A 256,217-nucleotide genomic window follows, 5' to 3' on the forward strand; every position below is an offset into this window, starting at 1 on the left:
GAAGAAGGATACCTTGATTGGACGTGGTGTACCTGTGTACCATATTTCGGGTGGGATAAGTACTGCAGAAGTCTCAAAATCGCAAAGGAATTCTGAAGAACTGGTGTCCCTCCTCACTTCAAAATGTCAAGAGCTCGACCGATACCAACTCTTAGAATATAGAATAACAGGAAGGAGCATATTGCTCATTTCAATTTGACCGGAATAGAGGAGAAATATGGCCGACATATATTTCCGTTTCAACAGTGGCGCAGGACAATGAAGTTTCCAAAAAACTAACTTCAATAGTCAGTTGATTCTGATTAATCAAAAAAATTTGGAAAGCACTGACGTAAAGTCAGAAGCTTTTTCACGCTTGTTCAAATTGATAATCAAAGCGGAAATTCACAACGCCTAACACTGCTTGGCTATATACTTAATGGTATTAAGGTCTATGACTTAACATCACCTACGCCCATGGAGTGTTATTGTCATGGAATAACCTTGTTATGTCATGAAATTCAGAAACTCATAATTAATACCTGATATTCAGCTTAAAAAATCACCTACCTATGAATTATTCACGCTAAAATATCCAAAATCCTTATTTCCAGCAAATTTCAAGAATCCAAATTACCAAAATTAAGTTAAAACATCACTTTGTTCATTTGGCCACAGATAACAGAATCATTTGACTTCCAAGTCTGCCTCTTTTCAAATCAGAACTTGGAAGACCAATATGGCCGTTTCCGTCGCACAATTCCCGTCACATTTATTCGAAAAAGCTCCTTCCTGATATTCTATGTTCTAAGTACCAACTACTCGAAGTGAGAAAATTGGTTCAAACGTTCTCCGACTGATGTTGTGCAGCATAAAATCAATACTGGTGATGCACGACCTATCCGACAGCATCCTAGACGTCTTCCTCTGGCAAAAAGAGAAGAAGCTGAAAGCATTATTGAAGACATGGCGAGAGAAGGTGTAATCGAACCGTCCGATAGCCCCTGGACATCGCCCGTTGTATTAGTGAAGAAGAAGGATGGAACCACTAGATTCTGCGTAGACTACAGGCAGCTCAATCAGGCCACGAAAAAGGACAGCTATCCCTTACCGCGAATTGATGATACCCTGGATACACTCTCGGGATCACGTTGGTTCTCCACTTTGGATCTGAAGAGCGGATATTGGCAGGTTGGCTTGGATCCAAAAGACAAAGAAAAGACTGCCTTCAGCATTGGAACGGGTCTGTGGCAGTTTAAAGTTATGCCTTTCGGTCTATGCAATGCTCCTGCCACATTTGAACGTCTGATGGAGACAATATTGAGAGGGCTCTCCTGGAAAACTTGTCTGGTGTATCTGGATGATGTGATAGTAGTGGGAAAATCATTCCAAGATCACTTACGCAACCTATCCGAGGTTTTCCAGCGACTTCGTGATGCCAACCTAAAGCTAAGTCCTAAAAAATGTAATCTGTTTCGAACAGAAGTGAAATATTTAGGGGAAATAGTTTCACGGGGAGGTGTGAAAGTTGACCCGGATAAGATCAAGGCAGTGCAGGAATGGCCTATACCGAAAGACAAAAGTGAGTTGCGGAGTTTCTTAGGCCTTTGCACTTATTATAGAAGATTTGTATCTGGTTTTGCCAACGTTGCCAAGCCGCTGACGAAATTGACGGAAGATGGACAGGAGTACATATGGTCCGATGATTGCGCTGAAGCCTTCGAACGAATGAAAAAGGCTCTGATCACAGCTCCAGTTCTGAGTTACGCAAGGGCTGAAGGTAAATTTGTGCTCGACACCGATGCCAGTAATACAGCCATTGGGGGCGTTCTATCGCAAGTTCAGGATGGACAGGAAAGAGTCATCGGGTACTTCAGCAAGGTGTTGTCCAAACCAGAACGGAATTATTGCGTGACCAGGAGAGAACTTTTAGCAGTCATCAAGTCCGTAGAACATTACTACAAATATTTGTACGGAAGGAAATTCTTACTAAGAACGGACCATGCTGCTTTGAAATGGCTCCTGAGTTTCAAGAACCCGGAAGGACAAGTGGCTAGATGGATTGAGAGGCTGCAAGAGTATGACTTTGACACTGAACACAGAGCGGGGACTAGCCATCGCAATGCAGACGCGTTATCAAGAAGACCTTGTCCCGAGAATTGCAGCCATTGTTCGCGCCTGGAAGAAAAGATAGATTTAAGGCGGACCACCGTAATCGAAGACGACTGGCTACCTGAAGAAATTCAAAGAGCACAAGAGGAAGATAACGACTTGAAAGTAATCCTGAGTTGGAAGAAGAGCGGTAGACGACCTACTTGGGAAGAAGTATCCAGACTGAGCCAGAATATAAAGTCGTATTGGGCACAATGGGAAACGTTGAAGATTGATGGAGGTCTTCTGAAACGTTGTTGGGAAAATGAAGATGGAACTGAGCAGAGACTTCAGTTGATTGTGCCGAAGAGCCGTGTGACGGACATTCTGACCAGACTACATAATGGAACTTCAGGTGGACATTTCGGGATAACTAAGACGTTGGAAAAAGTCAGGCAGCGATTTTATTGGCTAAATTGTAAGAAGGACGTTAAAGATTGGTGTAGGAGATGCAAGGTTTGTGCTGCAGCTAACGGACCTTATGGTGAAGAAAAAGCACCAATGAAGCAATATAACGTCGGATCCCTCATGGAACGAGTAGCTATCGACATCGCTGGCCCCTTTCCCGAAACAGACCATGGAAACAAGTACATTTTGGTAGCGATGGACTATTTCACAAAATGGGTGGGAGCCTACGGTATTCCTAATCAAGAGGCAAGTACGGTAGCTGATAAACTGGTCAAAGAATTCTTCTGCAGATTTGGAATACCTCTAGAGCTGCATTGTGATCAAGGCCGAAATTTTGAATCAAAGCTATTCCAAGAAGTATGCAGCAAATTGGGGATTCACAAAACAAGGACTACACCTCTTCATCCACAATCAGACGGCATGGTCGAACGAATGAATCGGACCATGGGAAAACATCTAGCCAAAGTAGTTTCTGATCACCAGCGGGATTGGGATGAATATTTACATCTATTCACCATGGCATATAGATCTTCGGTTCAAGAATCTACCAAGGAAACTCCATCCAGTATAATGTTCGGCCGAGAAATAAGGCTGCCTTGCGACTTAGAGTTTGGATGTAAGCCTGGAGAAGACGTAGCTGGGGAGGACTACGTTACTAAATTAAGGGACAAGCTGGATTACATTCATGACAAGGTACGCAATCAAATGCAGCAAGCAAGTGACCGAATGAAAATGCTCTACGACATCAAGGCTATTGAAGGTGGATTCACCACTGGAGATCTGGTGTGGCTACAAAATCCACAAAGGAGGAAAGGTTTTTCACCAAAGCTGCAGAGACAGTGGGAGGGATCGTATGAAATAATCAAGAGGATAAATGATGTAGTTTACCGGATAAGGAAGCCCCCCAGAGGAAAACCAAAGGTTGTCCATTTCAACCGATTAGCCCCGTACGCGCAGGACAAAGAAGAAGTACGCAGAGACAACTTGTCTCTGGAAGTACGTCTTGTGAAAGCCCCGATGCAAGGTAGCAGCGATTACCAGAAGTTTATGGATTGTTATGGTGAGACACGCGTTGCACGGTTCGGCGTTACACAGGAAGTACATCAAGATCTCTTTACCGTGTCTGAGGAATACTCTCTCGCTCATTGCGTAGCGGAGGACCTTCGTATGAGCAAAGGAATAGCAAGAGTATTCAGAAATAAATTTGGACGTCAGGAACAACTATTGCGACAGCAGCCAAGAATCGGAAAAGTTTTGAAATTGAAGGCTGAAGGTCGGTTCATTTATTACCTAGTCACAAAGCAACATTCCTATCAGAAGCCAACCTATCAGAATCTATGGACGGCACTGCATAGCTTGAAAGAAGACATGCAACGCTTTGGGGTTAGGAAATTAGCTGTTCCCAAGCTCGGTTGTGGATTGGACCAGCTAAATTGGCGAGTTGTGCGAAGCATGCTGGAGGTGGTATTTCAGGGGACTGGTATACGGATCCTGGTGTGCAGTTTCAACCCAAAGCAGGGAGCCTGGAAAAACGATGGAGTGCTACTTCCATCAGAATGGCTACTGTAGGAATGGTGATGAGTGCAAGTTTCGCCACGGTCCTCGGAGGAATTCACTAAATCTGTTCTGGGACAGAACAGGCTTAAGGGGGGGACAGTGTAACCAGTCCGGCCCTTGCGGCCGGACCTTTCGAGAACCAGAGCGGTCGAGAGCTTCTAGAATAACCGCGAAGGTACCTGAATGTTTCCGGCGATATATAAGCCCAGCGGAGGAGCAGGTAGGCAAGTACAAGTACAAGTATAGTTACAGTGCAAGCGACTAGTGGAAATAAATACGAGTGGAAATAAATAGTAGTGTAATAGTTAGTTTGTGAGTTATAAGTGTATTAAGTGTAAATAAATAATTTCAATAAGTTGGACGTTTTAATCAAGCGAAGAAAACGTTACAGTATATACACTTTGGTTACTTCTGGTTAGTAAGTGGGAGGTCCGTATATGTCGAATTTCTGACAATTTGGTTCAATATCAGTCACCAGAGTAACCGCTCTGGTAACTTTCGGTTACCAAATGTGTATATACGGACCACACATAAGATTGAACTCATCTTCCACAGCCGCCCATGCCGTTTTTGTTGGAGGTCGTCTGGAGCTGGACTAAAGTCGTCTATGGTTGGCATCTTCGATATCTTGATAGATGATCAAGTTTTCATTATCCATAATATTTTTATACGCGTTTATCCATGCCATAACGTGGGAGTTAGTTTGATGACACCAGCAATCACAATGATGTTATTTAGCTGCGCATCTACTCGTATTTTCCGTACATGTAGATTTGATCTAACGCGTAGATAGAGAAAAAAGAAGATACCGCACTGCGCAGCTACGAAGGAGAATTTTTTGTGTCCAACATCAACATGTTTTTGTTTACGTTTAAACCGATCCGAAGTATTTTTTTCAACATATGTATTTACCACAAATCACACAATTTCCAGGCATGTCGACAACGAAATTCTTGATACGAACGAAACAGTATTTCCTACTCCAAACACAAATACAATAATGAACATTCAAATATTTAGGTAAACATCTAGATGAGGAATACACTTTTTCTTGTTTAGGGTATTTTCTCCTTTATCTATCTATGATCTAAAGCAACCGAAATGGATAATTTCAGCTCATTATCAAAAATGATATATTTATTTTCTTTTTTTTTCTTACATGAATGAACACATGAAAAGCTATCTTTTGGGATATTTTATTTCGAAATTTGAAAACATCGATTTCCGGTTCTTCGAAATCATCAAGGTGGGAATGTAGTATATCTTGGAAATACTCAGTTTATTTTGGATACCACATACGGCTGTAAGATATTGCTGTATATCACTGCAGAACCACTGCTCTCAATGGGGATCATCATCCAGAATAAAAACAGACACTGCAAATAAAGATGACCATATATAGAGGTTATTAAGTTTATACCTATGGGCTATGATAGTAACTAATGAAAGGAAAGGTAACGAGAGGACAGTTTGAACAAATAGCAGGAACTCGACGTACGTGCTCCTTCTTTTACTTTTTTTGGAGGGCTACGTCTAGTTTCTGCTTAAACTAAAATTGGACGCTAAGGCTTATTTTAGACGATTGGTTTTTTACCCGATGTTCCTAGTTAAGTTAATATAATGGAATCTTTCACAGTGTTGAGGTTCACTTTCGCATCGGAAAACAACCCGATGCTACTTCCGGCGGCCATCCGACTTCTTTCAAACCATCGTGTTTTCAGCGTCGGATCACCTTCGTCGATGGGCTAAGAGATATGAAGATCCAGCAGACCCTGCGGTCAGCCGACCGGGGACTTTGAATGACGCCTTGGCCAAGCACTAGAATTTGAAGCTGCCAAACAAGCTTCGCACAGGGGAGAGCAAGGTGATCATTGAAACCTGCTTCAATGAAAGTGGTGAGGCTCAGAACCTGATCACAACAATTTCTATTTTCCTGAAATCCCCTTGACAGTTTTGGAAAGCGCCTTCAAGAGTCGATTCAATGCTAAAAAGAATTGGCCTCTCTAAAATTTTGAAAGGAACACTCAATACACTAATGTGTCGATAACTACTCTAGGATTAGGAGAATTTTTTCCACGTTTTGAAATTCCTATGGCTTTGCCTTTCGGAACTCAGCCGGAAAAATTGCCAGAATTTAGAATGTTATTATGAAAAGATAACAACCAAGACAAGGCCCTCTTGCCTAAATGCTTGATGAACTCGGGATGAATTCTGTCGAACCAGCAGCTTTCCGAGATTTGATTGATTTAATAGACATCCACAGCTGGTCTAAAAAATGTGTAATTTACGCTTAATATCTTTTATTTTTGATTGTGAAATTCCAACCGAATTAGAAACATCAATAATTCATGAGAAAGCCCGACAGTTCCTCCAAATAGCGTGTGACCGAATGTATGACAGCGAAGCTGCGGAAGGTGGCTTCAATGTTGGAGACTTGGTCAGGCTCTATATAACCCCCAGAGGAAAAGAAGATTATCACCGAAGTTGCAGTGTGAAGGACCCAACATCATAATCATCATCATCATTCAACAGTCAAAGTCAACCTTTCTTAACCCAATCCATATTTGTCGATCCTGTGCGGCATTCATCCAGTATAGAACTTTACATTCCTAACACAGATTACAGAGTAATCTGTGATTCCTAATTGTGCAATGCCCAATGCGTATTTTATTTGCCGACCGCTTTGTAAGGGTGGGAGCTTCGGCTTCACAAGTAAGTACCTACCGGCATCATACATTGGTCAAAAACCAAGAGGATAAAAATAAGGATCAACGATGTAGTGTACCGTATCCAAAAACTACCCAGGGGAAAAGGACGAGTGGTCCATATAAATCGTTCTACGAAATAGGAGGCGGACTGCGACGAAACTCATATGAGAAGGACTGTCAGCCAGAAAGTGGAGCAAACTATGAAGGTACTGGGGAAGCAAGATACGGAGCTACCATTGAGCAGCAGCAGTATTTCTTCTCTGTGTCAGAAGATTATTCACTAGCCCATTAAGTCTTCTACCCTATGGCTTAGTCTCGTACTACTAATTTCGTAAGCACCGAGTGGGAGAGGTAAGAGGAGAAAATCAGCTGATTTAGAGGTTCGGGAATTCTCTGTTTCTTCGAAAACCGCCGCACGTCCGTGTCCGCGAAAAATGCGAAACGAAAGACGAATAACCGGAGCATAGGCGCCTTCTACTCTCAACTCGGAAAACAGATAGGAAATACGAGAAAAAACGCTTCAGAAATTCGTGATTTTTCAACACGAATGTAAATGCAGCCAGCTTCACCCGGGGCCTGTTGCCCTTTCTTAGGTATCACTCGAGTCGATACTCGCACAACAGCCAAGGGAGATCAGCACATCAGCTGACATGAACGTAACTTATGTACCAAACTCAAGTCATCAGCTGACCCAGATTTGTACTTTTATATTTCAGTTAGACCTAAAACTGCAATAATATCAACTTCGAGTCTTTCTTATTTTCACTGCACAACAATTTTCCCCCATGCCAGTTATGTACAGTAAGTTCAAACTGCGGATCTTACATTGAGAGGTTATGTTCAGTTTCGTAAACAATTGAATTGACTTAGATTATGAAGGAAGATATAAAAACATCTTAAGTAAGTAAAGGGTTTATGCACTCTCAGGTGGGCGTTTTCAGGTATCTATCTAAGAAAAATCTGTTCAAGGAAAATCTATCTAAGGAAAATTATTATTCAATGTTATGATATGTTCTGTATCCTCTAAAATCTAAAATGCATTGATGTTGAAAATCACAGCTCATGGAATATTTAAACTGTAATGTTCTAACTTTCCAAATTCATTCATGATTAAGATTATTGTTCGGATAGAACCATATTTGTTACATAAAGCGTATGATTCTCCTCGAATTTATAGTCCGGGAGGCAGGGCCTTTTTTTCAAGGAATTTCATCCCGGCTGAATTTGATACTGTATGTTGTAGTCACATTGCAAATGACGAAACTGACCGTCAGCTGGTCAAGTAGCGGTGGGTGCGGCGGAACTTGGGAAAAAATGCAAAATTTCAAGTGATTTTATCCCGGATAAAATTTTTTATATGTAATATTAATGTTAAATAGAAACAAAATAGTGAAGTCAGCCGATAGGCGGAGAGTGGAAAATACGTCAGTCGATCGCGTGAACTGGGGAAAAAAATTTGAAAATCAAGTGATTTCATCCCGAATGAAAACATCTCCATATGATTTCCTACATATATGGAAATATAAAAATGACCGTCAGCTGCGTGTCTAGCGGGGGAAAGACCGTCAGTCAGATCATTGAAAATTCCGCGCGCCGTATAAATGCATGAGTGCGCTCATACATTTTTGGTCTGACTGACGGGCTTTCCCCCGCTAGACACGCAGCTGACGGTCATTTTTATATTTCCATATATGTGAGAAATCATATGAAGGTGTTTTCATTCGGGATGAAATCACTTGACTTTCAAATTTTTTTCCCAAGTTCACGTGCTCGACTGACGTATTTTACACCATCCGCCGATCGGCTGACTTCACTATTATGTTTCTGATTAACATTAATATTACATATAGAAAATTTCAGACCTGATAAAATCACTTGAAATTTTGCATTTTTTCCCAAGTTCCGCCGTCTCCCACGCAATTGGGAATTTGTGAAATGTCACTCACTGCTTGGATGTACGTTGGAAACTTCCGGAGAATTTCAAACGTTTTTTTTTTCCTTTACGGTAAAATGCTGAGTTGAAATTGCATCCACTGAAGGCATGAAATCCTGGCAATACAGAGCACAAATTTGGACCCCAATGATGCAAACAATTTGGTGACATCAATGAATGTCTGATTATTGCCGGTCCAACATGCATCGAGATTTGGACGTTCTTCTCGATGAAATTCATATTTCCTAACATAATGATCAATATATCTGTATCAGAACATCACATTGTTACATGAACATCAGATTTCAAGTGACAGACATGGAAAACCATATATACTTCATTCAAATTTATTTTAGCAGTCGGTTGGCCATGAAATAATTTTCTCAAGTTTTTGTAACTAGAACGAAGATAGGTTGGCACTCATGAAATGTCGTTAATGTCAACGCCGTTGCCACAACTATCAATTTTTATTTCGAAAATTCGAAAATGCCGAAAGAGATTGAAAAAAGAGACAGGGTTTCAGGAAGTGCTATATAGAATTCGGGTCCGCTCATTCCAATAGTTATACCCTGATATTCTAAAATCCACAATACGTCAGACGGTAGCGAACATATTCAATGTAAGAGAATTTATATAATGTTTTATCTGAATCTGAACGACTGATATTTCGGCTGAATATATCCACAATCAGAAAGTTTGTGAATGAAGAGGATGACAAAGAATTTCCTTCTATTGGGAGACCCAAAAAAGTGGTGGCATTTGAGAATTTTATGTTTGAGTGAATTCATGCGAAAAGTTTACTACAGGATTTTCGATAAATGTCATCGGAGAATAAGTTCCCTAAAATGGATTTTTCTATTTTTCATTTGACTTGTCCTATACAATGTAAATGTCTTAAGGTACTAATAAATACCTAATTATTATAATTACATCAATGTATTAAGATGAATAGCCACAAATACGCGCAAGTTGCCCTGTTACTTGTTTATTCATGTGAAATTTTTGTTCAAAGGTGAAGTTGCATCTTAACTTGAAACTTCCTTCAATTCCTTTTACTTATATTGATGCAAGATGATTTTTGTTGAAGAATTTAACATTCTTGTAATTATCTGTTAATTCCTTCGGGAGATACCCAATCCCAACCACTGCATCATATGCATTTCATCTTCGGGTTAATATTTTTGAAATCTACAACTAATGTAACGTATTCAAACTTTAGCCAAAGAAAAGAACGAACAAACTCTCCTCAAGCTAGTGCATATTATGATATTATACTGATCTCTTGTATTTTCCATGCAAATAACTGGATTTGGTATGCCTTCAATCAGTTTCTATAAACTTCGATTATGTTCGTCACATATTTTCCGAAGAGATTCGACATTGAGATAAAATACGTAATAACAGAAACTTTTACGCAGAACGCGCAACATAGCGTTGATTTAAAACCCAAAAATGTTTTGACAAGCTTCATAACCACACATTTTCGTACTATACAGAGTGAAATGTGTCAAATTTCCATGGCCAACCGACTGCTAAAATAAAATTGAATGAAGTATATGTGTCTGCTTCTTCGTGACCTGGACACGTTAACAATGGATCCGATGATCGTTGAATTTTACCTTGTTCAACTTCATATTTGTGGCATTCCATATAGTTTACGAAAACTGTTTTATTTCCAATCCACGATGCCATGTGATCATTTAACCAATCGTCTATTAAAAATTTAACGAGCGCTTCTTTGAAATAAGTGTGGTGGGTGCGGGCGTGGGAGACGGCGGAACTTGGGAAAAAGTGATTTTATCAGGTCTGAAATTTTCTATATGTAATATTGATGTTAATCAGAAACATAATAGTAATAGTGAAGTCAGCCGATCGGCGGAGGGTGTAAAATACGTCAGTCGAGCACGTGAACTTGGGAAAAAAATTTGAAAGTCAAGTGATTTCATCCCGAATGAAAACATCTCCATATGATTTCTTACATATATGGAAATATAAAAATGACCGTCAGCTGCGTGTCTAGCGGGGGAAAGACCGTCAGTCAGACCAAAAATGTATGAGCGCACTCATGCATTTATACGGCGCGCGGAATTTTCAATGATCTGACTGACGGTCTTTCCCCCGCTAGACACGCAGCTGACGGTCATTTTTATATTTCCATATATGTAAGAAATCATAAGGAGGTGTTTTCATTCGGGATGAAATCAGTTGTCTTCCAAATTTTTTTCCCAAGTTCACGTGCTCGACTGACGTATTTTCCACCCTCCGCCTATCGGCTGACTTCACTATTTTGTTTCTATTTAACATTAATATTACATATAAAAAATTTCAGCCGGGATAAAATCACTTGAAATTTTGCATTTTTTCCCAAGTTCCGCCGCCTCCCACGCGCGCACCCACCGATGGTATTGAAGCTGACGGTCGGTTTCGTCATTTGCAATGTGACTACAACCTACAGTATTAAATTCAGCCGGGATGAAATTCCTTGAAAAAAAAGTCCCTGCCTCCCGGACTATTATATATATTATTCCCTCAAATCATATCAATGCTGCAGTCGGTTAATTTATTTTTTCTTATTCATAATAGTTTCTCGACGCGAATAATTAGCTATATGTAGGGAGTAATGGACTCATTTCATACCAAGGATTATAGATCATGTTTTATGATCCCTGATTTCATTATTGATTTTCATATTACGATGACGGCGCATATATTACTCCTGTTTTCCAAGTTCAGAATGACCGTCCAAGAAAATTTGTAGATAGAGGGATGTATCACAATGTACTCATAAATAATGTTGTTTCTTTCTGACAGCCCTAGAACCCCACCTCCAACGATCAAAATATGAACCGATTTATTTTTTTTTCTATTCAGAATGTTTCAGAACATTCTTCTATTCAGAATGTTTCCTTCTGTACAAGATAGGTCAGTTCAAAATGTCCGGCCGAGGAGATTGGTGGCTAAAGTACATAGAGGGATGACCAAAATACCCTAACATTGTTTTTTGTTCATACTACAGAGTACAGCTCCTAGGATCGAAATGAACTATTCAGTCTACGATGAAGCGCCTATTCCACATTTTTCAAGTTCAGAATGGTCGTTCAAGAAAATTGGTGGATAGAGGAATGTATCAGAATGTACTCAGAAAAAAAATTTGTTTCATTCTGACAGCCCTAGAACGCCACCTCCTACGATCAAATGACGATTTTTTTTCTATTCAGAATGTTTTAAGGATTCCTTCTCCAGAAGATAAATCAGTTCAAAACATCCGGCCAAGGAAATTGATGGCTAAAGTACATAGAGGGATGACTAAAATATCCATAACATTAGTTTTTCGTTCATACTACAGCTCCGATGATAAAAATGAACTATTCAGTCTACGATGAAGCGCATCTTCCTCATTTTTCAAGTTCAGAATGGCCAAGAAAATTGGTGAATAAAGGAATGTATCAGAATGAACCGATATTTTTTTACGATGGAGCGCTCTTTTTTTCACAAAATTTGAAATTGGTGGAATGGGTGCTCTAGGGCTGTCAGAAAGAAATTTTTCTGAGTAAATCTGATACATTTCTCTATCAATTTTATTGGCCAGTTGTTTTACACATTGGAAAAAAATATGAGGAACATGCTCTCCATCGTCTACAGAATAGTGGTGGTTCATTTTAATCCTTGGAACTGGGACTCTAGGGCTTTCGAATTGAAAGAAAAAATTGTGTTAGGATGATTATTCATTCCTTTATTTACTCTATCCATCAATTTCTTTGACCGTCTATTTTGAACTGATATTTCTCCCGGAGTGGAAATCCGTTAAATATTCTGAATAGAAAAAAAAACGTATGAAATTATAATTTATACATAATGGAAGATTTAACGGCATAATTTATAATCCTTGGTAAGAATAAGTCACTTCATCCCTCCTTGCATATAGCTTATTATTCGCTTCGGCATTCTATTCTAAATAAGGGAAAAAATTAACAGACTGCAGCATTGACATCGGACATACGATATTGTCCGTGGTGGAATAGTCGTTCTTGAAACTGGACGGCCGGGGGTAAACACCACTACAGTGTATAAATCGGGTTGATTTGATTGATTGATTTTATTTTCGCTTATGACCTTTCTTTATTGATTTGGTGGTAAAAGATCGATCCACCGAAAAAATAGATCGCTGGGCTTACTAGTCCGTGTACATAAATTAGTATAGTAGTTGTGTGAATAAATTAGAAACTAAGGAAGAAGAAAATTCGATTTGGCCAGAAAATGATACAGTAGTATATTCGTTCACACGACACATTGGATAACCGAACCTACCTATATTAATGGTAATAGATTCGAATTTATGTTTGTGCATACATTCTGTAGCTCAGAACCTAGAAAGCTATTTAGTTTCTGGTAGAGACTTTGATTTCAGGCGATATTTTTTCATTCATTTAATGAAATATACGGGTGACACCCTTTCAATAACAGATAATACAAATACCTGTGCGCGACCCAATGAAATGGACAATATGTATTTTCGAATTAAAACATAAATTAACTGATGGAAAAGCATTAACATATTAAATTAAACTTTAATTGAGGCGAAATGCCGAAACAAAAAAAAAACAAAAGTAAAAAGAAAAGTGTCTGAAAATTCAAAAATAAAGCCTACGCTACGATCACTCTACATACCTCCTCCCTCAACCCCGACAAAGACCGATTGAAACATGAGGCCCGACATTCATGTTATAGTCGTAAAGCACACACAAGTCTCTGATTTGATCTACCTTTCAAGGAAACTGTTAGATAGTGAAAAAGTGCAGTCAACTCGAGGGCTACCGCGATAGATGGTCAAGTGCTTGCACTTGTCGACATTAAGTTAAGATGCAGTTTATTTTACGCACACCAACTCACCAATCTATCAAGATCAGCTTGGATATTGCGAGCGTCCTCTTCATTTTCAATTTCAAGAAAAATCTTCAGATCATCTGCAAAAATCAGGAACAGAGAATGCCAAAAACAAGTGGACTCAGAAGTTTCCATCATGATCTTCATTGGGGCAGCAGCAGGACCATTCTTCCTGCCAACATTAACGGCCTTAATAGCTTTGAAGTTCGAATCAATTTCAGCCAGCATATGATTTACAGGTATCATAATGTTTGTGTGGCTTTGTATAGGCAGAGGTTATAGATGTTCCTCGATCTCCTTCTGCGCTCCTCAATTTCAACATAAAGTTCATTGGCCGAAATTGTGCCACTATGGCCTTCGTGAGGGATTAAGTCACTCATTCGCCCAATTCGTGCCCTGATCAACCAGGAAAAAAGCTGAGCAGTGTGGGCCTCCACCTGACGAGCCTGCTCAGTGAGAATCCGATCATGTTCTCAATATCTTCCCTCATACAAGAGATATTTGAAGAGATATTGTCAAGCTTTGCCATAAGGAGGTGAAACTCTCTCATAGTTACCGAAGCCGCAAAGCGCCGGGTGACGATGAAATATTTCCAGCTCTACTTCAGCACGGACTGGAATACTTAATGTCTTATCTCATTAGACTCTTCAGATCCAGTTTGGCATGGAATTTCATACAATCCAACTGAAGGAAGGTTAAAGTCGTTTATATTCCCAAGGCGGGAAAAACGGACTCACAGCCTTAATCATTCCGACCGATCAGTCTAATTTCGTTCGTGATGAAAACCCTTGAAAAGATACTAAGATGAGCAAATCAGAGAGGTGATTCTACGGAAGCATCCCCTAAGTGCTCAGCAGTATGCTTACCAGAAAGGCAAATCCACGGATCTTGCCCTCAATAATCTTGTCGGTAGGATCAACGAATCTCTCAACTCCAGGGAGATTTCAGTGTTCTAACCAAAAAAAAAAAACTTTCGAAACTCCAGAGAACGGCATGCCTCATGATTTCGGGGGCATTCCGGTCTACTTCAACTGCGTCCGTTGAGATGCTATTAGACCTACCTCCCCTTCACATTTTCGTCCAGGGACAGGCAAGACTAGCAACCCACAGGCTCCACCACCTTACCGTAAATGAGTCTGACAAACTCACTTTCGTGCCCAGTCGTCTTTCAGTCCAACTGGAGACAGACGAGGTGATGGGCATGAGAACTGATCAGATAATCACTAGAACCAGCACGGATGGAACCTTCACTTCTCTGATTCCAAAAGCAGGGACGAATGGCTCCGTCACAAGGAATTCTATCTACAAGGACCTTGCTGGTTTACTGATGGCTCCAGAACCAGTCAGGGATCTGGAGCCGGAGTCTACAGTCGTAGACCGCTGACTGAACTCAGTGCCAGTCTGGGAAAGTCGGCGACAGCTTTTCAGGCAGAAATCTTCGCCATTGATCCGTGCGCAAGCCATTTGCTTAACATTGGTTGGGCGGGCAGATCAATAAAAATCCTAACGGATAGTCAAGCTGCAATTAAATCTCTCGCGGCAGACAAATGCAACTCGCCACAGGTATTTGAATGCAGATCTAAACTCTCCAAATTGGGAAGCTCAAACAGACTGCAACTGATTTGGGTACCTGGACACTCTGGCTTCAGAGGCAACGATGCATCGGATGCTCTAGCCAGAGAAGGCGCAACATCAACGCATATTGGCCCGGAACCCAGTATAGGAATTTCCAATTCCTTAATCAGGGACCGAAACAACAGCTGGATAAGGCAAAAGGTCCTGGAGTACTGGCGCAACCGTCCTGGACTGCGTCACTCGCATAGGGCTATTTCAGTGCCTCCCAGCCCATACACCAGTCGTTGGCTACGATTTTCTAGAACAAATCTGTGATCTATTATGGCGGCTTTCACAGGACACTGTAGACTCAGAGCCCACCTTAAAAAGCTTAGCATCGTCAATGACCCGCTCTGCAGACTCTGCTTAGAGGAGGACGAAACGATTGAGCATATCCTCTGTGACTGCCCGGCGGCAGACAGGGTTAGACGTGGAGTATTTGGTTCTCCCAAGATGATCCTAGAGGAACTCAAGAATCACTCTCTTCCGACATCATTTCCTTTTTGGGCAGGATGGGACTGGAGGGAGAGATCTAGCTCTATGAGCTTGCCTGTGTGCTACAATAGACCGCTTGGTCGCAGTGGCAGGTTTGGTTTATCCGTCCAACACACCCAGCAATCAGTATACCGAAGCCGCATAATCCTGAGCCTGCTGAGACAGAACTGGCTGGGAGACTGAACAAGTTAAATTGGATTTTTTATTTCTTCTGGATGAAGTACAATATTGGCAAGACCATTTTTTATTAAATTCATGCAGCGTGTTGAGATCAGTACTCGTTATGTTTGCACATATACAAGGTGAAAGATATTCCCACAAGAACGGCCTAGACTACTCCTCTAGGTTGGATACAATTTTTCAATTCGGATTGAGATTCGAAGGATAATTTTGCGCCTATAGTCTCTCTGCTAATAATATTCATTTCGAGGGGAGCCCTGTTCTCACAACTGCACCATCTCCAGAGCTCCAGAGTTCCAATGAACTCCACTATCTGAAGACTAAAAAATATTTTTTGATCCAGGCTTTTGCCAAGGAGTTATTTCATCAGTGGATAATTTTTATAAGCTCCTGACAAGCATACTTGTTCCTGGAAATGGAGTTTAGGAGTACCCAATTGTAGTGAAAATCAAAGTGCTCGTCCAAAACTTTTATTTTTAAGCATACATAATCTGGCTACTTAACTTATTAACTCTCTTGAAATTGTTTTCCCCTTGAATAACAAAATGAAATCAATAAATAATCGAAACTGACTCGGATACATAATATCCATTGATCAAATATTCAAATCAACTGATGTTACTAACTAAATCGAACTAAGCAACCGCTATAACTCAGAGTATCAAAAGAAAGACCATTTAATTGGGAAGACTAGATGACATGACATACATAATAGAATGGTTTCGGTCTTATTTGACCTTATCAGAGCAACACAATTCCCACGTATCGAATTGATGGACCCTTCTTTAGATGTCAGTAAATGCTACGAAGTGTCATTACTCCCCAGCGCCATCCATTTCTTCAGAGCATCTACTGGTATCTAATAAATAATCCATCAATTCGATCCGTTCTCCATCGAGATGGGAGATGTGTTGTTCTGACGTCAGATTTGGTCGGACACTAATAGGCTTTGTTGTGGTTCTCACCAAAGAGCCAAAGATTATAGAGACTCTATAATCTCTGGTTCGCACTTAAGGCGGTTCCTTATCGGTCCAAAGTAATGGAGCAGCAATGGTATGGGACATAAAGTAAATCAAGTGTTTTCTGTGGTATGGTAAGCTACGAGCGAGTTTACACGCTGAATAAATAAATGTGCAACAGTTTTAAACTGTTTTGGAACCATCGTAAAAGCGAACCAAAACAGGCCTATAATTTCTCACCATCAAATGTGTTTTTGGTCCTAGAACTAATTTTTTTCTTGAATAATTCAATATAGGTATTCAATAAACGATCGAATGAATTTTGTATTGGAAATTATCTGGATTTCCATTTTGCATTCCATTACATCTGAAGTACCCTTAACAGCTTCAATTTTATGATTTCACTCAATATTGAATTCACCAATGATTGACTAGAGGGGAGGCAACATATCTTCAGTGTCCAAAGAGAGACACGAATACTAAAAGCAAAGTTCCTCTTTGCTAAAATTTCGTGAACCGCTGCCCTATCACTTCACCTTCTGTGTTAGCGAAACGCAAGTAGCGGTTATACCGGGTGGCCCACCACAGACGCGGAGCTTATTTTGAGGGAGTAAATAAAGATAAAGATAAAAAAACAAAGATATAGATCAAGGTTACATTTCTTTTAAATGTAATCTCTGTATTTGACATAAAAACTGGAATGGCAAGCTCAAATTATGATGAATTTCTCCAGATCACTTTATATATACCTTAGAAGAGTTAGAAGCATTTACGAGAAAATGGCGAAAAATTGAAAATATGAAGAGTTTTTGAATAGCAATCAATGAAGAAGCCAATAAGAAACGTCTGCGATACAGACAGTATTTTTTCGAGTAGACGAATTGGCTACTCCTATAAATTCTCCTCTAAATATACAGAGTGATTAATAATTAATTTTCAAGCGTCAGCTGCAATAAAACTTTGTATTGTTGAAGGCTTCAAATCGTGTCATATCATTATTTAGGGTATTCAGGTAGGCAGGAAGATATCGCTTAGTGAGGTGAGGTATTCCAACAATGTAGATGTGACAATATTCTGGCAAAAACGTGTTTATTAATAATACAAATAATGGTCAAAAACTTTCTTACTTCAAATGGCACACCTGGTATTTTAATATCTCGTTGAACGTGAAAGTTAAATTCGAAACTATCTCCATAAGGTTTTTCTACACCTAAACCTGATAGTTTCTCAGTAATTTTCGATTTTTAATTCGACTGTGGTGCGACACCCGGTATAAATAGTCCTGGTGAAAATCTTGTAACTCAGTTTCTACTTTAATTATATATGTTAATACAGTATGGGCCGCATCAATTCAATAACCAATGAATATTGATACAGAACGTTAGTGTCCTTAGCTGTTAACGATATTGACTGTACTACTTCAGAAAAGTTCATGTGACAGAGTCTCTGTATAAGATATGTAGATATTTTTGACATGATTCTTCTCTTTTTGGTGATGAATGGGTCTAATATTTTTTCGTTGAAAAAAAAACAACTAACCTATATAGTTCGTTTATTCTGAAGAGGCTGTACAATTTGATTAACTGTATAAAGTTCAACTGAAAATTCAGAAATAATAACCAAGTTACAGTGAGGAACAATATAAAAACATATATACATATACAAAAGGTGGCCAGAAAAGTTTGAAAGTGAGAGAATTGAAAATTACAAAAACCGTACATCGCGGATTCGCCTAATGGTGCCAAATTTTTGGTGTAGTATCAAAGTTAACCGAAAAAAACCCTTGGATTTTTCGTTAATTCTTATTTATAAAACGCAGAGTTTTTCGATTACATTGAAGTTCTCAATGTCCTAAAATATTTTGGACCTCAGCAAATCGATTACACCTTTTTTGAGGTGTGCAACATGAATTTCTAATACTACAAGTATTATACATACCATAGAATTAAAAAGTATTTCACCTTTGAAATCAAAAAATTCACTCAGTGGACAAAAGAAACAGAAAAATAATCCATGCTAATTGATAGTTAAAATTAGTTCCCAATCGGTGGTTTCAAGCCGACTTATATTAATTTTAGTACCTGACATGCTTCACATATGCAAAGAAAATGTTAAAATTGGAACATTTTTAGGCCACCAACAATAAAAGCAGTTATAGATAAATTAATAAGTTATGAAAGATCCACGAGGACTCGACAATAATTTTTAGATAAGTATATATCTGATTTAACTGTGCTGAAAAGAATATATTATGTGGAATAATACAGAATACGAATATAGAAGTTCGATGATTTTCGATCCATTTTTTTCCCCATTTGAAAAATAAATACTTTTTATTTAAAATAAAAATATGGTGTTAATACTCTCGCCAATGTTTTTATACAACCCAAAACTAATATTTTGGGATGGTGAAAAAAATAAGGAACGTTTTAAAAAATTCTACATCACTAAGGCTATGGGAATTGAAATACACAGATTGAACGAAGTTCTAAGCTCCTATAGCACCATGTTCAAATAGACACAGGTGAGGTTAACCCTCAATATTCCATAGCCTTCTTGACTATGAATCTTTTAAAAGGCTCGTATCATCAAATATAATAAGATATTTGATTCAATATGAAATGTTGAATGCTCCACAATATCTTTGAGAATAATTTTAGCATTTATTAAGTTAGTCGCCCTTTTTCTCTAGTTTTGAGAGACCTTCAGCACCTGGAAAAGAATGCAGTATTCAGAAGTAAAGCTACATATACACAATTTATGATGATGCTTAAAAGACTGAATAGGGTTCTCCCAAAAATAATCAATATTCAATATTGGAAGGTATTCTCACAGGATTCTCAATAAAACAACTTTATTGAGTTATATATAATGCATTATAACAACTTTATAATGCATTATAACAACTTTATAATGCATTATATATAATTATATAGCCTGTCCTCATCCTGTAAGAGTACCTTCCAATATTTGAAATGAAGGACGTGAAATAATTCATACTATAACATTCAAGGATGCAAGTGATTTTTTCTCGCGAGTATCCCGTCATGATATTAATATGTGTATAATATTTATAGAAAATAATTTTAGGTTATATAGACTCGAGAAATACCTAAGATTATATAGTGACAACGATATCTATCCATATGGACTGACGGTGGTTACTGGTCAGCAGTATCTTCGAATGTCTTCCAGATAATAAGACATTTGGATGCTTAAAGGAAGAACATTAGTTGCTAAGTTTTTATTAAATTGATAAAACCAATATTCTTGTGGTTTTTCTCTTTTGGAACCTAATATATTGAAATGGTGGGGGAAAAAGAAATCCATCATTTTTTGTGATAATTATTTGAGATGTTTTGGATATGCACCGTTTTGTTATAATTTATTGCAAGTTCGGAGCTTTCTTTATAATGCCTCTCTTATGAAAGTCTTTATCCCTATGGGTGAAAAACTCTTGTAATTGAGATCTTCTCTTGATTCCAATTTTTATATCAATAAGAAAGTTTTGCAATGCAAATAGGGTAATCGTTTATTGGTTCCAGTTTCGGACTTTGAGGTCAATTCATTTAACGTCCCGTCCAAGCTACTGGAGTTTCTGGGGAGTCACTATAAACCTGTGTGGTCTGGTGACTCCCCAGAAGTTCCAGCTTGGATGGGACGTTTTTATGCATTGATTATAAAGTCCGAACATAGAACCAATCGATTACCATGTTTTACTTGCATTGCAGTATTTCCTTAGTGATAAAAATTCAAAATCAAGAGAAGATTGCGAAAATCGTTGACAGCAGGAATCAAAATTCAGCTTCGATTAATTCAGTGTTTGGTCAAATGGAAGCCACTGATAATAAATTATTTCTTTCTACTTCCAGCAGAACATTTCTGAGGCAAATCTGCAGGAATTGGATCCTATAGAAACATGATCCCATGGTATAGCATTGGAAGCAGTGCCTCTGAAATGTGAAGGAATATGTCACTATATAATTCGAGAATACCAAATCTGAAACTTTTCTAGGAAATGTCAATTTTGCCCATGGGATGGCAATCCTACACATTCGAGAATCGGGCGCCGGGTCGTGAGTGCTGTTTTAGCCGCCGTCTGAGCTTCTTCACCGTACTTTGACCACGATGGTTTTCGCACAGTGCTGTGCACTAATTTCTTATCCTCAAGCAAGTCACCACCCTTCTGACGAATAGGTCAATTTTATCAATTACGCGCGACCATGTAAACAGTTGATGGAGTTCAGCACAATCTTGCACCGCGGATGGGTCCAATCGCACGTTGTTGCGCGTTCACTTGAACCAGTCCTCAATAGTTATTTTGAAATTTTGAATTTCCTCTATGAACTAAGCGTGATATAAAATTTCAGGTGGACCATGATTTTATCATTAATGAGTTCAGTTAGGCCGAAAGCAGAAAATTTCATATTTTTTCATTCTTTATTATCAGTCGCTTTTTCATGGAAACGTTCGCTTGCGTCACCAGAGAGCCTCAAAATGTCTCTTGCCCACATCAAATTAAGGTCTTGCGCCGCCACTGATCATAGGAAAATTGTAAAATGTGCCGAATATTCTATTGTTTGACTTTCAACATCCTGTAACTTGCAACTCAATAGACCAAAAAAAACGTCGAGAGAATATTGTTTTAGTGCGAAATGTCATCTTTCTAACGTCCGTACCATTAAATTGTTTGGCAGATACTTCACAAGATATACATTCGGCATCCCTACATCCATCTACTTAAAAAATAATGGATTTCTCGTTCCTCAATCTATAATATACATGCACCTATATCCGCATTAGTGCAAAAACGCTATAAATTTCACACAAAGATTTATTATCATCGATATTTCTTTCCAATATTCCTACACACAAAAATGAATGAACTATGGGACCACCGAACTCAAGATACCACCGCCAAACATGACAGATCGAAAGAAAGTAAATTGTATGGTATCATGATGCAAAATTCAAATTTTCATTACTCAGCGGCCAAATAAGCTCATTTATAAAAAACGCACTTGCACCTTTGTTATTTTAACTGCCTTAATTGTAATTATTGGAAATAAATAAAAGAGACGTTTGTTTTGATTTTTTGTTGATGATAAAAAAAAAATTTTTCTTTCGGAGTAAAAAAAGCAAATATTTTACCTGCATGAATTAATTTGTCAATTGCTTCATCGACAGAATTTTGATGTTTGAGGAAATGAGACCTTATGAACTTGGAATAAATAAAGTTGGAGCCGTTGAAAGATCCTGGTGCCATAAGCCAAATGAAGAGAGAACACTGTAATTGCAGAGTTTAAACTTAAGGAAGCGAAAGTCGTGGAGTGTTATTTGAAGAGTAAAATTAGACATATTTCATGGGTGTTTTTACTAGGAATCAGTAGTTCCAAGTTACAAGATCACTTTGAAAAGCTCCCTGCTATTAGAATAATCATTAGAGCTAAATATACAGGGTGTTTTCGAAGGAGAGTATTTTTTTGATAGACCTCAGCAATAGAGATCATTTCACAAATCGTCCAAATAAAATATTCAAGATAGGAGTCATAATGTTCGATAAGATTTGATTATATTTCAAGTACGGGAATTTAGCAACGTCATCCACAGGAAAATGAAACAAAGAACTAATCATGGAAAAAATATGGACATCCTAAGTTTCCATATATTTATTATCATTCAAAAATATCTTGAGATGAAGTGGTTTTCGTTGCTTCCCGATAATTCAAATCACAAAGTATATAGAGTCATATCAGGATCTATTTTATCAATGTTTTTTCATCATCAGTTTGAAAGTTATGTAAAGGTGATTCTTGGCGAAATGCTTCATTATGACAAGCTCCACTTACTCTTAAAAAAAGGCTCACCTTTAAAAACACCCAGTATACTAATATGAGTGACGATAGAATGAGAACACACAGTTGCAATATTCATTTTCGATCATACATAAACGGTTTTCGATCATACATAAGCGGTTTTCGATGTTATTACCTAGTATAAATAGGTAGCCTGGATTCCTGGAAGTATTCTTACGAGGTGAATGGGTCCAACAAATCGAGCACGATTTTTGTAAACCAATAATTATTTCAAATGGATGTTTTTATTTTATTGTCACATAAATAAAAACAATGGAGTTTTTTAAAAGCAAACTTTATACTTTTGTTTATTCAATGGTCATAGAGATTCGTAATTATCAATTTTTTCAACAATGCTCATTTAACATGTAAAGGTCGCCCAATGAAAAAAAGTGCCTAATATTTTCAATAAATTTGGCGAGTTTACATGACGGTTTCTACATAATCATCTGAGAAGTACATCAGACGATCAGAAAGTTGGGGTAATAAGATATTTAGTCCTCATAAATCTTTGTATTCGTATTTTACACATATCAAGAGTAAAAATCATTAGTACTACTATTAGTAGAGTTAAATCAGTATTGATATATTGATGCATAAAAAACAATAGCTTAAATTTTTAAGTGTTAGTGTACACATGTGAATAAGTGTTAGTGTAAACATGTGAATAAAAACTGAATTTGAAGATTACTTATCTTCAAAAATAATTTACAACCATAGATAATTATAACAGTGGAAGTGCCACTGATGTTTATATTATGATACTCAAAGATAATAATCTTTATTCCTTAAGATGTCAGGATTGAATTAGGTTTAGAATGCGTCATGCAGCCGTTAACATGTAAGAGAGGTTTCATAGAATTCTCAGGTACTTTTGTGTCGATTTAAATTCATTTGCTATATTTGAATCGATTTACCTTTTATTTCATCAATAGTATTTATAGTATAGTAGAGTGAGAAGGGGTTACAGTTCACTGCGACCTCAAGGTTTATTGTGCCCCCTAACATAGTTATTCTCATCGTGCTATTCTCAGGAACTTTTGTGTTGATTTGAATTAATTTGTTATATTTCAATCGATTTACCTTTTGTTCCATCAATAAAGTTTATGTTTGTTTTGAGAGCGCCAAATTTTCATTGAAAAAGTAGAGGGTTCCCCGAAAGTTTTTAAGCGTAGGGCCCCGGAATCGTCGATCCGCCACTGAGAGATGTTAACTGTGCAACTATTTTGTGTTGCATATCAATGCGCTTATCAAAGATAATTTCCGTGAAAGATCAGGTCGTTCTTTTTTTGTAGTGCCGCATCGACGTTCTCGATATAGCAGGTACCGAAAGATTCGGAACACCTATATTTATATCAACACTTGTAGTTGGGGAGCCGACGATGCTAAATCGGGATTTACTCGAGCGTCGCGGAGACCTAGTGGATTTTGAAGATTAGATGGTAGAAAGATTTTTTCGATTTTTTTCGCATACTCGATCGTGTCATATTAAGATACTGTATATGCCCCACGTGTCTCTGATAATTAATCTGACAGTTTGCGTGGTGGAACTGAAAATTCGGACGTGACCCAAGGTCACAGCGGATACTCGAGCCTGTCAGATTTTCATACAGATGGTTAATCTCGGTGTTGCAGATGTGTTGACCCATTAATCTGACACTTATCGGCGGGGGTTTTCAATCTGACAGTTTAAAGATTATAACAAGGAATTTTTTTTAATAACTCAATTCCTGTACCTCTAATCGTTTGTTTATTCATTATGAAAGTTGTAGATAATAAAATTCTATACATCTTTTGTCTGAAGCAATTTTACATACTCTTAACCGTTTTCGACTTAGAGGGCGAGGAGCTTAGCTACACATGCGATCGGCCAAAGTCAATGTACATTCATAGCCATTTATCTCAAAAACGTTCAAACGAAGAAAAAATTTCTTCAGACAAAATTCGTAGAAAATGTTATGCTCTACAACTTCTATAATGAATGTGAAAACAATTTGAAGCCCAGGAGAGGAGACAATTCAAAAAACTGTTTTTGTGACCTTTTATTTTTATTGTTTCGGCTTGCTGAAACTGTCAGATTATATTTTTTCCGTTATTATTGAATCATTAACCACATATATCTTAATCTGACACGCTCAAGTATGTACAATGATTGTTTTATTATTACTAATCTGACAGGCTGTCCTAGACAATTCCCCCTATATACAGATCTAATTTTTGGTAGAGGTACTATACAGTGTCCAAGGTATCTCCCTTTATATTAATCTGACACGCTCGAGTAAATCCCGAATTTCCCTTTTAGGCTTCCCAACTATTATTGATGTTTCGGTATATACACGGTAACCAAAGTTTCTTTTTCCACTAAACAACTATCTACTAAACTACTGCTTGACTGCTGTCAATCAACAACTATCGTCCAAACGCTTTCTCGAGGTTCTAACCTCTGTAACTTCTAACGATCATTAAGTATAGGCTTTCGGTAAGCTCGTAATCCGATCCCAATCGCGCGGCTTAAGATTAATGCTCAGTAAGTGCCGCGGGGACCACGAAAATATCTAAAATGGAGACGACAATTCTTCGAATCGTCACTCCACTAATGCGGGCTAGTCATGAATCAGCGAAGCAATTCCCAGAGAGACTAAAACATATATACACAAACTGTAGACAGGTTTCGGGATTATTGTCCCTCATCAGTACAGTGCAGTGTAACACATCTCATGATCTCAACCGGAGTGTCTTTAAGCAAGAAAGGGGGCCTGAAGGATATTTTTCAATACTCACCACGAAGCACCACCTGTCCCACCAAGACTGAACCAAGCCTAACTTACTCTAGAATCCTACACCCATTCATGACCCCCAAACAATATCACATGACCTGCAGTCAACGAAAGTACAACTTTTCGCCGAGAATTCGAAAGAATTCAAGACAACTTCAGAATACGTACGATCTGAAATTTCAACTTTGAATATTGTTTTTGCTCTTTACAGCAACTATGTCGTGGTTTTTCCCAATTTTGATCACTGTTCGATACATTCAGCAGACACAATAAATACCTGGTTGTGTGTTGGACAAACAACCTTTAACTTAACTCTTAGTCTTTAAACTAAGAACCCTGACAGAGAAATTAAAAAATCTCAGAAAATTTGTTGAGAAAACTGTATTTGGTATTTATCATCTGGTTTGCTGGGCTGGGAAAGAATTGTTAAAACTAAAAAGAAATATCAATGTCAAAGCTGTCGTGTGGCGTTCTACAGCTGCTATAGATTTAGATGAAAAATCTCCATTTTCCGAAAACTGACAGATGTAACCCCAATAAAGTATACAGGGTTTCCTACTGAGTGTGGCCTAGGTGGGCTATCCTAGGATTTTTCTGAAAATTTGCGTACTAGGGTTTAAGCTTCTGATATAAAATATATTTAATATTGCGACGGCGACGTTGCAGCTTATACGAAAAAATACTAGAAACTTCGTTATTTCAAATGGGATACCCTATTTATTATAATTTTTTCCGCTTCTCTATCCCATACTTTCGGAAATATTAACGGTTTTCCACAAAAAATTGCCAAAAACATGGATCCAATGGAATACTTAGCATAGAAAGTCTTCAAATTTCTATGAATGTCAGGGTTTTCAGCGTACCTCATTCATTCATTCATTGCTGTATCCCGTTACCGGGAATGAATCTACAAAAAGAAGAAAAAAAAAAAAAAAAAAAAATTCGAACAGACTTCTGTTGCAACCGTAAAATTTCTGCCACGTTAATTTCGTTGTATTCTAAAATCATTGAAAACTCTACTTGTATTCATTTCATTCATACAAGGAATTGTGATTGTTGGATAAAATTATGCTAAGCTTTTGTTCGTCCGGGAACGGCACTGCCCATCTGCCGTACATCTGTCAAGAACTTCTTCTCTCGGAATGGAGCACGAGAAGTGGTCTCAGGCAATCGAGGCTTCTCATTGAGAGACCATCCTCTGCGCCTGAGGTCAGAAAACTCCTGGCTCTTGAAGAGACACAGCTGAGAGCATAACAGAGAATAGAAATGGCAAAAAACTCAAGGATTTCGCCGAAAAACAATATGCCATAGTGATTGGACCAGAGCTACCGACATATCTTGCTTTTGGTAGAGGAATACCAGATTTAATAGATATCGCGATATTGAAAAATATAACTCAAGAATTCTCGATTGAAACTTTGGAAGATGGAACCTCAAACCACAATCCCGTGGAATTGACAATTGGAGAAGAACCAAGAGAAAAACTGCTGGAAATAAGATAATATACCAATTGGGCCAAATACAGCCATTTAATACAATCGGAAATAAAAGAAATTCCAACAATAAGCACTCCAGACGATCTGGAATGTGCGATTGATAAACTGGAAGAGATTATATTGAAAGCTTACGAAAAAAGCACGAGAAGAGTGAAGAGACCAGCACCAAGTCATCCGCATGGCGATACGCCTAAAGAAGTAAAAGATCTTATACAAGAAAATCGAAGACTCAGAAGAATATATAGGATGAATAAAAATGATCTGAATAGAAGGAACCTCATAGCCAAGTTCTGAAAAATGCCCTGAAAGATCTAAGAACAAGCAGATGGAACAAAAGGGTTCAAGAACTGAATACAATCGATCATTCTGCATAGAGAATGCAAAAAAGCCTACGAGGAGAAAAGACTAAAATTCCACCTCTACACGGAGGCGTATACCAATACTGATAACAAAAGGCAGATGCATTGGCGGAATCGATCGAACGAGAATCGAGAATAAATTACAGGATAGACGACGATAATGAAGATTTGGAAGAACTGGTTGAAGAAAATGATGAAGAAATGGATGAATCACCAGCGACTGCTGAAATAGACAAGCCAACATCGCCAAATGAAATCAGGGAAATAATTAGAAGTTTGAAGAAGAGGAAAGCTCCCGGAAGCGATAAAATAACGAATGTTATGTTAAAGAAATTACCTAGAAAAGGTATAGCAGCTCTAACAAACATCGCGAATGGAATTATGAGGACAGAACACTACCCAGAAAAATGGAAAACAGCAGAAGTCATAGTATTCAATAAACCATCAAAGAGAAGAAGTTTCCACAAAACTACAGACCGATAAGTCTACTGTCGGCGTTAGGAAAAGTAGTAGAAAGAATTATCGCCACGAGGCTAAATGAGGAAACCGAAAATCTGAAACTAATACCACCAGAACAGTTCGGATTCAGAAGAGAACATTCAACAGAACAACAATTATTAAGGCTCACAGAGTACATAACAGAGGGATTCCAAAATAAACAAGCTATAGGTCTTGTTTTACTAGACGTCGCCAGAGCATTCGACAGAGTATGGCATGAAGGATTAATATATAAGATGAGATGTGCTGGATATTCGATCAAAATATGCAAGTTGATCAGGAATTATCTCAAAAATAGAAGATTTCACGTGAAAGTGGGAGGAGAATGCTCCTCAACAAGAGATATAGAGGCTGGAGTACCCCAGGGATCAGTACTTGGGCCACTTCTGTACAACATATACATCCACGATATTCCGAAAAATCCAAGAACCATGCTAACGTTATATGCTGACGACACCGGCATAGCAACTCGACACCGCAACCCAGAAGTAATAGAACGAGTTCTACAAGAGACGATTGACGAAACAAATGTGCATAAAGTGGAAAATCAAGCTCAATGGACAAAAGAGCCAAGCAATATTACTACAGAAGAGAAGACTGCGACCCACAACGAAACTGGATGTTGACGGCGAAGAAATCGACTGGAAAAATGAAGCCAAATATTTAGGAATAACGCTTGACAAAGGACTTACTTGGAAAAGTCATATCAAACAAGCAATCGACAAAACGAAAGCAGCGATGAATAGACTCTATCCTCTGATAGGAAGAAGAAGCCACATGTCGAAAGAGACAAAATTGAAGATAATCAAAGCCGTTGCTAGGCCTCAACTAACTTATGGATCAGTTGCCTGGGGTTTCGCGGCAAAGAGCCATATCAAAAGAATTCAGGCCACTGAAAACAAGCTGCTACGATGATAGATGCACCTTGGTTTGTCAGGAATAGACAGATTTATAAGGACCTGAAATGGGAAACCATAACGGAATTCATGAACAGAAAAGCAGAGAAATTATTCGGAACAGCGAAAAACCATCCGAATCAAGAACTCAGGAGACTAGTGGACTACGACCCAGAGGAAGACAAAAGGAGAATGCGAATTTACCGAAGGAGACCAAGAGATCAATAAAAAAGAGATTAAAATAACAACAGAAACTTATTGAATAATTCAATAAAGTGTTAATCCAATAGAGGATAAACACATAAATCCCAGCAAATAGTGTGCGAGAAGAAAACCGACCAAGAGATGAACGGTTTATAGGCAAATGCCCGGAACCAAAATTCAAGAAGCAGTTGAGGGTTTTTAGTGGGTCTCGAGCTCAGGAGAGTGAGAAACCCCACACTGTTCCCCCTCAGGAGAGGGTGGTTCGTCTGTCTTGAAGATTTGCCCCCTGCTACACCAAAAAAAAAAAAAAAAGCTGAGTCTGGTGACTGGAGCAATGACTGGTGATTTGTTTAATAAACACTTGAATAGAATGGTACTGACTGGCTGTTCCCTATGCCGCTGATGCAGGAGCACTAGTAAAACAGTGTTAAAGATGACACACCTAGGAAACGCAAGAACCACGATTCCTATGGTGAGAGGGACTCCCCTCTGTCGACTTGTGCGTTTTTGTCAGCGTGTCTCAGGGTTTGAACGTCTCCAACTACAAGCGGATGTGCAATGGATCACTAGGCCTCAGTTTAGCCCGGTGGGGCACCGAACGTAAAAAAAGAATAGTTAGATAAAAATCAGCAAGGCATTCTGAAAAAGTGAAAACCCACACATTGATAGAAATTTGACTTTATTTCTGAAGCCATGAGGCTTCCGTAGTACGATACATCATTAGATGCTCTTCGTGATTTTCTCTAAAAATATCGAATAAAAAGTAGGATGATCCTTTTGAAAAAAAATTTGGGGGGGGAACTGTTAGTAATTAATAGGGTTTCCTATTTGAAATAACGAAGTTTGTAGTATTTTTTTGTATAAGCGACAACGTCGTAATATGGTAAATATTTTAGTCAGATAGATCAGAAGCGTACTAAAAATTTGTACTAAAATTTTCAAAACAATCCTATGATCTGTTCTCTGTAAACGTCTAATAGGCCACCCTATTGGAGAATTATTATAATCCAACTTTGTGACTCTTAATTTGGTTGGGATTGAAAAATTGTTTCTGTCAAATACCCAACCATTGCAACAAGCAGATCACTAAAGGTTAAGGAATAGGCTTTGTCGAAATATCAGAGTTGTATATCTTGTTAGTATTTGTTGCAATCCGATGATCGTCAAGGCTAACTAATCTTCAATGTAGTTCTTAGCCAGTGTCTATAAACCCACCACATCAAATTATTATCATCCTAGTCAGTGAACTCAATGTAAAGTAAAAATATTATAAGAGACTTCTTATAATATAAAATAAACCACAATCTAGAAAAACTGACAGTGCTCCAAGTCATTTCATTGTTAGTGATTGCCATCTACCTGCACTGCATCACTTCAAATTTCGTTCGAGTAATCAGGCAGAGTATCAACAAGAGGTAGGATTGGCTCTGCCAATGGTCAAGATCAGACTCATGGAATTTAAACCTTGAAGTGAGGAGAAACTAGACAGCAATACTACTGTCAGAATTAACTACAGTCAAAGAAGAAATCTGTACAACCAGTAAAATTGTGAACAAAAGGAATATTAATTTTTGTCCCCTACCACTATCCAGGAAATACTTGAGGGTCTGCAAAGGCAACTGGCCAAAATTACAGTGAATCCTCATGTTGATAATTTATGACTCAGGAGCAGATAATTTGGCATTGGAGTATTACCAAATACCTAACTTGAAACTACCTCTATTCTGGGGTTAATCCCACTTATTTTTAGGCTAGTACCAATATTAAAAGATCCAATTAAATTCTAGCTTAAGCTTCTAATAATTACTTATAAATTTAGTTTTCGATATTTATATTGAATTATTTTTATTAAACTTATGCATTCAGAAATCTATCATTGATAGGTATTATTCACTTAATAATACAGCGCGATTTGATATATATCCAGTTGTATCTGCATGTTTCCTTGATTGATATATATTTTCCTACTAGATTTTCCTTAGATAGGAGGAAAAAGATGTTGAAAAATTTTAAGGCTAGGATTATGGTATCAAAATAAAATTGGGAAAAAGGGTTGACTTAAAAAAATATCCATACCTTTATGAGCCAGTATAAAGGAAACCATCCCACAATGAAATCTGAAAAGAACTCAACTACAGAAAAACAAGCAAAAACTACCCAGTAGGTCAACCATTTGGTGTCATCATCCTTATTTTTCGACTCTAATGCTTTCATTGAAGCATACGCTGGATATATAAACCCGACAAAATTACAGACTAATTGAGCGGCGAAACCAAATACCAACCAGGCTCCCACTATCCCGATCAAACCTGAAAAAAATCCGAGTTATATAATCATTTTTTGCTAATTTTGTGTGACTGAAATATCACTTTGAAAAAATTAATTTTTGAATATAGATATGAAACAATGGTTGTCATTGAATATTTAAACAAATAAGTATATTGGACTCTTTTTCTGATGTACTTCCTGGTCAAAGTGTTTACTTACCTACAAATATATAAAGTCTATCTACACCTGATTTTTTTTCTGCTTCTTCGAAACATTTTGTCCATGGTTTGTTCGTATCATGAAGCGACGCATTGACCTGTTCTTTAATTGCTAAAATTTTTCCAGCCATAATACCAAAATTTTGAATTCTATAAAACGATTATGACAAGCAGACAGCGGTTATGACGAAGCGAAGTGTTCAATGTTCAATGACACCACAGATTACAGACAGAGACAAGACTCTTTCCCCACAGACACTACTCTGTAATCTGTGCCCACAGATTACAGAGTGCTCTTTCCCTTTCTCTATGATTACAGAGTAGTGAATGACACTAACATAGAAAGGGAAAGTCTCTGGACACTAATATGGAGAGTAGAGAGAAGGAGAACGATCGCTGCTTTGAGACCACAGATTTTTTGTCCCCTAAAATATGTACCAATAGTAGTAGTTCATGTTTTTGCCAACAGTCGCGCTGGCCATCACGAGAGTGCGAAATTTTGTTTACACAAATCAAATTGTAGTTGGCTCGTTGGCTGAGTGAACTGTTTCCCTGGTGACAGATGATAGGAATATTATTATTGTCGATTTTTGATAACAAGAGAACAACATATGACCATGGTGAAATGTTGAAGCGTGCGCTAGTATAAGAGTGTTTTGGCATCGGAAAGAAAAGGAGAAGAGATAAAATTTCCGAGAGCATTTTTGAGAGAAAATTGGAAAAAACCTTATCTCAAGAATCAACTCCCAATCAATTTGTGTGTCAAGAGCACTTTTGCGATGAAGATATCAAAAAGATGATGGATTCATTATAAACGAAATCGAAATTGTCATCCCTCGTGAGAAGTTGACTCTTCTGAATAAGAATATTTAACCAATAAAACTACATGGTTCAGAAGTAAATATTCTTGAAGAATTTTGTTGGCATAACATAATATATGGTTTATATCGGTTCTCAGCTGAGTATTGGCAAAAGAATCTACTCTAATACCTAAGTGATAAATCTGAGACTGCTACCTTTTGTTGTCTTGATGTGTACTGCTCCTCACTACGGATTTATATAATTTTGAAGATTAGTAAACCAACTAACATAGCTGCTTTCAATAAACAATGATAAACAAAAGTAGGTACAATTTTTTTGATCAGTGATTTCTTTTGAATTTCATTGATTTCGACTTGCATTTTATTGCATATAATTCAGAGAACTCATATTCAATATAGATTTGAAGAAAGGTATTTGAAAAATCATCAGAAAAACCACGATGACACATAACCTTAAATAAAATGAAGGCTGTTCATTTCAAATTGACGCTTGAATCCCCACTCCTTATCGATACCCGTTGTAATCGCAGCGACACCTATTTTCCCCGTTTTTGGAGACACATTTTTAGTACGGCGATCGTTCTCCTTCTCTCTACTCTCCATAGACACTAATGTCAGATCGTAGACCATAGTGTAATATCAAAGAGTAAGGAGGTTCATCCAGAGATATATTCTATATCTCTGGGTTAATCCAGAGATATAGAATTCTATATCTCTGGGTTAATCTCATTGAGAAAGGGTTTCTGGCTTTCTGGTCAATCTAAAAGTTCTTTTAGAGTTCACTGGTAATAATATCGGATCCAGGATTTTTTCTGGGGGGGGGGGTGCACAACGGGCAGACGAGCAAAAAAATCAACAGTAACTGTGAGAAATTAACCATCTCAGCTGTTTTCATTTTCTACTACTGCTACTCTTTTCTTCGCACGTGGCACGTGCCCCCGTGCCACCCCTTGTTGGTGTCTATACTGTGGTGCTAGTAAGGTTGTCTCTGACTCTGACTAGGTTTAGTCATTGAACTCATGATATAAGAACACATAAATTAATTTTTGAATAATTTTTGAACAAACCTGAACAGAACTCATCTTTATTGAGTTCAATGTTACTCTGATTGAATAGGTTCAAGTATGGAGGGTACCCTGCATAGGTTGAAGAATGCGTCCTGAAAGAGGGATGGTATGGAGAGTAGAGAGAAGGATAACGATCGCCGTAGAAAAAATGTTTTCAAAAACGGAAAAAGAGGAGTCGCTGCGAATAGTTATAAAAGGCGGGAATTTGGGCGTCAATTTGAAATGAACTACCTTTATTTTATTGTAGATTTTGTGTCAAAGATGAAAGATATCACACAGATATATATGTAATATCTCTGTTTTATGCCATCTCATGCGAGTTTTTTTTCCTGCACCATAAAGGATATGACCTTTTTCACATCAAAAAAATGGAAATGAGTAGCCAAAGTAAGGCTGCAGAAAAATATTGTATATTACGTAATACGTTCCCAAAAGTGATTTTAGAAACTCGCTGGATTCCAGGACTCGAATAAGGCTCGTCCTGGAAGTCGTCACTGTCGGAACTTATTTTTCTATCATGATAATATTTTCAAATCTCAAAAAAAGGTATCTACGCCATAGTCGAAGAAAATGAAACCGCACTAAATTAATTCCATTATCTAGTTGGTATAAGGGAAGAAGATTATATTATATTTTTATTTAATTTTTTTTAAATTTTATTTCTAATGAAGGAAAACACAAGACAATATATACCTATTTCGGATGGTCTTAAAGTCTGGAAACGGTGAAAACGAGTGAAAAATTGAAAGTCTTTAGTAATTTCGCCCCAGGAATCGAATTTGGACCCGATGAAGCCTTATACGAGGTACGATAGAGAATGAGATATGAAATTTCAAAGGCAAAACTATCTTTTTTTTGCATATTCGGATTCAACGGAAAATTCTACATCGTAATTGGTTAAAACTAAACATTTTTTCGTCCATTTTTGGGCCCTATGCAGCGTTCCCCGGGAGCGTCTGAATCATTCAGACACGTGTGTATGAGTTTCAAATGGTTTACTGAACGTCGGACAAAAACATATCCTATCACACCCAGATCTCAGACATTTATGTAAAATATGCTAGACCAAAATCTCTCAACTGAAACAAATTTCGACCTATTTATATACATATTTTTATACTTTTCGAACCAGCCAACTAGCGCAATAATGAACTACATACCCCAACGTGTTTTGCAGTCTAGTGAGCAATTTCCGAATTCTCGTCTTGTCGAACGTTGAAGGCTTTTTCAGAATTAACATTAACAACGCCCACTTGGAATTCGCGCAATCAAGTTATTCTGTAAATATTGAACCAAAAATATCAATGTGTCTATGGGGCGTCCGCGTTCCTGAAAAATCCTTGTTGTTCAGGTATTATTTGGGTTTTAACTAAACAAAATAAATGAGGATAGATCAAAGATTCAAATACATTTTCGAAAACTCAAAGCTTCAATACTTCATAGGACTATGTGTCGATTATAATCATTTACAATTCCCTCAATTTTCTAATGAGAGAAAAAGAAGAATATGTTGAATAGTTAAATGACACATCGAACATTTCCCTAATTCATGAAGTAGAAAGAAGATTTCAAAGTTTGTGTGAAGGTAATTGAATTGTCACTTTGTATTTCGAAAAGACAGTAATAATTGAGAAAAATGTATTTTTCGAGGTCAAAGCTCCTGCATATCAAAAAGTTCATACCTCAAAGATGTTGCGCTACTGAGGCAGCAGCTCCCCTTACAAGAATAAGTTTTTTTGAAAAAATTGTTCACTGTTTTTTCATGATTGGTTCAATGATTTCTTTCCCTACCTATGTAGCATGTAATATTGTTAATTGGAGGACAAAACGAAAAGCCATCAAGTGTCCAGAAGAAGATGACGATGACGAATGAAGACTTTTATTTTTGTTTCAAGATGAACTCCTGGTTGCTATTCGTAATGATGAAAATAATTTGTTTTGTGGGATATTAAATAAAAATGAATAAAAGATTAATTAATAGCGACTATGATTATTTAACTATTTGGCGCGCTCTAAAGGGAAATGCAATCTGCTGTACCTACCAAATCGAAAAACATTTTCAATTTTGTTTGAAATAGGTGGAAGTCCACTTCTAGACGGAGAGGCAGAGTCAAAAAAAGTCTCTGAATTTATTGAGCCTGTTTTTTTCTCAGGTGATTACAATCATAATATACAATAAAATGTAAGGGGTGTAAGGGGGAAGGATGCGTTTTATAACCACTCCTCTCAAATGCCAACCTCACCTACTCGCGGTGCACCCTGTTCTTACGAACGAGGCTCTGGCGACCGGACATGAGCGGTCCAACTCTGTTTTCTAGAATTACCTAGCCTAAACATTGGCTTGAGCAGGAAATGGCTCCATGCGTTGCTCAAGTTGTCGACTCAGGATACCTGTGCCACAAGATAATCTAGTCGTAGCCGCAACCAAAGTTGCACTGACAGCGTTACCAGTGCAGCTTTTGAACACATTCTAACGCAGCTCCTACAAAAAGATGGATCAGTCGAACAGGACAAAATTTGTATCCGGAGGTAAAATACCCTCCCATTCGAATCTACGGGGGAGGGTGCCTGAGCGAGTGAATCATCGAACAAACACCAATGAAAAGCACATAGCTTTTGCAGCATGGAACGTCAGAACCTTGCTAGACAACCCCAAGGCCGACCGACCAGAGAGGCGTACTGCCCTAATCGATAAGGAATTGCAACGAACATCCATTGCAATAGTTGCCTTAAGCGAGACACGCTTTTCGGACGAAGGTAGCCTGGTAGAACAAGCTTATACTTTTTTCTGGAAAGGCTTGCCGGAAGGCGAAATCAGACGACATGGCGTAGGCTTTGCCATTAGAAACGACCTGGCCGCCGAACTTACCGAAAATCCAGTTGGTATCTCAGATTATTAACACGCATCACGTTTCGTCAGCTCGCGTCGCGTGTTAATAATGTGTTTCCGCCTTAATTCGAATGGAGAACGTCTGCTGGCTCTTTGTGCAGAACACAATCTGTGTATAACAAACACCTATTTTATTACGAGACCCAATTCAAGGGGGACCTGGCGCCACCCGCGCTCAGGGCATTGGCATACCTTCGACTATGTGATCGTGAGAAGAAAAGATCTGAAAGAGGTGTTGGTCACTAAACCCAGAACAGATCTGGAGTGCTGGACTGATCATAGGCTGGTGATCTCGAGAATGAAAATCTCAATGCGCCCAAAATACCAACGCAAGCCAAAGTCTCTAAGAGAGCGCCTTCAAATCTCAAAACTACAAAACCCTTCTACAAAGGAAAGATTCACAGCTGCCGTCAAAGCCTAAAATAGCCTAACACCACCGGATTATAACGACGACATTGAGACTCATTGGCTTCGCTTCAAGTCATCTCTTGAAGAGAAGAATCTCAAAAACAGCGAAAGAAATACTGGGCACAAAACGCTCCCGAAAATCCCCAGACTGGTTTGCCGACAGCGAAACTCATATCGCACCCCTTTTGGACGCAAAACACAAAGCGATGAAAACCGCAATTAACAAGCCTGGCGATGTTGCAGCCCAAAAAAGTTTTATAAACATAAAACGCGAGGTCCGTCAAGAAAAAAGAAAAATCAAGGATAGCTATTGGAAAGAAAAAGCAAGGGAAATACAAGCTTACGCCGATAACCATGGCTACAGGCGTTCTTTCGAAGCTATTAAAACTGTTTACGGTCCAAGCAGAAAAGCTAGCTTTCCTATAAGAGATGCTCATGGAGCTATTCTAACTGATGATAGAAAAATTCTCGAAAGATGGAATGAGCATTATTCACAGGTCTTGAATCAAAATAACGACTCGGATTGATCTATTTCAGACCTGCTCCCCGCGTATAGTCCGATGACATCGCTTGATGACGAAATCTCAATGTCGGAAATCATAAGTGCGATTAAAAATATGAAAAATGATAAGTCACCTGGTCTAGACGGCATTCCAGCGGAGATATTCAAAGCCTTGGATGAAGACATTGTCAATAGTCTCCTAACACTATTCCGCAAGATCTGGGAACAGGTAGATGTGCCACAAGACTTCAGAGACGCTTTAGTTATCAACCTCTATAAGAACAAAGGCGATACGTCGAATTGCAACAATTACAGGGGCATATCGTTACTTAGTGTGGCTGGTAAAATTCTCTCGAAGATTATGGCTAAATCGTCTGGTTCCACTCTTAGAAAAGCTATTACCTGAATCCCAGTGCGGCTTTCGACCAAATCGAGGTACGGTGGACCTAATTTTTACACTGCGACAGCTACAAGAGAAGGCCCGTGAACAACAATCAAGGATTTATACAGCCTTCATCGATTTAAGTAAGGCATTCGACTCGGTGAATCGGAGAGCGCTATGGAAAATCATGGAACGTCTTGGAGTACCCGAAAAATTCTTAGCAGTGTGTAAAAGCCTTCATACCAACAACACCGCTAGAATACAGCATAATGGTTCTACAACCGACCATTTCTCAACCAACTCCGGAATAAAACAAGGCTGCGTATTAGCGCCTTTACTGTTCAATATTTTCGCCATAGCTGTATCGATAATTGCTGACATGAGTATGCCCGTAAGAGGTGTTGGGATAAGATTCAGATTTGATGGAGGCCTGTTTAATCTGAAGCGCCTCAGAGCCAAAACCCGTACCAAGTTTATCACGGATCTTCAATATGCAGACGACTGTTCACTCATCGCTAGCAGCTCAGAGGATCTACAGATAATGATGGACACCTATAAACAGATAAACGAAGCTTTAGGCCTTAGACTCAATATCGACAAGACCATAATCCTGGTAAGTCCGCCAGAAAGCCTTCAAACCTATATCAGGAGAATGAAACTCTAGAACAGGTCGAGCAGTTCAAATACTTGGAAAGCTTCATAAATACTAAGGCTAATCTAGACACGGAAATACAAAACCGTATCAATTCGGCATCACGGGCATTCTGGAAGCTAAAGGACAGAGTGTTTCAAAATCACGACCTCAATCAGAAGACCAAGACAGCTGTTTACAAAGCAGTGGTCCTCCCAACGCTTCTTTACGGAAGCTAAGGCTGGACGCCCTACAGGCGACATAAACAGCTTGAACAAACGCAACAACGTCATCTAAGAAAGATAATGCACATCAGATGGCTCCACAAAGTTTCGAATGCAGAAGTCTTGCAGCGGGCGAGTTGTACAACAATTGAGACTCAAGTAACGAGGGCCCGACTCAGATGGAGCGGCCACATTCCGAGGATGCAAGACACAAGACTCCCCAAAATAGCTCTATATGGCGAATTCACTGAGGGAGCCCGGAAACCAGGAGGCCAGTATAAGCGGTTTAAGGATACACTACATCAATCCCTAAAATTAGTTAATGCCAATCATAACTGGGAACAACTAGCGTTAGACAGGTCACAGTGCAGGTCTTTGGTACACAGTTATAATGGAGAATCGAGAAGGATACAGCGGCGGCCAGATCAGGTTGGTGACTATCCATGCCTTGAGTGTGGAAGGATCTGCAGGTCACGGTTGGGTCTCTTTAGTCACAGGAGGGCACACAGTCGCAACTAGCCCTAAGAAATTACAAGTCTGTTCGCAATTTTTTTTTCTTCTTTTTGTAGATTTATTCCCGGTAACGGCATACAGCAATGAATGAATGAATACAATAAAATGCTACGGTCAGTCAAGTGGATATTAGAACATGTGCCTCAGGTGCGCGGCCAAACATGTCGTGATCACCAACATAATAAAATCAATTTCTGAAGCCTGAAACTTTATCAACTTTTGTTTTTTGGTATGCAAATCAAAATTATGATAGTCAGTCAACGTCCAATCGGGAGCTGGTCAGCCAGCTTTTATGTGCGTAGATAGAAGTTGGGACTGGAAATCCTCAAAGGATGATTAATGTCAGTAGAATGCATCAAAAATTGGGAAATTCTGTTTGCAATGCTTTTCCTGGACTGCATGCTTTGACTGGACGTGATTTTAACCCAACTTTTTACGAGAAAGGTAAAAAAAACCTCTGCAGATAATGGAGCAAAGCGAAGATTTTCAAAAAACATTCGCTGACCTTGGACTTGTAGATGAAAGCAACCAGAATAAAATGTTCAATAAGGTTCAAAAATTTGTTTGTCATTTATGCGGCTTGAAAAAAAAAGAAATCAATTGACGAGGCAAAATTCGTTTTATTTTCAAAGACGTATAAATGTCTTAGCACCACAAGCGAATCCTTTTGAATTTAAAATAAGAAATGTAGATGGGTAGAGTATGCCACCATGCCAATCAGAATTGATGCAGCAGTTCTTAAGAGCGAGCTTCATTACAAATACATATTTGGCGTACTGCTCACTGTCAAATTCTAACGGAGCTATCTCCGACTGACTACGGCTGGTATTGGTGGATGGTGGATGTGGATGAGAAATATGAGTTTGATTGGTTCAAAGGTGATCAATTACCAGAACTTATACAGGATGTTATTATTGTATCTTTACAAGAAAATACAGAATACAGGTATAGAAATATCTTCATCTGAATGAAACAATCACAAATTCATTTATTCTTTAGATTCTACAACACCCAAAACACCTCAGCTTGACGTGTCAGATCACGATAGTGAGAATAATGCTATGGAAGATTCAGATGTTGAATTATATGATGATTATTTATAGCTTGTTATCCTTAATGAATTAAATAAATATTAGTTAAAAAATGTTTGAAAATCAATGAGTTCTTACCTGTGCGTATACCTGCGTTCGTTGAGTACACTGTTGATTTCGAACGAATTTTATTTCTGAGATTTAATAATAATAATAATAATACAGAGAAAAATAAGGACGATGCTGACTAAACACAATAAACATCACCCCAAAAGCTCAATAGAACGGACCGAGCTGCCACGATATCTTGGGGGTAGAGGAATTGTTGATTTGTCCAACCGTATGTCCCAGGAAATTGAAGGACTTCGAAAATATTTTCTGAGCAAGGCTGCTTCATCAGAACTTCATCAAGTAGTTTGTGTTGCTGATAGTTATACACCGTTAAAGCTACAGCAGGACCACTTGGAAACCGTCGAACACTCTGCAGAAAGTGAAATGCAGAAACTGACTGGCTAACCTTTGTATGGAAGGCACCAGACCGAGGTCAACCATGATTACGTCGACATGTCTGCGTCGAACTACTGGTTGGCTTCCGGAAGGTTTTGTTTCCTGAGACAGAGGACATGCTCGCCATCCAGGATCAGATGATTCCAACAAGGAACTACATGAAATATATCGTCAAGGATGATAGCTGTCGTTATGGCTGTCGTTAATGGCGACACATGAAACTATCCAGCACATCACCGGGGGATGTCAGGAGTTCGCGGGCACGGAGTACAAAAATAGACATGATGCCGTTGCCAAGATTCTTCACCCAAGAATTGGCACTAAAACACCAACTTATAAGTTCGAAAAAGGTTCCTTATTACAATAATTACCATCCGGATGATGTATTGGAAAATGAACATCACAAGTTCTACTGGGATCGCACGGTTCTCACAGACCGGAAAATAACCCACAATAGACCAGACCTCATATTGCTCAATAATGATGAGGACAGAGCACTATTCATCGATGTGGAGATTCCAAATAATAACAATCTTCTAGATAGGCACACTGAAAAAATTTCAAAGTACAGAGATCTCGAGGAACAAACCAGGAGATAGTGGAAGCTGAAAGATATCAAGACCATCTCTATTGTCATATCAACTACAGGCCTGATACCGAAGAAACTACTAGAGAACTTGAGGAAACTTCAGTTGGACGAAAATATCTATAAAGTCATGCAGAAGGCAGTACTGCTGGGAACGGCGAGAAGGCGAGAACTGTACGCAAGTACATGGGAAATTCAGAGGAACACCGTCTGCCCCGACCTGCTCCACCGAGTACGGGTGGAGCAGGAATCCAACCGGCGGCAGGGAGCCGACGAGCGACCCGGACCCGTCCACCACCACGAGCCCAAAAACCTGGAAAGGGCTCCAACAGAGCTTAATCCTTTTGATATCTGAGATATCTGGGATAAGTAAATTTTTCTCTGGAGAGGAGTATGAAAGCCGCAAGGCTAAAGTCATAATAATAATATCGTTCATTCTATAATCAGAATTACATTCAGAAAATAGAATACCTCTTGGAGAAACCTAGAAACAACACAGCAAAAAATGGGAAAACAAAAAATCCACATCAACAATTGCAGATAATCAGTTTGTGAAGGAAATCAAGAGTAGGGCTCTAATGGCCATATGCACCGTTTCATTGAAGGATATTATTTCCTTAAACGTTTTAAACGTCGTTTTAGAGCACTTCGTTTAATCAAACGGTACATAAGGCCATAAATCAATCAATAAATTGAGAATAGCTTTCTTAAACTTTTTGATGTCCGTTAAAGCTTGGTATTGTTTAGGAACCCTATTGAACAACTTGAGGCACATATATTCAACGTTTTTCTAAATTAGTGTTAGTGAATACTTCGGGAAATGAAATATTTGTATACATCTGGTTTTGTTCAGATTCAAATGTTCTTCAAAATAATGTTCGTTCTTTCGTAAGAAAACAAGACATCTGAATATGTATAGGCCGATTAGTGTTAGGATTTTTTCTCTTCTGAAGTATCCACGGCAAGATTGTCTAGTTGGTAAACGAAGAATGGTTCTCAATGCTCTCTTTTATATGATGAATATTTTGGAAATATCGGAGCTGTTTCCCCACGCAATGATTCCATAAGCCATTAAAGTCTGAAAGTTGGAGTAATATACAGTTCTAAGCAAGTTTTCTGGTCAGCCTGACGCACAAGGATTCGAAGAGTATAAAGAACAGAGTTCAGTTTACTCTGAAGTGAATCAATGTGTTCACACAAACTCAAATGTTAATCCAGAGTAATGCCTAAGAAATTTGTAAAAACAGAAAGATGTTTTGACTGCCCCAAGAGATCCATTGACTCAGGTTTTGATGTTCTGTTATGTGAGGTGCAGAAAATCATACACTCGGTTTTATTCATTTTGAGGGTCAGCTGGTTCTGTTGACACCAGTTGGCGTCAGAAGAAAAACCTCTCTGCGTGGATTTCACACTTTTTGGGACATCGGGTGTTGCTACCAGTATGTTTGTATCATCCGCATACATAACGACCTCAAGATCGTCCTCCTCTGTCTGGAAATCCTCAGCAAATTGTTTATTATTTAGGTTTGTGACGAAATCATCTAGAATGATGTCCGGCAAGTCGTTCATGCACACGAGAAGCAGCAATGGTTCGGCGACACCTCCCTGGGGCGACACCCAACAATTCATCAGATGAAGAGTATGACACACCGTCAACATCGAGGCAAACTCTTTGAATTCGACCCTGTAGGTAACTGCTCATAAGATTCAGCTGCTTATCTCGAATTCCGTAAAGAGACAATTTATGTAGCAATTTTTAATGGACCACGCAGTCGAAAGCCCTGGAAGAATCGTTAGTCACATTGGTACTTTGCCGCCCTCCAAGGCCCCCGGGATTGACCGAACCAGCGTAAAAATTGCTGTATCAGTGCTTTTTGTCTTTAAGAAAGCATGCTGACGTGCGGAAAACACTCCAGATTTTCGAAAAAACTTTAAAAGTCTATTTACCAGAACTTTTTTAAACAATTTAGAAAAAGAAGTGAGTAGGCTTATCGGATGATAATTTCCAGGATCTTCTGGATTTTAAGGCACAGTTGCGACACGGAAGTGCCTTATTAAAATAAATGACTATGATGTAATATCTAAAGAAAGCGAAAAAAATTTAATTTCTAATTAACTGACGGGCGTTGTTCTACGGAATGACTGACTGACTATTTTATTTATTAATAATATAGTCAGTAGTAGTTAAAGAAAAATCACGCTTAATAAACGAATTGCACCCTTATAAATGACGCTACGCACATTAAAGCTGACTAACCAGCTGTATCCCGATTGGATGGACGGACGTTGACTGACTATCATAATTCATAATTTTGATTTACATACCAAAAAACAAAAGTTTCAGCCTTAAGAAATTGATTTTATTATGTCGGTGATCACGACATATTTGACCGCGCACTTGAGGCACCTGTTCATTAATATTCACTTGACTGACAGCAGCATTTTATTGTAAACATGTGTTTCATGAGTCGTTGGCCATAGCCCAATGGTGAATGCAGGTCATCGAGGCCTTTCAGAAAACTTGCTTGTTTTGTATCCTAAGGCTTTTAGTTTTGGAGATACAGGGTGATTCATGAAAATTGACCTAAATTTGCGATAGCCATAACTCTGGAATGCAAGGTCCGATTTCGATCAAATTTTATGGGTTTGTTCACTTCAGAAAGCTAGCTCTTTCCAACGGTTCATGAAATATCAATATTTTCAGGGCAGAACTCAGAATATCGTGATTTTTCATTGAAGCCCCAAAATCTTTATTTTTTACATCCCTTACAGAAATGTCGTTATTGCCACGAATAAGTACATAATTTATTCTAAGAAATTCAGTTTTCACTTTGCATGGCACACTTGTCACAAGGGAACAGGAACCGGACGAATTCATATTTTATGTCATTTTTTTCGAAATTTCAAAAAATTTTATTCTGTCTGCAGTTGTGCAGACGCACATGGGTAGCTACTCATGTAAAGTTGGCGCCGACTTTATTGAAAAACATTTTTTTTTAGTTCTGAGAAGATTTGAAAGAGTTCCTGATACAAATTTTGAATACTTCGGGTAAATCGTGGACTTTAGAGTCCACGATGATCGTGGATTCTAATGAAGTTAGTGTGGCGCTAACTTCTCGCGGCGCCGGCTTCGCAAAATGAGTTCTGAAATTATTTTTCGATGAGAAAGAAACAGTTCTAAAGTTTTCGACTGTTTTGGAAAAAGTTCTATAAACGTAAAAAAAAATTGAGAACAGTTTTTGTTTCTCGAATATGCCTATATATTAATAGTTTAATATCTAATTATTCTATATACAATATACATAGATATTATATTTTATGAATAAAAGTTTTGTTTGATTGGATCAATTTTTATTGGAGTATGCTGACTCTTCAAGATATAGTTCTGTCGGAAAAACGAAACTTTCGAATTTATAAGGTCGGAAATTCAAGGAAACCAATATTTCCTAAATAGTCCTCGCTGCGAGTTCTACAAAATAAGGTCGAGAGAGTTTAATCAAAAAAACGAGGTTTTTAAGTGTATCAGCTATAATTAGTCGGAAATTTGAAAAACCAATATTTCGTATTAATCTCAGTAGCGTTCTACAGAATATTTCTGAAGAGTTAAATCGAAATAAAATTCAATTTATCAGCTATGATGCACTCATTAATATTTCGTATGTTGGCCAAAATTAACCTCGAAAGAGTTCAACAGAATATGTTAAGAGAGACAAGAAGAAAAACAAAAATTTTCAATTTATCAGCTACAATAAGGTCAAAAATTGGAGAAACAAATATTATTATGTTGCATATCTTGATATGAGAATTTGTTGAGAAATGTTCATTTTACATAACAATTCCAACATGTAACAAATGCGAGAACTGGACTGTCGAGCTCTCAAAAAGACTATCGATTCCACAGATCTTCTACAAAATAATAAGAAGGAACACTCGGCTAAAGTTTCACGATTTTTATTAAAATATTCGTTGAAATGTTTCGGGTTTTACCCCATTTTCAAAACTGAATACATGAATACAGAAGGTACACCTACTACACCTTCATACAGGGTTTGGAAAAAGTTTGGTACCAAATTAATACAGGGTGTCTCAAGTTCGAGTGCCTATTAGACATTTCTGGAGAACTAGACATATTTGAAATCTGAAAATTGGGATTATGATATTGTTCGAAGTTCTCTATAGAGCTAAAATATTTTCGAAGCCCAAAAACTTCCGGTTATACAGGGAGTGAAAATAAATTCGACGAAGAAATTTTTTTTCAAGTTTTCTATTCCTGGTATGATCGAGTATTCAATAGTGAATACATTTCTGTTAAAACCATTGTATTAAATCGAATAGTTTTCAAAATATCCAAAAAAAACTGGAAAAAAAGTCAAATATGTTCAGTCAGTAATATGTTCATTATTCTTATTTTAAATATCCTAAGCGTAAACCGTTTTTACAACATCGAAGAGGAAGGATGTGAAAAGGTCATGCATCTTTTGGATTTCAAAAATATCATCACAGGGTGTTTCAAATTTTGTGTTGAAAATTGTGATCTTAAATTGGCCATAACTTCTGTTTTTCAAATTAGAACCCTATTTTTTTATAATTGTGTTGGATTCTGCGGTCAAAAATAATGATAGTTTTCTCACATGATTATGCTCCTAAATTCAATAATTTCTGAGTTATTTGAGATTTTCTAGATTTATGTGGTACGTAGAGTCAAATTCTTCGAATCTGATTCATAAGGATATTCTGTGAGCATAGCAGATAAATCATCCCATTTATAATTATAATTCAGTGTCAGACAGGTCTTATTGTTAGTCGTTATGAAATTTTTTGATTTCACAAAATGAATCGTTGCTATTCTAATAATGAGATTTTGGATTTATTTCTTATATTTTATTTTTTCAATTGTATACGCAATGCACATTCAAATGCATTTAATGATATTGTTTATTTCAAATCCATGGTGGATGACACAAAATGTTGAGTATCCAATGAGAAGTATCCCCATTTTTTTTACAATTTCTGAAAAGATGTTTCAAACTTTCCAAATTTTGGAATGTAAGAGCCCCTAAAGAATACAAAAAAAGGGCAGTTGATGAAATTAGTATTTCGACTTATTTCGAAGCGAATGAGAATTCATCTCTTCAATAGGAAACACATTAAATAGATTCGCTACTTCAGTACACCGAATTATGATTATAATAAATAAATTATGATAATAAAAATAAAAATACGTTTCAAAACTCAAATTAACAAAATAAATGATCAGGTAAGAGTTTCAATATGGTAACCATTTTGTTCCACACACTTTCGAATACGTCTTGAAACACCTCGGTTAGTCGCTCGCTCAATTTCCTCCCCCTTTAGCGAGTGGAAAGCATCCTCCACACGCCGTTTCAAATCTTCTTTGCTTTCAATAGGAGATTCATAGACTATGTTTTTTATTCTACCCCATAAATAAAAATCTAAGGGAGTAAGATCGGGAGATCGTGGGGGACAAAACAGTGAGGAACGGCGTCCGATCCACCGATTAACAAACATTGCATTCAGTTCTTCAGACACCTCGTGCGAACTATGTGCCGGAGCCCCATCCAATTGATAATATGCGGTAGTCGACATACTCAACGGCAGTTCATCCAAAAACTCAGAAACAAAATTTCTCAGGATTTCCAAATATTTTTCTGTATTTAAATTTTCTTCATAAATGTAGTACCGCACTTTATTGTTCATCAAAAGAGCAAACACATTAAAACTAAATTTGTTCTGGGGGTTTCTTTGTCTTTTTCTATGAGGATTTTCACTTCTCCAAATGTGGCAATTCTTTCTATTAAATAGTCCTTCATTATTGAATTTTGCTTCGTCTGTCCAAATGAACTTTTTCAAAAAATTTTCATCATTTTCAAGTTTTTCTAATATTCCTCTACAAAAATTTAACCCTTTTATGTAGTCACCTGGTTCTAATGCATGAACTTTCTCGTATTTGTAGTCATGCATGTTGTGTTTCTTCAAAATTCGGTGCACTGAATTTCTGTCTAAATCGATTTCATGAGCTGCACTTCGAATAGATGCATTTTCATTCGCTTCGAAATAAGTCAAAACACTACTTTCATTTTCCTCATCATCAACTACCCTTCTTTTGTATTCTTTAGGGGCTCTTACACATCCAAAACTTTGAAAGTTTGAAACATATTTTCTAAAGATCTTCTCCGTCATGGAAGGTAAATGGGGATACTTCTCGTTGAAGGCCCGGCAGGTTCTACTAATAATTCTGTCACATTCACTATGTATATAAAATAGATCCAGAATTTCGTAATTAGAATAACGGTTCATTTTGTTAAATCGAGAAATGAAGATAACGAATAACAATAACACCCGACACTTGTGAATTATTAACAGATAATTTATCTTCTATGGGTGCAGAGTGTTCCCATGGTTTCGAAAGAATATTCATTGAATTTTTTTAGATGCAATCAATTTGACTCTACGTACACCATAAATCCAGAAAATCTCAAATAACTCAGAAATTATTGAATTTAGGAGCATAATCATGTGAGAAAACTATCATTATTTTTGACCGCAGAATCCAACACAATTATAAAAAAATAGGGTTCTAATTTGAAAAACAGAAGTTATGGCCAATTTAAGATCACAATTTTCAACACAAAATTTGAAACACTCTGTGATGATATTTTTGAAATCCAAAAGATGCATGACCTTTTCACATCCTTCCTCTTCGATGTTGTAAAAACGGTTTACGCTCAGGATATTTAAAATAAGAATAATGAACATATTACTGACAGTTTTTTTAGGATATTTTGAAAACTATTCGATTTAATACAATGGTTTTAACAGAAATGTATTCACTATTGAATACTCGATCATACCAGGAATGGAAAACTTGAAAAAAAATTTTTTCGTCGAATTTATTTTCACTCCCTGTATAACCGGAAGTTTTTGGGCTTCGAAAATATTTTAGCTCTATAGAGAACTTCGAACAATATCATAATCCCAATTTTCAGATTTCAAATATGTCTAGTTCTCCAGAAACGTCTAATAGGCACTCGAACTTGAGACACCCTGTATATTTAAAACGGAACGGACGGAAATTTGAAATTTATTGTCAGGAGGTGAATGGCAAGCACTTTAATTATTTTCAATAAATTTTTTCTACTAGTAAAAGCCCTGTATTTCTTCTCTTTTTATAGATTTTCATAAAAAATACGTCATGAAAAGCAGAAAGAGTTATCTAATACAAAGTATTTCGTTTTATTTCTCACTATTGATACAAATAACAACGATTTATTTATTTGAATGGATTTTTTCTCAAATGTACAAAAAGACTGAATTTCTTCTTTTTACAGATAATTTTTACATGGAACCCGATATGGATAGATCCGAAACAAGATGCACTTTCAGAATCTGCAGAAATATACAGGGTGTCCCATTTAAATAAAAAAAAGTTTTGTCATTTCTGGTTAAACCGGAAGTATCTCATTAATGAAAATATGCTCATCAGATGCATTGTGGTCCATTACACTCAGCTGCCAAATTTCAAAAATATCGCTCGTTTTGTTTTAAAGATATTAATTTGGTGCCAAACTTTATCCCAACCTGTATAACTAACGGATGTTAAAACAGGAGATAAGCGGAAATCAAGTTAATCGTCTACAATTGAAAAGTTTTTTTTTTTGGGCTGAAGGAACTCTAAAAGATCCAAACGTTTACCTTTATTGTTTATTACCTTTGTGTGAAATTTTTATATTATTGAAATATTTGAAGTGGTTGAAAGTGATACAGTGATTAGAGAAACCTGTAACGATACTTGATTGTCTTATATAAAAATCAAGCCTCGTTTTGAATGTCCGTTTCCCTGAATTTTCCAGTTGAAGCAATGCAACACTGTCTGAAGGAGATTCCAGTTTTAATATGGATATTCCGTTTCATTTTAGAAATATTTTTCAGGTCCTGAAAAATTAAATTCAAATTCCGTAAAATTGAAATTTCCATCAGTAATCCGCCGTAAGAATCAAAAACAAAGAAAAAGTGTCTTTCTGAATTCGGCGTCGTTTTTCCGTCCACAAAAACCATTGAACTCTATGAGAATATAGAACATAGAGTTCAATGACAAAAACGCACCGAATTCAGCATAAAAACAAAACGTGGATCGCAGATAACGACAGTTTCTTTTACCGAGAAAGAGAAAACCGCCCCCGAGAATAGTTCTGCTGGGGAGAATATTCGAGAATACCGAATTTTTGGATGCAATTTTGATCACATGACCGTCCACATGTTGAAATGTTGATAAATAGGGCCGCAACACCAGACGAACGTCATTCTGTATTCTTTATTGAGTCATCATTTTTCTTGATTCTTTATTCTTGCTCTATTCGTGATTCTTGATTCCTTATTCACTGTCCGACAGTCATTCTTAGTTCTTTTCTTGATTCATTATTCGACAATCCTTCATTCCTTATTAATCCTTCTAAATTCGAAGATCCTACGATCTGTTTCTTTTTTTTTCTTTTCTCTAAGTGGTGGTGTGACCGTACCGGAACAAACTGTAAGTCTTTTCTTGATACCGCATACTTCGTGATTCCAAAGTTGCATTCTTTTATTTGTTTAATTGTGTCAATCCTTATTGTTAATTCCCCTGTTTAACGCAGACTTCTATTGCCTGGTTCTCTGGTGAACCAAGACCAATCGACAGAAGTCTCGAAGTCGTTCCACTCTCCACTGGTAATGCTTGGCGTGTACAATCAGGGTTGCCACGGAAAGACCACAGTAACCTATCCCGTCCTACCCCTGTCGTGTTCCGTTTTCGTTTTCCTGTTTACCGCAGACTTCTGTCGCCTGGCTATTTGGTGACGAAAACCAATCGGCAGAGGTCTCGAAGTTTTTCTGCTGGTAATGCTTGGCGTGTACACCCAAGGTTGCCACGGAGAGACCATGACAAACTACTCCGTTATCCTGCAAATTGTTGCATTGTGTTTCACCTGCATCAACCCCGTCCCGTTTATTGAATAGTTTCAATTCTGATTGGCCTGTACACTGAAAATCACTGAATGTGCTCGGGATCAAACCTATCGCTAAATTAACCGATTACAGGGACTTGGATCTTTCTGAGACAACCGGTTACTGTAAATTTTGTGTAAACCCCGTACATCCCTCATTGTCTCAGAAGGAATCAAAGTGACCGCTATTGATTTCTTTCTTTCTTTAATACCTGATATTTTGACTGAATATAATTAATTTGAATATTGTTTAATTCATTAATTTCACTGTGTTGAGTTTGAATTTGTGATCACCGTGACAAATTAATTATTGCATTTCTGTTTTCCTCATTTTTGAACTTGGTCATCAACTGTATATATTTCTTGACTTGGAAATAACTGTATGGTTCACTGTAATTTAGATTATTGTAATAAATGCGGTTTTAAAGTACTTGTTATCGCTATCACCTTAGATAACCCCGAACTCTGTCTCCGACTAGTAGGTACCTGGGTGGGTTTGCTATTCCTCCCTATTGAAAGAATAGCTGGCGCTCGAGATAAAACCCTTTGCAAACTTAATCCGTTACAAACCAGTTGTTGATTTATTTAGCAGTTATAGATCTTTTATGTTCTTCAATTCTAACCCTGAGAGAACAGCCAGTCTGACCTGAATTGAGGAACATAAATATACATAACTATACTGCAAAATAAATCAACAACTGGTTTCTCTAATCACTGTATCGCTTTCAAACACTTTATAGATTTCAATACTATAAAAATTTTACATACTTAAAGGTAATAAAAGGTGAACGTATGGATCCTTTAGAGTTCCTAGAAATATCTTCAGCCAAAAGAAGTAACCTTTCAATTGTAAACGATCAACTAGATTTCCGCTTATCACAGGTTTTAACATCCTTTACCTGATAGTTATATGAATGTGTACCATTACAGGGGCATATCGTTGCTTAGTGTGGCCGGTAACATTCTCTCGAAGATTATGATGATTATGATTCTACTCTTAGAAAAGCTATATTACCTGAATCCCAGTGCGGCTTTCGACCCAATCGAGGTACGGTGGACCTAATTCTTACACTGCGACAGCTGCAAGAGAAGGCCCGTGAACAACAATCAAGGATATATATACAGCCCAGAGACAACATACAGCCTATATGGATTTAAATAAGACCTTCAACTAGGTGAATCGGAAAGCGCTATGGAAAATCATGGGACGACTTGGAGTACCCGAAAAATTCTTAGCAGTCTGTAAAAGCCTCCATACCAACAACACCGCTAGAATACAGCATAATGGCTCTACAACCGACCATTTCTCAACCAACTCTGGAATAAAACAAGGCTACGTGTTAGCGCCTTTACGTTACTGTTCAATATTTTCGCCATAGCTGTCTTGGTAATTGCTGACATAAGTATGCCTATAAGAGGTATTGGATGAGGATTCAGATTTGATGAAGTCCTGTTTAACCTAAAGCGCCTCAGAGCAAAAAAACCCGTACAAAGTTTATCACGATACTTCAATATGCAGACTACTGACTACTGGTCACGTATCGCTAACAGCTCAGAGGATCTACAAATAATGTTGGACACCTATAAACATATAGTATACGAAGCTTTAGGCCTTATACTCAATATTGACATAACCAAAATCCTGGTAAGTCCGCCAGAGAGCCTTCAAATAGATATCAGCCTGGAGGATGAAACTCTAGAACAGGTCGAGCAGTTCAAATACTCGGGAAGCTTCATAAATACTAGGGCTAACCTGGACACGGAAATACACAACCGTATCAATTCGGCATCACGGGCATTCTGGAAGCTAAAGGACCGAGTGTTTCAAAATCACGACCTCAATCTGAAGACCACGACAGTTGTTTACAAAGCAGTGGTCCTCCTAACGCTTCTTTACAGAAGGGAAAGCTGGACGCCCTACAGGCGACATATTGAACACCTTGAACAAACGCAACAACGCCATCTGGGACAAATAATGCACATCAGATGGTTCCACAAAGTTTCAAATGAAAATTGCAAATTGCAGCGCGCGAGTTGTATAACAGTTGAGACTCAAGCAACGTGGGCCCGAATCAGACGGAGTAGCCACATTCTAAGGATGCAAAACGCAAGACTCCCCAAAATAGCTCTATATGGCCCTCATTCACAGAGGGAGCTCGGAAACCAGGACAGATCACAGTCGAGGTCTTTGCTACACAGCAGCACTGCATCTCGATGCAGGCAAACTGAGGAAGACTGATAAGGAAGATGTAGAGCAATCTATATCTTCCTTTGCGCTCTGTCAATTGGGCAGAGACATAGAGTTTGTGGCGTTCAATTGAGACGACTGCTACATCCGACGTCTGATGCGGTTGTTCGATTGGTTGCCGAACCATTAGAAAGAGACGGGTTGCTCTACATCTTCCGTCTCAACTGGACACACTTTCCGTCGTATTTCGGTACCTAATCGGTACCATTTCTTTTAGAGTTCATAGAGTTTATAATGGACATTCGAGAAGAATACAGCGGCGGCCAGATCTGGTTGGTGACTATCCATTGTGACGAGGCAGATTTTGCCCCGCCACGAAAAGCAGGTTTCTTCACCTATGCTTGCATAATGGGACCTGAAGTATTTTTGGGGAAAACCGTTATGTTATCATGGGGGGGCTTTGCCGATTCATATTATGTCGTTGTTTTCCACCGACCAGTCCCATATTTGGGCTGAAACCGTATATGTCTTTTGTTTTCGGAGTTCATATATTTTGGAATCCTTTCCGTTCAACCGTACTTTTTCTGACGCGAGAGGTGTCTTTCAACTTGTTCAGTTTTTCCTTTTCTTCAATTGTTTCTGTCTCTTTCCGAGCTGGCTGATTGACCGAACAATTTGAGCGCATCCAATGGAGAGATGAGTTGCCCATAGTAGGGCAAGTTTTCCGAGGAGAGGGGTACATACTTCTTCGACGCCCGGCGCTGAAGGTCAAGAGTGAGTGAGTGGAGATCGAGCTGCCGAGAAAAGTGCGTAAGGTGTTATTGCCGTGAGTTGGAAATTACGTCAAGAAGTTTGAAAGTTTAAGGCAAGTCACTTGTAGCATTAATATTCCTTACATAGTGCATACCTGGAATGACATTTTCACTATTTTCCGTTCTCTTGAGTCCGTTGGACTGGCTGAAAATACCTACCTACCGTTTACACTTGAACTTGAACTAGTTATTGTAGGTTTTCGCGACCGTTCGTCCGTTCGACCGCGGTTGGACCCCAGGAGGACTTGGTGTTCCTACCGTATTTTTGGTGATTATTCGGTTAATATTGCCGACTTCCGACCGATCAAGTTACAGGTTGACAGCTTCTTCCGACCTGCTGTCTGACTGGCAGCCATTTTGAGGGTCACAGAGAGAGAGAGAAGGAAAGAGAGAGAGAGATCGCACTGAGGTAGTGACTTTTGCCAGGATTTCAAAAGTTAACCGTAATTACCGTCTATTTCAACCGTATTTTCTTGGACCAGGCCGACGGTTGACATCAACATTTGTTATTACTTGTACATTTCTGTATATAATTTAATCCAGTAGGAATAAAGGACTGAACGTTCATTTTGTTGCGAGTTATTTTTGCCAGTGAGAGACAGTGCCCTTAATCAGTTAGAGCTAGATTTTCGTCAGAAGAGGTAGCTATCCTTTTTGAACGATTAAAAACCGTCAGAAAGCAGAGACCAAGAAGACGCTACCACCCTAGTTTTCACTGCTACCCTTCTCCACTGATTATTCAAGTCCACCCGGGCTCTCTAATTCTTTGGAGATTCTGTGAGAGACGTGGGGTTCCACTGATTGCCCCACTGGCGCCCGAGCAAAGGTAAGGAGCGTCCAGGGTGAGAGAAAAAGCCCGTCACACCATGTCCGGAGTGTGGAAAGATCTGTAGGTTACGGTTGGTTCTCTTCAGTCACAGGAGGGCCAGGAGGCACACAGTCCCAAGTAACCCTAAGAAATTATAAGTTTGTTCGCACCGATAGTTTTGTTTTTGAGTCTTTTTGTAGATTTATTCTGAGTAACGGGATACAGCATACAGCAATGTATGAATGAATTAATTTATTTTCTAGAATTTGAATAGATTCACACCACATAATTCTATACCTATAATTTGATCCTCCTGCTTACATCGCCAACGGGAGCTGAGCTGTATCTAAGATTACACTTTTGTGTACTAGCTCAAATTCTACAAAGAATTCTCTTTGAATTCCATATATTTATAGTTCTATGGTCCCCACTTACGGCTTTGTCCATAAAAGAGAAACAAGTATTGTCCGCATTTTAGCTTCCTCTTTTTCTGCATCATTCATCAGACTGTACTGTCCTGGCCTTAAATTACCTTGCGCTGGTCAGTGATGCTTGTAGAATTCTTTTTACTTCGAAGGTACTTACGAATGACAGCACTTTAAAGACACCTTACTACTCTATGGCCAAAATTCGTGATCGTCTGGTTGTGGTAGGACTCCACATTACGTAGGCAACCCAAAGTACTTACCCTGATTACTAATAGAAAAATTGACGGGAGGTTGGGAGATTCGAAAGAAAACAACACATTTAAACCCAAACAAGAAACGTTTATTTCGGGTTTCATTGGAGACGATTTCCAATGTCATAGCTCTAGGGCGCAGCAGAGGGGAGGAAAAAGAGCTGCGAGAAAACCTCCCCTTAGAACAGCAACAACTACATAGTCTACCATACAGGTATGATTTTACGTAGCTACGGCAACAGGTTCAACTGACGAGAGAAAATCTCATGTGAAATGCACACTTGGTGGAATCAGTTACATCTACAGCTATCAGCTCCTTAATGATGACTCTAAACCGATATTTCAGTGAGATGAGTTACGTTCAGCATACAACAGTTCTGAATTGGGTAGGGTTCAGTCAGGGGGTTGTTGGAAGGATTAGACTCAGATGCAAGGGCATCCAGCCTAAAGGGTTGGAGACGCAGTTACAACGGTACCCGGCCTCAGAGGAGAGAGACGCAGCTGCAAGGGCATCCGGCCTCAGAAATCGACGCAGATACAACGGTACCCGGCCTAAAGGGTTAGAGACGCAGTTACAACGGTACCCGGCCTCAGGGGAGAGAGACGCAGCTGCAAGGGCATCCGGCCTCAGAAATCGACGCAGATACGAGGGTATCCGGCCTGCGGGATACTAGGAAGGGCAAAATCCACAAAAGTTGTATGTTTGTCCCGTAACACAAATATGAATTATTTCCGCTCTTGGCTATCACGTTCAAATATGTCCTGTATTGACCAACTCCACCAGTGGAGAGAAAAATAATAATAATAAAAGAAAAGGAAAAATGATAAGTAAGGGTCCTTAATGCAATTACAGTATTTACCCTGTTGGTCGTACCTAAGTAATCGAATCATTGGCTTGGCTTGGGGACGTTTCAGTGACATTTACAAGTATTCATAAAATAAGCAAAAAAAAATATGTAGAAATTAAGAAATTAATATTATAAATATTATATAACACAAGCGCATCCACCATGAAACAAGTTTATTAGAATAACTAGCCCTCAAATCATAAATGGAATAGAATTGGAAGCAGAAAGGGGTAGCGTACAAAATGGCGTCTGGCATCCCTATGACCTGTTCAAAAGAAGAAAAACTCAGAAAGTAGGTTTTTATCTAGAATAAAGAAAATGAGTTATATTGTGTGTGAAGCACATAAATTAGAGACGGACGGAATTGGCCCTCGAGTCATTAACGAAATACTTTAACAATGAAAACTAATATGATGCATCAAGTACCCAAAACCGCATATTCGCAATAAAACCTTCAAATTAATAATATAAGAAACGGTAGTAATGAAATGAGTGGTAACTTACGTATGGAATTCACTGAACAAAATAAAGAAAAAAACAAGCTTTGTCTTACTCAAAAATTCACTCTAGGAAAAAAAAACTAACTAACAGGAAAAACCGGTTTAACTCGTTTCAAGAAAGGACGCTTAAATGAATCCCTTCTTCATTAGGAATTTCTTGCCTTTTCGATCTCAAGTACCTACTTGAAAAAGAGCGTCTTCCAGAGGGCTCTTAACGCTTGCGCCATCTCCCCTTACAATTCAACAGCTAGTACAGAAAACCTTGTCTAACCTTTCATTTCTTACTGGTGGTCTTTGATAAAGTCCACTAGAGGGCAGTCGTTATGTCATTATAAAAAAAAAAAGCAGTCCACTACAGTCGCCCCTTTGAAGGTTCGACTCGAGGAGCACCATGCGAGGAGAGTTGGAGCTTCAACATCTATACCTTATCTGGATCAGTATCCCCAATTCTCCGGTCAGTGGTAGCATTTGTCGCTGGCCACACCATGACTGCATACTCCTTGGCCATCCTGGTTGTTGACGGCTTACGAATATCGAAGTAGGTTCATCTGCCACAGTTAAGGTACTTCTGTTGGATCTGGACGAAAAGAGTTGGTTCCACATTTCTGGCGTTCCAGAAATGGCAGCATCCCTACTGTTCAGCGAATGGATAACGACATCATTAAGTGTCACAGATGTCTTCAGGGTTCTCTAAGGGAGAGAAAAAAAAATTAAATTCGGCAACACTCAGAATCATGGGTGAGCTATTGTTGAAAGAGTTTAGTTTAGCCGCAATAAGGTAGGCGACCAGCTCATACTCCCTTGGTATAGTTTGAACCTAAATCACCATGGCATCTACGAAGAGCGACTGCGACACTGTTGCTCTCATTGGGTACGTAATCCACCCTATGAATTGATTCGGGAAGTCCAACAGGTTAGGTTAGGTTAGGTTAGGTTAGGTTAGGTTAGGTCCCTTGCTCGAAAGTGCTGTGCCTCAAGACTTGGTTATTCTGCCTTTCCTAGTTTATAGTAAGCTTTCATATTGAGAAAGGCATAGAAAAAGGCTCTCCTACTGATCTACTGTCTACTCTATCATAGATATTCACTATCCTACTCAATGTTTGTTGCTAGCAACGCAATATTTGTAAATCTAATATAACTACGCCCCTACATTGCATAAGCTTCGAAATAGTTATCGTGCTGGGTTAATATACAGATTGTTAATGTTAGATATCAAATGACCATAAGTGTGTAGAACAAGCAAAAACATTCATCCGACAGGGATGATGAAAGGGGTTATATTGGTTAGTTTTTATCTCTTTTACTTAATGATGTTGTCCTGCCTTTCCAAAAATGCTATAGTGTTAGCCAGCGTTGGGTTGTCCAATGAGACCCACAGTGACTGAACAGATGCATCGTACTGTTGCATTATTTCTCGCAGCATCGTGCCCTGTGACAAAGGTGGCGAGAACAATCGATAACGATTGACTTGGCGGAGAAAGTGGGTCGCCATGTCTCCGTCCTGTGTAGCTTGGTACTCCCTCATGCCTAGGCGCCGTCGTTCTTCATGTTGTTGATCCACAGACCAGAAAGCAGCTAAGAACTCCCCTTTGAAATCGTCATCGGTGGACCAACCATCGGACTGGAATTCCATCCAGTCTTTTGCAGAACCGCGTAACCTGGATTTGGCAAGGTTTAGATGGTCCGACTTCGGAGTATGAGTCAAGCTGAAGTGATCCTCTGACGCCTTAGAGAACCTCGTTGGATGATCTCGCACAGCATTCCGATAAGTAGGAGCCTCAGAATTAGAAGCGCTGCACATCGCTATTAAAGACAGCGTCGCCCCCTGCCACTCTGCCACGCATTCAAGGATGGTCCCAGGGGTTGAGGGACAGCACCAGGGTTGTCACGACCACAAGTCGATCGTGATTCCGTAGGGTAGGTCCTCAGAATGGGTGGTGCACCCACAGCTCTGTCCAAGACAGGCGAAGGAGATTCCGAAGTGTCTGAAGCTGTAGGCGTCAAAAGTTCTCGGATCGTTCGCAGCTCGCCAGCTAGAGATTGAAGAACCTGGGTGTGCTGGTTCTGAAGTTCACGTTGTCGCTGGACTTCCTCCACAATGGCTCTCACTTCGCCCCTAGTCGCTAGCCCACTCTGGTCTGAGTTAGCATCTTCCATCTTGCGAATGAATCTGTACAATAAAGGGGTTAACGGCAGTTAAATAATTTAAACAAAGTTCAAAATGTTGAGAATGCAAGAAAAAAAAAGAACCAACAATTAAAATATCTATTGAGTCTCTCAACCTCCACTTTCTACTTTCATTACAAGGATCCTGGTCACGGCACCACTCTGTACTGTCCTGGCCTTAAATTACCTTGCGCTGGTCAGTGATGCTTGTAGAATTCTTTTTACTTCGAAGGTACTTACGAATGACAGCACTTTAAAGACACCTTACTACTCTATGGCCAAAATTCGTGATCGTCTGGTTGTGGTAGGACTCCACATTACGTAGGCAACCCAAAGTACTTACCCTGATTACTAATAGAAAAATTGACGGGAGGTTGGGAGATTCGAAAGAAAACAACACATTTAAACCCAAACAAGAAACGTTTATTTCGGGTTTCATTGGAGACGATTTCCAATGTCATAGCTCTAGGGCGCAGCAGAGGGGAGGAAAAAGAGCTGCGAGAAAACCTCCCCTTAGAACAGCAACAACTACATAGTCTACCATACAGGTATGATTTTACGTAGCTACGGCAACAGGTTCAACTGACGAGAGAAAATCTCATGTGAAATGCACACTTGGTGGAATCAGTTACATCTACAGCTATCAGCTCCTTAATGATGACTCTAAACCGATATTTCAGTGAGATGAGTTACGTTCAGCATACAACAGTTCTGAATTGGGTAGGGTTCAGTCAGGGGGTTGTTGGAAGGATTAGACTCAGATGCAAGGGCATCCAGCCTAAAGGGTTGGAGACGCAGTTACAACGGTACCCGGCCTCAGGGGAGAGAGACGCAGCTGCAAGGGCATCCGGCCTCAGAAATCGACGCAGATACAACGGTACCCGGCCTAAAGGGTTAGAGACGCAGTTACAACGGTACCCGGCCTCAGGGGAGAGAGACGCAGCTGCAAGGGCATCCGGCCTCAGAAATCGACGCAGATACGAGGGTATCCGGCCTGCGGGATACTAGGAAGGGCAAAATCCACAAAAGTTGTATGTTTGTCCCGTAACACAAATATGAATTATTTCCGCTCTTGGCTATCACGTTCAAATATGTCCTGTATTGACCAACTCCACCAGTGGAGAGAAAAATAATAATAATAAAAGAAAAGGAAAAATGATAAGTAAGGGTCCTTAATGCAATTACAGTATTTACCCTGTTGGTCGTACCTAAGTAATCGAATCATTGGCTTGGCTTGGGGACGTTTCAGTGACATTTACAAGTATTCATAAAATAAGCAAAAAAAAATATGTAGAAATTAAGAAATTAATATTATAAATATTATATAACACAAGCGCATCCACCATGAAACAAGTTTATTAGAATAACTAGCCCTCAAATCATAAATGGAATAGAATTGGAAGCAGAAAGGGGTAGCGTACAAAATGGCGTCTGGCATCCCTATGACCTGTTCAAAAGAAGAAAAACTCAGAAAGTAGGTTTTTATCTAGAATAAAGAAAATGAGTTATATTGTGTGTGAAGCACATAAATTAGAGACGGACGGAATTGGCCCTCGAGTCATTAACGAAATACTTTAACAATGAAAACTAATATGATGCATCAAGTACCCAAAACCGCATATTCGCAATAAAACCTTCAAATTAATAATATAAGAAACGGTAGTAATGAAATGAGTGGTAACTTACGTATGGAATTCACTGAACAAAATAAAGAAAAAAACAAGCTTTGTCTTACTCAAAAATTCACTCTAGGAAAAAAAAACTAACTAACAGGAAAAACCGGTTTAACTCGTTTCAAGAAAGGACGCTTAAATGAATCCCTTCTTCATTAGGAATTTCTTGCCTTTTCGATCTCAAGTACCTACTTGAAAAAGAGCGTCTTCCAGAGGGCTCTTAACGCTTGCGCCATCTCCCCTTACAATTCAACAGCTAGTACAGAAAACCTTGTCTAACCTTTCATTTCTTACTGGTGGTCTTTGATAAAGTCCACTAGAGGGCAGTCGTTATGTCATTATAAAAAAAAAAAGCAGTCCACTACAAGACACTTTCAATTTTCATCAGAGATATAGAAGATTTTCATCTCTGATTTTCATGGGGGTATTGCTCAGTCCATTCAATATCAATGAGAAATAAAAAAAACATAGATCAACTTTGAAAGTTTTCTATGATTATAACCTAAAAATTAAACATAACATAACCTCAATGTTTCCGTACTCTGCAAGTGTTTGCACAGCTTTTATTTTAGAGTAGTAACAGAATCTCTGGTAATAATCAGAGTATTAGTTTTCACAAATAGGACATTTGTACATTGTAATTGCCAGTAAAGTAATTTAGTTTTTTGACAGAGTTATTATGACTAGGAATATGGGTGATGTGCTATTGGAATTGAAGCGAATTGGATGTTGTAGTCGCTGCTGTTTACGTTTTTTGGGAGAAAAATTTTCTAATTTTGAAGAACCGGAGAAATCCTTAAAAGATTTAATGCCATCGTTGGAGGTAGAAGACATAAAAATTCAGTGTTCTCCATGTATTGCTTGTTTAGGTCTTTTAGAGAATACTGTTTTAGAGCAATTGTTCAGGCTCTCTTGTTGGCACGATATCAAAGATCATGAAACTGATGTATATAAAATAAACTTCCATCTACCACCGAACATAGCTATAAGAGAGAAAGCTATACAATTACATATCAAGCAGAAATTTGGGGACTTTTTTAAAGGTGAGAATACTTTTAATTATATATCTAAGCAAAACTGAGGATGAAATGTATATTACACCTTACCTTCAACAATGCACTTTACATTTTGGCCAGTGAAAACACATTTGACAATGAAATGGCGGTGAGAACGTATTTTCAATACCAAAAAACTGTTATGTGTTTTATACTTGACGGGCGCGAGATTCGAATTCTATTCCTTGTATTGAATTTAAAAATCGACTTTGTTGTGACCAGGAAATGAACATCCTGAATGACAAAACAAAAGTATGTTTTTGTTTCATGACCAGGATGTTAGTTTTCATCTGAACATTGTTTAGAATTTATTTGCAATTTATGAAAAATTCACAAAAATTTGAAATTATGGACATCAAATAGAGCTTTGACTAGTACACAAGAGTATATGGTGATCTGCTATACTTATGTCAAAGGTGTTATTTCTGTGCAATACATTGTTCAATTTATATCAGAAATCAATATGAACCAATATTCAATATACCATCATAGCATATACACATTTCCTTTACTTACATATTTCTTACAGAATTTTCAGAACCACAATAAAAAAAAACCTTACAGAGGAATACAAGACCTGTATGTTAGCTCGTCAGGAAATTTTCCTTATGCTTTTTTTATGATTTCCTTATGGTATTGGTCTCTTTATGACACAATATACAAATTGATAAATGAATGAACTGAACATGTACAGCAGGTTTCATAAAACTTTGACTTTCCAAACGACAATTTGACAGTTAGTCGATTCCCAAAACGAAATCAAGAAAACCTTTGCATTTCTGAATATATTGTAGGAGTACCAATTGAGAGTCTTTGAATGGACGTATAAAAGTCATAAATTCCCCTAAATGGGCCCCTCATTCAAGGTATGCTTCCTGCATACAGCAACTTACGTGGAAGAACAGTTCTCAATTTACTTGCAGTAACATGTTCACTGAACATGGTGTAGTGTTTGCTCAAGTCATTGTCCTTACGCCCTGAAAATTTTAACCACTTCAGAGCACTGAAAATAAAAATCAATAAATGACCGAGTGACATGTTACCAGTTTTAATACATTTCCATTTTTCTTATTGAAGTAAAATTCCATTTTATTTGAACCATAATTCTTCACCTTGCAATAATTTTCGAACGATATTTAGAGGTTTTCACCAAGAAATTAGAGAAAACATCCAATAATCAGCAACTAAAACTAGCCAGATAAACAAAAGGTGGTCTAGAATCAAAACATTTTAAACCCTTTTGATCAAATTGGCCATCTAAAATCTTATAAAATTTCATATATTTCTGCAAATGGCCCTCGAATTAATATTTTAACCAGTTTTAGAGTCTTAGAAACACATTTGAAACACAGATGGCGCTCATATCACTTACGTCGCTTCGATTTCCATCTTTCTACTCTATAGGGCCTGTTCCGATATTGCTGGTTTTACTGGCCAGCAATCGAATAACAATAGAACTCGAACGACTGGGCCAATAGGCATCGTCTCTGAAATACTGACAGTACTGTTCAGGAATATCGGAACAGACGGATAATCTTTGGTAACAATCAAAGATGTCATGTTTATGACAAGTGTCATAAACCGACATTTTCGTACTATACCGAGTGAAATGTGTCAAATTTCCATGGCCAACCGAGTGCTAAAATAAAAGTGTATATAGTATACTCCAAATAATGAAACTTCAGATTCGCCCACGAAGTCATACCTTAAAACAACTGAATTCTCGAACGTTCAAGCTTCGAATGAGATAAAATTGTTATGCCAAACTATTTCATGAACTATAAAATCAGTGAATACAGGGACACAGGAGAAAATTCTTGCAAGTCAAACTCTCGATAAGGACTTTCCAATTTTGATGGCAATCCTGAAGATTGACCACTTTCTACCAACAATTTCAAAAAAAGTTCCACAATGTGCCAGTACAGCGAAGATGAAATTATGGTGTCTGAGAGGAACAGCAAAATCTTCTGTTTCTGCCATGATGATGACGAGTAAAAATCTCCAGCTCATCATGAAAACTCTACAGATATGATTTGGTCGACCAGAAGTGATAATATACATATTTTATCTCATGAAAGTACTTGATGTCGACAGACTGATATAAGTACTTTTCGAACGGAGTGAATTATCTTGCAGCAACAATGAAATCACTTTATAATTATGAACATTACTATAACCCTCAACTTCTGAAAGAATTAGTGGATACACACATCCTTAAGAGTCTTGCCCCCCATAGGTTTCTCAAGAAATAAACAATATATGTTCTGGAGATGAGATGAATATTTTCCTCTATTTCATCGGCGATGTATTTGATAGAAAATCTTTGTTACTCTTTGCTTTATGCAGGATGAGACAAATGAAATGATGAGGAAAAATGAGAAAAAATCTAAATTTATCGATTAATTATTTTTGATTAATTATAGTTATTCCATAACTGAATCCCAAATTCAATACTCCGTATTGCCACCACTTCTTTTTCAATCATCTCCGCAATACGCTTAGGCAGCTCACTAATCAAGTCATTAATGAAATTTTCAGGCATATCGTTCCATTCTTCATGAAGAGCTAAACTAAATTCCTGAAAAGTTGAAGTTTGGTTTTGGTGATTGGATATTGCTCTCCCTATGTAAGTAATACTATACATGCTCAATTGAATTCATGTCCAGTGAGTTTGCCGTCCAGTTCATTCTCTAGATATTATTCTCTTGAAGAATGTGTTGAACCTTTCGTGTGCGGCAGTTATCATTCTGATGAAATTATCCCCAAATTCGTTTCGCAGAGGAACAATGATTGTTTCGATGATGTTTTTCACGTAGATGGAACCGGTTATTGTTCGTTCAACGATAATAAGAGGGTTACGACTACCGAACATTATACCCCCCTAGCACATTATTGATCTGCCTTGAAAGGGCACAAATTCCTGGGCGAAATTGAGTCTATGTAATCTGCCTGGACCTATCCAAACCCTTTCTCGTCGCCTATCACTTTGTAAACCGAATCGTGACTCGTCCGAAAAAAAGAACGTTGCGCCATTGTGGTAAAGGCCAGTCTTGGTGGTGTTCTGCCCATTGTCGACGAGTAGCTCTATGTCCAGGTTCCAGGTTGGAGGTCTTCTTGCCCTTGAATTTGAGGAATGCATCCGTCTCCTTATGGTACTGGTTTAGACTACGCGTCTATAGATCCTCAAAAAATGACTTCGAAGGGTTTTTACAGATACAGATACGATTCCTTCGAGTAAAATTTGCGATATAATGTGGTCTCCCCTTGCAGGTGTTAATCTGTGTCGACCAGGCACTGGTCTCCGAGCAACACTGTCGGTTTCCAGGAAAACAGCCACTATTAGTCCGAGAGCTGGCGACGAAATTAGGCAAGAATTTTGTAATGGCTCATAATTAAATATAAATACTTAGTATTGTGGGTGTACATTAGTCAGCACCCACTCTCAAGGCCACACCTACCGGCGACGCGCTTCGATGTAAGAATATAAAATTACAACATACTCTACAAGTATTTTGTAATATTTGAAGTCACTTAACTAGTTTATAGAACAGAAAACTTGAGAAAGTGATCAGACCTCATTTTAGTTGAAACGGGGTGTCAGTACACCACAGCAGTTGCTGCCTCAAAGATGTCGTTTCAAGAGATTTGTTATGGCTGAAAATGCATTTATTGCTCGAATATCATGTATTATTTGAGAATAAAATAGTCGGACCACATATCAATAGAACAGAGGCAGTCAGCAGTAACCCAAAGTAGGGATATTGTTATTTTACATAAATCAAAGAACGTCGCCGCCAGATGTTCCACTACCTGACCTTGAGAGAGGGTGCTGACTCTGTGCACCACCAAAACTAACTAATTTTTAAATATGAGCCATTACAAAACTCTTACCGATTTTCGTCGCCAGCTCTCTGACTATATGCGCCTTACTAAAGTCCGTGGAATATTCAAACGTTGCGCAATCTAGGGATTCAGCAAAGTTTCTTGATGTAGGGCTACTATTCTTGCCGGTCAAACTGAGAAATTGGATGTCCAGGCATTTTCTACAGACTATTCCCAATATTACAACTCTTGTTATTCGCTGAAAACTGATTAACTTGTGTTCTCCCGAACAAGAAACATATTTTGCTGGTTTTTTGCTTTCATTTAAATGTTAGATAGTGAAGATTCGACACACAAAAAATTGTCATGTTACATTCAATAAGTTGAGAGTTGATAGGGGGGGGGGTCAAGACTTCTGACGATGTGTGTAAATACCAGATAGTTTGAAACTTAAGCGGGGTGAAACTGTGTTACTCAACCACGGATTGTTAATATGAAAAAGTTTTCCCTTTGGATAAGTGATATAGAAAATGCGGCTACTTATGTGACAACATCATGCAAAAAATACCAAGGACGAAAAGCAGACGTTGTTTTGAATTCAACTACATAAGAAAAATTTTCGATGGCAGGTGAAAAGGAACGTACTTGTACATACTGTGACAAAAAATTCCATTCTGTATGTACATGCGACAAACTAAAAGCTGATTACATTGATACAAGATGGTCCACAATTCAAGTGCAAATCTAGAAAAGAATGTGGTGTAAATGGTTGCAAGTTTGGACATCACCCTCTTGTCCATAAGACAACCAGTACCACAAACATTGGAAGTAATACTGAAAGTAGAACTCCCCATTCTTCTTCTTCAGTCCAAAGCGTCTGTACTGTCCAACAGGAAGAAATGAGTGTTCTGTTACGAGTCATTCCTGTCAATATTCACGGACCAAACGGTAAACTCCGGGTGTTATACTGAAAGGTTCTATGTCGATGATTACTGCAATTCGAAGCATACAGAGGAAGAAGTTTTGCAGATGATAAATAATGTTTAAATGGTTATGCAGATAGGAGGTGTCGAGGTCGTTAATTGGATGTCAAATTATCAAATGATAAGGAAACAGATTCAACAAAGAATTTTGAATGGGATTCATCAACAAAAAGAATTTTGGTTATTCTTTGGGATCGTCAAACCGACATATTCAAGTTGAAACTGAAGCTGAATTAAACCAATTTCACGAACCTCACAAAAAGAAAAATGCTAAAGTTTGTCGTGACAGTGTTCGATCCTCTTGGGCTACTGATATGATCCTCCTACAAGAAATGTGGAGAAGAGGAATTGAATGGGATGACTCGTTGCCCAACTCACATGGTACGTTTTTGGAAGATATGGCTCTCAGATTTGAAAAATTTTTCTGACGTTAGGGGAGTAAAAAGGGGCAAGTTGAGCTTCACAAAAAGTACTTCCTAAAAGAATGACAAGTTTGAAGTATAAAAACCATTTTCAAAAATCCTAATCTGTAATATTGATGCCTGTTTTCACTAACGATCCCTAAATTTTAAGGAATACCTAAGCCCATTTAAATGACTCCTAACTACAATTTAGTTTTCACCAACGGTTAGGGAAATCTTAGGTGCTCGGGGACACCCTAAATTATAAATGCCCGAAAATCGTTCCCCTACCGAATCCTTAATAAAGTGACAGCGGATTTCGACATATCTACAATACGCAAAAAGAATTTTTTTCGAGAAATAAATAAGTGTTAGTAGTGAATTTGTGGAAGGTATCGCTACTTCGAAAACCCAATCATCAAATTTTGATTTGTTGTGGTTTGGGATTTTGTGTCTTCATTTGGAGACACGGTTGTTTGGGGAGTTAGATTGAACTAAAAACCGCTCCACAGTGATTACTTCTAAACACCAATTTAACACCAATAAATGAACAATAATAATTGAGAGCTTTCATGAGTAGAAATCGCTCGAATACCATAAAGAAGAGCTTTTCTTAGGAATTAATATATGAATAGAAGCAGTTGTGTTGAAATTATGTGAAAAATTTTGAACATATACAATGGAAGTTTATGAAAAAATGCAGACATGTTGGAATTTGGTGATTCTTTATATCTCGCGGAGAATGTTCGGTGGCACGATATAGAATGATTTGTAACACTACCAACTCCTTGGGAATATTCCATTTGGATTTATGTTTCTGTCCTTAGGAGTATTAAAAAAAAAAACTAGTATAAATGAATATTTCTTCCTACAGAAAGTTAGTTGAGTACAGTATTATCAATAGGATATTGAATATTTGGGAAATAAATGTTGAACAATATATAGAAATAAGAATTTTTTATTGATAGAGTAGTGAAAGTTGGAAATTTCAATCGACATTAACACTTCACATAAAAACTCTTCAACTATATTGTTGAAATATGCTTCAATAGTATTTCTCAATATAGCATTCCATCCATGAAAAAATGTACCACTTTTTTCCATTCTCATCGGTCAAACATCACATGAAAACATAAGAAAATTCTGGATTACATCTTCTCTAGTTCTCTTCTCACAAATCTTTTCATTTTGAATATTTCCTATAAATTCTTTTTAGATTTATTTATACCTAAAGAAGCAACCCCGTCTGAACTAACTTCCACTTCATCAAGATTCTGCCAAGAAGTAGATTAGAGGGAATTTGGTATTTTCTCTTCACAAACAAATATTTTCAAAGTCAATCTATTATTATCTTTTCGAAATATTGTCGAAATCTTAAAATTGGTACTGTTATAAAACACATTCTTTTTTGAATTATCATAGTCAATCGATGAATATAGTGCAGAAAACAATAAAATATTTTAGTAGAAAATGAAAAGAAATTTGTTTGGAATACATAAATATCGTGCTATTCGGTGAACCATCACGTCTGTCCACCTCGTAGCCAAATTTCATAGCTACGAGCTCGTAGTCATACCCTAAATAAGTATTCCTCAAAAAAGTCTACCTTTGTACGGTGAAAACGAATTTAAGTTGAGGGGAAATTCAGGCCCGGATCTACGATTTTTTCTGACCGGGGCAAAAAATTCATGATGGCGCCCCCCCCCCCCCCTTTGGTTCTTAGGAAACATATCATTGCATATTCGTCATCGCGATTTCAACCCGAGTTATTTTTTTCACTAATTCGAGGTCGTTGATTACGAATATGCAATTAGATTTTTCCTAAAATGAGTACTTTAGGAAAAAAATCACTCTTATTTTTTTCCCATTGTTCCATTAAAAGTTATATTTTTCCCAAAGTACTCATCTTAGGAAAAATCTAATTGTTCATTCGTAATCTTCGACCACGAATTGGTAGAAAAAATGACTCGGTTTGAAATCGTTCGAAAAATAAAAAAGTTTGTTTTCACAAGAATGTCGTTTGCAACCCTCGCTCACCTATCGTTTTTACCCACGCTTTACGAACGAAATTATTCCGAACGAAAATTAATTTTTTCAGCGACATATATCGACCCGGGTCATTTTACTCATTAATTCAAGGTCGTACATCACGACTGTGCAATTTGATTTTTGTAGGATCAGTATTTTGAAAAATAAATCACTTTTAGTGCAAAATTTCGAAGAAATTGGTCAACTTTGAGGAGGTGTAGCAGCAAGAAAAAAAGCACTAGTTATATGCTGATTCTTTTATGATAGATTGTTTTTTTGCGAATAGAAAAAACCACACTTCATTCATCTACCGCTAACGGATTAGATTTTATATAATTTTTCCGCGAAGGTCCAAAATTTCCGATTTTCCATCGACCATTACTTGAAAACTTAATTTTTAAAAAATATCTGTTTGAATATTCGTGTTCTGCGCAGTCGTATCAGTGTACAGTACGAATTTGGTTTCGATGGGAGACCAAAAATATTTTTCAAAAAATTCATACAGTATGGAAAATTTGAAAAATATTCGATCTCTTCCATTTCCACCAATATTGGTGTATTTACTAAATCGAGGGCGTAGATTACGAATATGCGAACAGAATTTTGCTGAAAGGATTAGTTTTTGAGTTATGTTATGGTCCATAAAAATCGGAAATTTTGGCACTTAGTTCAGGATGAAATGGGGATGAGTCGGTAATTCCCCAGGCAAAGAAATTACTGGCTCTATGCTTGCGACACATTGTAGACATATTCTATCTTTTAACCTATTTCACCCAAGTGTGGCGGTCATTCCTAGATGACTAAAATACATATACAGTTAATTGATCCCTCATTGATTTTGAAGATTTCAAATTCGAGCCGAGTTCAACATTCAACCCAGTTTAACCTGTCAAAATAGTACGGAATTGTGAACTCAGCTTGAACTTGAACTGTACAACTGAGCCTTATTCTGATACTGTAGGTGGTTTGTAATATTTTTGTTAAAATAAAAATAGTTTTCTTTTTTTTTGCCTTATTCAGAAAAATGAAAAACAATCATCCTGACTTCAAATAATGAATAATCATAAACTGTTTCGGACTTCTTCGACCTCAGCAGCGTGAGGTCATCAAATAAATGACACTCAAGGACAGATTATGAAAACCGCCAAACATTTCATTAACAATTAATGATTGTTAGTTTTAATGTTTCGGAAAATGAAAGTTCATTATTTTTAACAGGCGTTGAGCAATACAATCTGACTAAATGGACAATTCACGGATAAAAGAATATGTTCTAACTCATGATCCTACTACCATACCTTTATTGTACGATTCCTCTTCTTCTTCTTCTTCTACGGGCTGAGCTGAGGCCTTGTAACCCATTGTTTATCCGCTTGTTGTTGAAGAGACTCAAACTATGAGACACGTTGACAAAAACGCCACAAGTCGACAGAGGGGAGTCTCTCTCACCATAGGAATCGTGGGTGTTGTGTTTTCTAGGTGTCATCCTCAACTCTTTAAGATTGCTGCAGAAGAACAGAATATGTTCAACCGTTTCATCAGTGCCCCTACACCAGCGACACAGGGAACAGCCAGTCATTATATTCCATTATATTTAAGCGTTTATTAAAAAAATGGTCAGTCATTGCTCCATTGCAAGGTTTCCACTTGCTTCTTTCTAATCGTTTCCTAAAATATTATATTCTTTTGAGAAATTGTATCCAGTACCTACATATCATTAGTTGCTATGAGATGCATTCTGGTTTCGGCGTAATGATGTGGACTAAGGACGTTGTTCTGTATATTCGTGTTCTGTGCTGTTCACAATCGCGCAAGTATGGTGTTTACTTTCACATTAATTGAATTCATACACATATATATTATTATGGTCAGTTTTCATATTGTTGTGTGTTGAATATTGAATGAAACATATTCTATTGGAGAAAATTATGTTTTTTTATTTTGCGCCTCCAGATCGCCTGTGGCGACCGCCTACACGCTCTCATCCCGTCTCTCTGCTCGAAGTACCAACAAAAGGCAAGGCACATGAGCAACCAGATGTACTACTAGCTAAGTCTTCTAGTACTGAGGCATTTGATTTCATCCTCAAAGCGGTACCCATATGTAACGACACATCTTTGGTAGAAATAAAAATTTTAGGCACTGCATTTACCTTGAATTTTCTTTCTCATCCTCCCTCACTTTTTCCCACATCTGAGAGGGAAAATGGACTTGAAATATGAAACGAATATAGAACTTGAAACAGATCATACGATTTTCACAAAACGAGTTTTTAAACCACGACACGTGTTTCGCGATTACAATAGCATCTTCAGGTTAGTAAAGGTAAACTCACCTACCCTACAGTAACAAATTTTTTGAAATGAATAAAATATTGCTATTACTTTTTCCGACCGAGCTTCCTTGATAAACCTGATAGTCTTGATTATTTTTCTACAATTATTACTTGATTGAAATTTTATATGGTGATATTATTTTCAGAACATAATTTGGAGGAGAACACACCACATATTAATGTTATTTTCAAACAAGCCTTCAAGTCCAATATAGATAAATACTGTGGAAAAAAATATGATAGTCAAAGCACCTATCAGCTATGGGTTACAGTACATCATGAAGATAATGAAAAGGTTAGTCGTAATAATTTTTGTGCCTGGTTTGCGTACTAGTTATTTAGTCTTGAATATGAGTATCAGAAACACATATTACCATTGCTTCATTTGAGTTTGATATAATATAGTCCATTCACAACATCTCGGGTGGCTATGGAAAATCGAATTTGAGTTGGTAATACATAGCCCCTAAATTAAGATTTTGTCTTGCGGAATTCAGGTTGGTATTGTGTATAAATAGTGATCTATTGACCTCTTACACCATATTATATGTGAATCAAGGGATGAGGAAATAACTTAGATAAAATGTGGTTGACCCCATGGATGAGTTTTTTTGGGAGTGATTATTTCATACTTGTTTGTGTCGTTTCTTGCCGCGCCGTCACTGGATGGTATATTTTTCTCGACGTTGTCATGTATTTCTGTTCTGCATTCGTGTGTATCCGCCTGCGTATCTTTGATTTGTATGTTCCTGTCGATCAGTTTTTGATATCTACTTTGTTTATGCTCATATTTGTATTGTTATTTTTTGACGAAATGCGTTGAGGATTTTTAAAAATGTTTCCTGAGAATGGTGAGATGTACGGGCCGAAACTAGTCGAGCAGAATTATTTGTAGTATAAATAAAAAGTTCCCACCACATAAGGCACAATTCATTGAATATTTGAGACATTTAATCTGACCATGGAGGTTGATTCAAAGGTCAAGTCGATTTTTCGAATAGGGAATATATAATTTTTTTGCAGAATATTAATCTTCGTGAAAAACTAAAACATTTTGTAACTTCTTTCTTCCATGAAATGAATTTCACTGCAGATGAAGTGTTTCATGCTTAAGATGTTCATGATAAAGTACTTCGAAGTTATTTCTCATAGAATCATATTAAACGCTTTCTTATTGGTGCTTCATGCACCGGTACAGCTCCGAGCTTCTCGCCCCTGAGCTGTTCCCAAATAAAACGGTTATTAGTGCACCAACTCCGCGCAGCGAGTTGGACGATCAGCTGTTGAGCAAAATGACAAGAGACAAGTCCGGATTCGCGGTTGTTTGGATTATTTGCTTTCAGGTTGACGTTAAACTCGTTGATTATTAATAAGTTTCACTATTTTCGAAAGCTATTGCCATATATTTGGTTGAAAAACTTGATTTACCGGGTAAACTTTACCCTGTCTTTGCTATGGAGAGTACAAATATACAAAATACTGGATATGTCTGTAGATATAAAACTTGAAAAAATTATTTAACAATGATTTCATCTGTTAAAGCTTCGTTAATAATCCTCTTTGGTAAAAGCAGGTAAAGAGTGTTCTGATTTTACGAAGTTGCATTAAAGTACGTGAAATATCAACTTATTTGAAATGAAATGCTACATTTTCACTGATGGGCGCTACTAAACTGAAGCTTATCGTTTATTCATTTGATCGATCTCTAAAAATTATGCATTCATGACAAAAATGATTAGTTCACTCTTCAAACCTGCAAGAACGAATCCTATCTTCATTCAAAATCATTCAGCTCCAATTCCATCTAACATTGATTCTTTATTCATTTATTCAATTAAAAACTCACTGACAGTTTCAATTTACGAAAAAATCAATCTTAGGTGGTCCATAAGGTGTATTACAGCCTTTTTATAGTATTAATCCACAATTTTCAACAATACACGTCTTCTTATATTTGTTGACATATGTAAGCATAACCAATTAGTTTGTTTACGGGCTCCAAGCCCTCGACGTGCACCAGCATTTCGGTTGGTGCAAGTGGGGGCAGAGGAAGGGAACGCGAGCTGCTCCGGTGCTTCACGCCCCAATCAAAAAGAACGCGTCGGTGCTAGAGCGAGATGCACCGGAGCTGCTCAACCGGTCAAAAAGAAAGCGTAAATTCAAAAATAAAAAGTAGGTGTGTTTGTTTTCCAATTTTAGACATGAATTATCGATAAATAAAATCTCACCGCATGCCGAATTTTAAAATTGTTACCACTCCATCGGTCCATAAACATAGGAGGAAATAAACATTTTTTGTGGTTGAGGTCTGAGGTGACCATCCCCGAGGTAATGATGTTGGTTGGAGAACACGCCGGAAATTCTAGAAATGGCTAAAAACAACGAAAAACCTCCAGAATAGCTGTTTCTTACCGCTCTTTTTCCTCTTTTGGCTAATTTTCTTCCTTCTTGCTCCCCTTGTTTATTCCTATTCGCCCTTTCCTTCGCCTTTTTTTCTGGGGGGGGAACCGTTGACATCTGGAGGGGCACTGCCCCCCCTGAATTTCTGTTGGGATATCTTCATTCCACTTCTTATCGGCTTTTATCTATTCAGTTAGTGACGATAAAGGATATCATTCCAAAACCTATCTGCAGATAGATCCTGGAAACGAAATCAGATGGTTTTTCTATCTTCAGTAACGGAAACGATGGATAGATAGGTTGATTGATAACGGGCGTAAAACAATATCATAAACGGAACAAAATATCTTCAGTCAATGCCATTTAAAGAGTATTATTTCATTTCCTATACCAACCTGAATACTACTCAAACTCTTACTGAATAGGCTATTACCAACATGATTTCTATTTCCAACAGCCTCCTGAGATGTCAATAATTCGAGAATACAGTTAAATGAAAGGATATATTGGTTAACCTGCTGCAAACGAGTTATAGCACTTTCATCCGCATTCACATTAATGAATACGCTGGTTAATGCTGTCATTCTGACTCAAACTTACCCTAGAAACTATTAAGGAATAGTTGTACAGCTCAAATTGAGTGTAAGTTTGAACCCAGCTCAACTCTGATAATTCCGTATAATTTTGACAGGTTGAACTAAGTTCAATGTGTTGAACTCGGGAATTTGAACGGTACAACCTGGCTTTAATAATGCGATCATACCTAGTACAGTTAGTTTTAATATTATATTCTCCAACAGGAAGTGAAAATATTGGAACTCTTGGATTCTTTCACTTACAGAAAAAGAAAATACTTGGGAGATAAAATTTACAGCAAGAATGCTGTCAGTAATACTTTGTCAACCTGTGATGAAAAGCTCTTTTTGAAGTCTTTCGAAGTACCACCTCGTATTCCTGTTTCTCCAATCCGTATTGATTCTGTAAGTATATTTTAATATTTTCGTTTGAAATTATTTCCAAGCAACTCTATTCTATTTACTAGTCATCATTGGAGAGTTGAAAATACGATTTTCACTTTCACGGACAAAATAGTATGACATTTTCTTTATAAAAGGTTTGGATTTCAACATTTTTAACATCAACAAAGTTCTTGGAGGGCTTTTGTTTTACACTGTTCTTACTTTATTTCACTTCATTCATCTGAATGGAACGCACTAAAGAATAAGTGTCGAGAAGTTAAAGGTTCTATTATAAATTTACGATTGTTGATGACATATTTCTGCTGTTAGTTGTGGTGTTGTTTCATTGTAGTGTTACTTTAGTAAGTTAATTTTTTCAATAATGCCGATTTGCTCAAATTATAAAAAATACGAACGTATGTATATATGGTGCGACCCCCCTCGGTGTCCCACCGAGGGTGACCATTAGAAGTTTATGGAGAAATAATAATTCCATCTCATTTTGTATTAAGTCAATTCTGAAATATTTTCGAATACCAATAACTTCCCGTTGTACCGTAAATTACTATTTCAAATGGAACAGCCTATATATTATGACATTTTCATTCCAACTTTGAGACTCTCATTCGATATTCCTGTATATCAAAAAGTAATGTTCTCTACATAACGACGTAGAATATCTTTTCGGTAACAAATCTCAAAAAACCGATCTGAAATTGTGCGTTGCGCTTTTATCCTCAGTCTTCTACAAGTGATATTTTTTAAAAAAAACAGTGTAACAGACCACCGTTACGCCGACCCTGGACGTACAGCTGGACACATCTATCTAGCCTAGTTGCTATGCAGATTTGCCGCCAATAGTAGTACTGTATAGACACTCGAACGGCACGCATCCCTCTAATTAAGTTTCACGAGTTTACGTGTGTCCTAAGCTCCAAAATAAAGTAAATTAAACACAAGTGTTTTAGAGTTATTTCTGTGAAAACCCCTTAAAATTCCTATCAGGGAAAAAACCCTCTTATAGTGGCGCTCCAACTAGTGGCCAGAAAACTCTAAAATTCGCGAGTGTTTCACGGGATTTTAACGGTTATTCGAGTGTTACCACATCTTCAAAATTGTTTCTTTCGCTCCCGGTTTGTGACCGATCTGAAGGACGTGAAATAATTTGTGAACATTTCGAAAACTGAAACTTTTAACGTGCTTGTCTGTGTTTTGATAACTCGTTTATCGCGGAATTATTCCTTCCACCCGAACATTTGGTTAGAACTGTTTGTGATTGTGGTGTGTGATTCACCCTCGGATTGCAAACTGTAAGTACATCTTAACCTTTTTCACGTGCCGAATTGGTGAAAATCAAAAGGGATTTTTTAGCGAGATACCGTTTCATAAACGGTAACTGTAAAGTAGTAACCGCTATGTTTCAGCGAAGAAACGGTTATAAGTGGTTAGAGGGGAAGCTTTAATGACGTATGCAGGTGACGTCACTGATCCGTAAAACGGTAACTGCCACTGTAACCGAAGTCTGATGGAGTGTAATAGGCGGTAACTGAAGTCTAACCTTAAATAATTTGTGTGACAAGACATGTGTTCTGGTTGTGAATATGGAAGAATATGTAGAAATAAATCTCAATCATCAGGGAGAAGATTTAACGGCAATAGTACCGTATGAAACGGCACAAGTCTTATTAAATGGTAATTTAAATTTGTATTGTAATAGGTACGATGGGTGATTATGAAAATTTTTCTAGATCCTGATGTGTGGTCCAGCAAAAAACCATCCAAGAGGGACCACGATGCAACCAAATTTTTTCTACGAATAAGAGAGGAATATTCTCACAAGTTTGACGACAGGAAAACTATTAAAGGACAAATTTGGTCCTTAATAGCAAAGAAAATGAATGAAAATGGTTTTTACGTTGGAGAAGGAAGAGATGCTGTTGAAAAATGCAGAATGAAATTTGCCAACCTTCAGAAGCAATATTTAAACCACATGAATCATTTAAAGAAAACAGGAGCGGAACACCAACTGTATTTCACATAATGTTTAGAATAAAAATTTTGTTAATTAGTTAGTTATAGAAGGAAATTTATTTATTTATTATTAAGAATACAGACTGATCTGTGATACCTGAAAATGGATTTTTGTTATTTATAATGAATGTTTTTTTTTTTCAATATATATTTTCAACTTTTGTACTACAATTCTATTTTTCAGTTTTCCTGTTTTTCTCTCCACAACAATTGAGCAATTTCATTTCTCTTTTGCTGGCCTAATAGCTGTGCTTCATGATTGTTATCATTATATTCATTAGGCATGATGATATCTTCTACAGGATCTTCTGGCCATTCATCTTTCAATAAATAGCAAAAATTGTGTAATACACAAGCGGCCGTCACAATTTCGATAGCCTTTGATATGGAATAAGTATTGATGAATTTCAGTCGAGCCCATCTTTGCTTTACAGCAGCAAAAGTGTTTTCTATTCGAACTCTGTCTGAACTTAATTTTTTGTTATGAAATTTTTGTACTGCTGTTAAGTTATTAATCCTTGAATATGGTGTCATTAACCAACTTCTTATTGGAAATGCACTATCTCCAATCAAGTGATAATCATCTCTAGGGAAGTATTTATGTTTGCCTTGAGTTTCAATATTATTAACTAGAGCAGAATTGGATAAAACCTATAAAAGATGTGTTTTTCATTTCTCAAATTGAACTAAATTTCAAAAATTTTACCCTTGAATCATGGACCGATCCTGGGTAACCGACGAAAACGTACGTAAATATTTTGTCATACGTGCATACGCCTAATAAATTTATCGAATGACTTTGGTACCGGTCAACATAACTATCGTGCTGTGCTAGTGGCACTTTCAGGTTAATATGACTGCCATCAACTGCACCAATGGTGCCTGTAAAAACAAAAATGTACTATTGTTTACCTACCAACAGCCAAATCCAAAGATTAGAGTTCTAATCTCTATCTCTGATCTTAGGCCAAATCGTGATTACCTGGATAATTTTGAAATCGATGTTCAATGAATTCAAATTCATCTTGACTTTTCGGCCACCTTATATATTCATTTTTCATGCCGACAATGATATATAAAAAACCATTAACGATATTCATTACGGTAGAGCTGACTAAGTCAAAACGATCACCTAAAGAATGTAATGTCTCTTGTGATGCTACATAACGTAAAAACACCATTAAAGATTTTTCAGGATTAGTGGGATATCTTCCACCCCTATACTTTTTTCTTATTATATTATGAGTATCCCTTTGCATAGTGATAGCCAATAATTCCTGGAATGTTTCAATATCCATTCTAAACAGTTGAAAGAATACTAGATTTGTATATCCTGTCAACCAAAAATTTTCGTCTACTGGTTGTCTCTCATGCGAGTTTCTCCAGCACAAGACAAAATTGGACGATGTTTCATCCATAATGTGTGTGAAAAGATATTTGATTATCTGAATTGAATCATCATTGAAAACAAACTCCTGAAGGCAGGTAACCGCGACTGCTTCAGTATTCATTCTCTTAAATATTTTTGAATTTAAGGGCAGAAGGTAGAATTGGTAGAATTAAAGGTAACCGTTTGTAACCGTAGGATTTTATTGAGAGCTATAACCGTTAACTCATTTTTGTGGAGGGAGGTGAAAAATTGAAGTATGACACTAGTGGGGGAAGTAACCGCTCGGTTACTGGTGGTTACTAACGATATCTCGCTAAAGATTAACTAAAGACAATCACGGAAAACCAAGGTGGTCACCAATACTTTCTACGTTCGCGAGAACAATTGCAAGTGGAAGAACAAGAAAGTTGCAAAATGGCTAACGTTGTTTTAACTAATGAACAATTCGCAGAACTTATGTCTCGAATATCAGTGGCGGGTAACAGCACACAGGGTGTTGCTCCTGCTGGGAACTTTTCAAAGTGTTCGTCGCGTTTCGACGGTTCCAAGGATTCGGACGTGAATGCTTTCATTGACGCTATAAGCATCTACAAGGAGTGTGTTCAGGTATCTGACGCGAATGCTCTCAAAGGACTTCCGATGTTATTCGATGATTTCGCCGCGAAGTGGTATCAAGGCGTAAAGTCAACGGTAAACACATGGGATGAAGCTCTAGCTCTCCTGAGAACCACATTCGGACCACAAAAACCTCCTTATAGAGTTTATCGTGAACTATTCGCACAGGAACAAGATTCTGAAACTCCTACCGATATTTTTATTTGTAAAATGCGTTCGATTTTAGCCCAACTTCCATCTGGCACTCTGAATGAAACAGTTCAATTGGACATGGTGTATGGACTACTCAACCGTCGAATCAGAGAAAAACTTCCACGTGATCAAGTAAAAACTTTCAATGAACTTCTACAAAATTCTAGACTGATTGAAGAAACTTTCCGAACGTAAGATCGTGTCAAACGATTTTAAAGACACTCAAAAACATGCTCGCTGTCAATATTGTAAGAATATGGGACATACAAAAGACGAGTGCAGGAAACTCGAAAACAGGACTTCGGGAAACAATGAAAAGCCCAAGGCAACATCGCAGGCGCAGGAATCCACTCGGGATCCTACCGGTTCTCGATCGAACTCGTCTAATTCGTCGTCAACTAACACGACAAAACCTGCTGGCGGTCCTCCATTATCGTGCTATGGATGCGGTAAACCAGGTTACATACGGTCCAATTGTCCTACTTGTAGCAGCACGGAAACGGCCTCAATGGAATTCTTCAGTATGGATACGCTTATTGCTCCTCGTTCAAGACCAATCATTCATGTCAATATTTTAGGACATCAAGGTCAAGGTCTGATAGACACAGCAGCAAAGCAAAGTGTTGCTGGTAAAACTCTATATGATATTCTGAAACGTGAAGGTCAAAAATTTCTGAAAGAACATATTATGGTAAAATTTGCTGATGGTCAAGGTAGAATGGAAAATTTTCTTGTCACAAACGTCGATGTCAAGGTTAAAGACAGAAGAGTACCTACTAAATTCATAATTTTTCCAGACGCTCCTAATAAAACACTTTTTGGAATAGATTTCATACATGATGCTAAACTCATCTTAGATGTTCATAATAAAGAATGGTACTTCTCTGATGAAAAATCAATTCGCTACGAATTAATATTCGAAAGTGCAACCAAAGTTCCCGAGATCGCTTCATGTTCAACTCCCAGCTTATTCTTTACACAAATACATCATCATTACACTTATACGGGCAAACAGAGAGTTTTTTCTGAGGTTTTTATCTCTGTTTTTTTCATGTATCATACGAAGATATGTATGGTACCCCGTTGACATTTTTCCTCTGCTTACACTGAGATCTGGAACGAGAAACAGGTTTTTAGGATCTGTCTCTTGTTCCATTTCTTTACACCCGCTTCATTGTTATTTTCAGATTGTAAAAGTTTGTAACACTCTTTTTCAAAAGAATATATATATATATATATATATAACTCCCAAAAGAGAAAATTGTGAAAATTTGAGAACGGATGAAGGAACCATGCTTACAAATGACCAACGTTATCGACTCAACGAATTCTCGAATCAACACGAGAATATATTCAGTCTGGGGGGAGAACCGACTCCCTACGCAGAGCATCACATCAACACAGGTGATCATCCTCCAATTGCATTACCTCCATATCGAATGTCACCAGCTAAGAAGTCGATGCTGAAAGCTGAATTGGATCGACTATTAGCTGAAGGGATTATAGAAGAGTGCGAAAGTCCGTGGGCTGCTCCAGTAGTGCTCGTTCCGAAGAAAGACGGTGGAATTCGGTTGTGCGTGGACTATCAACGCTTGAACGCCATAACAATCAGTGATTCGTATCCTCTGCCGCGAATGGACGATTTGCTTCACGCAGCTAAACGAACATTTTACATGACCACGATTGATTTACGATCGGGTTATCATCAAGTTAGAGTTTCTGATCGCGACAAAGATAAAACGGCTTTTGTTACGCCTTTTGGAACTTATCGTTACCTTTTCATGCCCTTCGGATTGAAAGGTGCTCCAGGTACATTCCAGAGACTGATGGACCAGTTTAGACGTGGTCTCGGTAGTGTCGTGATTCTATGTTATTTAGACGACTTAATCGTTCTTTCTAGTACTTTCGAAGAACACCTAGAAGACTTAAAACTTGTGTTTGATAGACTTGAACAGTTCAAACCTCGCGCGAATAGTAAGAAGTGCGTGTTCGCGTGTGCGAAGGTAAAATATATCGGACATTACATCACGCCGGATGGTATTTCGGTTGATCCTAAAAAAACTTCTGCGATAAGTCAGCGTTTGCCTCCGCGAAACGTTAAAGAAGTGCAATCCTTTCTCCAAACTGCAAGTTGGTATGGGCGCTTTGTAGAGAACTTTGCCGAAGTGTCTCGTCCGCTCAGCGACTTAACAAAGAAAAAAGCAGTTTGGCAATGGACTCCAGAATGTCAAGCAGCATTCATTCGAGAAATTAAAACAATTGCTGGTATCCGCTCCCATACTGAGACAAAGTGATGAGAGTAAACCGCACATCATACGCACTGACGCTAGTAGCTATGCTTTAGGAGCTGTACTGCTACAAGGTGAAGGAGATGATGAGCACCCAGTAGAGTACGCAAGCCGGTTATTGAACGCAGCAGAAAGAAACTACTCTACCACTGAACGAGAAGCTCTAGCTGTTGTATGGGCTTTAGGAAAGTTCAGAGGATATGTTGAAGGTTCTCCGATCATCGTGCAGACCGATCACCAACCACTGCGATGGCTTCTCAGTCTGAAATCTCCTACGGGAAGGTTAGCACGATGGGCACTACTAATACAAGGATATGATATCAAGATAGAATATCTACCAGGAAAACGAAACGTTGTCGCTGACACCTTGTCTCGACCTCCATGTGATCATGAAGTACCAGAAATCTGCGAGTTGTGTGAAGTCATAGTTGAACTACCTCGTAGAAGGGCTGATGAGACGAGAAGCGAACAAATGAAAGATCCAGAACTTGCAAAGATAATTACGAGTTTCGGAGATCCTTCTGATACAGCTTTCACTAAGTGGACAGATCGAGGTTATATCCTATCCCAAGGGGTATTATATCACTATTCGCCCGAAGAAGATGAAGAAGAAGCGCAATTGGTAGTACCTAGTCATGAAAGAGATAGAGTTCTCAAAGAGTACCATGATGCCCCAGAAGCTGCTCATTACGGTGTTGAGCGAACCCTTCAACGCATTGCAAAACCGGTGTGAACCTAGCAGACCGTTTCCAGCAGACCGTTCGACGGAAACACCCGAACGCGGTGACCAGTGGCGTACAGCCAAAATTTTATAACACGGAAACTATTCGCCGGAGCATAACCATATTTGGAATGTAGGATCTCTATATCGATGTGATTAACCACAAAAAAAAATCAGCGACTCGCATAGGGATCCAGGGGGTGTTTCGTCATCCCCTAAACTTCAAAATTTTTTAACACGGAAACTATTCGCCGGAGCATAACCATATTTGGAATGTAGGATCTTTATATCGATGTGATTAACCACAAAAGAAATCAGCGACTCGCATAGGGATCCAGGGGGTGATTCGTCATCCCTTATATTTCGAAATTCGATAACATGGAAACTATTCGCCGGAGCATAACCATATTTGGAATGTAGGATCTTTATATCGATGTGATTACCCACAAAAAAAATCAGCGACTCGCATAGGGATCCAAGGGGTGATTCGTCATCCCCTAAATTTCAAAATTTTATAACACGGAAACTATTCGCCGGAGCATAATCATATTTGGAATGTAGGATCTCTATATCGATGTGATTAACCACACAAAAAATCAGCGACTCGCATAGGGATCCAGGGGGTGTTTCGTCATCCTGTAAACTTCAAAATTTTTTAACACGGAAACTATTCGCCGGAGCATAACCATATTTGGAATGTAGGATCTTTATATCGATGTGATCAATCACACAAAAAATCAGCGATATAAAGATCCTACATTCCAAATATGGTTATGCTCCGGCGAATAGTTTCCGTGTTAAAAAATTTTGAAGTTTAGGGGATGACGAAACACCCCCTGGATCCCTATGCGAGTCGCTGATTTTTTTTGTGGTTAATCATATCGATATAAAGATCCTACATTCCAAATATGGATATGCTCCGGCGAATAGTTTCCGTGTTAAAAAATTTTGAAATATAGGGGATGACGAATCACCCCCTGGATCCCTATGCGAGTCGCTGATTTTTTTTGTGGTCAATCACATCGATATAAAGATCCTACATTCCAAATATGGTTATGCTCCGGCGAATAGTTTCCGTGTTATCGAATTTCGAAATATAAGGGATGACGAATCACCCCCTGGATCCCTATGCGAGTCGCTGATTTTTTTTGTGGGTAATCACATCGATATAATGATCCTACATTCCAAATATGGTTATGCTCCGGCGAATAGTTTCCGTGTTATCGAATTTCGAAATATAAGGGATGACGAATCACCCCCTGGATCCCTATGCGAGTCGCTGATTTTTTTTGTGGTTAATCACATCGATATAGAGATCCTACATTCCAAATATGGTTATGCTCCGGCGAATAGTTTTCGTGTTATAAAATTTTGAAATTTGGGGGATGACGAATCACCCCCTGGATCCCTATGCGAGTCGCTGATTTTTTTTGTGGGTAATCTCATCGATACAAAGATCCTACATTCCAAATATGGATATGCTCCGGCGAGTAGTTTCCGTGTTATCGAATTTCGAAATATAAGGGATGACGAATCACCCCCTGGATCCCTATGCGAGTCGCTGATTTTTTTGTGGTTAATCACATCGATATAAAGATCCTACATTCCAAATATGGTTGTGCTCCGGCGAATGGTTTCCGTGTTATAAAATTTTGAAATTTAGGGGATGACGAAACACCCCCTGGATCCCTATGCGAGTCGCTGATTTTTTTTTTGTGGTTAATCACATCGATATAGAGATCCTACATTCCAAATATGGTTATGCTCCGGTGAATAGTTTCCGTGTAAAAAAATTTTGGCAGTACGCCACTGGTCACCGCGTTCGGGTGTTTCCGTCGAACGGTCTGCTGGAAACGGTCTGCTAGGTTCACACCGGTCATAGCAAAAAGGTATTACTTCACAGGAATGCGTCGATTCGTAACAGAACATGTTGGCAAGTGCCTTGAATGTCAACGGTACAAAGCAACAAACCAGAAGCCAGGAGGATTACTCCAAACTCCTGTATATGCACAGAGATTTGAAACTCTAGCGATAGATCTTTTCGGACCATTACCCGAAGGTCCAGGTGGTGAAAAATGGATATTCATCGTAGAGGACGTCTCAACAAAGTGGGTCGAATTATTTGCCCTACAACGTGCTACAGCAGAGGAATGTGCTCTTGCCCTCATCAATGAAGTATTTTTCCGTTATGGACTTCCGCGCAGGATTATAAGCGATAATGGTGTTCAATTTGTATCTGCTGTTATGCAACAGTTATGCTATATCCTGGATATAAAGGAAGCATTCACTCCACTCTATCACCCATCAGCTAATATGGTAGAACGGAAGAATCGTGACCTTAAATCACGACTCGCCATATTAGTGGGGAATGATCATCGATCATGGCCTGAAAAGCTTGCTACTACACGATTTGCCATGAATTCAGTATGGTGTGAAACCACAGGAAAGACTGCCGCTTACCTAACATTCGGACGTGAGTTACGAACCCCGGACGACGTCAGACATGATCTGAGGACGGTAACAGAAACCGAAAATTTCCTTCCCCAAATCACCCCTTATTTGAAAAAGATTTCAACTACTTGGCAAGAAGCAAAAACCTTGAATGAAAAGGCTCAAGATCGTCAGAAGCTTTACGCTGACGCCAGAAGAAGTGATGTAGACCCTTTTAACATTGGTGATTTAGTATGGGTTCACACACACGCCCTAAGCAACGCTACGAAAGGGTTAACTGCTAAATTTAATCCAAAACGTGATGGACCGTACAAGATACTGAGGCAGGTATCTCCCGTTAGCTATGAGGTTGCTAACCTCGAAAATCCAAAAATTCCACTAGGAGTTTACCACATCTCAGCCCTCAGTCCTGCCCGAGCCAGTGAAGAGCAGAAACCTGCAATTGGGTTGAGGAAAAGAGGACGACCCCGGAAGAAGAAGGCGTCCAAGTAACTGGTCCCTCCTCGAGGCGAGTTCGAGACCAGGGGGGGAGAGTGTAACAGACCACCCTTACGCCGACCCTGGACGTACAGCTGGACACATCTATCTAGCCTAGTTGCTATGCAGATTTGCCGCCAATAGTAGTACTGCTTAGACACTCGAACGGCACGCATCCCTCTAATTGAGTTTCACGAGTTTACGTGTGTCCTAAGCTCCGAAATAAAGTAAATTAAACACAAGTGTTTTAGAGTTATTTCTGTGAAAACCCCTTAAAATTCCTATCAGGGAAAAAACCCTCTTATAACAGTAAAAATCTCGAAAACGGCTCAATATGGCTATAGGGAATTTTACATAAAATGAATGTGGAATTTAAAGATACATCCAAAAATGTCATAATATACAGGATGTTCCATTTGAAAGTTGGTTCCATTTCCGGTACAACAGCAAGTCATTTGTATTTGAAAATATTGCAGAAATGGCTGTTGAAAAACCATAAAAAAATGTTATTTTTAGTTCTTATCTTACAAACGGTTTTATCGAATGAAATGAATTTCGGAATATAGTTTCACATTCAAGTGAATCTTTTTCGAAAACAAGATATCACCCACGCCTTCCAATTTCCTCATTATGATCATTACGTACCATAAAATTAACAAAAATTCAAAGAACTCAACTTTCGAAACTAAGTTGGACGCTATCTAATGAATATTTGGACCTTTTGTGAAATAAGAGTATTCATCATATTTTCTCGTTTAATGCGCCGTTTTCGAGTTATTTGATGTTCAAAAAGTATCTGTGAAATTGGAAAAATTCGGAACTTTGGCTGAATACAACTCTGTTTAAAAGATCCACAGATGTGTAGTGTCACAGATTTGGGCCCGGTACTTTCACCTTCGAATAAAAATTATTCACTGTCAATAAGTATCCGTCATATAATTTCCTATCTGAAGGATACCTCATTTCGGTGCTTTCAGATGAAATTATTTGACGAATAACAATTCTATGAAAACACGGTATACTACTTTTCACTGATTAATGTAAAATAAGACACCGCATTGTAGAAACTGCCATGATTCCAACTAAAAAGCAAATATTTCGTGAAAATCACACACACAAAGAATAATCATACATCAAGAATTTAAAAAATTCAACCAATAATGACGTACCAACATTCGATCTATGACAAATGATTAAATTTCAAGACAGATTTATTCGATGAATAACACTATCTGAAAGTGAAAAGACTCCATTTTAAGTTATCCTACGAATAAGACTTATCTATCGAATGAATGTATTTATTCGCACGTGAAAGTACCGGGCCTTAGCTAGATATTCTGAAGGTAATTTTGTTTTCCCATTGGTGGTACAGCTCATTATGAAAACTCAAAATGAGTATGTATATCTTTTTATCAGGGCCGAATCGGAAAAAATGATATGGGAAAAAGTGTTTCTTTTGACCTCAATAATCGACTGTGAAAATATTTGTTAGAGTCAAAGACTCACCCTGTATGTATATATAGTTTATAGTTTTCCAAAGGTATATCTTAATGCTGTTTAATGTATCCTATATCCTAACGCATATCTTTGGGAATCTGCAGTCTGTTAAACATACAGATATAGTGCCTTATGTCTGTTTTCGAAAATTTTTATGAGATTTCATTATTGCGATTTCAGGAAGTGAAAGTTGAAACGTTACCAATCTTTTTCTGTGGAAGATATTGTAAATATTCCCGATTATTGAGTCAAACTCCTTGGAATCTAGAAACTTCATCTACAGATAAAGAAGAAGAAAATATAATAGAGGCAGAAAATGAGTCTTCAATCAATTCTTTCATCCATTGTGTTCAGGATATAATATTTGATGGAATTCACGAGGTCTTTGGGTAAGTGTATTACTGCAGACTTATTTCGCATAAATTCATATCGCAGAGCCAAAAATGAACTGTTTGAACAATTATTATTATTTGCCTTGTTCGCTGCGCACTCTAAATCGAAATTGATTCTCACTATTGCACCATGTCTTCCTTTCATAAGCATACCATCCGTCAATAAGTCGCGTCAATCAGTTTGGATTCCATACGATACACCCAATGCGCCGCTCTATGAGATTGGCACCCTCAAATCCGAATTTTTAAATTATAATTTCAGGGTCTTTTGTCCATTTTGGGCCCATGTATGTCCAGCTTTTGTACAGACATTGTTTGTGAGATATGGAAAAAAGTTTTTCTCGGTGCTTTTTCTGAGCAGCACCTCTAAATTGCGAGAATGTATTTTTTGTGGTATAGACCGTTTCTTCAATGTCAGTCCACTTTTGTCCACTCCATAATTTCATTTGTCCATCCAAAGAACTATAGAAATCAATATTTTAAAATTTTGGGAGGTGTGAAGTTGGCACCAAGGCACCTCTACGAATTTTGAAACTAAAATTTCAGGGTCGTTTGTGCATCGTAGGTCCATGTATGTCCACATTTTTCATTTGTCCAGGCGGCAAATTGCGAAAATATATTTTTAATGGTATAAATCGTTCATCCAAAGTAAGTCCACTTTTGTTGATACAAATGTTTCATTTGTCCACCCACAGAACCATAGAAAATTATAATAAAATTTTTTGGAAAGTGTGAATTACGAATTTCAAAACCAAAATTATGATCTATGAAACGCTCATCGTGAGGAACAAATATGGAGAGTAGAGAGAAGGAGAACAATCGCTGCTTGTAGACCATAGATAATTCGTCGAATAGATAAACGGCTAATTAACAAACACCAATTGGCATGAATACCTATGCAACATGCAAAAAACACACCACATTACATATACAAGTACATGTATATCTCTTATTGATGTAGAAAACTTGTATTGAGTAGATTGGCTATTTAGAACTATTAATCGATATTCCAGTCTGGAATCTGGAATACATAGCTCATATTGCAGGGTGGAGCCGTAAAAAAATGCAAAAATGCGTATTTCAGGAACTTAACAATATTGGGATCCACCTTGTAAATCTTCAAGATCGTCTAGAGCCATTCGTGAGGTATGGAATCGAATGCTTTTTTGTAGTCTATGTACACAGCGTTAAGATTCCCTCGCTTGGAGAACGCTTGATTGAGGAAAACGGAATCAATTAATAGTAGTTCTTTGCACCCTCGGCTGTCTTTGGTGCATCCTTTCTGTTGCATGGCGATGATGTTATTCCTTTCGCAATGGTTGTGAATTCGGTTTGAAATGCACGATGTGATAAATTTGTACATCGTTGGAAGACATGTGATTGGTCGGTACTTGGATGGGTCTTCTGTATTCCTTTGGTCTTCAGGTAAAAGGTATGTTGTGCCATGTGTAAGGAATATTGGCATTCTTTCAGGATTTTCAATGACATTTATTGCGGAGGTCAATTTGTCATGCATGATCCAAAGTTTCTTGATCCCGAAGTTGTGTAATCCATCAGGCCCAGGTGTTTTCCAGTTGTGAAGTCCTCTGATAGCTGATTTTACTTCTTCAATTCTGATCATGTCATGCTGCATAGGCTCATATTTTATAGCTTCAGATTTTTCATCTTCAATCCATCTGGTATCTCCATTGAACTGAGATTTCGTTGATGAATGTTCGATCTAGAATTGTTCAATGACTTCTTTTGGTGTTAACTTTCCATTTTCTCTCTCTCTCTTTTCCGGCTATCATTGCTTTTATATCTCCTCAGGCTCTGCATACAGACATGGTGAGCTGTAGCATTCTCCGTCTCTCATTCTGTGTGTATCTATCTTAGCCTTTCGGCAACTGCGACCATGTAGATTTTTTGTTCTCTGCCCTACTCATTAATAGGAACCCAAGGAGGTTGTCAATGGTGTTGATAAAACTGACAACATCCTTAGGGGCCTTAGCCGTTACCTTGTAAGTATCCAGGATCGGTTTCCTCATATGAGTGAAGGTTTCGAATTTTGCTTCTGATCCACAGAGCCTATAAATCTCATCTGCTGACATACCCATATGATATTTGTACCGACAGTGCCCTGTCAGCTGTCCCAGCATCACCCGAAGCTCAGCTCGTGACAGCTTTAGCAGTTTTCTGGTGTAGGTCGGTGAAATCATCGCGAATTTCTTTGACTGAGCAAGTCCAGGAGTGCTTCTGAAGTGGGTTAATATGTTGTTCAACTCCCATTGTTGGACCGCTGCCTTGTATTGGTACTTTCCAAGCCCACAAAAAGGCTCAGGTCCAGAAGGTTCAACCTTGATGCTCTTTTGAGCTGGGGCACTAGGACTTTCAATGAAAAAAATATGGATATTTTAATTTTTAAGTTTCAAAAGTTCCTTTTGAACTCCTTCCTCATTGTAATATTTGCTCAGTGAGAAAATTTTCATTATTTATTTTATATCTTCCAGATTTGACAAAGAAAAAATGACTTTCACTGCGAGTGGACGGGAAGATACTGATGTAAGGTGTCTAGGAAGTGGAAGACCATTTTATGTCAAAATTGACTGTATAAAGAAAAACTTTCCACCAGAAATGTTCAGAAAATTAGAAGAAATTGTAAATAAGTCCCCAGATATTTCAATTTTTGATATGCAGATTACTGACAGGTACGTAATTTTTTGGAACTCTTTTGATACGGTGTTTTCACATATCAATTATAATTTATGTCTACTCAAGGGAAACGTGCAAGGTGTTTAAACTCAAAATTGAACATCTTTTGATATTTCTCTGGGAACAAACTCTCGCGTATACACCGACTAACACACTAGCATTCATTCAACGACCAAATTATACCATCATTATCGTTAAGGCAATATATTGTGCAGCCATATAAAGGGTGTTTTTAAAGTTCAAAATACTCTATAAAAACAGCATTCGTTGGCGAGCTATTTTTCATTATACCCTATGTAAAAACTTCAAATGACGAAGTTGAAAAAAATCATCGATTCTTGTTTGATCTGCATTGTCGGAAATGAACAAGTCCTGTGAGGTGTGGTTTTCCTTTGTTTATGCTAGTCGATAACTTCAGCTTTCATTACGAGGATATATTGAAAAATTCTTAGCCTATTATAGAACCAAACAAAATTTCAATGTCGAAATATTTTATTACTCAACATATTGTCCTCTTAATTGGATACATTTACTATAACGAACCTGCAACGTCTCTAGACCTTCCAAAAAAAATGTTTGTTCTTGCTCTGCAAATAGGACCTCCACAGCTTTCATTACCTCCTCGTTGGAAGAAAATTTACGAACTTTCAAACTTTTTTTCAGTTGAGGAAAGAGATGATAGTCGGATGGAGCCAAATCTGGTGAATAAGGGGGGTGTTCTAGTAATTCAAACCCTAAATCACGAATTTTTTGCATGGCAACATGAGGTTTGTGTGCAGGGGCGTTGTCCTGCAAAAACAAAATACCTTTGGATAGCTGTCCGCGTCTTTTCTCTTAATTTTTTTCCCGTAGAGTGGCCAGGTATGTCGAATAGTAATATACGGTTATTGTTCTACCCTTATCCGAAAAATCAATGACTACTTCATGGCAATCTAAAAAAAATGAAGCAAGAATTTTTCCAGCAGATTTTTGGACACGAAACTTCTTAGGTCTTGGAGAATCAGAGTGTCGCCATTCCATCAATTGTTTCTGGATCGTAGAAATGTACCCAAGTCTCATCCATAGTACAATTCGGTTTAAGAAGTCTACATCGTTTTCAAATCGAGCACAGATCGAACTCGATGCTTCTACCCTTGCACGCTTTTGGTCAAACATTTGGGGATCCATTTTGCAGCAATTTTTCTCATGTCCAAATTGACGTGAACTATATGATGAACGCTTTCGTATGAAATATTCAGTGCTTCAGATATTAGCCGAATTCGACGGTCTGATAAAATCATGTCATATGACTGAAAAAACTGGCCTTCCCGATCGGTCATCATCTTGGAAAATTTTCCTGTTTTGAAACTTGCAGTCCAATTTTTCACGGTCGCATATGAAGGACATTGATCACCAAGGGTAATAAGCATATCTTAATAAATCTGCTCACCTCTTAACCTTTTTAAATACAGGTACTTGATGATGGCTCGATACTCCAATATTTCGATTTTCACAATTTCAGTGGACATCTTCTTTCTTTCAATCTTATTTAATTCTCTGGTTTACTTCTTTGACCTCAAACACTGACACTTCTTATGAGTTGTTTTTCGTTGCTATGGTAACGCAATTTTTTTTATGCGTGGAACTGGTCTAGGCTAACTAGATATCAATACATCCTCGTATATAAATTTACTAGTTGTACCCTCCCTCTTTGCAAGAAGAATTTTTTCAGAAGAAATTTATCCATACAGTGACATCCTCCTTGAGAAGAAAATGCACTTCATTACTGCGCCATCTAAATGATGTAAGGATCAATTGAATTGCATTCCGTCTGCAAATGTGTGACTGCTACCTCAAATATAACGGTCTAAATTTGTAAATTGAAAGTGAGGTTTTCGGTCACAGGTATAAATGAAACCAGATAATCGCAAGGCAACAACAAAATATCGCTGTAGAAACCCTTGTTGTCAAAGACCAATAGTAAGATGAAACACTTTTTTCGTTCCTCAAAATAGTAGTGTAGTAAATCGTAGTAGTAGTTCTTAGTAGTTTCGTCGCACCTACGCGGAGATGCCCGCCTAAATTACCGTGGGAGCGGAACAGATTTTGGAAACATAAGTCAGCAATGAACGGTTGATTCGGACATTTTCGAAAATTTGATAGTCATGTCATAACCATTGACACAAAACCTCAACAAATTTACACCTAAGATGTCTAAAAATATGGTGTATGCACTCGTCAATTTTTGAATGGAATGACATTAGACTAAATCGAAAATAAGAGATTCGTTTCGTGGCGGCGCCACCATGTTCTATCCTTGTTCTATGATAGAAAATCTAATGATACTCTCTCGCTTTATTTTGTTTTGCGTTTATATCGATCACAGTTTACAGTCATATCGGTGTTCCTGATCCATCAAAGAATCAGCTGTTAACGAATATTTGTGATTTACACTTGTATTTTCGTTGTAAAAACGAATCTGCAGTTATTTCAACACTATAGAAGGATTTGAAGGAGTACTTATTCTATTTTTCTTCAAGATAATTTTTGTTTGACAAACTGTATTCTTGAGGAAGGCAATTCAATATGATTTCAATAAAACATAGTTGATTGGCGAAATATTCAATATATTCAGTTGACTGAAACGCAATTTTCACTATACTTGAGAAGAATATTTGAAGACTCAAACAGATTAACATATTTCTGTTTCTTAATACATGCTAACAATTCACATTACGTATTTTCAATACACTTCTTTATTGCTTAAATATTGCTGAAGTTGCCATAAAACTGTGAGCTCTATCCGTCCCGAATGTTCATCTGATTTGGCTCTGCCTCAATTTCCAACAACAAAGGGTGATAGTCCAACAACACCGAATTCTTAGCTGTAGTTCTTGATTGTCCATACAGAAAACTGAACGACATATTCAATAAATGAATGTTGTACGACCTTTCTCGAAAGTAATACATTTTCACACACCAATAATCGCTTATAAATACAGCACATTCGCATGTCGTAGGAATGCATTCAAATTATTTTCAAATATCATTTGACAACTGTCAATTCCTAAACGGCGCTACCTACAGTGGGAAAAACGAAACTTATCTCTTATTTTCGAAGCGGGAAAAACAAAATCTAATCAGTGCATACACCATGTTTTTAGACATCTTATTTACACCTAAACTGATCCAATAAATCATTCCGTCTGTTGGTGAAAACCGCATGAAAATCCGTGAGAGACACAGACACGACGGGTGATAATAATATGTCTATACATAATATTTCTGTGCCCCTCTATTTTTTCAAGTAGAATCGACTGAAACAATAAAAATTATAGGTTATAATTTGAAAATTTTAACTTTTGTGTAATTCGATTAGTCCAACTTTATGATTTTCTCATAGACACCCGGTACATTTCAACATTGAGGGATTGTCGCTTCGAAGGAGTCCCGTCACTCCAGTCATAGGAGCTCGAATTAATTTCTTGCCTAAATTTGGAATTCTTCAAAGTGTTCAAAGAAATATTCGTTGAAAAAATATGCTGAGCATTTTTCATCAGGAATGAATCCCGAAGATAAAGATCACATTCATTTTAGGACATTCAAACGACCTCTTCAATGGATAAGCAGCTTGCACAAAAGTTGATGTGCCATTCGAAAGTACCCTAAATGAGGTATTTTTTACTGAAAAGAAAACATGTGCATAATTATTAATTTTTCATCGATAAAACCATTGGAAGAATAGGACTAATTTTTTTCACTTCAGACTCGTGATATTCATCTCCTTACCACGCTCGCAATACAGGCTCTCTAATCTTGTAGCAAATTTATTGCCCTTTCCGAATATGTGGTCAAATTTGACGAGGCTACAAGGAAAACAGAATAATGATTGAGTTTATGAAAAAACTTGAAATATTTCGTGAAATCAAGAAATGTTAAATTGAAGAATAACCGTCAACATTTCGACCATGTGTTATATGACATGTTTTGTTTCAAATCACTTGTCTGATGTCCCCTGGAAGTTAGGCCACTTCAAAAGTAGACACCCTGTATAAAAAATTCAAGCATAAGCTCACTTTTTCCATACCATTTCGTCAACGAAGTAGTGAACAATGAATGAGTTATTGCTATTTCGTTTGCGATAAATATTAAATATTCTTTTCTTGATCTGTATTTAATTTTCCATCATAATAACGAATTCAGTTTGCAACTATTTCAGATCTTTATTAAACTCTAATATGTGATCATTTATTTTATCATCGTTGTTCATTTAATTTCGTTGCCAGATTCAAACATAACCCATTTAGCCTTTCATTTCATATAATCTTCTGTTTGTGATTGAAATAATCATTATTGTTGATTTGATGTTTACTTCAAATCTCTGAACGTTCAAAGATTCTTCTATGCCAGGTTAATATCCTATAACACTATAATGACGACATAATTCTCTTCACACATTACACATCAGTAATGCTTTAAGGTTGATGGGCAAGTTTCCTGAAACTCCAAAATCGAATTTAAGATTATTTATGGAAACCCTTGCCCATTAGTTATCCAACACCTGAAAGATTAGCTTCAAAATTCAGAAATTTCAGAAATACACCCTTCGAAACTTAGTAAACATTCGAATATGTGAAAGCTTGTGATGTAGAATGCCTTTACTGAAGTCTAGTAATTTTTGTTAATTCGACAACAGTGGAACCGATCAAGAAGATATCCACAGATTGTATAAAATTGTTTCTGCAATCTGTGTTTATACCTTCTTAAAACCGATGATATTTTGTGTCATAGTAGGCTATGAAATTTTGAAGGCTGATGTTCGGTGGCTGAACGTACGTCTTTCCTTGAATTACTTCATCTTCCCAAAATGTAAACAATGATGACATTAACCTATATATCGTAATTTTGTACGGAAAGGCACTTTTCAGAAAAGGTTACCTGTAAATTTCACCCAACGAAAAGCATTTCTTTCATTGAGTAAGATGACAAGAATCCAAACAATCTGTGGCGGTCAGAAAAGTTCTTCCATAGCCTACTAGAAGTTCGAGGCCGTAATGTTAGACGTAGAGAGTGCACGGATTTGATAGGCAACTTCAACAGTTTTCGATTCAATTCTGATTTGCTTTCAATTCACTTTAAAATTAAGAACTGTAGGGAGGAAAACAATACAGCATTTAGTTTATTTGCGATCAGTTTCATAATGTTTTATCGCAAATAATCCAGAACTCACCACGAGGAGGTAGCTGTAGTATTGAGTTCCACAAGATTACAATCAGAATATAAGTATTATTCGATTTTCTGGGGCATTAAAACTGAATCAAGCATGCGATTGAAATAAAATTATTTCTTAAAATAGAATAAAATGAAAATGATTTGCCGGATGAGGAAGTGTTAATGAATAAGAGTCTCTAATCAACCGATAGGAATCTGGAAATTGGAAATGAATTAGAGATGCCCACAAAAACAATTCTGTTGAATAAATTGGTTTCGGTGAAACGACTAATTTTAGTTGTTGACTTAAGAATGATATTTTTCTGATTATTTTAGCAGTATCAATGTCGTCAGAGCAAATTTTTTCTAATTTTTGGATACAACCTTTGAGGGCGCTATAAATTTTCTTGATGTCTTCTTTAACTTCATCGAAAAGACATTGATCTGAAGTATTGCTGGCAGAGATATCTGATTCTACATCGGTCCCATTTAACTGCGCAATTAAGTTTTCAAATTTCGACCACCTATCACAAATATACCTGTCACCTAGTAACCACTTGAAATCAGATATGGGTACATTAATTTCGTCTCTAAATACTTCGATTCTCAAATCAAAATAATTTTAATACTAACGATATTTTCGGGAATGAACCTTCGAAATTTATTTTATAAAATTGGACGGAATCATTTTCTTTGACATTGAAAAAGAAGTTGGAAATTGTCTTGTCTTTGAAATGATCACAAAAATGTGAAACAGAACTAATTTTATCTTGTTTGTCCCAGTCTCTATAAACGTTATCATAATGAAAAACTAATTTTTGTCTTCGTTCCTCTGGATCATCAGTTCTTTTCGGACGACATATATAACTAGGTTGATTCGGAAAAATTGAGGGAAATGCATGAATGGAATTCAGGAACTTTTCGCGGTATATTGATGACTGAACCTTCAGCGGTTGGAAAAGAGTACTCTTTCAAAACATGTGAATCTGCAAAATGTTTGATGCATACTACAGTATCTTCGTTTACTTTAAAACTGCTTTCCCTATGAATTGCGTTAAGCCTTGCGAGGTCTTAAGGAAATCTGAATACCGAAACCTTCTCATTAGACGATAATTGCTTTTGCAACCAGGTACTGCACAAGTACGGGGCATATTATATCAAATCGAAGATTTTCAAATGCCTACTAAACCTAAACCTACCTGTTGATTACTCCAGATTGTGAAACTTATAAATTATATTCTTTGCTAACCTAACCTAACCTAACACTATCTATGGATAACACACTACACAAACAATGTTCTCGTAATTTTATCACTGCTATTCACTCAAAACACTGATAACACCTCCGAACAAACCGAAAAACTAAAAAACAAAAACTTTTTACCGCGTTTCCCTTCGAAATTCTAATGTGAACTACCGGGATACCGGTAGCGTTTACAAATGTCGTAATGTTTACAACACTCCCTGTTTGTCTTTGGACCCTCCGATGTCATTACGGCAACGTCGCACTTTCGAGCAACATTCCGGCCTCTAACTCTAGTAGGCTATGGTTCTTCGTAAAAATTTTAACCGTCCACTATTTTCATACGTAAGAGACATGAATCTTGAATTGATCGTGGTAGTATGTTTTTTTGTAAGAAGGTTCTAGTTACTTCAGTCATATGAATAGATCACAGTAAGATTCTCAATAATATGTTTATTAATTCTTTATAAATATTGAATTGATTCAGTCATTACTGAAAATCCATGACTAAACTAAAAGAACTGAATTACATGAAAATAGCTATTGGACAATTTATTAAAATTCAATTCAGCTATAAAAAGGCATGATGCTTTCTCCTTCATAACGTTCTGCTATTGAAGTTCCATAAAAGAAAGTAGTTCCACATTTTGCCTTTGACTGATGCATATTGTCAGTATGCATCAGTTTAGTATGATACTGAACTCCAATTTTTCTCGGATGCTACAAGGTTAGGTAATCACAACCTTTTCAGTTTTCTGATAACATGTCAATCTCTATGGAAACAAATGGATATCTTTTTTTCAAAATCGGATGGTATATGCCAACGGATACTCCATCCACTTGAGATAAAATCTGAAGAGAGGTTTGTCGAGCTTCTGTCACCATGTTTTCATTATTACTGAACTCTAGAGTTTTCTTTTTTGGTATACCACTTCCTTTTTTGTTTGAACATACCTGTTTCGTCAACACATCGCAAAACAGTACAATGGAAAAATTCATTCTTAATAATCAACAGCAACATAGGCTTCAATGAAGTCGCCGGAACAGAATATTTCCATTTTCCTTCAATTTTCTTTCCAATTTTGAAGTTGAATTCAATAGTAAAAGTCTTTCACACGTCCTTAAAAACCATCTTTATAATTTGCTGATAATTTTAATTCAACAACAACCCAAAATGCTAAAATGACAGTTCACCTATGGTTCACCTGGCAAATAGTAAAGCACGAGCTAAGAATTACGTTTAGACACGAAATATCGCCGTTCAAAATTCCATAGCCTACTTGACGACGAATTTTTTTGAACGCACGTTATTTATTACGTCTATGGTGATCAAAAAACTTTCATGACCATTATTGACTAGATGGGCATTGCCGGATTGTGAAAATGACGTAGAATGTTCAAAAGAGAGCACTTCTGAAATCAGAATTTTCGTAAATGAATACAGACAAAATTCAATATGTTAAAATTAAAAAAAATATATTATATATTTCGATATATTTGAGTTATGAGGATTTACCTGTCTCTTTTTTGTTCACATAGAGGTGAGTGTGGACCAATCAAAATTCTAGAAAAAGACAACAGCATGCTCGACGTGCGTTTCTCTGTGTCACTTTTTTGATCGTATTTCATGCATAGATATAAAGGGAAGGCACAGTCTATATGTCTATGATGATCATAAAACTCTCATGACCTTTATTGATTGGACGGGCGTTGCCGGATTATGAAAATGACGTAGAATGTTCATAAAAGAGCACTTCTGAAAACAGAATTTTCGTAAGTGAATACAGACAAAAGGAAATATGTTAAAATTCTAAAAAAATATATTTTGATATATTTGAGTTTTAAGGATTTCAATGACATATATTTTGAAATTGAGAAAAATACCCCATTGCAATGTCTATGCCAAATTTCAGTTGAATATCTTGTGAAGTGTAGAGCCATATTTTGGCGATTAAGCGTCTTAATCGATGTCTTAAAGCGTCTTTAAGCGTGACGTCATTAATTTTGTTGTCGCAAAAATAGAATATCGCTGATGGTTGAGTCATCTGTCGTTGTCATTAGACAGTGAATCGAATTGTGAATTTTTCAATTTCTGTTCTTTGGCTATTATTTGAAAAATATTTATTTATTCTAAATGATAATGCAGAAACTGCATTATTGGCAATAAAAGCACTCTTCCCTAGTAGGAATTCAAATCAAATTCGATATAAACAACATATTCTCTTTCCGCTTAAGACGACACAGGCCAGAGACAAGATGACTTTATGACACAGGCGCTCTCCACAGACCGCCAGGTTCCGCTTAAAGCGTCTTAAAGACTGACGTCATGACTTATTCGCTCGAACAGCACCGCTTAAAGACGCTTCACGCGCCTTAATCGCGAAAATATGGCTTAGATACCCTGTATCTCGAAAACGAAACGTTTGCGATCCTTTTTTTGTTAAAATTACTCAAGTGATCTCCCTTTTCGTTTGTACCTGCAATTTAGAAAAGCCCTATATAAATGGTGCGTTCGGGTGCTAGTGTTTACTTGAACGAAGCTATATAATCTTTTTCAATACGAACTCTCCCTCCTAGTCAAGATTGTTATTATGACAATAACTCCTTTAGTTAATAGCCAAAATAGCGGTTTTAAAAATGATATTAGAAACATAGTTTTAACGCATAAGCACCAGTCGACCAGTCCAATAAACGAAAAGACTAATCCAAATATCAACAAGCGGGAATATTTTTCATTCATCATGTGTAATCAATAAGTAAATCCTTGCAGGAATGGAACGAAGGAAGTGAAGTTCGGAGAAGAAAAGAAAAAAAAGACCTATAGCGTCTTATGCTTGATAAGAGACTGTAGTTGTACTGAAGAAATTGTGGAAAAAATAAATCAATTAGGTTGTAAAAATCTAACAATAGAACAAATGACACCAATCCGTGTGGCACATCGAAGATCACTGATTGCTAGGAAGAAGAATATTCATTTTATGAAAGCCGTCAGTATAAAAGGTAAGTAACCAGTTTTGATAATTGTAAGATTCTACAGTCATATGGATTAATTTGTTTTGGGAGTGGACTAAGTTCAAATGAGAGACGTTAAGTCATTTCTTTAAGCGACGTTTCGCAACTTTATTTTTGCTTCTTCAAAGCTTTACGAAGAAACACATAGATAAATACCTAAAATAACAATGGATTGGAGAATGTAACTTTATAATAGCCAAAGCTGTTTTGTTTGCTTTGGCCTGATTGTGATTTTTACCAATCATTTTTGTGCTGTCCTATTCTCAACTTTTAATACTGTTTAGTCTGACCTATATATGATTTTCCACAAGAACAAGGTATTCTGTAAATCACATTTGACAACATGTCCAACGGTGTAGGATCCTTCAACCGTGTAAACAGGCAATTGGTTGTTTTTACATTATAGTATGCCAACTGGGTGTTGTTACTGAGGGCACCATTAATTGCCTGTGAAAGGCCCTGTATGAAGGGAAATCTGAAGTATCGGCTATCTGATGTAGTCTCTTGAACACTTGTACGGCCATGGTTTGTGAAAAATGAGTGTATACACTGGTTGACAAAACTTTTGAGGTAGTTGTTGTTCCTCAAGATGGTCCTTATTCGTCTCAGGTTGGCATCGTGACAAGAAACATGTTCTTGAGGAACAACAAACCCCAAAGGTATTGTCAACCAGTGTATACACTCATTTTTCACAAACCATGGCCGTACAAGTGTTCAAGAGACTACATCAGTTAGCCGATACTTCAGATTTCCCTTCATACAGGGCCTTTCACAAGCAATTAATGGTGCCCTCAGTAACAACACCCAGTTGGCATACTATAATGTAAAAACAACCAATTGCCTGTTTACACGGTTGAAGAATCCTACACCATTGGACATGTTGTCAAATGTGATTTACAGAATACCTTGTTCGTGTGGAAAATCATACATAGGTCAGACTAAACAGTATTTAAAATTGGGAATAGGACAGCACAAATATGATTGTAAAAATCACAATCAGGCCAAAGCAAACAAAACAGCTTTGGCTTTACATCACTTCAGTACTGGACACGATTTTAAGTTTGAAGAGACAACAGTTTTGGATAGGGAGTCCAATTGATTCAGGGATATGGGGGAGATGGTGCAAATTCAATTGACCGAAAATATTAATCTTAAAACTGATTTACCCTTTGTAGATTACCACCACTTGCTTGGCAATCATTCAATTATTCATCGTATTCGTACTAACAAGGACAATAAGGACATTTTCTTCACGTTCCTCTTCAACATTAATAAAACAAATTCACACAAGACCTTACAAAAAAAGTATTGTACTTATATAAACTGAGGTACCTTTTATTTGACAATCCATATCATCATCAATTAAAATGCTAATTCAACAACAGAATATTATAAGAATATAATAATTTACCTGAAACTGACTGACTCGACAATAAAGTTAGGTTAATGAAATGATAACGATCATCAGCAACCGGTCAACCAATGAAATGGCTTCATTGGACTAGGATGAAGTTGCACCAAAATAAAAAACAGTAATATTACTAGATATAAAAACTCAAGGGCCCCTTACTTAAGATTCCGATAAGCCACAGTCGTGCAACTGGGAATAAAATTAAGCGTCCATTAACTTTAAACGACACTTACTACTCGTTTTAAGGGGTATTGGTGCAAACGGGCCTAAAGCTAGCCTTGAATTTAAGCGCTCCTGTAATGATCACTAAGGTATTTAAGGGCGGGATTCTAACCTAAAATAATTTGTTGAACTCATAAACTGGCCGCAGAACTGCTGTGGTTTTTCTAATAACGTCAAGTACCTTTTATTTGACAATCCATTTCATTATCAATAATAATGCTAATTCAGCCACAAAAAGTTTTCAGTCTTTGATAATAATATAATAGTTTACTTAACACTGACTGACAGGACAATAAAGTTAGGTTAATGAAATGACAACGATCATCGGCAACCGGCCAACCAATGAAAAGGCTTTATTAGACTAGAATGAAGTTGCACCAAAATAAAAAACTGAAATATTACTAGATATGAAAACTTAAGGGCCCCTTACTTAAGATTCTGTTAAGCCGCAGTCGTGCAACTGACAATAAAATTAAGCGTCCATTAACTTTGAACTACGCTTATTTAAGTACTCATTTTAAGGGGGATTGGTGCAAACGGGTCTTAACGTCTCTCATTTAAACTTATTCCACTCCCAAGACAATTTATCCATATTATTGAAGATAAGGAATACGATAGTGTTAGATTCAGTATTCTACAGTCAATTCGGCTATGATTTTTATAATAGTTGGGGAGCCGAAGAGGGAAATTTGGGATTTACTCGAGCGTGTCGGATTAATATAAGGGGACATACCTTGGACCCTGTAGAGTACCTCTACCAAAAATTAGACCTGTATATAGAGGGAATTGTCTAGGACAGCCTGTCAGAATAGTAAAAAAAAACGATGATTGTACATACTCGAGCGTGTCAGATTAAGATATATGTGGTTAATTCTTAGAACATAGAACAACAGGAAGGAGCCTTTCCACGCGAATACAAGGACAGGAAGTGAGACCGAAGTGCACCAAATTATGACTCATTGTTTTGTTTTGATATAGGTGTCAAACGTGAAGCTTTTATCAAATTCATATCAAATTGTTATTTTTAGGATATTTTTCGAGTTAAACTGTGTTGGATTTTGTAGAGTTGAGTGAAATTAAGTTGTGAAGTGAATTCTGAACTATTTTACCTAAAGAAATTATTAAGATAAGATATTTTTGTGGTAAGGAACTTTTTCCAGAAAATGGTCAGTTGTGTAGCTTGTGGCTATTCAAAAACACCAAAGAAAAACAATTCCGGTGTAACATTTTACAGGTAGGTTTTATTCATACTGTATTAACGTCTTTCTTTGAATATTAAAATGGTATTCCTGTTTATGTATTTTGACGTTATCGTGAACAAACCATGGGCGTAGTTGACATTAGATAATAAGGATTTCAATTGAACAAACTGGGTTTGGTAGATTCAATTTTCAAGAATATTTTGAAAGCAGGAATGACAAACTGTTAGGATTTCTGAAATTAATTAGTCTCAATATTATTGTTTCAGATTTCCTAAGGATGAAAGACGTAGATTTAGATGGATGAGTTTTGTTAATAAGCCTGGGTTTACTCCTAACAACAGGAGCTTATTGTGCTCCAAGCACTTCAAGGAAGAATGTTTCAACAGATCTTCACAATCTGTTATTAGATTATTTCCCAATGCATTTCCAACTATAGAAGCTCCCCGTGTGAAATATGTAAGTGATGAATTGTTGGTAAGGACTGTTATTATTTCTTGAACTGAGGTCGTTATGGCTCAGTTGGCCTTCCGGGAACTGCGACCACATAGATCTTTGGTTCACTACCCTACTCATTCATGGAAACCTAAGGATGTCTTTAGAATGGTGTTAATAAAACCGAAGACTTTCTTAGGGGCCTTGGCCGTTACCTCTTGGGTAACCAGAGCTGGTTTTCCCATATGAATGGTTCTTAGGCCAGCCAGTTCTGTACACTTACATAATACATATGTGTTCAGCTGTTTCTACTTCTGATCCACAGAGCCTACAATTCTCATCTGTTGACTTTGCTATGCAGTACAAAGGGTGTTTTTCTTCCGACAGTGCCCTGTCAACAGTCCCACCATCACCCGAAGCTCAGCTCGTGACAGCTTCAGGTCCAGCAGGTGTCAACCTCGATGAACATTTTGCAAGTTCATCGGCTCTTTCATTTCCTTCAACACCACAGTGCCCTGGTACCCATAGAAGAGTTACTTTGTTGCCTTTGGCCAGTTGCTTTATGGTGTTACGGCACTTTTATGTCAACAGAGATCCCTGGCAGGGTGATACCATGGACCAAGGCGTGGCCTGGCTGTCCGTGGTAATGTAAATAACAGCCATTGTGTCGGTCTGTAGAATAGAGGGCTCACAACCCAGGGCTTTAGAGATCCTCATTTTGGGTCCATATATCCCAATACCGGTGCCCCTCTCTGTTTTTGATCCATCAGTAAACCATATGGATGACTGTTTGCCTAAACGATTTACGAAGCTTGTTGCACTAAGACGGCAGCTATGACCTTTTGAAAGGGCTTTTCAAAATGGTTTTGTCAAGAGGTTTGAGTCCAGTTGATTCAATATCCTCATGTCCAACCCAGTTTCCAGGTAGGAGCTTCCCGCTCTGGGATATTCTTATTCCTTCCAGCAGGCTGCATTTCCTCACGTGTATATGTGAGGGAGGCAGATCAAGTATGACCTTAAGCACTGCTGTAGGGTCTGTGCGCATATCCCCTGTAACATCGACACGGCCAGCCCTTGCAGTTTCTGCAAACGGTTGCGTGTGGTGACCTCTTCGGTCTTTGTCCACCATGCTAGAGACGCATATATGACAAAGGTGCGTACTACCGGTGTGTATAGCCATAGTACTATTGATAATGATGAGCAAAAAACTTTTTATAGATGAGAACATTCGGCCTAGAGACACAAGAACCTGGACCTTCTTCTGGAAAGAGATTTTCTTCTCCTACTTTAGGTTTATCTTCTATTGAAGATGAAGATGAAGAAGAAACGCCTCGTCTCAGAAATTTGAAGAGGAAGATAAACAGTTTGGAGAAAGTGAACCAACTGAAAAACCGAAAAATTCGTCAATTGCAAAAAATAGTTTGGCGCCAAAAAAAAACGAATATCGTCACTCAAAGCCATGGTAGGAGAATTGAAAAATGAAAATCTACTACTGGACGAACACAGTAATTTAATAATGGACCAATTTGGAGACAACAAAGTATTTGTGCAAAGGCTTCTGAGAAAGTCTCAACATGAAAGTGTGAAAAAATCTTTCGAACAATCACTTCGTGCTTTTGCAGTCACTTTACACTTTTTCTCACCTAAAGCATATTGCTATGTACGCCAGAAGTTTGAGAATTGCCTACCTCATCCTAAAACACTGTCAAAGTGGTACTCGTCAGTTGAAGAAAAACCAGGCTTCACTACTGAAGCATTCAATTTTTTGAAATTAAAAATGGAGAATAATGAAGAAAAACTGGCTTTAGAGGTCTATTAATTGGGCTAAAAGCTTTGTTGGGTTTGTATGTGGAATATATTTCCAAAGGATATTTGAAATTTATTCCTACATACAAACTGAACCAAGATCACATAGAATTGTTTTTTGGATCAATTAGATCACAAGGGGGACACAATAACAATCCAAACTGCAGACAGTTCACTGCTGCCTACAAAAAAATTTTAGTTCATGCAGAAGTGAGAGAAGGTGGTGCTGGAAATTGTGTACCCCTTGAAGAAATAAACATTTTTAACGTAAGTTCCAAAAAAAAAGTCTCCTTTGCAAATCATAAATGAATCATTAGGAAATCGATCTGCGGATGATGAAAGTAAAGAAGATACTGCCATTACCAATTTCTTGCATGATCACAATTATGCATTCACTTATGACTCATTGTCTCCCTATGTACAAGGTGTGATTGTTTATATTGCTGGTTTTGTTTCTTTTAAAATTGGACAGAAACTGAAATGTGAACAGTGTGTTGCACAGTTATTTGGAGTTAAGGAGGATTTCCTAAACTCCTTGATTGCAACAAAATCAAAGGGTGGTTTGAGTTACCCAAGTAATGGAGTCATTGCAATATGCCAGACTGCAGAAAAATTTTTAAGAAGCCAATCATATTCAAATAAAAAAATTAACCGTGAAGAAGTTTCACTTAAAGTAATGAAACATTTTATTGGAAAAAGTGTGTTTGATGAAATGATTTTTCATGATTTTTCCCCATTAGAGAGTCATGAAACTCTTTTAATTAAAAGTATTTCAAATTGTTATTTAAACACGAGGTTGAATTATATTTGTAAAAATACTGTAAATGAAGATAAGAATAAGGAATTTGTATAATAGATTGATTCTCTTTAAAAACCAATAAACATTAAAAGTGACGTTCTATATATTCTTTTTAAATAGATAAATATACAAAATTTATTTATTTCTCAGTATTCACAAGTACAAAGAGAAAAACAAATACTTTTTTTCTACTCACATCTTTCGAGATTTTAATTCCTATGTTTCACAAGAGTATTCCCAAAATATTTTTTTTCTTTCCACTCAATGAAGCTTTCGAAAAATAAAAAATGCGATCTGAAATTAGCCAAAATTACGTTGGACAGTAATTGAGATTATTTATGCCCTACGCCACTGCTAAACCGGAAATATGGATTCCGCCATATGTGCACCAAATTCGGTCACACCAAAATGAACAATATGCTCCTTCCTGTTGTTCTATGTTCTAAGGGTTAATTACATGTTGAAAAGTCTCTTAATTTGACTATTTAGGCGTGTCGAAAATGTGTGGGAGGGCGCCAAAGTTGCAAAAAAAAAAACGTCACGTGTACATTCTCGAGCGCGGTGGCGTTTTTTCTTATTTTGAAGCTTAGGATTCAAGAATAACGGAGAAAATATAATCTGACAGTTTTAGCAAGCCGAAACAATAAAATTTGGCCATAAAGGTCACAGAAATAAGTTTTTTTGAATTATCTCCTTCCCTGGGCTTCAAATCTTTTTCGCATTCATTATGAAAGTTGTAGAGCATAACATTTTCTACAAATTTCGTCCCAAGCAATTTTTTTTACGTTCAAACGTTTTTGAGATATATGGCGATTAATGCGAGGTGTTTAGCGATACATGCTGAAGCGAGAATTCACTCATTGGAAAATAGAACATTCTAAAGTTCAGTCACAGACAACACTAAAATTTTCGTGACTAATTTCGAAATTGTCATCATAGAAATACCTTGTCATTTTGACAATTGGATGAATGTAGATTAGACTGGGATTCTGTTATCTGTGCTGGGATTCTACATTGACCTTGCCTTTTCGCATGTGTGGCTAAGCTTCTCGCCCTCTAACTCGAGAACGGTTAAGAGTATGTAAAATTGCTTCAGACAAAAGTTGTGTAGAATTTTATAATCTGCAACTTTTATAATGAAAACAAAAACGATTAGAAGTACAGGCAGGGAAATATTCGAAAAAAAAGAATTTTTATCATCTTCAAAGTGTCAGATTAAGAAACCCCCCTCCCTGATTAGTGTCAGATTAATAATATAACATACATTCAAAATGAACCATAATTTGACTTTTCTTGCTTTGGTTTCTGCAAGAATATCAATGATGTCGTGATTCTTTTCTATTGATGGGACTGCTATGCTAAATAAGCTCAGCCTTTCCTGTCCAGTTGAAGACCTTAAATAGGTTTTCACTCAATTCAATTTGTTGAAAGAACGTTAATACTTATGTAGCTGTGGCAGCTGCAGTTACTGATAAAGTCAAGAATATTTTGAGTGGCCACAAATTTGTATGGATCTGAATCGGGACTATACTTCAATGCTCTCTTGTTTATTCGCCAAGTAGAAAGTCTTGCAAACATATTCCCTCGAGAAAGCTGTCTTCAGCAACTTCTGGTAAAACACTGAATCTTTCTTCAAGTTGCACTGAAATAGAGTTCAATACTTGAATGAGGTCCTTTTTCAGCTTATTCTTCTAGTCAAAATTAAATCAGCTTCTCCACCAGGCTTTTTTATTTTTCTTCTCTTTTCTTCTTCTGTGATAATTTACCAGCTCTCCAGTTCGAATGGAGGCTAATATTATAACTTCACTCAATAACTAAGCGCCATGGCGCGTCGCGTTGGTTGTTATGCGACGCCACAGCCTTCTATAGAGACGTTCATAAGAAGGCTGAGGCGTGGACTATATACTTAATAATTTATTATTATTAAGTATTTGGTTTTATAATTTTCCACTCTGGTGTGGACTACGGACGTTGTTCACAATCCCGCATGTATAGTGTTCGTTTACGTTCACATTAATTTAATTCACACACATATGTATGATGTGTTGTGACATATTTTTATAATATTATGTTTTGTGTTAAATATTAAATGAAAAATATTCAATTGGACAGGATAATTTTTTTAATTTTTTATTTTGCGCCCCCAGATCGCTAGCGCCCGTGGCGATCGCCTCTCTCGCCACGCCCTCGTTCCGGCTCTGACATTGCGTCACGTCCAAATTGACAGTCCCTTTGAAAGTAGCTTCCTTTGGGTCCAATTAACATATCCTCCAAAAAAGTGACACGCTGGAAAAAAAAATTTTTTAACCATTTTCAACTCTTCCGTACGGCCAGTCCCACCGCTCAAAGTGTCAGATAAGCATGAATTCATTATCAGAGACACGTAGGGCATATACAGTATCTTAATCTGACACGCTCGAGTATGTACACCCGACGATTTTTTTTACATTTTTGAGACCCTGCAGACGCTCTCCCCACCGTTGAAAGTGCATACATCATAGAACCTTTTTTTCTTTCTATCATCTAATCTTCAAAATCCACTAGGTCTCCACGACGCTCGAGTAAATCCCGATTTAGCATCGTCGGCTCACCAACGGTAATGGTGCATGGTATTTAGGATTTTTAATCATTTTTATTTTTTTTCATAGTAGGTACCTTTGATAAATAAAAAAAGGTTGCCGTTTTGTTAGTTGCACCATTTATAACTTGAGATCGGCCAGGGGCGTTTTCAGCCAATTAGCTTAGGTTGTAATTCCAAAAGTAAAAACTTGAATAGTTCTTTTATTTCACACATATAAAAAACAACTCGAAAATATGAGCGACCAAAAAATTTCTAAGGGGGTACACAAACATTAGGTATACACGGCAATGAAGCGGCAGACCAACTGGCCAGAAAGGGAGGATAATCCTCTTCATTGGGCCATAGCCGTTTTGCGGCTTCCAAGCTAGCCATCAAGCTACGGCAATTAAGAACAAAAGAGAAAGCTTGCGATCAATGGTCAAAGACAGGCCAAGTCATTTCTCTCTTACTCGACTAGCTGAACCAAAAAAGTTCTCTCACTCAGTAAACCATAACTGAGGAAATTGACGGGCGCACTCTCAGCAGTGGCGTAGTGAAGGGGGAGGGTGCATCAATGTACTTCTGTACTATATTCATATTATAATTAAATTTGTATCTCCTTGAAGATAATGACCAATAACTTTTATAACTTTTTCAATGTTTTAAAAATGCGTTTAATTATTATTCCTTTATAAATATATAAAATCAGTGATACTTTTGAAGTAATTTTAGATGGTCATATACATTTGGTCGAGCCTATGACTTTATTTATCTTACATTATTCATTCATTAATTTGCCAGTATATTTGAAATATAATATTATATGAATCCAATATGGTTTTCGAATGGATGGGCGCTAATAAGGTATTGTTGCCCGGGCGCGACTTAAGCTCGCTACGCCACTGACTCACAGGGCACTGTCCCGTAAGGTAACATCTCAAACACATGGGAAAACGCCCGATGACACATGTCGCTTCTGTCAAGAAGCCACTGAGATAGCCAAACACTTGTTATGCGAGTGCGAAGCTTTTAGTCGGAAAAGGCTACAGCACCTTGATTCGTGGTTCCTAGAGCCGGAATAAGTAATGGGTGTGACTCCCAGAAAGGTGGTGAAGTTCATTGAGTCTTTACTGCCTGATTGGTAAACAGCGCGGGGATGCATAATAGGTCTTTAGGTCAAGGTGCATGCGAGGTTGGATGACCTTTCGCCCCTCTCTAATCTAATCTGAATCTTGGCGATAACGTAATTTCTCACAAACTGTTATGGTTGTTTATAACACCTTCACGCGTTATCTGCAATAACTAACGTAAATTTTTGTTTTTCAAAAACGAAGCCCTATTTCTTCTTTTCCAATGAATAAGATGTATCTCACAACTAATCAGATTCTTCATAAATTTCTACGTCAAACCTATGTAATGTTAATGTTAATTATTTTTTCTGCAAATTTATCTTTCATTTCGACGGAAATATCTCTATTACTTCTATCAAAAGTGAAAACAAGCTTTATTTTTCCATTAATTGAAATTCATTGATTTAGAAATCAGCTATATCGTAATCTTCAAAACACTTTTTTCGAATTAGAACATCCAATCGCATTCCAGTCGAAGGCGCTGAGATCCGATTTTCAAATACTGAAATGTCGACTGGATGAGTCTCGCATGCGACACTACAAAATTGACTAATGGAAATCTACCGCCTACCGATAACTGCATGTGAGAATCGGGCCCCAGCAAGATAAAACATTACAATTTTCCCCCCAAACCAGGTCGTATGATGGTATGCTTGATATATAAGTCGAAGGCTTGCATGATTTAAGCTTGTTCCAAAGAATTTTTTGGGGACTCCCACTTTTAATTTACGAAGTTTATTAATTTTTTATTCCCAATTAGCCACTTGGCTATGAGTCATCAATAGTAGCACAAGGGCAATATACGATACTTGAGTTGAGTACAAGATTTTGTACATAGATACAAGGAATGGAAAATAAATATTTGTTGTTGTCCAAATACTGGAGTGAGATGGTTGCTTAGTGTCGCCAATCACAATTGAGATAGTTGACTCTGACATCATTGGTACATCAATTTTCAAATACAAGAAAGTGGGAGGTATATAAATTGATCCATGTAACGCCACAGCCTTAGTGACGCGTTAGACAGAGACGCATCGAATGTGTCTACCACAACAAATACATTAGTAGTATTTCCATGTATTTATGTTTCAAGGTGCCTCTTATTTCATCAAATGCAATAGGTTTCCATGTCATTTTTCGTAACAACTGAATCAATCGGACTGGCAGAAATCTGCATTCTGAGTATGACAGAGAGCGTCGCTCTTGTTTGAGCTTGTCAGTACCTCACAACCCAACCAAACGATGCCGACTGGAGAGGACGTAGGATGTAGATTTCTGCTAGTCCGATTGATTGAGTTATTTCTCATAGCCTTTCGGCGATGAACTATTCATTAATCTTAACATTAATTTATAGGTCATCAGAGCCTTATTCATTTGACGATGCAGACACAAGCGGGAACTTATGTCAAAGAATTCATTCATGGCGATTTTGGACGAACGTCTCCTTGTTTGGCTAGTTTGGTTGAAGCAGACGTTGATATATTTCGCCTTGACGTCATTGGAATAGACTTGGATTGGCCTAAGCACATAAATAGTGTACCGCATCCAGCCTTGATGATGGTAATCAATAGTATAAACCCAATTTCTAAAAATCACGAAGCAATCAGAGAATCAGTTCTGATTAATGATAAGAAAGAAGGCATGTTACATCTAGAAGAGAATGGAAGTGAAAAATCTATTCCTGTCAATAGTTGATTCATGAAATGTAATATTTCTTATGAAATAATCATTTTTACCCGGGCAGTTTTTGTCATCCTGACTCGATGTTATTGTTTGATTAATTAAAGACTCAGAAATATTGATTTTTTCTTATTATCCTATTTCTACTGAAGATAATGAAAAATAAAGAGAAAATGAACTTCTCAATTTTGTCAATTTTCGCCGTTTGGACAGTTTTCTTGAGGATTGAAACATCTAATCATCCGTTTTGTTTTTTAATTTGAGAGTATTTTATCTCTCATTTACTCTAAATTAGCAATATTGAAGGATACTCAGATTGAACAATCGCAAAATCTCTCGACTCCCAGCAACAGATTTCAAGTCTCGCACCTCAACAAACTGTTGAAGTATATTTTATTCAGAATAAAGTTTTACAATATTATTATTGACAAATTGATTGACACCTTATTTTTTATTTTTGACAAGTCCTATGTATTTTGATATCAAATAAAATATATAATTATCATAGAACCAAAATAAACGAATGCTTGCTGAAAAACCTTTCCAGCTTCAACACCTTCCCTCATTGGGATATTTTGGTTAATCCCATTTTCTTTGTGAGAGTATGCACTCTTGGTTTGAACAGAGGTTTTGTCATTAAGTCTGCCAGTTGGTCCTCTGTTGAAACTTTTTCAACTTTCAACTCTCCATCTAGAACAAGTTCACGCACAAAGAAATGTCTTATGTGTATATGTTTAGTGCGTCTGTGGAATTCTGGGTTTTGGCTCAGTCTAATAGCAGCTTCGTTGTCCACCATCAATGTTGGAACTGACTGAACACTGAGTATTTCCTTAAATAACCGCTTTAGCCATTTCATTTCTCGTGCAGCTTCACTAGCGGCCACTATTTCTGCCTCTGTTGAGGAAATTTCTACAGATGTTTGACGTTGACTAAGCCAAGATATAGCTCCACCAGCATACATGCATAAAACGCCCGAAGTGGAACGTCCTGTTTCACTATCTCCTCCATGGTCTGCATCACTGAAGGCCACTAACTCATCTCTTTCCTCTGGCTTGTAGCTAAGACCAAGATCCATTGTGCCCTTCAGATAACGTTTATTTTGGTTCTATGATAATTATATATTTTATTTTTGACAAGTCCTATGTATTTTGATATTAAATAAAATATATAATTATCATAGAACCAAAATAAACGAATGCTTGCTGAAAAACCTTTCCAGCTTCAACACCTTCCCTCATTGGGATATTTTGGTTAATCCCATTTTCTTTGTGAGAGTATGCAGTCTTGGTTTGAACAGAGGTTTTGTCATTAAGTCTGCTACCATGTTGAAGTATATTTTATTCAGAATAAAGTTTTACAATATTATTATTGACAAATTGATTGACACCTTATTTTTTATTTTTGACAAGTCCTATGTATTTTGATATTAAATAAAATATATAATTATCATAGAACCAAAATAAACGAATGCTTGCTGAAAAACCTTTCCAGCTTCAACACAAACAAACCTCCAAAGATCTCCTGCTGCTATCGTTCCTGAAGTTCTCGATCGGGTTAAGCGTTTCTACAACCTGGTCATGTCTAATGTTTCTATTTCTGATGGGTCTTCCGACTCATCTACGATTTACGCTGTCGCAAATCATATAAATCCTTTCTCTAGTCTACACATCATCAACGTAACTAGAATGCAAGCAAATGAAGCCACTCATCCACCCCAATGGGTAAAGGTTACATTTTCTAATGCTGACATCGTGTAGACTAATATACTCAGAAACAAAGCTTCATTAGGGGGCAATCCTCAATTATATATATATTGGCGGGGTTCCTACAGCCTATGCCGCATCCCGCATTTTGATCTCCACACCTCTCTATCCTTCCAATCTTCCTCCTCGATGGCTCGATCTCTCATATTTCTCCTAATCCCTTCTATCCATTGCGTTATCGGTCTTCCTCTTCTTCTCCTGTTCTCTGGTATGTACCTTAAAGCTTTCTTGGGCCATCTCGTCTCCTCCATTCTCATTACATGCCCGTACCATGATAGCTGCCTCGTTTCTACTCTTTCGGCTGTTGTTAATATCCGCCCAGTTTTCCTCAATTCCGAACGATAAAAATCCAAGACGCCAAAACCAAAGACCGGATAACGGGTCTTAACATGCTGAGAACCAAGCTGAAGAGAAGGCAGGAATCTGAAGAAGGAATCTCACTATTAAATATATCAAGCACCATCTTCACCAGTGCAAACCAAACAAACCTGAAAAAACTGAGTGAATTACATTCCTAGCATGTCATCTACACAAACATACAATCTTTGCCGTCCAAACTATCTGAACTCACATTTGTCGCACAGCTCCATAAACCCTCCATAATATTTATTATAGAAATCTTGGCTTCCTCCTCGATTCTCAAACTCGGTGATCCACATTCCTCACTACACAATTTATAGAGCAGACAGTAGAGGAGCACCTGGATATCGTAATATATGCATATATTTACACAAACACACCACTGATTCATACAAAATCGAATGCACGACTCACGACTGGGTAGATATCGATAACATCTTCCTAAAAAATTTCAACAATCAATTTTCGTTTCTGACCGGATGTATGTACAGATCTAGTCCCTGCGAAGGTAATCTGGACACGTGAACTATCTGTCTTCATTAGCCCCGAACAATGAAAACATATTTAATTACGGGTGACTTTAATTGTTCCCACCTAAAGAGGCCACTTTTCCAATTACCCTCTCTGTCAACAACATCTTACCCCCATATGCAGAACTGGCTGCTAATTTTGGTCTTCTACAAATCGTTGACAAACCCACAAGGTACACCAGCAGCCACACTTCTAGTGCTCCATTCTGCACATCGGGAAAAACAACCCTTGTCGTTCGTACAACATCGGTGGTCAGGTTCTTGTTCCTGTTTCCAAATGTCCGAACTTGGATCATAGTTTCGGAAAACCTCAGCTGGCGTAGCCATATCGAGCACATCTTCAAGGCCAAACAACTCACATACATGTTCTACAAATATTTTAAGGGTTGCAACGACAGAACATTTGGTACCATGTTCAAGACCTACAATGGCCCCACTCTCGAGTACGGTGGTCTGGTGGTGTACAACAAGTGGTGCAACTGACTTACTCAACTTCGTATTGGCTAAGGACCTATTCGGCCGACATACCAACAGTGACTTAAATACATGGCCGACATCTTTCGAGGATAAGAGAGCTCACGGAGACCTGATGATAGTCTCATATCGAGCAGTTCGCGGGTGACCAAGTCAGAGATATGTTCACTTTAAACCACAACAATCTCAGAGGTCACGACTACAAACTGAGGCGAGGCAGTTTCAGATCAACTCAACGGCAGAATTTCCTTCCTAACAGCATTTTCAGTGAATGGAACAGTCTTCCCAACTTCGTTGTACAAGCTTCTTCTGTTAACGTATTAAAAACATTATATACAAGGGATGGAAGTCAGCCCAACAAGGAGGTCATTAATCTTCAGCCTACAGTTTGGAACGTTTCAGTATTTTCAGCGTGATTCTTATGTACAGTACAACTTTAATAGTTCAGCCAGTCGCTAGATCGGATACCCCAGTAGTCCGGACACTGCTAAGATCTGGGATTTTTGAAATTTTCACCTCTCAAATTCGGGTGCGAAAATATTCATAAGGAAAACAATATAATTTTCTTGTTTGAAAAAGTAAAAAACAATTGCATGAAGGTTGGAAAACGGCACAGGGCACTGGCGGAATCTCTCTTTCTGCATTTGGCTTCATTTACTTACTTTTACGCACACGCTGAAGAGTCTAAAATATACCTCGATGCAGGAAATACTACTTACACGTCAGAATTCATTTTGTTTCGTTAGTTTTTTATTTTTAACATTTTCAAACTGTTTTATTTCATAAATTCATCGCTTCAATAATCTGGACGCCTCACGTGGCATGTCCCGGAACGATATCTGCCCGGACTACTGAAGTTATACTTCATTTTTTCTTTTTCCATACACACATTTTTCTCATTTAATGCTGCCGACTGCCTTGAAAACCGGCAAGAGCTAGTGCGTCTGGAACATTATTGCTGGGAGAATAGACTTTTTCTGAACCCTTGCAAATGTTTTTGTATTTCTTGCACCAAGAACAAATATAAAATAACGTCTCCTTATTCTAATCAATGATATTGATCTGCAAGAATCGTGGAGATCTGGGGGTTACTTTGGATTAAAAGTGGAACTCTATTCAGTACCCTTTCCGGTGATGTGGACATTATATCTTGAATTCCAGACAACAGATGCAGAGGACAGTTTACTATGGACAAAAGCCGAAAAGCGGAGTACAAAGAGATAATAGAGCCTGTATTTCCTAAATCTTATGAGTTCCTTTTTATGTTATTCTATTTGATTCACTCATTACTCTTTCTATATGCGTTTTAAAGTTCCACTTTCAATCCAAAGTAAACCCCCGATCTCCACGATTCCTGCAGATCAATATCATTCATAGAATAGAGCCACGTTATTTTATATTTTTTCTTGGTGCAAAAAATACAAAAACATTTGTAGCAGTCTCGATCCTGATGAAAATTTTCAAGTCATCTGCGAAAAGTAACAATTCACAGTTCTTGAAGCCTCTCAATAGAGTTTATATAGATTAAAAAAAAAATGGACCTAAATAACTTTCCTGAGGTATAAGAGACGTTAAATCGAAGAAGTCTGATTTATGTTGTCAAAGACGACATTACTCTTTCTTTGAGGGAGATAGGAACAAGACAATCTAATCATAGTGGTATCCACACCAATGTTATCAAGCTTTTGAAGATTCTGTCAGGGAGAATCTCAGTATCTTCAGAGTTCTAATGAGAACTCTGTGTACAGGGTGGGCAAATTTCGATGTTTTAGCACTACAGCTTTTGAACCAGAGGAGATAGACAAAATCTGATACCCCATTCTCGTTCTCTTTTTCTGAGAAACTAACAAGAGTAGTAGTCATTTTTGGCCACCTTCTTTTGTTTTCGAGTTATAAGCGAAAATTGGAAAAATGGCGATTTCGAAATGAATTTATATCTCCGCTAATACTGATGATAGAGCTCTGAAACTAAAACATTATACAGGCACTTTTTTGAGTAGAATCCATTGGCGTGCTTGCCTTTTTAGCAGGATTTTTTATTACGAAGCTATGACCCAAAGTTATGTTTTTTTAAATGGGAACACTAGATTTCTGTGCAGTTTTTTGAAAGCTTAATTTTTACTGTTTTCAAAAATATATAACATCATATGGTTTGCATCAATATAAATAATAAAAAATGGTCAAAAACTTTTTTTTCTCAATATTTCTATGGTTTCAACTTTTGACGAGCACAGAAAAATAGAGCTTCCTATAATAAGAGCAGTCTCCTTCCGGCAATGTCATTCTTTCTATGCTTTTTACCAATTTTCATAAAATTTGAATCTTGGAGAAATTGAGTAAGAAGCATAGAAATGAAAGGACAAATAGAAGGAGATTGTGGTAATAATAAGATGCAACATTTTTCTATTCTCAACGGAAGTTGAAACCATAGAAATATTGAGAAAAAAGGTTTTTGACCATTTTTTATTATTTATATTGATGCAAATCATATGATGTTATATATTTTTGAAATCAGTAAAAATTAAGCTTTCAAAAAATTGCACAGAAATCTAGTGTTCCCATTTAAAAAAACATAACTCTGGGTCATAGCTTCGTAATTAAAAATCCTGCTAGAAAGGCAAGCACGCCACTGGATTCTACTCAAAAAAGTGCCTGTATAATGTTTTAGTTTCAGAGCTCTATCATCAGTATTAGCGGAGATATAAATTCATTTCGAAATCGCCATTTTTCCAATTTTCGCTTATAACTCGAAAACAAAAGAAGGTGGCCAAAAATGACTACTACTCTTGTTAGTTTCTCAGAAAAAGAGAACGAGAATGGGGTATCAGATTTTGTCCATCTCCTCTGGTTCAAAAGCTGTAGTGCTAAAACATCGAAATTTGCCCACCCTGTACAGATGCACACATTAACATCTTCAATCTGATTATTATTAGCATCCATGAAATGCTCTGTACACTTGAATGAGATCATTTTTGGAAAACAATTTATTAAACTTCAATTCAAAATTATTTACAATATAAGAGAGGCAGGTTTATGATGAAAAAATAGATGCCTTATAACAATATCTTCAATTTGACCGGAATTCCTCTAGCTACAACTGCTGCTTTATTACAATTGTGTTTCATTTTATTTTTGGCTAAACATAATGCTTTCAGTAGATTAGGTTCATTCAATATTTCCTTTGATTCCATGGCATCTATGGAAACTGAAAAATGAACATACATTTATTACCTAGCTCTCCACTATGATGGATAATGTTAACATTTCCTGCTCGATTTTTCTGAGCAATATCAATCTTTGAAATTCAAAATTCATTCAATGAATAAAGAAAGTATCAATTGCATGATCATTTATTTTTGTTTAATTGTGATTTTTACTTCAGATGTAATTAATCAATTACTACAAAAAGGGCATGTTTTGGATAACACTTCAAAAAAAACAATCACTCTTAAATTGTATGTCATTGAGCTCAAAATACATAAAAAAAGTAAAAATTTCAATTCAGTAAGTTTAAACAACTCATGCCTACAATAAAAAAAGGTTCATAAAAAACTTATCAATAAACATATCCTCAGCAACGAAAACCTATTAATTTCTGTCACAAAAAGTTAGGGTTGTAATTAATTCATTCCAACTATAATAACTAAAGTGTTAAGATATTTATGTTACTCACCAATGCCTTTATCTATCCATTCTCTTTCATTTACAAGTTGCCAAGATGTTTTATTTGCATTTGGTATCCACGTACTCAAAAGATTAGTAGTTAAAACATCGGTGTCTATATCAGTTACAACCCACAGCATACCAATTAAACAAGGGCTAGAAGTACGAATTTCAATAACATATATACAGGGTGACCCATTTAAAAAATCCACTGAGAAACTCATTGGGAGGAGACTGGCTCAAAAAAGATTTCATATGGAAGTTTCTTAGGCCTGGTTGGTCAGTTCGGAATTAATGTTGATCCTAGATTCATTTTGACATTTCCGTACAATTCTGTCTGGTAAACCTAGGATCAACTTGAATCTCGGCTTAATCCTGAACCTAGCAACCGGGCCTTAGTGTTCAGAGACACATCAAATGCAGACATTTAACCTGACCTTGGAGTTCGATTACAAGGTCAGGAAGATTTTTTGAATAGAAAATATACAAATATGTTTTAAATGAAAGTTTCTTAGCCTTTAGGAGGACATCAAATGTAGATATTTAAGCATGTGCTCTTGTCAACTATCCGAAGCTTTGAACAGAAGATCTTGAACTGTATTGCTAATCATGGGTAAATTTTTGAGTATCTAATTGAATGAAATGTGCTATTAATATAACTTTTGTTTGCATCTTTCAATTGAAATAGTTATTTTTGATTTGTATTATCACATATGCTCAGCAAAGTGTGTAGTAAGATTTTCATAATATCTATTTGTAGCATAAAATACTTCATATCTCCACCACAATTCATTTTTTGGCATAACGAAAGAGACAAAATGCTTCTAGTTTTTCAGGAAGAATGATATTCTATGTGTATATTACCTATTAAAAAATCCACTTGAGGCACTTGACCTTGAAACCTAATTCCAAGATCAGATTAAATGTCTGCATTCGACGAGAAACTTTCATTTGACACATTTTAAGGATCGGGCTCTTCCTAAGGAGTTATTTCAGTGGATCTTTAATGGGTCAACCTGTTTAGTTATATTTTCAATATAAAACTGAGCATGAAATTTTTGAACTAACCAAGCAGCTAATGAGTACATTTGACTAGTACCATACATTTCTATCGATGGTCCTTGTTCAACCAACTGAGTACTCCCACATCCAAAAAGAAAAACAACAGAGTCGATCTTCTCTTTTTGAATTTTCTCTGAGGAACAATACTGTGCACCGGATCCATGACCACTGTAACTAATGAATAATTTGAAAAACACATATTAAATAATTATTTTATTTCAGCCTACCAAAAAATTTCTGTAGCAGTGAGTGCATCCAAAAATTCCTTGGAACTGGGTGTTTTACCCGCCATACCGTTCCACTCTGGTAACCAATAATCGAAAAAAGTCTTCAGTCTCTTTTCCATAAGTTGTAAATCCAAGCCAGGATTTAATATAAAATTGCCATTACAAGAAGATATAATTTTGTATCCTCCTATTATAGAATCCTCATGAGCTTTATACATAGCATACAGTAGATGAAGTGAAGACATTCGTGAAGATGGTTGTCCATTCAACGTTGAAATCATTTCCCAAGGAAAAGCGTCCAAAGCCTGTAATTGAAAAAAAAAATTAAATAGTCTATAGGGTTTGTCATTTCCACATAACGTGTTTAAGAAAAGCCTGGAACAGTTAAACGGTATCGGTCTGACATCTTGCAAAATATAAGAGTAGTTAATTTTCAATTATTACACCATAATTTTGGGATAATTTTAGGCTCATGGTTGTACCCACTGCCAATTTTCTTGATATACATCATCAATTGTTTGAGCTAGCGGAATTCTCGAACAATTGGATAGTAGAAAATTTTTCACTAGATAATAAATGAGCCTAAAATAAGCTCGAAATTTTCCTCAGATTCTTGATGAACATTCGATTGGCGGTTTGATTCTGTAAAGGTAGGTAGCAAAACTCTAAATAAAAACGAAATTAATTCAGGTACATAAAATACATTGATACCAAAATCACCAAATGCTACGATCTAAATGAAACTAGTCAACCAATATCAGTCTATAGTGTCCGTAGCTTGGTGGTTAGAGCGTCGGCTCAGTAAATTGCAACCGCAAGGTACTGAGTCCGGGCTAGGGAATAAATTTTCCATTCGATACAGGTACGGGCCACCATTTACTGTTGGGTTAAAATTAACAGTGCTGTGGCGTAAGGACACAGTAACAAAGCCTACACAGAACATAACTGGTTCTCCGAATTCGCAAAAGCTCACGGGGCTTCTGAGGGTTACTTCGGTACCTACTGAGAATCAAAATAATATAGTATAGTATTATTTTGATTTTTCTTCTTCTTAGGACACCGTTTCCCTATGGAGGTTGGCGATCCAAATGGCTATCGCTGTACGGGAAACCGCAGCTCTGAAAATCTTTGTCGAAGTCCGTCCGAGCCATCTACGCAGATCCCTCAACCACGAATTCTGCCTTCGACCAACAGAACGTTTACCCTCAATTTTTCCCTCGATTATGAGGCGAAGAATCTCGTTTCGCGCGCCTCTCATAGAATAGTATAGTATAGTCCAAACAGAAGGACCATTCCGTCGAGGAGGATGAGATGCTGACTATAGTTCCGGTCTTATTCAGCTCATTCAGCCGATTTACTTTATGACCTCCCACCTAGACGAAATTGGAACGAAGAAAGGTTAGCCATTTTCACACCGGGAAGTCACAGCCTGTGACAAGGTTACAGATTACACTGACGTGACGTGACGTGGGACCAATGCGGATGATTCAAAAATATAACATACGATTTTGCGTGGGAGCGTTCAAATTGTTCTGACGTGACGTGGTAGTGCACGTCCCATTTAGGTTAGGCTTATACCATCCCAAACCAAGAGGCCTCGGCAGTGGCGGATGTGCTGATAAGAGGGATGTTTAGCCGGTTTGGTGTGCCACTCGAGCTATATTCCGATCAAGGACGGAACTTCGAGTCCAGCCTGTTCCAGAATGTATGCGAATTGCTCGGAATCAATAAGACGAGGACAACAGCCCTTCCCTTCACCAATAGGTATGGTCGAAAGGATTAATCGAACTGTAGGAAAATATTTGACCAAAGTGGTCTCTGATCATCAGCCGTGTACCAGAGCTCTAGCTGATGCCCGTAATTACCTTTTACCTGGTAACCAGGAGATTCGCCGATAACAAACCTAACTAGAGGTATGTGGGATACCTTGTGGAACCTGAGGAGTGAACTCTCAAAGCTAAAGGTGGAGAAGCTAGCTGTACCAAAGTCGGATTGTGGTCTAGATCAACTCAAGTGGTGAATAGTTCCAAACATGCTGGAGGTCATTTTCGATAGAACGGAAACGAAAATATTGGTTTGAACCGGAGCCATCAGACGGCGAAGGAGAAGACTGGAATACTATTTCGAACAACAAGGGTACTTTAGAGAGAAAGACGCTTGGGAGGGAAACGATATGGGAGGTTCTATACAAATAGCATTTTAGCAGATTAATGCTGTTTTCAATGCAGACTCCAACCAAATTTCAATTATCAGTCGTCTTGTCGCTTGGGGCCTGGAATTGCACCACTTTTGATTTTGACCGTTCCAGAACGCGTTTTTCCTAAAGGTATGGTATGGCATGCAGTGACTGCAGAATGTGACTGCTGCGTCCGTCGCATCGACAGACGAAATTTGACAGCTGCTTCTTGGTAGTTGTGTGCAGCCACTGCATGCAGCCCGAAACCACACCTTTAAGCACACAGACGTGGAGCTCCGTGCATCAACCAACTGAGTATTACGCACTCGACTGAAAAGCCCCTTAGGTCAAACTATGGAAATAAACATAAAATGAGTATTTTTTGTTTGTACATTTCGAATGCTTTCAATAAACTTGTAGAATCTCCCAGAACTTCCAGAATATATTATTAAGGCTTCACCTACGAATCATTACAATATAAGAATTCTTACCTCATCAATAATTAGAATAACAGGATGCCTTCCTTTGTTTTGAATATCAATTCGATGATGGTTCCAGAAGGTATTCCAAGAACTTTTGAGATTTTCACCAGGAAAACAATACTCTAGAACTGTGGCCATGTATTTATCTATCGATGATTCATCTTCAGTAGTGCTAAGCATATATTTCGCTGTTTGTACCAGTATGTTCTGCACTTTCTTTGATGATGATTCATGAGATCTGAGAAATTAGTTGAACAAATAGTATTACATTCAGGGAAACGGAAAACGAAATCTTTTAGCTTATTTGAATTACAGGTTTACTTTGATTCATATTTGAATCTGAAATCATTGTGCTGCTTCATTAGTAGAAGCTCCAAATCACTGTTGAACTCTATACAAACAATTCGTTTTACTGGGATAATTCCAGATAACTTGTTTATTGCCATAACTTTGATTTGAGCGAAACGCAAATTTCAAAAACAATTATGACCCAAATACCCACCAAAAACAAGGAAAAAACGAATACACTAGAGCTAACCACAATACTCAATTAAAAAAATTGACTTTTTGTTAATACAAATATTTACATATAAACACAATTTATTATCATATCTGTATTAATGAGCCAGAAAATTTTTGGGCCGATGTCTTCAAAAAATAATGGTTCTTATTCAACAAAATTAATAAATGCTTTATGGCCTTGTTGCCTCCATTGAGATTTAATGTCCCATTAAAGTTTAAACCTGTAATTTTTGAAGTAAATACTGATGGATTACAACTTTAATGGAGCATTAAATCTTAACCGACGTTCCTGCAACTGGGCATATGAGTTAGAATCGACAGTGCCGACCCAAAAATCCAGACTAGCAAGGATGTAAATTCTCACTTCTGTCAAATTACCTATGTACATAATTTATAGAAATTCTAAATATTACATAGCTCTCAATCAATTTCATAAAAACTGAAAAAATCCATGGATTATGGAACTCCTTTCAAATACGCTGCTTCAATTCAAACCCCACATCATCTAATAAGTCAGTATATAAAAACATGCGCTCATCTCGAAGCGAACTACGACGACGAAAGCGCCGCCGATAGGACGAAACTTTCCTCTCGACCACTCGTTACAGTTCAGGTACCATCTGCCGGCCTTGGCCGTAAACGTATCGATGGAGCGTAAATACCAATGAGACAAATTTCCTTAAACTTGACTAATTTTTGTTGGAATTTTATTCGGATAACTATAAAAATCAGATGTGCCTCTTATTTAATGTTTTTTTCTTACGAATATCCGATAGTTTCAGTTTCACATAACAAATCCCAAGATATCATTGTGAATTGTTACTTGACAACAATTTTACACGTATATTTGATAATTTTCTTGAATTTGCGTGATGAATATATGCATAATACTCACGAAATTCCGACCATTTTTAAGAACTTTTCAAAGCAGAAACATGTTAAGCGACCATTAATATAATATAATGTAATTAATAATCCGAGAACTGGCGACAAAAATCAGTAAGAGTTTTGTAATGGCGCATAATTAAATGACTTAGTATTGGGGGTGTACAGGTGGGCAAAATTGGTGATACCTGAACTACAACTTTTTAACCCAACGAGATAGAGGAAAATGAATGTACCATTCATATCGTCTTTTTTTGAGAAACTAATAATACCATCAACTGCATTCCTCCATCTTCTTTTGTTTTTAAGTAATAAGCCAAAATTTAAATTTGGGCGATTTCAACTTTGGTCATTATCTCCGTTTCTGTTTGTGTTAGGATGTTGAAATGAAGACATTACACAGACCACAGAGGCAACGAAGTATCGGATGCTCTAGCCAGAGAAGGCGCAACATCAGCGCTTATTGGCCCGGAACCAAGTATAGGAATTTCCAATTCCTTAATCAGGGAACGGAACAACAGCTGGATAAGGCATAAGGTGCTGGAGTACTGGCGCAACCGTCCTGGACTGCGTCACTCGGACAGGGCTATTTTAGTGCCTCCCAGCCCATACACCAGTCGTTAGTTAGGATTTTCTAGAACCAATCTGGACATTGTAGACTCAGAGCCCATCTTAAAAAACTTAGCATCTTCAATGACCCGCTCTGCAGATTCTGCTTAGAGGAGGACGAAACGATTGAGCACATCCTCTGTGACTGCCCGGCGGCAGACAGGGTCAGACTTGGAGTATTTGGTTCTCCGAAGATGGTTCTTGAGGAACTCAAGAATCAAGAATCACTTCCCCTCCGACATAATCTCTTTTTTGAGTAGGATGGGACTGGAGAGAGAGATCTAGCTCTATGAGCTTGCCTGTGTGCTACAATAGACCGGTTGGTAGCAGTGGCAGGTTTGGTTTATCCATCCAACACACCCAGCAATCAGTACAGCATCGAGCGTAGCGTGTGTGCTTGTCTACTATCGTTATCTTTGAACTCTTTTTAACAATTTTTCGACAAACTGAATTTCAACGTTTTTCTTTATCTCCGTCTAAATTGACAACTTTCCTAGAGCCTACTTATTTTCACCTAAATCATAATTCTAACAATATGAACAACAATTACAACTATAACAATGGAAAAAATAACAATGTAAAATACAATAACAATTATAACTTTCCACATGCATATAGAAATTATTAAGAATAATTATAATTAGTCTGAGGCTATAGAAATTATTAAGAAATAAATCTGCCCACCAACGATAAATGTTCAGGGGTCGAATTTTTAGGATTTTCATTAGCGTTTTTCGGGTATTTCGGAGTCGTTTCCGACACAAGAGAGCGATTCCGTTCTCGAATAACGTTCTCGTAACCAGAACAGGACCGCTCCCTCATTTTATCCGAAGATAGCCTGATTTATGTTTTTGCTTGATACTTCAAATTTCCATACTGCATATTGTGGTCGGGTACAATTCGTAAGTAGACCTGCAATGGTACCACGATCAATAGACAATCTATCAAGCAATTATCGATGTCGGATTCGATAGAGGCTTTGTCGGCAATTCAATTATACCTGACACTTTTCGTGTCAACAAAATGTTTGAAGAAGGGAAATCGATCATCTGTGGTACCAATTTCACCTACTCGATTAAGAGATAAGGGTCGTTCGGTTGTGGTACTACTACTGGTCAAAAAAGAATTAGTTATAATGGCACCTAAAGAAATATAACGGGGCTCTAAGCGAAAAACAATGATGAAAATGAAAGATTTTATGAACTGCCAAACTATGCCATAGTGGAGCATCAATCAAGGTTTTCACAGCATTTCAGCATTCAAATCTATATGCTCTTTTTCTGACTAGCTCTGGAAGGTTCTGAACAAAATACCAAAAAAATCTACAAAAATAATTTTCTTTACTTACTGTTCCTTTAAAAATACGTTAACTAATTCACGTATGTTGATTTCCAGCAAATTATCTTCGTACTTTCCTATTAATAAACATTTCCAAGCTCCAAGCCAGGTATCTTCAATTTCTCTCAATAAACACTGAAAGAATTTAAAAAAATTATTTACAACTAAAAAAGTGAAAATCTCAGACCAAAAATTATTACAGACAACGTGCATAAATGGTTCAGAAACACATTATATGTGTGTCTTGGGTACGATATACAGGGGGTTCCCGAATTTTCGTTTCGCTATACCTCCTGATATTTTCCGTCGACTCGACTGAAAATCCTTCATCAGGTTAAAGCTGTTACTTTCAATAAAACAGAACATTAAAATTTGACAAAACTCAGGATCGGACTCATTGAGGCTATATTCAAATTCCAACTCATGAAAAACGACCTGCATAACGCGATGCATAAAAATAGATTTGGAAATGTTAAACTGACTGTTTTCGTTCTCAATATATGGCTTGCATTTGTTTTTGATATTTATGGCATATCTGGTTATTAAATCGACTAAATGCTGCTTGCGATGAAATTCGTAAAAAACCTCATGTAATAAAACAAGAAGTTATGAGTCTCATAAAGAGGACTAAAAAGTGTAAAGAAAGTGGAGAAAATAATTTTGAACACCTAGTTTCAATTATTAGTTTCAAGATGGCTTAGTTTTTCCTTCCATATTTATGTATTATCAATTATAAAAGATTTTATCATATTGAATGACCAAAAATGGTATAATTGATTAATACATTCAACAGAATATTTGTTGCAATTAAGAATTTCTAAATCCGTTTTCATTTAGTGCTCTATTCCTTAGAGTCGTCTGACCACAAATAATTATTTATAGAACATGATCCACAGGTAGGCAACCCGCCAATGAATAATTTATTTTGAGACAATCATCATCATAGATTTGAAGTTAAATAAAGCCTCACTTAGCCCGGTCCTAATTTTTGTCAAATTTTAATGCTCTGTTTCATTGAACTAACAAGTTTAAACTAAATATAAATTTCCAATCGAATCGATCGAGAATTTCGGGAGTTATAGCCAAACGAAAATTTGACAAATTTCGGAAACCCCCTGTATAACGAAAACGGAGAACCGAACGCACCTATATGGGGTGTTCTAGAACTCAGCTCAATGCCCCCTATTCACGGTTTTCATTTGTCTGTTTATTCGTGAAACACCCAGTATTCATTTAACTCAATGTTAGGCCACGTTTTTATGGTGGCAAAATAGGAAATCGTTCACGATTACATGGTTCCACATTTTAATATTCATCAACAAGATCGAGGAGAAACGAGAAATGCTGCCTTACAATGCTAAAATATGCTTTAAATTGTAATTCTTCGTCGAGCAGATGTCTATGGATAAATAGTTTAAATGCTTTTTCGCTGCTGCTATTTCGAAATAATTGATCAGCAGAATTTCTAGTGCTTTATGAATCTTGGTTATTTATTATGTCAATTTCTTCTTGCAATATCAAAAAGGCCAAAGCATGATAGCACACACTATGAGTTCAGAGCCTGCAGGCCAACTGACAGTGCATAGTAGGGATCATCTGAGATCACGATCCGACGCATGTGTACCTATTGCCGATTTCTGTCCAGTTCCTTGTCTGTACCAAAGATAATCTTTGGCTGTACGGCGCCCACACACCTTCAGTACGCGCCAACTGCAGTTGGATCTTCAGATAAACTGATCAATGTGTGGACTATTCCTATAGACAGTCTGACGTATCAGTTAAACTGATAATGTATTGGGCCCATTTATCGTCAGGCTGTCGATCGGGGTCGTCCACACGATGATCAGTTGAATAATATACAATTGAAAGACTATTTTTAAGCCTATGCAAAATAATTAACACGTTGACTGTCCCATGAATCACATATGATACATAAAGATTTTCGCCAGGAGTCCATGAGTCGTATGTGATTCATTTAACGTTCAAGATAAATATGGTTACTTTTCATGAACGCTGCAGTGTGGTCGGTTCATATGGGCTGAACGTCTTGTAGAAATATGTATTGATAACCTCAATCATAATTAATCATACATGATTCAAGAAACGTCAGCATCAAGCCTTCCAATGGACTTCAAGATTTTGAACAAGAACACTTCCTTAAATGGCTGCGGAATTAATTTTTTCATAGAATATATATTTTATCACTCAAAAGTAACCCTTCTCTTCGGATAAATGTGTTGGACGTAGGGGGGTGAAAAAAAATTAGAATGGGGACAGTCAACGTGTTAAATGAATTAGTATGTTGAATTTGCAAATGATCTCACCTCCAATACATCTTCCATTTCTAATCTTCTCTTATGGTACATTTTCTTACTTTTTGTACTCATAACTTCAGTAACTTTTTTATAAGGAATAGAATAGATTTCCTTCAAATTATTTTTCAATTTCCTCATATCTCCCATAATTGAAAATGCATTACCAGCTGGTAGAGTAACACAATAAGGATTTTCATTTTTTTCTCCACAATTAAAAACTGTTATATGAACACCACTCAATGTGAGATCATCTGAATTTATTGCAAAAATATTTTTGGAAGAAAAGCGTGGAGTTAGTTGTATCACTGTCCATTCTAAAAAAAATAAAAAACCAGACATTATTTCACAGATTCAATATTCAATTTAATTCAATGGCCTTTATTTGCTTGAAAGTTTATATGCATAGATCTTTAAAAAGAAATATATATTTAATCTGTGTGAAATTTAGTACAAAGATATCATGCATATGAACCTTCACCTTCCAAATATTTGCAAGGAATGATTACATTCAGTTATACTGGAAATGAATTTTAATTTGTTTATTTCAAATGGCACACCCCATATATTAAATAAATATGATATGCCCCATATATTATTACATTTTCGAATGTATTTTAAAATTCCCTAATCATTATTTCATTTAGCATTCCTACAGCGTTGTTGGGTAGTTTTTGAATTATTCTCATTCGAAAGAACCTTAGATTTGATTTATGAAATTAGTCACTAAAAAGATATTTAACATGTTGAAAGCCAAGCTCCTTTTGAATTGTAGGAAGTGAAAAAGTTCAAGTGCGTTTTTTGTTGTTCTGAAATAATTAGCTTAATATAAGTAAACCTTCAAAGACCAAAGAGTAAGTTTGAAAATTATATATCAATACTAATACCATAATTTTCTACATACAAAAACACCGTTGAAGGAAAAAAATTATTCTTAATTAAAATATCTTTTAGGTGATATTCTGCACCTCAATGGTTCTTTAAAATATGTGTACTTAAACCCTTTTACTTCTAATTGAAATATCATCTATAGATTTATCTATATTTGTTTTATATCACTAAATTTTTGAATGACGTCTATTCCTAAAAAAAACTTTATCATTGTTAAAAGCCATAAATCTTAAATGAATTGTAATCTGAATAATTAACACCTTTTGGCAATTCAACTACTCTTTCAAGTAAAATTTGAACATCTGATTTCACACATGAAAATGGATTCAAATAGTCTTTTTTCATAAAAGACCTGTGAGATTTTTCTTCATATATATTCGAATCACATTCAACAGTAGCTCTCAATCTTAGTCCTGGTATGTGAGACTCAACCAAATGGAGTATCATTAGTAATTCTTCATCAGATTTATCTATTAATATTTCAGCTTTGAAACGAAGTAACTCTGTAAAAAAAATCAATAGAATCGATTCAAAATTTATTTATGGTATCGTTACTCTGATATATTGGTCCAGGCAAGTGGGTAACATTTTGTAATTCTTCTAAAATACATTTTATTTCTTCTTCATAGACACTATCAAATGTTTCCATAACTGAGTCTTGGTTAAAATGGCAAGATTCATTTGCTTTCGAAATTAATTGCTAGAAAATAATCACTTCTTTCATTAAATATTGAAATTAATTGAATCGTCCATTCAAGTTCATTTGAAATTTTAAATGTTTAACGTAAACGTCACCGAATAAAAACATGGTTAGGTTCATAGATTATAGAGACCTAACCTAACTCCTTGCATACATCAGAGATATACTCTGTAATCTGTGGAAGGGCTCAGTTTCCCTTCAATATTCCCCTTCTCTGGGAGTACTCCATAGCCATTGAACTAAAGAAAGTTTAGTTCAATGTCCATAGCATAGCAAAGCTCTTTGGACACTAGCGTCTATTTCCTGTGCTTTACAAATGAACCTATGGAGAGTAGAGAGAAGGAGAACGATCGCCGTACTAAAAATGTGTCTCCAAAAACGGGGAAAATAGGTGTCGCTGCGATTACAACGGGTATCGATAAGGAGTGGGGATTCAAGCGTCAATTTGAAATGAACAGCCTTCATTTTATTTAAGGTTATGTGTCATCGTGGTTTTTCTGATGATTTTTCAAATACCTTTCTTCAAATCTATATTGAATATGAGTTCTCTGAATTATATGCAATAAAATGCAAGTCGAAATCAATGAAATTCAAAAGAAATCACTGATCAAAAAAATTGTACCTACTTTTGTTTATCATTGTTTATTGAAAGCAGCTATGTTAGTTGGTTTACTAATCTTCAAAATTATATAAATCCGTAGTGAGGAGCAGTACACATCAAGACAACAAAAGGTAGCAGTCTCAGATTTATCACTTAGGTATTAGAGTAGATTCTTTTGCCAATACTCAGCTGAGAACCGATATAAACCATATATTATGTTATGCCAACAAAATTCTTCAAGAATATTTACTTCTGAACCATGTAGTTTTATTGGTTAAATATTCTTATTCAGAAGAGTCAACTTCTCACGAGGGATGACAATTTCGATTTCGTTTATAATGAATCCATCATCTTTTTGATATCTTCATCGCAAAAGTGCTCTTGACACACAAATTGATTGGGAGTTGATTCTTGAGATAAGGTTTTTTCCAATTTTCTCTCAAAAATGCTCTCGGAAATTTTATCTCTTCTCCTTTTCTTTCCGATGCCAAAACACTCTTATACTAGCGCACGCTTCAACATTTCACCATGGTCATATGTTGTTCTCTTGTTATCAAAAATCGACAATAATAATATTCCTATCATCTGTCACCAGGGAAACAGTTCACTCAGCCAACGAGCCAACTACAATTTGATTTGTGTAAACAAAATTTCGCACTCTCGTGATGGCCAGCGCGACTGTTGGCAAAAACATGAACTACTACTATTGGTACATATTTTAGGGGACAAAAAATCTGTGGTCTCAAAGCAGCGATCGTTCTCCTTCTCTCTACTCTCCATAAATGAACCTTCATTTGTCATTTATCCCTGCTGTGCTGCCATCTGTAGTGGGAAGTGGGAGTTATGATGTGCGCGGTCATATGTTCCTGAATGTCAAAATTCAAATTTAATTAAATTAACGCAAAGCGGATTTTCGTATATAAAGAGAAGAAAACTAGAATATTTTGCACACATAATAAGAGGTCCCAAATATCAATTGCTGCAGAATATTATGGGAGGAAAAATTCAGGGAAGGCGTTGTCAGGGTAGAAGAAGAACATCATGGTTGAGAAATCTCAGAGAATGGTTTTCAATGACTTCCAACGAACTGTTCCGTGCAGCTGCAAATAAAGTGCGCATAGCTATGTTGGTAGCCAACCTCCGTTAGGAGATGGTACGCGAAGAAGAAGAAGAATCTGCAGAAATGAATAATCTGTGTTATGAATGCGGCAAGGTGTTTTCCAATTACAACATATCAAGTTTGACACTCCAGGAATTTTCACAGAGATGAAACTACTGAAATCGCTCCTAACTTGTACAAAAATGCAGCGAAATATAATTATAACTGCCATTGTGGAAAGAACTTTAGTGATAAAAATAATTTCACGAACCATCAGAAGATCCACGGTGAAGATCTTCTGGTAGTGGTAGTTACCAATCGGTAGGTAGGTATTCTTCTAAAATTTAGTCATCATATTTTCACTACTATTTCAGAATGAAGTTCATAACCAGTTGCATAGTATTTTACATGAGATAGATCAACAAGCTTTACGTAGAAAGCTGTTCAATTTCCTAAACCAATGTGATGATCCAGATGTACTGATGATTACTGATTGCTGGGTGTGTTGGACGGAAAAACCCAAACCTGCCACTGCGACCAAGCGGTCTATTGTAGCACACAAGCAAGCTCATAGAGCTAGATCTCTCCCTCTAGTCCCATCCTACCCAAAATCCAGATGTAACAGATTTTATTAATTACTTCAAAGAAAATTATCTCCATAACATAAAAAATTGGGCATATGCTTACAGACTCCTTGCTGGTATTAATACTGATATGCATCTAGAGAGATTTCATAAGACTCTTAAATATATGTACCTCAAAGGAAAGAAAGTTAAAAGACTAGATAAGGGAATAGACCATATTAGTGAGGTTAGGCGGGAAATTTGAATCGCGATCCATCCGTGGATCTGATCCCTGAATTCCCTATGCATTTCTTATGGGACTAAAAATGCCGCGTACTTCTCGCCTGTTTTTGGATATTTTAGCGAATTTCTTAAGATTTATTTCTGTTGGAATGTGTTCTATGATCCTTTCTTAACAAGTTGAAAACAAAATTTCGTAATAAAATGGTATATTTTTTTAATAATGGATCAATATAAAATTGGTCAGCAAGATCCATGGAAGTTTGTCGTAGCTTCATTTCGTTTCTAACCTCTGAAGCTGACATCATTCTAACGCGCAAGCGTAGCATGTCATTTTCTTTGTTACGGTTCATGATTGACACGAGGAGCTAAATGCTCATACCCGTACCGGCGTTGCCACGTCTACCTCTCATACTGAAACTGTCAACTTTGGTACTGAAACTTCAACCAGCTGTCAGATAGATGTCAAAATAAAATTGTGAAGTGTTGTGTAGGCAAAAATAACACATCATTTGGAATATTATTTTACTTTTATTTAAAATACGTACATTGAAATGCATTATTTTTGGTTTTTAATTTGATGGTGGTGTTAATCCTAGTGATTCTTTAGTGTTAAATGTGCGTTATTAATGCCAGTAATGGTAATGAAAGTATTCAATATCTTGGGAAAGTCACACAGTATATTAGCAGGAAGTGAATAATTATGCCATTTTCTCGTTGTGTTGTTGGATGTGGAGGCCGAGGAAACAGTGTTAAGTTTTTTTTTTATTCCGGAAGAAATTTCTGTATTTCAGCATAAGAAGCTTCACTCAAATTACTTGACGAGGAGACAACAAAACTGCTATTATTGGGAGAGCTGACTTATACTAGTTATATTTTTATTTATACTCATTATATTTATGCTGTTTTTCTAACTAGTTCTATTTTGTATCGATGATATTTTTATAGTGTTCCTGGGCAGGAAGACCTGAGTTGTTAACCCTTGGAAACATTGTTTCAATAAAGTTTATTACTACTACTATAGTGTTCCTGTTTTATATATACCTATATTGAATACACCTTTTCAATGAAACAGTGCATCTTTTCAAGAATATTTAATACAACTAAATTACATAATATTAGGTATTTACATTTTGAGAAAATATTCATTCCATCTCTTATTACCCGTACAAACGCTGTAGAAATAAAGGCCAGGAACAATGGTCTACCAGACGCATTCCATATGGATCCAGGGTTTCACAATCCTCAAAGCAGTATTTTATTACAGGTTGGTCATTATTCCCTTCTCTAAATATACATCAGTTCATCTGTGCTAACCGTTTTGTGAAATACTTTCCTCGAATATTATGTTCCAAATATTTTATAGAGTAACCTAGGTAAAAGGCTAATTATAAAGTATTTGTAGGCTGCTACGCTCTGAATGCTTTCGTACATCTGGCTTATCTTCTGGGAATAAAATCCGCCACTTCTTGATTTGTTTTCGAAATTTCAATAAATTAGGTACTCTTTGTATTCACTGAAAGAAAATTTATAGTTAATTCAGAAATCTTGATATATGATGATGATAGTTATCATATCAAAAGTTTAATATCAACTTACTTTTCATATATCTATTTATCTATTACAGATTGCCAAATATATATTCTTAGAGCTCTAGATGAAGTTAAATACCACTCTTTTATACCTTGAAACAACGAAAATATTCGTCAAGTGAGGAGTTTTACTTGTAATGACGCTTTTGCTTGTCCCCACAATTTTTGTGAGGCTAGAAGGTTGGAGGGGCCTATAATGGTCCAAATCTTTGTTTTGACCGAGAGGGTCTTTCGACCAGGTTCAGTCTTCCAAGTAATGATTCTAATGTTCTTCAGTTGTTCGAGGAACGTTACAGGACCCTTATGTTGTTATATGTAGATATATCAGTTTAATTTAACGTTCCGCTGAAAACTTCTTGTTGTTAATCATGTTGTAAGTGATTGCAACCCTGTTATTTGTGTTGCATTGGTCATCTATTCAATACAGATTTTCTGATATAATTATTACCACAATTTCACAAAGAATATTAATGAAAAATGTAAATAATAAACGGTCTCTGATAACAAAATAAAAATAAATAAGACATGTGAAATGAGTTGACAGGCTGTCAGAGATGAACACTGGTTGACAGTTTTCAAATGTTCTGTGGCTTAAAAAGTAGACGACAGACGTGGCAACGCCGGTACGAGTATGAGCATTTAGCTCCTCGTATGATTGACGTATAGCAGAAATGATCTACGACATACGGATATATTCCGTATAATAATGTGTTCAATTTTGATTTTAGGACATATAAAAGTATATTGTGATGTAAAATGTACTTGGAAACAACCTCTAATAATTGCGGCACCCAATTTTGCATGTCTCTATATTAACATTTACTTCTAGCTAGCGATATTCCATCTTAAAGTCGATTCCTATGTAAAAAAATTTGAATATGGATCTCCCGCCAACTCAGTGATTCTAACCTCACTAATATGGTCTATATGTGCAATCATGCAATTTGTTGACAGACTTATATCCCGTCATAAGGATAAAATCTGCAGTAAAGTCAAAGAAATAAGAGTTCGTCATGAAACTATGACCAGCTTGGATAAAAATTTATTAATAGAATGTGAAGATGGATGGAAAATACCTTCAAATACATCTAAAGAAAACCTACTTTATTCGAAAAACAGACAGCGATTGCCAAAAATGCCAACTCAAATGTACATTGTGTAACATCTGCATACATGAATATATCTGCTCTTGTATTGATTCACATAGTTTCTGCTTCAAGGAAAGAAAATCTACTTGGGGATGGAGGACCAAACTGTCAAACTGATACTAGTGAGTGGTTTAACATAATTGTAGCAATATGATATAATGCCATTGAAGATTGAGAATAGTTATTTCATATCACATGTTGCATAGGAAGGAGTCAACTATCAAGGTAATATGAAAATATTTCATTATTGGGTTTAGGACATTTAGCACATCCTTTTTTTCTATTTCTATTTTTTTCACAAAGCTTGTTATGGATATTTATGTATTATGTTTGGGTGCTTGTAGGAAATATTGTCCTTATAATAGCATGGTGTATATTATCTATAGATATTCTTTCGAAAGGGAGAAATAGCAACTTCTACAATCTTGAAACAATAAAGCAGGTATAAAGAAATGGCAACAAGAAGCAGATCGTAGAACCTGTTCCAGATCTCGGTGTAAGCAGAGGAAAATTTTATTGGGGTTCTATACATATATCTTTAATGATACAGGAAAAAAAGAGATAAAAACTATTTGAGTGCACTCCTCTGTTATTATACTTCAAAGTAGTGGTTAATTTTTCTGTATCCCCTGTTTTAGACAGTAGTAGGTGAAGGAGTGTGAAGACACAAAAGAGAAGAATTTAATTCAAAATGAAGTTGATAGGAAAATAGACTTGAAGAGGTCCGTAGAGAAGGAGATATCAGGAACAAAATTGCGAGACATTTGAGGGACATACATTCTCCTACCAAACTTCAAGTTATTAAAAATATTTTAGCTCCGCTTTCACCTACACTCGCAGCTGTAGATTCTAATAATTCCGTACCTTCTACAAGTAGAATTCTACATTATATGAAAATTGTTCCACAGAGATCACTGTTTTCAACCAGAAATGAAAAATCAAAGAAAAAAAATCATTCTCCTTAATCTGTGTAGAATACAGTACCTGTTTCAATAAACTATTTAAAATTTTCTTTGACGTATCATTGATCCCAATTCCATAGAATCCCTTTCTGAATTAAGGTTTATTGTTACTTCATTATACCATCCCCTGGAATAAATACTTACAGAAAGATTCAATTCACAAGCTGGAAAAATTTTGCTAATGATGATAGGTCGTTATTTTAACCTCAGCGGAAGATGGAGCTTTTCTACTCAACTGAGGAACATAACATATATTTATTCTCATAATTATAACATAAGAATGCTATTTTGCAATTACAAAGTAGTTGCACATCATTCCTCATTAATATTGATATCTCTGAAAGTATTTATATTTAACCATGATAACGTATATTATTTGAAATAAAATGTATCCTTTGCCAATCCAATGATGATTGAGGAAGAGAACCTGAGCCTAATCTTGTTTACCTGCCTATTCCTATTAAACAACATAAAATTGGAAACGGTTCGAAATATTATCAAAGAGTTGTTACTCTTTTGGTTTTTAAACCAAAGAGGAACTCTTTGATTAAACCTTTTAATTTGCCCGCGCTGCCGACCATAGAATATGATTACAAATATTTGTCGGACACTCTGTGTTCTGGGTTCATTTGTAAGGCACAAGAAATAGACGCTAGTCTCTTTGGACCACAGAGGTTGCGTTCACAAACTAACTCAAAGCAAGCTCTGAGTAAGCTCTGATTACCCGAAGCGTTCACAAACGTACTCCTCAGAGTATGCTCTCTGAGCATGACCATACTCATACTCTACTCTCGGAGTAAGTTTAAGGACACACCCAGAACTATGGAGGGTACCCTCCATACCCAGAACACTCATAGTATATAGGGTCCATGTACTACGTCAAGTAAAAATATGAATTAATGAGTATCTAGACGATCAAATGGAAAAGTATCTGTGTAGATAGTGAAATAATGAATCCTCAATGCAAAATCATCTTTATCTATAACAAACTCACAAATATAAAGGAGTGTAAAAAAACGGTATTTTAAAAGGCACGGTTACTAATAACTTTTAATATTACAGATCTTCCTTTAAACAAAGCAATGGTATTTTCAATTCGTGTCGTTTCAGAGAGTAGAAAATTGAAATGCTTCTCCTTGGCCTTGAATTTCCACTATCACTACTGATATAAAAATTTTTGCTGCTCATTATTTGAGAAACATGAAGCTTAGATCCCAACTGGTGAAAGATATATGTGTGAATTTGAATTCATATTCCATGTCTCTTTCCATCAGATTCAGATTATCAGATGTTCATCGATATGGACACATAAACCAATGTTCGCAGGGATAAACAAGTCCTTCTATCAATTGGTACTTTCCATAAAAGTATTTATCTTCTCCTTGTTGAAACATATTTTGATATGGTTTCTCTTTCCTTATTCCTCTAACCTCAATTTATTAATTTATTTGGAAATCCATTAATCGAACAAATCAGACAGAACTGCTAGTTTGACACCTTCCAATAAATGTCATCAGTAACTATGACGTCACACATAACCATAACCATAGTAAGCTGTGGTTACAGCGCCAAAATTCGCCTTTTGTCGTATCTACGCATTGAACTAAAGAAAGTTCAATGTATCTACGACTTTTGTCTTGTCTCAGAGATATAGAAGAACATATCTCTGTCTTGCATTGAACTAAAGTGTCTTGTCCAAAGATATTACATGTGTAATATCTTTGGTCTTGTCTATGTCTGGGACTGACAGTGACGCTAGTGACAGACACACTTTCTTTTATGGTTTTTATCCATGGATGTCTCTGGTTATTACCTTTCTATGACCGATATTTTTGTTACCTAATCTCTAATCTCTTGACTTACATAAATTGAAATTTGGGTATAGCGAAATTTGTTTCAATTACAGGTAATATTACAGTTGGTAATCGTTTTGTGATAATAACTCATTTTTCTCTACAGCTATGTTGTCGTTAGCAAGAATTGCCACAAGAAATCTTTCTCAAATCAAGAATTACCATACTTCGACCTTACCCCCAAAGCATAGGGTGGGATTAGCCCATAAAGCTGTTCATATGGCTTTGTTTGCAGGATCAATGCTGAGTGTTCCCATATATGTATGTGTGAATTTCAAAAATTACAGAGGATCTTAATTTATATTCAATTGATGTGTTGTAGTAATATATCTCTTGATAGTTACTTGTAGTTTTTTCTTAGCATGATCTCAAAAGTGTTGCAGATTTAATTGTGCGTGTGAAAGTATAACGAATAAAAGTTGAGTTAACAGAAGTAAAGCATTTACAATATTACTATCGATCTGTATAAATCACAATCCAGTGAACCTCAGAAATGGAGATTTCCAAATTCCTCAAACGTTACAAATTTAGAAGAGTGCTACGAAAAAGCTTTATTATGTTTCTACTTGAAATAGACATTGGCTGTCTAGAGCACTATCGAAAATGCTGATTCTTACCCATATTATGTTCAATTTACTATTACATTGAAAAGTTTGGAGATTTTTCAATTATCTTAGGTGATAACACAGTGAAAAACAACCTTAAACCAAGATTCATCTTAAGATTTCTACTGGACAAAACATCTAAGCCAAGATTTATGAATTGAACGGAAATGTCAAAATTAATCCAGAAACTGAGCAACCTGGCCCTAGGGAACTACAAAGGTATAACTCTTCACAATCATTATCAGTAGGTTATGTGGAATTCACCTAGGACCATTATTATGTTCTTGAGTTTCTCAGTACAATTTGTTTTATATATACAGGGTGTCCCAAAACTAGCGAATCAAACGTCACACCACCGTTGAGTAGATCAAAGATTGACACCAACATTAGTTGAGCGAAAATGTACCGTTTCCAAAAAACCCTAACCTGAAATTGCCGATTTTCGGTCTATTTTTCTTATCACAGGGCCAATTTGTGATCAAGGACAGCGTTTTTCTCCCATATTATCACACCTTTAGAGGGAGTTTATTATGAGTAATAAAAATTATGTAGAAAAAACAATCGTTTTAATTTACATTTACTTGGGTTTCGATTAACTACTTGAAATAATTTTAATTAGGTGTGATAAAACAATAATCTTGGATTAATATGATTTAAAATCTCTATCCTTTGTCACAAACTGACCCTGTGATTGAAAAAAATAGTTCGAAAATCGGCAACTTTAGGTATTTTAATAAAATTCTGATTATTTTGGAAACGGTACATTTTCGCTGAACTAATATTGGTGTCATTCAATAGTATTTGGTCTAATCTATCGTGGTGTGACGTTTGATTCGCTGGTTTTGGGACACCCCGTATATATGTTACCTGCGAAGCAAGGCATTTTATACAATGCCCAGGCAATGTATAGAATATCTTGGTCTTCTAGGCAATGTATAAAATAATACGAATAATGCGTTTGTCCTCTTTCCATTTCATACTTTATTAAAATGAAGTCACTAAATACAGTGTCTTCATTAAAATAAAGTCACTTGTACTGTCCTGCTTTTAAAATACCTTGCGCTGGTCAGAGTGATGCTTGTAGAATTCTTTTTACTTCGAAGATACTTACGAATGACAGCACTTTAAAGACACCTAACGGTCGAAATTACCTCGGCATACAAGCTACCACAAAACAATTTATTGGAAGAAGAGATAAACAACATGTTGGAAGGAACAAACCCGAAAATCTGCATCGGAGATTTCAACTTCAACTGTAAATCCACATTATGGAATAGCAGAACAGAGAATAGAAATGGCAAAAAACTCAAGGATTTCGCCGAAAAACAAAATGCCATAGTGATTGAACCAGAGTTACCGACATATCTTGCTTGTGGTATAGGAATACCAGATATAATAGATATCGCGATATTGAAAAATATAACTCAAGAATTCTTGATTGAAACGGTTGTAGAGCTATGGCTCTAGGGCGCAGTAGAGAGAAGGAAAAAGAGCTTAGAGAAATCCTCTCCTTAGAACAGCAACAATTGCATATTATATTATACAGGTATGTATTTTACGTAGCTACGACAACAGGTTCAACTGGCGAGAGAAAATCTCATGTGAAATGCACACATGGAATCAGTTACATCTACAGCTGCATTCACAATCAATTCGCGGGCGATGATAGTTTGCAACTTGCAAGAAATTTTGTCTTGAATTTTATTGTGAATGGTGCACTTCGGCCCGTGAATTGATTGTGAATGTAGCTTTAAGCTACCAACTCCTTAATGATGACTCTTAACCGATATTTCAGATGAATTACTTTCAGCATACAATATAGTTCTGAATTGGGTAGGGTTCAGACGGTTGTGGGAAGGATTAGACTCAGATACAAGGGCATCCGGCCTGAAGGGTTAGAAACGCAGATACAACGGTATCCGGCCTCAAGGGTGAGAGACGCAGATACAAGGGCATCCGGCCTCAGAAATCGACGCAGATACAACGGTATCCGGCCTCAAGGGTGAGACACGCAGCTGCAAGGGCATCCGGACTCAGAAATTGACGCAGATACAACGGTATCGCCGGCCTTCAGGATTCTAGGAAGGGCAAAATCCACAAAAGTTGTATGTTTGTCCAGTAACACAAATATTAATTATTTCCGCTCTTGGCTATCACGTTCAAATATGTCGTGTATTGACCAAATCCACCAGTGAAGAGAAAAATAATGATAATAAAAGAAAAGGAAAAATTATAATTAAGGGTCCTTAATGCAATTACACTGTTTACCTTGTTGGTCGTAACCATAGACTTAAAATAACATGGACTCCGCCTGTGAGAGAGAAGTCGGTAGGTTGAATAAGATAGAGAGTTTGTGGGCTCTCTACACAAAAAAAAATCAACCACAACCGCGCAAGTGTAGTTGAAGACGGTATAAAAATCATCGCGTCAACTGTAGATGATTTAAGAAAAATCTCAAAATTCTTCGAGTAGCATGGTAAAGAATTTTTTACCTACCAAATGGAGGAGGAGAAGAAGATATATGCCATCCTCAGGCATTTACCAATCGACGCTGATCTTGCGTTGATTAAGAACGACCTGATATTCCAGGGAATATCGGACGCTGAGGTGTGCAGAATGACATCGAACAAGACGAAGAAGGGAAGAAGCCCATATACCTCTCTACCTGGTTAAAACCCAGAAAAAGGAAATCTTCGAAGTGAAGCGACTCTACAATCTCTGTTTTGTGGTTGAACACAAAAAGAGGCCTGAAAGTCCAAGCCAGTAGTTCAGGTGCCAAAGGTACGAACATGCTCAGAAAGCCATAGCAGCAATGACTGCCCACTCGCCAGAAACGGTGAAGAGAGAATGCCACATGCGTCTAATGTGGAGAAGCGGCTATCTACAAAGGATGTAGGGAGTTCAAGCTGGTGACCAGAAAGAAGAATTCCCAAAAACCAGCTGAACAGAAAAAGCCGGTAACAAAAACAACAACTACTGTTCAAAAAATTCAGGAAGTAGTGAAGGCCAAACCTGCAGAACAGGAAAAGAAAAGGGAGACTCCAAAACCGGTTCAGAAAAAAGTAGAACAGAAGAAGCTTCCAATGAAACAGGATTTGAACAGTCAACAGGAGAAGAAAAAGATATCTGAATCAGCCGATGATTTAGATATCTTCACGGAAAAAAATTTCAACAAGATAATGTTGAAAATTGAGAGGGAAATGGAGAAAAAACTTCAAGCATTATTCAGTATACTGAATTAATGGACCGTACAGATATTAGGAAGAAATCGCTCAAGATAATCTCGTGGAACATAAACGGGATCAACACTCGGAAAGCCGAGATAGAAGAAATAATATCAGAGAGACAACCTGATATTATAGCCCTAGAGGAAACAAGAATAAACTGGAACAGATGACTGAATTTCATGAATTATGAAACATATAGATGCGACAGAATTACAAACACCGGAGGAGGAGTAGTAATATTGGTGAGAACAGATTTGAAACACTACTTCAAAAGTCGATCCGACGAAACACAAGGAGAAACAGAAGCAGTGACGATTGTTGCCGAATTAAATCGACAAAGAGTCGAAATTACCTCGGCATACAAGCTACCACAAAACAATTTATTGGAAGAAGAGATAAACAACATGTTGGAAGGAACAAACCCGAAAATCTGCATCGGAGATTTCAACTTCAACTGTAAATCCCCATTATGGAATAGCAGAACAGAGAATAGAAATGGCAAAAAACTCAAGGATTTCGCCGAAAAACAAAATGCCATAGTGATTGAACCAGAGTTACCGACATATCTTGCTTTTGGTATAGGAATACCAGATATAATAGACATCGCGATATTGAAAAATATAACTCAAGAATTCTTGATTGAAACTTTGGAAGATGGAACCTCAAACCACAATCCCGTGGAATTGACAATTGGAGAAGAAAACAAGAAAAAAACTGATGGAAATCAGTGGCGGCTCGTGGTCATGAGAGCTGAGGAGGCTAATAGTTTTCGTGGAGTGTTGGAACAAACTCTTATCAGTCAATAAAGTATACTTCTTCAACATAATGAAAAGTTGTCAGTTCTAAGATTAATTTTGAATGCAAGAGGATGCTATATGCTCCTTTGACTTGTTATGCCTTTCGATAGTTCGCGGTAAATTTTTCAAATTTGAAAACCCCGTTTTGATCCATGAAGTATATTCTGTTTGATGAGAAAATAGTAAATATGGCCAGCAAAATAATTTTTCCCGTTTGATCGATCCAGTTAACCAATCACATTTATCGTACCAAACAACACTGAAACTTCTATTCTGACGATTTTCGGTAAACTTTAGTGTAGGTCTTGTAAAGGTTTTAACAACGTGTACAGTTAATTCTCAATATTCAATTCCATTTTATTTTTTGATCCGTATCAGTACTTACCCCTAACGCCCTAACAAAACAACCTATCTTAACAAGAATATATCACAAATTTCCCGAAGTTCCAGTTCTCCACGAAGTCGTTACATTCAAATTGAAAATTGAAATCATAACAACTACCGCCGGACAACGCCCCTACCGTCGGAGATCAAGCGAATATAGTCGAAGTCGAAGACGAAAGAATCAATGGAGAACAGGGGAGCTGTGCCTCCTCTGGTACATTTTACCATAGCCGTCTTTAAGGACAGCCTGGTTCACGATTAAAATGCAACGTCGCAGTAGGGCCGACTCTATCATGTCCTTGATACGCATGACGCTTGTAATTCGTAAGTTTAGTTGGTGAATAACCGCGTCGGCGTGAAGTTTTTGAAACAAGTAGTGTAAAACTTGTGAAATCTTGTGGCTTTTCAGTTTTTTCGTTTTGTGATACATTATAGTGAAGAGTGTAAGTAGTGTTATAGTGCATTTTGTATTGGATTACCTTTTTAACCGTAAGCACATAGCCTTATGAACTTCCGTGAAGAAGCCATTTTCAATCATGGTCAAGAAATATTGTGTACCTTCTTGTAAAAGTAATTATTTCTTAACCCGGAAAGACGGTTATGTGAGTTGCTTTGGTTTCCTCAAAAATGAAGAAAGAAAGCTTTTATGGCTCAAATATATCCCTCGAAAAAATTTCGTTCCCACCGTTCATAGTGGGGTTTGTGAAAAACATTTTGAAGAGTCCGATATATAATCAGACATGATAAGCATTTACAGCCGGATGGTTCATTCAAACTCATATCATTAAGATGTCCAAAATTAACAGAAAACGCGGTTCCAAAAATGTTTCCAAATTGTCAAGCTTATCTTTCAAAACCAGTTTATAAAAAAAGAACAGATCCACAGTCTAGAAGGAATACAATTTTAAGTAGGAACAATGATGAAATCGAGGCTTTTTCAAATTCCGATAAATAAGATTTTGATGATCTAATTAATAATTATTTCATGTTTGAGAATATAATGTTATGCTTAAGAATAGAATATGTTATGTTTGAGTATATGTTGTATTTAAAAATGATGTTATGTTTGAGAATATTTTGTTCAGTTGATTGTTGATAGTTTATTGAGTTGATTGTGAAAAATGTGCAATTGAACTTGTTCAACCCAATATATCGATTCATTTCTGCAATATGTTCACATTCCTATATACATGTCCCGTTCACTAGCTCCTTCAAGTATTTCATGATCGGTTTTATATCTTCGTTTACACAATTTTATGGCAAGAGAAACCCCTACACTCCCGTGGTTCTTGCTGAACTATAAATTGAAAAACAAATATCATTTGCCTATAATAAAATGAAAATCATTTCATTTGATTTGAAAATCATTTCAGGAATATTTTCCGAATTCAATTCTTGTGCAAACTATTTTCTCCGCTATAAATTAAATTTATTGAATAAGTAGAGCATCATACTATATTCTGTCAAGTTTTCCATCAAAAAAACATTTCAATAACCATTTAATAACGTTTATAGGATTCGGAAACGCAAGCATACAGCGCTACGTACTAAACTAAAGTCGGCCCACCAAGTTGGCCAATCTGCTGCGTTGTCAGATTGTGTTCCAGGCTTTCTCTATAGACGGCTGTGATTTTACGGGCGAATATGGTACAGTAAGTCAGCTGAATTCTTGTTCGGCTAGTATGTGAGTCCAGAGAACGTATGCGTGAGTTACACTATCAACGGAGGCAGCAGGCCCAACAGCCTCCGTCCGAATAGGCAGTACTAGGAAATATTCACATTCGACGCGGCGGACGCGTACGCAGCCGGTGGATTGTATGATTGTTATGCTGGATTTTTATGAGCGGAGGACCGAAAAATTAACTAATTTTTATCTGAATATCTAGTTCAGGTGTTCGGAAAATTTATATAGAAATTACTTTCTGAAAATGAGGACATGCGCGAAGTTAATGTATTTAAGCTCTAAGCTTTATGAGGAGGCTTAGCCTCCCTTGCCTCCTCTGACGAGCCGCCCTTGATGGAAATAAGATAATATACCAATTGGGTTAAATACAGCCATTTAATACAATCGGAAATAACAGAAATTTCAACAATAAGCACTCCAGAGGATCTGGAATGTGAGGTTGATAAACTGGAAGAGATTATATTGAAAGCTTACGAAAAAAGCACGAAAAGAGTTAAGAGACCATCACCAAGTCATCCGCATGGCGATACGCCTAAAGAAGTAAAAGATCTTATACGAGAAAATCGAAGACTCAGAAGAATATATCGGATGAATAAAAATGATCTGAATAGAAGGAACCTCAACCGCCATAGCCAAGTTCTGCAAAATGCCCTGAAAGATCTAAGAACATGCATATGGAACAAAAGGGTTCAAGAACTGAATACAATCGATCATTCTGCATGGAGAATGCAAAAAAGCCTACGAGGAGAAAAGACTAAAATTCTCCTACACGGAGAAAGGGGAATGGCGTATACCAATACTGATAAGGCAGATGCATTGGCGGACTCGATCGAACGAGAATCGAGAATAAATTACAGGATAGACGACGATAATGAAGATTTGGAAGAACTGGTTGAAGAAAATGATGAAGAACTGGATGAATTACCAGCGTCTGCTGAAATAGACAAACCAACATCGCCAAACGAAATCAGGAAAATAATTAGAAGTTTGAAGAAGAGGAAAGCTCCCGGAAGCGATAAAATAACGAATGTTATGTTAAAGAAATTACCTAGAAAAGGCATAGCCGCTCTAACAAATATGGCGAATGGAATTATGAGGACAGAGGACAGAACACTACCCAGAAAAATGGAAAACAGCGGAAGTCATAGTGTTCAATAAACCATTCAAAGAGAAGAAGTTCCCACAAACTACAGACCGATAAGTCTACTGTCGGCGTTAGAAAAAGTAGTAGAAAGAATTATAGCCCCGAGGCTAAATGAGGAAACCGAAAATCTGAAACTAATACCAGTTCGGATTCAGAGGAGAGCATTCAACAGAGCAACAATTAGGCTCACAGAATACATTACAGAGGGATTCCAAAATAAACAAGCTACAGGTCTTGTTTTACTAGGCGTCGCCAGGGCATTCGACAGAGTTCATGAAGGATTAATATATAAGATGAGATGTGCTGGATATTCGATCAAAATATGCAAGTTGATCAGGAATTATCTCAAAAATAGAAGATTTTACGTGAAAGTGGAAGGACGACAATTCTCCACAAGAGATATAGAGGGTGGAGTACCCCAAGGATCAGTACTTGGGTCACTTCTGTACAACATATACATTCACGATATTCCGAAGAATCCAAGAACCATGCTAACGTTATATGCTGACGACACAGGCATAGCAACTCGACACCGCAACCCAGAAGTAATAAAACGAGTTCCACAAGAAACGATTGACGAACAGATTCATATAGGATACACACATAAATCCCAGCACGATAGTGTTCGAGAAGAAAACCGACTAAGAGATGAACGGTTTGTAGGCAAATGCCCGGAACCAATATTCAAGGAGCAGTTAAGGGTTTTTAGTGGGTCTCGAGCTCAGGAGAGTAAGAATCCCCACACTTGTTCCCCCTCAGGAGAGGGTGGTTCGTCTGACTTGCAGATTTTTCCCCTGCTAAACCAAAAAAGAAATGTTGTGATCTCTTCACGACCACCAATCAGAGAACACCTGAGAAGAATATGTAAGCAGCTCCCATTGTCCCCAGCTAACATGTCGAAAACGGTAAATGGTATATTTTCTTAGTGTTGCTGAGGATGATGGAACCTGCGGATGATAATATTTGTATATTGTCCATAATTTTTGAAGAAATAATTTTCAAGTGTTCATTTTAAACAAGAAGAGAGTGTCCTCTGTGTTTTGACTTGGGTGGTACCTAAGATGTCTAAAACTCTGGTGTATTCACTGATTCGATATTGTTTTTAATTTCGTGGGGATATCGGACCAGTTTCGTTTTTCCCACTGTAGGTAGCGCTGTTTAGAATTTGACAGAGCATTGTCAATTGATATTTGAAAATAATTTGAATACTTTCCTACGACTAACGAATATGTTGTATTCATAAGCGATTATTTGTGTGTGAAAATGTATTAGTTTCGAGAAAGGCGTGTAGAACATTCATTTATTCAGCATTTCTTTCAGTAAGTTCAGTTTTCTGTACGGACAGCTAAGAATTCGGTGTTGTTGGAATTTGAGGCAGAACCAAATCAGATGAACGAACATTCGGGACGGATATAGCTTTATGGCAACTTCAGCAATATTTCAAAGAAACTGTATTGAAAATACATAATGTGAATTGTGAGCATGTATTGAGAATCAGAAATACATAAATGTATTAGAGTCTGTTCTTCAAATATTCTTCCTGAGTAGATATAGTGAAAATTACCTTTCTATCAACTGAATATATTGGATATTTGACCAATCAATTGTGTTTTATTAAAATCATATTGAATTACCCCCCTCACGAATTCAAGTTGTCAAACGGAAATTATCTTGAAGAAGAACAGTAAATACTCCTTTGAACCCTTATTCGGTAGTGTTGAAATGTTGACAAATTTGTTTTTACAACGAAAATTGAACTGTAAATCACAAATATTCCTTAACAGCTGACAAAATGGGCCAGTTCATATTTTGCACTCGTTGATCGATATTCGATATCAACGCTAAACAAAATAAAACGAGAGAGTATCTTGGACTTCCTTTGATAGAACAAGGATAGAACGAAGCAAATGACATGGTGGCGCCGCCACGAAACTGATCCCATATCCCCGATTTTCTGAAATGTTGATGCTTGCAAAAAGTGACAAGTGCTCACACCAGTGTTTTAGACATCTTAGTGGTACCCATTGAACTAAAGAAGTTAGTTCAATGGTGGTACCGTAGATAGAGGAAGGGGAAGATAACGTAAACAACAAGAAAAGTGTGTCCAACATCTCTATGTTTTTGTTGACATTTACTGTGCATCTATTCCATGTTTGTTTACGTTTACCCCAATATTTGAATGTTTATTATCGTATTTGTGTTCGATGTAATAGTGTTTCGTGCGTTTTAAGACTTGAATATAAAGAATTTCGGTGTTGACATGCCAGGAAATTGTGTAATTTGTGGAAAATATGCCGAAAACGATAGATTCGGATTGGGGTAAACGTAAACAAAAACAAGTTGATGTTGGACACAGAGAGCTCTCCTTCGTAGCTGCGCAATGCGGTATCTTCTCTTTCCTCTATCTACGGGTGGTACCGGACGTGTCTCTGGTGCGAGCCTAACCTAAAAGTTTACGTGCGTTCACGCCCATAAAGTAAGTCGAAGTGAACTAATAACCCACGGGCTTCTCAGAATACTTTTACCAGACATTACCAAATTATTAGACAACTAGGTAAAGTGAGGCATTTTCTGTACTAAAAATTTATTTTAGTATTTTGTATTTAAGCCTTGATAAAGGGGAAAGACGTCACCGAAACGTTGGCATATGGAACAATCACTACTTTTCTACTCTCATTGCCTATTCTCTAAAACCGAAAAGGTATGCATAAAAATTATTTGCATTGCCAAATTTATATATTATAGCATATAACTAAATCTAATATAATCTTAGGTCTTTATATCAAATGGGCAGAGGGATTTATGCTAAAAGTTGAACATTCAATAAATTACTCAAACAAATGAAAGCTGATTCAGAAATATTGGGAGAAATAAAATATGTAAAGCAGCAAAATTCACAAATCTGCTTCAAAGGCTCAGATGATAATCCAGAATTGCCAGAGAATTTTGAGGTAGGACAAGCAATTGGTGGGGGAGATTGTTTTTTTGACTCAGTTACACAAGGACTTGAACAATTGAAGCCCAAAATCGACTTTAGTGTACAAATATTAAGAAACGTTTGTAGAAGGCTTGCTATAGATAATCAGCAGTTAAGGAATAAAGTTATTAGAGATGCTAAAAACAATTACGATCCTACAGTAGTACTTCCAGATCCTAGTATTAGTGATGATGAATTGTGGAATGCTTATTTGGCTGGTATTGAATACACCGGTGAAGATATAAAGATACTGCACTCTAATAATCCAAGTTTATATGAATCAATAACCAGCTTAAAGTATGGAAGTACACTACAAGCTCCTATATGGGGAAGGCCTGATATTGAGGGCCAATTAATTTGCAATGAGTATCATATTAAGCTGCATATCATTGAAAAATCGCCACGTGTAGGGTATTTAAATCAGGTTATAGATGGATCAGTATCTAGATCTGTAGATAGTGTAGATTACAATGATATAAACACTATCCACATAATAAACAAAGAAAATGCACATTTCGAGCCAATACTACGTACTCGAGAAATTCAACACAATAAGCAACAATCTCCTGACTCTTCTGACTATGATGACGAGATAACACCTGAAGAAGAACTAATTAATACTATAAAGAGTAATGATTCAGAGGAAGAAAAGCTACTAAAGATCACAAGGCTTTTTGAAAAGGAAACGAACCTAGATATCAATTTCCAATACAAAGATAATGACACACCTTTGCATATTGCTATTCGTGAAGGTGAGCTTGAAGTTATTAAATTACTTGTACAAAAAGGAGCAAAGGTTAATGATTATAGTGTGAGGAACAAAAGAAATAGAACTCCACTGGATACTGCCAAGCATCTCGAAAGACAAGATATTGTGCAAATATTAAAACCACATATTCAGTCAAACCTACAAGCTTCTGCTCAGCAACCATCAACTCTACAAAAAAGAATTAGAACTAGTTCTGAAGAAGATAAACCAGAAGACAGTAATCCGAAAAAGCTAAAAACTTCTAGTCATGATCACCAATTTCTGGATATTGATGTAGAATCTAAATCATGGCCTTCAAGTCCAAAAAGACCAAAACTTTCTACTTTCAGTAATTCACAACAGAGCTCAGATATACAAAAAAATAGAAAACCTGCAGGCCTACTTACATCTTATCATGGAATTGCTTACCAAGTGCAGTGGATGATGGTAATTGCACTTGAAGTTCAAGAGAGATTAAATGGTGAAAAAGGAGGTGCTTTTAAGTTTAGAACAATAGATTTTAAGACAGAAGATCCTGATGCTGGAAAGTTTGATGATTTGGTTTGGAGAAATGAAACTGATCAGCCAGGTTCATATGAGTATAATTTTTTACAAGCTAAACATAAATTAAATAAAGAAGAAAAAATTACTCCACGGGATCTACTCAAGTCCAAAGAAAAGGAAGACTCTTCAAGTTCAAATAAAAAAGATAAGCGTCCTTTTGCCTTAGAGAAATACTTTCTTTCTTACAGAGATGAAATACATCAGAATTATAATGATGGTAAAATAAATAAACTGATTATCGCTACGAATATTGATTTTGATAATGATTTGAAACAAAGTAGCTTTGATCTACTAGAAAATAATATTCCGATTTTGGATTTTATAGAAGGTAAGGAACCCGAGAATTTGAGATTTAGAGATGATTCTCCTATAAAAAAAGAGGTGATTACACAATTAGAAAGGAAATACGATTCAATTAGGCTGGTAGAAGAGTTACTACAGTATATACTAAAAAAAGAGCCTGTAACGGAGGAAAGTCCTCTGGGTTCTTATTTTTATGATCTTATAGAGAATGGTATAATTGATATATCTGGCAAGTTTCATTCTATCTTTATAGATAATGATAATAGATTATCTGAGAAAGCTAAAAGATTTAGAGAGATCTTATTAGAGTTAGGATTTAAAAATAAAAAAGAAAACTCGAGCAATAATTTTGATATATCAGAACTTTTTGACTTTGCTAAAGAAATTACATTACTAATTAAAGGAAGTGGTGAAGATATAATCAAGATTGAAAGACGTAAGGAAATAATTAAAAATAATATTGATAAATTAGCTAATTATGTGCTGGTTGAAGATGAACAAAATAAAGTTACATTTAGTAGAGTATTCTGGGAAGAGGCTGATGAAAAACTTCCTATCAATTTAAATGATTTTAGGAGTCTATTAAAAAATAATTTCATAAATTCAAAGTTAATAGATGAAAATGAAAATGGTTCACAAATTTACGAAAAGCTGAGGAAATATCGTTTCACAATTACACCAAAAAGTGAAGATACAAAAAAAGAATTTACAACCTGCAAAGAAAAGTTAATAAGCGAGAAAGTTTTTTGGGAAGCTATGGGAAGTTTTGATAAATTTAAAATTAAGCCTGATAAAATAGAAATGATTAGGTTGGCAAAAGACCATAAAAGTTTATCAAGAGAGGGTATAATTTTAGAAGGGAAAAAATTTAATGATAGCTTCAAAGAAGGAAAAGAGGATAATTTATCTGAGAAAGCTAAAAGATTTCGAGAGTTCTTATTAGAGTTAGGATTTAAAAATAAAAAAGAACACCCAAGCAATAATTTTGATATTTCGAAACCTTTTGACTTTGCTAAACAAATTGCATTACTAATTAAAAAAAGTGATGGAGATATAATCAAGATTGAAAGACGTAAGGAAATAATTAAAAATAATACTGATAAATTAGCTAATTATGTCCTTGTTGAAGATGAACAAAATAAAGTTAGATTTAGTAGAGTTTTCTGGGAAGAGGCTGATGAAAAACTTCCTGGCAATTTAAATGATTTTAGGAGTGAACTAAAAGCTAATTTTATGAAGTCCAAGTTGATAGATAAAAATGACAATAGTTCACAAATTTACGAAAAGCTAAGGGAATATCGTTTCACAATTACAGGAAAAAGTAAAGATACAAAAAAAGAATTTACAACCTGCAAAGAAAGGTTAATAAGCGAGAAAGCTTTTTGGGAGGGTATGGAGAATGGTGATATTGAAAGTAATATTAATGAAATCTTACCTCTTAATAAAAACTTACCAGAGAAAAGCTTAAATGATATAAAGGATGAGATAGAGGGTTTTTTTGAACGTTTAACATTTGTTGTTAATTATTCCCAGGAGACATTAGATAAATTTATCAAAAAAAAATGTTCTTGGTTTGTAGGATTTGAAACTGATTATATCGCATATGAGTTTCAAGCAAGAATAGCTAATGCTCTAAACTTGGAAGCAAAAGAATTTATTTCAACTGCTGAAGAGGTTGGTAATTTTTTTGAAGAAGCAAAAGACAAGCTTAATAGCTTAGTACTAATAGGTCCTACACTACTATATAAAAATCGGATTGAAGAATATGGTATTGAATTTCAAGAGAGCTGTATAAAGGAGCTTTTTGAATATACGGATAATAAAGATAATGAAAAAAGCTATGACTTCTTGGATTCAGATAAGAAAGTTTTAAGCCTTGTTACTGAGCAAAATGATTTAACCGCTATTAAAGTTTATCAAGCAATAGGTCAATACCAAGACGAGGGCGAATATATTTTCATGGGATTGAGCTCTATTTTACTAATCAAAGAACATGTATTGAGTGCTTTTGGAGAACGTGATTTACTGATAATTGAATGCGACTATACAAATAAAGATGTAGCAGGATTATATAGGTCTCTTGGAAGTAAACTTAATGGTAACAAGAAAATCATCTTAATTACTAAAGAGAACGATCACCCAGCTAATGAGTTCAAATCTGCTTTAAGAGATAAATATCAAGAAAAAATAGATGATAAGAATAGCTTGACTGATCTTACTGACGACTCACAACAAAAACTTCTGAAGAAACGAAAAGTTATATTTCAAGGAGAAGAGGTAAGTTTAGGTACATTAGTAGATGATAGGTCAAAACATCTAATAGATGGAGAAGTATTATCTAAGCTTATTAATCATGAGAAGATAAAGATAGGTAAAGCACTCATAGATTCAAAGTATGAGGATGTTAAGGATTATTATATTCCTCGAACATTTAATCGCCAAGTAAAGATCAAAGAAGTAAAGTCTGAGTTTTTTGTGACTTATAGCGAGAAATTTGATAAATCGGAACTTCAAGAAGATCAAGACATAGTATTAATTTCTGATACAGGTAAGGGTTTTAAGGATTTATGTAAGAATAACGAAAAACATAATATTCATTGGCTCAAACTGAACAGAGGTGATTTGATATGGCAGAAATCTTATGGTGCTTTATCTAAGTTACGTGATTTAATAGATACAAATGAACGAGCTATTCAGAAGTATAAACCAGAGAAAATTACAGATATAAAAGACAGAGTAGTCATTATTTCTGCTGAACCTGGTATGGGTAAGTCTACTGTACTGAATCCTTTAGCATTAAGGATGGATTCTTTATGGGTTATAAGGATTAATTTGTTAGATTATTCAAATGTATTAAAAATAGAAACAGAGAAGAAAACAAAACTCAACGAGGCAGAAGCTATAAAATTCCTATACAGGACTGTAGGTTTTCAACTCTTTCAAAAGGAAAAAGAAGAAACAACAGAAAAGAGGAAAAAAAGGGAACAAATGATAGAAAAGGTTCTCAGTGTTATAACTGTAAAAGACAGTAAAGTCGGTTTGGAAGGTGCAGGGAAAGAAATTAAGGGTCTTGAATTATTAGAAATAGGACTATTTAATAATTTTTGTAATCAGGGCAGGATTATTTTACTGTTTGATGGACTTGATGAGATTAGCCCTATCTATACAGAGAAAGTTATTGAGTTACTGCAAGTTCTAAAAAATTCTAAAGTAGAAAAGCTTTGGATAACTACTCGTCCTTATAATTTCATTCAAGAAAAACTAGAAAATCAACTTAGTGTATTTTCATATTCATTAGAGCCACTCCTTCCCGAAGAACAGAAAGGTTTTTTAAGGAAATTTTGGAAAGCAAAGTTGAAACTTAATGAATTAGATGAGCAACGCTCAGAAGTTTTTATTGATGAACTACTAGATAAACTTCCTAGATCCGTAGATGATAAAGATTTTCTGAGTATACCGCTACACTCATTTATGGTTGCTGAAGTTTTCAAAGATAAGTTCGAAGATTTTTATTATTCTAATGAGCAGGAGCTTTCTTATGAAAATAAAAGGAAAATTGAAGAGCAGGATTTGGTTACTTTATATGGGAGATTTATTCACATAAAGTTTTATGAAATTCGCTTTGGAGAAAAGAAGCCTGGTATGAATATTGACGATCCAGATATGAAAGGGTTGATTGAGAATAAACACCAGGAACTTATAGCAGATCATATGAAATTAGCTTTATATGAAATATTCGACAAAAATGAAGTGGAGAAATTGATTTCTCGGGAAGAAATGAGGAAAGTATCCGAATTGATTGACAAGATAAGACTAGGGAACGAAAAAACAGGTTTGATTGAACGAGTTATTGATAGTAAGCCTAGATTCATTCATCGTACTTTTGCAGAATATTTTGCATCAAGATTAATTTACGAAAGGCTTGACTACTCTAAAAAATTAAAACAAGAAATATGGAAATTTTTCCTAGACCATATTCTTATTGACGACAAGTACAATGTAATTCGTAAGTTTATTGATTGTCAATTAACAGATAGTAAATTATTTGGATTGAAAATAGGTAACACAGTAGAGAAATCATTAGAAGAAAAAAGTTATAAAAGAAAAATAACACAGATACATGTAGCTGCAAAAGAAGGATTATTAGAAACTATTAAGTTTTTGCTGAATATTCTACCAAACGGTGATTATATTCATGCTAAAGATATTATGGGTTCTACGCCATTACACTGTGCAGTAAGAAATGGTCATTTGGAGATTATAGAACTTCTATTAGAGAGAGGTGCTGATGTTAACGATAAAACAGAAATGGCTTTTACGCCATTACACTCAGCAGTTGAAGGACTCAAAATTGGTCATGAGAAGGTTGTGAAGCTCCTATTAGAAAAAGGTGCTGATATTTATGCTAAAACTGAAAATGATCAAACGCCATTAGAACGTTTAGAACAGTTTAAACTTTATGAAGCTTTTAATAAATTCTGTGAAGATACAAAAGTTCCTGATCTTAAACATGACATAATAAGCGTATACAACACAGACGCAATCATGAGGTTTCATGCAAATGAGAAAGTAAAGGAGGAATATGAGTCACGTATTTTTGTGCCTTCTGAGATTATTTTAAAATCAACTCGGGAATTGTTTACTATTATAATAAGTCAAAAGTTAGATAAAGGGCAGAAAATTAAGCAGTTTAAAGATTTAATAAGAAAAAAAGGTGGAGTTGTTGGTGCTACCTATGATGGTAATACGCTATTGCATTTTGCTGCTTTCAAAGGTTATTCGGAGATTATTGAGGAAGTGATAGCACGTGCAAAACAAAATAATCCTGATCGGTTGAGTAACTTTATTAATGCTAAAGTAAATACTAAAAGTAATAAAGCAACAGCACTTCATCTAGCAGCAGTCTTTGGTCATGAAGAGGTTGTTCAAACTTTATTGAAAGTAGATGGTATAAATATTAATGCTAAGGACAATCAAGGTCATACACCCATTGAGCTCTGTTATGAATTACGACTCTTAGCAGGAGTTGATATAAGTGATCATTTTGAGATAATCAACTTAGTTTACGATTATGGTCATATATATAAATATATGGTAGATGAGCTTAGCCCCTCAATTGACGAAGCTTTTGATTTACTTGTAAAATATTCAAGGGTTAGTATCGAACTAGAGGAAACACTGTTAGGGAAGGCTAATAGCAATAGTTATTCTAATATTATCGGTTCACTTATCGACCATAATGCTGATATTGATTCAAACCTTGAGGGAATATCTAGTCTATTCGAGGTTGTGTAGAGTAGACAACTTGAGCTCTCGCTTTAGCGACAAGAAGGAATGACTTTATATTTCACTGTTATTTCGACTTCCAAAGAATAAACTTGCTTCCTGCAAATATCTGGTTTTTTTTAAAACGTGATTGAAGGGAGAAAAAAAAGTAATTGGCGACGAGGATGGGATGTTACTAGTGAAAACCCAAAAATCGAAGTACAACGTTGATCTCTGAACAGAAAAAACCGACTACATGCAGATTTGAGGAAAATCTGAAATCCATTTCTTAGAGTAGCATCCAACGAACGAGCAATCTCAAGTGCGACGTTAAGTTCGAAAAAAACACCCTGTACGAGATTCCAACACAAGTGCACTGTACGAAACCAGCCCAGAAGCGAATCCCAAGACGGTGAACCAACTCCGACTGGAACGACACAGCACAAAACAACCCTCAACGACTCTCTGTGGAGTTTGGAGTTAGCATCCCAAGCACCAGGTTCCAAAACACCAGTCAAAAAACAGAAGTAAGTGGAGCATCAGATAACAATCCCAGTTTACCTATCCCTGGTCCAAAATTCAATTTTAATTTTTTTTTTCATTAAAATCATTTCCATTGATAATTTTATTTTATTTTTCCTTTCAAACATCACTAAAAATTGATTCATTAGTTGATCAATTCGATTCACTGAAAATCGGTTTTCCGAAAAGAAAAACCAATATGACCACTACAGGAAATTCAGCTAGTGCAAACACAGTAATCGTAGATCTCAATACGGTCAAATATTTTGGAGATTTACTTCCGAAATTCAATGGTAATTCTCAGACATTCCTATTAGAAGTTGATAATTTTATGAATCATATTATAAGTTTGTTCGCGCCTTCTGTTCTTTCCCTTTTTGGTCTTTTTGTAGATTCATTCCCGGTAACGGGATACAGCAATAAATGAATGAATCTGAAAAGCATACTATTGCAACGTCCATGACCTGTTCTTATACGATTCAGAATACACCATATTTTCCTGGGAAGATCAAAACCTGTAGTTAGTCGACACAGGATTCAAAGAAAGTGGTTCAGGATATTATATCTAAAGTGTTCCCAGAAATGAAAGTCATCAGAACCATGCGTGTCGGCATGAAAAAGGATGAAGACCTGATGTCTGTTAAGGTTGTCTTGGGGGATTCCGAGGACGCACTCAAGATTTTGCGGAACAAAAATAAGTTAGGGCAAGTCAGGCTGAAGGCTGATCTAACGTTGAAGCAGAGATATTATATGTCGCAGTTACATCGGGAGCTGAGAACAGGAAATCCAATGGTGAAGAAGACATAACAATCCGTTATATTCGAGGTACACCAAAGATTGTTTCCCTCTCAAAAAATCGTCGACCACCTACAAGCGAGCAACTGGAGCATTAGCGTCCGATCACTTGAGTGTTTACTATCAGAATGTGAGAAGTTTGCGTACAAAGTTCTCTAATCTTATGCAAAATGTATATGTCTCCTCATACGATGTTATTCTGATGACTAAAACTTGGTTGGATGACTCAATTGGTGACCTGGAGCTGCAGCTGAGGGGCTATAATATCTGCAGGAATGATCGTTCTTCTTTAACCCATAATAACCTAGTGTTACACATATGTAACGCAAATTTCACTGGCAAATCTATTTTATTTCTCCGTAACTGTAGCTATTAGCGTTACATATATGAAACACCATTTTTCTCAAACAAAAACTATACAATTTTCAAACAGAAATTGAGTTGTTTTTGTCTTGTACACTCTATAAAGAATATTTATTCAATTAGAATAGTGATCATAACTCAGGTTATTAAGGGTTAACCAGCGATAAGAGAGGAGGTGGTGGTTGTCTGGTTGCTGTGCGGAAAAATTTATCTGTGCAGTACGTGACGCGGGTGCAAGTGTCCGTGGAAGATTTATTGGTGGTTGTGACGATCGGATGCCAGAAGTTCTTGTTCGTGATGGTCTATATACCCCCTCGGATGGCTGTGTTTTACTATGAAAATCACTGTGCTAACATCGCGGCTACGGTTGAAGAGTTAGAACCAGAAGGAGTATTCATTATTGGTGACTACAATCTACCTAATAGTGTGTGGCCTAGTGGCCAGTCGAATTTGTCTGTTGAGTCAGGTTTGTGTCAGCGTTCTCAGATTCTACTTGAGTCCTTTAATTTTCTTAATCTTCACCAGAACAGTTCTGTGTTAAATGTCGGGGGTAAAATGTTAGATTTAGTATTTTCAAGTTATGAATCACTGTTGGTTGATGCTGCATTTGATGTCCTTTCGAGGTTGGACATTCATCCAGCACTAGCCTTTGTAATTCCTACTGGTCAAAACTTTAGGAAAATACAAGAAATTATTACTTTCAATTTCAAGGCTGCAGATTATGAAGGTCTGAATGGGCGCTTGTCGAGCATAGATTGGTCAGCGGAGCTCAAGGCAGCGGACGAAAGCGTCAGCTCTCAGGTGGATGTTTTTTACACTAATTTATATCATGCCATTGAAAAATTTGTTCCAAAAATTGCAATCAGACATAAGCATTTCCCCAAATGCTTTTCGGGTGAATTGAAGGATCTTGTTTTTAAAAAGAAATTAGCACATAAGAATTTCAAAATTTCGAATACATGGGATGATTATCTTCAATTTTGTAGCCTCAGGTCACAGTGTAAAAAATCAAATAATGAATGTTATAACAGTTTTATCAGGGAAATTGAAGAATTTATTAAGAAAGATATCCTAAAAAATTTTGAAACTTTGTGAATGCCCAGAAAAGGGATAATTGTTTACCCAATATTATGTTGCACGAGGGTAACGAATGTCGTAGCGAGAAGGAGATAGCTGATGCTTTCGCAGGATTTTTCCAATCGATTTATAAACAGTATAACGACAACATTTCCTGCGACGCCACTGATGGTGCATTTCGAGATAATGATAACACTATTTCTTTCACGATGATTCATGTTGAACAGATGTTGCACGGTATTGAATCTCTCGACATAAACAAGTGTCCTGGACCTGATAATATTCCGGTCTTGTTTTTGAAGAAATGCAAAGAATTCATTGCTCTACCACTTCAGATATTATTCAATAGGTCCTTAAGTGATGGTGTTTTTCCGGATATTTGGAAAACTGGATTCATCAAACCTATTTTTAAGTCGGGATCCAAGGAGGACGTTTCCAATTACAGACCGATAACGATACTGTAATGTTTTCAGTTCTTGAATGATGACTTTTTTAATTACAACCCATATTACTATTCGACTTATTATTCGACTACCATCATTATACATACAGGTCTACATCATGAATGAATGGAAGAATGTCGTAGTTCCAGATGTATGAAATATTGCGTGATTCGCAATGACAATACATGACATCATCTTCCCCTTAAATTCACTAACATAAGTCTAAACAATTCCTAATTCTTAATCATTAATTCTATAACATAAGTCTAAATATTTCACAATCCCCATGTTATAAAAAATAATATATACTTTATCTTTTAATTCTTGAACTGAAAGAAATATTACAATTCATTATATTGTCAACATTATTTAAGTCTTATACGTACTACAACATGAGAACCATGATGGTCATATACTAATCTATCAGGAGGTTTAATATTTTGTCTTAAATTCCTCACCCTTAATTCACGATTATTAACTTCATGTACATTAATTTCATCTGGTTTACTATTATGTTCTACAGTATTTTGTGCATCTGTGTTTGGATAAATTATGTTAGGACCTATTTAGCTTCTTCATTTGATTAGTATGTCTCTTCCAAACTTTTTGTAACTCTCTTATTTCTATCAAGTAAGTACATTTATCAATTTCCTTCGAAATTCTACCCTTAATCCAAGATATAAAATTTTGATTTCTATAATCTTTGACTAAAACTACCTCTTCCATATCGAAAGCTACATTTCTATTTCCCTTATAATATAATTTCTGTTTTTGTTGTTCATGTTTTACTTTCTTTGTTATATTTTCATCTTGAAATGAATTACTTTTGACTTCAGGCAATAGAGGATCAAACCTTTTTTTAAGCTTTCTGCCAAACATTAAGTTGGCTGGTGTAACACCAGTAGTGCAGTGTGGAGTATTTCTATAGTCAAACAAGAAACGTTCAAGTATCATGTCGCATTCCGCAGCAGGTTTTCGAGAAGAACCGTCTTAAGAGCATTCTTTACAGTTTTAACCTCGGTTTTACCGTGTTTTCAGCGGCCCCATTCGAACTTGGGTTGTATGGAGGGCTAGTTATATGATTAACTTTCTTTTAAAGGTCCCAAATAATCAACGTGAAGCCTATCCCAAGTTCCATTAGGTATTTCCCAGTGATTTAAGGGAATTTTTGGAGGGTCATTACTAATCTTCGAACAAACAATATATTCCTTTCTTATTTTCTCAATATCACTATCAAGGCCTGGACTCCAAAAATAAGATCTGGCCAAAGCCTTCATTTTCACAATACCTTGGTGTGTTTCATGAAACTGTTTTAGCACGGAATGTTTCAACCTTTTAGGAATAACTATTCTATGATTCCAAAATAAGCAATCATCCGACGTACCGAATTCGAATCTTCTATTGAAGTATGATTGAATTTCTGCATCTGAACAATGTTTAGGCCATCCTTTTATCATGAATTCTATTACCTTCTGCAAAACCCTATCTTTCTTCATTTCTGCTTTAATTAATTTATAATCTACTCTTATTTCCCTACTCTCTGAAAAATTTTAGCAATAATTTATATCTTTGTCCTCAACAGAATCTGATTTATATTGAATTGGTAGCCTTGATAAGCAATCAGCACTATTTTTCTCTGATTCCACAAATTGAATTTCATACTGATAATTGGATAATATGACTGCCCATCTACGCATCCTATGGGCAGAAAATTGAGGTATTTGTTTATTATGACCGTATGACCAAATATTGCCAATAAGGGTTTGTGGTCAGTTACCAATTTGAATTTTTTTGCGAAAAGATACTGGTGAAATTTCGAAACTCCGAAAATTACGGCCAGAGCCTCGCGTTCAATTTGAGAATACTTCTGTTCACTACAATTTAGTGTACTTGAAGCATATGCGATGGGTTTCTCTACTCCAGAAGGGAAAATATGGCTTAGAACGGCCCCGATACCATAAGAACTAGCATCTACAGTAAGTTTCAATTCAAGTTCTGGGTTGAAATGAACTAGAACCTGTGCCGACGAAAGAATACTCTTAATTTTTTGAAAGCAAGTTCACATTCATTGGTCCATTGCCAGGTTCTATTTTTCCTCAGCAAATTATAAAAGGCATACAATATTGTTGAAATATTCTTCACAAATTTAGCGTAATAGTTAACCGTTCCTAAAAATGATTTCAGAGTACTTATATTAATCGGCCTAGGCGCATTCATCACAGCTAACGTTTTATTTGTACTCGTATGCAACCCTTCTTTATTGATAACATATCCTAAGTATTCTATCTCATCTTGAAAAAATGAACATTTATCTAAACTCAATCTAAAACCCACTTCATTAAGTTTTTTAAAACTTGTTCTAATCTTTCCAAATGTTCCTGTTCATCCTTACCCGTTATTAGTATGTCATCTAGGAAAACAACTACATCTTCCATACCACCCAGCACAAAGTCCATGATTTTCTGGAATTCTGCTGGCGCTGATGCTACTCCGTAGTTTAATCGGTTATACTTGAATAATCCTTTGTGAGTTGATATTGTAAGAAGCTCTTGAGATGGTTCATCTATGCAAATTTGTTGATATTCTTGAGACAAATCTAGTTTCGAGAAATGAACACCTCCCTGTAGCTTGCAAAACAATTCTTCAATGCGAGGGATAGGGTACTGATCAATTCTTATGTGGGGATTAACCGTGACTTTGTAATCTCCACAGAGCCTTATTGAACCATCCTTCTTCAAAACTGGCATTACTGGTGTTTCCCATCTACTATAGTTTGTGTGAGTCACAATACCTAAAGAAACCAATCTATCAATTTCATCTTCTACCTTTTGTTTTATAGCGAATGGAATAGGTCTTGCTTTAAAAAATTTTGGTTCGACATTATGATCATTCAAAGCTATGGAAGCTTCACCACCGTTAAATTTTCCTAACTCTTTTGAAAATATCACTTCATTCTCATTCAAAATCTTTTTCAATTTATCGCTCACATTTTCAACATAATTGATATCAGAAAAGCCAATATTATACATATTGAGAAAATCACGTCCTAATATAGGTGGTCCACCGTTTTCCAGAACAAATAGATTCAATTTATTCGTAACATTTTTATATAAAACATCTACTTCTAAAATTCCTATTAGTCTAACATTCGCACCATTATAGAAATATAAATACTTATCACATGGTTTCAATTCTACTTTTTTAAAATTTTCTATGAAATATTCATTCGATATAGCAGAAATACTTGCTCCAGTATCTATTTAAAAAGTCAATTCCTTATCCATAATGACAACACTGATCTGGAATCTATTACAACCTATTTTTGAACTATTGACTGTATGTATATAATGTTAAATCATCTTATAAAGAAACTTCGTCATTTTTCAACAAATCTTCTTCTAAATAATTTTGTTGAAACTGATCATCCCTGTTATTTTCGAAACAAACTTGTCTTAAATTCCCTTGCTTTTTACAAAGATTGCAAATATAATGTTTGAACACTTATCTTTCTGATGTCCTTCTTTTCCACAACATGTACACTTCTGTTTCCGCTCCCTCTGTTGCGCTGGCTGTAATCGCTGACGATTTTCCAGATGCCTGCTTCAGGCTTGTCCTCCTCTCGACTGTCGTAAATGATTGAAGTCCTCTTGTTTCACGTGACCAATTTGAAAACTTTGATGGGCGGCCATTTTGCCCTCAGCCACCGAAATTGCTTCTTCAAAAGTGAAAGTGACAGGGTTTTTCTTCCAATAACCGGTCCAATAGAAAACCTTTCTCCAATCCACAAATGAATTTATCTCGCAAAGTTACGTTGTGTTCTGATCTGAATTCGCATGGAACCGCTAAACCAAGTACTCTTGGCTGACCATTCCTTGATGGATTCACTGACTTTCATTTTTGCTCCATAAAACTTGTATCTTTCAGCAAGAACAGATTTTTGTGAAACAAAATGTCCATCCATAAATTCGATTATTTCTTTAAACGTCTTCCTTTCAGGCAAATCTGGGCTACAAATGTTGAAAATCAATTTGTATGTTTCTTCGTCAACCATATTTAATAAAATTGCCCTCTTTTTATTTTCATCGTTAATCTCAGTTGCGTTGAAATAATTCAAAAGTCTTGCTTTATATATATATTCCAATCTGAAATATTTAAATGGAACTCACGTAATTGTCCTAATGCGTTCACTAGGTTTGGATGATTTTCACTGGCGTTATTCGGCATTTTTATTGATCACAAGGTTCTTTTTCAACACAATCTTCGTCGCCAAATGTAATGTTTTCAGTTCTTGAATTATTACTTTTTAAATTACAACCAATATTACTGCATCAATAATTTATTCGACTACCATCAATATACATACAGGTCTACATCATGAATGAATGGAAGAATGTTTTAGTTCCAGATGTATGAAATATTGCGTGATGCGCAATGACAGATACATGACAGATACTCAGCGTAATCCCTAAGTTATTTGAATCAATGATTCATGGGCAAATAAAATCGAGAATATATGATAAAATTATTTCTGAACCGCATGGATTTTTCCGGGATAGAAGCGTTGAAACCAATCTCCTGGTTTTTGCTCAGTTTGTTCTTGAGGCTTTGGAAAATCACAAACAGGTCGGAGTTGTTTACACTGATCTTGCGAAGGCGTTCGATAGTGTGTCCCATAAAATTTTGGGTAGAAACCTCAGAATGTTTGGTCTCCATGACGGTTTCTGAAGGTGGTGGATGATGACCTGATAAGGCTGTAATATTTTGAATTCATTTGTATTGTTGCTCTTATATTTTCATTCTGTTTTTGATATATTTATATATGTATGAACACTTGCATTAACACTTCGTCTACTCTCTTTTGTGTTATGCTGAATTGTTTTGTATTTATTTTTTTTGTATTTTTTTCTTGTTGAAAAGGTCATGTACCGTTAATAAATAAAGGGTGTTTCAAATTACGCGGTTTTTTTTTAAGAGTAAATAAAACACATAATTCGCATTAATTTTCAAAAACATTTTATAGGTAATTGAAGTATCATTTATGACATTTATGTACCAAAAATAATATGTGACAAATGTCCTCCTCTTGCAGCTCTACAGACGTCCACTCTTTTGTTAACATTTTCAATGATAATTTTGACATAATTGAGGCTCTATATCACAAATGACACGAATAATTTCATCCTTTAGTTCAGGAGTTGATTGTGGATTATTCTTATAGACCTGGCTTTCCACATAACCCCAAAGAAAGTAGTCCAACGGTATCAAATCAATTGTGTCATTTGCAATATGAGGTGTAGCGCCATCCTGTTGAAAGCAAATGTCCTCTAGATCAATATTTATTAATTCAGGCAACAAAAATTCGATTATCACCGAATCGGTCTCTTGAAATTTTTTAATAATTCGACCAACAGTGCTTTCAGATGGACGATTATGTAAACCATAAAATTAAAATAAAAACACTTTTCACAGTACGCTGATTTTAATAAAATAATTTAACAATTTGAACGCGTTGTTGTACGAAGCCATTTTTATAAATGTCATACATCACACTTTTTAAATGTCAAAATGACCAGACGAATTCAGTGCGCCATCTATATTTTATTTATTCTTAAAAAAAACCGCGCAATTTGAAACACCCTTTAAATAATATATAAATAAACTGTGGACCAAAGACCTCCACTGTGATCTATCTAACGCTAGTTGTTCCGAGTTATGATTGGCATTAACTGATTTTAGGGATTGATGCAGTATATCCTCAAACCGCTTAAGATGGGCGTTCCTCAGGGAAGTATTCCGGGACCTTTTTTTTTATCATCTACATCAACAAGTTACCTAAGGCAAAAGTCTCAGCTAAGTATTCTATGAGGATGATTGCTGATGACACCAACTATTTGCTAAAATCTTCGGATGTAGTGTCAGCTGTTGTGGACTCGAACAATGTTTTGAAGTCTGTGGGTGATTGGTTTCAAGATCACAATCTTATCTTAAATATTGACAAGACACAGTGTGTTTTCTTCCACACTGAAAAATAATCCAAGCTGAACCATCCTTCATCAGTGAATATTGCTAATAGCAATGTTGTGGTCAAACATAGTGTTGTATTTTTGGGACTTGTTTTAGATAGAGACCTGAAGTGGGGACCTCATACTGAACAACTTAGATGTAGGCTCAACTCCATTTGTTATATGCTCTTTATGTTAAGGGATCAGATTGATTTTGACCTAATGAAGATTATATATTACTCTAATTTCCAGTCAATTATGTCCTATGGGATAATTTTTTGGGGTAACTCTTCCCATGTTGGTAATTTATTCATAGTTCAAAAGAGAGCTTTAAGAACTATGCTCAATCTGGGCTTTAGAGAAAAATATACTTGTCGTAGGAGACCATACGCTCTTTCATGCAGCATAGCAAAATCCACCCCCTGAGAAACAACCCCCGAGAAACCACCCCTAACTTTTGTTTTTCAAATGGCACCCCCATGTTTGTTGTGCTTCAACTTACAGTTTTTTTCATTTCTCATTCAATGATGTATCATGGTAGCTAGAATGGCATGCAGAATTATGGAAAATAAAAATACAAATGAAATACGAATTTATACGCTCAGCTGTATTGTTACTGCAACATTATACTAAAGATACCGATACCGTAGGAATAAAACAAGCGGCCAGATCTGGTTGGTGACTATCCATGCCCTGAGTGTGGAAGGATCTGCAGGTCACGGTTGGGTCTCTTTAGTCACAGGAGGACACACAGTCGCAACTAGCACTAAGGAATTACAAGTCTGTTCGAATTTTTTTTTTTTTTTTCTTCTTCTTCTTTTTGTAGAATTATTCCCGGTAACGGGATACAGCAATGAATGAATGAAAACAAAGCACAAAAAGTTCTAACATTTTATTGTCTCTTTTTTTTTCAACATCCACTTTTTCTTGTCTCTACAATGTGGACTAATTTGATCAGTCCAATTAACAGTACCCACTAACGAATTCAATTTTATCGAGTGACTATCTTTACAACTACATATAATGATATATCATTGATTGAGAATTAAAAAGAGCTGTCAGTTGAAGCCAAACAAACATGGGGGTGCCATTTGAAAAACGAAAGTTAGGGGTTGTTTCTCAGGGGTTGTTTGTCAGGGGGTGGATTTTGCTATGCTGCATGAAAGAGCGTATGGTCTCCTACGACAAGTATTTTTTTCAATTTTTTTTTTCCGCAGGTAACTGAGATATCTGCTGGCCTAAAAGCTCTGGGACACCCGGTATAGATTACTGATTTTCTTCCGCAATCATAGCCGCTATTTTGAGTTACATAGAAACCAGAATGCTACCAGAAGAATGTTTCCATATTCAGTTCCATCCCACAAGACCTCATTAAGAGGTAAAAGTGTTGAATGTACTTCAATATCTTTATTCAATATATTGCCCTCTCAGATTAGAAAACTTTCATGCCCTTCCAAATTCACAAAATCTTTGTACGCCTTAATCTTGAATTGTGAACCATATGCTATTTGTGAGTTCAAAGAATTTCGTAAAAAATCAATGATATTGTATATTTGGCTTTGACATGTTCCATTTTTACAAACTTTGTAATTATCTGGAATCAATAAATACTATTACTATTACTAATACTGGCCTCCAGGTTTCCGAGCTCCCTCTGTGAATTCGCCATATAGAGCTATTTTGGGAAGCTTGCCTCAGAATGTGGCCGCTCCATCTGAGTCGGGCCCTCGTTACTTGGGTTTCAATTGTTGTACAACTCGCTCGCTGCAAGACTTCTGCATTTGAAATTTTGTGGAAACATCTGATGTGCATTATTTGTCTAAAGGTGCATTTATACCAAACGAGCATTGTTTTCGAACGTTTCAAAACGTTTTGAAATGTTTTCAAACGTTCGAAAACTAGCCCTCATTATCCAAAATTGCAATTTCTACTGAATCTATAGCAATAGGTACTCTCTCAAATGAAAGAACTACGCCAAAGGAGGAGACGAACAACCTTGGTGGATTCTTTTCTCAAAGGAAGAAATGATACTCAGCTGCTAGATGACTTGAGAGCGGACGAAACTGAAGTTTTTAGAAATTTCTGCCGCATGTCATTATCGGACTTTAATTTATTATTCGCCAAAATTGAGGAAAAAGTGTCAAGAAACACACCAATCTTCGAGAGAATTTTACCGGCCACACTAAGCAACGATATGCCCTTGTAATTTTTGCAATTTGACGTATCGCCTTTGTTCTTATAGAGGTTGATAACTAAAGCTCTGAAAGCTCTGAAGTCTTTTGGCTCTTCTCCTTGTTCGCAGATCTTGAGGAATAGTGTTAGGAGACTATTGACTATGTCTTCATCCAGGGCCTTGAATATCTCCGCTGGAAGGCCGTCTAGACTAGGTTATTATTTTTCATATCTTTTATTGCACTTATCATTTCCGACATTGAGATTTCGTCATCAAGCGATGTCATCGGAATATACGCGGGGGGTCGATCTAAAATGGATAAATCCGAGTCGTTATTTTGATTCAAGAACTGGGAGTAAGGCCCCTTCCATCCGAGAATTTTTCAGTTAGGACAGCTCCATGAGCATCTCTTATAGGAGAGTTAGCTTTTCTGCTTGGACCATAAACACTTCCAATATCTTCGAAAAAAACGCCTGTAGTCATGGTTATCGGCGTAAGCTTGAATTTCCCTAGCTTTTTCTCTCCACCAGCTATCCTGATTTTTCTTATTTCTTGACGGACCTCGCGTTTTATGTTTATAAAACTTTTTTGGGCTGCAACATCGCCAGGATTGTTAATAGCTGTTTTCATCTCTTTTTTGTTTTGTCTCCAAAAGGGGTGCGATATGAGTTTCGTTGTCGGCGAACCAGTCTGGGGATTTTCAGGAGCGTTCTGTGCCCGGTATTTCTTTGGCTATATTTGAAAGAGATGATTTGAAGCGGAGCCAATGACTCTCAATGTCGTCGTTATAATCCGGTGGTGTTAGACACTCTTTGACGGTAGCTGTGATTCTTTCTGTTGTAGAAGGGTTTTGTAGTTTAGAGATTTGAAGGCGCCCTCTCAGTAACTTTGGCCTGCGGTGGTATTTTGGGAGCATTGAGATCTTCATCTCTGTGTTTAGTGACCAACACCTCTTTGAGATCTTTTCTTCTCACGATTACATAGTCGAGAGTATGCCAATGCCCCAAGCGCGGGTTGCGCCAGGTCCCCCTTGAATTGGGTTCCGTAATGAAATAGGTGTTCGTTATACACAAATTGTGTTCTGCACAAAGAGCCAGCAGACGTTCTCTGTTCGAATCGATGCTGTCTGTGCCGTGTTTTCCTTTTATTCCTGGCCACAGTTCTGAGTCTTGACATCTACTTTGGTGTTGAAGTCTCCAAGGAGAATAACTCCGTTCCCGTTTTGAATTTTACTTGATGAAGCAACGAGGAAAGTGTCCTTCAAGTTGTCAGAGGAGTTCAAAGTGGGTGCGTATACTGCAATGATGTTCACAAACGTGTTATTTATTTGCTGCAGGAAAGCGTAGGATCATTATACGTTCTGACATGCCATCTGGATTTTCGGTTAGTTTTGCGACCAGGTCGTTTCTAATGGCAAAGCCTACGCCATGTTGTCTGATTTCTCCTTCCGGCATGCCCTTCCAGAAAAAACTATACGCTTGTTCTACCAAGCTTTCCATCCGAAAAGCGTGTCTGGCTTAAGGCAACTATTACTGACAAGCAAGTGGGTATTTAAAATAAAAGATGACGGCACCTACAAGGCAAGACTTGTAGTTAAAGATTGTCAACAACAAAAAGGCATTGATTATGAAGAAGTATTTAGTCCAGTAGTAAATATCAGTTCATTACGAATGATAATGGCCATATCAGTGCAAAAAGATTACGAAGTTAAGAAATTTGACATAAAAACTGCTTTTCTTTATGGAACAATAGAGGAGAACTGTTCGTCGTCAGAACCGGTCAAAGGAATAAAAAGTCCTCTGGTCGTCAGAATATATAGTCCATTCAAGAATGATTGACATCACAGTAGGTCTTGAAAGTCCAGGTGCAGCCTAATATCTGGTCACAAAAAATCTTTAAAAATTTCTGTACTTTCAATCACAGAACTGTATATTAATATAACCTAGAAAAGTATATGAAAATAAGAAATATTCAGATTTGCAGCATATTAATCAGCATTCAAAATTGACACAATTGTGTTTTCAATTTATTCGATTGAATTAAGGGCATTAACAGCTGTACAAGAGCTGTAGCTAGTTTATAATCAAGGAGAAACTTCAAAAGGAAATAATCGGAGCATTATTAAGTGAAAAATAACAAAACACCTTGGTGGCTTTTACTTAAATTAAAAGGAACTTTCTGAAGTGGTATTGATATCAAAAACAGCAGTAAAAGTAACACTCTCAATGGTTAAGAACTGTTTGAAATGTTCAAATTGTATCTCAAATCTGCCAATGCACAAGCTGTGCTACTAGTTCTTGACGTCGCGTTAAATTCAAAAACTATATTTCTTGAACGAACTGCCAGATTTGGCGCGATTCTGCTGGATACTCTAAATTTAGCACGTGTATTGAACTAGAGCTCCAAGCATCTATAGTCCATTCAAGAATGATCGACATCCTAGTAGGTCTTGAAAGTCCAGGCCTACTCTGTAATCTGTGGTCCAGGCGCAGCTAAATATCTGGTCACAAAAGATATTTAAAAATTTCTGTATTTTCCATCACAGAACGGGAATATATTAATATAACCTAGAAAAGTATATGAAAATAAGAGATATTCAGATTTGCAGCATAATAATCAGCATTCAAAATTGCCACAATTGTGTTTCCAATTTATACGATTAAATTAAGAGCATAAACATCTGTACAAAATTCAAATAACCATCGGTAAGTGCATAGATCCACATATAATGGGTCTATAGATCAATGTTTATTCACAATACCAATATGAATTCCGCAATACAAAATCTCAACTTATGGGCTATTACCAACTTATATTCGATTTTCCACAGCCACCCGAGATGTCAATCATTCTTGAATGGTCTATAATTTACTTTTTAAGAGAGAAAAAATGACATTAACAGAAACAATAATTATTTTTCCACTACTGTCGCTGTCATCCAGGGCTAGATTTATATTTCTATCGAAATCATGACGAATTTTTCGCAACATTCTCCACTCCGATTACAGCAATTTTAACTGCTGGTCTTCTTAAAAGTCCTCGATTGGTCTTGATTTGCGCTGATCGGATTTGTCCATCTGTTACTACGAACTTTCAATTTTATTGTAAGTAAGTTATTTGTTGCTATGATTTATGTTAGAATCGAGTGTGTATATTAAAAAAAAGATGGATTGTCAAAAAATAAAACTCTTGTCCAGACACGAAAACTTTTCCTCCTAAAATTATAAAAAATCTAAATAACAGACGGTCATTACATTAGTGGTCCTTCGGGCAAAAAGAACGGCTTTATGGAGAACAAATCTGCGAATTCCTTACCTGTAAGAAGAAGCCAACGAAATAATAAAGGTTGACCTACAAGTAGATATGGATATGAAAAATCTGACTTTGACAACGTCAGGAGAAATGAAAATGAAAAAGGAGTTATCATAAGGTCCGAAAAAGAAATGGATGGGACCTCCCAAAACAAGTCAGTTACAACCCGGAAAAGCAGCAAAGTTTCGAGTAGCAAATCCCAAAGATGTCAGCTATTAGAAATAGAACTCGAAAGAGAACGGAAATTGGCAGAAATCGAAAAGAAATTATTGGATAAAGAAACTGAATTCAAAATGGCACAACTGAAATATAGAACCTCTAGCGATCTCTCATACGACGAAGAAATAAAATCTGTGGCCAGCAAGTCGTCTTTTGTAGAAAAATGGGTGAATACGTACGATCCCAATCCAGAACACAAATATGTAGTTAATTCTCAAAAACCTAAATATTCTAATAATCCTGAAAATATGGCGGAAGAGCTGACGATAAAACAATTTATGGCTCGACAATCTTTCAGCAAAGAACTTCCAGTATTTTCCGGAGAACCAGGGGAGTGGATGAACTTCATTCATCAATTCAGAGAAACTACTAAGATTTGCGGATTTTCAACAGCAGAAAACATGGTACGGTTACAAAAAAGCCTCAAAGGTAAGGCTAAAGAATTTGTAAGTGCTCTACTAACATTCACACAAGAAGTAGACAGAATAATTGAGACCCTTGAGATGAGATATGGTAGACCAGAAGTTATTATTCAAGATCTCATTGACTCTGTGAGAAAAATTCCTGATATGAAAGAAGAAAAATTAGACACTGTTTTGGATTTCTCAAATAAAGTTCAAAATTTAACAGTAACTATCCAAAGCCTCAACTGCGAGGAGTAGGTACTCCTCAAATCCTCAGTTACTGTGTTATATCGTGAGAAAACTAAGTCCGAACCTGAAATTGGAATGGGGGAGGAAAGTTGTGGAGCTGAAAAAAGAACTCAAGAAGGTTTCTATAATGGAGTTCTCTCAATGGTTAGCTGAAACTAGCGAAGCTGTCATGTATGTTGTACCAGAACATGATCAAGAGAAAAGGAAGAAATATGTGTGTTCTACATCTATCCAACAGGAGAAAACAGTTTATAAATGTAAATATTGCAAGAAAGACGGACATAAGGTTGAAAAATGCAATTCCTTCAGGAAAATTGAAATCGATAATCGTTGGAATTGGGCCAGAGAAAACAAAGTATGTTTTACCTGCCTTTCGTCCTCCCATCATACAAAATTCTGTAAAAGTAAAAAGAAGTGCGACGTGAATGGTTGTCTCTTGAAACACAATCCTTTACTTCATAAAGAACCAGAAAGAAATTCTTATTTGGAAGAGCGAGTCAATCACCACATCAAGGGAAGAGAGAAGAACGAAGTTCTTTTAAGGATAGCCCTCGTTGAACTCACTGGTCCTAAAGGAAAAGTTCTAACATATGCACTTTTCGACGAAGCTTCCACCATTACTATGATCGACGCCAAGTTAGCAGATGAAATTGGTGCGACCGGACCTTGTGAAGCACTGAAGATAAAATGGACAAACAGTATTACCTCTAAGGAGACAGATTCGAAAAGAGTATAATACGCGGAAAAAATGAAGAAACTAATTATGTTCCGAACAATGTCAGAACAGTCAAAAATCTATGTCTTCCGGTTCAGTCAGTTGATATGAAAAGTCTTCTTCTTCTTCTTTCTCTTTTCTTAAGACTTAGTCTTGTTTCTTCCACTATTCAGCCTCCTGGGAAACAGATGTCCAGCTTTCGTGCCATCTCTTCGGAGGTCGGCCGGGGGGTCTCCGTGAATTTGGTCTTCCATCCTTTGCCCATTTTGCCCATCGATCTTCCGTCATCCTGTCGACGTGGTCTCTCCAATAACGTCGTCTCGATCTCGTGAATCGGACTACGTCCTGAATGTTCAGATCTTCCCTTATAGCGTCACTCCTTATTTGGTCTCTTAAGCTCACTCCTTTGATAGTTCTCAACGTTTTCATCTCAGCTACCCTCATCATGTTCTTTGTTTTTGCTGTATCCGCTCGAGTTTCCACTGCATATGTAAGTATTGGTCTTACGACTGTTTTGTATATGCGGACTTTACTATCGATATGAAAAGTATGTCACAAAAATTCCGATACCTGCAGAACTTAAAATTATCATCTTTAGTCAATGCACAACCAAGAATTCTTATTGGACAGGATAATATAGACCTAATTATTGCCAGAGAAGTTCACGAAGGAGGGAAAAATGATCCAGTTCTATCAAAGTCAAAATTAGGATGGGTTTTACACGGAAATATCGGCAAAAATTATTTGGGGCGAGTAGACGAAGAATTTTCCTTCTTTGTTATGCATCAATATGAAGAATTGGAAGAACTTGTGAAAAATTCATTCAAAATTGACTGTTTAGGAGTGAAATATTATAATAAAGAACAAAATCCGGACGTACTTCGAGCTGAAGCAATTCTAGAAAAAACCACGAGAAGAATTGGTCCAAACAAATGGGAAACTGGCCTCTTGTGGAAAAACGATGATGTCGAATTACCGAACAATAAATTCACTGCTTTGACTAGGCTCAAGTCTATCGAAAGAAAAATGGTTATAAATGAAGCATTTGGAATCGAATATGAAAAGAAAATTGAAGAGTATTTGGAGAAAGGTTATGCTAGAAAATTGTCCTACAGTGAAGTCCAACAAAGAAGCGGACGTAGGTGGTTTCTACCACATTTTGCCGTGACCAATAAAAACAAACCAGGCAAAATACGATTCGATTTCGATGCTGCGGCGAAAACAAATGGTGTTAGTCTAAACGACGTTCTTCTTAAAGGTCCCGATCTGTTGAACTCCCTGCTTGGAGTAATTTTTAAATTCAGACAAAGAAACATTGCAGTAACAGCAGATATTCAAGAAATGTTTCATAGAGTTTTTATCAGACCAGAAGACAGAAATGCACAACTTTTCATTTGGAAAGGTAGAGGAACGTTTGAAAGAAATCCTGAAGTGTACGAAATGGTGGCCATGATATTCGGTGCGGTTTCATCACCAACCTCAGCTCAATTCGTCATGAGGAAGAACGCTGCAGAATTTAAACAATCCTATCCGAAAGCATTCAAAGCCATTACTGAAAGACATTATGTTTATGATTACCTGGATAGCTTCGATACCATCGAGGAGGCAAAGGAGGTGACATCGGATGTAATCGAGGTTCAAAGACGAGGTGGCTTCACAATCAGAAACTGGGCGAGTAATTCCAAAGAAGTTCTGAGAAATATTCCGGAGGAATACAGAAGTAACCATCAAAAAAATATGAATCTCGAAAAAGAAGCAGTTCTACCAACCGAAAGAATTTTAGGTCTTTTCAGGAACCCTAACGAAGATACATTTTCCTTTTCAATTAAATGGAGCAACGAGGAGATAAGGACTTTGACACAGAAGAGTGTCACAAAAAGAGAAGTTTTGAAGGCAGTTATGAGTATTTTTGATCCATTCGGATTTTTGAGTAATTTTACCATCACAGCTAGAATCTTACTGCAACAAATTTGGCTCTCGAAAATTGGCTGGGATGACGAGTTAACTTCAGAGTTGGAACTTAAATGGAAAAAATGGGTACGAAATATCGAAAGACTGACTAATCTGAGTATTTCAAGGTGCTACGTCCTGAATTTATTTGAAGCACAAGAAATTCAACTCCACATTTTTTGCGATGCGAGTGCCCAGCCTTATGCCGCAGTTGCATACTTTCGAATCACAAAAAAAAATTCCATAGAAACTTCTTTCGTAATGGCAAAATCAAGAGTTTCACCTATCAAGAACATCGTTTCGATTGAACTTCAAGCTGCAGTTTTGGGTAGCAGATTAGCAGTGACTATAAAAGAGAACCATAGTTTGAATATCCACAAATGTTTCTATTGGACTGATTCCAAAACAGTAGCTGGATGGATAAAAGCTAATCCAACTATTTTCAAGCCATTTGTTGCCCATCGAGTGTCTGAAATTGTAGAAAATACCGATGCTAGAGAACGGAATTGGATATCGACAAAAGAAAATGTTGCCGATGATGCCACGAGGGAAAATTTACAAAATGAATGGAAAACTGGTGGCAGATGGTTGAAAGGGCCTCCTTTCCTTAATAATAAATAAAACTGAAGAATGGCCCCAATATCAGATTCCCGATTTCGATACTCCGGAAAATAAAAAATGTTTTGTAGGTGTAACCGTTAAGGTGAATATAACAGAAGCCTTGCCAAAAATTACAAGATTCTCAAGGTGGTTAAAACTTATTCGTACAACAGCTTGGATGTTGAGATTTTTACAAGTCAAGAAGAAATCACCCATAGATGGAGAACTGACGACGAGCGAAGTGGAAATAGCCGAAAAACTATGGATAAGATGTGTTCAAAGTGAAGATTTTTCAGAAGAATTCCAGTCTCTTAAGTCAAGTGGAATGGTTGAATCATACAGCAAATTGTCCAAATTGTCTCCAATTTTAGATCACGAAGATATTATACGGGTCCGGAGCAGAATAATATATTCCAACGATTTAACGGATGATGCAAAATTTCCCATCATACTTGAGCCAAAAAATTATTTCACAAAATTACTAATTCGCTATTATCACAACAAAGCAACACATAGTGGACAAGAATTTGTCGCCAACGAACTACGCCAACGATATTGGATTCTGAATATGAGGTCAGCGGTCAGAAATTCTTGGACAGAATGTCAGTTTTGCAAAAACAGAAGAGCAAAACCTAAAATTCCAGAGATGGCCCCACTGCCAGAATCCCGACTAGGTTCGTTCGTAAGACCTTTCACTACGACCGGTATGGACTATTTTGGACATATGCAAGTTTCAATTGGCCGTAGACGTGAAAAGAGATATGGGGTACTCTTCACTTGCATGAGCACCCGTGCAGTTCATCTGGAAATAGCTCATTCAGATTCGGCGATAATGGCAATCAGAAGATTAATCGGTCGAAGAGGATGCCCCAAGAGAATATTTTCAGATAATGGCACAAATCTACGAGGAGCAGAAAGAGAGCTGAAAAATGCAATGAAATTTTGACCAAAACAGAATGACATCAAGCATGACAACAAATAATATTGAATTTAACTTCATACCTCCTTCTGCTCCTCACATGGGTGGCAGCTGGGAGCGTTTAGTTAAATCGATAAAGATAACACTGAGTATCATCTTAAAAGATAAATCTCCACAAGAAGAAGTTTTACAAACTTTATTGATTGAAGCGGAAAGTTTAGTGAATAGTCGGCCTTTAGTTCACGTTTCACTGGACAATGCAGATAGTGAAGCACTCACACCGAACCATTTTTTGATAGGTACTTCCAGCGCAGCTCAGATCCCAGGAAAATTTGACGAGAATGATTTAGTCACAAGAAAACAGTGGAGAAAATCACAACTTTTGGCTGATCATTTTTGGCGACGCTGGATCAAGGAATATCTTCCTGTCCTGACAAAAAGAACGAAGTGGTTCTCATCTTCTAAAAGAAAAATTGGTATTGGCGATGTAGTCATCATTATCGACTCGCAATTTTCGAGAAACACATGGCCTAAAGGTATTGTCACTGCAGTATATCCCGGTGCAGATGGAAACATTAGAGTGGTCGATGTTGAAACAACTATTGGAACCTACAGACGACCTCTCACCAAATTATGTTTACTTGATCTGGAAGGAAATTATGAAAAGAAGTAATGATAGCTCATCACTGGGAGGGAGTGTTACTACGAACTTTCAGTTTTATTGTAAATAAGTTATTTGTTGCTATGATTTATGTTAGAATCGAGTGTGTATATTAAAAAAAAGATGGATTGTCAAAAAATAAAACTCTTGTCCAGACACGAAAACTTTTCCTCCTAAAATTATAAAAAATCTAAATAACAGACGGTCATTACACCATCTTTTCCCGGAATACCTGAATAATTCTACCCACATATTATAACGAGGTCGTCGATTTTGAGAGGTCTCGCTTTCAGAAACCATTTTGAGCGCTTAGTCAAGGTAGGTAAATATTCTTTCAACCAACGTCACCAAAAAGTGATCTGCCATGAGTCCAACATTTCTCCATTGTTTTCTGGAAAATATATCGTCTTCCTGAAAATTTGTAGATAGGAACAAATAAAAATTGCCTTCCAATAAAAAATGGTTAGGAGTTAATGGTTCTCCATCAGTTGCGTCCGAAGAAATGGGAGTAAGCTAGAATTGACGACATTTTCCACATAAGAAAAAAGTGTCTGAAGTGTTTCATCTTTAGGATATTGTGAAGTAAGTACTGCGCTCAAGCCTTTCTTGACAGATCTAATCAACCTCTCCCAGCAACCTCCCATGTGTGGTGTACGTGCTGGATTGAAATTCCACTCTATACCTTCTTTTGAATTTTTCACTTGTTGCTGTAACTCTATTAGTATCTATAAAGTTTGTACCACAATCAGAGAAGATTTCTCGTGGACAAGGTCTGGTGAATCTTTTTATGGCTATTATACAACTGTCTGCTGTTAGCGAATGAGCGACTTCAATGTGAATGTCTCTGACAGACGTGCAAGTGAATAATAAACACCAACGTTATTCATGTCTTCTTCCTACAGCAACTTCGATGAGTCCGAAGAAATCCATTCCTGTGTAAAAAAATGGATGTGGAGGTTTCGTCACTCTACACGGGGGTAACGGTCCAATTTCTGGCACTTCAGGTTTGGAATCTCGTCTCTTACACCAAAGACACGTATTTTTCACTTTCTCGACAATTGTTATAATCTTAAAAATCCAAAATTTGTTTCTTAGTTCCATTATAACAGATTCTGTTCCTTGATGCTTTGCAACCATGTAGTATTATAGGAAATTTCGTCATACGGTCAATTTCCGCAGATGCTTACGACTCCTCATCTTAATTATTCCATCTTCACCAAGGAAAGGTGATAATGGAAAAAGTTCACTTGATTTTTTCAAGGCTTTTTTACTATGCAGGTGCTTTACTTCTTCTGGAAATAGGAAAAACCGTATTGCAATTAGAATCATTTTTTCTGCCTCTTCAATTTCTTCTGAGGTGCGTTCATGCACATCAAATAATCTATGCAGTGTATTTCGAATTAGATATCTTAGATACCAGGATGAGAATCTGTTGATATATGAATTCGGAATACTTCAGATGCAATTTTCTTTCTCCATATGAACAGTCACGTACTCCTTCAGTTCTAAATCAGACTTATGATTCAAAAATATAGAAGGTTGGTTTGGCCATTGGGATTTCTCATTGAAATAAGGTAAATCTTGGGAAGAGTTATTACTAAGATGTCTAAAACACTGGTGTGTGCACTTGTCACTTTTTGCAAGCGTCAACATTTCAGAAAATCGGGGATATGGGATCAGTTTCGTGGCGGCGCCACCATGTCATTTGCTTCGTTCTATCCTTGTTCTACCAAAGGAAGTCCAATGATACTCTCTCGTTTTGTTTTGTTTTGCGTTGATATCGAATGTCGATCAACGTCCAACGAGTTCAAAATATGAACTTGCACTGGTGCATTTTGTCAGCTGTTGAAGAATATTTGTGCTTTAAAGTTCAATTTTCGTTGTAAAAACAAATCTGTCAATATTTCAACACTATTGAATAAGGGTTCGAATGAGGATTTACTGTTCTTCTTCAAGATAATTTCCGCTTGACAACTTGAATTCGTGAGGGGGGTAATTCAATATGATTTTAATAAAACACAGTTAATTGGTCAAATATCCAATATATTCAGTTGACGCAAAGGAAATTTTCACTATATCTACTCAGGAAGAATATTTGAAGTAACAAACTTCAATAGATTTATTTATTTCTGATTCTCAATACATGCTCACAATTCACATTACGTATTTCCAATACAGTTTCTTTGAAATATTGCTGAAGTTTCCATAAAACTTAGCTATATCGGTCCCGAATGTTCGTTCATCTGATTTGGTTCTGCTTCAAATTCCAACAACACCGAATTCTTAGCTGTAGCTCTTGATTGTCCATATGGAAAATTGAACTTACGGAACGACATGTTGAATAATAGTATATTATTTAACGAGCGGTAATGTAGGTCATAACTCACGCAGATGAAGTTTGCAGCGCGAGCCGTAGGCGAGTGCTGTAATTCATCAAGTGAGTTATGACCATTACCGCAAGTTGAATAGGTACTATACTTTATCTACGACATCAACAATAAATAGTAAGATACAAGTACGGTGAAAGAACTTTATTGACAAATCTCAATACACACCTATAACAATGCTATAAAAATTTTAGTTTAAATTTTCGGGCAATAATTTGTATGGCAACATTAGCAGCTTGTCTTATTTCTGGAGGTGCACATAATACTTCATCTTCATTATCTGAATTAATTCTTTCCAGCAAAATATTCACAATAATAAGGTATCAACTTAAATTCGAAACGTCAAAATTATTCAAGTGACATTCCTCCCCTCAATAACAATAATGGACTGTTCCCTTTCGGCCAATCGACTTGTAGAACAAGCACAGAGCCACCCTGCTATTCGGTTCGTAAAGAATTCCAAGAATCTTTTCCGATTTATTATAGTGAGTTATAGTAGTGAGTTATTATAACTCACGTTGTTTGTTTACAAATACTATTAATTGCTCAAAAGCAGTTGAATAGTGAATATATAATTTAATAGGAGTAGATAAATGAATGTTCTACACCCCTTTCCCGAAACTAATACATTTTCACACACCAATAATCGCTTATAAATACAACATATTCGTACGTCGTAGGAAATTATTTTCAAATATCAAATGACAATGCTCTGTCAAATTTTAAACAGCGCTATCTACAGTGGAAAAAACGAAACTGATCCCATATCCCCACGAAATTAAAAACAAAATCGAATCAGTGAATACACCAGAGTTTTAGACATCTTAGTTATTACGTCTGGCGTTTTCCAGTACACCAGATAGCATATCAACTCCGTCTGCTATGGTCTGCGTTACTAGTGCTATGTTTTCGCTAGAGTTATTAGTTTTGATGAACAGTATTTTCCGAAATTTCTTTATTCAACCATTCCTTTACTTTTTTTACTGGACATTATTTCTGATGTTACAACAGATTTTTTTACTTGAACATGATGAGTCTGATGCTTCTGATAATTTGGCTTTTTCCAATTCAATGTTTTTTCTGACCATTTTTCTCATTGACTGTATTTCTTTTTCTTTCATTTGTAGAAGTAATTCTGCCTTTTGTTTCTCTAAAACCATCAAATATTAAATCTTTCTGGGTTTGTAACTCAACTTTTAAAGTCCGTATTCTTGATTTGGAAGAATTATTCGTTTTGGTCCTGTTTGATTTGTCATCGTATTTGTTTTTAGTATCACAATTTTCTTCCTGAGAAAAATTGACATTAACAGAAACAATAATTATTTTTCAACTACTGTCGCTGTCATCCAGGGCTAGATTTATATTTCTATCGGAATCATGATGAATTTTCCGCAACAAAAACATTTTCATGCATGTACCGGAGGGGTTTGAAGAACAGGAAGGAAAAGTGTGCAAGCTTAAAAAATTTCTATATGAATTAAAACAGGCTCCAATGAAGTGGAACAATTGTTTTACAAAATGTTTGACAGAAAACGGCATGGAACATTTGAGTGTTGATCAGTGTATTTTAACCATAGATTAATAAAACAAAACTAGAACTTTATTTTTGGCAATATATGTTGACGATGGTTCAATAGTGGGAAAAAGAGTCGAAGATATAGATAATTTACTTGAAAAACTGGAAGAAAAATTTGAAATCAAAAAATCTAATGATGTTAATATGTTTCTAGGAATCTGACTAACAAGAGGAGAAGACTGGCTTAAACTGGACCAAGAATTGTATACAGAAAGTACTTTGCAACGATTTGGCATGAAAAATGCTAAATTAGCGACAACACCATAATGGTGGACTGCGATGAAAGCTGCCAGGAAAAACGGAAATCTCCGAAGTTTCCTTATCGTGAAGCTGTAGGAAGCTTGTGCATATGCAGTTGGTTTTTGTAGTAGAAATTTGGAAAATCCAACAGAAACAGATGTGAATAATGTTAAGCGAATAATGAGGTATCTATTTATATACAAGGAGTGATGGAATTGTTTACAAGACGGATGAAGAAGATGCAATATTAAAGACATATTGTGACAGTGACTTTGCTGGAGACAAAAGAACCAGAAATAAGAGCACGACAGGTTATGCTGTATATTTTACTGTAATGGACCAATATCATGGTTTTCAAGAAAGCAACCAGTGGTAGCCTTGAGTAGCACTGAAGCAGAATTTATAGCTGCGGCAGAAAGTGTTAAAGAGGTACTATATCTGGAAGTTTTGCTTGAATGTTTAACTTTTGAACATGGATAACCAAAGTGCCATTAATATTATAAGAAATGCTCAGTTTAATAGGAGATCAAAACACATTGATGTTAGATTTCACTTTATTAATGAAAAAGTTATAGAAGTTTCAATTAGTGTTCAGTATTTATGTACAGAAAATAATGTTGCAGATATACAAAGAGCTTGAATAATGTTGAATTTTTGAAACATAAAAATGTACTAGTTAAACAGATGAAGTTATTTGAATTTGTAATAGGAGTTTTTGATCAGTTTTTGTATGTGTTTAGCGAAAACATTATGTTTTCGAATCTATTTGACCATTAGGATCAAGGTGTTAGAAAGTAATGATCAAAAATAATATTTCTATGGTTTCTAGAGTGTACATAGAAGATGTAGTTGAGTTTTTAAGAATGCACAGTTTAAAATTTGTTCTGTTTGAAGTATCTGCATAAACGAAGTTTAGGAATTGATCAATTTGTGAGATATGATATGACATCTGCGTATCTTCTGCATTACTCTTTTTTTCAGTATATATACCTTTGGAATTCATTATTCTAAATACGACTTTCAGGCATTGCCTACTTGCTGGAGCATGCCTTAAAATACCAAAATCCAGTTGAACCTGTAAATCTGTTTTTTGCAGATACGACTTCCTGTCTTAGCAGGGCAGTATACCTCTGTAAGGTTTTTTTCAATTGTGGCTTAGAAAATTTTGTAAATAAATATGTAAGTAACGGGAATGTGTATCCTATGACGGTGAATTGAATATTGGTTCATATTAACTTCTGATATAAATTGTACAAATTCAACTAAGTTTATCAATTCAAAACGTTTTGCACAGAAAAAACACCTTTGACGTACCTATAGCAGATAACCACATACTCTTGTGTCCTAGTCAAAGCTCTATTCGTTGTCCATAATTTCAAATTTTTGTAAATTTTTTATAGATTGCAAATAAAAATTTATCACATCCAACAGCGTATTTAATTGTACCAATTGATTCCAAACAATGTTCAGATGAAAACTAACATCCTGGTCACAAAACAAAACCATCCTTTTGTTTTGTCGCTCAGGATGTTTGTTTTCTGGTCTCAACAAGGTCAATATTGAAATTCATATAAAACAGAAAACTGTCATTTAACAGTTTTTCTGTATTGACAATACGTTTTCAGCGCCATCTCATTGTCAAATGTGTTTTCACTGGCCAAAATGTAGTCGGTTTTTAGTACTAGCGATATGAGGGCGTTTCCTATCTTTCTACTCTATAATCTTTGTCTGAATGGTTATTATGTTTTTGATATGTAATTGAAATTATTTTAGGATTGAAACATTAATTCATTCATTTTTTCATTTTCTCTTTTGATGGAGGAGCGAAAAGAGATAGAGAGATATCTGAAAATCCATTTTGAACAAAAATCATTAAGTTTTCAGATCCTAAAGTGTTTAATATTTTCTTTTTTTCTAAATGAAAACAGAGACACTCGCTAATTGATCGGCCGCCATTTCAATGAATTTCCAACGAACGAACACGAGCATTTTAAATCGTGAAAGTCTTCCTTCTTCAATGCGATCTTACCTTGAACAGGACAGCTGATGCAGATTAACTGAACCTTTTAATGGAACTTTTAATGGTAAACTGAGGTAGTTATGGACGTCATATCGACTTCAAGTGAACCAATATATAAGATATCGATTGAAATTTATTCTGGGAGGATTCTGCAATTCTTAATAATAATAAACATAATTTCAACGTTCTTTATTTTCAGTTCATTGTCAGGCAACAATTTTTTCCAGTTGATTTGCTCCTGAAAAATTAGTGCAAGAATTTACGCAGGAGCAAATCGTTTATTTCATTTTTAATTGATTTTATTTCAGAGATTGGGAGTGAAAACCCTAAAAAGTTCATTAGGAAACCAAAATATATATATAAGTTCATTTAACTGATTCAGCGTCGATATGAGGTTCATAACTATCCCAGTTTTCATCTAAAAAGGTCCTGTTAATATCCATCAGCTGTCCAAGCAACGTCCATCGAATGTCCATTGTTTGTCCATTTTAGTAAAATTCATGTCCAAAATGCGTTCATATTGGACATCCAAATTGGTAACAACGGATATCCATGGGATATCCTATGGACGTCCTTTGTCCATCAAAGGACGTCCAATGGATATCCGTATTGCATGATTTGGATATCCATCGGATGTCCTTGTGTTTATTGGGTAGGTATTTTCAGTCGGTATGAAACGACTTGATTTCCATATTTTCTTCCCAAGTTCACGAGCTCGACTGACGTATTTTCCACCCTCCGCCGAACGTTCGACTTCTCTATTTTTGTTTCTAATTAACATCAATACTACATATTTAAATAAACTACCAGAGCGCAGACGATCATATAGAAAACGCTTATAGAGTGCACTTTTCGGCGGAAAAGCCTCGACCTATTGTTCTGAAGTTCAGGAACAAACTGGCGAAAAATGAGTTCTTGAGAGCTTTTATAGGCTGAGAGGAGGTCTCAAAACTCTCAAATGCAGCGAGATAGGATTCAAAGATGTTAATAACCCTGTTTACATCAATGAAAGTTTCACGTCTCAGAATCGAAAACTGTTGTACCTTTCAAAAAAATTCTCCAAAGAAAACAATTTCAAGTATTGCTGGGTACGTGAAGGAAGAATTTTGATAAGGAGGGACGATCTAAAATGTTGCAGGTGACTTTTGAGGAGGACCTTCAGAGGCTCAACATCTGATGTGTGCTTAGTGTTCGTTCCTTTCCTTGTTTTCTTGCTCTGCATATAACCTATTAAATTTAACTAATGATTGATAACACTGTCAGGCTCTATTATCAAAACTGTCGGGGTCTTCGAACGAAGACTCACGAATTCTTTACTGTATGCGCTAATAGAGTGATCATGATGTCATTTGCATAACGGAATTTTTGCTACAGCCGCATATTAACTTCTCAGAACTGTTTTGTCTTGATAGTTTCAATGTATTTCGAAAGGACAGATGCGGTTCTAACAGCCGAAAGAAGGAAGGTGGAAGCGTTCTTGTTGGTGTATCTAGGAAATTTGAGGCCGAGTTGATTTCTGATATTGCTAACACTACAATTGTGGAGGATCTATGGATACGGATGTCGATTTCAAAAGATGAAAAACTTTATATTTGTGCGTGCTATTTTCCGCTGGATATTAGTTATGACGATGTTTTAAACTATCTCGACTCGGTCACTTCGTTCATGGATGATCATGGGGATGACACGTTTGTCTTTGTCGGTGATTTCAATCTCAGTGATTACGTGTGGTCGCCAGATAGTGCTGACGGTGATTTGAAGCCAAATATCATAAGTAGAAGTCCGTATACAGGTTTTTCTGACTTTTGCTCCTACAACTCTCTATCTCAGTTCAATGACGTTCGTAACAGCAATGAAAAAATTTTGGACTTGGTTCTTGCGGGAGTACGAAATCCATTGGCGTATGTCGCAGTGACCTGCCTTTTATTGAGGGAGATCTGCATCATCCTGCGCTGGAAGCGGATATCAAATGTGAGTTTGACATGAGAAAACCATTTAAATCTCGTTCTCTTTATAAGTACTTTAAAGCTGACTATGAATCAATTAAGGAAGATTTATCTAAACTTTGCTGGGATGATATCTTGGTCAGTCAAGACATGAATGAGTTGAAGTACTGTACTCGGTTTTGCTTTTGCATGATGTTATTGGCAGAAACGTTCCCCAGAAATCGTCTAAAAATGAAAAATTCCCTGTTTGGTTTTCAGAGCAGACTATTATTTTGATTAGGGATAAGAGAAGGTTTCATGTCAAGTTCAAAAGATTCGGGGATACTGGGGATTATCAACGATTTTCGGAATTGAGATCTCAGTGTAAGACACATATAAAAGAAGACTACAATAAGCATATATATCTACCATTGAAGACAACATAATTGGAAACCTCAAGAACTTTTGGTCCTTTGTGAGTTCATTCAGTAAAAATGACAAATTCCGCATGTATTAGAGCACAACAACAAAACTCTCGCACCGATGACATCACAATAGCAAACGAGTTTAGTAGATTCTTTTCGTCTTTCTTTGTGGATCCTAATGAACCAGTCATTTACAGAAAGAAGAATAATAATAATAACAATTCTGCTATATTTTTCAATGACATTTCTGAGGCGGAGATAGTGGCAAAAATAACATCTTTAAATGTCAGCAAGAGCTCAGGTCCTGATTTGATTCCACCTTTTTTTTTAAATCCTGTGCTACCAGCCTGGTGAAATCTTTGCACATAATTTATAATCGATCCCTCAAAGAGGGAGTATTTCCCGACAGGTGGAAGATGGCCAAGGTGGTTCCAATACATAAATCTGGCAATAAGAAATATGTCAACAATTATAGACCTGTTTCCATTCTCGACCAGTTTGGCAAGATGTTCGAATCCTTGGTGACAGACAGACTCTTTCATTTGTCGAATAGTAGGATTTCTGGGGATCAACATGGTTTCTTCAGTGGTCGCTCAGTATTAGCCAATTTGTCGCCATATGTTGATTACCTGTCAATGTCAATGGATGATGGTTATCAAGTGGATGCTATTTATACAGATATGGCAAAGGCATTCGATAAGGTGCATCATGCAACTTTAATATCAATACTGGAGGATTTTGGGGTCACTGGATCACTTCTTCAGTGGATCGTATCTTACCTGGAGGGGAGGAGACAGTACGTGGTCGTTAATGGTCAATCATCTGAGCTGGTGGACGTCATGTCAGGAGTCCCGCAGGGTTCCCATCTTGGACTGCTTCTTTTTTTAATTTATTTCAATGATGTCTCTGAATGCTTTCTTAATACCTTTCATAGCTTATATGCCGATGATTTGAAAATTTATAAGAGAATTGTTGATGTTGTAGCCGTCCAGGAAGACCTAGATCGTTTATTCGTCTTTTGCTCAGAGAGATATTTCACTTTGAATGTGAAAAAATGTCAGCATATCACTTTCACAAGGAACCTAAATATTGTCGAATCGTCTTTTTTCTTGACGGGCTCGAGTTGGAAAGAGTATATTGTTAAAGATCTCGGGGTTTTATTGGATAAAAAATTGTCTTTCGAATTTCATGTAGATGCGGTGGTTAAATAGAATTTCGGGATGCTTGGTTTTGTTTTAAGAATCACAAAAAATTTCAAAAACGCCCTCACATTGAAAACACTGTATATTTCTCTCGTAAGAAGCTGCTTGGAGTATGCTACCCAAATCTGAAACCCATGAGTACATTACCTGTTCAAAAAAAGTTCATCAAAAGCTTGAATTATATATTTAATCCAAACAACTCACCTAGAGATTATGAAAGTTCCTTAATTGAACACAAATTTTTGAGTCTGGAAGGAAGGAGGGCGCTGCTTGATGATTTCTTGTACAAGATATTAAATAATTTTTTCAGTTATCCGTTAGCGTGTTCGCTTACTATTAATGTACCACAGTATCCTGGTCGTATCAGAAGTTTGTTTTGGATTCCTAAATCTAGAACTAATCTTTATTATCATTCGATTTTCCCTAGAATAATGCGGTTTTACAACTGGCATATTAATGATCTTGACCTTTTCAATCTTAGTTTAGGAACATTCAAGAATATTCTGTCGACATATCTGTTCAGAAATTACATATATGTCTTGATTCCGAAAAGAATTAATTTTGGCTCTTCTTATTTTTGTCTAATATGCAGTTTTCTTTTCTAATTTGTCTGTTCGTGTTTAGCTCGATGCTTTGTATAATTTTTTTTTAATGTTTTTCATCATAGAGTGTGTAATTATTTCATAAATTGTAATCATTGTGGATCTATGTTATTGGATTTTCTGTTGAGGTTCCTGTTGTAGAAATAAATAAATAAATAAATATAAAAAATTTCAGCTGGGATAAAATTACTTATATGGCCGTATGCACCGTTTCATTAAACGAGATTAATTCTCAATATTGGTATTATTCGAAAGCTCTTGTTTTGCTCCGTTTGGCTCACCAGTCCGTTCGTTTTGCTCATTTGTACTTTACGAATTTTCAGAGAAGAAAAAAAATTTTGTTTTCTCTCGTTTTGCTCTTTTCAAATCTGCAATTAGTTTCTTTCTACAACTTACCGTTACCGAGATATAGATAATCAAAAGTGCGCTGCTTGTGTAATATTACACTAGCAGGGCACCCCAACGGATCTTTCCGATATTGGTTTCGATCGAAATCCCTCGTTTTGCTCATTTATACTTTACGAGTTCTTGGAGGAGAAACTTTTTTTCTCTCTAGTTGTGGGATATCTGTGTTTTGCATTTTTCCAAATCTGCAATTCGTTTTTCTCTACCGAAATATAGATAATTAAAAGTGCCCTCCTTATGTAATAACACACTCTAGTCTAGGGGGTCTAAGGAAGTACCCAAGAAAATATCTAATGTCTGTTGAGTACTCTCCTTGACATGCAACAACACCTCTTAGAAAGAGGATTTGTTTTGATTCTGTTCTTAAGGATTTGGGCAAATAACATAGCTTTGTTGGTTGCTTTTTTTTTGGTTTTGTCACTGAAACATTTTTGTATCGCTTTTTCGCCCAAAACCGGACTTCAGTCGAAATAAATGCGAATCATTATTTTCGATATCAATCTGGAGTACTTTTTCAGAATCCGGTGGTCTATCTACAATTTTCCCAACCAACTGGCTCTTGCAATATCAGCAAAAGAGCCAGTAAATTTTTTGTACCCACTACAATTATCAGCTGATATATATTATTACCCTCAAATGAAAAACAACAAGGAAGATTTGCTTCACTGTAGAACTTCTGACTGGTGCTATCAGACCATCCTTTCTTTGAAAGAATTAGTGGACTTCTAGTACCTAGTCGTTTATAATTTCAAGTGAACTTAAACATCATTCAATTTTACACCTACATGGTACTCTTGATGAAACTCGATACTGTGAACCGTTTTGGAATATTTTTTATTTAAAATTTATGAAGAAATATCCGATGCTGGTATAAAGTAATGTTCGGTAATGGTGAAGCTATTAATTATTATTATTTTCATGAATTATAGTATGCATTATGTGAATCAAAATGTTTTTGCACCATCGATAAAACAAATACATGTTAAAAAATTGGGATGTTGGGATGTAGGGCTCAACACTCAGACTCATGGGGAAGCTGAGTCGAGTCGCATGGACTGACAGGAGACTGGTCTATATCAAATGTCGGTTCTTTGAAGAAAAAGTCATTAAATCCAAATCAATATACAGATTTAAATATGTAGTATAGATTTGTTTTTAAGGAGCAATCTGAAATCCCTTGTTTTCACTTGTAATTTTTTTTTGTTATCTGTTGAGGTAATATTACACTAGCAGGGCACTTTTATTTGTCTATAGCTCAATAGGTAAAAAAAGAAACTGAATGGTGAGCTTTCGATCGGGATGAATATCGGAAAGATCCGTTGAGGTTCCCTACTAGTGTGATATTACACTAGCAGCGCATTTTGAATTACCTATATCCCGGTAACGGTAACTGGTAGAATTGCAGATTTGGAAAGAACAAAACGAGAGCAAACCGCAGATATCCCACAAGCTAGGGTGAGAAAACAAATTTTTTCTCCTCCAAAAACTCGTAAAGTATGAATGAGCAAAACGAACGGACTGATGAGCAAATATCGGAAAGATCCGTTGATTTGCCCTCTGGTAGTGTAATATTTCACCACCAGGGCACTTTTGATTATCTATATACCGGTAACGGTAAGTTGTAGAGAAAAACTAATTGCAGATTTGAAAAGAGCAAAACGAGAGCAGATATCCCACAAGCTAGTTTGAGAAAAAAATTTTCTTCTCTGAAAACTTGTAAAGTATAAATGAACAAAACGAACGGACTGGTGAGCAAAACGAGAGCTTTCGAATGATAACAATATTGGAAAGATCCGTTGAGGTACCCTGTTGGTGTAATATTACATAAGCAGGGCACTTTGAATTGTCTATAGCTCATTGTATATAGGTGAGCAAAATAAACTGAGTGGTGAGCAAAACGGAGCAAAATGAGAGCAGAACGAGGGCATAAAAATCGTAAAAATTCTTTGAGGTGCCCTGCTAGTTTAATGCCGCTCTATTATAACTTTGTCAACGAGAACACTACAGAATTAGTTGTTTTGTGTTTTGGAAAACTGGGGTTGGGATATCTTGAAAATAAATTTATTATTAACAAAAAAGGTTTTACGACTACATGAATCCCTTGGCTTCTGGTTGAATATGAGACGCATATTTTTTTTATCCATTCTCATCGATTATTAAGGACACCTAGGCTGTATAACCTAGCCAAAAAAATATCAGCAAGCAGTCGAATGCTCCTGATGCAAAAAAACAGCTGCATGCTCCATATCACACAAGATCCGTTATCCAGACAGAAAACCAAAATTATCAGAGATCCAGAACACGTTTTTGAAGTTATTCATTATAATAGGATTTTGAAACTCCCGCGTGGTTTTTGAACATATTCTGTTTTTGTCTCTGGGCAAATATTATTCGACTGTTGATGGGAGTTAATATATGAAAAGAGAATACGTGCTTACCTTACTTCTGTCAGTATATAGTGAAACTGACGTCGATTTGTTTACATTTGCTTCTGGTAAACAAAATTTTCTCTAACATTTTTTAGGCTTTTCTGATCTAGCTCCCCTCGACCCGGAAGCTTATTTGCGCGAAACGCTCCGGTAATTCGTCTTTCGTTTGGCATTTTACACGGTCCTCGAGATGCAGCGGATAGCTCACAGTTAAGCCACATTCACAATCAATTCATGGGCCGAAGTGCACTTCGGCACGGAAGCTTAGCAGATGGCGTTCTCCGTTACCTTTCACAATGAAATTCAAGACAAAATTTCTTGCAAGTTGCAAACTATTACTTCGGCAAGGAATTTCGTGCCGGCTATAGATGATGCTGATGCTTATGTTTTGATCAGTTACATTTTTTATTCATTTGAGTATTTGGTTCCAAGATTATTGCGAATGGTAAATTTCGTGCCGAAGTGCACTTCGGCCGCGAATTGATTGTGAATGCAGCTTTAGCAATTTCCCAACATCTAAATCAGCTGATTTTCCTCCCTTACCTTTCTCACTCGGTGCTTACAAAATGAGTATATACTGACTAGCAATAATATTGTTTCATTTCAACTTCCAACATAAAAACACAAAATATTTAATAGAGAATTATATTACACATGTTGTTTTACGATAAAAATACACACATTTTTACATAGGTATATCATCTATATAATATAAATAGGAAGGAAGATATCACAATCAATAAAATATATAAGTAGAAAGTTTATAGCATAATTTTATTTTTTTGTTTGTGATTTACGTAATGATGATTTATTGAAATTGCATATGGCACCCAATAAAGCAGAACGATCATCAGCAGCAAACTCTGGAGGAGATATTGGGTGTTCTAGAACCTCCCCATTAGATAGCATAGGTGGCGGTGGCGGAGGAGGAGGCGGAGAAGGTACATGTGAACCTAAATAAATGAAAAAATGAATAATAAATATGAAAAATGATAGTTATCTCAACGTACAACCGTAGAAGAGAGAACGCCGATAATGGAACAGACGATAGAATCGTCATTTTTTAGGCTCGAAACGAACTATTGGACGAGTTCGGAAGCCGCGGCAGGTAAGTGTGAACGGGACGGGAAACCCATCCAAAAATAAAACACAACATTTGAAGAAGACAATAATTTAAATTAATAAAATAAGTATTTCCCGACTCAAAAAATTAGGATTAATCGGAATCAGTAACACGATTATTTGAATTAACGACACTAACCTGTTGAAGGAGGTGTTGCGGTACCTACTGAAGTAGCTGTACTACTGTTACCACTATGAGCTTTTTCCCCATCAATAGATTGTTGTCTCAATTTTTCCTGTTTCTTCTGTTGTTCTTTTACAAATAACTTCTGTTCATGTCTTTGTTTATGTCTTTGCTTCTTTTTTTCTTCTTCTGAACTCATCATTTCTTGTACTTTGACAAGACGTTTCTGACTCCTGACCATTTTTTGTTCATCTTTGAGTCTGTTTTCTATTTGATTGCGAACAAGTTTCAACTTTTCCTTGGTCGAGCTTGGCAATTTGAAAAATATCTTTTCATTATTTGTGGCATTTGTAGTGGCCGAAGAGAAGAACGGCTGATTAAGCAAATCGTCAATAGATGGTAATCCTGATTTACATGCGTCAAAGGATAAAATTGATTGTAATACTGCTTCTGCAAAATTAATTTCTTGATTTGATTAATGTGAAAGATAACACGACTCTACAAAAAAATTTTCGTTCTTTGTCCTAACGTTTATACTAGGAAATTCCGGTTGATTATGCACAAAAACGAGAAGAAAATACCTTTTTTTGGTATAAAGTTTGCTTTTGTGATAGTTATAGTATTAACATTCTTCATTTTTTTTAATAATTTTTAATAATTCAAAAACCGCGCGATGAGAGTGGGGTGTTTACCCTTACAAAGTATCACTAGTGCGCACTAGAGTTATAAACAACGATAAGGTGTTGTTTACAAGCCCAGACAAACTTCGAAATGTCGTCAAGAAAGTGTAAATATGATGCTGATGCATTTTGTTTTATATGTGGTCAATTTATTATAATTGTGACGTGAAATACGAACTAAAGACATTTCACGTTCTCTCTGAAGCCTATGAAGCATATTTTGACTTTTCTGTTTGGAATCAAGACAAGCCATGGGCTCTACATGTTGCTTGTAGTTATTGTAAATGATAAAGTTGAATCAGTCTCCTAAACACAGAAGCAAACTTTTTCATGCCATATATTTTTTTTTCGTCTAATTAGGATCTAAACTATCGAAATTTTATGCTTTGCAGTCAAAGTCAAATTTGGTGTTGACCCGTGTAATGTCTAACTATGCCACTTTTCATAACGCAAATTGCTTTTATTAAAAAATTATGGTTCGACAAAGAATGGTTACTGAGATAATGAAGGAACCATTGATTGTGACCAATATTTCATAATAATAATGACAATGTCGACAAAGTTATAATGATGCCAATAAGGATTTTTTATCTCGCCCAAAAATGGTAAGGTTAGCCATAGAAAGATATCAAGACAGACTGAGAGTCGATGAGACATTCCTCGAAAATTGGCGAGAAGCTGGATCATATCATTGAGTGTTGGTTGAATAATATAAAGATCAAAAATACAGGGTGGACCAAAAGTCCCTTAACATTTGAATAGGTAGCTACGTTGCATAGGGACGCCAGTGTTGATATACGTCTCGCAAGAGCGGCCAATAGGAATTTAGTGCCATGGCATCGTTCACTGGAGCACAACGGCGTTCTGCGTACGTGTGTGTGTATTATCGAAACAACGATTCTTGTACTGTAGCGCAACGAAAATATTGCGCTTATTACAACATACGGCACCAAAATAAAGCTCCATCGATTCAACTGAGTAAAAAATGGGTACAAAAGTTCGAAAAGACGTTTTCAACACAAAATTTACCACGATTCGGCCGACTAGAACATAAAGGGATCCCGAAATCGTAGAGCGTGTAGGAGAGGTCTGGTGGCTCAAATTTGTCCAGAACATATTTAAGTCGTATTCTTCACAAAAACTTACATTGACATCCGTACAAAATTCAAATTGTGCAGGAATTAAAGCCTCAAAATCATGCTCATAGGTTGCAGTTCGCTAATGAAATGTTTGAGAATTTTTGGAAAAAAGTTATATCTAAAAGAGGTGACATTTACTGGCCAGCTCGTACCCCAGTCTTATCCCCAATGGTGTATTTCTTTTGGGAATACCTCAAGTACAAAGTTTATAACAACAACCCAGGGTCTCTCGAAGAATTAAAATCAAATATCCGAGGAGGAAATTCAAAATATTTCCAAAAACACTTGTGAGGCAATAATTGGAAAATTTCCGCTCCAGGTTGCAGCAATGTCAAAATAATCAGGGGTCACATCTGGTTGATATTATTTTTAGGAAATAAATTCCCATTTTGTCTACTTTTATAATAAATACACAGATTTTACCTCATGTGACTAATTTTTTTTAATCATCAATTGAAATATAAAAAGACTTTTGGTCCATCCTGTATATACCACGGGTGGTCAACCGGTCGATCGCGGTAGTGATTGAAATTAATACGCGGAACCGGCGGAACAAACAGTTCACATGGTTCTGATTTGGTATTTTGATTTTTGTATATTATATTTTTATTCAATTTCTTTTCCTTCACCATTTTTTCCGATTCGGCCTAAAAAAAGATATTAGCCATTTTAACTCGAGCGTCATATACTAAGCCCCCAAATCGGAACCCAAACGACAATGGCATATGTCCCATACGGCTATATATTCCTAAGGCTAAGTACTTTCACGTGCGAATAACTAAATTTATTCGATAGATGAGTCTTATTCGTAGGATAAGTAGAAATGCTGTCTTTTCAGTTTCAGATAGTGTTATTCATCGAATAAATCTGTCATTGAAACTCGTTAATAAGATTTTATTTGTCATAGATCGAATGTCGGTACGTTGAATTTTTTAGATTCTGGATGTCTGGTTATTCTTTTTGTGATTTTCACGAAATATTTGCCTTCTAGTTGGAATGATGACAATTTCTACAATGCGGTGTCTTATTTTACATTAATCAGTGAAAAGTAGTATACCGTGTTTTCATAGAATTGTTATTCGTCAAATAATTTCATCTGAAAGCACCGAAATAAGGTATCCTTCAGATAGGAAATTATTTGACGGATACTTATTGACAGTGAATAAAATTTATTCGAAGGTGAAAGTACCGGGCCTAAGTAAGATAGATTGGTTACTGCAGTCATAGATGAATCACTCTTGTATCCAGTGCCATCTGTTGGGATGGTACACTAAACACGAAACATAGTTCTAAAATTGATGGTTAGGTGTCGCTGCATTCGAAACAAGCGGATCGTAATCACTCGTGAATGGTCGTGATATATTACCGATATTGATTGAAATTTATTCTGGGAGGATTCTGCACTTCTTAATAAACTTTTTAGGGTTTTCACTCCGAATCTCTGAAACAAAATCAATTGAAAATGAAATCGACGATTTGCTCCTGCGTAAATTCTTGCACTAATTTGTCAGGAGCAAATTAACTAGAAAAAATTGTTGCCTGACAATGAACTGAAAATAAATAACGTTGAAATTATAATTTTAAGTGGTAACGTTTCGGAGTCTATATCAGACTCCTTCATCAGACGAAAAATCTATTTTTGAAAATCTTCTGAATTGTGGCTTTGTTTGACATTAATTGTCAATACATAGAAACAGTGACTGCATGGAAACGTTGATACATTTAATTTTAAAATTACCGGATGACAGTTCCTTCTTCAGTGAATAGATCCAAATATGATCTATTCCTACCGAACAATTTGCCAAATTATTATCTTGATCTAATAGAATACACGTAGACTCTTCAATCTTTAGTTTATAATGGTCTGGTTCGTCATCAAAACTTTAGTGTTATTCCGATCCATCATGTGGTCTCCCGTATTAGAACAAATATGATCTGTGATCGATTAATTTCTCTATTTTTAATATTATTTTTATGTTCGCGTTTTCTTATTTCTAGAGATCTGGACGTTTCACCTGTATAAGTTTTACTACAAATACAGGGTATGTTGTAAATACAATTTTTTGATTTTTGTTTTTCGTTCAAAGGTTTAGTTTTTGTTAATATAGATCTTAAATCATTTCGCGTTTTAAAAACAGTTCGTATGTTGAATTTCGAACCGATTCTTCCTGTTTTTTCTGAAAGGCCATTAACATAAGGAATTACATTCAATAAATTCGGTTGTTCTTGACGGTTTTTTGGTTGTTTCTGATCATTATTACGATTTTGGTTAGTCATTTTCCTCCCTAAATTTAATATTGTTTTTTCAATAAAATTTTCCGGGTATTGATTATCCCTAAGAGAATGTTTAATGAAGTCAACTTCATTATTTCTAATTTCGGGTGTAGATGAAATTAAATTAGCTCTATCATAAAGTGTTTTAATAATACCTCTTTTGACACTTACTTGGTGATTGGAATAAAAATTCAAATATCTATTAGTATGTGTCTTTTTTAGGTATACGCTCGTTTCAAAATAATTCGAAAACTTTTTTATTGAAACATCTAGGAATGAAATTTTGTTATCCTGCTCTAATTCCATTGTGAATTTTTTTGTAGGTTCTTTGTTGTTAATATGATAAAAAAAATTTTTAGTTCATCTCTACCATGTTGCCAAATCACACAAATATCATCTACATATCGCCACCAAGTCTTTGGTTTTAGTGGATATGTGTCTATATATTTTTGTTCGAAAGATTTCACGAATATGTTACTCATTACTGGTGATAAAGGAGAACCCATAGCCATGCCAAATTTTTGTTTATAGAAAACATCATCTAATTGAAAATACATATGTGGAATTCAGGCAAACTTCTAATATCTCCATTATATCATCAATAGTCAATTTTGAATTTTCATAAATGGTTCTATCATTAATCAATTTTGTTCTCACTGTTTCAAGAGTTTTATCAACTGGAACATTTGGAAAAAGATTTACTACATCAAAACTTACTAACAAATCTGTTATCCATCCTGTTCATTGGAGTTTGATAGATAATGAAAAAGACGAAGTTTTCGTGTCTGCTCCAAATTCTTTATCAAAAATTGCTACATATCATATGCTCTTTCTGTTTGCCTTCGTCGACCCCTGATAATTTGACATGTTTACTTTCATCTTTTCTTGACAGATAACTTCGGTTATAATTTTAAACATGTAAGTTATTTTCCTTAAATTTCTTTTTACAATTCGACTCTCAATATTTATTGATTTACTGTTTTGTCTTTGTACTGTTGTTTTCTCTTTCCGTGTACTTTTCTGTTGCTGTCTTTTATTTTATTACTGTTTTCATACATCTTTGTATTCGTCTGCAGATGTCTGAAGATGGCCCTAATTTTGTAAGGGCCGAAACATATGTAGCAATTTTTAATAAAGAATTTGGAGCAGACACGAAAACTTCGTCTTTTTCTTCATAAAACTTACTAAGATGTCTGTTGCATTTAGATTAGAATTTCTTAATTTTTTAGGATTGCCGTATTGTTCTCATTATTTTTTAGTAACTTACACGATTTTATGAAATGGCTCGTTTCGACTCCAACTGACAGAAGAGACTCAGGACACGAGTGTAAAAAATAGAATAATACTAATACAAAATCTCACCAACAAAATTTGTCTAAATTATTCACGATTTTTTTCCACAATGGGCATTACAATCTTCTTGTTCGAATATTCCAACAGACGCCGTAAAAATGGGATGAAATGGGGAAACATCACAGAACTTTTTCCACAAAACTAACATAAGCATTTTCAAGAAACTGCTTCGATTTTCTATATATTTTTTTCGACATAAATTGCACGATTCTCTCAAAAGTGACCTGATGCATCTAATCCGATGAACTTGGTACTGGACCATTCATTGTCCAGCCATAAGTTTATGTTTTGTTTCTTTTTTGCGATGCCGGAGTCACCTTCCATAGTCCCGAACTTAAAATTCAATGAAATTTTGTCGAACTTCTAGTGGTTATATCTCAGCCATCTTGGATATTTTATATAGACAATTCTTGGTTAAACGACTTATTTTGATGAGTTCTACCTTCTGTCAAAAAAAACCTCACCTTTGAAAACAACTTGGATTTTGTCAAATGATTTTGTGAAATGATTTGATAGTATAATTTTGATTTCGGCTCTCGAAAGTCTACATTTTCAGAGAAAAAAAATTTAAGAAGAATATTGTTCATTTTTCTCAACTAAAGCCCGTTTGTAACAGCCGAGAATTCTCTTCCTAATTTTGGTAAGAACACGGCAGAGATTATTTTGTATGCAACTGAACAGAGAATTCTACCGAAAGTGCGTATGTAACGGTACATAATTCACGGCGCATGAATTCGCGAGTAAATTTTCTAGAGTATTCTCAGCTGTTGCAAACGGGCTTTAAACCCTGTTTTAAGCTATTTTGGGTTGATTATCTGATTTCCTCTGTTCAAATCCGTCACTCATGGTATTGAATATAAACTTTGATAGTATTAATGTGATTGAGAATGAGGAACACACTATTTCTAGTTAAAAAACTTTATTTTACTCTGTAGGCGATGGATTTCGGTTTTCAAAAACCATCATCAGGCCAGCTGAAAAATCAACAATATTTCAGACAAATACAATAACATTCCTTCATTATAACCATAGATTTAATAGATGGAGCATAAGCTATTTCCCAGACTGTTCATTTTTCTCGAAATTCCTACTCCAACAAACCCCCAATGAAATTAATTTTTGCTTGTATTCCCCTCCTAATCGCGTTTAAATTTTTAAGACGGCTTGTGCTTTTGTAATTGTCAAAATATTATTTCAATCGTTTACGTCGTAATATTTTGGAAAATATGCCACGATGTGCCGTGAAAGACTGTATTTACTATAAAAGTGCAATTTGTGCACGAGACAGGAAAGCGATTCACTTATTCCGGTAAGTTTTTGATATTTTATTCGTGTTTAAGTACATCATATCATGAAATTAGGGGAGGGAGTCAGGGGACTCCAGGGCCGAATTCTTTTTGAATGCTTTCTAATGATTTATACATTGAAATGTTGGGATTATATATCAAGCGTTGAAATAATTGTTTTGAATTTTAGTTTTCCCAAAAATGAGATAAGACGAGAGCAGTGGAGAGTTGCACTGGGTCTTGAAAAGACAGAAATATATACTTACTCTACTATTTGCAATTTGCACTTTAGTAAAGCGGCATATGATTTGGAGAAATCGCCTTTTTCTGTTAATTTGAAAAAAGATGCCGTTCCGAGTGAGGTAAGATATTTTACCACTTTTAAAGACTTCGCTTTCTTGTCTAGATGTCAATTTGTTTGTAATCTTGTTAGCGATCTTTCATGAACTTCTTGAAATTTGGCAGATTAGCTAATTTTTATAATATATCATGCCTTTTTGTATAAACCTCCATAGATTCCAAGATGAACAAAAAAACGAGATTCTGAATGCTTTATATATATATATATATATAATCGATTCCCTTCTACCATGAAATGGTGTAGGGTATAATAACAAAAACTAATATTAAATTCTTCCCTCGTAAACGAACTTCGACCATTCCTTCTTGTTGGCTGTCATCTTCCTTGCTCTTTCCCAAGTTTGTCCCCTTTCTCCAATTATCTTCCCCATTTGCTTGTCCCAGGTAGTAACCGGTCTTCCGCGCCTTCTTTTTCCCGTAACCTTTGCTTCCCATACTTTTCTAGCAGGTCTTTCGTGATTCATTCTATTCAGATGTCCCCACCAACTCAATTGTCTCTTCTCTATGAAATCCTGCAGAGGTTCTATTCCGATGTCTTCCCTGATAAGATCGTTTCTCACCCTGTGCATCCTTGTTATTCCCCTCACTTTTCTCAGATATTTCATTTCCATTGCCTGCATCCTGCTTTTCTGTCTTCTATCAAGTACCCACGATTCGCACGCGAATGTAAGTATTGGTCTATAAATCGCTTTGTATACATTCATCTTAGTACTTCTTGATTTTTCTTTCCTACTCAGGAAGTTCTCATTCATGGCAAGGTATATCTTCAATGTGCTTTCCAATCTACTGTTTATTTCCAGATCTTGTTTTCCATTTTCTTCTATTTGCACTCCTAAGTATTTGAAAGATGTCACCTGCTCCAATCTTACTCCTTCTATCTGTACGTCAACGATTTCCTGAGAGTTGCTCACCACCATAACTTTTGTTTTTTCCTTGTTCATTTCCATTCCGAATTCCTTCAACACCGCATTCCAGATGTCCATATTTGTCTGTAGATCTCTCTCACTCTCAGCAACGATAACAATATCGTCCACGAAGGCACATTCTGATATTACCACTCTCTTCAAGTTTCTGTACCCGACTTGAAATTTCTTCGATCTTCTTGTGCACTCCTTCAGAATCTCATCCATAAATATTGTGAACAGCACAGGGCTCAAACTACCTCCTTGTCTTAAACCTATTTTTGTACTGAATTCTCCAGATGTTCGGTTGTGGCTGATAATTCTATTCCTGTTCAATTCATACACATTCTTAACAAGTCTTATAATTTTCTTGTTCATTCCCCTCTCTTCCAGAATTTTCCATAGTTTCCTTCTTTTAACTCTGTCAAAAGCCTTCACCAAATCCACAAAACCCATGTATATCCTACCATCTTTTTGTTTCGCCCTCTCAATCAGTATTTTCAACGTGAATATGTGGTCTTGTATACTTCTTCCCTTTCTGAAGCCGCTTTGCGTTTCCTCTAGTTTTGTTTCAATCTTCTCTCTTATTTTTCCATCCAGTATTCTCTCAAAAACTTTCATAGCTGAGCTCAACAGAGTGATACCCCTATAGTTGTTACATTCTTGCACAACCCCCTTCTTGTGTACTGGTACTATCAAAGATGTTTGCCAATCCAGTGGTACTATTTCTTCTGTCCATGCCCTCTGAACAATTTCCAATAGCATTTCGGTTCCTTTTTCTCCTAGGTATTTCAACATTTCTGCTGTTATTCTGTCACATCCTGCTGCTTTGCCATTTTTTAGGGTATTTATCCCTTTCTTCAGTTCTTCCATTGATACTGAATGCTTTAACAATCTTATATTTCTATAGAATGTTAGCACATACTGTGCTAGACCTCTCAGCAGTACTGGGGTTTGTGAAGAAATTGTGAACAATATCGATCTGCCACCAGAAATGAATTGCAGTTCAGAATTCGAAGGAGTGAAAACACCTTATAGTACGAGGAGAAAACAAGTAAGATACATAGCTATACAGGGTCCAAAAAAAGTATCGCCAAACGCTACGCATTGCGTAGCCCTCATAAGAATGTACCGTGTGATGAATTTGAATAATTTACTTCCAATCTACTAACTCGTTAAATTATCTTCAGCATGTCCAATGGCATAGTAATCAGATAATCAACGTTTTTGCTCAAAATTTAAAATTATTTTCTGTATAACTTCAAACGTTGTCTATCTTACGCCCCTGCTAACGAATCGCGTTTTGTCATCACCCATTCGATCGGCTTTGAACTCACATGCACCTCCTCTGTTATAAAGCTTCTTATTTTTCTCAAGTTAAATTCCATTTGAAATTTTGTTGCAGAAACGAACTAGCAGAGAAGAGAAATTAAAAAAGCAGCTGATGAAGGCCAGAAAGACGATAAAGAGACTCAGAGTGAGCCGAGAATATTTCAAAAAAAGAGTTGCCACCCTACAAGCTGTCATCAATTCCTTAAAAGGAAAAATTCAAGATGAAAGTTTGGAGATGCTAAGGCAAATAGGACCCAATGAAGAATTTCTTCAAAGACAGTTGGATAAAACAGGGAAATACGGCAATGAACTCAAACAATTCGCCCTCACTCTTCATTACTACTCGGTTAAAGCCTACAATTTTGTAGGAAGAACTTTTAATTCTGCTCTTCCCCACCCGAAAACGCTTGCGAGGTGGTATAAAAATTTGAATGGGGAGGCAGGATTCACATCAGAAATATTTGACTTGCTAAAACTAAAAGTTCGAAACACCTCTTATAAATTGATTTGCAATATAACTATAGACGAAATGGCGATCCGTCAGCAAATTCAGTGGGATGGAAAAAAAACTCATGGCCATGTAGACTTTGGAATTGAAAGTCAAAACGATTACAATGCTGTTGCTAAGGAGGCATATGTTTTCATGCTTGTATGCATAAACCAATCCTGGAAGCTTCCTTTAGGGTATTTTTTGATCGATAGTTTAACGGGTATACAAAAGCAAAATTTAATTGTTCAGTGTCTTAATTTCATATATGAAACGGGTATATTCGTTACATCGGTAACATTTGATGGAGCAGCAAATAATGTAACGATGGCAAAAGGATTAGGTTGTGATTTGGCTACTAATAATATGAAATCTACATTTATTGATCCTACTTCACGGCGAGAAATAGCGGTATTCTTTGATCCCTGTCACATGATCAAATGAATACGAAATACTTTAGGGGATAAAAAAATTTTAATAGATGAAAATGGTGAGAAGATTAAGTGGGAGTATACCGGGTGTCCCAGAGCTTTTAGGCCAGCAGATATCTCAGTTACCTGCGGAAAAAAAAAATTGAAAAAAATACTTGTCGTAGGAGACCATACGCTCTTTCATGCAGCATAGCAAAATCCACCCCCTGACAAACAACCAACGAGAAACCACCCCTAACTTTTGTTTTTCAAATGGCACCCCCATGTTTGTTTGGCTTCAACTGACAGCTCTTTTTAATTCTCAATCAATGATATATCATAATATGTAGTTGTAAAGATAGTCACTCGATAAAATTGAATTCGTTAGTGGGTACTGTTAATTGGACTGATCGAATTAGTCCACATTGTAGAGACAAGAAAAAGTGGATGTTGAAAAAAAAGAGTCAATAAAATGTTAGAACTTTTTGTTTATTATAATTTATGTTATAAAACATTTTCTTTAGTATAATGTTGCAGTAACAATACAGCTGAGCGTATAAATTCGTATTTCATTTGTATTTTTATTTTCCATAATTCTGCATGCCATTCTAGCTACCATGATACATCATTGAATGAGAAATGAAAAGAACTGTAAGTTGAAGCACAACAAACATGGGGGTGCCATTTGAAAAACAAAAGTTAGGGGTGGTTTCTCGGGGTTGTTTGTCAGGGGGTGGATTTTGCTATGCTGCATGAAAGAGCGTATGGTCTCCTACGACAAGTATTTTTTTCAATTTTTTTTTTCCGCAGGTAACTGAGATATTTGCTGGCCTAAAAGCTCTGGGACACCCGGTATTTTAAAATTAAATGAACTTCAGGAGAAGGAAGGTGTTCATTTGAGCAATAAATTAAGAAAATCACATGTGTTGTATAAAAATCAAAAGATGAAAGTTCGATTGGCAACGCAACTATTCAGTGGCTCTGTAGCACATGCGTTAGAATTCTTGAATGAAACCTTAAAGATCGAAGAATTCAAAGGTTCTGCAGCTACCGTTAAATTCATCAGAATAATATTATAAATAATTTGTTCGATATTCTCAATTCAAGAAATATGCATCAGAAATATTATAAAGAGCCTTTGAATGCAAGAAATTATGAGTACATTGAAAATACTTTAACAGAAACCTCATATTATTTGAAATCGTTGAAATTAGCAGATAACAAACCTCTCATCGAAAGTAGAAGAAAGATGGGCATTCTTGGATTTTTATTCTGTATCGAAAGTTTGAAACATTTGTACAAACAATTGGTTGTAACAAATTTATTAGTGTATATTCCAACATATAAACTGAGCCAAGATCATGTGGAATTATTTTTCGGCTTGATTAGATCTATGGGGGGTTATAACAATAATCCTACGTCTATTCAGTTCAAATCTGCCTATAAAAAAATGATGCTCCACCTAGAATTAAGGGATTCTTTTATGGGTAATTGTATACCATTAGAAATGATTTCGGTTATGCAACCATATGAAGTAATTAATAAATCATGTGGCAGGGAATGGATCGCTGAAGAAGAGGACGAAAATGTATCACAACACGTTTACAACTTTTTGCAAAATTTTTGTACAAGTTTGTCTGAATACAAAGAAGCAGTAATTATATATATATTCGGATTTGTTGTATATAAAATCATGCGACGTTTAAAATGTGAAGAGTGCATTGGGGGTCTTGTAGGTGATAGGGCTGATTATTTAATCTCATTTATTTACCAAAAAGAAAGACAAAATTCTTTAACCTATCCCTCAGAGGATGTAATTCTGATATGTAGAGCTGCAGAAAAACATTTACAGCATACGCTAAGCAGAAATGTTCCCACAAATATTGGTACATTACTAACACAAGTGTTACAAAACTTTTTTAATCATCAAAATCTGTTTGAAAAACTTGAGGATCATTTCAAGGAACAAACTGCCTTAGATTCCCATTTTACCAATTTAATCAAATTAGTTGCTTCTACATATATCGATCTGAGAATTCACCATCATAATAAGAACTTGTTTGATAAAAGTCATAGCAAGAGAAATTTTTATAACAAGCTTACATTATTTTCTGGTTTTTAGTATATAGTTATTAGTGTATTATTCAGGTAGTGATTAGTAAGTAGTCATTTATATATGTATAGTGAAAACAATTTTGAATCTGTTTGTAGGCTAGATTTATGTTTTAATCGACAATAATAACTATAAGATTGTACCATTGTTGATGAAATAAATTGTTTTTCCATCAAGTGTTTTTGTATAATATTATCAGGTATAACTCTCTATAATTAGTGGGTACAAGATAGGTACTTCAAAATCCTTTCCTTGAAACATATTTTATTTTCATTTGATATGAAATTATTGGTGACTAATTGAAATATTCACAATGTCCCGTCTCTAATGCTTAATCCGCCCCTGTCCACTTCCCCCACCCAATAAATCCAAATTGATATTTATGGCAGGATTTCGTGAACGCTTTTTTCCACAGATGCTCTATCTCCTGTTTCATTTATCTATGATTATAACACATTGAGGTTATGAAAGTAATTATAGAAAGGCAGGTGTGTGCAACATACCGTCAATCGAAGTAAAATGTGAAAGATGTTAACCATCTAATCATGAAAAATTTCGTAAAAACAAATCCTCTATATTATCGTGATCAGGAAAGGCATATAATGCAGAAGAGCGTGGGATTAAATTAATCTATGGTATGGGGATACAGGAAACGGAAAATGGAACTGTCATAATCAAAAAGGAGACTTCAAAAATACGGCGGGAAAATTCAAAATCAGTCAAATGAAAGGGGATATAAGCTTGAAGATATTTTTGGATGTACTGAAATCCAAAGTGTTGTTTAAAAGACGATTACTGTTTTTCTTCTTTAATATTGCATATTGTTCAAGAAGGGTTAATTCAAAGTAATTATTCTCAGCATGTGAAATTTCTAGGTTGTTGAAATCTGTTTTATGATTATGTTCCATAAGGTGTTCCTCAAGAGATGAATGAGGTCTATTTTTCTGGTGTTCGTTAAATTCTAAATTTAAAATCAAATTTTCCTTGGAGAGGTCTTTATCGAATTCTATCAATTTTCTTGACCTGACTATAACCTTAAATATGGACAATGTTTTCTCCTTCAACATATACAGAAAACCCACTCAAACTGATTCGATCATACCTTACAATTCATACCATGCACCCCCTGCAAAGAGAGCGGCCTTCATATTTTTGTTCAGGAGACTTCTTAATGTCCCCTTATCTAAAGAAGACTATAAAAAAGAGTTAAAGACCATATATTAGATTGGGAAAAACAAACAGTACAAAGATGAATTTTTGGACGACATTGTTATATCTATAAAAAGAAAACTGACAGTTAAAACAATCTACCCACATATGAGGACCCTAATATCAAAGGCGGCAATCTCCACCGTGTTCCTATTTGAGTAAAGCGCAAAAAACGGCTACGTCCATATTGTTTCATATTTAACTGCGTGCGTAGTTTCTAACGGAATAAAATACTAAACTCCATTGAATAATGAAGTTATTATGCCTAATTTCTTTTTCGTTTTCGAAAAAATGAGAAAAAATGAATGGAGAATGCCGTGTTTGATAGTGACTATTGGATTTTGCCGGATTTGATACCAAAGTTTCTACTGAAATCAGTTGGGATCTGAATATCAAGTGTTTTGAAAAAGATTCACGAATAGAATAATAACAATATTGAAATAATTCCAAGAAAACATGTAATCAAAAATATTATTTATTATACATATACAGAGGGTATTTCTTCGATAAATTGACAGGTTTCTCCATCTGCTCCTGATTCTTCCATGTCTGGCAATGCGTTTTCTTCTTTCTGGCCTGCTTGCCCTGACTCGAGAGTTCCATTAGAAAAGATTTTTGCATAAAAATCTAGTTCTTCAATTGATCTCCAGGTAGCCCCAAAGTGTGTTGCAAGAAGTTTGTCAACATCTTTAAGTTTCAACATATAGGCTTGTTTCAGACCACTTTTTATGATGACCGGTTCAATCATGTGAAGGGTTTTTCCTTTTCTAAGTACACTTTTGAAGGTTTGCAAAAACGAACGGAATTGACGCTCGGAATTCAGATGAATTAGGAACGTCACGACACACAGTGCTGATTGGCCAGAACGGACATTGCCGGCTTTGATTCTAAGCGGGTCTTGGAGATTGCCAGGTTTGATTCTCAGACGAAGTTTCAAAGTGGTTTTTTAATGGGATATAGACTTTCTTGACACACGCGAACCATATGTTCAGATGTAGCGCGAAAAATTGAGAAATATTATGTATTTAACTCAATTTCGACAAAAAGTGGAGATTGCCGACTTTGATACCAGGGTCCTCATATATTAGATAAAGGATATTTTATTTCAACAACTTTTTATGTTTTTATGTGAGTTCAAATCACAAATTGTCTACAACTCTAAGAAAATATAATTTTCACATCACTAATAAGCGACATAAAACCCTAAAGAATATGTTGGTTAACTGCAAGACTAAATCTGACAAAGAACAATTTAGCGGAGTTTATAAGATTTCATGTGCGGATTGCGAATCCTTTTATATAGAAACATGAAGAAAAGATTTAACGAACACCAGAAAAATAGACCTCATTCATCTCTCGGAGAACACCTTATGGAACATAATCATAAAACAGATTTCAACCTAGAAATTTTACATGCTGAGAATAATTACTTTAAATTAACCCTTTTTGAACAATATGAAATATTGAAGAAGAAAAACAGTAATCGTCTTTTAAACAACACTTAGGATTTCAGTACATCCAAGAATATCTTCAAGCTTATATCCCCTTTCATTTGACTGATTTTGAATTTTCCCGCCGTATTTTTGAAGTCCCGTTTTTGATTATGACAGTTCCATTTTCCGTTTCCTGTATCCCCATACCATAGATTAACTTAATCCCACGCTGTTTTGCATTATACGCCTTTCCTGATCACGATAATAAAGGGGATTTGTTTTTACGAAATTTTTCATGATTAGATGGTTAACATCTTTCACATTTTACTTCGATTGACGGTATGTTGCCTTTCCATAATTACTTTCATAACCTCAATGTGTTATAATGAAGGAATGTTATTGTATTTGTCTGAAATATTGTTGATTTTTCAGCTGGCCTGATGATGGTTTTCGAAAACCGAAATCGATCGCCTACAGAGTAAAATGAAGTTTTTTAACTAGAAATAGTGTGTTTCTCATTCTCGATCACATTAATTTTTGACACACTGATGGAAGAATTCATTCACTAAATTTGATAGTATCAGTATAAATAATGCGAATACGAAGCACTACGCTGTAATCAATCCACTAAGGTGCGAAGTGCGTTCACAACTGCGGCCGAGTGTAGTATCACTACTACACGCACGTTAGTGAGCGTGCGAAAAGTGTTGCACTATGATGTCACACAGAGGCCTACCATTCCCGTAGAGGAATTGAATATTCACGGGCTGTACAATCCAAACTACTAGGTATTTTTTACTGAAACAAAAACTAATGTGTTTGTATACATAAAGGGTGTAATTTGACTAAGTTTCAAGCTATTTTGCGTACCTATGAGCATTCTCCGATTGATTGCATTAACTGTTATTGTCAATTTTCAGAGAACCGCTTTCACTGGCGTGTTAGTTTCGAAAAGAGTTATACAGTTTGATCCTTGCAAACCCCAAGTTTGAATTCAATTTCCTCGGCGACATTAAACGCTCGATAGTGATTAAATGACAATTGTATTAAAATAAGGGAAACTTCAACTCACTTATTGGTGGAGCACAATCTGGAAAGTTTTCTACTATACTTTCATGTAACGGAGCACCAAATGTCATTTCATACAATGTGTGTCCAAAACAATACACATCAATAGCTTCCAAACTACTTATCTTTCTATGCTGCATGAAATAAGGTCTATAAAATGATGGCACTCCAAGAACACCATTTTCTATGTCCAATAATTTGACCCTACCGTTTTCTATGACTACATTTCCTGTGTGTAAATGACCTGAAAATAAACTCATACATCAGATTCAATTAAATGTAAAATAAGTACCTACGCACCATAAGGTATTCCCTTATCATGCATAAATGATAAAGCTTCAAGTATTTGTCTACCATATAATGCTATCTGACTTTCTCCTAAGTGTTTGTGCCCCTTCGGATTTCCATACTTCTTCAGAAAAGATTGCTTTGGTTTAGAATTGCACAAAAGATCTCTCAAAGTTCCATCTTTTTGGTAAGTTCTGACAACTAAACCTCCAACATCATTACATAAACACATCTCTACGGGATGAATGAAAGGGTGCTGAAAATTAAAGATATTTAGATAGATCGATGCTTATTTCTATCATTGTTTCACATACCTGTAATTGCGATAAACTCTTGAAAAAACTGTGCATGTCTTTATCGTCCAAATATTTATCTGGTCCAAAATCTGTCCAACTCGCCCAAAATTCCCTACTTGGTGCATTTTTGTTCTTGAGATGGTAATAATGTTTTCTAATTCTCCATCCTATTTCTGTTAGGGGTGTTGCTACTTCCCAACCTACTTCACCTCTAAGAGCTAAAGATACATGTTGAAGTGCAACTTCTGAAAATAGAGATAGTACTGAATTTTACGGGAGGAAGGCTTGTATCTTTCCTAATATAAACTAGGTGAACAATTTTCTCAGTCATATGGAACAACTTATTCATCAGCACAAAGTTTCGATATTTCAAATTTCTTCTTCAGGCTTATGATTGATGACTAATATTTGAATAATCATTCCAAATCGTAGGTATAGTCATCAAAACATTCAAGTATTTTTTTATCCAATAAAATATATATTTTATTGAAAGCCGAGCACAGTGGGGCGAGTTCAGGACCTAGATGGGGAATGCTATTGTTTTGAATTTGAACAAACGCGCAGAAGATCCTAATGACAGACGTCAGTATTCGTCCTTTTACAAATTTATACTACTTGTACCACATAGCGTCTGTCAGGAGGTCACAAGATCAATTTCGTTTAAATTCTTCACATACGGCGCGTTTCAAAAACTTTCATTGCTCGACAATGAATTTACAGTCATCCCAGAATGGACGAGTTCAGAAACGTTTGCTAACCTTGTAAATATTCCACTAAAAACTTACAGTGGAAACATATTTCTTTTATAATATATTAGAGCCTTTTGGTTGCTTTGATCATTTCACAATCCTTGGAATGTTTCATGGTGAGTTTGTTACAAAAAAAAGATTCCCTAAATTTGGATCGATATAACAAAAAAGGTGACCAGCGAGCTTATTCAGGGTGGGGTAACCTCTTGAGCATGGGGTAAGTTAAATTAATTTGTGGGCGCCAGGTAATTTGAATATCTGGCCACCTTTATTTAAAACTAACCAAATGTATTGATCCAATCAGTAAAACTCCTAACTACTACTCTAATGCTTATCCTTCTTACCCCTATCTCTAATCTATTCTAACTATTATTCTATCATTCAATATCCTATCCTAAATTTCTAAATACTATCCAACTGTAATACCTCACCTACTTATATTTTCTATCTAACACTATCTCTACTTCTTTTCAATATTTCAATTCAGAAATATACAGATATTATACAGGTCCCCTGAGGAGTACTTATCCCTAGGTATTCTCGTTCTATGTAGCCGAAAAAGTGATCCTCTGCTTCAATTTCCACCAAAATATGACAATACAGTCGATGATTAAGCAGGAAATCGGTGATTGGAGAATATAATAAATTATAAAAACCCCTTGTTGGTGAGGGGGGGTTGACGTGAGGTAACGGGAAATTTATAGGATAAATCCTCGATTAACGAGTTCAGCCAATTTATGAATTGCTATGCTCTAGTATAAAATTTGCCTTTAAGGTGAAAGGGTTAAATCCCCGAAGGAAATCTCTGAAGATATACATATCTGATTATCCTCGTCTTATTGCTACCTTGACAATGACATTTATTCTAGTCGTGGGCCCTGAAGGAAAATTCATACAAAAAAAGAACAATAACATACGAAATATGGAAAAAATCTGATTTGTTCGAACTCCGGCTGCGAGTGAGTAAAGCGAATATACGCTAGATAAACAGAATTCGGATCAGACCATACATACACTGCTCATCAATAAAATCGACAGGAGGAATTGAGCGTAACAAGTTTTGACCTTTTCAGGAATTTTGGATGATGAGGAAGTTCTAATCGATTTTTCTCATCTTTTCAATTTTTTTTAATCCAATAAGGCGACCACTCACGCACGGCAGACGGACGGTTTCAAGTTCACATTATAAAGTTGAATCAAAGTGCCAACCGAAACCTTTGGTATCTTATGAGGTAGTTGTTTTTGCTGCCAGCTCTCGGACCATAAGAGGGAAAAATCAGCTGATTTAGAAGTTCGGGAATTCTCTGTTTCTTCGAAAACCGCCGACGCCGCCCGTCCGTGTCCGCCAAAAATGCAAAACGAAAGACGACTAACCGGACCATAATATACGCTTTATTAAGTCTATGGTTAGACCTAAAACTGCATTAATATCAACTTCGAGTCTTTCTCATGTTCACTGCCCAACAATTTTTCCCCATGGAAGTTATGTACAGTAAGTTCAAAATGGGGATCTTTCGAAATTACACAGAAAAAAGTAAATGCTCAAATGAAATATTCCAATATTCTTATTCTTTTCCACTTGTACTGAGAGTTTATATTCTCATTCGATGAAAAATATTTTGTATTGAAAAGTTTCAAATGCTCAAATGTTCATTTTCATTTTCTCAACCTAAATTCTCATCTGAAGTAAATATTTTCCTTTCAAACCTCAAAAACAATTGCGTTCAAATAATAATTTTCTTCGTTTTAGATTGTACAACTCTTTCAGGGTAAATATCTAGTTTTCTTATAATAAGACTGTACCACCTTGTACAGAGGATACCCGCGCATTCTCAAACTGAAAATTTCACGAATTTGATTCATATATACCATATCTCAGTATTGAGACTATTTAATTTCATGCATTTCAAAACAAAACTATCCAACTTGAATGAAAAGTATAATATTTTTCATTGTGCAATATGGAATGTTCAGCCTAACGATATTTTTATAATCAGAAGCTCAAAATGATCTTCAAATTTCTATGATTTACTTGATCTGAGATCTGCTGGCATTATTCAGTCTCAAATGGAGTATATTACTTTGCATAAAAACTATAAGTTTATGGGACACCTGCATGGGCTTCCCCGGAGCACCTAGTTCATAGCTCCGGGGAAGTCCAGACTGCCGTCCAGTGTTCAGTAGTGTCTGTTTGCTTTCGGATATCGTTTACGTACAATTAATCGATCATAATTCAGGGAGAGAGTTACCTACACAAACTCGAGTTGCTGTTTTTTCATTTTGTGACATTATGCAGGCGAATAGTTCGGAGGTGGACATAAGTGTGTATTGAGTATGAAACTAATGATGAGCTTGTTTACAATTTTCTTGATGACAACTATCCAAATTTCTGCCGAATTAAAAATATTTTGGTTAATAAAATTGAACATACTGTTGTTTATTTCAACTGTCTAATGCTAATAAGAACAGGGTTCAGCGAACATTATTATGAATACAAAGTTGAGACTACAAATATTTTCAAGCTCTTAAAGCCTGAAGAACTTTTTTCCGAATCCCCAACAACTTTACGAAATGTAGGAAGTGTTTCATTCGTCACAAAATTGTAATATTCGATATCAAAAGGTTGAATTATTATTACTATGCAGTCCTCCTATGCAGAGTTTCGTGATCATGTACCTATACCTATATGTTACTTTTCAGTTAATTATTTTATGAATTAATTTTTCGAAACATATAAAGATATGTGTTCAAAAAACTCAGAATTATTTTTTTTTCGTTTTTACATATTTTTTATATAATTACCATTTTTTATGTATTTACTATATTTGTTAATTCCAATCATAGAGCTGTGTCGTTGAAGACCCTTATAATGCACTATTTTTGATTCAATAGATTTTAAATTGTCTAATTATTATGTATTTTTTGCCATACCCATCAATATTCAGAATTATTCGGCACCATTATTGAGCTGAACAAAAAATAGAAAAAAACTGCGAGCTGCTGTAGAGAATTCTCGAACAGCTATGGATATCTCTATCCTTTCAATTTCACGTTTCCGTCATCTTATCATTTTCCACATGAAAAAGTATGTTTTAATCTTATTTTAATAATAATCGATACCTATATTGTTTTGTTTCCAATTTTGCATATAATTGAAGTGAGTATTGCATCACATCATTGATTATATCAAGCGTTTAAAATAAGATTTTCTTTTTTAATTCAAATATCTGATATTTTTGAAATGAAAATCCTGAGCTTCTATGCAAAGTACTTGATATTTGAATTAGTTTTTTGAATAAGTTTATTCCAAGAGCCTAATGATCAATATCGTATTAATTATATTTCAGAAATGAGAATCTTCTTCTAATAATGGTTCATTCGACCATTCGAAAAATTCTCATTTTGAAAATATAATTAATACGATATTGATCATTATGCTCTTAGAATAAACTTATTCGAAAAACTAATTCAAATATCAAGTACTTTGCATAGAAGCTCAGGATTTTCATTTAAAAAATATCAGATATTCGAATTAAAAAAGAAAATCTTATTTTAAACGCTTGATATAATCTTTATGATGTGATGCTAACTCACTTCAATTAGATGCAAAGTTGGAAACAAAATTATGAAGATTCACTTTAAGAGTTCATATTCACAATATGAGTATTCTAAGTTCTCAATGTAATCAGATGATACTTTACCTTTGAGAAATTATAATCTCAATATTATCCTACCGAATTTTCTATGCAATCAGATGTTATACTTCGTTCTAATCCCTACATACTGCGATTAAGTAAACTTTTTATTTGATTCAAGATTACATTTTATTGGAATAAGTACTAAATTGATCTTGAAATGTGATTCCATATATACTTATTTATTACTTATTTACTTATTTATTTACAAGGAACACAAACAGGTAACCCAATACCCAAATCAGTGTTCACAAAGTAATAATACAAAAAATCAACAAAAGTGCCTTATTACTAATACCCAATATATACACCTAATAATAAGTGAAAGATTGGAACAATGAAAAAAAAAAAAAAAAGAGAAAAATAACAAATGTAGAGCTAGGGGTGAGGCAACTCAATAGCGGGATAGAAAAGCCCTTTTAAGTGAATTTTTCAAGGTTTTTTCACTCTGGAAAAACACATCGATTTGATCTTTTAGATGATTGCAGTGACGCAGCATCCTGGAAATAGGGGAATTTTTCGCGCTGTTGGTGTGCGTTAAAGGTAGATGGAAGGTTTCCGGATATCTACATCTTCGAATTGGCGCATGCAAGTTAATCAGCCCAGTGATGTCTTGAGAGTCTACACGATTGCTCAACAATTTAGAGACAAAAACAATATCGCCAATAACTCTGCGATCACCGAGGCTTATCATGTTAAAAAACTTCAATCTAGTGGAGTAGTTACTGGGATCTCCCCGAGTCAGACTCAAGTTGTATCTGTACCCCAAAGTGCGGAGGAACCTTCTTTGAATTTTCTCGAGACGGTTTATGTATACGTCGTATTTGGGACTCCAAACACAAGAGGCAAAATTTAGTCTACTGAAAACGTAATTATAGTAGAGAATAACTGCGGTTCTTCGGTCGGAAAACCATTGGCTCTGTCTCAGTATAAACCCCAGCAACACGTTACAGGATGAGGTGACATGGTCGATATGTAAATCAAATTTGAGCTTAGAATCAAATACAACTCCCAGATCTTTCACATGAGTTGAACGACCAAGCACGACGTCTTGAATTGAGTAGGGAAAGAGAATAATATTTTTATTTCTTGTGAAAGAGACCACCTGACATTTACTCAAGTTCAGTATGAGTCCGCTCCTTTTGCAGAATTCCTCAAATTTACATAGTTCTCTCTGTAGGGTTATACAATCATTATAGTCATTGATTCTGAAGTAAATTTTGAGATCGTCGGCAAAGAGGAGTATTTTACAAGTATTGAAATACCTTATAATATTGTTTATATATATAATAAATAAGAGTGGGCCCAGGTGGGATCCTTGAGGCACCCCTGAAGTCGGTGCGAAATACCGAGATTTGAATCCCTCTACTGAAACATATTGAGATCTTTTATTCAAGTAGGATATGAACCAACGTAAAAGGGAACCGCATACTCCAACCTCCCTCAACCTGGTGATCAGAAATTGAATATTTATTTTATCAAAGGCTTTGCTAAAGTCAGTGTAAACAGCGTCGACCTGAATGCCTTTATCTAAACTTTCAAGAAGGTATTCAGTGAAAGTAATTAAATTAGTCTCAATGGACCGTCCTTTAAAAAATCCATGTTGTTCGGGAATTATTTGAGTTTGAACTAGATGAAGGAGGTGAGGATACACGATTGATTCGAATATTTTACCAAAAATACAGAGTTTACTGATAGGTCTATAATTGTTTATAAAATTCTTTTTACCTGATTTGTAAATAGGTACAATGGTAGCCTCCTTCCATTTTTTCGGAAACACTCCTGTTTTTAATGATTTATTATATATTATAGTTAGGGGAATAGAAAGTGCTTCGCTACAGTTTCGAATAAAACAACTGGGTATCAAATCGGGTCCTGCACCCTTGTTCACATTTAACGAATTAAGACTCTTTTCCACATCTCCAACGTCGATTTCAACTCCACTAAGAAAATAGTTGTTGAGTTCATCAGGAGTATCAGTATTACCAGATTGATTGTCGAGATGTGAATGAGCATACACACTTTCGAAGTATTCAGCAAATAAATCGCTTATTTGTTGCCCTCCATTTGCTGTTTTATTTTTGAAAGACATAGAGTTGGGAAAACCGGAAACTTTACTTTTGACGGAAACAAACTTAAAAAACCTCCTAGGATCAATTTTAATTTCGTTTTCCGCTATATTTTTATACTTCATAAAATCTTTTTTAATATTATATTTACATAAGGACCGTAATGTTTTATATTCAACTTCGTCCGCTATATTCTTATAAATCTTCCACCTTTTGTGTATTTTATTCTTACGCTTGATGAGTTTAATTGATTGATAAGAGAAATAGGAAGGGAATTTTTTTCTTACTTTGAACTTTGGAACACATAATTCAATAATATCGTAAATAAAACCGTAAAAAGTCTCGACATCAGAATCTACATCACTGCAATCTAACAATTCAGTCCATGGTATTCCAAGCAATGTTCGATTGATAAAATCATAATCGGCATTTCTAAAATTGAAAAAGTATTCATCCGATTTCTTCAAAGATTTGATATTTTCAAGCTCCAGCAGAAACTCGAGCGCACTTAAATTGAATAATCATTTTTTACCTTTAAATCAATGGCGCTGAGAATTTGATAATCTCCATTGAAATAGATATCCTGTAGGGGATATAGAAATCTAACATCAGCTTGAATTGAGTAATATCGAATTGAAACAAGTATTTGTTTTTTTCCGTGTACTACATTGAGACTTTATGTTCAGTTTCGTAAACGATTGAATTGACTTAGTTTATGAAGGAAGATATAGAAACATCTTGAGTAAGTAAAGGGTTTATGCACTCTCAGGTGGGAGTTTTCAGGTATCAATATAAAAAAAAAACTGTTCAAGGAAGATCTATCTAAGGAAAATTAATAATAATAATATTGATTTCGAAAATCCTACATATTGTACACCGATATGTTGTCAGAACGAAATATTAATCAAAAACTAAACAAAAGAAAGGACAAAAACATGTGCCTTAGTACAGAGAGGAATTAAAATATTCTTGAATTGTGTATGGCTCTAGCCCTATCAGAAGATTATTCAATGTTATGATATATTCTGTATCCTGAAATCTAAAATGCATTGATGTAGAAAATCACAGCTCATGGAATATTCAAACTGTAATGTTCTAACATTCCAAATTGATTCATGATTAAGGCTATTGTCCTGATGGGACCATATTTGTTTTAATACATACAATGTATGATTCTCCTCGAATCGAAATATTATTCCCTCAAGTCATATAATCGTATTTTTGCTCCCGGCGATCTCTCATATCAATGCTGCAGTCGGTTAATATATTTTCCCTTATACATAATAGTACTGCGAACCGAAAAATTACCTAAATTTAAGCAAGGAAAAGACCGATTTCATACCAAGGATTATGTTTTATAATCTTTGATTTCATTATTGATTTTCATACTACGATGACTCATATTCTTCCTTTTTTTCAAGTTCAAAATGACCGTCCTAGAAAATTGGTGTATAGAGGGATGTATCAGAATGTACTCATAAAAAAAAATTGTTTCATTTTGACAGCCCTAGAACCACACCTCTAACCATCGAAATGAACCGGTATTCTGTTTGTTTTTCCATTCAGAATGTTTCAAGGATTCCTTCTGAAGAAGATAAGTCAGTTCAAAATGATCAACCGAGGAAATTGATATCTAAAGTACATAGAGGGATGACTTAAATATCCTAACATAATTTTTTTGTTCATACTACATCTTCGAAGATCAAAATGAACTATTCAGTCTACGATGAAGCGACTATTCCTCATTTTTCAAGTTCAGAATGGCCGGCCAAGAAAATTGGTGTATGAAGGAACGTATCAGAATGTATTCAGAAAAAAATGTTGTTTCATTCTAACAGCACTAGAACGGCCACCTCCAACAATCAAATGAACCGATTTTTTCCATTCAGAATGTTTTAAGGATTCCTTCTCCAGAAGATAAATCAGTTCAAAACATCCTGCCAAGGAAGTTGATGGCTAAAGTACATAGAGGAATGACTAAAATATCCCTAACATAATTTCTTTGTTCATATTACAGCTCCGATTATAAAAATGAACTATTCATTCTACGATGAAGCGCCTATTCCTCATTTTTCAAGTTCAGAATGGCCGGCCAAGAAAATTGGTGGATAGAGGAATGTATCAGAATGTACTCAGAAAAAAATTTGTTTCATTCTGACAGCCCTAGAACGCCACCCTCAACGATCAAATGATCCGATTTTTTTCTATTCAGAGGATTGCTTCTTGATTCCTTCCCCAGGTCCATAAGGGTGACTGAAATATCCCTAACATAATTTTTTGTTCATAGTACAGCTCCGAGGATCAAAATGAACTATTCAGTCTACGATGAAGCGCATATCCCTCATTTTTCAAATTCAAAATGGCCGGCCGAGAAAATTGGTGTATAAAGGAATGTATCACAATATACTCAGAAAAACCACCTCCAACGATGAAAATGAACCGATATTCTCTTTACGATGGAGCGCATGTTTCTCTTTTTTTTTCAAAATTTAAAATGGCCATCCAAAAAAAAAACTGATGAAATGGGTCATTTTTAATTTTCGAAACAAAAAGAGGAACATAATCTCGATCGTAGAATGTGAGAAAGAAATATTTTAAATTATTAAAGAAAATAAATCGCATTTTCAGAACTTTCTGACCGTTTGGCCAGATCTGTGACTGAAAGGGTTAAAGCAACCAACAGAATCACAGAGAAGTCAAGTTGCAGACGTCAACATTGGCCCTTCGTGCCGGATAATAAGAAAGAATAAAAATTTGAGTCACCCAAGTGAGTGAGACAAAAACACATTAATAGTAGACATGAGATTGTGTGATGGCCAAGAATGCGGTGGAGAAAAATTTGAGCATATATTCTGATGCAATAAAATCAATTAGAACATAAATATGTTAGCAAATGTTAATTTGACCCCCCATATAATATAATGATAATGTCCGACGATGAATTGCGAAGGAAGAATAAGAGTATAGAACCCAAGCTCTGTGCACTCTGTGCTCCAATGTAACCGGCTTTCTCTATGCATAGGTCTAAGGGACAATTACTCGAACTACCTTGTCGGGCGGTACGCTTTGTACCTGACCCTGTGTTAGAGCACCTCCACGTGCTAGATAACCTACCGCCATCTTACTTTGTGAATAAAAAGTACCAACCACGTGTTTTATTAAATCTAACATATATATAATTTAAGTAGTCAGTTTCTCAAAACTTTGAGTAACATAACACAACCTGTTCTTGAAAACCTAAAATTGGATAATAAAAAAACAATGAGGAAGATAAAACATATATATTCAAATTTAATTGGTTTTCGAAATTGAATATAAACATATCGAATATTTAAAAAACACCTAATGAATTTTGCTGGGTTAGTGCAACGAGGTACCATACTGTTCTGCGTATGATATAAAAGCTCAGGGAAAAACCTCAGCAGAAAAAACCTTGTCTCCCCGAGTTTACAAAAATTAAAAACAATTCTATATACATTAAAAATTAATTCTATATACATTAAAAACAATTCTATATACATTATTAACAATATATACACGGAAGAATAACAGCTATGCAACAGATGAGGTCAGGTTGGTTGGTTTTCGTCAGCTTTCTCCATTATTCCTTGATGCGAATAGTCTGAAAATTTCAAATTGAATTTAGTTATTTGGTCGAAAGATCACTTTGGTAATACTCACCTTCATATGGTCCTAGAAAAAATGGTATGGTCCTTCGTAAAGTTCAATGCACCTCCGTTAATATTTCACGAACTGATAATTCGGAGTAAATTCCAGAAACCCAAAAAAAAGACGAAGAATTTTTTATTTATCTTAAAGAAATTTTGCACGATTGTGGCTAAAAGATTATTAAGAATATCTGAAAAGGTTGAAAACGTTCTGATTCAACAATTTTAACGAATGGAAACAATTGAAATAAAAAATATAATCACGAAAAGAGAGGGTGCTAGGGGATTATTGATATGAAATATAAAAATTTTGGGGTTTTCCGAGATATATTTGTGTGATTCGAAGTGTGAATAGAAGCAGTTAAGTTACCATATAATCCATAATGCATCCAAGAAAATAATGCATGAGAAATTGGAAAACAATTTGCGGGAATTGAAATTTGGAATAAATTTAGAAAAACGTGAAATATCGACAGATATTCAAACAAAAATTAAACAATGAATGCGAATGGGTTATGTTGAATTTGGAAAAGAATGATTTAATTGCTTATGGTTGCGAAACGTGACAATTTTGGAGAATATTGTCGGTATGAACTTCGAGACGAACGATGAATTGATTTTGAAAAGGGCTTGAAATCTCAAAAATTTTGTGAAATTGATATAATAGGGATAATAACGCGCGCGCATGAGTTTGGACAGCGATCCTGGGAAATTGATTACAATTTACTCAATGGAAAAATTAACGAACAAATTGAAAAACAAAGCTATTATGAAAATGATGATTGTGCGATTTTGCAGTTTCCGAAAATTGATGGATTGATTGAAAAAATTGAATAAAAAATATGATTACTCATTTTGGATAGAATTTAGAATGTTACCGAATACTGTATTTTTAGTAAAAACTTTCTTAGATGATTTAAAGCAAATACCCTTGATGTATTGTCTTTACCACTTCTACCTTTACGATAGAGAAAAGACAGGACTCGAGTTCGGTAACTCCTACCTACCTACTACCAATTCTTTCACCACCGTCTGATTCCACTACCGTTCTTCATGCGATATAATCTCAGAGCCCAACGTAGCTCTCGACGCGGGTAAATGGCCGAGAGAGTGATTTTTATATCAGAAACACATAACCTTTAAATACTAAAATTATTGGATACATTTTGTAACATCAAAACTCTGGAACATTTTCATTTAATTTCCCCCGTCATGTCATCCATACGCTTAAAACATCTCGTCGTAATAAAAAATCATGCAATGTATGTATAAGTTTCTATAGGATTTTTACCCCGTCCAGAGGTGCCCGAAATTTGCGAGAGAAAATCGTGAATTTCGTGATTTTTCAGGTAACCCTGCATAGACGATTAACTTGAGAGATCCGCAGCAGTACGAGAGCCGCGACGGGTGTCGAACTAAGCCTGAAGAACCGCCATCCAGGATAGGCATATACTTTTTCCTGGAGCCTGAACGGTAATTACCTAAAAAAGCATAAGAGAATTGAATATTTTGATGTATACGAAAATTCCAGTGACGCTTCACAAGATTAAATTATTTTCTTCTTCTTCTTCCTTTTACTATAACCACGGCTGCTTAGGCCATTCAGACAAATTTCTACATCAGCCGAATGAGCCTACTGCTAAGCAGATCTTGGTAATTCCAATACTCAATCGGATTTTATATATAAATTTTTATAGAGAAATTTTGTTTTTGGTCTGAATATTAATAGAGGTATCGACGGTAAGGACTGAAACATAAGAAAAAAAATTTTTAAGAAAATAAGTTGACTTGCTATTCCATTTTCATAATTTAATATTTGAACATGAAAGAAAACCAATCAAAACTTTAATAGTAAAAATTTCATTATGAAAAAAGCAATCATATATATTAATTGGAAGGGGGTCATTTCAAAATTAGGTCAGAATATCATTTTTTAATGTTATCCATATTATTTTCACATGATGAAAATATATGGAAAGGATCTCCTAACTCTCCACAACTACAATTTGCTGAATTAAAAACTTTAATTTTGTTCAGGTGAAAAGGGGTACAACAATGATTAGAACGAATTCTACATCTATGGTCCTTTCGTCTGTTTCTCAGTGTAGTGTAATCTACACTACACTTTGCATCTGCTGATTTTCAGTGTAATTGCGCAAACGAATGAAAAAAAAACACTGACCTTAGGTTGTCACGCTCATAGACTAATAATTTTGATTTAATATATGGTTACGTTTCTCAGAAGATTTGTTACATTTTCATCCTCTTGTAAAGTGATGAACTTATCCCAAATTTTAAATTTAATCGTATCCATTTTGAAGTAGATTACTGTGACGTTAGTGACATTAACATCAAATTTTGCATTTCATACCACAGAACACAAATATTACACCTCATTTCGACTAGGTGTAGATAAACTACACCTCCCCTACACTGGTGTAAAACCAATCAGCAAACGAATACTAAAATCGAGTGTAAATTACACGCAATGTAATTTTCAATGCAAACGAAAGGACCTATTGTAGTTATGTATTTTCTAAGGAGATCAATTTTTGAAACCATGGTTTTTTAGGGGAAGGGATCATGGTTTGATAAATTTTGCCTTTCCTTTGACTAATCTGGATCCATGCCTCATTCCATAATTTCCATATTTTGTCCCTATAAATAGGTGAAAGGTCTTTAGGATTAGCTGGAATCATCTGATCAGTTTATCATTTCCATGAATATTACAGTGACTCGGAACCCATATTAATATCAAAGAAAATCCTCGATTTCTAATGTCAACTATAATTTTCCTAATTGTTAGAGAAATAGAATCATTGGAAGAATTAATTTTCCAATTACAAATTTTCATCAAAGCACTCTTTTAATCTGAAACTATGCGGCGCATTTAGATAGTCTATGTAGGATAATAAATTCCAAAGCTCTCTGAATTGCAAGAAGTTCAGCAGAGCAGATGGAAAGATTATTAGAGGCTGCCATGGAATAGGAAATTAAATCGGGTGAAAAAATTCCTATTCCAACTGATTGATCTTGTTTAGATCTTTGACAATCAATGTCAGTTCGAGATTTATAGGTCAACTTCAGTATCTTGGCAGAGATTACAAAACGGGGTGCCTTAAATCGATCGGACCCTTAAAATAACGTTTTTGGCCTATATATTTATAAAATCGCGAATCGCGAGGGCCGTAGGCCCGAGCTACTTATTTTCAATTTCAATTTCAATTTATTCATCAAAAGGTATACAACCAAAATAAATATTGAACAATCTTGCAGGAATATGCAGCCTAAGCAAGCTTGTATGCTGTCATACCCTGCAACCACAAGTGATGAACTTTCTCCTTATAACCATATAAAGCATGTAAAATTTCTCAATCCTCAATCTCTCACCTATGAAAGGCGAATCTCGAGAATCAGCATGTAAAGGTGAATCTACCTATGAGGTAGATCTATGGGCTTAATTGAAATTGGTATTCAGAATGTAAGAATTTTTGCGAATTCAAAACTTGAATTATATTAAGAAATGAAAAGTCCCGCTTCAAATACCCTAAAAGTTAAAATACCATTAGATATTGAATGTTACGTATGAGTTTCGGTTGAGTCACGACGCCGACGTCCAAACGAAAAAATTATGTTTCGCATTGTGTGTAACGATTTCTCGTTACAACCCTCATCGCCGTGACGCCACTGATTCCGTAATAAACGGAATAATGAAACCGGATTTTTCTGAAGGTCTGATTTCTTGTATTGTTCTTTCGGATCATTGATTGAAGTTTCAATTGTAGGTTCTAATTATTCTAATTTAACAAAATTTTTTTTCTTTCCGGAAAGATATTGGGGGAAATTACTTGTATTTTGTTGAACTCTATAAATTTTTTTATCTATTCAATATCATCTTATTTATTGAATTATTTTACTGAAAAACTATAAGGCGTTTTGTACTGATTATTTCTGCCGAAAGAGTTAGTTGGAAGAGAATTTGAATCGACCACCATTTTAACATCTTCTAATTTTTTTATTCTATTTTGCACGGCATGTTGGAGAATCAGTTGACATTGAAGGGAACAACAACGTCTGAAGCTGTTTCAAGATCAGAATCTCGCCAACTCGGCCAACTGAAACCTTTTGGCTAGCATATACTATATTCACCCAGCGAGCCTCCAAACACTGAACCTGAATTGAGCTAGTGAGAGCTGAAATTTTCTTCCCAACTACCATCCAAGCGATATAGCCAGACTAGGACAAGTGAGGACTCAAAATTTCTGTCTAACTCGATTACACAAATCCAAATTCTATCTGGAGCCCAATCAACTTTCTGTAACGCCTAATTTGTACTTTTTTTTTATAATACTCAGCCTTCAGCAATTATAACTTCTGTTTTTTGAAAATTTTTAATTTTAATAAAATTGTAAAAGTCATTTTCTTTAAACTTTCCCTAAAGCAAGATTTCTCTTGGTTTACGTGTTAAACCGGGCGCCCAACTAAAGTTAGGTTCTGTGAAGTTAATTTTTGGGGGACTCACCCCTCACCGTATCCATCTAAGCAGCCGATGGACCTAAGTGCAACTATAGGTTACATGTGAACACTTTCATGTAAAACCCTATACTTTAACTTTGGGTTCACGTTGAACTTCGTTCGAATTACGGCTTACGTTCATCGTGAATGGGCACTGAGAGATAGAGGAAAATGATCTTGTCATATCATAAGAGATTAGGGAGCGTTCACATAGATAAAGACGCTCAGCAAGCTTTCGGTACCGGCGGTACCGCGTATTATATATCGGGAACGCCGATTCCGCAAAGTTATAGAATAAATATAACTTCCAATATCTACTCCAAGAAGAGCAGTGTTGAAAGCTATTCTCCATAAGGTTAAATCTACTCGAAAGCCTAAAATTATAGGTTCTCGGCTTGTAAAGCACTTGATGAAAGAAACACATATTGTTGTTTTTTTGCCTATATTTCGGACCTTTATTGGGTCCTTCTTCAGGACACAAAACATATTGAAATCGACATAATCAAGAGCAAGAGAAACAGTCTGATCAACCTGTTGGTAATAACGAACTAAAAACGAAAACCATCAGAATTAAAAAGACTCATCAGCACCGCCATGCGAGATTGCAATATTTAGCTTTCCTTCGTTTTTTTATTCGCATATTTACGAAAACTGAAAACTTGAAATATTTTGCAAAGCGTAAATGTGCGAATAAAACAACGAAGGGAAGCTAAAAATCGCAATCTCGCACAAACTATGTAACTAATGTTTCGATGGACTGATGTATGACAACCTACAGAATCTATGGTTTGGTCTGATTTAAGCAAAGAGTTCCTCTTTGATTGAAGTCTGACAGTTTCGTTTCTCGCCCTTTCGTAGATAATATTTGCGTTTTTTATCTTCTTCACTCACTTGTTGCTTTTGCTTTGGTACTTCGATGTAGGATCGGAGATGAGTGCTCTATATGTCGACTTCTATCAGTGTCTGCATCTTCTCATTGTACCGTTGTCGAGTGGTGGCCAGTGTTACGTTACCTTCATCTGCTGATGTTATGAGGAGGTCTTGATTATCTTTCAGGAACTTCCTGGTTCTGAAGAACAAGCTCAAGTTGTATGCATGTGGTGCTTGTGGCCTGAGTTAGGAAGAAACGAGGGAAGAAATTCGTGACGTCGTTGGTGTTTCTTTCAACAAGCCCTCAACACTGCCCTCAACTTCTAGATTTTGGATGATGCGGCAATACTCTTTGTACAATTTCTACTATGAATAATATTGAATAAGGGAAAATCGAAATTCACATATTTTGATGACTGATTGTAAACCCAACTACGAGCACTCCAAACCTTAGTAGTCACATCTGATAAATATTATGCAATGCTAAATCCTTTGATCGAATCATGCCTTCCGGATTAAACTTTCTGTATCTGGCAAAGGAGCTCGAAATTTTCTTGTTAGGATTCATTCAAGGTACGCTCTGCAAATCTAATTCGCAATGAGGTGGAAAAAGAGACAGAGTCAAACTAGCAACTTCGATTCGATCAGGTTTCGATCAACAGAAACAAAAAAAAAATTGAACAATTAAGTAAATGAATTTTCAATAGAATCTCCACACAATACTCATTAGAGTTGATTTTATGATAATGAGAACCATGGAGTATACATTTCAAAACAAGTTGCTACATAAATAAATGTTTTGTGAGAGTTTGTTTTCGATATTATTGTTTTTTTATAACTTATGATGATGCCGACCTTCAGGGTCAGATTCCCTTTATCATGTTTTCAAGATTGTTACTAAGCAATGAATTCCGCGTGAATTCCATAACTTAAATAATAAAAATTGGATTGGGGGAATAAGAAAATCAATTAGTGAGAGCGGATTGGATGATGAAGACTGCAACGATAGAAGGCACTGGCAACTCCTCTGATGTTCTTGAATACGTTTCTTGATTGATCTTTCCGTTTGTCCAATATATATACCATTGAACAATCATTGCAAGTCAACTTATAGACTCCAGATTTATTTTCTTTTTCTGATTTATCAAAAACAATAAAAATAACTAAGTCTATACGTTGACTTGCCATGATTGAACAATGGTATATATTGCGCAAACGGGAAGATCATTCAAGAAACGTATTCAAGAACATCAGAGGAGAACTCCTCTGATGGATAACACGCATTCAGCGTATGCGGATCATTTGAAAGAGTCGGGACATACTATCAAAGATGAATTTGAAGTTTTTTCATTGCGAAAATAAAAGCATGAGACACTCCTACAGAAGAGTAGATATTTATATGATACCTCAACAGCAGAGTACTCGAATAAAATACTGAAGAAGAAACTTTGGGAGGAATTGTCTGTTCAGTTGATTGATGACAAGCATAAAATTGGCTTTTCAATCAATTCGGTACCTCAAATAAACCGCAAAACATCTCAAACCCAACGTATTCCTATCAATCTCCTATTACAGTCACCGACTGAATGATCGTTCGTGTGCGTTGACCACCGATTTTATTGGTAGACTGTCGTCCGTGTGCGTTGACCTCCTACGAAATAGTCGTTCACCGACTATCGGTCGTGTGCGTTAGACCTAAATCAGCTAAGGTAAAACCTAGTGAGGTGGAAGTGATGTCCTCATTGAGTGTCCTAACGTTGAATCCAGGAATCAATTGAAAGACTGTCTGTCGAAGGAAATGGATGAATCCTTTAATATAATTACACAAAAAAAAATACTGCCTAAGATGATGATCATGGGGGTTACGGCGGATTCTGCGGAGGATCCTGGGTTTTTGGATGATATTCTTAAAATGAACAATATAACTGGTTTCGTTGATAATATGAGAATTGTGACGCGACTGAAGTACACAGAAGCATTTAACATTGTTTTGGAAGTAAGTCATCAAATCATGAAAAGCACATTATTATATTTCGGCTGAAAAGTATGCCGTGTTAGAACATTTTAATGTAGCCAAATGTTGCAAATTTGGTCACCTTTCGAATGACTGTAAAAGCTCACAATTTACTTGTCCGAAATGTTCCGGGCATCATCAGAGAAAGCGGTGTAGTTCTGATGTATTTTGCTGTAATAATTGTAAATTAGCCCACATCAATCATAAAGCTGGGTTGGCTACTGACCACAGCACGTATAGTCCCGACTGTTTTAGTCGCTCACAACAGATCAATAGAATTAAATCTATATCTAATTAAGGATAGCGGGCTCAAACTGGCACATTTTAATACAAGATCTTTATATAGTAAATTCGACTCTCTTTCTGGCTTGATAGTTTCTAATGAGTTTCAAAATGTTGGTCTAACTGAGACCTAGTTGTGGGTCTAAAAAGTATTATGCATTATTTGAAACTTTATATATTCATATATTGATATATTTGTTTTATTGACTTCGGAAGTAAGTCACGTCCGGAATCGGCTATTTTTGATTCCACGCGGACAATTTCTGAGATCAAATTCAAAACTGTATCTCTTTAACCCTCAATTTTACACCCCCAAGATAAGTGATACCTCATTTGAAAGGCCTTTCTATTCTGAGTTCAGCATATATTTTCTTTACTCAATCCATTCGTTTTCGAAATATGCCCTGTAAAGCAATTGATAAATTTTCACTCATTATTCTGCAATTTCCATGATAAATCTGCTTTACGGTTCTCGCTAAATAAAGAAATTATTTCGATTCTTTCTGCCAATGAATAAACTATTGTTACCTTAATCATTGATAAAAGAAACAAAGTGTAATATTTTAATTTCCGATGTATGGCAGTTAACGATTATCGCCGAAACCATGGAATTAATTGGTGAAAGTTTGATTTTATTATTTAGCAATTGCTCGTTTTAGAAGTTTGTCAAACCTAAGTACCAATAGTGATCATTTTGGGCGACAAATGTGATAGTTTGTTGGAATAGTTTTCCCAGAAGGAACATAGAAATGCTCGAATAAACTGGTTGTCAAATCAATAATTTCAAATCTGATGTCACATGACCAACAACAAAAAGCAACATAATATAAAAACAGTTTTAAGTTTCGAGATAATCCATCTCTTAATGTTTGTGAGAACCTGTATATATCAATATTTCACTCCAAATGTAATGGAAAAGTTTTAACAATTAAGTAGGTTGAATGAAACATTATTCAGATATACAGGATGACTAGGGAAGAACGCACCAAACTCCAGGTGTCTATTACACACGTAATATAAATCGTAAAAACATATGTTCATGGTAATATAAATCGTAAAAACATATGTTCATGTTCTTATACGATTCTTATTTATTCTCAAAATATACGTAATTACAAACGAACAAAATTTCCTACATTGACATGGTTTTAATTATAGCGCTATAGTACTCAAAAATACCGCCATTAACCTATAAACACATTCTACTTCGTCTGCGAAGTGCTCTTGTTGTTTGTGATAAAAAGTTGTTCACTAGTCAAAACATTTCAATTGCGAAATTACGCTATTATTTGAAAACATATGATGATATGGATAAGACCATATGAGTTTTTAAAGATTACTTTCAAGTGTACAATACTCAGCTGGAGTTTGTTCCTCCAGACTCACGCTGTAAATACTAAGGTGACTTTAATTAATACTCAACATGTTTTGAGCCAATACAGCTCATCATCTGAAGCAAATCACACAAGTGGAGCTAAAAACAAGAAAATCATGGAGAAAACACAAAAACACTCAACCACAAATGGAAGAAGGGTAACAATGGATAAAAAGAAATTAAATAACACGACAGAATGACAGATATGAAATGCAACAATGAAATCACAAGGGCGAATAGCCACAATTATTGGAAACTAGTATGAAAATCAGTTAAATAAAAGTCATTAAAATAAAATATATAAAGGCCAAAAACATAAAACAGTTGTAGGTCATTAGTATAAAACAATTATATAATTGAAAAACAAAAGGTACAATTAAGTGATTTAGAGTTATTCCATTTTGACGTTTAGAGACGACATTATTCAACCCAAAGCAACAAGGGTAAGTTGAATACCTTTCATGTCATTTCATAAATAATTCTCTGGAAAGTGTCATCATTCGAATCCTTATCAAAATGGAATAAAATGTTGTATACAACAAGTGAGTTATAAATGTTTATTCATTCGAAGAAATAAACCTATAAGACTTTTGGGCTCGTGGGTTAAACTTTCTTCTCATGAATAAATATTCATTTAACTCACTTGTTGTATTAATGATGGTACTTTCTATTTATTCATTATTTAACTGTTTTATACTACTAACTTTGAAATGTTTTATATTGATGAATTTTAATCAACTGATTTCTACACTAGTTTTTAATCCTTGTGGCCTCTTGCCTCTTTGATTTAATTGATTCATTTCACTTGTGTTATTTAATTTTGTTTCATCCAATGTTACACTCTTTTCTTTTGTGGTTGAGTATTTTTGTGTTTTTTCCGTGATTGTCTGATTTAAACTTGAAACAGATAAAACGATTTTCACAAAATAAGTTTTTAAACCACGACACGTATTTCGCTTCAAAATAGCATTTTCAGATGGGTTTCGTGGTTTAAAAACTCATTTTTTGAAAATCATATGATCTGTTTGAAGTTCAATTATTTTCATCAAGTATCAGCCACACCAATTCAATATTTGTTAATTTTCAGCTTCACTTGAGTGATTTGCCCCTAATTATGAGCTGTATTAGCTTGAAACATGTTGAATATCAATCAAAATCACCTGAGTACTTATATCTGGAATAGTGTTTCGTTCACCAACTATAAAAACTGGATAGGCTGATTTTCGTTAGGATGAGATATTTTACCATAATAGTCGTTCCACAATAACAACAGCATCTTCACTAGTGATAGAACGATATCCCTTATTTTCGCCGATACGATATATCGGCCGATACCGATATTTACGTGCCGAATGCCGATATCTCGTATCGGCAAGCATAACACCATCTATTTATACACGACCGAAGCGAAAACTGCGGAAGTGCCGTTGCGAGGAAACGTTTGTAATTGTAGCCATGTAGCCCCTTAACATTCTGTATCCTGTAGTGCTTTGAAACTAGGCGTTTTTAACTTGAGTTCAAATAGAATGGAAGCGGATACGGGCGCTTGCAAAAAGGGTTTTACTTTTTCAGTGAAAATTAGCTTGCCGATACTATACGATACCGATAATCGGCCAACATTTGCCGATATCGATACAGTTCTACCTTCACATTTCCTATCTAATAAGCATTCTAGAATCTAGAGTGAGTATGGACCATATTAATGAGGTTAGAATCACTCACTTTGTGGGAGATCCATATTAAACATTTTTTAACTAGGACTCTTAAGGAGGTTCAACTTTTAGATGGAATATTTATATCTAAAAGTGAATGATCATATAGAGGCATGTAAAATTGGGTGCCTGTTTAATTAGATCTTGTTCTTAAGTCTATTTTACATCACAATATACTTTTATATATGTCCTAAAACCAAAAATGAAAACATTATCATTTTACAGATACCTGTATGTCGTAGTCCTTTCTTGCTGTATATTAATACAGAATCATAAAAAAAAATGACATGCGATGCTTGCGCCTCAGGATGATATCAGCTTCAGAGGTTAGAAATGAAATGGATCAAAGACAAACTTCCATGGCCTTGCCCACCAACTTTATATCAATGAATTTTTTATAAAATATACCATTTTATAACAAAGTTTTGTTTCAAGCTTGTTCAGAAATAAATCTTAAGAAATTTGCTTAAATTTCCAAAAATAGGCAAGTACGCAGCACTTTTAGGTCTATAGGAAATGTATGGGAAATTTAGTAACCAGATCCACTGGTGAATTGCGATTCAAAATTCCCGCCTAATCTCACTAATATGGTCTATATCCCATTTGATCCTTTACATTCAAGCAATATGCGAATTATGAAAGAAATCTTACCACTAAATGGTTGGCAATAGTTGGCAGGATCTATAAAAGATCTAGCCGGAAGTGAAGACACTAGTATTGGATTCATAAGGATCAAGTTTAAATATTTCTGAAATGCACAGGAGAAAATTATATTGAATTGATTTACATCAAAAACATAATATACCTGTAAACCTCTCAGTCTTTCATTAATGAAATCAGGATCAAAGTTGCCAATAAGCTTCTTAGGAGGAAATGATAATTGTAGCCCTGAAGATTGTAGGTGGGTATGAAGCTTATAGAAATCATTATATCGTTTGGATATTCTCCATGTCTCATCAGAAAATGGTCCCCTATGTACTTTAATGATGAACTCCTATATTAAATGAAATTTATAAGGTAGTCAATTGTTTGTAATAGAAAATTGTTATTATTATTAATTCGTGTTCCATCTTACCGTGTGTCCGTTAACGCTTTTCCAATTTTCAATAGTACATGATAATGGTTCTGTATCATCTAACAATACTTTATTAGAAGTTTCTTTCTCGAAAATAGCCATTGATGTGCAAACATTTGCTTGGAATGATTATTTAAATCCATTAGGTACATAAACATTACGCCGATTCAGGATATCTAGGCATCAAATGTCTGTAACTTTAATCAGTCAGCCACGTCAAGTCACTCATTTTATGAATGTGTTGAATCGAATAACTCTGAGCTAAATTAGACGACCTATTAACAAAGAGTAACAAGTTACTCTTTGCTATTAAATTAATTAATGATCACCTATTATTTATTTTCCAGAAATTTTTGCATATTCGTTGACATTGTTGACAGCTGACAATGAAAACCAGAGAATAATATTTACTTTCTTTTCTTCATCTTACTAGTGTTAACTTAGCAATGGTTTCTCAGCCACCAAAGATTATAGAGTATCTCTATAATCTTTGTCAGCCACGGTTTCTGGCAAAGATAATATCTTTGATGGCCGTACTAAAAATGTGTCGTCAAAATCGGAGAAAATAGGAGTCGCTGCGATCTCTAGGTTGATTAATAAGGGGTGGGGATTTAAACGCCAATTTGAAACATTGAACTCTATGGGAACTCCCATAGAGTTCAAGGATTTGAAATGAACAGCCTTCATTTCATTTTAGGTTATGTGCCTTCGTGGTTTTTTCTGATTATTTTTCAAATACGTTTCTTCAAATCTATAATAAATATGTATTTCCTGAATTATATGCAATAAAATACAATTCACATCATAAAGGGGACTAATTAATCAGCTTTATTCATTCATAATAAATGACGAAATCAATTAAATTCATAAAAGAAATCACTGATCAAAAAAATGATACCTACATTGCTGGATGATGATACCTCATCATTGTTTATTGAAAACAGGTTTAATATAATCTTAAAAATTATATACATTCGCAGTGAGAAATAGAAAGTAGAACATAATATCAAGACAACAAAAAGTAGCAATCTCAGATTTATCATATATGTATATTATGTTATGCCAACAAAATTCTTCAAGAAAATTCACTTCTGAACCATGTAGTTTTATTGGTTAGATATTCTTATTCAGAAGAATCCACTTCTCACGAGGGATGACAATTTCGATTTCGTTTTTAATGAATCCATCATCTTTTTTGATATCTTCATCGCAAAAGTGCTCTTGACTTACAAATGATGAATGACAAAGAATAAAATTTGGCAGATAACTGATGCTAATAAAATGGCAGTTTTTGAGTTTTTATTATCCTGATGTAATAACAATAGGTTGAAAAAAAAAAACCCCTATAATATTTTGGATCAGAACTTTTTAATGTGTCTATATTTTCCTCTTTAAAAATTGATTTTGAAATCAGATTCAATCTGAAATTTTTTTATGTTTTGGCTTTTTATCATAAAAGATGTTTGATCACAAAAAAATGATATGCTGCTCAGATTTTTTTCCATAAATTCACAGAGAGGTTTGTCATTTATTGAAAAAAAAACAGGTTAGCTGCAGGCCCGCCGCTAGCTGTCTGAGCGCCCGCGTGCAAATACTGTTATGCCGCCCCCAATAGGGCGCTACATCAGGGGCGTCAGAGAGCACTCCGGGGGGGGGGGGGGAGGGGTAGTGGCAGGTTTTAGCGAGGGACCTGAACTGATCTTGAGTGAAAAGCGGGAAAAGGGGGGGGGGTTTAGATCGTTTCCATTCGAAGATTTCGTGTGAAAAACTCTTTCCTGGGGGGTGTTATTACCCCCAGTACCCCCTTCCCCCCGTAAATACTCCCCTTCGCTAAATATGCTGAGTCTTCTCTAGAAAGGGTTCCCTCATTATGTTTTTATCTTTATTTTCGTAATTCTCTCTTCAAAATCACGTTCCTACCTAAACTCGGCTAGTAAGTAGAAAGGGCGCAATTTGGTAACAGATGGTTTTTTATGACATGCCATAATTGGCATAAACGATACGGCGACACTGAAAATATTCAACTACTACTAGTACTACCTGGTTGTAATATTGGGAAAAAGAACATCTGCAAATTTTTCTCGTAGAATATTCAAGAAAATCAGAGATGCCGTAGGAACTTTCTGAATCGATGTTTTTTTCAGAAAATTTTTCCCGAGGGTGCAATTCGAAGTTCCGGGAGGGCAATTTATCGGATTATGTGAATTTTTCGATCTTGAAGTTTTACGCCATAACTGGATCTAGGCGCTCTCAGTATTTCGCCGGGAGGGGGGCACCTGCGGAACTTCGGGGGGCGGCAGTGCCCCTCCCGGAAATACACCTGAAAGAAACACTGCAGTGAATTCCGTGGATATACGGAAATTATCGATGTTGGCCGCCTGTCCTCCCGATCCTTCAGAGAAAAAGTCTCTCTAAGTGAAATGGGGAGACCTTGCCGCCCCCAATGTTGAACGGAGTTGGAGAAATTTCAAAGCAGTTGGCAAAGTTTCGATCGCATATGGCAAAATTTCTATGTTTCTATGACAGTTGGCAAAATTTTAAAGCAGTTTGAGTTGGACAACCGCCCCCCCCCCCCTTTTTTTTTCTCCTCCCGCCCCGCTTACCACGTTGTTTGTCCCCACCAAAAAAAAATTACAATTTCACTGGATTTGCCGCCCCCCTGGACGTGCCGCCCTTGTGCCGGGCACGCCTTGCACGCCCGCTTACGGCGGGCCTGGTTAGCTGCTGTCAAATGAAGTCATATGAAGAGTAGTTTTATTATCCTGATTCTCTCTAATTTCTAAACAGTTTAATTATGACTTTGAACATTTTTCACAACTAAATGAAACTTTATTGTAAGAAAGGCATTTTTTTATTTAGCTGAAGAATATTATGAATCAGAGTGGATTGAACAATAATTGTACTACTAATAACAATTAACAAATTACAAAAAAACTAATAAATAAGTGGACAAAATTTCAATTACCTATAAAAATCATAATAAATATTGGCGCCCGTCGACCAAAATGCAGGACTCTCTACTCTTCGTCTAATTGAATTCCGTATTCTTTGAAATAATTCTGGTGTATTTCTAATAGTCTCACATGCTACGATGATACGATCCCTTAAATCATCGATATTTTCAACGGGAGTAGAATTTACCAGTGTTTTGAGAAAACGCCAAATGCAAAAGTTCAATGGATTCAAATCGGGAGATCGAGCAGGCCAAATTTGGGTGCACCCTCGTCCTATCCAGCGGATTTGCATAAACTTCGTCTAAGTAGCGACGAGACGGGAGAAACGCGCGATTCACTACGGGCGTTTCGAAGATAATAGGCACCTTTACACTAACGCTCTTTCCTGCGCGACTAGAACGCCCCATGCCAATCGCTTGCGAAATAATGGTACCTTTACACTAACGCTCTTTCGCGCGCGATCGAATCGCGAGTGCCAGTCACTCGTGTTTTCGCGCGGTATGGAGTGGCGCGTGTTAACTTTTTTGTGTCTTGAGATCGCAACGGCTTTTCGCGCAGTCTTGCGTGTGCTTTGGAGCGTCCAATTCGAAATCTCTCATTATAAGCGAGAGGTTGGCGTGACTCGTGGCATGTTGAAATTTTCAACGGTTTTAGCGGCTTTGTCCATAGCTTGAAATGGACAAATTAAATAAAATAAAAAACGCAAACTGAAAGTAGCTTTGTGCTTGGCAATGTATCTGAATATTCCAAAGAAGAGAAACAGAAGATGTTGAGCGAAAGAATGTATGGAAAATCGTACATATGGATATATGCCTCTCTTGAATGAGTTGGGTGAAAATTTTCCTATGGACTTCAGGATCTATTGGAGAATGGATGCCGATTCCATAAAGTCCCTGCTCCAGAAGCTTGAATCTCCCATGTTCCTTATAAATTAAAAACTTATATGAATAATCATTATTTAATACATACCTACATGTACTTAGGAATTTTGAACGTATATACTTCTTCAATTAGAAACCCGCACGAATACACAAACGTCCCGAATCCAAACAAACTCAGTCACTCGGGCTAGTCGCTCGCGAGTTTTTACACGTCCAAAAACCGGGCGAATGATTTGCCCTTACACTAGCATTCTTTCGCAAGCGATTGGCATGGGGCGTTCTAGTCGCGCAGGAAAGAGCGTTAGTGTAAAGGTGCCTATTAGGCACCTTTTCCATACATTCTTTCGCTCAACATCTTCTGTTTCTCTTCTTTGGAATATTCAGATACATTGCCAAGCACAAAGCTACTTTCAGTTTGCGTTTTTTATTTTATTTAATTTGTCCATTTCAAGCTATGGACAAAGCCGCTAAAACCGTTGAAAATTTCAACATGCCACGAGTCACGCCAACCTCTCGCTTATAATGAGAGATTTCGAATTGGACGCTCCAAAGCACACGCAAGACTGCGCGAAAAGCCGTTGCGATCTCAAGACACAAAAAAGTTAACACGCGCCACTCCATACCGCGCGAAAACACGAGTGACTGGCACTCGCGATTCGATCGCGCAGGAAAGAGCGTTAGTGTAAAGGTACCTATTGAATAAAAAACGCAAACTGAAAGTAGCTTTGTGCTTGGCAATGTATCTGAATATTCCAAAGAAGAGAAACAGAAGATGTTGAGCGAAAGAATATATGGAAAATCGTACATCTCTTGAATGAGTTGGGTGAAAATTTTCCTATGGACTTCAGGATCTATTTGAGAATGGATGCCGATTCCATAAAGTCCCTGCTCCAGAAGCTTGAATCTCCCATGTTCCTTATAAATTAAAAAAACTTATATGAATAATCATTAATTAATACATACCTACATGTACTTACGAATTTTGAACGTATATACTTCTTCAATTAGAAACCCGCACGAATACACAAACGCCCCGAATCCAAACAAACTCAGTCACTCGGGCTAGTCGCTCGCGAGTTTTTACACGTCCAAAAACCGGGCGAATGATTTGCCCTTACACTAGCATTCTTTCGCAAGCGATTGGCATGGGGCGTTCTAGTCGCGCAGGAAAGAGCGTTAGTGTAAAGGTGCCTATTGTCGAGATAATAGAGCACAGTAGATCCCGTTCACATGCACACGCGCGTGCAATAAAATCGCAAGTTCGATGCAAGCAATCGCAGGCAAAGATTATTTATAAGCTGTATTCGGGTTCGGCTTTCGGACAGTCCGAGAATGGTTCTAGAGCTGCGCAGAGGATTTAATACTAGGGCGCAACAGTTTTGCGCAGTCCTAGAACTGTCGGACTGTCAGAAAGCCGAACCCGAATACAGCCTTTCAGCCTTAATCTCTACTCCAAAGATTATAGCGTAGAAAGATGGGAAACGAAGCGACTAAAGCGATTTGAGAGCCATCTGTGTGTCACGCGTGTTTTTAAGACGCTAGGACTGGTTAAAATATTAATTTGTGTGCCATTTGCAGAAACATATGAAATTTTGTAAGATTTCAGACGTCCATTTTGATCGAAGAGGTTTTGAATGTTTTGATTCTCGTTCCGCATTTTGTTTATCTAGCTCGTTCTAGTTGCTGATTATTGAATTTTTTTGTCTTATTTCTCGGTGAAAACACCAAAATATTGTTCGAAAATTAATGAATGATGAAGAACTGTGGATAAAATAATAAAATGGATTTTCCGAGATCAAGTTTTTTACTCAACTAAGGAAAATGGAAGCGTAAGTATTAAATTTCGTAACATATGTGAATTGGTCGTTCATTGATTCTAATTTTCAGTGCTCCGAAGTGGATGAAATTCTCAGGAAAATTGTTCGGAAAGTCAAAGTTTTATGAAACCTGCTGTGAGCGTTTTGTTCATTCATTAATCAATTTCTATATTGTGTCATGAAGAGACCATATCATAAGGAAATCATAAAAAAAGCGCCAAGAAACTATACTGACATACAGGTCTTGTATATGTCTGTAAATTTTTTTTTTAAGTGTGGTTCTGAAAATTCTATAAATAGTACCTACATATTATGTAAGTAACTGGAATATATGAATGCTATGATGGTATATTGAATATTGGTTCATATTAATTTCTGATATATGTATATTTTACAAATTCAACTAAGTTCATTAATTCAGAACAATCTATTGTATAGAAATAACACCTTCAACGTATAGCAGATCACCATATACTTAAGTGTCCTAGTCAAAGCTTCCTTTATTGCCCACAATTTCAATTTTTGTAAATTTTTTATGAATTGCAATTAAACATATAGCACATCTAACAGCGTTTTTCGTTGATATCATTGATTCCAAAGAATGTTTAGATGAAAACTAACATCCTGATCACAAAACAAAATCATACTTTTGTTTTGTCGCTCAGGATGTTTGTTTTCTGATAGAAACAAAGTCGATATTGAAATTTAATGCAAGGAATAGTATTCGAATTTCGCGCCCCTCAATTAAAAAACAGAAAACTTTTTAATAAAAGTTTTTTTGTATTGACAGTGCGTTTTTAGCGCCATCTCATTGTCACGCGTGTTTTCACTGGCCAAAATGTAGTCGGTTTTTAGTACTAGCAATATGAGGGCGTTTCCTATCTTTCTACTCTATAATCTTTGCTCTACTCTATAATCTTTGATCGCAGGGATCTCGACTCGCGCGTTCTACGCGCGTGTAGAGATACTAGGGTTCCAATGGTAGTGTCCAGTACATATGCGTTGGTTTTGGTTGTTGCTTGAGGACGGATTAAGTGAACTCGATAACATATCGAACTTTTCATCGATGAAGGGGAAAAGAGAATTCCATTGTGGGATATGGAATCATCCGAATATTCCAATCGTATTGTGAAAAATGTTGGGAAGAAATTGTTAATATATTTTCTCAAGGAGGCGATTCAGAAGAGAATAAGAGAGCTTTAGATAAGTAAACCATTTTTATTAGTGCGCGACGTAGGATTATACGGCATAAAAAAGTACTGCGTTACATGAAATAATACATAAATTATTAAAATCATTTGATTTTGCCAGGGCAGTTTTGATATTTGATATTAATTCATTGATACATTCAGACACAAGACAAGTTTATTGAACAAGTCTTAAAATAATTCAATAAACGAACAAAACAAGGAGACAAACAGAAAAATTAACAAATACAATTATCATTCAGATATTCACTGATACTATAATAACATTCATTCAAATGAAGCGATCTTAATCTTTTAGGAAAACTAGACAAATTTAGAGTATTCATTGAATCAGGTAGATGATTGAATAATATTATATCCTGATATTTAGCAGAAGTTTCATATTTTGCTGTTCTATACTTGGGTATGAATGATTTATTGGTATTTCTTGTACCATAATTTTGGAAGCTAGAAAGTTTAATGTTGCTCCCCTTATTTTTCCTAAAAAACAAAAGGCATTTGCATGAATAGATGCAGGGAACAGTCAATACCTAAAACTTAACAAATAGGGCACAGTTGACGCTCGTTTAGAAAATATTAATTTAGCAAATCGGTCTCTTGTATTAGGTACGGGAACTTACACACAACGTTTCAAAACGTCAATGAGTTCTAAAAAGTGCCACTTTATATTTCAGAAGTGGAAAAAAAATTCTGTTGTGGGATATGGAATCTTCTGAATATTCCAATCGATGAATACCTTCTAAAAATACATGTTGGTAAGAAATTGTTGAAATATTTTGTGAAGGAAGTAATTCAAAAGAGAAAAAACCAACCACACTGGAAAGCGAAGATTCAATAATAGGGAATACTGGAGTGGAAACTCGCGTTTTGACGGGTAGAAAAACGATACGTGTGGACGCAACATGAAATAATACGCGCGTAGTCAATCGCGCGTTTCTCGCCGTATCTGAACTTCAGTGACTATACTGACTTTTATTTTAGCACTCGGTTGGCCATGGAAATTTGACACATTTCACTCTGTATAGTACGAAAATGTGGTGTAATGAAGCTTGTCAAAATATTTTTGGGTTTTAAATCAACGCTATGTTGCCCGTTCTACGTAAAAATTTCTGTTATTATATATTTTATCACAATGTCGAATCTCTTCGGAAAATATGTGACGAACATAACTGAAGTTTATACAAACTGATTGAAGGCATAACAAATCCAGTTATTTGCATGGAAAATACAAGAGATAAAAGATCAGTACTATCATTAAATGCACTAGCTTGAGGAGAGTAATTGTTCGTTCTTCTTTGGCTAAAGTTCGAATACGTAACATTAGTTGTAGATTCCAAAAATATTGACCCGAAGATGAAATGCATATGGTACAGTGGTTGGAATGGGTATCTCCCGAAGGAATTAACAGATAATTAAAAGAATGTTAAATTCTTCAACAAAAATCATCTTGCATCAATATAAGTAAAAGGAATTAAAGGAAGTTCCAAGTCAAGATGAACTTCACCTTTGAATAAAAATTTCACATGAATAAACAATTAACAGGACAACTGGCGCGTATTTGTGGCTGTTCATCTTAATACATTGATATAATAATAATAATTAGGTATTTATTGGTACCTTGAGACATTTACAATGAATAGGACAAGTCAAATGAAAAATAGAAAAATGGAATATGAGTCGTTTAGATTCAGATGAAACATTATATAAATTCTCTTACATTGAATATGTGTCGTCTGGTTGCAAAACCGGTCATCTCCATAACAGAAAATTTTTCAGGAGAGACGGTTTTTTGTCAAAACTAGGGAATTGGAGATAGGATCCAAATCTCTTGTCATTAATGTGTCACTAGGATAGTAGGTTTTAGAGCACCATAAGAGAATCTGAGGGAAGGTGCTGGGAGGGGGAAATTCAAAATTATAGTTAGGATTTGGCTGGTTTTGCAACCCACTTTGGAGTTGGCCGGTTTTGCAACAAACTAAAGCTTAAAATATCTATAAAATTGACATCAAATAGCGGGGTTTTAGCCAAGAAAAATCATTCACAATGTTTCTGTGTAACTGAACTTTATTTCAGGTTGAGTAAACTTATAAAAAAAATATATAATTATGTATATAACATAGTTGAAACGAAACTTTACACTCGAGGGGCTAAATCGTCATCTTCAGGCTCACACATGATGACGTCATTATTCTCCAAGGATTCGTCATCTCTTTCCTCGTAGACTTCCTCGTTACCCAAGTCAGCCAAAATGTTTCTGTAAAAAATTAATCTGTCGTCTTTGTCCCAATCTGGTCCATAATGTTTCGTCAGTAATTTTTTGACATCACGAAGTTTCAGGGGCTTTATTACAGTACCTACCTCTAGCTACGGCATCAAGCCTACTGCTCATAATATTTCTTTTGCTCTTCACCACCGACTTTCCGGCTCCAAGCTCATTTCTGTAGAATACCTCCCCTTGCACTGGGAACACTAGCGCCACCTGCCTACCTGTAGAATTTGGAGATGACCGGTTTTGAAAAACACTGACGAGTGGATGTGGCCGCTTTTGCAGCACATTGGAGTTTTCTAACCCCCAAAACGCACGGAGTTGACCGGTTTTGTTATGGTTTCTCATTGCCAATGGGTGGAAATGTTAGTAAAGGACTTAGTAAAATCAACAGAAATTTTCTCCGAAAATTGAGGAGTTGGCCGGTTTTGCAACCAGACGACACATATGTAGTACGAAAATGTGGGGCTATGACACTTTTCAAAACATTTTTGGGTTTTAAATCAGCGCTATGTTGTCCGTTCTACGTAAAAGTAATTACGTGTTTTATCACAATATTGAATCAAATATGAAAGGTTCCTACACACCCACGCGGTACTGCGGGAACGGAAGCGGATGAGGAATCTATGTATTTCAATCAAAGATTATATAGAGTTAGGTATTCCTGTAGGTAATACCTACCTTTTCGCATTCGTTCACCCTAAAATAAAATTCTCATATTTTCCACATTTTTGGGTCCCCCAAAATAAAAGGAAATTCTTTGTCATCCTCTTCATCCACAATCTTTCTGATTGTGGAAACATTCAGCTAAACTATAAGTCGTTAAGATTCGATGAAACATTATAAAAATTACTCACTTACATTAACATTAAATATAATAATATTAATATATGTATGATATATTGTACATTTATAAGAATATCAGGGATACCTACTATTTGAATGAGCGGATCGACCTGAATTCTAAATAGCACTTCCTGAAACCCTGGCTTCTCTCTTCTTCAAAAACTTGACAAAATTATTTCATGGCCAACCGATTGCTAAAATTACGGTTATAAGTCATAACCATTGAACTCTATGGGAACTGGAATGGCATCGCGATACAGGCAAAGTGAGGAAGAGTGAAAGGGAAGATGTAGAGCAACCTTTCTCTCTCGCACGTCGTTGCTATTAGCAACGTAAACATTTCAATGTGCGGGAATGAAAGAATGAACTATTCGAACTGAAAATATTTGAAGGTTTGATACTATTTCCGAAATTGTTCAAATCTTTCAACGAGTCGGTTCGTTCTAAAAATAAGTAATCATTAGTTTGTCATTCTAATCGAAATTTCTAAAAATTTTGCACTTTTTTTAGTTTAGATTTATGATGTTAATCATAATTTCCTGAATTTCGGGAACGAAATTTTTAATAATCACCCTTGCAGCCTTGATGAATTAATAAAATTGAAGCTTTAGAGTAATTTGAATATAAATATTAATTATAATCGTGAGGCGAGAATATAGGAAATGATTTTCTGAAAAGCCTCGGATAAAGCTTTGGAATCATATGAGAAGCAGTGTCAGCAGAGACAGAGTTGTCTCTAGAGCAGAGACAGTCGTCTCTGGTGTCAGTGCGAGAGATTTTAAATATTCCAAATAGTTCAATATAACGTGCGTTCAAAAAAATTCGTCGTCAAGTAGGCTATGGAATTTTAAACGTCGATATTGCGTATCTAAACGTAGTTCTTAGCTTGTGCTCTATTATTATTACAGGTTAGCTGTCAAGTTAAGGGTAATGTCAGACGCGGCGGTTTTGTCCGAGACGTTTCTCGAGAGTAGAACCGTATCGGAGAGACGTCAATGGGTTTCAAATGGACCATGTCAGACGTAGCGATATGAATCGCCAAGCGATTTTAAAACCGACTCGGAGGGTCGTCGCGACCACTATCCGTCTAGGTTTTTATGAGCCTTTCGTACAGTCATCAGTGGTATGTATATGGAACATGTCAGACGCGGCGGTTTTATCGACCTCACACCGCCTTGTATTTTGGATATAAACCGACGCGATTAAATCGACGCGTGTGACATCGAACAGGCGATCGCTAGCGGGAACCGTCTCGGTCAAAACCGCCGCGTCTGACATTACCCTAAGTTAGCGTTTTGGATTGTTGTTGAATTAAAATTATCAGCAAATAATAAAGATGGTTTTCACCGACGTACAAAAAGCATTCATTATTGAATCCTACTTCAGAAATTAGGAGAAAATAGAAGGCGAGTGGAAATATTCTGTTGAGAAATCTCTCAGCGACTTCAGGATCGAGTATCCCAACGTTGCTGTAGATTACCAATCTTTCCAGAGTACTGTTTCGCGATGTGTGAGCGTTTTTCGTGAAACAGGTAGCGTTCAAAGAAAAAAAGGAAGTGGTCGACCAAAGAAGAGAACACCCGAGTTAATCGAAAATGTTGAGAATGTGATGACAGAGGCTCCACGAACCTCTGTTCGGGTTTTATCTCAACTAGCTGGAGTCTCTGTTGGTACATGTCACACAATTTTGAAAGAAGACATCGATTTGTATCCTTATAGATTGACATGTTATCAGAAGATTGAAGATGTTGATTACCCTCGTAGAATGGCCTTCTGTCAGTGGTTTCTAAACGAATTCATCGATAACCTGAATAAAGTTTTCTTCTCCGACGAAGCCTGGTTTCATCTTTCTGGATATGTCAACTCCCAAAATATGAGAATGTTGAGCAGTCAAAAACCGGAAAATTTTTGCATTGAGACACCACTTCATTCTCAAAAAATTGGAGTTTGGTGTGCTATCAGTCAGAGAAGAATTGTTGGACCTATTTTCTTTGACGGAACTTTAACAGCAGAACGCTATAAAGAGGATATTATCATGCCTTTTATAGCTGAATTAAATTTCGAAGAATGGTCATATAGTTATTTTCAACAAGATGGAGCCAGAGCACACACAGCTGTAGAAACATTGGCTACACTAAGGAATATTTTTCAAGATCGACTGATTAGCCTCAATACTGAAAATGAATTTCCTCCAAGATCGTGTGATCTTACACCATATGATTTCTTCTTATGGCCTCATTTGAAGAATTCAATCTTCCTATGACTAATGACTAGGATCATTGAAAAAATTCATCTAATCAACGATGATCCTTTTATATTGAATAATGTCTTTGAATCTCTCAAAAGAAGATGTGAGAAGTGCTTGGAGCAAAGAGGAGGACATTTCCAACAGCTACTGTAATTATATAGAACTCTTAAACGTGAAACTCATTGTAATGAAAATCCTATAATTCAGTTTCTTCAGTTATGGCAAAGACTGCCTCTGGTTATGGATTTTCACTGTCAGCGTCAATTCAATATTTTATTCATTGAGAAATAAACATATTCTGAGGTTCTTAGTGTGATTTATTTCTATTACCTACTGTAATAGGTACTACCTTTTCACATAATTGTAAGTACAAAAACCATAATACTCGATTCGTTCAAGATTCATGTCTTTGACTTATGAACTCAGGTTAATTTTTCCAATCGCCTCAGATTATTTGGATTCTTGTGATCTAATTCAATGAAAAAATGCTAATAAATCATTATTGAATGTGCAAGTAATTTTTTCTGAGAAATTGCCTTTTCATACAAAATTACGATAAATAGGTTAATGTCATCAATGTATACATTTGGCTGTGATGACTGATGAGTGTGATGTAAGGAAAGAATTACGTTCAGTCACAGAAAATCAACCTACAAAATTCCATAGCCTACTTGACGACGAATTTTTTTGAACGCACGTTATAAAAGGAATCATATCAAAAAGTAGAGAACAAAATTGCTGAAATATTTTTATTTAACATAATTGGGACAAAAATGTTACATTTGCTTAACAATTATTAAATAAAATTAATTTAGTCATTTTCTGACGAATAGTAGAGGATCCCCATGAAGTTCATCATTCATTAATTTTGATTGATGGAACATTCTACACAAGCCCTAGTGCACTCTTCATGGTTAAAATAAATCCTTAAGCGAATGTCTTTCGATAGTGAAAAAAAATGTTGGTATCATCAATTTCCAATGATTCTAAATATTCTATAGTTTCACTGAAAATTTCCTCAACATACCTCAGGGAAGAAGATCTAATTGGAGCTTTAAACCCTCTCCGGAACGGATTTTTAGAATTAAGAATGTCAAACACTCTATCAATTTTTCTAATGAATTCAACGGTAGCGGCACTATCTTCGAATTGTAAGTTCTTACATTTTTTAGCAAGAAATTCAATAGCATCCGCTACCCCATTACTCATTGTTTGAGTAGCTAATCTGACATTCATAATTCTTTTTTTATAATTGATATACTGAGATGAGAGGGTATTAGCCAACCTTAGACCTTCCTCCATTTGAACTTTTTCTAATTCCTTGACAAACTACCAAGAAATGTTTCCTGTGGGGGACTGCAAATTTTTTTCTGCAAACGTATTTCTACGGATACCAATTTTTCCTTCCCGTAGCTTTGGTCCAAAGTTGTAAAGTAAAAGGTTTTCGGAGAGGGAACCTAAAAAAATGAAAAACATGAGGCATAATTCCTAATTATTTACTGCTTCTCTCCTTTTGTGGATTCTCAGTTCCGTAAAACTGTTCAGGATGGATTGGTTTATGTGATACCAACACTTCACAAAAAAATATTATATTATATTTATGTCCCCTGCATTATGGCATCCGTTTCTAACACAATACTGGACCATTGTTGTTATGAAACTCTTCTTATTCAAAATGTTTTTTGTTACTGCAAAAACCACTTTTGTCACTCTGGGAAACGCATAGACTTAAGAAACACTCACCAAAAAACTATATTTAAGCTTTGAAAAAGCTCAAGAAATTCGGTTCAACAGCTAACTTGACTTGATATATAGACATTTTTCGAGTTTCTTAGGAATGTAAATCGGAAGTAGGTATATGGCTTCTAAACAATTTTTCACCACGATTTTTACTGACAAAAAGACATTAAACAATGTAATTTAAAATTTATCTACGAAAATGACATTTAAATTTAGGTTTTAATAGTGTAAACAAAAACACGCTAGAGAGAGAAGGGTTGCTCTACATCTTCCCTCTCAGTCGGACACACTTTTCGTCGAATTTTGCTACCTACGAAGCCATTCCAGTTCCTATAGAGTTCAATGGTCACATAACTCACGTAGATAAAGTGTGCAGCGCGTGCGCAGCACAGGCCTGCGTTGTTATGTGCGTTATGACCATTTACCGCAAGTTGAATACTATATTATTTTATCTACGACGGTAACAATAAATATCCAAACATTTGTCTGCGAATTTCAGGTGTCACTCTTGAATATCTTGAATAAAAAATATATATTAAAATTTCAGCCTTCCTGAGTTGGTTTTTTAACTCACTTCGCAATTGCTCTGTCCGATAATGTAGTATTTTGAAACTTTGAGGGCACGAATCACACACATAAGCTTTTGTTGTATCGCTTCCAGCACAGTCTTCGTGTGAAAACAAATTGAACACTGCACCCGGGTTGAAAAGTTTCCAGTGCAGAAAATACACGTTGCGTCATCGTTTTCATCTACGTTGTAATGAAACCCAGTTTTCTGAGAAAATTGGAGTTCATTTTAGTGCATTCCTTCCATTTCATATTTCCGCGTTTGAAAATATTTAATTCTCAAATATTCAGTACATTCATTTCGATAGGCAGAGTAAATGTAAAAAACCGTTTATCTGTGGTTAACGTTGTTTTTCTTGCATGCCGTTGAAGATTTTGACGTTTTTCTGATGTTGATATGCGATAAACCGGAGCTGACGACGTTTTTACTCTTGTCGCGTTCTGGAATTTTCAGATTTTTAAAAAGCAGATTTTCCCCCGCGACGGTCACTTTTACTCTTTAGTCTCTTTTGTCACTTGACTCTCTTTTCTCTTGTCTCTGCGATTGTGTGCCCGACGAGCCGTTCAGCGAATTTAGAATGAATTTTGTGTTACGAAGGTAGTGCTCTTAGAAATTAAATTTGATTTTTCGTTTTTTTTTCCGCGAGTGCCTTGAAGAAAGGAGGTAGGTCCCCGTCTGTACCGTTCAGTTGCTTTATTAGACCTACACCGGTTATTTCTTTAACGCGCGTCTGACTTTTCCCTTCGCTATCAGTCATGGTGCGTAAGCCCTTGGGGTAGTGAAGAGAAAGTCCCGTCAAACCCGTGTTCGCGTTCCCGCGTCATAAGTGTTGACATAGAAATCTCTTCTTTTCTATCAGTCATGGTGAGTAAGCCCTTGGTAGAGAATCAGAGGTACTGCTCGTCGTCAGTGAAATCCCGTAGTTGCGCTCAAATAGACCTTTTCTTCGCTATCAGTCATGGAGCGTGACCCTTAGGGTAGCGAATAAAAGTCTCGAGTAGATCCGCCCTGGTTGTGTTTCTTTCATTTCTGGAGAGATACAACTGATTACATCCCGATACCGTAGAGCAAGTCATTTCACTTCACGAGGTCACCCCTAGTGTCCATTTCGTCAGTTCTAGTTGGCGCATTTTATTGAACCTTTGATTTTTCACTGTACCCGGTATAAACTTTATAAAGTGCTCGTGATCGGATCGAATTCCCAGAATGTATGTTTTGCTGATCGATTCGCTCATATTTCATACCTACACAGATTTCCGTTGTTTATATAATCAGTTTCTGAAGGTGTGAATAAACTGGTACATAATTAGATTTTGACTACTTCGTTAACGCTACCTCCCTAGATAACAGCGAACTCTGTCTCCGACTAGCAGCTACTCTGGTAGGTTTGCTATTCTTCCTAGTGAAAAGAATAGCTGGTGCTCGAGATAAGTTTTCTCCATAGAAATCATAATATATATACTTACTCTAGAATGCTAATCCAGTAGTAAGAAATGCGGCGAAAAATTGACAGTTGTGGTTAAATGCGCGACATTAGTTTATTTCAACTCGAACGTTGCCTAGACTTTCCTACCTTATGTCAGTCGAATTGTTTATTTGGCATAAATGAGAAATAAACAATTTCATTCGGTAAAAGAACTTATTTTTCGATTCATACAGGACTTCTTGTCTGTATTGAACACATGCATGGATGACTAATTGTGTTTATATATGCTTTGTTAGAAAATCAGTACAATGATATTACTGGTTTCAATGAAAATATATCGTGATCTCGGAGGTAACGTGTTATAAGTCCAAATCTAAATTTGTCGATAGAGGTATTATTGAGTATTCATTGATTGTTTGACCAAACCGATTGGAGTTTTATAGCGAATTTCATGGTAACAATTGGTGCTTACTAAATATTTGGAACTCACAACAAAAATTCCAGAAGAACTAAACTTAATATCACCAATGCAATTCGATATTATCGCAGATTCCATTAGATGAGCAGGTACCTAAACATTGAGTGCATATTATAAACTCCGTGCAACAATTTTGAAATATCCTGATCCAGTGCAATACTACTATATACCATCAATAGAATTCGCTATCAGTGAAACTCGATAATTCAGTTTTGAATTTTTTGTTTGCATTTATTGTTCTTAATATGATAGACAAGTACACAAGTACATTTCAGAAAATGTGACTTAAAATTCCTTACCTCCGAGCAGATCGTGCAACAGTGAAAAATCAAATGACTGAAAGAAAACGCGTTATTGTCCGACATTCCTTCGTTACATGAATTGTCCCCTCTCCATAAGATTCGATCGACAGAATATTCAGAAACTCGGCAACGTTCTACTAGAAAATAAACTAATGATGCGCATTCGTATTAACGACCAATGTCAATTTTTTGCCGCATTTCTTACTACTGGATTAGCATTCTAGAGTAATAATATATAATATGATTTCTATGGTTTTCTCCGAGGAAACCACGTTACAACGTCTATGTCTGAGTCATCGTCATAAACAAGATCTTGTAAGGAGTTGGAGGAGTCACTTTCTTTTTCAGCCTTTCGACTCTTCTTCATCTTTTTAGTTTAGTTTTTTAATATATCCACGCCAAGTAACACTTTCTTACGCTAAGTACTTACCTATTTATAACTGTTTATACGTGGTGAAAAAAACTCGTTGTTATAAATAAACATATAATATTATTGTGGCAGCTAGTATTGAACAGTCGAACTATGTGCTTCACACGAGATCATTTTATGTTGTAGGAGTTTCGTTCTGTGGGTTCAAATAAAGAAAACTGTAAAAGGATTTTGAGATAATACAGTATCCAAAATTAGGCAACTATCCAAAATTCCTCCACTATTAATTGCTCAATAGCAGTTAAATAATGAATATATAGGTAATGTAATAGGGGTAGATAAAGGAATTTGTAGAGATGATTTTTTTTCTCATAACTTGTTATCGCCGACCATCGATTTAGGTATAAGTTACATAAAAAATCGAAAGTATTATAATGACTGGAATTATTACACATAAATGAATCTTGCTGCTTCCTGAATTACACAGATCAGTATCACAAGTTGTACATTGAGAACCATCCTGAATATTTTCGCAAACACTTGGGGCGTGACATCCTTTTGTGATATATCCTGAAAAGATGAAGATAAAAGACGTGAGTTCTTTATATGTTTCATTTCATTGCACTGTGAATGAAAAATAACGGAACGAAACTAGAAAATTAATCATTTCTATCAGGAAGTTCATTCTACAAATTTTTTTTGGACCTAACATAAAAATGAGTTCTATATACATCAAATTTGGTGTGTAATGAAAGTTGCTTTTCACCAACTTGGATATATTAAATTTCGAGTTTATCTAACTTTATTGAAATAGCAGACGAAAATACATATTTCTTTCGATTTCTCGTTGATGTTTATGCTCAAAATATAAATTTTAAGGTGTTTTCGGGGCAATTCATTCGGTGATCGATTATTTTCTGTGTTGAGGTAACTTCTAAGTCCTGGAGCTAAATTGGATCGGGAAAAACCAAAATAGATCGAGAAAATTTTAACTTTTGTCATTTATTATAAAATGCGAATGTGAACAAATTCATGTCAGTTTTGTGACGTGGCAGATTTTTGCAACGCCACAAAAGGAAATTTCTTCACCGATACCTTCATAATAGGACCCGACAATCAAAGTATTTTGGAAGAATACCGTTATATTATCATGGGGAGATTTACCGATTGATATTATGTCATTGTTTTCCACCGACCAGTCCCATATTTGTAGCGGTAACTGTATATATCTTTTGTTTTCAGAATTCATATATTTTATAATTTTTTCCGTTCAACCGTACTTTTTCTGACTCAGAAAAAGGTCTTTCAATTTGTTCCATTTTTCCTTCTCTTCAATTGTTTCTGTCTCTTTCCGAGCCAGTTGATTGACCGAACAATTTGAGTATATCCAATGAGGAATTGAGCTACCCATAGTGGGGACAGTTTTTCCGCGGAGAGGGGTACTTCTTCGAGGTCCGGCGCTGAAGGTCAACATGAGATCGTGAGTTGAGTGAGTGACGACCGTGAGAAACAGTTTTCGGAACTTATGAGATCATAAACTCCAAGACAAGTAATTTGTCACATTTATTTCTGCTTTTTTGCACCCTCGTAGATTAATATTCTCTCTAGACTCTTTGCTTGGCTGAAAATCCGAATTAACCGTAACTTAATCTAGCCATTCCCTGCTGTATAGATTGCTTTCCGTTACCGTAGGGTGGTATTTGGAATCCAGGAGGACGTTGGGCCCCCTTACCGATACTTGAATATTTTATCATTTTGTCCCGATTTCCAACCGTTTGAATTATAGGTTATAGGTTAGGTCAGCTGACCATAGAGTTGGGTATCCGTAGCCCTGGGTAACATCTTAACTTGGTAAATCAAGTATTGTTATTGTATTCATTATGTTTAATTGTGAACATTGTAGCCCATGAAGAAGGGAAGTTTCTTCCCGAAACGTTGGCTGTCGAGAGTGTAATAAAGAGTCCATGTTCCTGATTATGACTTTATATTGCAATGGATGTTCGTTTACAGTTCCTTATCGATTAAGGCGGTACGCCTCTTGGGTCGGTCGGCCTTGGGGTTGCGTAGCAAGCTATTTTTCATTGATGGTTGTACGATGATTCACTCAGGTTCAGGCACCCTCCCCCGGAGATCCGAATGGAGGGGTATTTTACCTCCGGATACAAATTTTGTCCTGTTCGACTGATCCATCTTTTTGTAGAAGCTGCGTTAGAAGGTGTTTGAAAGCTGCACTGGTAACGCTCTCAGTGCAACTTTGGTTGCGGTTTCGACTAGATTATCTTGTGGCACATGTATTCCAGACGTCAAGGTCTAAGACGTACTTTAAGCAACGCAGAGAGCCATTTCCTGCTCAAGCCAATGTATGGACTAAGCAATTGTGGGAAACAGAGTTATACCACTCATGTTCGGTCGCCAGAGCCGAAAAACAGGGTGCACCGCGAAGAGGTGATGTTGGCATTTGAGGACTGAGGCTATAAAACGCATGGATTAAATAGATGGAGCATAAGCTATTTTCCAGACTGTTCATTTTTCCAATAATTCCCACTCCATGCAACCACCAATGAAATGAATTTTCGCTTGTATTCCCCTCCTGATCGCTTCAAAATTTCTAAGACGGCGTGTGTATTTGTAATTGTCAAAATATTATTTCAATCATTCACGTCGTAATATTTTGGAAAATATGCAACGATGTGCCGTAAAAAAGTGTGTTTGAAATAAAAGTGCATTTATACATCGAAGAGGAAAGCGATTCACTTATTCCGGTAAGTTTTTGATATTTTATTCTTGTTTGAGTACACGACTTTATGAAATCAGGGGAGGGAGTTAGGGGACGCCAGGGTCGAATTCTGTTTGAATACGATCTAATGATTTGTGCTTACATTGAAATGTTGAGTTTGTACATTAAAATAATTGATTTAAATTTTAGTTTTCCAAGAAATAAAACCAGACGACCAGACCGTCATGAAAACAATTTACACTTCTCTTGTAATTTACACTCCATACTTCAGTATAATGAGAGAAATCGATTTTTACTATTAATTTGAAAAATATGCCATCCCGAGTGAGGTAAGATAGGTACCACTTTTTTAACTCGCTTTCTTGTCTGAATATCACTTTGTTTGGAATTTTGCAAGTGATTTCTGACAACTTCTAGTTTTGAGGTGAACTTGAAATTTGGTAGATTCTCTTTCTCCTATAATATATCATGCTTTTTATGCTTTTTTATATAAACATCCTTCCTGGTTTCAAGACGAACAGTAGAACGAGATTTTAATTGCTTTAACAATGCTTTAATTATAGCCAATACTGTGCCTGTCATCAGTACTGGAGTTTTTGAAGAAAATGGAAGGAAAATGGGATCAAAATCATCAAACATGAATGCCAGTTCAGGATTTGCAGAAATGAAAGTGTCTTGTAGTTCAAGAATGAAACAAGTAAGATACATACACACCCAGGGTGTGTCTAATTCTAATTCTCTAAACTACTATGGTTAATAGAACTCGTCTTAGGAATGAAAATCCATAAAAATGAGTAAAGGTCATGTTTTGAGGCACACGGCGTTGAACCTTTTTTGATAATCAAAAAAGTATTCTTCATTTGTAACATGTATTTCAATGGCAATGTAAAAATTATGCTACTACTATAATTATGAACACAATATTATGACCATTCAAATGGAGCACGGATATTCCCATTATTTTTATGAGTTATTGAATGAAAATGTCCGTTATCAGGATATTTCGAAATAAAATTTCAGTTGAAAAATTTTTGCAGGAATGAACACGCGGAGAACAGAAATTGAAAAACAGCTAATTGAAGTCGAAACCGATTTAAGACGACGAGTGTGTCGTCAGTACTTCAAGAAATAATTTGCTACCCTACAAGCCGTTGTCTATTCATTGGGAGGAAAAATTGAAGATGAAAGCTTGAAAAGCCGAGGCAAATACCTTATGAAAAATTTCTTTGAAGACAGCTGCATGCATAAAAAACATAAATATGGCAATGACCTCAAACAATTTGCTTTAAAGTAACATTATTATTCAGTTAAAGCTTACAGTTTCGTTAAAATTGCTCTTAATTATGATGCACTTCAACACCCAGAAGCACTTTTGAGGTGGTATGAAAATTTGAAGGGGGAAGCAGGTTGTTGAAGTATTTGAGTTGCTAAAAATGAAAGTTTAAAACACTGCTTATTAGTTGATATGCAATATAACTTAATTGAATTAATAACTGCCCATAAAAAAATGATGCTTTATCACGAATTTAGGGATTTTTTCATGGCTAAAGAAATCATTTCTTTTTGATTTCACAATCATTGGTAGATGTTTATAGTATAACATTACTTTTTCATTCCGCCTAATCTGTTCAAAAGACTTGAGAATTTCTTCAATGAACAAACTCTTTCAGATTCTCATTATACAAATTCCATAAACTTCAGCTGCTTCTACTTCTATTGATCTGAGAATTAACCATTTTGAAGGGAATTAATTTGATGAAAGTAATTTTTAGTTTTTAGTATATACTTATACTAAACATATACTTATACATATACTGTATGTAGGTTAAGGTCATATTGACCATTAGTGTATGGTAACATTGTATTCAAAATAAATTCTTTTCACACAAGGTGTTTTGGTATCACTAGTTCTATATCCCTTTGAATAGTTGTCATAAAAAAATACTCGAAATCTTTGCATTAAAACATACTTATTTTCCATTCGATATAAAATTATTGCCGACTATCTGAAATATTCAGTGCAAATAGTTCTGAATCAGCCCCTGTCCAGTTCCCCCACCCAAAGAATCCAAATTCATATTTATGGCAGTATTTTGTGAATGCGTTTTTGTCGGAATGCTCTATCTCCTGTTTTATTAATCTATGATAAAACGCATCCTTCCCCCTCACACTCCTTAAATAGACACAAACATCTTATTCTTCTGCCAAAAAATAATCATCTCACTCATCTGATTATCGATGATACTCATCATCGTCTTCTACACGCCGGCGCCGGTTCTTCAGTTACTCATTCGTTCATTCGTCGACGATATTGAATTTTTGGCGGACGTAATGTACTGCTATGGATTTTTTTACCACTAGCGTTGACTACGCCGCCGGTCCATTTCATGTGACGAGTGCACGACTACGCGAAGCCGTTAGCACCAAAACATATCTAGTTGTGTTTACGTACTTCACACCAAAGCGGTCCACCTAGAATTGGCGCCTGAGCTGCCACCTCAGCTTTCATTGCTGCTTATCGTCGCTTCGTTGTACGCCGAGGTCATCCTTCTGTTATCTTTTCTTTCTTCGTGACCTTGAGCGCTTATTGCCTACTCCATAATATCAGTCAAAGTCTGTGTGATGCAACCTCTTCTACCGGAACTGACCTGGGATTCATACCCCCTTCCAGTCCTCACTTTGGCGGCCTTTGGGGGAAGCCGTTGTCAAATCTGCTAAGCATCATCTCACTCGCGTTATTGGTGTGTCAAAACTCACTTACGAGGAGTTTCTCACAGTCTGCACTCAGGTTGAGGCAATCCTCCTTGTGATCTTGAGGCCCTCACACCAGGGCATTTTCTGGTTTTCCGCTCCCTCACCGTTCCTCCTGATAACGATATCAGTTACGTGTCTGCATACCGTCAATCTCGTTGGCAACTAGTACAACTATTTCGACGAGCAATCGTCAAATTGCGTCCTCTTCCAACACTGTAGATTGCTCTTGACTCCTTTCGTCTGTTCACTCCATTCATCTTACTGAAGGCGTGGGCGATCATGAAGGGTGAAACCGCCTGGTTTCACCAGCGACTAGGATAAAACAGAAAAAGGAACTCTTCGTCTGTCAATCATCACAACAATAACAATTTCATCGTCGGAAGCTCCGTGGCTTGGTGGTTAAAGCGTCGGCTCAGTATATCGCAACCACAAGGTGCTGAGTTCGATCCCGGGCTAGAGAGGAAACTTTCTATAGTCGATACGGGCCACCAATTTGTGTTGAAATTAACAGTGCTGTGCATCAAGTAGCGTTAGGACACAGTAACAAAGCCTACACATAACACATCTGGTTCTCCGAACTCGTACAAACTCAAAGAGCTTCTGAGGGGGTACTTCAGTACCTACAGAAAATCAGGATAATAATATGATGTAATATGATACATACTGGTGTCGATGAACTATTTCACCGAATGAGTTGAGGCTTATGCCGTTCCGTATCAAGAGGCCTTGACAGTGGCGAATATGCCGATTAAAGAAATGTTTAGCATACCGATATGGTATGCCACTCCATCCACATTTCGATCAAGGAAGGAACTTCGAGTCCAGCCTGTTCCAGAATGTTTATGAATTGCTCGGAACCTAGAAGACGAGGACAGCGGCCCTTTACCCACAGTTAGATGGTATGATCGAAAGAATGAATCGAAAATATCTGACTAAAGTGGCCTCTGATCATCAAAAGAGACGACCTTTATCTATTCTCATCGGCCTGTACCTATTATGTCCGGTCGAGAAATAAGGTTGCCTTGTGACCTGCAGTTTGGATATAAGCCCAGAATTGAGATAGCTGGTGAGGACTACGTGAGCAGCTTGAAGGGGTAGCTACACTACATTCATGAGAAAGACCGACAAAACCTCCAAATACTCGATATTTTTCAACGGTAGCTGAGAAAACACTTCTCCGCTATTATAAAAACAGTCTATCTATAACATGTACCACCTCATACATGTCTTGTTCAACTTTTTTTTTTCATCCAGTTTCTGAGCTTGAACTTGCAGACGCAATAAGTTCACTGAAAAATAATAAAATTACTGGTCCGAATTCTGTCTCTGCCAGAATTCTGAAAACCATAAGTCCAACGATATGTTAGCATTTTGCACACTGTATCAATTTGTCTATAAACCAAGGCATTTTTCCTTCATTGTTTAAAAAGGCTACGGTCATTCCAGTCTTTAAAAAAAATAACATCCGTGATATCATCAACTTCAGACCACTTTCTCCTCTGAACTCTTTTTCGAAAGTTTTAGAAAAGATAATCCTCGGCAGAATGACCAAATATATTGACAAATATGATATTTTGAATGATTCCCAGCATGGCTTCAGATCTGGCCATTCAACGCAGTCGGCAGCTGTTCAGTTCACTGAATATGTAAACGAATGTCTTGATGGTGGTTGCTAAGTTGCTGGATTGTTCTTTGACCTCTCTAGGGCCTTTGACACTCCCTCTTTCAACTTTATTATAGAAAAATGTTATAACCTGGGTTTCAGAGGTATACTCCTGGAATGGTTAAGGAGTTATCTTGAGAAAAGACCAGCAAATGTCAAAGTCAGGGATACTCTGTCATCCGAGTATACTTTGAAATTAGGAATACCACAGGGATCCGTTTTAGGACCTCTGTTGTTTCTTCTTTTCATTAACGACCTGTCTAAGAGTTGAGTTGTCCCAGTTTTGTTCACAAAACGGTTTACCATCGGGTACAAAGATGAGTAGAGTAGTTTTGTTTGCTCACGACACCTCTTTTGATGTTAGAGATTCTTTCTTCGAAGAGCTCCAAATATTATGTGAATTTTTATTAAGTTTTTCGTAGAATTATGCCACAGCAATAACCTTGTAATTAATGTTGATAAGACCGTCATTATTCATTTCTCTATCGGTTGGTGCACTGAGAAAATTGTTCTTCGCCACATTATTGATACAGTTATCACATCCAATGATACTGTAAAATTTTTTGGATAAAAATCTGAGATGGTTAAATCACATTGATTCGGTTTGCAGTTAATTGAATAGCTCTTATATTGCTATAAATAGACTTACGGCCGGTTTCATAATCAAACCTAAAGCCGCTTTAACTTTAAAGCTTCCTTTAACCCTACTAAAAATGACAGTAAAGGAAGCTTTAAGCTTAAAGTGACTTTAAATTTGATTATGAAACCGGACGTTAATAGATTAAGACACCTGCTACCTATTACATCTCTAATCAATATCTGCTACAGCTTGGTTTTCAGTCATTTATCTCGCGTACTTCTGTGGGGAAATTCTTCAGATGCTGGTAGGGTTTTCATCATTCAAAAACGTATTCTGCGTATGATCTATAATACAAGTTAGAGGTCGTCCTGTATGCTAGTTTTTATACAAAATGGTATACTCACTTTATCTTCTATTTTTATTTTGGAAAAATTATTACATTTATATCAAGGAGAAAGAGAATAGCCTTCCTAAATCATCTAGCTTTCGCAACTACCATACGAGAAGTGCAACAGTTATGTTTATACCCAAACATAAATCTAAAAAAATTGGAGATATCACCCATGTATCAGGGCATAACATTATTCAATCATTTACCTTTCCATGTTTGATCTCAAAATATCAGAGAATTCAAGGGGAATGTAAAAACTTTGTTGGTTTAAAAGTGCTGTTATTCTGTTTACGAATTTTTAGATGATGTTTTTGAGGATGCTTTGTACCTTCAAGCTTAATACCTTTCCTGACTTGTCTCATACATTCTTCATATCTTGAGAGACCAATAAATGATTTGATTTGATTTGACAGCAAAGCTTCGGAAGGTGGTTTCGATGTTGGAGACTTGGTCAGGCAATACACTCCCCAGACGAAGAGAGGATTATCACCTAAGTTAGAGAAGGAGTGGAAAGGACCATACAAGGTGATAGAAAGGATCAACGATGTAGTGTACGGAATCTAGGAGCCTGTTAGGATTTGCGGAGTCTTCGGAATTACTTTCTAATAAGCGATTTGTTGTGTGTATTATACCTACCCGTGTATGTCCGATATTCGTTTATATTTTTGTGTACCTATATAAATCAAATTCTCCAAAAGGTATAACGATGAGAATGTGAGAATACCTAAGGTTTTGAAGGTATTTCTGTAACAATCACGATAGCTCAGACCCCCCAATATCCGTATTGCTCGCCTCTGCAGTCTAAAACATCCTCACGATGCGTATAGCCTCCCCACAGCAAAACACATTATCTCAAATGGGATTCAACCAGGGCAAAATACACAGAAAGCAACACACATGGTGTTAAAGAAAATGACAAAGTTCTCAGGGCAAAAATGTTTCGGCTAAGCGCTGTCTCTATATTCCAATGTTCTCAGAGTCATAATCATATTATGCGTCTTACTCTCATTCACACTCAGACCGTTCGCAGTGAACCGTCCGACGAGTTTCAGTCGTGCCTCATGCGATTCCTCAAACAATGTTTGTCGAGGCTCTAATTGCAACAGTTGTATCGTCAACAGATAAGGTGCACTCAACTTCCAGGATAAGATCTGGTAAGTCGTTAATGAAAATCAGGAACAAGACCCCTTACCACTCCCATGGAAATTGGGCTCATGCCGGAGCATGTTCCGCCTGAACTGACTATTTGGTACCTCTCGCCCAGAAAAGAACCCACCATACCTATTGCCGTCTCATCGAAACCATATCGCCTCAGTTTAGAAAGCAGTTTGTCATGAGGTACACAATCAAGGGCCTTTGTCAGATCGACAAATTTGGAATGCGGAATTCTTTATTCTCGAAGTTTTCGAGAGTAGAGGTGACAAAATCAATAATCGCCTCAATTGTGTTCCTATTCTCACGAAAGCCAAACTGGCGGTCTGTTAGTATGTAATGAATCCCAGTTTTCTGGGGAAAATTGGAGTTCATTTTAGTGCATTCCTTTCGTTTTACATTTCCGCCTCTGAAAATATTTAATTCTCAAATATTCAGTACATTCATTCCGATAGGCAGAGTAAGTGTAAAAAAACCGTTTATCTGTATTTAACGTTGTTTTTCTTGCATGCCGTTGAAGATTTCGACGTTTTTCATATGTTGATATGCGATAAACCGGAGCTGACGACGTTTTTCATTCTTGTCGCATTCTGCAATTTTCAGATTTTTAGCGTGTGGGGGGATTTGCCTATAAAAGCAGATTTTCTCCCGCGACGGTCACTTATTTTGACTTTTGATTCTCTGTTACTTCAGTCTCTTTTACTTTTTGATTTCTGCTCTTTTACTTCTCTTTAGTTAGTTTACGCTCCGGACTTTTCTGCGATTCGACTTTAATTGTGTGCACGACAAGCCGTTCAACAATTTTAAAAATAATTTTGTGTTGCGAGTATTAGTGCTATTAGGAATTAATTTTTAGTTTTTCATTTGTTTTCCGCGAGTGCCTGAAATAAAGGAGGCAGGTCCCCGTCTTCACCGTTCAGTTTCTTAATTAGACCTACACCGGTTACTTCTTTGACACTGCTGTACTGTATCGCTTTCTGTTATATTTTATCGTACATTACCCTGTTTCGCGAGTCTGACTTTTCCCTTCTCTATCACTCATGGCGCGTAAGCCCTTGGGGTACTGAAGGGAAAGTCCCGTCAACCCCCCCTGTCCGCGTTCCGCGTCATAAGTGTTGAATCCGAAATCTCTTCTTTTCTATCAGTCATGGCGCGTAAACCCTCGGGGAAGAGAATAAGAGATACCGCTCGTCGTCAGTGAAATCCCGTAGTTGCGCTAAAAATAGACCTTTTCTTCGCTATCAGTCATGGAGCGTTAGCCCTTGGGGTAGCGAGTAAAAGTCTCGAATAGATCCGCCCTGGTTGTGTATCTTTTCATTGGAGAAATACAATTAATTACATCCTGATACCGTATAGCAAGTCATTTCACTTCACGAGGCCATCCTTAGTATTCATTTCGTCAGTTCTGGTTGGCGCATTTTATTGAACAACCTTTGATTTTTCACTGTACCCGGTATAAACTTTATAAAGTGCTCGTGACCGGAAAGAATGTATGTTTGCTGATAGATTCGATCATATTTCATACCTACACATATCTCCGTGGTATATATAATCAGTTTCCGAAGGTGTGAATAAACGAGTACATAATTTGATTTTGACTACTTCGTTATCGCTACCACCCTAGATAACAGCGGACTCTGTCTCCGACTAGCAGCTACTCTGGTAGGTTTGCTATTCTTCCTAGTGAAAAGAATAGCTGGCGCTCGAGATAAGTTTTCTCCAAGGTAACCACGTTACAAGTAAATTATTGCTCCCAAGGAAAACGACAATCTGTAAATACACCACGGATTATAAAGAACATGACGAAGCCCTTTTGAGAAGGAAGACCTCCTAGAAAGTGGAGCACGTTGAGATGAGTCGACCAATTCATGGCAAACCATAGAGGAACTGGAGAAGCAAGATTCTGACTCACCATTGAGCAGCAACAAGATATCTTCTCTGTGCCCGAAGATTATTCACAAGCCCATTGTGTCGCCGAAGACCCCCGTATATCCAGAGGAATAACATTCGTCTTCAGGAAGAAATTTGGCCGTATACCTGAACTCTTGAAAATATAGCCTCGTCCCGAGAAAGCCCTGAGGCTAGCTGATGGATAGCGTTACCTTTTCTATCTGGTAACCAAGAGAGTCTCCGATAACAAACCCAGCTATAAAGGTAGGTATGTGGGATATTGAACCTAAAAAGTGAACTCTCCAAAATGAAGGTGAAAAAGCAAGCCGTGCCAAAGATGGGATGTGGTCTAGATCAACTCAATTGGAGAATCGTTAGAAACATGCTGGAGGTCATTTTCACTAGAAGAAAACGAAGAAACTGGTAGGATGCAGTTTCAACCCGAGCAGTCAGACAGCGAAGGAAAAGACTGTGGAATGCTATTTCCAACAACAAGTTTTTTTTTTATAGCAGGGGGAATCTGCGACCGTGAAAACACGGGGCTCTATCTCTCGCCCAGAGGAACCCATTTCTAGGGAACACTGTGGGGTTACTCACTCTCCTGAGTTCGCGACCCACTAAACCTAACCTGCTTTTTATTGGTTCCGGGCATTTGCCTATAAACCATTTATCCCTTAATCGGTTAATTTCTTCTTGCACATTGTCGTGCTAGGGTTTTCATGTTCGTCCATTTCGGATATCTCTTCTTAGTATAGTTTTAATAAGTTTTCGAACTCATTTTAATCTCTCCTCAATTGATCTCGCGATCTCCTTTTGTAAATTCTCATTCTTCTTCTGTCTTCCTCCGGATCGTAGTCCACTAGTCTCCTGAGTTCTTCGTTTGGATGTTCCTTCGCTGTTTCGAATAACTTTTCAGCTTTCCTCTTCATAAATTCGGTGATGGTTTCCCACTTCAAATCTCGATATATCTGTTTGTTCCTGACAAACCAAGGCGCATCTATGGCACATCGTAGTAGCTTGTTTTCTGTTGCCTGAATTCTTTGTATATGGCTCTTTGCCGCGAATCCCCGAGCACCTGATCCATAAGTCAGTTGCGGTCTAGCAACGGCTTTGATTATTTTCAATTTTGTCTCATTTGACATGTGGCTCTTTCTACCTATCAGCGGGTAGAGCATATTCATCGCTGCCTTGGTTTTGTCAACGGCTTGTTTGATATGGCTTCTCCATGTTAGACCTTTGTCTAGGGTGATACCTAAATATTTCGCTTCGTTTTTCCATTCGATTTCTTCTCCATCTACCTCTAGATTTGTTGTAGTTCTTAGTCTCCTCTTCTGCAGTAATATCGCTTGGCTCTTTTGTCCGTTGAGCTTTATTTTCCATTTAATACACCAGTCATTTATTTCATCTATAGCTTCTTGTAATATTCCTTCTATGATTTCTGGCTTGCGATGTCGCATTGCGATTCCTGTGTCGTCGGCATATAGTGTCAGCATAGTCCTTGGAGATTTTGGTATATCGTGAATATATATGTTATACAGTAACGGCCCAAGTACTGACCCTTGAGGCACCCCTGCTTCCATATATCTGGTTGT

The 256,217-nt window shown here is 36.4% G+C and overlaps 9 protein-coding genes and 2 long non-coding RNA genes across 14 annotated transcripts; 6 read left to right on the plus strand and 5 right to left on the minus strand.

Annotated features, from left to right (window-relative positions):
- Positions 1-5,214: 5,214 nt before the first annotated feature.
- On the minus strand, positions 5,215-31,664 carry LOC123307346 (receptor expression-enhancing protein 5). Of its 2 annotated transcripts, XM_044889612.1 has the most exons (4): positions 31,441-31,660; positions 31,030-31,262; positions 22,020-22,155; positions 18,404-19,580 (listed from the first exon to the last, which is right to left on the minus strand). In XM_044889612.1, the coding sequence occupies exons 1-4, from the start codon at positions 31,568-31,570 to the stop codon at positions 19,540-19,542; spliced, it is 540 nt and encodes a 179-aa protein (XP_044745547.1). In that variant the 5' UTR covers positions 31,571-31,660; the 3' UTR covers positions 18,404-19,539. The 2 variants fall into 2 exon arrangements, with proteins under 2 accessions (XP_044745548.1, XP_044745547.1); XM_044889613.1 differs by lacking the exons at positions 18,404-19,580; positions 22,020-22,155 and adding an exon at positions 5,215-5,471 and having other exon boundaries at positions 31,441-31,664.
- A 2,436-nt stretch (positions 31,665-34,100) lies between these two features.
- Positions 34,101-109,211, plus strand: LOC123307574 (tRNA pseudouridine synthase Pus10). 2 transcript variants are annotated; one of them, XM_044889938.1, is made up of 8 exons: positions 34,101-34,132; positions 60,347-60,717; positions 70,445-70,593; positions 73,499-73,678; positions 85,500-85,708; positions 88,201-88,398; positions 97,606-97,835; positions 108,764-109,211. In XM_044889938.1, the coding sequence occupies exons 1-8, from the start codon at positions 34,116-34,118 to the stop codon at positions 109,102-109,104; spliced, it is 1,695 nt and encodes a 564-aa protein (XP_044745873.1). In that variant the 5' UTR covers positions 34,101-34,115; the 3' UTR covers positions 109,105-109,211. The 2 variants fall into 2 exon arrangements, with proteins under 2 accessions (XP_044745873.1, XP_044745874.1); XM_044889939.1 differs by lacking the exon at positions 34,101-34,132 and adding an exon at positions 60,191-60,265.
- Positions 77,441-78,080, plus strand: LOC123307817 (activity-regulated cytoskeleton associated protein 2-like). Its single transcript, XM_044890261.1, has one exon. It carries the CDS (start codon positions 77,493-77,495, stop codon positions 78,078-78,080), a length of 588 nt encoding a protein of 195 aa, XP_044746196.1. The 5' UTR covers positions 77,441-77,492.
- On the plus strand, positions 100,363-103,490 carry LOC123307575 (THAP domain-containing protein 3-like). Its single transcript, XM_044889940.1, has 4 exons — positions 100,363-100,714; positions 100,949-101,138; positions 101,440-101,744; positions 103,447-103,490. Exons 1-4 carry the CDS (start codon positions 100,644-100,646, stop codon positions 103,448-103,450), a joined length of 570 nt encoding a protein of 189 aa, XP_044745875.1. The 5' UTR covers positions 100,363-100,643; the 3' UTR covers positions 103,451-103,490.
- LOC123307576 lies at positions 101,414-102,262 on the minus strand. Its single transcript, XM_044889941.1, has 2 exons — positions 101,989-102,262; positions 101,414-101,499 (listed from the first exon to the last, which is right to left on the minus strand). The coding sequence occupies exons 1-2, from the start codon at positions 102,241-102,243 to the stop codon at positions 101,452-101,454; spliced, it is 303 nt and encodes a 100-aa protein (XP_044745876.1). The 5' UTR covers positions 102,244-102,262; the 3' UTR covers positions 101,414-101,451.
- A 5,971-nt stretch (positions 109,212-115,182) lies between the features above and the next one.
- LOC123308028 (separin) lies at positions 115,183-127,195 on the minus strand. Its single transcript, XM_044890548.1, has 9 exons — positions 126,939-127,195; positions 126,644-126,886; positions 125,505-125,809; positions 123,191-123,315; positions 119,836-120,064; positions 117,169-117,473; positions 116,948-117,115; positions 115,890-116,035; positions 115,183-115,421 (listed from the first exon to the last, which is right to left on the minus strand). Exons 1-9 carry the CDS (start codon positions 127,030-127,032, stop codon positions 115,270-115,272), a joined length of 1,767 nt encoding a protein of 588 aa, XP_044746483.1. The 5' UTR covers positions 127,033-127,195; the 3' UTR covers positions 115,183-115,269.
- Positions 127,196-130,665: 3,470 nt separating this feature from the next.
- On the minus strand, positions 130,666-131,732 carry LOC123307379. The gene is made up of 2 exons (XR_006536973.1): positions 131,186-131,732; positions 130,666-131,102 (listed from the first exon to the last, which is right to left on the minus strand). It is a non-coding gene; the product is annotated as an uncharacterized LOC123307379 (long non-coding RNA).
- Positions 131,733-135,018: 3,286 nt separating this feature from the next.
- Positions 135,019-135,484, plus strand: LOC123307523. The gene is made up of 2 exons (XR_006536983.1): positions 135,019-135,194; positions 135,248-135,484. It is a non-coding gene; the product is annotated as an uncharacterized LOC123307523 (long non-coding RNA).
- Positions 135,485-145,421: 9,937 nt separating this feature from the next.
- LOC123308712 lies at positions 145,422-153,462 on the plus strand. Of its 2 annotated transcripts, XM_044891485.1 has the most exons (3): positions 145,422-145,536; positions 145,591-145,683; positions 145,756-153,462. In XM_044891485.1, the coding sequence occupies exon 3, from the start codon at positions 145,823-145,825 to the stop codon at positions 152,867-152,869; it is 7,047 nt and encodes a 2,348-aa protein (XP_044747420.1). In that variant the 5' UTR covers positions 145,422-145,536; positions 145,591-145,683; positions 145,756-145,822; the 3' UTR covers positions 152,870-153,462. The 2 variants fall into 2 exon arrangements, with proteins under 2 accessions (XP_044747420.1, XP_044747421.1); XM_044891486.1 differs by having other exon boundaries at positions 145,466-145,683.
- A 15,063-nt stretch (positions 153,463-168,525) lies between these two features.
- On the plus strand, positions 168,526-169,134 carry LOC123307054. Its single transcript, XM_044889257.1, has one exon. It carries the CDS (start codon positions 168,526-168,528, stop codon positions 169,132-169,134), a length of 609 nt encoding a protein of 202 aa, XP_044745192.1.
- Positions 169,135-187,085: 17,951 nt separating this feature from the next.
- On the minus strand, positions 187,086-226,760 carry LOC123306649 (PX domain-containing protein kinase-like protein). The gene is made up of 9 exons (XM_044888747.1): positions 226,684-226,760; positions 226,355-226,545; positions 226,085-226,273; positions 225,931-226,027; positions 204,349-204,575; positions 204,047-204,290; positions 203,751-203,990; positions 187,716-188,150; positions 187,086-187,407 (listed from the first exon to the last, which is right to left on the minus strand). Exons 2-9 carry the CDS (start codon positions 226,454-226,456, stop codon positions 187,229-187,231), a joined length of 1,713 nt encoding a protein of 570 aa, XP_044744682.1. The 5' UTR covers positions 226,457-226,545; positions 226,684-226,760; the 3' UTR covers positions 187,086-187,228.
- Positions 226,761-256,217: the final 29,457 nt, after the last annotated feature.

The sequence above is a fragment of the Coccinella septempunctata genome, chromosome 2 (genome assembly GCF_907165205.1).
Source record: "Coccinella septempunctata chromosome 2, icCocSept1.1, whole genome shotgun sequence".
Taxonomy (NCBI): Eukaryota; Metazoa; Arthropoda; class Insecta; order Coleoptera; family Coccinellidae; genus Coccinella; species Coccinella septempunctata.

Excerpts from the sequence above, each read along its gene's own strand:
- LOC123307576 (XM_044889941.1), bottom strand. The coding sequence starts at position 102,243 with ATGGTGGACAAAGACCGAAGAGGTCACCACACGCAACCGTTTGCAGAA. Across the intron at positions 101,500-101,988 it reads AATCAACTGGACTCAAACCT|GTCGGAAGAAAAACACCCTT; the intron begins CTTGACAAAACC and ends TGACAGGGCACT.
- LOC123308712 (XM_044891485.1), top strand. The coding sequence starts at position 145,823 with ATGAAAGCTGATTCAGAAATATTGGGAGAAATAAAATATGTAAAGCAG.
- LOC123307574 (XM_044889938.1), top strand. Across the intron at positions 70,594-73,498 it reads ATCATGAAGATAATGAAAAG|GAAGTGAAAATATTGGAACT; the intron begins GTTAGTCGTAAT and ends ATTCTCCAACAG. Across the intron at positions 88,399-97,605 it reads GATATGCAGATTACTGACAG|GAATGGAACGAAGGAAGTGA; the intron begins GTACGTAATTTT and ends AAATCCTTGCAG.
- LOC123308028 (XM_044890548.1), bottom strand. The coding sequence starts at position 127,032 with ATGGAAACATTTGATAGTGTCTATGAAGAAGAAATAAAATGTATTTTA. Across the intron at positions 126,887-126,938 it reads GCCTGGACCAATATATCAGA|AGTTACTTCGTTTCAAAGCT; the intron begins GTAACGATACCA and ends TTTTTTTTACAG. Across the intron at positions 115,422-115,889 it reads ATGGATAGATAAAGGCATTG|TTTCCATAGATGCCATGGAA; the intron begins GTGAGTAACATA and ends TTCATTTTTCAG.
- LOC123307054 (XM_044889257.1), top strand. The coding sequence starts at position 168,526 with ATGGAGTTCTCTCAATGGTTAGCTGAAACTAGCGAAGCTGTCATGTAT.
- LOC123306649 (XM_044888747.1), bottom strand. The coding sequence starts at position 226,456 with ATGGCTATTTTCGAGAAAGAAACTTCTAATAAAGTATTGTTAGATGAT. Across the intron at positions 204,576-225,930 it reads CTATTGCCAACCATTTAGTG|AAGTTGCACTTCAACATGTA; the intron begins GTAAGATTTCTT and ends CTCTATTTTCAG. Across the intron at positions 187,408-187,715 it reads CGCAACACCTCCTTCAACAG|GTTCACATGTACCTTCTCCG; the intron begins GTTAGTGTCGTT and ends TCATTTATTTAG.
- LOC123307575 (XM_044889940.1), top strand. The coding sequence starts at position 100,644 with ATGGTCAGTTGTGTAGCTTGTGGCTATTCAAAAACACCAAAGAAAAAC. Across the intron at positions 100,715-100,948 it reads TCCGGTGTAACATTTTACAG|ATTTCCTAAGGATGAAAGAC; the intron begins GTAGGTTTTATT and ends TTATTGTTTCAG. Across the intron at positions 101,139-101,439 it reads AAGCTCCCCGTGTGAAATAT|AGCCTACAATTCTCATCTGT; the intron begins GTAAGTGATGAA and ends TCTGATCCACAG.
- LOC123307346 (XM_044889612.1), bottom strand. The coding sequence starts at position 31,570 with ATGGCTGGAAAAATTTTAGCAATTAAAGAACAGGTCAATGCGTCGCTT. Across the intron at positions 31,263-31,440 it reads TAGACTTTATATATTTGTAG|GTTTGATCGGGATAGTGGGA; the intron begins GTAAGTAAACAC and ends GATTTTTTTCAG. Across the intron at positions 22,156-31,029 it reads CTTTATACTGGCTCATAAAG|TGTTCTCTCTTCATTTGGCT; the intron begins GTATGGATATTT and ends CTGCAATTACAG.
- LOC123307817 (XM_044890261.1), top strand. The coding sequence starts at position 77,493 with ATGGCTAACGTTGTTTTAACTAATGAACAATTCGCAGAACTTATGTCT.